Source organism: Hypanus sabinus, chromosome 15, assembly GCF_030144855.1.
Source record: "Hypanus sabinus isolate sHypSab1 chromosome 15, sHypSab1.hap1, whole genome shotgun sequence".
NCBI classification, from domain to species: Eukaryota; Metazoa; Chordata; class Chondrichthyes; order Myliobatiformes; family Dasyatidae; genus Hypanus; species Hypanus sabinus.
In genome coordinates this window covers 79700800-79989157 of record NC_082720.1, presented here as the reverse complement: position 1 = coordinate 79989157, position 288358 = coordinate 79700800, and the positions used below count along the sequence as shown (strand labels likewise).

Below are 288358 nucleotides of genomic sequence, written 5' to 3'. Positions count from 1 at the left end.
TCTGTGCATGCTTTTCGCTGCCTCTGTAAAGCAGTCAACATATTCAAAGACCCCACCCACCTTGGATATTCTCTACTCACCCCCCACCATTGGGCAAAACATACAAAAGCCTCAAAGAAACAGCTACCAGGCTCAAGTGCAGCTTCTACCCTGCTGCCATAAGGTTACTGAATGGTTCCCTAGTATGACAGATGGACTCTTGCCCTCACAATCTACCTTGTTACAATCTTGCACCTTATTGGCTACCTGCTCTACACATTCTCAGTAGTTGTTACACTTTATTCTACATTCTGTTATTGTTTTCTTTTGTCTTATTTCAATGCATTGGGAAATGAATTCATCTGTATGAATAGTATGCAAGACAAAATGTTTACTCTATCTCTGTAAACTTGACAATAAGAAACCATTTCCAATTAACGTTTCAAGCCTAGTATTTCCCTCATATAGTTTTCCATGATTAGTGAATTGGATAGCAAAGCAATATCTTCAGTACCTACATTATGAATATGTTTTCAGTACTCAGCTGACAAATCTGTGGATATGCATTTCTTTCTCATCTAGTTACACCAAATGTATTCTGATTTGTGTGGCAGGCGGGCAAGATAACAAATCAAATAATAAGGGTTTGACAGGGTACATGTGGGAATGATGATTTTTTTGTGGGAGAAAATAGCATGAGGGGGTTACTGTGTAAAATAAAGCATCAGGAATTTAATATGGAAGCATTTTTTTCTTGAGAATGACCATTTGGTTTCACTGACCTTGGAAGAGTACTAGAGCCTTTTAGTTTTTTTTTAAGGTAGATAAATAGCAAGAGGGGTTGAAAGATTATTGTGGATATATGAGCATGCAGAGTTGAGGTTACAATTAAATTGTCTTGCTTTTATTAAATGCTGCAATAGGCTCTAAGGGCTAGTGGCGTCCAGGTTCTAGTTTATGTTTGTAAATGACACCAACTGAAAAGAATAATATTTTTCAAATATTTCTTTTTGATGGAAAGGTCACAATTATCTACCAGGTTATATTTGATTTGAACTTGTGTCGCAGAGAATTAAGGTATATTATAACTCTTGCACATGCACTGTTTGTACATGAGATTTAGGAAGTCATAAATTTCAGATTTCATATCACTGCCGATTATTCAAGCCAGGAAGATAGATAAGTGAAAGCAAATAATGTACTGTTAGCTCAATGGATTTACAATTTGTTGTAAAAGTATGCTCAGTCAAACAAACAAAAACAAATTATAATGATAATTGCAAGGAAATACGGTTCAAAAATCAATGTACATACATATGTAACTGCATACTACCTTGAGATTCATTTTCTATCAGGCATTTACAGGAAAATAAAGAAATACAATAGAATTTATGAAAACTCTACATACATAAATAAAGGCAGAAAAACAATCAATGTAAAAAGGAAAATGAAATGTGCAAATTTGAACTGATATAATTCTGATAACATGAGTTATGAAATCCTTGAATGTGATTCATTAGGTTGTAGAATCAGTTCAGAGTTGAAAAGTTCAAATTTCAAAGTAAGTTCAAAGTAAATGTTATTATCAATGTACATATATATCACCATATATAAGCAAGATTTATTTTCTTGTGGGCATACTCAATAAATCTATCAAATCGTAACCATAACAAAATCAATGAAAGACTGCCCAACTAGGGAGGGAGGGAGAGGGAGAGGGAGAGAGAGAGGGAGAGAGAGAGAGAGAGAGAGAGAGCGAGAGAGAGAGAGAGAGAGAGAGAGAGAGAGAGAGAGCGAGATTATCTCCTTTGGTTCAAGAACCTAATGGTTGAGGGGTATAACTCTTGCTGAACCTGGTTTTGTGAGTCTTGAGGCTCTTGCACCATCTTCCTGATGACAGCAGCAAGAAGAGAGCATGTCCTGGGTAGTGAGTGTCCAGAATGATGGGTGCTGGTTTTCTGTAACAGTGTTTCATGTAGCTGTGCACAATGGTTGGGATGTCTAAACCCATGATGGACTGGGTGTATCTATTACTTTTTGTACAATTTTCTGTTCAAGGGCATGGCTGTTTCCATACCAGGCTGCAATGCAGCCAATCAATATGTCCTCCATCACACACCTGTAGAAGTTGGTCAAAGTATCAGATGCCATGTCGCATCTTCACAAGCTTCTGAGGAAGTAGAGGTGCTGCCATGTTTTCTTCATAATTGCACTTATATGCTGAACCTATGAGCCCAGGACAGGTCCAGAAAAATATCAACGCATAGAAATTTAAAGTTGCCAACTCTCTTCATCTCTGATCTTTTGTTGAGGACTAGTCTATGGACCTCTGGTTTCTTATTTACTTATGAGATGCAACATGGAATAGGCCCTTCCAGCCCTTTGAGCCAAGCCGCCCAGCCTAATTTAGGCTGATTTAATACAAGCCTAATCACATGACAATTTTACAGTGACCAATTAATCTTCCAACCAGAATGTCTTTGGACCATGGGAAGAAACCGGAGTACCCAGAGGAAAATCAGGTGGTCATGAGGAGAACCTAAACACTCCTAACAAGCAGTGGCGGCAATTGAACCCGGTCATCTGTTCTATAAAATACTGTGCTAACCACTACACTACCATGCCTCCCTTCTTCTGAGGTCTATAATCTGTTCCTTGGTCTCAATGCTGACATTCAGTAAGAGGTCGTTGTTATGACAGCACTCAGCCAGATTTTCAATTTCCCTTCTACATGCTGATTCATCACCACCAACATGAATGATTCATCATTCAGCCTATGACAGTTGTATCAACAGCAAACTTGCCTATGGCTTTGGCGCTATGTTTAGTCACACAGTCTTAAGTGTGTGTTAAAGTGAGTGAAGTTATCCTCACCAGTTCTGATGGTTGTAATAACCGTTCCTGAGCCCGGCAGCATGGGATCTGAGGCTCCTGTACCTCCTTCCCTATGGTAGTAGCAAGAAGAGAGGATGGTTGGATAGTGACAGTTCTTGATGATAGATAGTACTTCCTGCTAGCAGTGTTCCTGCTAAATGCGCTGAATGGTGGGAGGGGTAATGGCTGTGACGGACTGAGCTGTATCGGAATTGAACCGAATTGAATTGACTTTATTTCTTACATCCTTCACATGCATGAGAAGTAAAAATCTTTATGTTATGTCTCCGTCTAAATGTGCAATGTGCCATCATAATCATTTATAATAACTTATAATAAATAGAACTGTCAATGTAACATAGAAATACACTCAAATCAGCGTGAGTTAATCAGTCTGATGGCCTGGTGGAAGAAGCTGTCCCAGAGCCTGTTGGTCCTGGCTTTTATGCTGCAGTACCATTTCCCAGATAGTAGCAGCTGGAATAGATTGTGATTGGGATGACTCGGGTCCCCAATGATCCTTCAGCCCGAGCATACCCATCTTTCTATATGTCCTGAATCATGGGAAGTTCACAACTACAGATGCACTGGGCTGTCCACACAACTCTCTGCGCAATCCTGCGAATAAGGGAGGTACAGTTCCCATACCAGACAGTGATGCTGCCTACTACATTCTGCAGACATTTCCTGATTTCTGGGAACTGACATTCCCATACCAGACACTGGTGTAACCAGTTAGGATACTCTCCACTCTGCATTTATAGAAGTTGATAAAAAACTGGAACAGCCAGGCATGGGCAGAGTGGAGTGATCAAAAAGCACAAATGGGCACTTTAGCAAGGGGCTGAAAGCCCAGTTTCCCAGATGTATGTCTCTGACTTTACATAAAATTGTATTTATTAAGAATCTAAAAGAGAAACCAAAAAAAACATGTATTTAAATGCTCATCAAGTGGGACCTGTATATCGGAAAACTTACGGAATGAACCAACAGCATTACATTTCATTGGAACTGGTACTCGCTACATTTTTTTTAGTACTTTAACAAAGATCATGCTAAACTGATTGGAAATTTGTGGTCAAAATGCCTGCTCTACTGCAGGCTCAGTGAGCTTAAATGGAAATGATAAGGAAAAAATTCTCAAGTACTGTAATTTCAAAATTTCATATTCAAGTTTATTTTCAAGGTCATAAAGTATCATGATTTCAGAAACTAATGACCATGATAGACTGGTAATGGCACTTAACGACCCTGTATAAATCTCAAAAAGACAACTTTTGTTTCTAGCAACACACACAAAATGCTGGTGGAACAAAGCAGGTCAGGAGAAGCAGTGTTGATGTTTCAGGCCGAGGCCCTTCGTCAGGACTAACTGAACAGAAAGATAGTAAGAGATTTGAAAGTAGAGGGGGTGGCTTTTGTTTCTAGATGCCTTTGAATTGATTATAGAATCACAAATGCGGTGCTTAAATGTCAGCATTATCAGAATCTATTTGCTTGCTTTCACTGATACTGCAGATGACAGGTGATGAAGCAATTATACTGCGAGACATTTGTGATGAAAAGAAATGCATCATTTTTTCAATTATTAATTAGTGTCATAAAACACTAATTGCTGATGATATGCGCACAGTTATCACTAATTGGTACTTTATCTTATTGAAGCTGACAGATGAGTTTAACATTAAAAATAAAAGCATTAAGATCCCTGTCTGTGGTAAATGCATGTTTTATTTCTCATATTTAAATTAATTCCTCTTTAAGTACAGGGTTGTTACAGTTCTAAGGATTTTGATTTAGGGGCATTTGATTATGAGGGTTTTTCTATAATCCTGTGAATAATTCATAAATTACAAAGTTTTCTTTTTGAAAAGCTAAAATACTACATGTGTAGGAAATCTAAAGTAAAAAAAAATGGAAGAGAACCTCTGCGCTCCATTTTCCTTGGATTACACACACACACACACAGAGTTAAATTAAGAGAAGTTCAAAAAAACAATTTAAACATATTAGTGAGTTTGTGCTCATGGGCTCAATGTCCATTTAGAAATTGGATGGCAGAGGGGAAGAAGCTGTTCCTGAATTACTGAGTATGTGAATTACTTCAGGCTTCTGTAAGTCCTTCCAGATGTTAACAATGAGAAGAGGACATGTTCTGGGTTGCGGAATCCTTGATGATGGAAGCTGCTTTTCTGAAGCACTGCTCCTTGAAACCATCTTGGATACAATGGAGGCTAGTACCCATGATGGAGCTCACTAATTTTACAGCTCTCTGCAGCTTACTATGATCTTATGATGTAGTAATCCGCCCCCCCCCCATCCCCTACTTCCAGACGGTGATGCAGCCAGTCAGAATTCCCTTCAAGTGTCTTAGACGACAAACCAAATCTCCTCAAACTCCTGTTGATATATGGCCGCTGTCTTATCTTCATTATAACTGCATCAATATTTTGGAATCAGACCAGCAGGTTATCCTTACCTTTGTCCACTTCAGACATTTGTTTGCTTTTGGTTCTCTTTAATTCCTACTAACACCACCCCCCCTCCACCTAACTGTAAATAGAATGCACATTTGTTTCTCGCCTTCCCAGTTTTGATGAAGGGCATTTGACTTAACACATTAACTCTTTTTCTCATTTGCTGCAGTATGTTTTTCCTTTCATCATTGACTACTTTCTTATAGATGTTTGATCACAGAAAAAATATCTTAAAAATAAAAATAAGGCAGAGACTTGTATGTTCTGATCGAAGATCATATCAGAATCAGAGGAAGAGGAATGGGATATTTATTACTGAGAGCATGTTCCATATTCTAGTTCATAGCTGAGCTCCTCTCCAATAGTTCTGTTAATATTCTTGCTTCAAAAATCTATTGATTTTTGAATCATAAAATTCGATTGACCTGTTATCCGGAATTTTTCTGGGGACAATATTTTAGGCCACCATCACCCAAATTTAGGTAACAATTGCCTAAAAGATTTGCTGTTTTTTAATCTACTAAATTTCAAACTCACTAGCTATTTGACTTGCCACTTTTACAAGAGCAATATTGCAATGGTGATAATTAATGAATCAAATAATAAAGACAATTTTCCCTGATTTCTAAATGGAGAGAACATATGATGCACAAGGGACTTGGGAGGGCTCGTGCAGGATTCCCTAAAAGTTAAGTTGCAGGTTGAGTCTGCGGTTGAGTCTGTTCTTGAAACATTCATTTCAAGAAGACTAGACTAGACTATAAAAGCAATAATATTGAGACTTCATAAAGCACTGGTGAGGCCTCACTTTGATTATTGTGAGCAGTTTTGGGCCTCTTATCTTAGAAAGTATGTGTTGAAACTGGAGAGGGTTCAAAGGAATTTCACAGAAATAATTCCAGGATTGCACGGCTTATTGATGGTTCTGAGCCTGTATTCTCTAGAATTCAGAAGAATGAGGGGTGACCTCACTGAATCCTATCGACTGGTCTTGATAGAGAGGATATTTCCTATGTTGGGAAATTCGAAGACCAGAGGACACAGCCTCAAAGTAGAAGGGCATCCTTTTAGAATGGAAATGAGGAGGTATTTTTTTCACCAGACAGTGGTGAATCTGTGGAATTCTTTGTCACAGACAGCTGAGGTGACCACGTCTTTATGTATATTTAAGGCAGAGGTTGATAGATTCTTAATTGGTGAAGCAATACAGGGAGAAGGTAGGAGACCAGCGCAGAGAGGAAGAATAGATCAGCCATGACGGAATGATGGAGCAGAGTCAATGGGCCATATGGCCTAATTCTGCTCTTATATCTTATGGTCTTATGGATAAGGTTCCAATGTTGGATTTTGTTCCAGCTGAGAAGCTCAATTGTGGGGTTGTAGAAATTTGAATTCTTGTATCTCTTTTCCTATTATTATTGAAAAATAAATAAAGCAGTGTTGTTATTGGAAAAACATCTTTAAGCCTTGTGAATCAAATCAGTCCAGGTCATACAGTGAGACCAAGTTGATCTCAATTATAACTTCTGGGAGCTTTGATGCTGCTACTCAATTGTGCATTCTTCAAGTTAAAAATTGCAAGAGCATTGTCTTGTAAGTCTGGAAATTAATCAACAGAAACACACAGGAGTCAAGAGATGCATATCGACTTTGTTTTACTTTGTGAGGTGAGCACTTATGACATGTTGGTATAATGACATACGCCACTCATGTACTTTTACATACATATAAGCTATATTGAGTTATGTAAACAAGCAAAGAATGGTTAATCAAACAATATATTTACAATATTATTCAAATATTACTGAAAAATTAAATACACTACACTCCTCCCTACTTAGCTCTATGCTCCAATTCAATATAGCATTCAGGACATCACGGACCAATTGCAGGGAATCCTCAAGGGTGAAGGTGAACAGCCGGAATTGGTAGTGCATGTTGGCACAAATGACATCAGGAAGAAGAGGAAGGACATTCTGCAGCGGGACTTCAGAGAACTCGGAAGAAGGCTGAAAAGCAGGACTTCCAGGGTGGTTTTCTCTGGTTTGCTTCCAGTTCCTTGTGCTGGAGAGGGCAGGAACAGGGAGATAATGGATCTGAATGTGTGGCTGAGGAACTGGTGCAGGAAGCAAGGATTTACATTCTTGGACCACTGGGATTTGTTTTGGGGTAGGGATGAACTGTACAAAAGGGATGGGTTGCACCTTAATAGGCGGGGGACCATCATTCTGGCAGACAGGTTTGCCACTGCAACACGGATGTGTTTAAACTAAGTAGTGGGGGGGGGGGGGGAGGGGATGAACTGGAAATATAAGGATGGAGTTAAAGGGAAAGTAAAAAAAAGAAAAGTTAAAAAGGACAACAGAATCAATGGAGTAGAAAGCTCAAGAAGAGATCATACAGTATGGCCAAGTGAAATAGGAATTGATATGAAAGGAGAGAGGAGTAACAAATTAAAAATATTATATATGAATGCAGGAAGTATAAGGAATAAAGTAGATGAGCTTGAGACTCAGTTGGAAATTGGCAAGTATGATGTTGTGGGAATAACAGAGACATGGCTTCAAGCGGACAGGGCCTGGGAAATGAATATTCAAGGATATACATCTTATCGAAAGGACAGACTGACTGGAAGAGGGAGTGGGGTGGCTCTGTTGGTGAGGAATGATATTCAGTCCCTTGCGAGGAGGGACATAGAATCAGGGGATGTAGAGTCTGTATGGATAGAACTGAGAAATTCTAAGGGTAGAAAGACCCTAATGGGAGTTATCTACAGGAACCCAAACAGCAGTCTGGATGTAGGGTGTAAGTTGAATGAAGAGTTAAAATTGGCATGTCACAAAGGTAATGATACAGTTGTAATGGGGGATTTCAACATGCAGGTAGACTGGGAGAATCAGAATGGTACTGGACCACAAGAAAGGGAGTTTGTGGAGTGCCTCCGAGATGGATTCTTAGAACAGCTTGTACTGGAGCCTACCAGGGAGAAGGCAATTCTAGATTTAGTGTTGTGCAATGAACCGGATTTGATCAGGGACCTCGAGGTAAAGGAACCATTAGGAGGTAGTGACCAAAATATGATATGTTTTAACCTACAATTTGAGAAGGAGAAGGGAAAATTGGGTGTGTCAGTATTACAGTTGAACAAAGGCAGCTATGGAGCTATGAGGGAGGAGCTGGCCAACGTTCAATGGAACAATACCCTAGCAGGGAAGACAGTGGAACAACAATGGCAGGTATTTCTGGGAATAATGCAGAAGGTGCAGGATCAGTTCATTCCAAAGAGGAAGAAAGATCCTAAGGGGAGTAAGGGATGCCCGTGGCTGATGAGGGAAGTAAAGGGCAGTATAAAAATAAAAGAGAAGAAGTATAACATAGCAAAAATGAGAGGGAAACTGGAGGACTGGGAAGCTTTTAAAGAGCAACAGAAGATACCAAAAAAGGCAATACACCAAGAAAAAATGAGGTACGAAGGTAAACTAGCCAAGAATATAAAGGAGGATAGTAAAAGCTTCTTTAGGTATGTGAATAGCAAAAAAATAGTTAAGACCAAAATTGGGCCATTGAAGACAGAAACAGGTGAATTTATTATGGGGAACAAGGAAATGGCAGATGAGTTGAACAGGTACTTTGGATCTGTCTTCACTAGGGAAGACACAAACAATCTCTTAGATGTAATAGTGGCCAAAGGAACTAGGGTAAAGGATGAACTGAAGGAAATTTATATTAGGCAAGAAACGGTGTTGGATAGACTGTTGAGTCTGAAGACTGATAAGTCCCCGGGACCTGATGGTCTGCATCCCAGGGTACTTAAAGAGGTGGCTCTACAAATCGTGGATGCATTGGTAATCATTTTCCAATGTTCTATAGATTCAGGAACAGTTCCTGCTGATTGGAGGGCGGCTAATGTTGTCCCACTTTTCAAGAAAGGAGGGAGAGAGAAAACAGGGAATTATTAGTGGTGGGAAAGATAATGGAGTCAATTATAAAAGAGGAAATTACAACACATTTGGATAGCAGTAGAAGGATCAGTCCGAGTCAACATGGATTTATGAAGGGAAAATCATGCTTGACTAATCTTCTGGAGTTTTTTGAGGATGTAACTATGAAAATGGACAAGGGAGAGCCAGTGGATGTAGTGTACCTGGACTTCCAGAAATCTTTTGATAAAGTCCCACATAGGAGATTAGTGGGCAAAATTAGGGCACATGGTATTGGGGGTGAAATGCTGACATGGATTGAAAATTGGCTGGCTGACAGGAAACAAAGAGTAGTGATTAACGGGTCCCTTTCAGAATGGCAGGCTGTGACCAGTGGGGTACCGCAAGGTTCGGTGCTGGGACCGCAGCTGTTTACAATATACATGAATGATTTAGATGAAGGGATTAAAAGTAACATTAGCAAATTTGCCGATGACACAAAGCTGGGTGGCAGTGTGAAATGTCAGGAGGATGTTATGAGAATGCAGGGTGACTTGGACAGGTTGGGTGAGTGGGGAAATGTATGGCAGATGAAGTTTAATGTAGATCAATGTGAGGTTATCCACTTTGGTGGCAAGGACAGGAAGGCAGATTACTATCTAAATGGAATCAAGTTAGGAAAAGGGGAAGTACAACGAGATCTAGGTGTTCTTGTACATCAGTCAATGAAAGCAAGCATGCAGGTATAGCAGGCAGTGAAGAAAGCTAATGGCATGCTGGCTTTTATAACAAGAGGAATTGAGTATAGGAGTAAAGAGGTCCTTCTGCAGCTGTACAGGGCCCTGGTGAAACCCCACCTGGAGTATTGTGTGCAGTTTTGGTCTCCAAATTTGAGGAGTGACATTCTTGCTATTGAGGGAGTGCAGCATAGGTTCACAAGGTTAATTCTCAGAATGGCGGGACTGTCATATGTTGAAAGATTGGAGCAAATGGGCTTGTATACACTGGAAATTAGGATGAGAGGGGATCTGATTGAAACATATAAGATTATTAAGGGATTGGACATGCTGGAGGCAGGAAGCATGTTCCCACTGATGGGTGAGTCCAGAACTAAAGGCCACAGTTTAAGAATAAGGGGTAGGCCATTTAGAACAGAGATGCAGAAAAACTTTTTCACCCAGAGAGTGGTGGATATGCAGAATGCTCTGCCCCAGAAGGCAGTGGAGCCAAAGTCTCTGGATACATTCAAGAGAGAGTTAGATAGAGCTCTTATAGATAGCGGGGTCAAGGGATATGGGGAGAGGGCAGGAACGGGGTACTGATTGTGTATGATCAGCCGTGATCACAGTGAATGGCGGTGCTGGCTCGAAGGGCTGAATGGCCTACTCCTGCACCTACTGTCTATTGTCTATATAATAATAACAATAATAATACATATATACTTTATTGATCCCAAGTGGAAAATTCTTTTGTTACAGCACCAACATTTAAAAACATACTTAGCAGTGTGCAGCCTTATCTAATAATTAAGAAGAGTAATAATATACACAGTAATAATTTACCAAAGTGCAATAATAATGTGTGAAATAATAAAGCAGAAACTATTGTACTATGGTGTGTGTTTTCCTGTTGCATAGCGATGAACTGTTGTAGATGCTTATTGCATTTGGTAGGAAAGATTTTCTGTAACAATCCTTGTGATAGCGGAGCTGAATGAGTCTGTTTGAAAAGGTGCTCTGCTGCTTATTCAGTCAGTCATGGAGAGGATGTGCCAGATTGTCCATAATGGATAACAGTTTGTTTAGTGACCCCTTCTCCACCACTAACTCAAAAGTGTCTGGCTTGTAGCCAAGGATGGATCCAGCCTTTTTGATGAGTTTATTTAGTCCTTTTGCATCTCCAGCACCGATGATGTTCCCCCAACTTAAAGCCGCAAAGAAGACTGCACTCGCTACAACAGACTGGTAAAAGATCTCCAACATCCTGCTGCATGTATTTGAAGGATCTCAGCTTCCTTAGAAAATAGAGTCTGCTCATCCCTTACTTATGAACCGCCTTAGTTGCATCTCAACTCAACTATATACATATTCCCATTCAGGCCTAAAGATGCAATGACTGTGTTGTATTTCGTATTCTTGGGGGATAATCTCTTTCCTGACCAGTTCACTCTGGTTAGCAGGTGAGGCTTATGGCTGTGAAACAGCTTAAAGTTCTGTGGTCTCCTCATTGGTTGTTGTATGAGTTGAGTCTGGGTCTCCAGGAAGTGGTTCTGACAGCTCTGGTCACCTTCCTCTCTAACAATTGATTATGCTCTCCTCAAATGATTTATGTGTCATCTCCAGACGATGTCTGATGCAATCTCCACTGTGTAGGAGTGTGGTGCAGTTCTGTCCTTAATCTTTCCAAGTACCCACTTTTGATAGCTCTGTTGTCCCTCGCCAGGAGTGCTTATTTGAGTAGCTCTCAATGTGTCTCAGCTGTTTGTCCTCTTCACTCCTTCTGAGATTGGGTTTGAGGAGATCCAAGCGTGAGCGCAAGGGAAGACCCAGAAACAGCATAGGTAGTGAGTTGTTGTTTGCGGAGTGTGCTGCATTGCAAAATGCAAGGAGGAGATTGGTAAGTTTCTAATTTAGTTTCTGATTTAGTGTCAGTGTAATCAGTTCTACTGACATTGCTCACAGTGCATTCTTTAGACTCTGGACAAACCTTTCTGACAAACCATTTATATCTGGGTGGTACAGCACAGATATAATATAAGTTATTCTTTTCAGGGCTGAACTGGTTGCCACAAGAGAACACAGGTTTAGGGTGCTGGGGAGTAGGTAGAGAGGAGATGTTGGGTAAGATTTTTACTCAGAGATTGGTGAGTGCATGGAATGGGCTGCCGGTAACAGTGGTGGAGGTGGATACAATAGGATCTTTTAAGAGACTTTGGGATAGGCACATAGAGCTTAGTAGAGGACTATAGGTAAGCCTAAGTGATTCCTAAAGTAGGGACACATTCAGCACAACTTTGTGGGCCGAAGGGCCTGTATTGTGCTGTAGGTTTTCTATGTTTCTGTTCCTTTTCAGGAATGACTGAAACTGCTCTGCAACAAACTGAACAGTGAATGTTGTCACTGAAGTGTTCTGGAATACCAGCCATTGAGAAGAGGCTTCCCAACACATCAAATGTGTGCTCAGCTGTAATGGAGGCTGCTGGGAACAATTCTGGCCACTCTCTAGTGCATCCACTACTACCAAGAAATTTGTGCTCATGAATAGCTTGGCAAAATCCACATGAATCTTCTGCCAGGGAAATGCAGGCCATTCCCAAGGATAGATAGGTGCTGTTTCTGGGATCTTCTGAATCTGTGCATGGCAAATTGCTCAGTTTGTTGATCAACATCAGGCCATCAGACAAAGCCTTGAGCTAATGTTTTCATTTTGACCATGCCTAGATGACCAGCATGTAGCTCCTCCAACACTTCAGCTCACAGACTTAATAGTACAACAACTTTCAATCCCCACATAAGGTACTCCTGTCCAGGGTAAGTTCATCCCAGTGCTGTTAAAATGGGGGTAACAGAAATTTCTGCTGCATATTTCAGCCAATTTACAGTGCCTACAAAAAGTATTCACTCACTCCCTTTGGAAGTTTCATGTTTTATTGTTTTACTGCATTGAAATTACAGTGGATTCAATTTGGCTTTTTTAACATTGATCAACAGCAAAAGACTCAAACATATCAACGTGAAAACTGATCTCTACAAACAGATGTTACTTAATTACAAATATAAAACAAAAAATAATTGATTGTAGAAGTAATTACCATCCTTTAATATGACTTACTAAACCTTCACAGGTGTAGCCAATTGGTTTTAGAAGTCACATAGTTAGTTAAATGGAGACCTGTGTGAAGTCAAGGTGTTTCAAATGATTATAGTAAAAATACACCTGTATCTGGAATCAGTATTTTGGCAAAAACTACACCATGAATACAAAAAAAAACAACTCCGCAGAAGGGCTATTGAAAAGCACAAGTCGGGAGATGGATGCAAGAAAATTTCCAAGTCACTGAATATCCCTTGGAGTACAATTAAGTCAATCATCAAAAAAATAGAAAGAATATGGAACAACTGTAAATCCGCTTAGAGCAGGACATCCTCAAAAATTGAGTGACCGTGCATGAAGGGGACTAGTGAGGGAGGCCACCAAGCGGCAACTCCGGAGGAGTTACAAGCTTCAGTGGCTGAGATGGGAGAGACTGCGCATACAACTGTTGTCTGGGTGCTTCATGTCGCTGCTTTATGTGAAAGGGGCAAAGAGAAAGCCACTGTTGGGAAAAAAAAACCTCACATGAAATCTTGGCTAGAATTTGGCAGAAGGAATGTGGGAGACTCTCCCATAAGTCAGCAGGAAGAAGGTCTGATGAAACCAAAACTGAGTTTTTTGGCCATCAGACTAAATGCAATGTTTGACAAAAGCCAAACAATGCACATCATCAAAAACACACCATCCCTACTGTGAAGCTTGGTGCTGCCTGCATTATGTTGTAGGGATGCTTATCTGCAGCAGGCCCTGGAAGGGTTGTGAAGGTAGAGGATAAAGTGAATGCAGCAAAATACAGGGAAATCCTGGATGAAAACCTGATTCTGTCTGCATGAGAACTGCAACTTGGGAGAAGATTTATTTTCCAGAAAGCCAATGACCCCAAGCATTACTACACAGCAATGGCTTAATATCAATAAAGTTATTGTCCTGGAGAGGCCAAATCAGAGTCCAGACCTCAATTTAATTGAGGATTTGTGGCTGGGCTTGAAAAGGGCTGTTCACTCACAATCCCCATGCAATCTGACAAAGCTTGGGCAGTTTTACAAAGAAGAATGGGGAAAAACTGCAATGTCCATATATGTAAAGCTGATAGAGACCTATCCACATAGATTCAATGTTATAATTGCTGCCAAAGGTGCATCTACTAAGTACTGGCTTGAAAGGGGTGAGTAATTATACAAGCAACTATTTTGTATTTAATAATTGTAATGAATTTAGACCAATTTGTAGAAATTTGGTTTCACTTTGACAAGTCTTTTCTGTTAATTGGTGTAATAAAAACCAAATTACATCCACTGTGATTCAATGTTGTAAAACAATAGAATATGAAATAATATAAGATGATGAAAGCCATTGATCATGTGGATAGTTAGAGGCTTTTTCCCATGGCTGAAATGGCTAGCACGAGAGGGCAGAGTTTTAAGGTGTTTGGAAGTAGGTACAGAGGAGATAGCAGGGGTAAGTTTTTTATGCAGAGAGTGGTGAGTGTGTGGAATGAACTGCCAATGGTGGAGGCGGATACAATAGGGTCTTTTTAACGGGCTCCTGGACAAGTATATAGAGTTCAGAAAAATAGAGGGTTATGGGTACCCCTAGGTAATTTCTAAGGTAGGGACATTTTCGGCACAGCTTTGTGGGCCAAAGGATCTGTATTGTGCTGTGGGATTTCTATATTTGAATGAAAACTTCCAAGTGAGGTAAATACTTTTTATTGGCACCCTAGGTGGCCACATAGACCTGAAACAGTGTGAATTCTTTACAGGTTTCTCTTGGGATCATCTCTGCCATAATAGGGAGATATTTGATCTGCATAAGGGAGAATACATTAAGTGGAGTGACCTCTTTTATAAATTTTTCAGGTATTCCCTTTTCCAAAGATAAACAGGACAATCCATCAGTATTTCCATGATTAGTTGTCCTCCTGAATTCAATCTTGTAATTGCATCCTCCAAGAAACAGAGAATATCTCTGCATTCATACCACTGCTGTTAGTGGACCACTTTTCTGTGGTTTGAAAATGGGCACTACTGGTTGATAATCAGTAATGAGGATGAGCTCTCTCTCTTACAAATACTAGTTAAAATATTATACACCTCTCTGTCAATTTGTGCATAATTTTTCTCTGCATTGGTAAGGGAACATGATACAAAGGCTATGGGCTGATCACTTCCTTCACTCATAACATGTGACATGACTGCGCCTACACTACAAGACAAGGCATCACAGATATGCTTCACTGGATGATGTGGGTCATAAAATGTGAGTACAGTGTCTGATGTCACCATTTTCTTTGCCTTTTCGAAAGTCACCTGACACTGCTTTGTCTATTGTTATTTATTCCTGATCTGTAGTAATGAGTTAAATGTGTGGAGCACAGTAGCCAGCGTTGACAGGAACCTGTTATAGTAATTGACAAATCCTAGAAAGGACCACAACTGGTTTAAGATGGAGCTACTGAAATTTTGCAACAGCCTACTGGCAATTCAGTTGGCGAGAAATTTGACAGAAAACATTGGATTGGTGAGGTTGAGAATGGCTTCAGGCTGTGCGGCCCAAGAGTGTTGCTGCACCAGGATCCTACTCCAAGAGCGAGGCAGTACCCAGTGCTTGGGCAATTTAAATGCTGGCACAGTTAGACTGGAAAGCCCAAATGTTGGGCCTGAAGCCAAAGATCGTGCCGATTTCATTCACATTCTTGTGATTTTCATCCCTCTTTCTGTCCGCTGTCATCTCTGCAAGTTTCATGATACTTTTGCCCCACTAATATGAACTGAGATGCTAATATGAGTAGGTTAGTAGTGGAGCGGACCTAAAGCTCAATCTGGTTTGGAATGCTAATTTTTGTTTCTATTGTTTCCATTAAAAAAAAGAGAGAGAGAGGGGGGAGAGGAGAGGGGTATAATTCCCCATCATTTATGCTTTTTTTTAAAATTAAGTTCTTTGGGGTTTCTTACTTTGTGGCTGCTTGTAAGCAAACAACTCTCAAGGTGTATAATTTATAATTCTTTGATAATAAATATACTTGAATCTTGAGTATGCTCTTTGGTCTAGCGGCATCCAAAGCTGAATTTTCTGAGCACACTTGTGTAATCCTTGTGCGTCATTAGTGTGATCACAATAAGTTATTCTTGGTTTAAAGATTTTGATGTCTTGAGATTTTGAAGATGTTCCTTGTCATTTGCTTGGTCAGCCTTGCAGCACCCAGTCCGTAACTTCCTGCCAGAGTGCAGGAGCAGATGCTTCTCCAAAAATAAGCCGATTAGTGTGATAAAGTCCTTTGTGCATGTTTATGGTGAGAAATATTTTGGATTCTTGTTCTATCTCCATCTGTAGATAGGCCTCAGCTAAGTCCACTTTGCTGAAGTGTTTTCCTCCAGAAAGGTTTGTAAATATATCCTTTAACCTGGACAGACGGTCCATTCAGAGCTGAGTTGATGGTAACATTGATCCTGACAGCCCCATCCTTGTTGGCAACTGGAATCACTGATGTTGCCCATGGACTCCACTCAAACTTGGAAAGAATTCCAGCAAGCTCCATGCAATCTAGCTTGCTGAATGCATTGTCACTGATGGAATAAGGAAGGAAACGTGTTTTGAAAAACTTAGGTGTGGTATTTTCATTTAACACTATTTTACCATTGATATGTTTAAGGTTTCCATTGTCATCCTTAAAAACTCTGTGACATCATTCAGTACCTTTCTAAAACCGCTTTCAATTGACTGTATTGAAAGGGCTATGGCATGCAAATGGTGGTATGAGGTATGTAATCATAGCCCCACAATGCTGGCCCACCTTTTTTACCACATACAAGTCCAATGTGGCTTGTTAGTTGTTGCATTTCACTGTTGCAAATATATTTCCCACAGGAGTTATCTATTCTCCAGTATAAGATCTTACTTGAATACCTGTAGATTTCAGTTCAATATCTTTGAAATGTCATTCAGACTGATTTTGTATAATGTCAGAAACAGCCGAGCCAGTGTCAAATTACATTTTAATTTAACTACCACCCACTTCTGGTGTAAGGGATATTACTTGCCTCCTGTTAGTCTTCACATTGTAAATCTCAAGGGTACCCGATCCTGTAACATTCTGATCAATATCAGATTTTTCATCATCAGAGTGCTCTTCTTGAAACTATAACTTGCAATGTTATCATTATATCTCCCCTGTGCAGTTCATTTATTTATGTTTGCTGGATATGCTCTTTGTATGTGTCCTACTTTTTTGCATTTTCTGCAAGTTTCACCTTTAAACATGCATTAATCTGGTGTATGTAAGCCTCTGCCACAACAGTAACACAATTCATTGAGCCAGGAAGATTTCTGTTTAGACATTGCATTTCTGTTTAGGCTGTCTTTCATTAATTGCATCTCTGGCTGCTGTTCCTATTGATACAGTGATTTCTGCTCTTTTAAATGTGAGTTGTGCTTCAGCTAGCAGTCATTCTTGAATGTTTTTTGTAAGATTCAACAAACTGAATGATCTCTCAGTGAATCATTAGAACCATCACTGAATTGACAATGCCTAGTTAACTTCTTTTATTCAGCCACTTATGCTGAATGGATTCCCTTTCCTTTTGATTCCACTTATGAAATCTAAAGTGTTCTGCAATCAACAATGGTTCCAGTTTTAAATGTTCCTATATTCTGTTCATGATATCAACAGAAATAATTTCAGCTGGTTTGGTTAGAACCAGTAAACTTCTAAGAAAACAGTATGCTTTTCCACCTATTACACTTATCAAAACTGGCACTTGCTTTTCATTGGCTATTTCATTTGCTTCAAAAATCTGCTCAATTTGTTTAGTATGTGTAACCCAACATGTTGTGCAATCAATGTGTCTATCTTTCTGATGTAGCCAGCCATTTCTATGTATGTATATATTTATTTATTATCAGTTTATGAATTTCAGCTGATTTGTGCCTTTTTAAAAACTTGACCATCATTCCCCCCTTCCAAAGAAACAAATCTGCACTTTTTCTTTACTCCTAGATCTCTCTCTCTTTCTCTCATCTTCCAAAAGAACTTGCTGTGCTTTAACAGGTAGGTCATCATAGTGGGTTTATTTTAAAAACCCCTTGTCATCACTGTTATGTTTTCTAAATGCAAAAAACTAATCATCAAAAAAAATGGGAGCTGGGAGATGTGTGTCTACTTCCTTTTACTTAAGACATGGGGGCATAATGAGATCTGCCATTCATGTGCTGTTACATACTGTAAAACCTGTATTGAATCATGTAAACAAAGATTACTTAATCAAACAATATATTTACAATATTACTCAAATATTTCTGAAATATAAATGACACTACCAAAACATCACTGTTCATGTACATTAAGCTCCCAGTTCTATATCCCTTGATTTTTTTTTAAGAGTTCAATAATCTATCCGTTCCAACTTTGAATATATTCATACACAGCTACATGGAAAGACTCTTTCAAAGCTTTACTGCATGAATATTTACTCAAGAATTTCCCTCATCTATATCCTAAATACCCTTATCCTCAGGTTATGCTGGTATTTCCAGTTAAGTATACGTTGAGAAAAAATAGCCACTTGCATCTGCCTTCAACTACTCCAAAAATCTTATTTTTTCTGCTTGTTAACTAGAGTTCATTGATATAGGTTAATGGGGAGGTAGGGGGGTTTTAGTAAAAAACTAACTTTTTTTCACCAGACTTTCCTGTTGTAACTGTCTTTATCTCAGATGATTTGTGTGTGTGTATAGACTCACTAGGTGCATGAATTGATGCTTTATAAACCTATGAATTACTACAGTGAATTCAGTGAAGTCTTGAAGATAAAATCTGGTTGAAAGACAAAGACCAATCTTGGATTCTGCATGGTGTTCAGAGCAATTTGGAGGACTAAAGGGATTAGTTAAAAAAAATCACTTGCCCAGTGATGATACTCCTGGTCACATTACTATTGAGCATTGTCATCTCAAACAAATATAAAAATCAATTTTAATGACATTTGTAGGCTCCTTAATAATGCAATGATTTTATTTTCATTAAAACCTTTTCTGAGTTGGGCATTTATATATAGGTTGACCACCAATTTTCCAGAAACTTATGGTTTGGCACCTCTTTTAATTCGGATGAAATTATGAGGCCAAATATCACACACTTTTCATGAAATGTCTATTAGATAAGATGAATGCTGGCAATTCTGTAAAGACATTTATTAAAGAATTTAACATGAAAAATGTTTTTTGGTCCATTGCTCGAGGGTGGAAGAAGGTAGCAGCTTCAACACTAAAGAATGACTGGCAGAAGTTGTGGCCTGGACTGATATTTAATAATGTGCCTGAAGAAAAGCTTGATGATGATTTTACAGGATTTTGTGTACCACAGGAGAAAGTAGTTGTTCATGATTTGCTTGCATATGCAATAAGTGTTACAGGACCTGCTTTTAAAGAAATAGCAAGTAGTCTTAATGAAGAAAATCTATGTGAGTGGATGATTATTGAGGACGAAACACCTGCTGTGCATCACCTTATGGACTCAGAAATTATAGACAGTGTTGTGAATGCTGAAAAAAAACACTACAAGTGATGAAGATAGCAATGATCATGATGAAATGGATGAAACTGAAAGATATACTATTGACAAGTTATTTGAATTATTGGGTGATTTAATCAAAGGGTTAGAGAAATGTATCTTCATGACAGAACAAGAGTGAATGAATTTTTATTTGATGCATGAAAAATTACACAGGGAGAGATCAAAACACACAATACACCTTCGCCTGGATGAAATGTTTAAAAAGATAAGCGAGAAGCAACATTCTTTATAAGCACAGTAATTAATAATTTTTGTATGTAAATTTTTGTTTAGTTAATAATCCATTTTAAGCTTCTACTGTCTATTTTTGCCATTATAATTCTAATCCAGCAAAAACGCTAAACCAGCAAGGGTGCCGGAAAATCAATGGTCAACCTGTATGTATGTATTGTTCACAATCACCTTTTTGTTTAAAGAAAACCATTAGATAGTAATTTAAACCAACATACTGAGATCAGCTGATTAGCGTTGACCAAATTGAAAGCTTGTTGAATTGGATCTGTTATTGCCCTAAATTGAAGGTAGGCCAACAATGACATATACAAAATAAATCATTCTACTCTTTTTGAAAAGTTATTTGAACTTGTGCTCCTTGAAGTCAAAAGTGCATATTTATCTACCTTTACTATTCTTGGCTCAAATTTGGCAATTGGCTCCACCTCATGCTGAGATAATCACAGATTCTTTCAAAATTTATGACACAAGCACAATTCAGGCAAAGTAATAAACTTGTTCCTTTTTACTGTGACTGGAGAGTTCCGATGCATTATTTTAGACTGCATGTGAAGACAGTTTACTTAAGTACACACATAATGGTGCAAAACAATGGTGGATATTTCATAATTAATTATAAACTAGTATGTGAAATTTTATACAATTTTGATAGTGCATTTGTTCATTTGTTTAAGTTTACAATGTGATTTACAAATTAAGCAGAGCAAGTCAATACAGCTAATACTGAAGTATAATTTCTTAACACATCCTGCAATGTTTCACCATATTTTCATGGTAGGTTTTTCTATAGCAAGAGGCCTTTGAAATGAGAATGATTTTTTGCCTTTTAAATGCCTCCTTGGCATAAGCATACTAACTAATTATAATTATTACAAATTAGCCCCTTCAATAACAAACATAGAGCTTGATTTGAAGTAAGTTTGATAGTGAGGAAGGCAAATTTTTTTTGAATTTTATTTCTATAAATAACTGCTTAAGCAGGAATGATGTTAAGTGAACTTTAACACCATGCACTTATCTTTAAATACCTTACAGTAAACTGCAGTGATTGGCAGGCAAGTAAAATATTTGTGAGGAAAAAAATAGAAATTGAGCATCATCATGCAAGTTCAATAGTAGTTTAACCCTAGGTCTAAACCAGCATGCCATGTTCTTTCCTATATACGATCAAACACACAAATATTAAATTAACATCTGATGTGCAGCAGCATGATTAACATGCACAACTTTCCTGAAGTTACCATGTTGTACTAAAACTAGAGGTATGGAACAGCTTTTTAAAATGTACAAAACATTGTTAAAATCCCTTTTATTTCTCCAAATATTTTCAATGGTTTTTATTCTATGCTTGTTCCTTTTGTTCAGTATTTTGTTTTCTGTGATTGTTTTACAGTTGCACTTTGGATTTCTACTTGTATTCTTTGCTTTTTCTTACATCTCATTTAATCTGGGATGCTCACTTATGGGTTGCTTTTCCATGCACTGACTGATCCTGCTATTATCTCAAGCTTGTGAAGATATTCACATTTGCTAACCCATTCATCATATTATAGAACATAGAATAGTACAGCACATTATGATAAATCTTCCCCCAAAGACCTTTCACTAATTCAGTTTTGGAAATCTCTTTGATGCTTATTCTGTCAATGTTCCTTTGGAAATAATGCTCATAGCACCAGACCCTCCAGGCAATGGAAATCCATCATTCTCTCAAATCTTAGTCTCCTTTTATAATCGGGGGAGAGATGGTGAGATGGGACAATTTTTGAATGCTCTACATACAATCACTTAATTATATATGCATATAATACTCCTATTTATGAAGTACAAACATTAAATCAAGTTTTTAAAGGGTTTAACTGCTTGGATTCTTGGTCTTTTTCTGACCAATGACTCATGGATATACAGCTTTGGCTATCTTTTTCTCCTGTGTTGAGGTATTTATTTTAAATCCAATTTCTTTGTTTCAAATTATAAGAGAACTATTCTTTTATAAGTTGGAAATAGAAAAATTTCTACTTGCCTGGATAATTTGACATAGTCTCAGAATTTTATCAGTCCACATTTAGTACATGCAAGCTTTTTTTTAATCAAGAAGAACTAACATAACTCTGGAGAAAATACAAGAACTTGCTCTCCGTACAAAAGCAAGCACCAAAATGACAATGTGTAAAGAATCACAAGCTGGGCCATAAAGAAGCAGAATCCTCTGATATGATGATGCATCATTGCTGTAAGCATGACTAATGCTAGCCATTAACCTGGTTACAAGTGGTAAACTGTTCAATAATTTGAAAGGAACAAATGAAAGATAAACTCAAAATTGAGAGCTCTTAGCGGTAATAGTTCTCACAGTAATGAAGGTCCTGCTTCAAGAAATGTTGCTTCATGTAGTGAGACAGGTATTTTAAGAACAGTCAGAGCACACCATACTAGTTCACTGTAATAAAAAAGGATCATTAGAGTATCAGAGGTGGCAATCTGCACCACCTAGGACAAAACTTACTTCTGTTCCTCTTCTACAAGAAAAGTAGAAGGTCTTGCTACAAACTTTGAGAAATATGGCCCATTGCTAAAGATAAGAAGTCTAATATTGATGAATTCCTCATCAGTGGATCAGTAAGGATCACTTTAGTTTTCACTTACCTTCTTACTTTACAGTCCTATATGTTCAAGTGAAGCTGTAACAGTTTTTAAAGTGTACATTTATGCTTAAGTGTAATAGCAGTCATATCAAATGACTCTTACATGTTGTTACCACTACAAGTCCAACAGAGAAACACAGCATGATTTTTGCAATGTGAACTAAATATATGGAACTGCTCTTCAGTAATCAACTTTCAGTTTCTAATTTATCATGAGATGGATAAAAACTTGAGCCACGTGATGGAAGTTCTTGTTCATCTAAAATATAGCCTGTTCGCAAATATTTTGAATGAGAAAGGATATTGTTAAATACAAGTTATTGGCCTATCTTTGGTCATGTATACTGTATATGTTAGTGAATGAAAGGAGAATAACCGAGGTGTGTTTTTAAAAATCCTCTGATACTTCAATGAAGCTACTACATAATTTGGATCCAGATGTTAGAAAAATAGCATTCTAGATTATATGAAACTGAATATTTCTCAATGGTAACTCCCAAAGTGTTCAAAATTCATTCTCAGATGGGAAGAAAACCATACACTTTCTTGATTTGACTGCAAAATGAACCAGATGGCTCATTTAAGAACCATTTAAATATAAAGCAACAAAACCATATAGCAGCAATGTGTAACAAACTAATAAAATCCAGTGTTGGGAACACTAAAACATATGAAAATCTGGAATTTAATTTCTCAACATGATTTAAATTTGCCTGTTGCCTTCAGAATGTGGAGAAGGAAATACCAGAGTAACATACTTCTAGGGATACAAGAACAGGGATAAAATTTTTAGCCCTTTTCTGCAGATTTACCATTTGATAGAATTATGGAGGATCTTCGATCTCAAAAACATATAGTATTCCAGTTCCATTTTCCATTACTGCTATATTTTGCTTTATCTTTCAAAGTGACTATCCTCTCATTCATGTTTCTGGTAAATTCAAGGCTTTTTGGCCCAAGCTCTGCTCATACAAGTTCTACGATATCAGGATTTGATTCAATAGCTTCAGTTGTATTCCATCAATAGCAAGTATATCTTTTCTTGGGTATAGCTGTGTATGATAACAACAAGACATCCTTGGTCAAATACTTAAAACTTCTTTCAATGAAAGGCAACTATCTGTTGTTTCACTGCTTACTATGCTATTTTTGCTTTCAGTGATTGGCATTTTGTATGTCTCTGTTCATCAATATTTCTCAATGTGCCATGAGTTCTATTCTGATCTTTTTTCAACTGAAGTAGATAAATTCATTATCATCATTATACTCCTATATTTGAAGCTGCTTTGCATCTTCCATATGAATAAAAAATTCAACATTTGAATGTGATTCCTCATTCAGATTGAGATGTACTGTATGTGCAAATAGTTTGGGTCCAAACATTGATTCTTACACAGATGTCATTGTCTACCATTTACTCAACTGATTTATTTCCACTATTGCCTGTCAGTCAACACATTTTCAATCCACACCAGTGGATTACTTCTCATTATGTCCACTTTAATTTTAGACCATAAGACATAGGAGCAGAATTTGGCCATTTGGCCCATCAAATTTGCTTTACCATTTCATCATAGCTTATTTATTATCCCTCTCAACCCTATTTTTTTCTGTTTTCTCATGTAACCTTTGACACCCTGACTAATCAAAAGACTATCAGGCACTGCTTTAAATGTATTTAATGACTTGGCATCCACAGTGAATTCTACAGATTCACCATCCTTGGGCTAAAGAAACTCCTTCTCATCTCTGTTCTAAATAGATGTCCATTTTTTTAAGTCTGTGCCCTCTGGTCCTACAATCACCCACTATAGAAACATTGTATCTATATTCACTCTGTCTAGATCTTTTAAATATTCAAAAAATTTCAATGAGATTCCCCCGCCCCTGATTATTCTAAACTCCAGCAAGCACAGACCCAGAGCCATCAAACACTCCTCATATCTTAACCCTTTTATTCCCAGAATCATTCTCATGAACCTCCTCTAGATTTTCTCCAATGCCAACACATCTTTTCTTAGATAAGGGGCCTAAAATTGCTCTCAATACTCCAAGTGCAGTCTGACCAATACCTTATAAAGCCTCAGCATCACATCTTTGCTCTTATATTGCAGTCCTTTTGAAATGAAGGCTAACATTGCTTTGCCTTCCTTACCACCAACACAACCTGGAAGTTAACCTTCAGGGAATCCTGCACAAGCACTCCCAAGACCTTTTGCACCCAATTTTTGAAATTTCTCTCCATTTTGAAAATAGATTATGCCTTTATTCCTTCTATCAAACTGCATGTTTACACACTTTCTGACACCATATTACATCTACCACTTTGTTGCCCATTCTCCCAATCTGCCCAAGTCCTTTTGGAGACTTCCTTAACGCTACCTGCCCCTCTACTTATCTTTGTATCATCTGCAAAATTGGCTCACAGAGCTACCAATTGCATCATCCAAATCATTCACATACAACATGAAAAGAAGTGGCCCCTGCGGTATACCACTGGTCACCAGCAGCCAACCAGAATAGGCCCCCTTTATTCTAACTCTTTGCCTTCTGCCAGTCAGTCAGTCTTCTATTAATATTATCTTTAGAAGATAGTAATCAATTCATTTCTTATTATCATGTGTCTTACGAGGAATGGAAGACTTGTTTGTTTTATCTACTTCACCGGCATAATTACAGCCAATATCTTTTTCTTTCCTTGGTATTCAACAGGAAATCAGCCCACAGATGCCATGCATTTGTTAAAAGACGTATTTGTGGTTTTCCAATCATACTTTTCTCATAAAGATATTCTGGTGTATGCCAATAAAACAGGATTGAACAATACATGCAGGAATACGTTTCTATCAAGTTAATTCTGGAAATTGTCATTACAATCTGGTGTCAATCCATGTTCAAAGTTCAAAGTAAATTTGTTATCAAAATACATATACATCACCATATACGACCCTGAGATTCGTTTTCTTGCAGGTATATTCAATAAATCCATAATAGAATAATAATCATATGAGAATCATTGAAAGAGCACACCAACTGGGTGTTTAACCAGTGTGTAAAAGACAATAAATTGTGTAAATACAAAAAGAAGAAATAAAAATTATAAAGAAACAATAAGTATTGAGAACATCAGATAAAGAGTCCTTGATAGTGTCCATAAGTTGTGAGAACATTTCAGTGATGTGGCTAGTGAAGTTAAGTTGTCATCTTTGGTTCAGGAGCTTGATGGTTGAGAGATAATAACTGTTCTTGAATCAGGTGGTATGAGTCCTGAGGCTCCTGTACCACCTTTCTAATGGCAGCAGTGAGAAGTGAGCATGGCCTGGATGGTGGGGGTTCCTAAAACTATGTTGCAATTTGGGAAATTGCTACAAATCAAAACAAAAAGCATTTGAAGAAAAATTGATGGAACCGCAGTGCTCTGATTGGGTGTGTGTAATGGTTAATATGCCTCTATTTGATAGAATTTGTGCACAGCTGTTATAGATGACCTAATTTATACAAATAAACTGTCAGCAAATGTATCAGGCAATGTTTAATCTGTGGAGTTTTTAAACAAAGATAGAAGATAGCTTAAGTAGATATTACTTGAAGGTGGAATTGGGAGGGATTCAGTCATTGTGCAAAATCTAGAAAAATATGTCAACTCTGCTGTACTTATGTCTACTAGAGACACCTTTAAGATTGTTTCCTATTATTTCTGACAAGGTTTTTATCTGTATTTATCAGCAGTTAGAGTCTGGCCTACGTACAATATGTTATCTCTCTCATGTTAATGGATCATAAAATTAGTACCTTAACTGCCTAAACAAAATTTAGGAAATTGATTACAGCAGCAGATTTATTCCTATGTTATACAATAAACAACTAAAGCAGACAATTGGTGGAAAAAGTGCATAGTTTTAGGCATGCAGTGACTTGAAGGCAATATTCAACATGTTTTGAGAACAGCACAAGGAATTGGAAATGTGCGTTAATCATTTGGCCTGCTGAGAGATTGAATGGCTAGACCCTGTACCTAATGCATATGTCAATCTTGGATAAAGTTCCGCTGAGTCTATCCATCATGTACTAATACGTGTTTCAGTAAGAATGCTTTAATCTAATTGTTTAATTTTGCTATTCCTTTTGTCACAATGCTATAGATCTTATGAAGGTTGAAAGATAGGGTAGTGAATGTTGGTGGGCACACACTGAAAGCACTGTTGGATGAGGAATGAACTATGCTTACAGGCTAATGAAATTTCTGTAGACAACAAGATGCAAATTGAAAGGCTGGTGCAACACTTTTGTCACTAGAAGTAAAATCTGAAACAGATCTTTGGAACCACCTTTAAAACAATTTTGATTAAAAATTTCAAGACTTATTGTGCATTGGAATGGTATGAATGTAATAGAACGAGAACAGATTCAGGTTTTTGGTGCTCTGCATCTGTTGTGCATGTATTAGGGAAGGGACTATCCTGGCACTTCAAGATTCAAGATTGATTATTGTCATTCTTCACAAGTGTAAAGAAGAATGAAATGATTGTTACTCTGAATCCGATGCAACTTAAAAAAATAATAAAATAAAGAATAAAACACAATAAACATAAACAGAAAAGCAATCCTATAATACAATGTACAAGTAACTTTTTAATATATATATATACTGATTGTATATACATAAAGTGACACTAAGGTATGTGTATGTAGTGGTGAGTGGTGGTGGAGGGTGGTGTGGTGGTGTTCATCAGCTTGATGACTTGGAGGAAGTAATTGTTTTTGAGTCTGGTGATCCTGGTGTAGATGCTGTGTAGCCTCTTTCCTGAACGGGATAGCACAAACAGTCCATAACCAAGTGGGTCCTTCATGATATTACTAGCCTTTTTCCAGCACCTTCTGTATATATGTCTTTGATCTGGATAATCTGGTACAAGTGTTGCATTGAACAGTTTTATCTACCGGCTGTAAAGCCTTCCTGTCTACCACAGTGCAGTTTCTATGCCATACTTGTTTTGCAAGGTTGGAAAAATGGCTTTGGAAATTGTGTTCTGAGAGGTTGGTCTATTCTGGCAAGGGAATGAAAAGAACTGAAAGTTGTAGAAAGTATTTTGTGCAGAGTAGTATGTGTGCCAGAGGGTCTAATAGCTTAGTAAGGATGAAGATTATAAAAAAGGGAGGAGAGCAGCATCAAAGGTGGGGAAATATTAGGTTGACTGTGACAATGATTAAAGGGTTAGCAAAATATGGAGTGTGTTGGAAGGGTGTTTTAGTTGAATGGCCAGGTGAGATTTGGTCTAGGATGAGGATATTTATTTCCCAGGTTTCACAGATTGGTGCTGTGGCACTAAAGCCTAGCTTTCCTGAAAATATTCAATGGCAGGTGTTGCCAGTGAATGAGCCCTAGAAGGAATGTTGCATTGGAAACTAAGAGTTTACCTAGTGCAGAAAGCCTCAAAATAGGAACTATCTAGATGAATCTCTTAATTATCTTGGCTCAACAAGAAATGGCTACAAGTATGATTCATTCAGGGCTAAATTTCTTTTGGAAAGCCTCTCATAAGTACAAGAAAATTGAAACGTCACTTTTGTGTGTAAGACACCTATCTCAAATGGAATCTCCAGCATTCTTTCTACAGGGGGAAGTAGAGGTTTAAAAATCACTGCAAATTAACATGTAAGTAATTAGAAAGGCAAAGAGCATGTTGGCATTTACTACAAGAACCAGGACATCTCAGTGGAATTGTATAGCACCCTGGAAATCCCATACCTAGAATATTATGCCTGATTTCATTATCTGGCGAAGATATATTAGGATAGAGAATCCAAATAACATTCATCAGCTTGTTTCTGGATGACAGGGGAGATTAAGCAGACTGGGCAAGCACCCTCTTGATTTTAAGAGAATGACTGGGGATCTCATTTAAATGTACTGCATTTTTAGAGGTTTCAAGAATGGTGTTTACCCTGACTGGGAATAACAATATCCAAAATAAGCAATTTTGGACTACTAAGGAATGAGATAAGTAGAGACTTCTTTACCCAGAGTGTTTTGAATTCTCTGTGCAAAAAGACCAAGGTATCTCAGTATTTGTTGTATTTTAAAATAGTAAAAAAAGGCACTAAAGTCTTTTAAAAACACAGTATTTATCTCACAAGTTAACTTCTGTTCTTTCACTCAATTAGTGGTTAATGCTTAATTAATATAGACAACACTATTCAGCTTTATTGGGTGGAGGATGGTGACAAATGAATGATTGCAACATGGATGAGGCATTTGAAATATCTGCCTGAACCAAAAACAGCTAGATTTATATTAAGTTTGGTAATAGGACTAAATTAAAGATAGGACAATACCCGCAGCAAAAGAAAGGTATTTCCTGACTGTGAAAACAACATTCTTGACATTTCTTTCATGGAGTTAAACCTAGCAAAATCCGACCTGATGAAGAAAAAACATCAGAGGAGAACATTAAAAAATATCGTTGGCCCAATATATAGATCCAACAGAAAGTGTGGATTCAAATTAAACTTTACAAGCTTTTTGTTGAAGAAAGTATGTTTGAAACTTGGTTGTAACAAGAAAACAAGAGTGGAATAAATAAGGCAGAAATTCAAGAGTAGGAAAGTATGATTAAAATTGTTGAGACCAATGTGTGGAATACTGTAACAGTTTTGGTCTGCCTACCTAGGGCTGTGGGAGGAAAACAAATACACAGTTACACTGGGGACAGTCAAAGGAGATTTATTAGGCCAATTGCTGGGATGAAAGGATTGTCCTAATGAGAGGCTAGGTAATTTGGTTCACAAGAATTTTTGCAGATATTCAGAATCTTGAGCAACATATACAAAATACTAGATGAAATCAGCAGGTGAGACAGCATCAATAGAGGGAAAGAAACAGTTGATATTTGGACAACAACACACACAAAATGATGGTAGAACACAGCAGGCTAGGCAGCATCTATAGGGAGAAGCGATGTTGATGTTTCGGGCTGAGACCCCTCATCAGGACTAACCGAAAGGAAAGATAGTAAGAGATTTGAAAGTAGAGGGGGGAGGGGGAAATGCAAAATGATAGGAGAAGACCGGAGGGGGTGGGATGAAGTTAAGAGCTGGAAAGGTGATTGGCAAAAGTGATACAGAGCTGGAGAAGGGAAAGGATCATGGGACAGGAGGCCTCGGGAGAAAGAAAAGGGGGGGGGGGAAGCACCAGAGGGAGATGGAGAACAGGCAAACAACTAAATATGTCAGGGATGGGGGGAGGAGGGGCATTAACGGAAGTTAGAGAAGTCAATGTTTCTGCCATCAGGTTGGAGGCTACCCAGCCAGAATATAAGGTGTTGTTCCTCCAACCTGAGTTTGGATTCATTTTGACAATAGAGGAGGCCATGGATAGACATATCAGAATGGGAATGGGATGTGGAATTAAAATGAGTGGCCACTGGGAGATCCTGCTTTTTCTGACGGACCGAGCGTAGGTGTTACACGAAATGGTCTCCCAGTCTGCGTCGGGTCTCGCCAATATATAAGAGGCCACACCGGGAGCACCGGACGCAGTATACCACACCAGCCAACTCACAGGTGAAGTGTTGCCTCACCTGGAAGGACTGTCTGGGACCCTGAATGGTGGTGAGGGAGGAAGTGTAAGGGCAGGTGTAGCACTTGCTCCGTTTACAAGGATAAGTGCCAGGCAGGGAGATTGGTGGGAAGGGATGGGGGGGACGAGTGGACAAGGGAGTTGCGAAGGGAGCAATCCCTGCGAAAAGCAGAAAGGGGGGTGGGAGGGAAAAATGTGTTTGGTAGTGGGATCCCGTTGGAGGTGGCTGAAGTTACAGAGAATTATATGCTGGACCTGGAGGCTGGTGGGGTGGTAGGTAAGGACAAGGGGAACCCTAACCCGAGTGGGGTGGTGGGTGGATGGGGTGAGGGCAGATGTGCGGGAAATGGGAGAGATGCGTTTGAGCCTCTTCATAGATACTACCTGAGTTCTTCCAGTATCTTTTGTGTGATGTTAGACTGCTTTCCTTGAGTATAGAAGAAAAGGGGTGATTTTATTCAAACATACTATAGTAAGAGGACTTGAAAGGGTAGATGTTTAGAGTGCAATTAGCACAGAAGAGGAGCTGAGGCCATCAAACATTAGCCATGATCACACTGAATGACAGAACAGACACAGCGCCTGATGGCTTACTTCTGCTGTTTTCTGTGTGTTCTTGTATTATTGCCTTCAGTGGTCTCCTTTGAAAGACAAATAATTAGGCCAATTAATGGAGTTTCCACTAGTACACTGTTCAGCAAGTTTTCTTGCAATATTGTACAATATTAAGGAGGCTTACTAATTGGAAGATGTTACAAATGGTAGTTTACAGTTCCAGTGGATCTATTTTGCATCTGATCTATCAAGGAAAGCCTTTTCCATTTGAGGGGGAGAAACAACTAAAGGCAACCTAACAGATGTTGCATTACAGATCTTAACAGCTGGTAAGGTAGCAGGCTTGGTATGTATTCCAGGGGTTCAGCTGATCTCAAACTAGTAAATGTACATGTAGTTGTACTCACAAATTTCTACAGATGTACCATAGACAGCGCTCTAACAGGCTAAATCACTGTCTGGTATGGTGGAGGTGGGTGGGTTGTTACTGCACAGAAATCAAAAAAAGCTGCAGAGAGTTGTAAACATAGTCAGCTTCATCATAGGCTCTATAGTACCTAGGACATCTTCAAGGAGCGTTGCCTCAAAAAGGCCAGCATATCATGAAGGACCTCCATCATGCAGGTCATGCTTTGCTCTCATTGCTACCATCTGGAAGGAGTACAGAAGCCTGAAGGCACCCACTCAGTGATCCTGGAACAGCTTCTTCCCCACTGCATCCAATTTCTGAAAAGACACTGAACTCGTGAACACTACTTCACTGCCTTTTTTTATTTCTGTTTTACACTATTTATTTAACTTAACTTCAATATACAGGTAATATACTTACTGTAATTCATGTATTTTTCTCTATTATTATGTATTTCAATGGACTGTTGCCGCAAAGACAACAAACTTCACACTCATGCCAAGAGGAGATAGAACTAGAAAAAAAGAATTAAAATCATTGCCTCTCATCTTACAGTTCATTAGAATATTTAATGTGATTTTAGACTCCCTATAAATTAGTACTTAAAAAATAATAAGGATTAAGTAATTAATTTGATATTTAAGATTCTCGCAGGTATCTACATGGCAGGCTTTGTAGGTAATAATGGTATTTCAGTGCTTTAGGCACTGACCCACAATAATTACTTGAACATTGCTGTTTACATTGAACAACCTAATCCCCAGGGGCTGTTTCCACTCAGTATGCACTCTGTTGCTCTTGTAGAAGTGCATTAACTTACGCTATTGATTTTGGTCCAATTCAATAGATGGTTATTTTTGATTAAATGCATTTAAATTAAATGTTACTTAAACAGCTGTGGAACCCTTTCCAGCTGATTAACCATATGCTTCAGTTACATGCAGGAGACATCTTTCTTGAGAAAGGAAATTTTTACTTTAGTGCATTAATAACAGTGACGAGGTGCATATTACAATTTTTAGATTTCCAAGAACCTCTCATTATTTTAATGAGGAACTTGCTTCTACTTTAATCCTTCTGTTGATCATTTTCCCTGTAACTCGTATAGTTTAGGTATGATATGGCAACCATTTGAATAGCAAGATCACATTAATGTATTTTATTGTTTTTAGTCTGAAATATATATGAAGCAAATAAATGTAGGGCAGGGGTAGTTAGAGGGAGAGGTAAGTAATTCAGATGGTCAGTGTTAAATGTCCAGCCCAAATACCGATGTATTAGAAGAGGTAATTTTCTCAATGCTTCTGGTGGAAATTGTCATCCACCAGATGAGTTTGGCGAAACTTCTAGTAGTGCAGATTTGATCTGCTAATGTACCCCAACACCTCCTGCAGTTACCGAACCATTTTCCAAAACAAGAAGGGTATCAAAAGCAAGGGCATAGCTTTAAATTGAGTGGAAGAAGATTCGAGGGATACTTTTTTTTTTACACACAAAGTGGTTCATATCTGACATGTGGAAGTGGAGATGGTAGAATTGGATAACTTACCACATTTAAGAAGCATGTAAACCTTTTTTATGCCATGGACCAATACTATTAAGCAAGAGATCTGTGGATCACAAGTTGGGAACCTTAATTTAGTCAGACAATTAAATAGACAAGTTGTAGAGTATACAGACCTAATATGGAAAAATAGGATTAATATAGAGTTTGGCATGGACACAGTGGACTGAATGGCACAATTCTATGTTTTATTATCTCATAATGTCATCCAAACCAATGACTTCTACTTTCAGGGGGTAAGGACAGTAAATGAATGTGAAAATCATCAGGTTCAGGTTTTCAAGCTGTTTATTAAATCATGAATTTTCATCAAGTCCTAATGTGCATTTAAATTAAATTTACTTTGCTCTTTTAAATATATCTAATTCTTTGCTCTTCTCATTTATTTCCAATGTAGCTGCATGTATTCACCTTTGGTGGAGTTTGTCTTGAGCATGTGAGGTATGGTACCACAAAGCATCATGATAGTTACCTCAACTAGTGAAAATTGGCCAACTATATGCAGCACTTTATTTCCAGCAATTTCTTGAAAATATCATTGCTAGAAGGTAATGGTGAAAAGACCTAGATTGATGATCCTACCTGAAGAAGGAACTTCTGAGAATTAGAAGAAAACTGGGAAGGTTTGCAATATTATCAATTTAAATATCATACAAACCAGAAACAGATAATGGGAAAATAGGTAAATAGCAGTGGCAAGTTGAAGGCCACTTAAAAGAAACAGGATAGGACTTAGATCAGTAGAGTTTTTAGATTACAAAACATAGCTGGCTGCAGCAGAGATAACTGGAGGTTGGAATATAGTTCAAGTTCTGGAGAACTGATCTTGAGATAAGTGGAGTCACAGCAGAAGGACAAGACCATAAATTTAAGTATCATACAAACTAAAAAGAGATGATGGGAAATAGGCAAATAACAGTGGCAAGTTAAAGGCCACTTAAAAAAAAAGACCATAAAGCACCCAATTCCAGAAAGAATGAAGGAAATGGTTTTCTGCTAAAGAAAGGCAAAGTCCCATTTGTCAGGCAGTTGGAGGTTATCCTTGCAGAAGTTGCTGATGAAATTATACTATCCATGAGTATCGATTGTAAAGCAACTACTAAAAAATATCCTGTAAATTTATTGGATCAGTAGAATATCTTTGAGTTTCTACTCAAAGTTCTTCTCAGTGCATGTGGTAACAAGCCTGAAGAAGCCATTGTTTTTGAGAAACTCACCACTGCTGTACACAAGACTTTCTTTGTGTGCTACCCTCGTCTGAGCCATAACAAAGAGTAACTGAACCCCTGTGTGAAAGCCAAAAACAGGATGCAGGCTCAACACACGTTCCTTTAATATTAACAAAAGACTTCATTGTTGGGGATACTTCTCACCTATTGTTTCATAGCATTTTCATTGAAACCTACTACTTGCTGCAGCCACAACTTCAATCTCACCATGAGATCAGAGCAACAAATTGTTTGATTCTACCTCCAACTCCATCAGATGCTGCCTGCTACCCCACAAGTCAAATCTGTGCATACAAGGCTGAAATCCATGAAGAGTTCCTCACAGAACCCAGCAGCAAGAGGATTTTGAGCACGTTATTAAACAATAGAGAACTTCAAGGCAGACAAGACTACCTATATTGATAATCTAAGACACTTGAGTTCAAAATACATTTATTATCTAAGTATGTATACATCATACAACCTTGAGATTCATTTCCTTACAGGCAGCCACAATAAAAAAAAACAAAAGAATCCTTTAAAAAAAATCCAACAAACACCCAATGTGCAAAGAGAGAGAAAAATAAGCAAATTATGCAAACAATAAAAGCAAACAAAATGTATTCAGGATGAAAATGAGTCCACAGAAATGAATCCCGCAGCAACTGGAACAGGCTCACAGCCTCAGTATAGCAGAGAGTGGAGAAAATGTTGTGAAGCACTGAGGAGAACCTGCCTGATACCTTGCCTTTCAATTCATCCAGCACGGTGTTTAAATCATCCAAACATTGGGTCATTCCTCACTATAAGACTTGGGCCCTGTCCCATTAATACACTCTGGGCCTGGACCCAGCTGTAATGCTTTGGCTGTACTTGACCTTTCCAAGTCAGCCCAACACTTAGATTGATCAAACCTTGCTCTTGGTTTAGATGGATAGGCTACAAAACACCTCTGCTCCGACTTTTATCCACTCCGCTTGGTCCAACTCCGACTCCATCTCAAACTTGCCTTGACCTCACTCTGACCACTTCTCAAACATGCTTTGACCCCACTTGTATATGCACATCTCAGTCCTCAAGTCAGCCTCGCCTTTGCTTGCCTCTTTATCATTTGCGCTGATTGTTTACCATCTTGTAGTTTATTATTTACTCTATGGGAGATGCCTTGAGTGAAATGGGAAGTTCATGAACTGACTCCGATTCACAGAGATTGGACAAGATCTACATGGATGTTATGGTTAGAAGAAGCTTTGCTGCAAGTTAAATGAATCCCACAATCGTATGTCTGTCATCCCGTTTTATAAATCATGATGTTCCCCCAACATTCACTATGTCATCATATTTCTCGTTCATCGTTTACATCTTAGAAATTTAGTAACTAGAAGTTCATTCAGACAACCCCAACACAAGGAAAGGCTCTAAGTAAAAACTGCAGATACTGAGAAGCAGTCACAAAAACAAAATTCTGGAGTCATTCAGTCGATGCGATATAAGTTGGTGCTGGTGAAGCTCAGCGACTACTTGCTAGTTGCTAATAAAACAAAGAAAGCAACTAAATACTTCATCAATCACACTTTTTCTGGTTAATGATCAGTGCAAACAATAGCCAGTAAGTACCCTGTTGTAGTTGAGCTTTTGAACTGTTTGTACAGCATGCAGCTTTTCGGTGTGGACTGAAGTCTCAAAAGCATAGGATGGTTGCAGCAAAGCATGTACGGGCTGAACTGGGTCAGCAGAGTCTGGGGAATAAGCCAATGTTTGGCCATTGCTGGAGTGAACTTGAAGGCAATGCAATATGGCAGAATTAAGACAAGGCAAGTGGAGGTGAGGCAAAATTGAGATGGAGCCTGGGCTCAAGAGCAAGAAAAAACCTGAGGTTAGATAATAATTTTAATAAGTTTCTGCATGAAAAAATTACCTTCAATTTCTAGTTTGTTGTAACAGATCTTCATGTGTTTCATAATCAGCATACCATTAAGCCCATGTGTTTACTCGATAGTGATGAATCGACTTTCAATACACAATTAAAATCTTCATTTTTTGGTTTTTGTAGTGTTTTGCTATTTTTCATTAACTTCTCAGAGCTGTCTCTGGTGTGCAAGGACCTGCATATCACCTGGGAACCTTACCAGCACCTTGTGGAATTTTCCGCTAGTGATGTCATATCAGCACTCAAAACATTTTTAGATTTTGAGTGTTTTCAGATGTTGGAATTTCAGATAAGGGGTACTCAACCTGTATTTTCTTTAGTTAAGACACCTTGAATTATGTAAGTTGAGGGTCTGAGATAAATTCACTAAGATAAATACGCTTCTGAAAGATTTCTGTCTTCCCTTTTACAATTTGTTCCATTGTTCCAAATGCATTAGGAACATAAAATTCCTTTGAGAGAAGAATTATAATAATTGATAAGTGAATGCATTTGAAAAAAAACTTAAAAGAAAATTACTCTGATGGGACTTGAATACAGTCAGAAGTAAAAGAATCTACAATGATGCTGAAAATATTGTATTTTCAATTAATATATATTTAGCAGCTGCATGCAAAGTTACGCTCGGCCACATACTTTGATGTTTTAAGAGGCAGCAAGCCTTTTGCGACTTTTCCTAGATCTTATCACAATGAAAATTATTTTCTAATTTCATTGGAAACTTGGGCTGAGATTCCAGGTAAGATATTTGCAACAGAAAATTTAAAAATCCTTTGAATATATTCCATTTTCTTACCTTACCTAATATTTTCTCGTCAGGGCAGTATCTGGGGCTACATGCTCAGAAAGGCAATACACATATGTTTTAACAGCAAATTAATAGTAGTTTGTGTTAAGTGACATAAGACATAGGAGGAGAATTAGGCTCCTCCCCATGGAAACATGGTAGGATAAGATACAGGCAATGTACATTTTAGTGGTTACAATAAAGACTTTATCTGTAAGGTGCTAGACTGAACTTCCATTGAAAGGATGTGATTAATCTCTTCTGATGCTGGAATACATAACTCTGTTCTACATATAGATCAATAACTTCAATCAGTTAGCATCCTGCACCCTATATGTTCATGATTTAACATGGTGTATACTTACTCTTACATTTTCTACTTGTCAGTTTGGCCACTATAGCTGATTCGCAGGAAATATTACTAACATAAGACTATAATATATAGGAGCGGAAGTAAGCCATTCAGCCCATCAAGTCTGCTCCATCAATCAATCATGGGCTGATCCAATTCTTCCGGTCATCCCCATTCTCCTGCCTTCACCCCATACCTTTTGATGCCTTGGCTAATCTAAAACCTATCTACTTCTGCCTTAAATACAGCCAATGATTTGGCCTCCACAGCTGCTCATGGCAACAATTTCCACAGAGTTACCACCCTCTGACTGAAGTAATTTCTCTGCATCTCAGTTCTAAATGGACATCCTTCAATCCTGAAGTCATGCCCTCTTGTCCTAGAATCCCTTACCATGGGAAATAACTTTGCCATATCTAATCAGTTCAGGCCTTTTAACATTCAGAATGTTTCTATGAGATCCCCCCCTCATTCTCATGATCTCCAGGGAATATAACCCAAGAGCTACCAGACATTCCTCATACAGTAACCCTTTCATTACTGGAATCATTCTTGTGAATCTTCTCCAAACCTTCCCCAATGTCAGTAAATCCTTTCTAAAATAAGGAGCCAAAAACTGCACACAATACTCCAAGTGTGGTCTCATGAGTGCCTTATAGAGCCTCAACATCACATCCCTGCTCTTATATTTTATACCTTTAGAAATGAATGCCAGCATAAAACTCACCTTCTTCACAACCAACTCAGCCTGGAGGTTATCTGAATTATCTGATTAAACAAACCCAGTTGCAAATCACATTAGGCCCCTTGTAAAGATAATTAAATCATTAATGAGCAAATTCTGTTCATACCTCGATCTTCCGAACTAGTAAACACAGATCTTTGCAGAAGAAATTAAAACACTTAACATTTTTTAATAACAATAACTAGCCTTAGAATAAAGTTTATAAGCCCTTTCTATAAATTATACTCTATTGAGAAATACAATTGTTCCAGGATTCATCAATTAGAATTAACACCACCATCGAACTTTACTTTCAACGAGTTAGACTGGGGTTGGCAACCTTTTTGCCTCTGTGGGCCGGATCACATATTAATGAGTGGACAGTGGGCCAGATAAATGCCATAACAACTTGAAATATGGGAATTATCCATTTAAATACATCTAGTTATGTTTTGCCTCAAATTAATGAATAATGCATGCTAGAAAATCATTTGTACTTAAGGTTGCCTACCCGAGTTAGAAATTTAATTACTGACAAATTAAATTCTGAAATCTTAGCATTATTCTTAATTTGATAATTTAATTAATAAAGGCATCAAATTCCAAATCATTATCAGATACTGTCTTTAATATTTTTCTTTACATTCATCCTATTAAAAACTTAAATCTTAGCATTATTCTGTTACTCTCAATTTGCTAATTACATTAATATAGACATTAAATTCCAAAGTATTATCACATACTGCGCTTAATATTTTTCCTTACATTTGCCCTACATCAACTAAACATTTGACTATTTTTTAACCTTAACTATATCCATGATCTTGCAAAATTCTAACAAATCTCCGCTCAACTTCATTTAACTCAAGTTGAAAACATATTCTCAATTACAGACTTGGAGGCAAAATCCTGCATCCCTGGAAGAATTCTAGTAAATGTCTGCTGCATTGTCTAAACTCTAAAGAATCTTCCACAAGCTTCCAAAAGTGTGGTGGACAGAAAGGAATGCAATACTCTAGTTGTGCCTGATTACAGCTTTACAAAGGTCCAGTATATCTTCTTAGCTTCTGTACTCAGTATCTATATTTATAAAGTTCCATATTCCATATGCTATCCTCTCTACACAAATTACCCCCTATATACATTCCGGCACTTCTAAAGATTTATACATATGGATTTCCCAGTCCCTGATCCAGTACTCTTTGAAATATCTGTTGCATCTGGTCTCTTCACATCCCTCTCCAAAATTCAAAATCTTACATTTGTCTCTTTATTTCTCTCACCACCCCCCCCCCCATATAGCCACTGCATTTCCAATGAAGTAATACTAAAATTATACAGAAAATACCAAAGAAATGTACTATTTTTTGCTTCAATTACAAGCCCACAAATTACACTTAGAAATCTTCTGGCACCTGGCAGATAAAATTATAAATGAAAAAACTCGATTTTCTTGATAATGTAGGCAACAAGGAAATATACAATTTTTATAACATTTAATCAGCATCTTTATTCTAATAGGATTCTGACCATCTTCAACCATCCACACTTTTTAAAAAGTTATATTAGCAGTTTCTGCTGGCGATTTATTACTCACATATTTTCTTTTTGTAATTTATTTTTTATTTAAGTTCATAAGTGTGAAAAATTCTGATATAAAATTGCATGTGATTCATGTCATTATCAAAATGTTTCTTCCATAAATTGTAAATTCTCCCTGATGCAAAAGAGCATTATGGCAAGAACAAATTTCCAAAACAGATCTCATTTTTGAATGGTTTCAACCTGTGTAATATTGTCACACTTAAGATATAATGCTCTTATCATATTTTGTATGGTGTCTGTCATCTGTCTTTTATTTTTACAACAAGCTGTTGAGATTTCTTTTCAGAGTAAATTCTTGTATTCACCATTCTCACCTACTTGACCATTGAATTAACCATATCTTTATCCATAACTATGTCTACTTATTTGAACATATTTTTTCTCCAATATATACAAGTTCAACCTCTGCTGTGTTTCTAACTAAAATGTTCAGTTTGCTCTTTAGAAAAAATCATACTTATCAAAGGAATCTTCCAGAAAAAGTATAGAATCCATATTTTTGTTCTTTAAAATTTTCTTTATTTATATTGCATTAATTCTGGTTTCAAGAATTACACACTAGCCAACAGTAGTTTATATTTACATGCAGAAATTTGCTGCAGAAAATTTTAGTCATGAAAATATTCCTTATGGCCCAACTCATTTGTAATTAATATATCAACATCCCTCAATTAGTTTCTCCTATTTAAACATTAATAATCTTCAAAACAGTGGACATGAAATATTGATATGATGGTGTCCACTTAACCTTTGCATTTTCTAGCATTGCAAAATGTGCATATTGCAAAGACAGAAAAGGCTACTTTTTAAAAAAAGTCTTATTATAAGGCTGAAAACTACTGCAAGAAAAAATAATCTCCCCAATCCCAGCCCAAAAAATCAAAAAGCTTAGTAATAGCTATCTTACTAATTATTCTAACTGAATAAAACAAAACACAAACAGTTAGTCCTTCCATCAAATGTCAATTGTATACTGCCATTAATATTTACATAATTGTTTAAATACTTTACCATGAAGCTGCTTTAGCATTTGCATTACATTAAAATACAAATCAGAAGTTAAAAATGTTAAGAAATCTACTTATATTTACAAGAGTTCATCTTCAAGTGATGATCAGTGATTGAACACTATATACAGATGGTGAAACAGCTTAAAACATGGTTTCCAATGTGAAGGCTGTATTAAAGGGAAATTTAAGTCCAAAGCCATAAAATGTAGCAATCAAAGGTATTTAAGAATATTTGTAAGTTACCTTTTGCTGTAATCTAATGGCAGGAGATATTACTGACATCTAAAGAAGAAATACTATGGTATGTTAATTATGAGATTTATATATACTGTCATATGTTTGGATAAATGTTCATGGATTATGCCCACTGGTTACCACTGAGTAACTATAGTTGATCTATTTTGCAAATCAATTTGAAGTCTCCTAAGCATGTACTTAAAATTTCGCTTTCAACAGAGAAGGCAAAGACTTCAAAATTAATGTAGTGAGATTTAATGCCAACTGCAAATAGTAAACCCCCAAAATGAGCATTCTTTGCTATTGGCACTGACGGAGTTCCAAAACAGTTATTTTTCAGAAATGTTATTACAATGAACATATTAGAACACTTTGGGCCTGAGATGTGTCAAGCAATTTTCAATTAAAGAACCTTTCATATAATAGCACCCTTTTATTCATTCCTGACTTCTAACTTTTTTCCATATGATTTGTGCAGTTTTGGGATGTTTCTATGCATTAAAGACCATGATACAAAACCAAAATTGGTGCAGTTTCCTGAGATTTTGTGCAGAAAGCTACATGATTGATCCAGCAGATAAATATAAATATACCAGTAACTTGTAATATGTTTAATATTGGGAAAATGAAACTGAAAGGAAAACAGAAATGTACACGCATAATACTGATGCTAGGAAAGCAGCTGCTTTGAAATCATGTCTTTATATAATTCATTCTTTAAGTAATATCTGTATATATGTAATATCTTGTCTTTAGTAATGTTACTAAAAAAGAAAAAAATTACTAAATAAACTAGTTTTGAGAAATGAGGTTTTTCCCTTTAATATGATCTTCTGTTGGTTGGGAAAGAGGAGGAATTTAATTCTCTCATTCAAAATGTGGCACTGGTGTAGTAGTTAAATTGTTTGATCCAGTGTTTTGAACTAATAGTTTAGACCCCAAAACTGAAATCCCATAATGGCAGTTGCAGAATTTAAATTTAGTTATGAATATGGAATTAAAATGAAAAAATTCAATTTTTACAGACTTCACCATTTAAAAAAAAATTGCCAAATGTACTTTGGGGGGGTAGTATGCCAACTTGTATTTTTAAGCTCATCATCATGGATAACATTTAATCTCCTTCTGGTATGATACAACAGAAAAAGTATAAACCAGATGTTTCTGGGTACTGAATTTGGCAATGTTGCTCTTTCCCTCACAAAATAAACAGCAAGAAACTGGTGTCTAAATTGGGAGAGCTGGCAAGCAATAGCTAGATGTGGTCAGAGAGACAATGTACCAGATTATTCTATCTCAATCTGTGTGTGCGTGTCCTGTTAAATACATCCACCTAGGAGGGCAGCATAGCAATATGCAGGTGTAAAAGGATATTCTTGCTAATTTCATGCTATCTGAATAAGAAAACTAATTAATACCTACTGTATGAACTCAGCTTCTGAACCAATGCTTGTGATTGATATGTCTCTTTACTGAACAATAATTGAAAGAAGCACTGAAAAAGGCAAGGTTACAGAATCTGGGAATGGGAATTCCATGCCCATTATCAAGAGCACCACCACAGATCAGTTGACTGAGTCTGCGGAAGGTAGTGAGTGAACTGATATGAGAGATAAAATGAACTAGCTTATCCTGATTGATCTACTTTTGAAATAGATAGAAATTAACTTTACACAATTTCTGCTTCATATTGAGATCATCCTTTCATTATTTCATATCACACACTTCAATTGTGCAAAACTGTCAACTGAACAGATGGCATTGGTCAAAACCTGGCATTGATATGCCGCTGTGAATGAACTATCAAAGAACAACAAATCTACACATAGTCACAATCTTCACTTCCAGACAAAGCTTCAACTTTACTATTGTTAACATATCAGGGGATCAGTACTGATGCAATAATTGTAAAAATATGAGGGAAGAAGCAGCAGGTTTACCCTGAAATGTGATCCCAATCTGATAAAGATGAACAGAGAGCTCAAGAGCAGATAACTCATGAGCAAAATAGAACTGATATGCAATAGACAGATTTACCTGCTTTCCAATCTTGTGGTATCTAGTCATAAAAAGTGACAGATAATTACACAAACAACCCCCCCCCACCCCAAAGATAGCTGAATAAACATTCATCTATCAGTAATGGCAAACAACACCATGGGAGTGCTAAAGATATGACTGGAATATTTACAAATATATTCAGCCAGAAATGCTAAGTGGATGATTTATCTCAACTTCCTCCTGAGATCCCACCATCTCAGAAGCTAGTTTTCAGCCAACGTGATTGACTTTAAGTTGCTGTGAGTACTGGATTCAGCAAAGTCCACATGATCAGACAGCATCTGAACTACAGTACTGAAGACCTGTGGTCCAGAATGAACTGTTGGCCAAGCTGTACCAGTACAGTTACAAGACTACCATCTGCTCAATGGGGAAATTACCCAGAAATATTCATAAAGACAGGACCAAAACCAATGTAGCTAATTACCACTTCTGTCTATCTACTCCCAATCTGCCAGAGAATGAGTGAAAATGTCACTGACAGTGCTATCAAACACTTACTCAGCCATGCTGTTTTGGGTATCATCAGTAACATTTGATTGCAGACTTCAAAACAGCCTTCTTCTAAATTCGAACCAAAGAGTAGAATTCCATAGGTGATATGAGAGCAATTACTCATGATATCAAGTTAGGATTTAACCAAGTGTGTGACCAAGGAGCCTTGGTGAGATATGAGCATCAAGACGTAAGCACTTCAATAGATGCAAGGCTTATATTGAACAATGTAGCTGTGTTTGGAATAAAATGGTAATAACAGCTAATCAGCCCAGCCCCAGGACATTACTGCAAGAACGGAACAGCCCCAAGACTAACAATCTCAAGTTCTTAATAAATAACCTTCCTTCTATCATAAAATTAATGAGGATTTTCACTAAGTTTTGCAATGTTACATTCCACTCTTCAGAAACAGTAGTCCTCAACTGTATTCAGATAAACCTAGACTTCATTTGCTATGGAGTAATAGCTGACAAGTAGCAGCCACGCACAAGTGTTAGGCAACACGCATTTCCAACAAGAGAAAGCCAACAATGTAATTTAATATTACAATGATACAACACCATGAACTTCCTGGGAGCTGCCATTGACCAAAAGCTCAAATGTATGTGCTCCCTGAAGATTTCCCATCACCTACAAAGCAAACTGCTCCATTTATAGCAGTTCCTATAACACATAAAACATTCAACACTATCTTACGCAAAGCAGCATACTTAATTGGTCCCCATACAGCCAGAGAAATATTCATTCCATCATCTACCAGAGCACAACAGTTGCAGTATATATAATCTACAAATGACATTTAATCACCTCAATGTAACAGTACTTCTCAAAGCTCCATCTTCTGGCAGATGGAAGGCAAGGTCTTCAGATGTATGTGAACACCAGCACTTACTCCTTACTGTGTTGCACACCATCCTGTCTTAGAAATATATTAGTTCCTTCAGCATCGCTGAGTGTAAATCCTGAATGTGTTTCCAGAAGGAATACAACAGCTCAAGGCAGTGCCTTTCTCAAGGGAAATTTTGCATGGAGAAGTAGTTTTGGACTTTTTGTTCATGATCCAGAAAAAGATTCAAAATCAGCACTAATCTTTTCCACAGAACACTATTTTTCAAATTAGTTATTTGTTATTTGATCTTTTATTTTTATAGTATGTAATCAAGATAAGCTGCCTTTTGAGCACAGTGCAACAACGAATGTAATGAACAACCGACCTGCCAGTAGACATTGGGTGATATACAATGACTGCATGGGCTAAATGTGAAATCATTTTTGAAACTTAGGAAGAACTCTGATTCGGATATATTACTTACAATATTAGGAGATAGAAAGTAAATGAAATGGTCTTAATTTCCTGAACCTAAAGGAAATTGGGAAATATTTCTTGGGAGAAAACATGAAAAGTGCTGAATAATTGAAATTTCTATCAACATTTTCGAGTGTATAAAAAGGATTTTTTTTTGTCTGGCTCTGTGAAGTACAATTGGGATGAGGAAGAACAAACTCTGGGATCACCATATTTAGCCACATTCTAAGTGTATTAACAAAAATAGTATCCTGTGTGCTACATGAAGTGACCAAATCAATTCTCAATCTCATATTTGACAATAAAAATGAAAGAAAATAAACATTTACTACATTTTGAAATGTTGTGGCAAATATCCAATTCATTTTAAATTTCAATATTTATCTGCTTGTTATTATGAAACATTTGCTGCTACTTACCATTTTCTTAATGCTAGATCTATTCATCCAATTCAGTTTCTACTATGAAAAGATATCCAAGGTCATGATGATCATTGACTTGTTTAAGGGTGATGATAGATTGGAATTTTCACTAGATGCCTGTAAAATGATGCAAGTGAAGTGAGTTTTCAGTTCCATTTTTATAGAGAATTTAGATACCTTAAATAAGGTCGAAGCCTATGACATCTATTTCCTTTTCCTACCTGAAAACTACATATTACAAAATTTTCTGTAAAAATGTTCCATAACCATCCAAAGACTAGACCAGCAAGTAGTCAAAACTTTTGCAAATGTGATATTGCATTCTTTGACATATATTTTGATGATGATGTATTGCTTAATGATTGTTATTGACAATTTCTATAATAGCTAATACCAGGTGTGCTGCCTGGTGGACAATGCTGAAATGTCTGAATTTCTGCTAATTTTAGTAGACAATACAGAAAAGTAATCAAATGTCTCTCAAATTATAGATAAAGGAAATTTCTACCTTTCACTTCAAGCTATTTTAGTTTAATAGATTTGTTCCCCTCACCATGAAAATCAAAATTGCATATGTTGGGAGTCTTAAATAAGAAACAGAACACAGTAAGTGCTCTGCAAAGTCAGGCAGCTTTCATGGATGTTGAATTAGAGTTAATGTTTCCATTTGAAGACTCATTTGACTGACTGAAGGGTTTTTGACCTAAAATATTAGCTTTATTTCTCTTTCCATAGATGCTGGGTGACTTGCTATAAATTTCCAGCATTTTCTGTCTCACTGATAGCTTAGTCAATTATTTAGTACATTCAACCTTTCTAACAATATTCCAAATGAACTATGTATAAGCTGTTGATGTACTGTATTTGGCCATTCCGGACACAAAAACCCATCCACTTCTTAATATCATACAAGTAAATATCAGAGATCAAATTCATTTACCTCTACAATCAAAGCAAATTCTGGAAATGCAAGATACTGCTAACAACTGTTGATGCTATTGCCAAACTATATTTCAGTTCCCATTTTATTTTAGCATTGGTTAAAAGGAAAACTAAAAATGGAACATTTTGGCATTATTATTATTGTGCCCTGCTGGATTGATTAACTTATGCAGCATTTGTATGAAAATGGTGTTCTGAGTTCTTTACAAATTCAAATTTGTAATAACTGAAGTGATGTTCCATATAAAATACGGTGCATGTACCATGTAAATATGTAACACAGTTTTTCACATTGGTGCTTGCTTGAAGCATTTTTGCAGGTCAATATTAGATGAACAACTTCAGCTGCTGGTTACTTTTACTGTTGCCAAACATCTGGGGCAAAAATCAAATTTGATTTGTAGTCACAACTCCAAAGTACACAGTTTAAGAAAATACTGTAATGCACACTAAATCCCTGGATCTCTCTAAGTACCAAAATGTTTCATGTTATTTTTTCCTTATAATTCTCTTTGTATGCTTGATGATTGTTAAGTTAGTTACTCATATCCATTCCCTTTATAATGCTGATAATTCCTAAGAAAGATACAAAGCATTGCATATGTAAATATTTACAAAGTATTGAAGTCAAATTAATGGGCGAATCTGCAAATTAACTAAAAATATACTACCAGCTCACAAATGTTATATATGTATGTGTACATAGATATATCTATATACACACACACATATATATACATATATATATATATATATATACACACACGCACATATATAGTACACATGCACACACACACACACACACACACACACACATATATATATATATATATTTACAAGTGCTCTGAAACACACTACAATTGGTGTAATTGTATTAATGTGTTTCCAAGCTCTTTTTAAACACGTAACATCCAAATTGCTGGCTTCTTGTGGAAAATGGATGCTAAAACTAATGATGACTTTATATGGTCAGATTTATCGCTTCATCCTACTTTAAAAAATTTTGGTTCACTTTACGGATTTACTCAAATAAGAAATTTGATAGAATCTCCCCAGACTAATTTCACATCCTGTAGAAAATTATTAAAACACATATCAATTAAAATTAACTTTTTCACTGCACTGAAACCATACTCAATTACTGAAAGACACAGTTTGTGCAAAGCTACACCACTTGGATGCTCCTGAAATTCAGAAATAGTTACCTTTTCACTAGTTTGATTCTAAATTAGGTAATGAAAAAATAAAATGAATGTCTTCATACAATATTCGGGTGCCCACCGCAGCACATATTTTCATTGTCTACTTATCTACACCAGATCTTAGTTTAGACATAACTGCATTACATAAATCCTTTTGAGTGTACAAAATAATTTTAACTATAAAAATAGGTTTTGCACTTGTTAATGTCTCCTTGAATATCTTTTACCTGTCTAAGTTACAGTGCTGATATGCCCCCATATAACAATGGACCAATGACAATTTTGTTGCTGATTAACAGATGATGCAATTAACTTTTTGACACAATACAAAATCATTTTTTTTTATAAAAGCTTACAGGAAACCAACTTTTCTCATATTTACATGAAACAGAACTAAAAGTTCTCCTTACAAATGATCCATGAAAATAGAATTATATTAACTCAAGAAGAATGTATTTAAGCACTTAAAATCATTGCACATTGACATTTGTCATAAATATATTTTCTGTATGGCCATAATTTCAACTATGTTTCCCATTTTTCATGGGACCGTGTAGAAGGAAAAGAGAATTGTTCGACCAGAAACATTGCCTGCAATTTAGTGAAAGAAACAAAATGTTCTAATAAATTTTAAAAAACATTATATTTTGGCACATCAAAAATTATTAAAACACAAGGTTGATATGATTCTAAGAGTTCATTGCTTCTGGTATCAGTGGAGAATAGTGTTGAACCATTATTGGCTCCCATTGGTAAATTTTCTATTATAGAGTTAAAAGCCAAAATGTGCTTTTTATTTATGGTCATGATGGGTACCTACAGATCAAAATGTTTTCAAATCATCACACAACTAGATGTATGAAACAATTCCTTCTCTAATTTCCAGGCTAAAAATTAGTGAATGAATAGTGGACTTTCCTTGCCATACTGAGTAAAGATTGGAACACTTACTAATTATTTATACAGTACATGGGGATTTCTTTATGGTGGGCTAACTGATAATCAATCAGCTGTAAAATGTCTGCTAATTTTAAAGGTTACTGGTCATCCACATTTTGAAACTTGGGAATTTACTAATAAATTTGGTCTTTAGTATACATGAGGCATTTATTAGGTTTTCACCTTTTCAATAATGTAAAATATTTGCATGCTAATTTGAATGTGGTAATGATATAATTTTCAAAGGCAATGCAAAAATTCTTTGATACAATCAACATTTTCATTTGAAATGCTCTGTATACAAATATGGTATCTCTTTAGGATTTGGATTTGATATAATTTTACAAGATCTGTAAGAGGCAAATGTGGCATTGCAACTCCTGTTCTACATAATTTTGAAGGTTTACTTTAAACTTTGTATCCTGATATCTTCAGTTTGAACAGTTATTTCTTTTTCAGTTTACATGAATAGCAGCTCTTAATCACCCTGCATGCATCGTTGCCTCTCAGCCATAAGTATGAAGGCTGATTTGACAAACTAGCACTGTGTGTTGAACATGCTCATAATGATATAAAATATATTTCAAGTTACTGCTGAATCATAACTGAGAATTAAGAGTAATTTTTACTCTTAAATGAAAAAATTACAGCTCAATCATCAATTGAACCTTTTAAATAAACACATTTTGATGTGATAGCCATGTGAACAGATCTGAGGCAGATACATTATAAAAAGGAAAATATTACTTAATAATTTCAATGCGATAAACAGAATCACAGACACGGCAAAATGTTTCAATTAACGTAACTTAATCAATGAAGAGTTCAATAGAGCCAGCCATTTAGGAGTTAAAGTGCATGCAAAATTTGTTCTGAACAACCTCATATTCAAAACGATGGTTCCAACTTGTTGCAAAACAAATAAAATATGTAAAGGTACTGTCTGTGTACATTCTTCAGCTTAATTCACATAATACAGCCAGTAGACTACATTGAAAAATCCAAAAACGAGGGGAAAAATCATCCGTGACCACTTGTCAATGGCATTCACATCAGTCAAATCAGGGATATTAATTTTCAATTGGGAAGCACGTCTCCGTAGTCTGCTCTTCTTTTGGGCTACATGTCTTTCCAAGGCGCCCCTGCCAAAATTGTGCCTGGACAGTCCTGCCTTCCTGTACTGAATACCAGAACTATCGTATGGCATCATGGTACTTCTGGGATCACCAATACCCATTGAAATCTCAGCAGCACTCATTTCATTCTTAATCTCCAGTGTGCTGAGGAGAATATTTTCATGTGGATCCATCTAGAGGAGAAGAAAATAGCAATTTGTAACATCAAGAAACATTTTCCTATTAAGCTCATTTTCTTAAAACTTCAATAGTTTATTTGAATTGGCTGAAGACATATCATTACAGCTTTAACTAGATTCTAATTCCCATTTAATATTAAAAAGTACTATCCTATAGGTAGTCTAAGAACTTGAGCTTTTTCCCCAGATAGTTACCATACACAGAGCTGTGATTTTCTAACTACTGGAATGACATAAAACAATCATGCTTGTTACTGATATAAAACAATATTTAATTGAAATACAAAACAACTTTCATTTGTGGAGTTTGAAAAAACAAGATACCTAAAGACACTTCATAGGGTGATATTAAGTACAAAATTCATACTAACTACTTAAGAAAGTATGGGGACAGATGACCAAAAGTTTGGTTAAAGACAGACTTTGAGTACTTTAAAGGAAGAAGTGTTCAAAAGATTGGGAAATTTGGGGAAGGAGCGAAGAGCCTTAGAAGAGAAAGCTATCAAAAAAACAGCATAACTTTTGGGAATGCCATAATTGCAGGAATACAAGTACCTTGGAGGATTTCTACAGCTTCAAAGATTACAAGGAAAAAGGATGGAAAAAAAAGAAAAGATGTGACAGAATTTTTTTTTTAATTAGTTTTTGTTTAACCAGAAGTCAGTGTTAGTTAGAAAGCACAGATAATAAGTGGAAAAATGACTTAGTGTAATTTATAAAACAAAAGCTAGGACATTGTTTACTTCACGCATGTAGAGATTAGAAAGTAGGAAGCCAGCTAGGTGTTGGAATAGTAGTCTAGCTGTAAAAAAATGTAGGAGATGCAAGCTGCAGAAGACCTACAATTTATTTAGATCATGATATAATTTTCTTCTAACTTGATAGATTTTAAGTATTTACCGATGATCTGACAATTTAAATTCTTTAATCATTAACTTGAGGATTTTTAGTTGTAAAATCATAAGTTCATATAACAGAGAAGGTCCTATTGCCATATGTGCTGATCATCAAGCATCCAGTTACATTAATACCATTTTATTATTTCCTCATTCCCTCTAACTCCCTCCAGATTCAATGCATACTGTCTAATTAATCTGCCAATCTACATACTTCTGGGATGCAGGAGGAAACTGGAGTAGCTAGAGGAAACCCATGCAATTATGGGGAGAATGTGCACACAGACTTCACTAGAAATCAGGCTACAATCCAGGTCACTGGAGTTGTAGGGTTGCAGCTTCACCAAAATTTTCTAAATCTATTCTTTCATTTTAAAGTTCTATTTTATATACTTGTGTAAAATATTACTATTTTAAAAAAATAATTTTTAATATTTTGAATAATGTTCAATTTGTGAATAACAGAAATTCACAGATATTCAAAGGATTTTGACAACTGGTAATTCTGGGGCCATGGCTTAACAAGCTGGGAGAAGGTGAAGTTCCTCCAGCATTTTGTGCGTGTTGTCTGGGAGGAGGGTTTACAATTATGTGAGGGCATTACCACTCACAGCAGAAATACTGTGCTTAGAGTTCATAGGATCCAACTTTGGTCACTAAGTTACTAGAGGAGTACAGGCAGGTAAGTTTGAGTATAGGCAACACACCAATCGGAGCCAAATCAATCTGTGCATCACTGACTTAACTGCTTAGACTCAGCAGCATGTATGCAAAATAACGATAAAGGTCAGATACATGCTTTACAATTTACCCAACATTTCTAAGTTTAGAATCAGAATTAAGTCTATTATCACTGACAATACTTCATGAAATTTGTGGCTTCGTGGCACCAGTACAGTGCAAATGAAAAAAAATTACTACAAGTTACAAGAAAAATAAATAAATAAAAGTGCATAAGTGGGGTAATGTTTATGGGTTCATGGACCTTTCAGAAATCTAATAGCAGAGGAGAAGTTGTTCCTAAAATGCTGAGACTGAGTCTTTAGGCTCCTAGACCACGTCACTGATGGTAGTAATGGCACCAACACAGTTTACTTTACTCTGGGCTTATCTGCATTTCTAATGATGAGCAAGTAACAATACCAATAGTACCTCTTATTCAGCATATTTCACTAAACAGATGAATGCCTAACTAGAACAGTTGATGTTGATGAAAATGTTAATGGCACATAAACATGCATTTCCATTGTATCTGCTATTATGGTGACAGGGTGAACATAAGCATGAGAAAGCAAAAGACAGTAAATATACTCAGCAGTTCAGGCAGCACCTATGGAAAGAGAAACAAAGTTAATGTTTCAGGTTGAAATTTCTTTTTCATAAGTGAGAAGAATAGGAGAGAAATAAATAGGACAAAGGAAATATTTTTGATAGGTTGAAGTCAGGGTTCTCATAGTAATAAGCTGTTAATGAAGCATTTGGCAGATAGCTTCACAAAACATCAATTCTCTGGCATCCAATGCTCATGATATGGCCTCTTCTACATTGAAGAAACTAAACTCAGGCTGGGTAACCACTGCACAGAGAACCTGCTTTCATCTTACATGTATTACCTGGAGCATTCAGTGGTCTGGTCAGTTTAATTCTGTGCCCCACACTCACTCTGATTCATTTGTCAGAAGCCTGCTGCACAGTTATAATGAGGCTCAATGCAAACTTGAACAACAGCACCTTTGTGACTGGGTATGTTATGTTGTGTATTTCATATTTCAATAATATTGTAAATATATTGTTTGATTAAGCATTCTTTGTTCTTTACATAATGCATTGCGGGTTATATGTAAAAGTATGTGAACAGTATACGTCATCACACCATCATGTCACACTTAAAGTAAAAACAAAGTTTATATGCACCTGACTCCCTTGCTTTTCTTTTAATTAGTTTTATGGGAGTTACAAACATAACAGTGGTGACACAGAGGTTTTAAACAAACTCAGGATGACTACCAACCTGCTGAAGAACAGTGAGGTGATTGAGTTAAAAAAAAATTGCAGCACATTTCTTCTTCCTTTGCAAGAGGAGAAAGATGTTCAAGTTTAAAAAAAAGGAAAAAAATGGATGAATTTATGGGCTCCAACAGTGAGTACCAGATAACAATAATCATAAATAAAAAGGAGAAATGACTGTCTAAATCAGAAAGATAGACACATTTGATTGCACAAGAGATAAATGGAATATGTATACTGCACATCAACCATTAGCCTGGATATCGTTCTTCTTTTCTCTCTCTGGATCTATTTCAATCCCTTTCTTTTTCTTTCTCACATTCCTCCTCTCTACCTCTTCCTTCTTTTTGCTTCTTCTAGTTTGTGTATCTTGATCTTGCGAAGTTCCACTTAGTTCACTGGAATATTCTCTTATTTCCTGAATTCTTCTGTTTACAAATTTAAGAAAAACTTGTGTCTTTCCTTCCAAAGAACAAGTACTGGCTGCTTTTTGCTCAAAGCATGACCGTCTTGCTGTATGTGCTGGACAGGATACATTACTCTATATTCCTCTACATTTTCATTAGTTTGAACATTTCACTCAACTTTAACAGGTTAGTAGCCATCTCAGGTTCATTTAAAAATAACTTGTTGCTAATGTTATGTTTTGTAACTTCAAAACATTAAATTAATTCAAAGAAAACATGGTAGTCTAAAGAATTCGGTGAAACCTTGAATTTACTTCAAGTGAGGTGTGTACGTATCATGTGGTAGCATAATGACGTATACAGTTAATGTATTTTTACACATAACCCATAATTAATTACTTAAATGAACAAGAATGCTTTATCAGCTAATATATATACAAGATTACTCAAATATTATTGAAATATTAGATATATAACAGCCTTCATACAGTCTCAGGTTTACACAGGCACCCTAAATGGCAGGAATGTGCAACAGAAATCCCAGATCCCCCATTTTTATCAGTACTGGAATGAACGTGGCCTTGACAGAGTTCACGCTTTGTGGGAATTGAAAGTTGTTGTACCATCCAAGCTGAGAGTTAGTGTTGGAGGAGCTACATGTTGTTTTTGTAGGTGTAGTCAAGATAAAGCATCGGCTCAAAGCCTTGTCTGGTGGCATGGGATAAATCAGCAGATCAACTAGCTGACCATGCACTGTATGGGATGCCAATACATACAGTGCTCAGCACTGTCAGAACCACATCTTGCAGTCACAGAGTCAACTCCTCCAATCAGCACAGAGGAGACTTCAGAACTTGAGATTGTTTCACAGCTAAGCAGAGTGTGTGTGTGTGTATTTATATATATAGAGAGAAAGTGAGTGAGAGAGAGAGAGAGAGAGAGAGCAAGCAGTCTGTTACATATTTGAGTTGAGTCGCAATCTGTATCGATTTGGTTTATTACTAAGTAGGCAGGAATGTTGTGTATTTAATATTATAGTAATATTTGAGTAATATTGTCAACTATATTCTTTGATTAAGCATTCGTTGTTTACAGGTTATTTGCAAAAGTATGTACATGAACGGCTTACATCATCATGCCACCACGTCGTATGTGCGTCTCACTTAAAGCAAAAATGAAATTTACACATATGTCCCAAGCTCCCTTGTTTCTCTTTTAGTTAGTTCAATGTTTTGGAGTTACAACATGGTAGTAGTCTGGATTTGATAAAAAAATTTAACAATTTCAGGTAACTTGCTACTACTGTTTCTGAATCCTCCAGTTTGGTTCCAAAGTAACACACCCACACAGAGTGCTGGAGGAAGTCAACTGGACAAGGAGAATCAATAGAAAGGAATAAAGAGTTGACATTTAGGGCTGAGACCCTTCATCGGGACTGAAAAGGAAAGAGGAAGAAACCAGAATAAGGTGACGGGAGGGGAAGAACTACAAGCTTGAAGGTGATAGGTGAAGGCTCACTTCAACCCCCCTTCCCCACCCACCTACCTTTCCCTTCACCTGATTTCATCAATCACTTTCTAGCTTGTACTCCTTCTCCTCCACTCACCTTCTTATTCTGGCTTCGTCCCCCTTCCTGACAAAATTTCTTACCCTGAAATGTCAATTTTTTATTCCTTTCCATTGATGCTGCCTGACCTGCTGAATTCCTCCAGCATTTTGAATGTGTTACTCTGGATTCTTCGCATTTGCAGAGTCTCTTGTGGTTAGTCCTGTTACAAGTAATCTACCTCTAACATCTAACTCCATTTTGCTCTCGCAACTACTCTGTCCTCGTTAATCTATCAACCAGATGACTTCTGTAATCGATGATCACCATGAGCAATTCAGGCCACAGCTGATCACAGATATCCACTATCGATCCATTTTTACCCCCCCCACCCCCCGTTTCAACTTAAAAGCAATTTTTTTCTGCTTCCCAATTCTAATGAAGAATCTAAAACGTTGTAAGTCAGTCTCTTTCCATAGATGTTATTTGACCTGCTGAGTGTTTCCAGTATTTTTTGCAGCTTTCCAGCATCTTCAGTTTTTGATTTTCATTAGGGATAGGAAAGTAAAAAAAAAGATAAATCCTATCATTTCTGCCCTATGGGTGACAAAAGATTCAGTATTACAATAAACAAACTGGCAAAGGCAGATGATTATCAGACTATTGAACTATTGAAATATGTGATCTTTGCTTTCAACAGGTCGCAGGCAAACTGCTAGTATATATATGCATTTGTAGCTGAGTGATGGTAGACGGAAAGGAATGAATACCATTATACAATTCCCTCTTTTTCTTTACAACAAAAAATGCTCTACTTCCTAATGATATATCATTTAAAACAGAGGTTCTTAAAGTTTTTTTACAATGACCCAAAAGCAGCTTTCAAAATTTTCATTAATAGTGATAATTCCATTGCAGATTAATTGTAATACATCAGAGCCCCATCTAAATGAAAAACCATAAATGTTGTAGGCATGGAAGGCAAGAGTGGATAATGCTAGACTGTGAAAATAAAAAAAAAACAAATCATAGATCAAAAAAATTTTAGTATCAATACTCCTGTATACAGCAACAAGCTGATCATACACTCTTCTGCAGCATCCCCATCCCTAACCCTTTCATTTCACAGTCAGCCCTAGCCATAATCCAGTCTATCAATCAATTCCCTTGTCTCCTAATCTCTATCCACAAATATTCTCCCCATCTCTCTTTCCTACTTCAACCCCTGCTCTCCGAATCCCTCACAATTATTATTCACACTCTAGCCATTTACTCTTTACTGGGCTGAAGCACTCCCTGATTACCACCCTCTCTTAGTCCCTGTCCCATGCACTATAGCACCCAGGCTCTCTGGTCTAGTGTGAACTCCATTCTATCTCCCTTACAAGTTTCCCCAGAAAAGTTTCTTGAAGCTCTGACTTTCCATTTAATGCCAGCTGCTTTTGGTAGTGCATATTCATGCAATGCATTGCAAATAGCATAGGATATGATGTTCAAAATGGGGTCAGCCAATGAAGCAAGCAGTGCCCACAGAATGAATCCACCCCCATTCTTTAGTACAGCACATAACCCACTGAAGGGTGATTGTGACCTTCACAGTCATGCTTGTGTTAAGAGCCACTGATTTTTAAGCATTCACATCCAAAAACACTAATTATAGAGCTCTGGGACATCTTTTAGTCTGACATCCTCTTTCAAGATACTACCTTTGCTTCTGCTCTTATCTTCTCATTGTTCGCTTTTGCTGCTTTCTCTGCAATCTTTTTCTGTCGCTGTGGTCCTCTTCCAAAAAAGATGTAGTTTACCAGTGCATACTCCAGAAGGGCCAAAAACACAAACACAAAGCAGCACATCAGGTACATATCAATAGCTTTAACATAGGGGATCTTTGGAAGAGTCTCCCGGAGATGGGTATTGATTGTAGTCATAGTAAGTACCGTGGTAATACCTGGAAAGTATTATGTAATAATCCTGAATGCGTGATTATCAACATTTATAACTTTCATTTTCCTATCAGATAGTACTGTATATAATACTGAACTAATTAGATCATTGAAGTAGTCTTATAAAGCAGATTTAAGATATTATAAACAATATGTTTGAAGAGACTGAAAATAGTTCAGTAATGTGCAAATAATTCAGTAACAAGAAATAATTTCCACTGGCATTAACTCCATGATGAACTTTACTATAAATTTAGACAATATAATTTTCCATTGCTGTTAATAAACCAAAGAACTCACTATGTTGTGTATCTTTTGTAAATTTCACATGGATATTATTGTAATTGACTGGTAAATTACACTGTACATATTTCAATGGAAATAGAACTGGGTTTTTTAAATATATACATCATATGCATAATTGATGAAACAGTGCAAAAAAGCGCCAAGTACAATTTTTTTCCAGAAAGAACATTGAAAATTGTCAGCAAATAATTTCAATTAGACTTCTGCTGTATTCTGTATTTTAAGAGCCTGAAATTATTACCTGGTAAAGAAAATTAAACCATAAACTTTAAACACTGCGCAAGAACGGCCCAATTTCCCTACTGATTATTCTCTGCATTCTGTTCTTCTCTGCAAAATACTACCACCTGTTAATAAAAAGTCCCTCAACAACTAAATCATATGATCCAAAATCTAACTTGCTCACTTTCTTAAAATTAATGAACAATATACTTAAAAAAATCTGCATAATCTTTTTTTTCTTGCACTGAGTAAATTGATCTGAGGTTGGCATGAAACAGGTACAGTAGTAATTTTGAAAACAATACAAGCCGACCTTGGATGGGGACAAATGTTTGGAATAACTACCCCTACCCCTTAGAATCAAGGGAGAACATGAGAGCTGTTCATGGGCCTCCCCTAAAAATTCATCCTTTTTGGTCTGAAAGACCTCCAGAGAATTTGTGCCTGTTGAGTCTCTAAAATCATTAGAGCAGATTAGCTTAATTATCTTGAAGGAATTTCATGACGTGCTGGTAGATTGGCTCCATTATGAGGTGCAAATCTTATTAAAATTTTCCTTCTGTTCTCAGTCCTTGAGAAGATTCTGCTTCATTTTAGGAAAGCCAAATATCTGCTGGCAAACAATTAACTTCTTGTCTTTTTTTTCAAAATTACATTTGAAATAATTGTCCTAACAATGAATAAAATGTTATATTGGTCCTTGGTAGTAGGGTTTGCTCTTAAATCATTATGCAGATTTGGAATCTAATGTTAGTCAAAGGCACAGAAAAAAAACACCAGGAGGCACAGAAATATGGGAGTGTGATTAGTTGACATCTTTGTGCAAGCTTCAGAGTAGTTTGATCAGCAACCTTAGTTTGAATTTTTTTTTTTATTCTGCTGCTTGGGACAAGCAGATGCTATGATAATTAGCAATAAAGGGAAGAGAGGAACTGTGCTATAACAGAGAATTGGGATTATGTTTATTGATAGCAAACTGATATAGCAATTCTATATATTGGTATCCAACTCTTCCCAGTTTACAACTCAATTTGCAAATGTGTAGCATTTAGCACGCTGCAGCAAAATCATGAGAACAACTCTCCTGAATACTGGAATAATCCTCCAACCAGTCCAGTTTTCATGTTTGATCTCTCAAGGGAATCAATCCACGTAACTATGGTCAAAGAATTTGTAATAACAGATTTTAATAACATTATATTCTTTGTAAAAATAACACCTTGATCCACTGGCTGGATAATGGTTGTTATGCTCAGCAGCAAGTACACAACCTTGACAATTGAATGAAGTGCAGAATGCCCAGGAGTATTATCAAGAACTAATAAAATATTGAATGGTAAATACTTGAAAGCACAGTATCTTTCCAATCGAGGAATAAAATGATTCATAAACCATGTCCATAAGATAAAGGAGTAGAATTAAGCCATTTTAGCCCATTGAGTATGCTCCTCCATATCATCATGGCTGATCCAATTTTCCCCTCAGTCTCAATCTCCTGCCTTCTCCCTGTATCCCTTCATGCCCTATGCAATCAAGAATCTAACAACCTCTGCCTAAAATATTCATAAAGATGACTATGGCAAAGACTTCCACAGATTCACTACTTTCTGGCTAAAGAAATTCCTCTGCATCTCTAAAAGACTCAATATCCTCTGGTCTTGGACTCTCCCATCATAGGAAATGTCCTCTCCATATCCACTCTATCAAGTTCTTTCACCATTTGATAGGTTCCAATTAGGTCATCCTTCATTTCATCTGAATTCTAGTTGATACAGGCCCAGAGCAATCAAATGATAAACCATTCAATCCTGAACCTCCTTTGAAGCCTCTTCAGTTTCAGCACATCCTTTCTAAGTTAAGGGGCCCAAAACTGATTACAATACTCCAAGTGAGGTCTCACCAGTGCTTTACAGCTTTACAAGGTCTCAACATTACATCCGTGCTTTTATATTCTAGTCCTCTGGATGTTAATGCTAATTCCACATTTGACTTCCTCACCACAGACTCAACCTGCAAATTAACATTTAGGGAATCCTTCACAAGGACTCCAAAGTCCCTTTGTACATTAGTTTGTTTTGTATTTTCTCTCCATTTATAAAATAGTCAACCCTTTAATGTCTTCTACCAAAGTGCATGACCATTCACTTCTTGACACTGAATTTCATCAATTTCACATTTCTGTGATCTTTGATCATTCTCTTAATCTATCCAAGTACTTTTGTAGCCTCTCTGCTTCCTCAAAATTGCCTTTCCCTCCAGCTATCTTTATATCATCCACAAACTTGGCCAGAAAGCCATCAATTCCATCAACCAAATCATTGGCATATGACGTAAAAAGAATTGGACTCAAAACATACCCCTGTGGAACACCACTAGTCACCAGCAGCCAACCTGAAAAGGCTCACTTTATTCCCATTCTTTGCATCCTGCAAATCAGTCAGTGCTTTATCCATGCTGTAACACCACTGGCTTGTAGTTTGTGAAGCAGCCTCATGTGTGGCACCTTGTCAAAGGCCTTCTGAAAATCCAAATACACAACATCAACTGCTTCTTCTTTGTCTATCCTGCTTGTTATTTCTTCAAAGAATTGCAACAGATTTGTCAGGCAAGATTTTCCTTTGAGGAAACCATGCTGACTATGGCCTATTTTATCATGTGCCTCCAAGTACCCCAAGAGCTCTCCTTTGATAAACGACTGCAAGAGCTTCCCAACCACTGAGGCCAGACTAACTGGCCTATAGTTTCCTTTCTTCTGCCTCTCTCCCTTCTTGAAGAATGGAGTGACTTTTGCAATTTACCAGTCTTTTGGAACCATTCCAGAATCTAGTGATTCTTGAAAGATCATTACTAATGCCTCCATGATCTCTTCAGTCATCTCTTTCAGAATCCTGGGCTGTATATCATCTTGTCCAAGTGACTTATTTACCTTCAGATCTCCCAGTTTTCCAAGAACCTTCTCTCTAATATTGGTAATCTCACAGACTTCATGACCCCTGGAACTTCCATCATACTGCTAGTGTATTCCATAGTGAAGACTGATGCCATATACTTATTCAGTTCATCTGCCATTTCTTTGTTCATTATTACTACCTCTCCAGCATCGTTTTCCAGCGGTCCAGTATCCACTCTTGCCTCTCTTTTACACTTTATGTATCTGAAGACAGTTATGGTATTCTCTTTAATATTATTGGCGAGCTTACTTTTGTTTCCAATCTTTAGCTTCTTAATGACTTTTTTTAGTTGCCTTCTGTTGGTATTTAAAAGCTTCTCAATCCTCTTTGCTCTATTATATGCCCACTCTTTGGCTTTTTTGATGGCTTTTATTTCTCTTGGGATGTATATATCTTGTGCCTTCTGAATCGCTTCCAGAAATTTTGGGCTTTCCTGCTCTGCTGTCATCCCTGCCAGCTTTACGTTCCAATCAATTCTGGCCAACTCCTGTCTCATGCATCTGTAATTCCCTTTACTCTCTGTAATACTGATACATCTGACTTTAACTTTTTCTTCTCAAAATAAGGAATGCATTTGTTCATATTATGATCACTTTGCTCTGAGTTACCTTCACCTCTCTAATCAATTCCAGTTCGCTGCACAACGCCCAATCCGGAATAGCTGATCCCCTAGTGGGCTCAACCACAAGCTGCTCCAAAAAGTCATCTTGTCAGCAGTCTAAAAAATCCCCCTCCTGTAATACAGCACCAACCTGATTTTCCCAATCCATCTTCATATTGAAATCCCCCATGACTATTGTAACATTGTCCTTTAGCATGCATTTTCTACCTCCCGTTGTAATTTGTAGATCACATCCTTACCACTTTCTGAGGGTCTGTACACAACTCCCATCAAAGCCTCTTTATCCTTGCAATTTCTTAGCTCGCCCTTCAGACTGTCCGATGTGTATCCTTGGACATTAAGCTCCCGGCTATAATCTTCTTTAAGCCATGATATCTACATCATCTGCAAATGTGCTACAAGTTCATCTACCTGATTCTGTATACTGCATGCATTCAGATATAACACCTTCAATCCTGTTTTCACCCTTTTTGATTTTGTCCACCTTTTGCATCGCAATTTATTCTGTTGTCTACAGTTTTGCCCTATCACCAGCCTCTCCTCACTATGCATTGCCTCTGATGGCCACAGGAGTACCCTGCACCTGCTTCTTAACCTTTTTCCCCTTCCTGACTGTCATCCAGTTTCCTGAGTACTCCATCTTCGGTGTAACTGTCTCTCTGTATGTCCTAACTATCACCTCTCCAACCTCCTGAATGATCCAGAGCTTATCCAGTTCCAGTTCCAACTTTGTTGGACTTCCAGGTGACTTCTAAATTCCTTTTAGAAATTAAGGTTTCTTGGGTGGATAAACAAGTAAAGGCTTAAATTTGTAATCCTGTGGAATATTTCCACCAAGCAATCTCTCGCAATGTCATAAACCAGCAAAAGTCTTTTCTTGAAGTATGTACATTCAAGCATGCTTTCCAATATAATTCAGTCTCATCTATAATATACACTTGTTCAGCACGGTAATTCTTCCCCTAATTATCTGAGCTAAAGTATCAGGAAATGCATTTGCTTTGGCATGTTCAGCAATTACTCTTGCAAACCATCCTCTACTTGTATCAAATTCTTCACTTTTCTGCTTTCTCATTAATTCTTTGAACATGCTCTATGCTTTTTGTTGAATAATCATCCAACCAGCAGGTATTTGGTATTGATTTTGATTTTTATGCCTAATCACCTACAGTTTATTTTTAATTAACGCCAATTCTGTATTTGGGAGGTATGACAATGGTAAAATATTGTGAGAAGTAGACTGTACAGCACAATGTTTGTAACAAATCACAAACACTGCTATCCAATACAGAGTTCAAAAGATGACAATAGACAATAGGTGCAGGAGTAGGCCATTCGGCACTTCTAGCCAGCACCGCCATTCACTGTGATCACGGCTGATCATACACAATCACTACCCCATTCCTGCCCTCTCCAATATCCCCTGACCCCGCTATCTATAAGAGCTCTATCTAACTCTCTCTTGAATGCATCCAGAGACTTGGTCTCCACTGCCGTCTGGGGCAGAGCATTCCACATATCCACCACTCTCTGGGTGAAAAAGTTTTTCTGCATCTCTGTTCTAAATGGCCTATCCCTTATTCTTAAACTGTGGCCTCCAGTTCTGGACTCACCCATCAGCGGGAACATGCTTCCTGCCTCCAGCGTGTCCAATCCCTTAATAACCTTATATGTTTCAATCAGATCCCCTCTCATCCTTCTAAATTCCAGTGTATTCAAGCCCAGTCGCTCCAATCTTTCAACATATGACAGTCCCGCCATTCCGGGAAGTAACCTTGTGAACCTACGCTGCACTCCCTCAATAGCAAGAATGTCCTTCCTCAAATTTGGAGATCAAAACTGCACACAATACTCTAGGTGGGGTCTCACCAGGGCCCTGTACAGCTGCAGAAGGACCTCGTTACTCCTATACTCAATTCCTCTTGTTATAAAAGCCAGCATGCCATTAGCTTTCTTCACTGCCTGCTGTACCTGCATGCTTGCTTTCATTGACTGATGTATAAGAATACCTAGATCTCGTTGTACTTCCCCTTTTCCTAACTTGACTCCATTTAGATAGTAATCTGCCTTCCTGTTCTTGCCACCGAAGTGGATAACCTCACATTGATCTACATTAAACTTCATCTGCCATACATTTCCCCACTCACCCAACCTGTCCAAGTCACCCTGCATTCTCATAACATCCCCCTGACATTTCACACTGCCACCCAGCTTTGTGTCATCGGCAAATTTGCTAATGTTACTTTTAATCCCTTCATCTAAATCATTAATGTATATTGTAAACAGCTGTGGTCCCAGCACCGAACTTTGTGGTACCCCACTAGTCACAACCTGCCATTCCGAAAGGGACTTGTCAATCGCTACTCTTTGTTTCCTGTCAGCCAGCCAATTTTCAATCCATGTCAGTACTCTGCCCCCAATACCATGTGCCCTAATTTTGCCCACTAATCTCCTATGTGGGACTTTATCAAAAGCTTTCTGGAAGTCCAGGTACACTACATCCACTGGCTCTCCCTTGTCCATTTTCATAGTTACATCCTCAAAAAACTCCAGAAGATTAGTCAAGCATGATTTTCCCTTCATAAATCCATGCTGACTCAGACTGATCCTTCTACTGCTATCCAAATGTGTCATAATTTCATCTTTTATATTTGACTCCAGCATCTTTCCCACCACTGACGTCAGGCTAACTGGTCCATAATTCCCTGTTTTCTCTGTCCCTCCTTTCTTGAAAAGTGGGACAACATTAGCAACCCTCCAATCAGCAAGAACTGTTCCTGAATCTATAGAACATTGCAAAATGATTACCAATGCATCCACGATTTCTAGAGCCACCTCTTTAAGTACCCTGGGATGCAAACCATCAGGTCCTGGGGACTTATCAGCCTTCAGACTCAACAGTCTATCCATCACCGTTTCTTGCCTAATATAAATTTCCTTCAGTTCATCCTTTACCCTAGTAAATGACTAGCATTTATGCAGGAGACTCAAGATGTCTTGCCAATAAGTATTTTCTTTCACCCAAAATTTGAAGAAAACTAGTTCTGCCATTATGATGAACTAAAATATGTGCATACGCCAGACCTTTAGGTTCATAGGAATTTGTTCATATGTATATGTGTCCATGAGTCAGATGTTCATAATCGAGGGACAACCAGTATATTCAGTGATCAGAATCTGTTTTGTTTGTGGTTTTTCTTGGTGATATGTAACATGTACAAAGTAAAATGGGAGATTAAAAATGCATGCCAAAAGGGCAATGTTCTAATTGTCATGGGGGAATTCAATATGTAGGTATATGTATAAGAGGGGGAATTTCTAGAAGGACCTACGCAGATTAGGAGAATAGGCAAAGAAGTGGCAGATGGAATACAGTGTTGGAAAGTGGATGGTCATGCACATAGGTAGAAGAAATTAAAGGCTAGACTATTTCCTAAATGGAAAGAAAATACAATACAACTGAGGCACAAAGGGACTTAGGAGTGCCTGCGCAGGATTCTCTAAATGTCAATTTGCAGACTGAGTCTGTGGTGAGGAAGGTAAATGCGATGTTAGCATTTATTTCAAGCAGACTAGAATATAATAGCAAGGATAAAGCCCTGATGAGACCTCACTTGGAGTACTGTGAGCAGTTTTGGGCACATTATCTTTCAAAGGATGTGCTGAAACTGGACAAGGTTCAAAGGAGATTCACGAAAATTACTGCAGGTTTGAACATCTTGTCTTATGAAAAACGCTTGATGGCTCTGGACCTGTATTCACTAGAATTTTAGAAATTCACTCCTTTTAGAATTGAGATGAGGAGGAATTTCTTTAGCCAGAGAGTCGTGAATCTGTGGAATTCATTGCCACAGGAAGCTGTGGAGGCCATGTTTGTATGTATATTTAAGGCAGAGTTTGATAGATTCTTGATTGGTCAGAGCATGAAGGAATACAAAGAGAGGGCAGAAGATTGGGGCTGAGAGGAAAAATGGATCAGCCAGGATGAAATGGTGAATGGTGAATGGTCAAATGGCCAATTCTGCTCCTATGGCTTATGGCCTAATAGGAATGTGATTCAAGGAGTCAATGTGCCATGTACAACTGGCAAGCTTATAATCTTAGCACAAGATGAACTTTGCTCTCCTGTAAGCTCCTTAATATGCATTGTAAACAGGAAAAAATTGCAGATATCTCTTACAGATCTTGAAGAAGAGAGAACAGTAAATAAATAACCATCTGATATTTCACAGTTGTGAAGATCCTTGTCCTGCTCAATCTTATTAGTCACAGCTGCCTACATATTTCAGAAAGGGTAATGGTGGATGTGAATATATTCTGATACTCATCACCACATTCTTTCTCTCTCACTCTTAATCACTGTCTTGCACTTACTCTTTTTCCCTAGCATACTATATATCTACTAGCAACAGACACATCTGGAAGAAAACAGGTTTTGTTACAATTTGTATACACAAAATAATTTCTTCAATCACACCACTTTCTGTAAACTTAATAAACTGTAAGAACACCTTTAAGCAGCAATCTGTAACATTTCAATCAACATTCTATTCAAATGAGTTAGTAAATCCACTTGTAATTTATAATATCTTTATTCAGAAGAGGGATTGACTTTCTTAGTGTTATCTGGCAAATACATGTTGCAACATTTTAAGCTGTGTCTTCAGCTAGCTAAGCCAAAATAGCTTCTTTTTCTAAGGGCCAGTTAAACATCAGTGGCACCAAAACACATTGCACATTGATTGACATTGCAGTCTGCTAAGTACAGTATTCAAGAGTCCTGTTGTACATGAATAATACATTTCTAGCACTCTACCTAATGTTGTGACAAGAGCAACTTGAAATACTAAACAGGGCACCAATTTTTTGTCTAAATACTCTAAACAGAGTTAACCTGCAGTATATAAGGATAGTTGTCAAATCAATTAAGATATAGGACTACTAATCAGGAAGCATAGACAATCTAATTATCTAGGCAAGACTAGTCATCCATGTTTGCCTGCAGCAAAACCTAGTCAATATGCGGTCATAGAAAATAAATGGCAAACAACATTCATGCTACACAAAAGTCAAATGTATAACCAGCATAAATCCTCTGCAGACATATATTGGTCATAATAATTTTCAGAGACTTGACTGGGTCAGCTGTACAAACATTGCAGTTAGAACTATGTCATAGATCAATCACCTTGCGGTGCAGATTTGCCTTCTGCATCCTAAGCCTGAACAAGTACTTACACGCACCAAATGACAAATTACTTTCCACTTTCCTGGGAACCTGCAGTTTTAGCAATGCTAGTGAAGCTCAGCACCATCCAGTACAAGGTTCCTGGGGAACATACTTTTCTCTATATCTCAAATATTCTCTCCAAGTACACTGTGCTGGATTTGTAACTACAAAGTATAGATACATCCCTAGATTAATACAACAAAACCTTCCAAATGCTGAGATGAACAAAGGCAGTTGATACATGGGAGTATGGCCATCTCAGGATGGACCTAGGAAAATAACATTAAACCGTGGAAGGGCAAATTACATTAGGAGCTTGGTATGTGTAAATCGGAAGCTGAAACTGTTGCTGGACAAGTTCCTATCTAACATGTGGGAGTCATTTAAAGTCCAGGACAACCTAGCATGGGCATGTCCATTAAAGAGGAAGGACATAAACGTTAATGTAAGGGACCCTTGGATGATGAGAGAGATTGTAAAGTTAGTCAAAAATAAAAAGGAAATCTATGCAGAAGCTGAAATCAGAGAGGGCCTTTGATGTGGTCCCATTACACAAGAAGGACCGACCGAAAGTCTTGAATGATTACCGTCCAGTAGCCCTAACCTCATTACATCATGAAGACCCTAGAGAGACTGGTTCTGGCTCATGTCCAATCCCTGGTCAGATCAGCCCTCGATCCCCTGTAGTTTGTCTACCAGGAGCCCACTGGAGTTGATGATGCTGTCTTCTACCTTCTAAACAGAGCCTACTCCCATTTGGCTTGCTGGTTGAGTTGGCGGCGAGGAAAGCAAATGCCATGTTAGCATTCATTTCAAGAGATCTAGAACACAACAGCAAGAATGTGATAATGAGGCTTTATAAGGCACTGGTGAGGCCTCACTTTGAGTGCTGCAAACAGTTTTGGGCACCTTATCTTGGAAAAGATGTGCTGGCATTGGACAGGATCCAGAGGAAGTTCACAAGGATAATTCCAGTAATGAAAGGTTTATCATACAAGGAATGTTTGATGGTTCTGGGTCTATATTCACTGGAATTCAGAAGGATGAGGGGGGATCTCATTGAAACCTTCCAAATGTTGAAAGGCCTAAGAGTAGATGTGGAAAGGACGTTTTGCATGGTGGGAGAGTCTTGGGCAAGAAGGCACAGCCTCAGGATAGAGGGGTGCCCTTTCAAAACAGAGATGCACAGGAATTTCTTTAGCTAAAGGGTGGTGAATTTTTGTAATTTGTTGTCACGGGCAGCTGTAGAGGCCAGGTCACTGGGTGTATTTAGGCAGAGATTGACAGGTTAATGATTGGACATGGTATCAAAGGTTACAGGGAGAAGGCCAGGAACTGGGGTTGAGAAGGAGAAAAAAAAGGAACAATTATGATTGAATAGTGGAGCAGACTCGATGGGGCAGATTGCCTAATTCTTCTTCTGTGTCTTTGATGCACCATCAATAACTCTCTCTGAGACGTAAAGGCGAGATATCGGCTTTTATTGACTGGAAGAAGGAACAAGCAGTGGTTGACCACCAAATTACATCCTGGAGACAGAGGCTGGGCTCAGACCTCAATCGCCTTTATACCGGGGTCTGTGGGAGGAGCCACAGGAGCAGTCAGCAGGGGGCATGTCCAGCCAGGTATATGTAGTTCACCACAGTCTTATGGCTTAGCAGGGCAGCACAGTAATGATTGTGTTTTGTGATTTCTCAAGAGCCTTCAATACCATAGAGGCTTAAATACTGGGGGGAAAGCTTCATTCAATGCAGGTTGGCATGTCCATTGCATCCTGGATAATAGACTACTTGTCTTGCAGACCGCAGTTTGTGTGGCTTCAGTGCTGTGTGTATTGGCTCCCTTCCTGTTTACCCTGTATACCTCGGAATTTCTGCAGAAATTCTCTAATGACTCAGCAATAGTTGGGTGTATAAAGGGATGATGGGAGACAAATACAGGGCCCTGGTAAAGGACTTTATTGAATAGTACAAGCTGAATCATCTGCAGTTCAAGATCAGTAAGACAAAGGAGATGGTGATGAACTTTAAGACTAAGCCTGCACTGCTCCCTGTTACTATTGATGATGAAAACCTACAAGTACCTGGGGATGCATCTGGACAACAGACTTAAGTGGAACACCAATGCAGAGGCTGTGTACAAGAAGGGCCAAAGTTGCCCCTACTTCCTGAGGAGACTGAGGTCCTTTGGCCTTGCCTTCTCATGTTCTACCAGTCTGTTGTTGCCAGTACAATCTTCTATGCAGTGGTGTGTTGGGGCAATTGCAACAACATGAGTAATGTCAAAAGGCTCAATAAACTAATTAGAAAGGCTGCGTCTGTTAGAGGAGTCAAACCGGACATACTGAAGGCTGTGGTAGAACAAAGGGCCCTCCGGAAAATCCTGGCAATTCTGGACAATGTTTTTCACCCTCCACATGACACCTTAGCTGAACAGAGGAGCACTTTTAGTGAAAGACTAAGACAACAGCGCTGCTCCAAAGAGCACTATATGAGGTCATTCTTATTCTCAACCTTTAGGCTCTAAATTGTGTTAGGTTGTTATTAACCTTCTTTTTTACCAGTACTCTGTTTAAGCTCTGTTTAGGTCTGTTAACCTAGTATGCAATACCACCATAACTTCTTATCTGGACAGTGTGAATGTGCACCCATTACTGTATATTACAGTAATTCTTGCACTATCATCTTATCAGTACAAACTTGTAAATCTTGCAGATCTTATTTTAAAGGTAACTTTTTTTAAGTCTTTCTTACTTGTCTTCTAATATTTATATATCTGTGCACTGGTAATGCTACTGTGACACTGTAATTTCCTTTGGGATCAATAAAGTACCTATGAATATAAAGAAAGCTGGAAACAACCCAAGTAATCAAATAGGAGAGCCAAAAGTGAAAAGTGCAGTGAAAGGCAGGCGGAACACCATCAAAGGCGGTGAGTTCTTTCTCCTTGTGTGGGGATTTTTTCTTATTTTTTTAAACCATAGAAGAAAGATAGGATCCAATGGACAGCCATCATTGGAGTGGAGGCTAGAGTCAGAGTGGGAACTTAGTGGCTTTGATACAAGAGGCTTCCATGAGAATAGGCTGAAGCCAAAGAAACAGATACAAAGGGTCGGTTTTTCCTTTCGTTATTGCTGGTCTTGGTTGTCCATCATGCTGTGCAGGAAGGGTGGCAGATATGGCAGTGGAATGCTCCTCTTGTAGGATGTGGGAATTCATGGAAGCTGATGGTCTCCCTGATGACTACAGAGGCCTGATGACTGAAAGGCCTAAACGGAGTGGATAAGGAGAGAATGTTTCCTATAATGGGAAGTCTACAATCAGAGGGCACAACCTTTGACTAGAGGGACATTTATTTAAAAGAGAAATGAGGAGGAATTTCATTAGCGAGAGAGTTGGGGGGGGGGGGAATCTGTGTGATTCATTAACCCAGACAACTGAGGAGGCCAAGTCATTGGGTATATTTAAAGAGGAGGTTGATCAGTTCTTGATTAGTCAGGATGTTCATGGTTATGGGAAGAAGACAGCAGAATGGAGTTAAGAAAGATATATATAATTCAGCCATGATGGAATAGCAAAACAGACTTGGTGGGCCAAATGACCCAAGTCTGCCTCTCTGTCTTATAGTCTACTCTTACTGGCACATGACACAAATTGGAATCCAGAGATTATTACCCTTGATGTCCTGCTTTTCACCTTCCTACCTGACTCTCTATATTCTCTTTTGAGGATCTCAGCCCTTTTCCTATCTACTGTATGTTGCTGGTAGTAATATACACCCCTCCCCCTTAAGAAAGCTGTGGACTGGATTTGAGACAATTCTAACCCTGGACTTGGGAGGCAACATTCTATCCACGAGTCTCTTTCACATCCACAAAATCTCCTATATCTTCACTATATGTGTATGAGATGACGAGAGGCATTGATCATGTGGATAGTCAGAGGCTTTTTCCCAGGGCTGAAATGGTTGCCACAAGAGGACACCGGTTTAAGGTGCTGGGGAGTTGGTACAGAGGAGATGTCAGGGGTAAGTTTTTAGCAGCAGAGAGTGGTGGGTGCATGGAATGGGCTGCCGGCAACGGTGGTGGAGGCAGATACAATAGGGTCTTTTAAGAGACTTTTGGATAGGTACACGGAGCTTAGAACAATAGAGGGCTATGGGTAAGCCTAGTAATTTCTAAGGTAGGGACATGTTCGGCACAACTTTGTGGGCTGAAGGGTCTGTCTTGTGCTGTAGGTTTTCCATGTTTCTATGTTTCCCCTTACCATTGAATCCACTGTCACCACTGCAATCCTCTTTTCTCCCCTTTTTTTCTGAGCCTCAGAGCCAGACTCACTGCCACAATGATTTGATCGCTGGGGCTTTCCCCAGGTAGGTTGTGCCCTTAATTTTATCTGAAGCGGTATGCCTGTTATGGAGAGGAACAGCCACAGGGTTACTCTGCACTATCTTTCTATTTTTTTTTACTCTCTCCTGACAGCTACTACCTGCCTCCTGCAACTTAAGGGTGACCACCTCCCTGTAGCTCCTATATATCACCCTCTCATTTTCACATATGAGCTGAAGCTCCAAGTCTCTTACACAATTTGCAAAGAGTTGCAGTTTGATGCACTTCATGCCGATGTCGTTATCAGAGAAACTGGAAGTCTCCCAGATGTCCCACAACTTGTCTGAGAAGCACACCACTGACCTAGGATCCATTCTCATTACTCTAGCTAGGCACTAGTGAAGAAAGAAATGTAAAATTGACAGAAACCTCAATCTAGCCTCTGCCACTCCTCACTGAAGCCTCTTGAGCCAAAGCCTCAGTTCCCTCTTTTTGTCCCACATCAAAGATGGTTGCTCCCACAATGGACGCTCTGCAAGAATCTAACTTTTTTTTTATTAGCCCTTACCAAGTGACTAATTACCCAAATAAGCTCAGTCTCTGCAGGAAGTCCCACCAGGCCCCCAGTCATTTTAAATCTGGTGCTAAAATCTCCAAGCAACTTTTCCGATCAGTCTCAGTTAAATAACAAAACTTAGTTCTAGCAATCTGGGCTAGGCAGAGATCAAGCAGAATTGCAAGGCCTTCGGCTTTAGGCAGTGAAAAGTTACAGCTGGTACTAGATAATAATTTGTATGATGAGGGATCTTAATTGTCATTTATCAAAATAATTAATTGAATGAATACATCAGCTGGAATATAGCAGGAAGAAAGAATTATCAGTATGTGTGCTAAGCCACAAGCATTTAAACAGTCATACCTAGAGCAACTCTTGCAGCTGATGCATCGTAATTAATCCAAAAAGACACCCAAGAGAGGATGGTGATCAAGATGGAGGGCATATATGTTTGCAGAATGAAGTAACCAATGTTTCTTTTAAGCTTGAAGCTGAGGGAAAGCCTGGGGTAAGCACCTGAAAAATACGTAAATACTTTCAGCTCCATTTGTGAACAAAGTATAGAAAATTTTTATTTCCCAACAAGCAAACAAAAGAAAACATTAAAATCCATTAATCATTACCTGTTCCTAAAAATAATGGTTAATTGGATAAAAGGTAAAGAAATAAACCATTGCATATAAATTATCCTTTGAAATGACCAAGTTAGCTATACATTGAGACAGGGCTGATGTTGATTTAGATTGGGTAGTTATAGAACAGAGCTTGGTTGCACCACATTCTCCACTTAACATTCTCTCACAACATGTGGAAAACAAGACTAATCTAAATCCTACACTATTTCACTCAAGGAGTGTGTGGAGTACAATTTATAAAGCTTGTAAAATGTCACATTTAAATCAGTTATACTCTCGCTCTGGAATAACCCTGTGAGACGCATTGGGAAAAGAATGGTGTACTGGAAAGAATGGAAGATTAAAGGTGTAAATACAGTAGGTGATCTCTATGAGAATGGAACTTTTATGTCATATGTGGATTTGCAGAGGAAATATAACTTTGTAGATAAAGGGAATTTCTGGAAGTATTTACAAATAAGATTGCGTTAATAGCATATTCAAGAATGGTGGCCCACAAAGTAACCCTTTAACTGAATACTTTACACTACCACAGGAAGTTCATAAAGTATCAGTGTTTTATAAAATGTTCAAGCACTCTGTGGGTGAACCGTGTAACAATCTCAAAGCAGTACGGCAGAAGGATCTTGGAAGTGATATTGAAGATAATGAGTGGTCAAATATTTTATCAAATGTGGGTAGACATATCAGGGAAGTGAGAGGGAAATTTATTCAGTATAAGATAGAACACAGATATTATTGGACACCAACTAGACTCTACAAAATGGGGATTGTTGATAATCATTTCTGCTGGAAATATAAAAATGAGGTTGGCACATATTTTTACATGATTTGGGAGTGTTCCATGGTTCGTCCATTTTGGTGTAAAGTTCTTGATTTATTGGGGAATAGGTCGGGTCCTACACTGCCCTTGTGCCCACGGCTTTGTCTCCTGGATGATAGGACAATGATACCTAATGTAAACAATGACAAATTTACTATTTTAAAGGTGGGTCTATTCACAGCTGCAAGAATTATATTGCAAAACTAGAAAAAACCCAAATGTCCCACTGTGAAGAAATGGACTGAGGAAATGGTTAAGATTTCATCATATGAACACTTGTTGGGAAGAATTAACAGTGAGGGAAAAGTGCAAGATGCGTGGGATCAATTTTGGTTGTATGTTAATTTAAACTTAAATTAGGTTTTTTTTAAATGTTTTCCTGTCATGGGATGGCTGTGTAAATATGCTGTACTGTATCTGCTCTATGATATGCTGTGCTGCTTTGTAAAATAAGAATAAATAATAATAAAAATTTGAATTACAAAAAAAAAATCATTACATTGTTTAGTCATTCAAATATATGTTGCCTTTCAGATATCATAGTTGATATGTAAACATTTTACGAATCTACCTTTTCCTCATATTCGTTACATTTTTTGGTTAATAAAAAAATCTATCAGTTTGAGACTGAAAATCAATTATGCCACCAGAAATTCAGTATGTGAAATTGCTATCAATATGCATTCAGAATTGTTGTTCAATTTCACTCATGAAAATGCCTGATTCTTATTTTTAAACTATGCCACATTGCCCTGGATTCAAGTTTCAAGTTCAGAATTCAAGATTCAACATTATTTATTGTCATTCTTCAGTTCACAAGTGTAAAGGAGAACAAAACGATTTACTGCAGACCCAATGCAACATGAAAAATACACAGTAAGCATAAAGAACACAATAACTATACCTATAAAAGCAACCCTATAAAACACAATGGATAAGTAAATGTCATATACAGTCAGATTGTATGTACATAAAGTAACATGAGGTGATGCGTATATAGTAGTAACGGGGTGGTGAAGTGGGTTAATGGGTGGAGGTGTTAATCAGGTTGACTGCAAGGGAGAAGAAACTTCTTGAGTCTAGCGGTCCTAGCATGGATATTGAGTAGTCTCTTCTCTGATAGGAATGGGACAACCAGTTCAGATTCCCCAACCAATATAATGTTTCTTTAGGTCGATATTATCAGTCACCTTTAATAATAATTAAATAAAAAATAAAATCACACATTAACTCTCTGGATTCCAGTTAAAAATGACCTTAGTTTCTGTATTTTCTGCATGTAATTCAACTTCTGGAATCTAAGTACTGTTCTGATAAATCTGTGCTACTCTACTTATAAGGTTTTCCTCAGTGGTGATACCAGGAACTGCTTACTGTACTTTAAGTGTGCTGTAACCAGAACTTAAATATAGCTGCTACCCACTTGTACTCCGCAATTCCCTCAGCCTTGCTGATTACATTCTGTTCTTCTCCATGATATTTTGATGACCTATATACACAACTGCTCAAGTCACTATAAGTCTTACTGCTTTTAGTTTTAAACAATTAGTAAAACACTTTATTTGAATCCTTTTTAGGGACCCATGGCTGTTAACATTCACACTTTTCAGACAGTATTAAAGGAATTGCATTTATTTTGTGGATTCAACCAAGTGCTTTTCAGAAGCATTATCAAGTCAATTTCTCATCAAGCCAAGCAAAGAGCTGTTAAGATATTTGACTAAAGCAAAGAAATTTAGTTGTTTTCAAGAAAATAAAGTCCAGTGTATTTCACATTAATGAGCTGAAGAGACAATTTAAAATGGTTCTGTTACTAAAAATACAAAGCAAAAGGAGCCCGGGGTGCTAAATTGATTGAAATTAGAGCATGAGGGAGGGGTAAAACTATTAGAATATGAAAGAGGATTCTAAAATTTAGGTGTTGCCTAATTGAAAATATAAGAGAAAATGGAATTTGGTTAGAATTATGGTAACAGAAACAATTTCACATGAAATTAAGTTTGTATATGGTGAACATGGTAAAGGAAATCACTGAAAGAGCAAAGCAGAAGGCAAGGATAAGTGTTTCAACAGCAGATGAACTAATATGTCAAAATAGTCAAACATTAATCTTTTTAAATAAGATATAAAATTTCCAACAATGTAATACTAATTTCAACTAACATGATTTTAATAAAACATCATAAGCATAGCTATTACACTGATGGAAAACTTCCATTTGAAATAAACAAGCAATCATCACAACATTCTGGCAATTGAGGAAGTGCAGCGTAGATTCACTAGGTTGATTCCTGGGATGGCAGGGCTGTCTTACGCAGAGAGATTGGAGAGATTGGGCTTGTACACGCTGGAATTGAGGAAATTGAGAGGGGATCTGATTGAAACATTTAAGATAATTAAAGGATTTGATAGGATTGAGGCAGGAAATATGTTCCAGATGTTGGGAGAGTCCAGTACCAGAGGGCATGGATTGAGAATAAGAGGTCAGTTATTTAACACAGAGTTGAGGAAGAGCTTCTTCTCCCAGAGAGTTGTGGAGGTGTGGAATGCACTGCCTTGGAAGATGGTGGAGGCCAATTCTCTGGATGCTTTCAAGAAGGAGCTAGATAGATATCTGATGGATAGGGGAATCAAGGGATATGGGGACAAGGCAGGGACTGGGTATTGATAGTGAATGATCAGCCATGATCTCAGAATGGCGGTGCAGACTCGAGGGGCCGAATGGTCTACTTCTGCACCTATTGCCTATTGTCTAATTGTGAACTCCTTAGTTAATTTAAGAGAGTTTGATTTCCAGGTTACAATCCAACAGCTCATGCAGGGAAATCACTTGAGAAGTGCAACCATTTCTGTTCTTCAATCTTCAAATTATGTTCAATGCATATATCTTCTCCAGAAAGCAATATAAATGAAACTAGGGCCTTAATTATTTTTAGGGTATGAATCGCATTACTTATTCTCCCCACAGTCTCATTAACTGCTCCCAGATTCCACCATTAACCTACACTCTAAGGGCAATGTACAGGGGCTAATTAACATATCAACCCACGTCTTTGACATTTTAGAGAAATCAAGAACACCTGGAGGAAACGAATGCTATCGGAAGGAGAATTTTCTAATTAAACATAGACTTCACCTAAGGTAAGGAGTAAACCCAAGTCTTTGGCAAGGAATAGCAGCAGCTCTTTTAGTTAGATCACTGTGCCACCCAAAGACTCAGCACATCTCAAGTATCTCATCAGTATAAGAGATCTGAGTCCGTGTGCAAGCAGATATGAACTAATTATCCCCTTGGTGGAGAACTGCTGAACTATTTCTTGGAGTTGCATTTTATTTGGCATAATTTGGGGAAAATGGTAGATTATTGCTTGAAATTGTTTTATAACATTGAATCAGAAGTGCATCAAAATGAAATTACTCATTTGTATGCCTGATTGAATACATTACATATTCATCTAGCCTACAAGGAAAATACAATTGTTATTGCTGCTTGCCCCTAGATACAGTATTCAATTGGAAGCTGATTGCCAGTTCATCAAGGAGGAGAATCTCTAAGAAGTGACAGTTCTGAACTGACAGCAGTCAGTGACACCCAATCCCCACATTCTGGAAAGATCGTAATGGATTGGAAAACCGAAAATGGAATATACAATTCAAGAAGAGAGAGAGACTGAGCAAGAGAATGTAGGTCAGCTGACTCAACATCTGTCACTAGGAAAAAGTTGGAATCTATAATGAAAGGTGAAAGGAAATTTAGAAAATTATAGAATTGACTAGAGTGAACAGTTTTTTAATGAAAGGAACAATATGATAGACAAATATCTGAGGATATCAAGTTCAATTTATTGTCACACAAGTATAATGCCATATGAAACAACATGGCTCGTAGTCCAAATTGAACAACACAATACCTGTAACTCACACACACAACATAAAGTAATATCACAGATAAATAAAAATAAATATATAATGTTACAAGCAGATGTGTAAAGGGAATCAATTCTTGTAGCATATACACAATTCCAAAAAGATTTAGATAAGGTATCAAAAAAAAATTATGAATTAAGACAGGAGCACACTTAACCTGGACCACTAAGCTGATTCAGCAGCACATTTCTCATCTTAAAATTGAGAAAGTATAAGCTAATCATCTGGTTTGTTGTTTGTCCATCGTCGTCATCGATGAAGACCTCAACACCGTTAGTCACTTTCAGACTGAATGTGGTGTGTCCAAAGACAACTGGTCAGGCCAATTTGGGCACGAAATGTCCTGGCACATGTTGGGCAGATACGTGTAGGCATTACAGTTGCTGTGCTCGTGGCTCTGGGCTTGCGCACCTCATGCTTATGTTGTGCTTCAGCAATGCGCCTTGCTTTGTAAGCTTAACAGCCGTTATGGATAAGGCCAAACTAGGTAGGGCGGTTTTGTGCCAGCATTCCTGAATGCCAGCATTCATCAGTCCTGACGAAGGGTCTCAGCCCGAAATGTCGACTGATCTTCTTCCTATAGATGCTGCCTGGCCTGCTGCGCTCCACCAGTATTTTGTGTGTGTTGCTTTCATTTCAGAACCTTGAGCTTTTACCCAGTAAAAGCTGAGTAGATCTGCTGCCTTTTAAGTAAAAGATAGGGTCCTTTACTAAGTATCATTACTAAGAGCAATGAAATAAATGAGTTTTGCATCAGTCTTCATTTCAATCTGTCCACCTCACACTAGCAGTGTTTGAGGTGCTGAAGGATGTGAGGGAAGAGAAGTGAGTGCAGTTACTCTTACAAGGGAGAAGGTACTCAAAAAGCTGAAAGATCTAAGGGTACATAAGTCACCCGGACCAGATGAACTGCACCACTGCACCTTAGGGTTCTAAAAGTGGTAGTGGCAGAGATTGCAGAGGCGTTAGTAATGAAGAAGGGAAATGCAATATTAGCATTTGTTTCAAGAGGTTTAGAATACAAGAGTAGGGTTCTGATGTTGAAGCCTTATAAGGCACTGGTGAGGCCTCACCTTGAGTATTGTGAACAGTTTTGGGCTCCTCATCTAACTAAAGGTGTGCTGCCATTGGACAGGGTTCACAAAGAGGATTCCAGGAATGAAAAGGTTATCATATGAGGAATGTTTGATCGCTCTAGGTCTGTACTCGTTTGAATTTAGAAAGATGAGGTGGGATCCCATTGAAACCTTTTGAATGTTGAAAGGCCTAGACAGAGTAGATGTGGGAAGGATGTTTCCTATTGTGGGGGATTCTAGGACAAGTGAGCATAGCCTCAGGATCATAGGGCATCCACTTAAAACAGAGATGTAAAGAAATTTCTTCAACTTCTGGGTGGAAATTGCTGCTATAGGCAAGTGTGGAGGCCAGGTTGTTGGGTGTATTTAAGGCACAGCTTGATAGGTTCTTGATTGGACAAGGCATCAAAGACTTTGGGGAGAAGCCTGGGGAGTGGGGCTGAGGAGGGGAGAAAAGGATCAGCCATGATTGAATGGCTGACAGACTCGATGAGCTAAATGACCTAATTCTACTCACAAGTTTTATGGTCTTATTTGGATAGTCAGTATGGCTTTGTGCATAGTAGGTTGTCTCCAACTAATTTTATAGAGTTTTTCAAGAAAGTTGATGAAGACAAGGCATTGGATGTTGTCTACATGGATGTTAGCAAGACTTTTGACAAGATCCTGCAGGGGTGGTTGGTTAAAGTGGTTCAATTGTTTGGCATTCAAGGTGAGGTAGTACTTTGGATAAGACATTGGCTTTCTGGGGGAAGACAGATAGTGGTAGTAAATGGTCACCTCTCTGACTGGAGGCCTGTGATTAGTGGAGTTCTGCAGGGGTCAGCGGTAGGTTTATTTTTTTTGTTTTCTTATCATTGATCTGGATAATAATGTAGTTAAATGGATCAGTAAGTTTGCAATGACACTAAGATTGGGGGGTGTACTGGACAGCAGGGAGGACTATCAGAGCTTGCAACAGAGTTGGGACATGTAGGAAAAATGGCAAATTAATTTTATGCAAACAAGTGCGAGATGTTGCACTACAGTAGGACCAGACAGGGTAAGTCTTACAGAGTGAACGGTAAGGCACTGTGGACTGCGGTAGAACAAAAGGATCTGGGAATATAGGTCCATAATTCTTTGAAAGTGACATCACAGGTAGATAGGATCATAAAGAAAGCTTTAGGCACATTGGCCTTCACAAATCAAAGTACTGAGTACAGGAGATGGGAAGTTATTTTGAAGTTGTATATGATGATGGTGAGGCCGAATTTGGAATATCGTGTGCATTTTTGGTCTCCTACCTTCAGGAAAGTTGCAAATAAGGTTGAAAGAGTACAGAAAAAATATAAAATAATGTTGTTGGGACTGGAGGACATGAGTTATAAGAAAAGATTGAAAAGGATAGGACTTTCTGCCTTGTGTTACGAATGTGCCACAACTCTGAGGGGCTGAAGGGTACAAAGTAGCCCCCACTTTCTTGAGAATCGCAAAATCGCTATTAATTTGGGTCTGGGACCTAAGAAATGAGATACATCCAGAATACACAGGGTTTGGAATGTGTCCTGGCCTCAGCAAGATGGAACCACTGATAATGGCTATTGTCTCTTGGAGACAGAATTGTGTATTGAGTACTGTACTATTCATTGAAGCCCTCAGGGAATGACCAGAGTGGGTTGGTTGAGGGATTGCATCATCCCAACATGATTGACATCTGAGACCCCGTGAGTAAGGATAAAAGAGGGTCTGGGGAACAACCCCTTTAGACGCACCAGGAGAAACACTAGAAATCCTGTGACAGCGTCTAATAGCGACAGCCGGTGGGGGGCTCGCGTGCATCCTTTCCCGTTGCCTGGGATTGGGGCCTCGCCATGGAAGAACGGCTTAGCTAAAGAAGAGGCCACACCAACGAAATTCCGAAGGATCGAAATCATAAAAAGGAAAGCCGGCAAGTTTTCTAAAAATCTCTCGTCTCCAACCAAAGGCTGCAGCCTGAATGAACTGAGTGACTTTTATATTTCCATCGGACAATACATTATCCCCTAGACAACGATAGAACTATTTCTTATTGATTATTATTATACCCGCATCTTTAGATTTAGTATTGACGACGTATATTATCTGTATGTTTGCATTGACATTATTTTTGTGTATTTTTACTAATAAATACTGTTAAAAATAGTACCATCAGACTTCAACAGACCTCTCTATCTTTGCTGGTAAGTGACCCAGTTACAGGGTTCGTAACACTTGGAACATAGAAGAATGGGGGGAGATTTGATAGAGGTACATAAAATTATGAGGGGTATAAATAGGGTATAAGCAAGCATGCATTTTCCACTGTGGTTGGGTGGGTACTACAACTAAAGGTCATGGGTTAAGGGTGCAAGGTGAAAACTTTAAGGGAAACATGACAGGAAACTTTTTTTACTCAGAAGATGTTGAGAGCGTGGAATGAGCTACCACTGCAAGGGCTGCACACAAACTCAATTTCAATGTTTCTGAGAAGTTCGGATTTTTGCATGGACATTAGGGGTACGGAGGGCTATGGACTGGGTGCAGGTCGATGGGGGTAGATAGTTTAAATAGTTCTACATGGGCTAGATGGGCCAAAATGCCTGTTTCTCTTCTGTATTTTTCTTTGACTAAGTGCAACATGTTCCTTTTGTTCAAGTCAGGACCTGAGATTCCTGGATCCCAATGATGCAGGAACCTGAATCCCAGGTCCTCTGTACCAGCTATTCAGCCACATATTCATCTAGACTATCATTTTTATCCCCAGACTCTCTAGCACATGGCTTTGGGATTAATATAGAAATCATTCCTCTGAAGCTTCTGCATTTTAATTTCTTATCCAACTACCCATACTCACTCAGTGGAAACTCATCCTTTGTTCCACCTTGCACTTCCCACAGATATCATCATCCAGGAAGACTATAACGTTCCCCGACTGCCCACATCCAGCAGGACAAGGATACCACTGCACTATCATTCTGCCTACAGCAAATTGAAGACTGAGGGTAAAACCTTACCTGTGCCTTCTTACTGATACCCTTTTCAAAGAACTGCTCTCACTTATCACACCTAGGCAACTTACTCCAACTCTTCATCCCACAGCTTCCTCAAGCAAAGCTTCAGCTCCCCAACCTTCACTAGCCCACTTTCACAATGTCTATTCCAAAATAGTGACTCCATTTAATTCTAATTGCTTTTTATCAGCTGCTGTTAATTAGCTTGTTAGCCAATCACTATTAGCCAACAATTTGAAAATGTGCCTCTTCAGAATCCTTTCAGTTAAACTCACCAGAAAGTCCCAGAACTACCTCTTTCAAATTCTCATGCCTCTCAGTCCAAGTCCCAGCTCCGAACTCGGTATCAAACTTCAAATGATATCACAAATCTTTTCCCCAGTCAAAGCAGTTTATGACATAACATTTTCCATTAGCATTATACTGGTCTCACACACACTATATATTCATTCTTCAATACCTGTAGAGAAAACAACATTCTTGGAAATGAGGTGATAATCAACAATGGAAAACTGTGGTAACTCAATCTTTTCCACTCCAGTCACAGCTCTGTCACCTCCACGCCAGTAGAATTCAATATCATCTGTGGTGTACCCATCTGAAACAAAATTGGAAAGTGAATTGTTGGGGAATAAAATCATTCCTGACATTTAGCAAAGTTGAACTCTGAAAAATAATCAAAGTTCAAACAGCATTACCGTTCGTGTATCTTTGCATATTTTGTTCTGCACTCTCAGCAGCAAGAAACATTGTTTAATTAGCACAATATGAGGATGCATGCTTTCCTTAAATCCAACAAATAAACTTGCTGTTATCCCTTTTATTCATATATCTTCCACATTTGCCCCCGCTTCTCTTACTCCAAATCCCACAATCCCTGTTCTATTCTTTGTTTCAGGTCACCCTGCAAAAATCCTTGATCTTTTCATTAGCAGGTCTTCAACTGCTGCTCTTCAGCACAACCTTTTTGTCCTAACAATAGCTAATTTTCAGTCTGGTTGACCATCAAATTAAACTAATTATCAAAAATAGCTTTAATGGACAATAAGGCATGTTACTTTAATATAAAGTCAAATATTACCTCAGTTACATTAATAAACAGCATAACAGTGTCCCTACATAAAGAAAGCTCATATTTTCTGTTGGATGTCTTGAAAATCCTCAGTGGGATTGAGGGATTAAACTTCTGGCCCCTTCTCAATATGGAATGGAGCAGATTGCATCACTGAGTCACAAAATTATGGATGTTTCAGCTCCAATTCACAAAAAATTATTTTCTATTGTATTATAAGTAACAAGAGTTGGTACAATTTGTACAATGGAATCCATTAATAATGTGCTATGATCCATTACAAACTGTTCATGGTTTTATTTTCAAAAAACATCTTAGTTTGCAAGTCGCAAAGAAAATCTCTACCCTGAGCATTCTGACGTAAGATTCCTGATTTTAAAAAAGCTTTACTGCAGATTAGCAGATTTACATACTAAGTGGAGATTTGTGACATATATGATTATATGATATATATGTACAATGTCTGAAATACATCTTATGGAAATGTTTGTTTGATGATGAACTTCAATAAAAAAATAAATTACAAAAAAGTGATAGAGTTTATACACATTTTTGTACTAGGAAGTGTAGAACTGTATTCATTAAGTAACACATTTACAAAAAATAAATTATGTTTATCACATAAGCACTGAAGACTCAATTTTACTATTGATCATTTAATTCTTATTTAATATAGACTCAGAAAAATAAATAATTGATAGTTGATATGATTGAAGTAAGGTTATAATATGATTTGTTCTTAGTAAATATCAGAAAATGAATGTGATAGTACCACATTATTACTGGCACCAGGGAGATATTAAATCTCTCTCGTTCACTATGTTTAACAGTTGCAGTGTTTGGAATCTCTCTTTGTAGCACAGATGAAGCCACATGACAATCTGGAAACCACCAGATGGTCACAACTTGCATTAGACTGTTGTTTTAATAAAACATTAAGATACTTCAATTCACTATGAACGTAACTGTTTAATTTTACTTTGTTTAATCCATTTTCCGTAACAGAAATAAAAGCAGAATCACCATTAAATTTCCTGGAAATTAAACTTCTGTGGTATAGCGTTTGTCTGTGCAAATGTCAGAAAATTGTTATCATTTTACTTAATTTATTTGTCCTGAAGATCAAGATATTATTTCCAGATCTGTCCATGTGAATAGAGTATGATGTATGTATGCTTGGACATACACTGCACATGAACATCTAGATGCTTGAACAATTGTCCACATATACCACGGGCTATTCATATTATAAACAAACCTTCCCTATGAACGAGGCTTCTTTTGGTATAACTGAAGGGGAATATGTCTGAATAGGTCTCAACCTGTATCATCTGGGAACCAAATGTGAGCTGATATCCTTTGAATTAATATCCTACCACTCATTGCAGTATTCCTAGGATTCCCTAGAACATTAAGCATCTATTTCTGTGTCTCCTTCAACCAAACCTCTGTTATGGCCACAAAATCATAATTCCATGTACTAAGTTCATCACCCTTGCCCCTATTACTTCCGGCATTAAAATATACACATCTCAATCTGTCCATCCCATTGTGTTAATTACCTTGCTCCTGCCTGTTCTTGCTGGTCATGACATTTAATTTCCCCTCAATCCCTCCATTTTCTGACTGTGCTATGGTTCCCACCCACTGGCAAAATTAATTTAAATCTTCCTCAATAGCACTGGCATGCCTCTTGGCCAGGATATTGGTTCCCCCAGTTAAGGTACAACATAGCCCTCATGTACAGGTCACCCCTGCCCTAGAAGAGGTTGCAAGGATACTGGTACCAATGTACACAATGATCTCTGGTTGCTCCCCCCCCCCCTTTGAAAATGTTCTGTAGCTATTGAGGCATTTGCGACCCAAGCACTCAAGATGCAACAGACCATCGTGGTGTCATTTCACAGACATAACCCCCTGCCTGTCACTCCAACTATTGAGGTTTCTATCATTATTGCTCTGCCAGACTTTACCCTTCCCTGCTGAGCTTCAGAACTAATCAGTGCCACTAATCTGAGTGCTGTGGCATCCATTTAGAACTGAGAGAAGGAGGAATTTCTGTGGAATCTGTTGTCATTCGGTGAACTTAAGGAAGGATGTACATGTTCATCAAAGCACATATATGTCATCATATACAACTCAGATTAATTTTCTTGTGGGCATTCTCAACAAATCTATAGAATAATACCTAAAACAGAATCCATGAACTAGGGTGCTCAGAGTGCAGAAGACAACAATCTGTGCAAATATAAATATCAATAAATAGCAATAAATATCAAGAACATGAAATGAAGAGTCCTTGAAAATGAGTCCATTGGTTGCAGGAACATTTCAATGACAGGGCAAGTGAAGTTCCTTTTGGTTCAAGAGCCTGGTGGTTTAAGGTAGTAGCTGCTCTTGAACCTGGTGGTGTGAGTCCAGAGGCTCTTGTACTTCTTTTTCTTGATGGCAGCAGTGAGAAGAGAGAATGTCCTGGATGGTGGGGGCCCCTGATGATGGATGCTGCTTTCTTGTGACAGCGTTTCATGTATATGTGCTCAATGGTTGGGAAGGCTTTACCTTTGATGAACTTTCTGTTCAAGGATCTTGGTGTTTCCTCACCAGGTTGTGATGTAGCCAGTCAACATACTTTGCACTACACATCTATAGAAATGTGTCAGATTTTTAGATGTCATGCCAAATCTCTGCAAACTCCCAAGAAAGTGGAGGCACTGCTGTGCTTTCTTCATAATTGCACTTACATGCTGGGCACAGGACAGGTCCTCTGAAAAAAAATAACACCTGGGAATTTAAAGTTGCTAACCCTCTCCACCTCTGATCCGACTGACCCATGGACATCACTTTTCTTGACTGGAAAGGTGGGGTGGTTAAGGATTATGGGAGAAGGCAGGAGAATGGGGTTGAGAAAATAAAATCGGACATGATCGAATAATGGAGCAGATTCAATAGGTCAAATAGTCTCATTCTGTTCCTATATCATATGATGTTATGTAATGCAGACAAAGGGGATTAAAGTTGATCAGCATCACTGTCAGCATGAACAACATGGATCAATAATGTCCATTTCTGTCTTCAGGATTCTCTGAATCTGTCTAGGTACTGGAGTAGGGATCCAATCCCAGACTCAGTACTGTGTACACAGTGATATTAATTGAGTAACAAATCCCAAGGTGTAAACAAATTCAGCATCAAAGTTCAGGCAGAGATCAAAACATCCAGAGAAATCCAAAAACCAGAAGCAGGAAACAGGCAGAGTCAATGTTCAGATAGACAGAGTACAGATACAAATACTGGAAAAGCTCAAGAAAACTCATTGGCACAATCTGGCAACAAACAGGTGAAAGCACAGGACTGAAATACACTGAGCAATAAACTGAGGCAGATGATCGATGGAGCACAATGGGACACAGGTGGCAGCAATACAGGTAATAATGAGAAACAGATGAGAGATGGAGTACTCAGTAATACAGGGGCCGGAGTAGAGCAGGAGCAGGGACAGGAGCACATGGCAATAAAAAACAACAGACTGTAGGGGGAAAACATACAAAAAGACAGAGTTCAACTGGTGGTACTGACAGAACCTATGAACTGCTGAGGAATATTTGTACTCATTGTTGTTGGCAATTTGTTTGTAAGGGCCCTTTTGATAAGATTTCTTGATGCAAGATGCCACCATAAAGAGTTTACATAATTTCAGGACTAGATGTTCAACCATTTGTTACCTTAAAAAAAAGGCTTGGAGGGATATGGGTCAAATAGGACTAGTTTGGATGAGTATCTGGTTGGTATGGGCAAGATGGGCAGAAAGGCTTATTTCCATGCCATATTACTCGAGGACTCCATGATACCAATTGACAAGCCCTAAACTATGTGCTTGTTAAAGTCAAAATCTGCAAACGAGCACCTGTATAACATTTATTGAGCTATAAAAAGGCCATTGGCATGATTAGCAGGATCAGCATCTACCAATTTGTATTGAAAATTTGCTGCCTTTAAAAGGTGCTATCTATTTTGAGAAGTTTCACAAGGGAATAAAGCCAACTGATCAGTATGAGAATAAGATATGCTCAAAAATGAGTATAAGAATAAAATAAGTCCAATAATGATTCTAGCATAAAAGAATGATATATCTAAACATCTATCTACCTAGGTATCATCATATATATTTCTTTGAAGCACATTTTTTCAGATCAATTTAGAATGCTACTAGAAGTTGATTAGGATCCTGTTCAACATCAGATGATTTCAGAGTCAAAGATCATTTGATGCTAAGTAATATTTTGATTCAGAATCTACTTCTTCCGAACACTCTATATTCATCTCTAACACACCTCACAAATTATCAGGCTAAATAGTTTTCTGAAATATATTCTAAGTTCTGCAAGCTCAGAATTATCAAAAACAGCTGTTTTGGCACATGGTACCTATATCCCACTTCAAAACTGTGTCAATAATAAAGTTCTGAACATCCTATATGTAGATCAAGTTCTTAGCAGCTTTCTTGGTCTTCACTAACAACTTGATGCATGTTTAACTACATCTGCAAGAGATCCTGAAGATGCTGAAAATCCAGATCAACATACACAGAATGCTGATTAGGCAGCATCTATGGAAATGAATGAACAGTCAACATTTTGGGCTGAGACCTTTCATCACGACTGGAAAGGAAGGGGGAAGATGCCAGAGTAAGAAAGTTGGGGGAAGGAAAGAAGGACAAGTTAGAAGGTGATAGGTGAAGCCAGGTGGGTCGGGGGTGAATTAAGAAGCTGGGAGGTGACAGTCTCCTCTTATGCCATGAAAAGGCCACTCTCAGGTTGGAAGAACAACACCTCATTTTCCATCTAGGTAGCCCCCAACCTGATGGCTTGAACACTGGTTTCTCCAACATCGGATATTTTTTCTTCACTTCTTTCCTCTTCTTCATTTCACCTCTTTGGTATCTTATATTTTCTCCACACCAGCCTATCACCTGCCCCATGCCCTTCCTCCTTCACTTTTTCCCCATGATCCACTCTCCTCCTCTAGCAGATTCTTCCTTCTATAGCCCTTTGTCTTTTCCACTTATCACTTACCAGTTTCTTACTTCATCGCCTCTCCCCCACCCCACCTGGTTTACCTATTACCTTCTAGCTTGTCCTCCTTTCATACTCTACCTTCTTACTCTGGCATTTTCCCCCTTTCTTTTCAGTCCTAATGAAGAGTCTTAGCCTGAAACGTTGACGTTGTTTATTCTTTTCCATAGAAGCTGTCTGACCATCATTTTGTGTGTGTTGCATACTTAGCTACCTCATGTGCCTAGATCAACAATATAGCAACCATGAACATAAAAGATTCTATCAGACTTTTACCTTCCATACTTTTCTTTATGATTTTGAAAACTGGATCAAACAGAGATTAAATACCTTCCACATCTCAGGGAATTACTAATAGTTACTGACAAAGAGGTTCTTGACATAACTTGTTGATTGCCCATGCATATTGTGATATGCATTTGTAACCTTTGATGACTGAGATACAGAATGCATTTACCTTAAAATGTTAGCTCTATACTATGCTTTTCCGACATTTTATGCACTGCACATGACATGAGGGATATCTGCAGTTTCAATCCAATGGTGAAATGATGGAAGGTTGCATTATTCCTATTGGGAAGTGCCATAATCACTTGGTCTGGAAAATACTAGCATATTTACCACAACTAGCAACCAAAAAGTTCACATAAAGCACTTAATGCTCCAACCTCCATGTGATTTGGTTTGCCATTTGCTTGTTGAGCTCCGCTTGTACAACATTGCTCAAGTAACTTGATCACGCCTGCTCTCATCTGTAAAAAAAATAGGTGAACTTCTTTCTGCAAAGGGGAGTGAGATACTTGCAACATTTCATTGGTCAGGCACAGAGCACAAAAGTTGGGACAGCATGTTAGTCTGAGAGACCACATATGGACCATTGTGTATAGTTCTGCCAGCTATAGGAAGTAAGACATTAAGCTGGAAAGAGCACATAAGATTCACAGGGATATTATCCTACATGAAGCATTTGAATTATAAGGAGAGACTAGATTGGCTGTGGCTTTTCTCCCCGGGGCTGAGGAGTGACTTTACAGAGGTGTATAAAATCATGAGGCACATAGATGAGGTGAATGATCACAGTCTTTTTTGGTTGAGTGACTTCCACTGTCATGAGGAAATATATGAATTAAGACCATAAGACAAAAGATCAGAATTATACCATATGGCCTATCAAATCTGCTCTGCCATTACATCATAGCTGATTTATTATCCCTCGCAATCCCATTCTCCTGCCTTCCACCACAACTTTTGACACCTTGACTAATCTTGAACCTATTAACATCCGCTTTAAGCATCCTCAATGATTTAGCCTCCACAGCTGCCAGTGGCATTAAATTCTACAGCTCACCACCCTTTGGCTATGGAAATTCCTTTTCAACTCTGTTCTAAAGGGATGCACTTGTAGACTGAGGTTGTGCCCTCTGGTCATAAACTCCCCTACTATTGGAAACAGCTTCTCCACATCCATTCTGTCTAGGCCTAATATTCAATAGGTTTCAATTAACTCACCACTCATTCTTGACAACTCATGTGAGCAAAGACCTAGAGCCACCAAACACTTGTTCATATGTTAACTCTTTCATTCCTGGAATCATTCACATAAATCTTCTCTGGATCCCCTCTAATACCAGTACTTTTTGTAGTCAAGGGTCCCAAAATTTCTCACAATACTCCATGTGCAGTCTACCCAATGCATTATGAAGCTTCAGAATTACAATCCTTGCTGTTATATTCTAGTCCTCTTGAAATGAATGCTAATTCATTTAACTTCCTTGCCACTGACTCAACCTGCAAGTTAATCTTTGAGGAATACTGCACAAGGACTCTCAAGTCACTTTGGGAGTCCATTTGAAATACATAATCAGCAGTGTTTTTGCTGTTATTTTAGTTCTAGCATGGCCTCCTTCCATTTACATTCTGTCACAGTCAGCAGTTCCCAAATAGAGTAAGGGGTTATACAGGATGAAAGCAGGCTTTAAGACCTAATTCATTCATGCTGATCTAATGGCTACCTGACTAAATCACAGATCTTGGATCTACCATTAAAGATAAATGAATCATTTTTAATCAAGTACTATGTTTATTATTAATGAGATGGTTCAGACAATGTCAAGCTGCAATGTCCACAAGATCATAGCTCAGATACAGTTGATTTTATGTTTGTCGGGTTGGTTTTGGGGACAGCGCGGGAGTTAGGGGTCAGGTTAGGATTTAGGAACAGGGATGAGGGGAGTTAGAGGTTAGGCCAGAGTCCAGGTTGGGATTTTCTATATTCAAAGGCCAGTGGTCCCCCCGGACAGATAATTGTTGGTAAACATTGTGCACAAAGACCAGTGACTGGCTGCATCACCGTCTGGTGTGGGGGAGCTACAGTAAAAGATCAAAGTAGGCTGCAGAAAGTTGTAAAATTAGTCAGCTCCATCAGGGGTACAAGCCTCCATAGTATCCAAGATATCTTCAAGGTGTAGTGCTTCAGGATGGTTGCATCCATAAATAAGGACCCCCACCATCCAGGACATGCCCTCTTCTCATTGTTACCATCAGGAAGGAGGTACAGAAGCCTGAAGGCATACACTCAGCAATTCAGGAACAGCTTCTTCCCCTCTGCCATCTGAATTCTAGGTAGACATTGAATCCATGAACATTATCTTACTACTTTTTTCATTTGTTTTTGTACTATTTATTTTAACTTAACTATTTAATATACAAATATATACTTACTATAATTCAATGTTTCTATACTTATCATGTATTGCATTATACTGCTGCCACAAAGTTAACAGTGATATTAAACCTGATTCTGATCCCCTTGTGACTTCTCCAGGACAGCGCATTCTGCAGGGTCAGCAGCTACCAGGATCAAATCTCCAGACAACAGGAAGCACAAGGACTGATGACCTTCCCCCTGGAATGTGAGTCCTGAGGCTGAAGGTCCTTGCAAGTCCAAAGTATGAGGCCTGGAGTTTGTGATCCTGTGATCAGTGAGAGTTGATTAAAGCTGTTAGGTTGAAGTTCAAAGCCAATGAATCCGGAAGCTGAGTCCCAATGTCTGTGAGCATACTGGGGAATTCTGAGGCCCAATGCCTGTGAATCCGTATGTCCACTGGAGGCAGAAAGAAGGCCTGCCCTGGTGTTGGAGGCCTGTCTACATGGGAGTTGGGAGGTGGGTGTCGGAAGGAGGAAACGGGCTGTTTCTGCTGTTGTTATGACTGTTCCTTGTGTTGTTCTGCTGAGCATTGTGGGCATGGTATGTTGACACCTGAATGTGCACGTTGTTCGTGCATGTAATGCATTTCACTATATGCTTTGATTTAAATGTGATAGATAATTGAAACTGAATCTATTTTATTAATCCAGCAAAAGATCCTATCCTTTATCCCATACTAAGCAAAATTATGTTAAAATTAGTTGACAATTTTAGTTAACTAATTTTCCATCTCTAAAAGTTATAAACCTTATTGAAGCAATGATCAACAAAAATACTTTGCTCTCATATGTAAAAAATCAATAGATCAATGAGGATACATTCCAAAGTCTCATACATGGCCTGAACAAAAATAAAGCACTAATGAAAGTTACTGATGAGATTTTAAAGCACATCACAATGCTTAAATCAGAGACAGAAATATTTTGAACATTTATTGGCAATATTCATAATTCACAAGAGCAGAAAAGTTTGAATTTTTCAATTCATAGAGGAGACACTATTAAAAAGCTTTTAAGTTGATTGCTAATTCTGATCCCCCTGTGACCACTCCAGGACAGCACATCCTACAAAGTTGGCAGGTACCAGGATGCTGAACCATCCTTATAATATTTCTATCATGTGCAAAGGGAAAATGAAGAAAGCAGCTTGTGAAAAAATGTCTATTCTGTCATTAAAATGGACACAAGGTCGAATCATGGGGATAATTAATTTACAGGTGAACATTTCAGTCTGCAATATCCAGCATCTTTGTCACATTTTTATGCAACTTGAGCTGGAGAGTGAACAAATGAATGAATTTCCATTGACACCATTCATAGCTTCTTAAATAATTGTTCTGTGTTTGACAATCCCTAACATTTCACAATGAAGTCTAACAAACTGCTACATTCACAGTTGTGGGTGTAGCTTGGTTTTCTTTAATGAAGAGTAAACAATAATATTGTCAGCAGTGATATATGATTATGTTTATCACACAAAGGATTGTTTGTGCATTTGCACTAGTTTGACCTTCTGACATCATGTTGCTACTCATTGTTTGAAGCACTGCATTTTGCAGTAGGTTTTGGTGTCTAGACTATTTTAAGCAATATAAATGCAACCTTGGGAAGGTCAGTAAGGAAACACATAGCTTGTAACATATTTTTGTGTGTAGGACACAGTTCAGCTAATTTAGTAGTGGTAATTGACATTAAGAATGCCAATTCTGGTGTAGACAGTATGTAGAAAATCTAGTTAAGAAGAAAAAAAAAGCTTAAGAAAGGTTCAAGAAATTAGGTAATATTAGAGCTCTACAAAATTACAAGGTTGCTCGGAAGGAGCTTAAGAATGGAATTAAGAGAGCCAGAAGGGGCCATGAGAAAGCCTTGATGAGCAGGATATGTGAAGAGCAAGAGGATGAGCCGTGTGAGAATATGACCAATCAGGTGTGATAGTGGAAATATGTGCATGGAGTTGGAAGAGGTAGTGGTGGTACTTAATGAATACTTTGGTTCAGTATTCACCAGGGAAAAAGACCTTGGCAATTCTGGGGATGATTTACAGTGGACTGAAACACTTGAGCACATAGACATTAAGAAAGAGGATGTGCTGGAGTTTTTGAAAAGCATTAAGTTAGATAAGTCACTGGGACTGGATGAAATATACCCCAGGCAACTGTGGGAAGAGAGGGAGAAGATTGCTGGCCCTCTTGCAAAGATCTTTGCATCATCAATAGGGACAGGAGAAGTACCAGAGGATTGGAGGGTTGCAAATGTTGCTCCTTTGTTCAAGAAAGGTAGTAGAGATAACCCAGGAAATTATAGACCAGTGAGTCTGACTTCAGTGGTGGGCAAGTTGTTGGAGAAGATCCTGAGAAGCAGGATCTATGAGCATTTGGAGGAACAGAGTCTGATCAGGGATAGTTAGCATGGCTTTGTCAAGGGCAGATCGTGTCTTACGAGCCTGATTGAATTCTTTGTGGATGTAACAAAACACATTGATGAAGATAGAGCAGTGGATGTAGTGTATATGGATTTCAGTAATACATTTGATAAGGTTCCCCATGCAAGGCTCCTTCAGAAAGTAAGAAAGCATGGGATCCAAAGAGACCTTGCTTTGTGGATCCAAAATTAGCTTGCCTATAGAAGGCAAAGGGTGGTTGTAGATGGTTCGTATCTTGCTCGGAGGGCAATGACTAATGGTATTCCACTGGGATCTGTTCTGGGACCCCTCCTTTTGGTGATTTTTATAAATGATCTGGATGAAGAAGTAGAAGGGTGGGTTAGTATGTTTGCTGATGACACAAAGGTTGGGGATTTTGTAGGTAGTCTGGAGGGTTGTCAGTGGATACAGTGGGACATAGATGGGATGCAGAACTGGGCTGAGAAGTGGCAGATGGACTTCAACCCAGATAAGTATGAAGTGGTTCATTTTGGTAGGTCCAGTTGGAAGACAGAATATACATAAATGGTAAGACTCTTGGCAGCATGGAGGATTTGATAGATCATGGGGTCCATGTCGATAGGACACTCAAAGCTGCTGCACAGGTTGACAGTGTTGTTAAGAAGACATATGGTGTTTTGGGATTCTTCAACTGTGGGATTAAGTTCAAGAGCCATGAGGTAATGTTATAAATATTAGACCTTGGTCAGACCTACTTGGAGTACTGTTCAGTTCTGGTCACCTCACTACGGGAAGGATGTGGATACTATACGGAGAGTGCAGAGGAGACCTACAAGGATTTTGCCTGGATTGGAGGGAATGCCTTATGAGAATAGGTTGAGTGTACTTGGCCTTTTCTCCTTGAAGTGATGGAGGATGAGAGGTGACCTGATCGAAGTGTATAAGATAATAAGGGGCATTGATCATGTGTATAGCCAGAGGCTTTTTCCCAGGGCTAAAATGGCTCGCACTTGGGGGCATAGTTTTAAGGTGCTTGGAAATAGGAACCAAGGGAATGTCAGGGGTAAGCTTTTCACACAGAGAGTGGTGGTGCATGGAATGCACTGCCGGAGCGGTGGTGGAAGTGGATACAAGAGCCTCTTAGATAGATACATGGAGCTTAGAAAAATAGACGTCTGTGCCCTAGGGAAACCTTAGGCAGTCTCTGGAGTAGGTTACATGGCCGACGCAACATTGAGGGTCAAATGACCTGTAGTGTGCTGTAAAGTTCTTTGTTCTATATTGTTATGTTAAAATATATTCTATTTATTTTGGTTACCATTCTGGAAATAGACAATACCTAATTACCTGTAAATATAGACATAATAGTCATAGGAGCTACAGTACAGAAATGGGTCCTTTAGCCCAGTAATATTTTGACACCTACGAGGAGGCATTATCAGTGTGCTGTTAATTGTGGTGTGTCCTCCGAATGCCTGGCTTTTACATACTTGTCAATCAGCTAACTCAACCCAACCACCAATCACCCAAATCTAATATTGAATTATTTCCAATATTAAAGGCATTTTATTGACTATTGATTAATGTTTTTAAATATTCGAGCTTCCTTATAGTGTTATGTACAGTATACATACGAATCTTGTCGTCATGATGGAAGTCCACAAGTTTACCCCGGTAACTTCGCTAAGTGCTAATATTTATCCCTATCAATACCAACACTAATCTCATTTACCTATATCAGAACCATATTCTTTTATACTTTCCCTACATAACTGCAATAATATCTTATCCACCATCTATTCTGGCAGCACATTCAAAATTTCAACCATTCTTTGTATAAAAAGGATACTTGTAATATCACAGAAATCTCCTGCCTCTTATCTTAAACCTATGATTTTTTGTTTTTGATATCACTACTATGAGAAAAAGATTTTGACTACCTATATGCCTCTTATAATCCTATATACTTTTACCAGGTCACCTATCAGCATCCTTCGCAACAGAAAAAGCAAGCCTATTCTATAAAATCCTCCCCATAGCTGGTCTTCTAATCAAAGCAACATTCTGTTTAATCTCACTTATACTCCCAAAAATATCCAAAGGTGTATACTTGTTGCTGAGGGAAATGGTGACAGGGACTGACTACCTATTTGCCAAACCTCTCCTGGTGATCACCCATCTATATGAAACCTGTATTTTGTGTGTGACTACCACAGTTAAAGTCTCATCTATGAAGCCCTCAACCTCCTGGATAACACTGATTGAATACATCCAGATCCAGTTCCAGTTCCCTGACCCAATCTGTCAGAAGCTGCAGCTGGGTGCACTTCCTGCAAATGTAGTCTTCAGGGAGTCCATAATGTTCCCTGACTGCTCACATCATGCAGCATTAACATTCCACTGCCTTAGCTAACATCCAGACTGCACTGAATCGAGGACCAAGGATGAACACTCTCTAGTACAATCACATTCTTCCTATAGTATAGCAGTCAGGACTGCCACGATACTCAACCACAAACCACAAGCATTATTTTGTGAAGTTACAACATTGCATTTCAAATTTATATTCAATATTGAAGACAATTATATCATATGCTTTTTTAATCAACCTGTCCACTTGTATTGACACTTTCAATGACTGTGGATTGGACCTCTAGGTTTGTTAGTTCATTAACATTTCTCAAACTATATTCTTTATTGAATGTCTGACTCAAAATTAATCACCTTGCATTTGATGGAATTAAGCCCTATTTGGCTATAGTCTGCCTTACTTCCCAAACAATTCATATCCTGGTAGCCCTTGACAATCATCAATTGTCATTTTATCCACAAACTCACCTGTACAATACAAATACTTATGTCAGGATGCTGTTCAATGACTACAGCTCAGCATTTAACACCATCATTCCTACAGTCCTGATTGAAAAACTACAGAACCTGGGCTTCTGTACTGCCCTCTGCAACTGGATCCATGACTTCCTAACCAGAACCATAATATGTGCATTTAGGTAATAACATCTGTACCTCGCTGATGATCAACAGTGCCGCACCTCAGGGATATGTGCTTAGTCCACTACTCTATTCGCTCTATACCCATAAACACACAGAAAATGCTGGAGGAATGCAGCAGGCCAGGCAGCATCTATGGAAAAAAAGTACAGTAGACATATCGGCCCATAGATGCTGCCTGGCCTGCTGAGTTCCTCCAGCATGTTGTGTGTCTTGCCGGATTTCCAGCATTTGCAGATTTTCTCTTGTTTGTCTTGTTTGTTGTCTCCATACCCATGACTGTGTGGCTAGGCATAGCTTAAAAGCCATCTATAAATTTGCTGTTGATATAACCATTGTTGGCAGAATCTTAGATGCTGCTGGGAGGGCATATAGGAGTGAGAAATACCAGCTAGTTGAGTGGTATTGCAGCAACAACCTTGCACTAAATGTCAGTAAGACCAAAGAGCTGATTGTGGACTTCAGAAAGGGTAAGACGAGGGGAAACCAACCAATCATTATTCAGGGATCGGAAGTGGACAGAGTAAACAATTTCAAGTTCCTGGATGTCAAGATCTCTGAGGATCTAACCTGATCCCAACATATCAATGTAGCTATAAAGGCAGCAAGACAGTGGCTATATTTCATTAGGAGTTTGAGGAGATTTGGTTTATCATGTAAAACACTCATAAACCTCTACAGATATACTGTGGAGAGTATTTTGTTTGGCTGCATCACCATCTGATGGGTGGGGTCCACTGCATAGGATTATAGTAATCTGCAAAGAGTGGTAAAATTAGTTCAAAGGTACATTTAGTGTCAGAGAAATATATACCATATACATCCTGAAATGCTTTTTCTTTGCAGCTCCATCATGTATACTAGCCTTCATAATATCCAAAACATTTTCAAGGAGTGGCGTCTCAGAAGGGCAGCATCCATCATTAAGGACCCTTACTACCCAGAACATGCCCTCTTCTCATTGTTACTGACAGGAGGGAGATACAGAAGCCTGAAGGCACACACTCAGGGATTCAGGAACAGCTTCTTCCCCTCTGCCATCCAATTTCTAACTGGACTTTGAACCCATGAACACTACCTCAGTAATTTTTTTATTACCATTTAATATACATATATATATATACACTTACTGCAATTCAGTTTTTTTTTCTATATTTATTATATATTACAATTACAAGACAATATCACCTGACTGTGCAGGTGATGCTTCCCTCCGAAATGTGCTGAATAACTTCTACACCCAGTTTGAGGTGGAAAATTACGTGGCGGCAAGGAAGTCCACCCCTCCTACAAATGACCAGGTGCTGTGTCTCTCAGTGGCCGACGTGAGAACCCTGTGCAGGGTCAACCCACAGAAGGCTGCTGGACCAGACAACATCACTGGTAGAGTGCTCAGAGGATGTGCAGACCAGCTAGCAGATGTTCTCACTGACATCTTCAACATCTCCCTGAGCAGCGCCACCATTCCAACGTGTTTCAAGGACATGAGTGCTCTTCCCCATGCCAAAGAAGACTTCAGTGTCCTGCCTAAATGACTACTGTCCCGTTGCACTTACATCCATCTTCATGAAGTGTTTCGAGAGGCTCGTCATGAGGCATATCAAGACCCTGCTGCCCCCCTCACTGGACCTCCTGCAGTTTGCGTACCGTCCCAGCTGCTCAACAGATGACGCCATTGCCACCACCCTCCACGTGGCCCTAACCCACCTAGATAAAAAAGACACATACGTTCGGATGCTGTTCATAGACTTCAATTCAGCATTCAACACAATCATCCCTCAGAAACTGACTGGAAAGCTGAGCCTACTGGGCCTGAACACCTCCCTCTGCAACTGGATCCTAGACTTCCTGACTAGGAGACCTCAGTCAGTCCGGATCGGGAGCAGCATCTCCAACACAATCACACTGAGCACGGGGGCTCCCCAGGGTTGTGTGCTCAGTCCACTGCTGTTCACTCTGCTGACCCATGACTGTGCTGCAACACACAGCTTGAACCATATCATCAAGTTCGCTGATGACACAACTGTGGTGGGTCTCATCAGCAAGAACGACGAGTCAGCGTACAGAGAGGAGGTGCAGCGGCTAATGGACTGGTGCAGAGCCAACAACCTGTCTCTTAATGTGAACAAAACAAAAGAGATTGTTGTTGACTTCAGGAGAGCATGGAGCGACCACTCCCTGCTGAACATTGACGGCTCCTCGGTAGAGATCGTAAACAGCACCAAATTTCTTGGTGTTCACCTGACGGAGAATCTCACCTGGTCCCTCAACACCAGCTCCTTAGCAAAGAAAGCCCAGCAGCGTCTCTACTTTTTGCGAAGGCTGAGGAAAATCCATCTCCCACCTCCCATCCTCATCACATTCTAGAGGGGTTGTATTGAGAGCATCTTGAGCAACTGCATCACTGCCTGGTTCAGAAATTGCACCATCTCGGATCGCAAGACCCTGCAGCGGATAGTGAGGTCAGCTGAGAAGATCATCGGCGTCTCTCTTCTTGCCATCACGGACATTTACACTACACACTGCATCCGCAAAGGAAACAGCATTATGAAGGACCCCATGCACCCCTCATACAATCTCTTCTCCCTCCTGCTGTCTGGGAAAAGGCTCCGAAGCATTCGGGCTCTCACGACCAGACTATATAACAGTTTCTTCCCCGAAGCTATCAGACTCCTCAATACGCAAAGCCTGGACTGACACCTTGCCCTACTGTCTTGTTATTATTCATTGTAATGCCTGCACTGTTTTTGTGTACTTTATGCAGTCCAGTGTAGGTCTGTAGTCTAGTGTAGCTTTCTCTGTGTTGTTTTTATTATTACATAGTTCAGTCTAGTTTTTTGTACTATGTCATGTAACACCATGGTCCTGAAAAACGTTGTCTCATTTTTACTATGTACTGTACCAGCAGTTATGCTCCAAATGACAATAAAAGTTGACTTGTCTTGACTTGACTATTGCAGTGTACTGCTGCCCCGGAGTTAACTAATTACATGACATATGCAGGTGATATTAAACCTGATTGTGATACTGAACACAGCTTTTATATTTAAATCCATGTTGTTAAAATACATCTAAAATACAAATGTTCCAGCACCAACCCCTGTGGCACACCACTGGTTACATACTTCCAATCAAAGAAACATAGTTCTATACCACTATTCCCTGCTTCCTATCACCAAGCCAATTTTGGATCCAAGAAAGCCACTTGCTATGTATCCCATTTGCCTTAATCTTCTCCTAAACAGCCTACCATGTAGTACCTTGTTAAATGCCTTATTAAAGTTACCTACCTTCACTACCACTACCAAAATCTGAATAAATAAATCGGGTTTCCCCATCACAAGGCCAATTTGATGATCTAATCTGTCCCTGCTTTCTAAAGGACCATAGATCTTGTCTCTCAGTATTATTTCTTCAAAACATTTCCTGCCACTACTGCCTTAGCACCACTGCCCTTCTAAAATAAAGGAAGAACATCAGGTAACAATGGTCTTCTGGTACCTCATTTGTATCTAATAGATGTGCAAATGCATCTAACAGGGCACAAGCAATCTCCTCTCTTGCTTCCCATTGCATTCTAGGATAGATCTCATCCATCCTTAAACTGGGCAGTGTTTATCCACTTTTAAATATTTTGTCTTCTTAATACCTGCAATGCTCCAGACAATCAATATAAACCTTCCTGAATTCCCTATACTCTGTCTTTCTCCTTGACCAAATACAACCAAGTGGTATTCACTAAGGACCTTCCCCATATCCCCTGGCTCTACATATAGATTACCCTCAGGATTCTACTTGATCTAACCTAGAAAGGATACTTCACAGTCTCTTTCTGCCCTCCTCATTTCCTTCCTAAATACTTTCTGACAGCCACATATTTCTCATGGGACTTGCTTGATTGTAGTTGTCTATATCTGACTAATACTTTATTGTTTATATTGTTCAAACATTCAATAACCTTTGTCATCCAAGATTTCTTAACCTTTTCATCTTTTTCTTTTATGCAAAGCCATATATGCTGTTCCCATAATCTTGTTAATTCTCAAAGAACGCCCACTTGCAAGATATTGCTTTACCCACAAGCATCTGCTCCTGATCTATTTTACAGGACCTCTCTTGTGCATCTGAGTCAATCTTTTCCCAATTCAGGATATCAAACTGAAGACTAACATTACCTCTTTCCATAACTAGCCTGGTAGTTAAAGAATTCTGGAAACTGTTTCCCAAATGATTCCCTACTGCCACTCTACAACCATCTGATTTTATTTCCGAAGATGAGGTAAAATATAGCTAAGTTAAATTGAAAATATGTGGAAGTACCTGAAATTAAAAAAATGATAATACATTTTATGGTACTGATTTTCATGCCTATTGCTGGGAAAAATAGGAAATAAGATCAAAATCATAGGGAAAAATCTGCCATGTTTTTCATCTATATCGTGTCTATTGCCATTGTCAATACCTCCATAGTAAGCAACTATACCTTATAGTTCATTCTAAATAAAGATAAAAGAGAAGATAAGGATCTTACATTTTTTTAATCGATTGCTTGGATCTATTTGGTTTATCAAACAGTGAGTTTGATAAACCAATAAAGCAACTCCTCCAAAATCTTCATCAGTGCAGGAGCACCACAGGGATGCATACTTAGCCCCCTGCTCTACTCGCTTTACACCTATGACTGTGTGGCTTAAGTACAGCTCCAAAACCATACAGGTTTGCTGATGACATCACTCTTGTGGGCTGTATCAAAAGTGTGATGAATCTCCACACAAGAGGGAGATGGAAAATTTGGCTGTGTGGTGTAATAACGACCCCTGATTGATTGTAGACTTCAGGAGAGGGAAACCAGAGGTCCATGAGCCGGTAACTATCGGAGGATCAGAGGTGCAGAGGGTTAGTAACTTTAAATTCCTGATTACCACTATCTCAGAGTACCTGTCCTAGACCCATCATGTAAATATAATTGCGAAAAAAGTACAACAATGCCTGTACATCCTCAAGAGTCTGCGGAGAATTGACATATCATGAAAAACCTTGGCAAACTTCTATACATGTGTGTTAGAAAGTGTGGTGACAGACTGCATTATGGCCTGGTATGGGAACATCAATGCCTTTGAGCAGAAAATCCTATAGAAGGTAGTGCATTTGCCCCAGTACATCATGGGTTAAACCGTCCCAACCATTGAGCACATCTATGTTGAAAAGCAGCATCCATCATCAAAATCCTCACCAACCAGCTCCTGCTCTTTTCTTGCTGCTGCCACCAGGTGGAAAGTACAGGTGCATCAGGAATTACACCACCAGGATGAAGAACAGTTACTACTTCTCGGCCACCAGGCTCTTGAACAAAACAGAGTAAGCACACTCATTCTAATTCTGATGTTCCCACAACCAATAAGCTCACTTTAAGGACTTTTTAATCTACAGTTTGTAGTTATTTCATGTACTCATTACTTATTGCCATTTATTTATAGTTGCATTTGCACAATTTTTTGTTCATTGATCCTGTTTACAGTTGTTCTATAGATCTGTTAAGTATTTCTGCAGAAAAAGAATCTCAGGGTTGTGTGTGGTGACATGTACTCTGATAATAAACTTTCCTTTGAACTTTTTTATTTTAAACTAAACAATTATCTATTTCATACTGAAATGATTTGCTAACAGAATTGCCAAGATAATAATTTAAATGTTATTAATGAGTAGAATACTTACAGCTCTCTATTTCAAGAGTACAGTTCTGTTCATCAAGAGGGTACCTTCGTAAATCCATCATGCAAGCAGCTGTTGTGGTAATTCTGCAGAGAAAATGAAGATTTTCAGAATTTTCAGAAATTCAATAAAGAATTGGATCATAAATACTTATTTTGGCAATTTCAAGACCTTTTTTAGTGTGCTATAAATCCTTAAACTTTTCTCTGCTTTAGACCGTTGTATTAGGTTACAGGGACAAAAAAAGATTTGAAGATCCTTGTGGATTATCATTGAATTAATGAGGCACTATCATGAAAGGAATACAAATACATTTTCAGTTTCAATATCCACTAGTAAAGACCATGAGGTACATTTAGTTAAATCTGCACAATGATTTAACACAAGTTCATTTATAGGCTACTGAATTAAAAGATATTAGCTTTTATTTATAAATCCAGAGACATAAACACACAAATTAGGCTGGCACTTCAGTAGAATAATGGAAGGTTTAACTTTACTCCATTATTATCATTATTTCAGGTGTTGATTCATGTCCTGAGCTCATCTGCCTTTCCTATGATATCTTCTGCATTGAAATATACACAGCTCAGGACATCAGTCACACCATGCTCAACCTTTTGATTTCTGACTTTGCCTGAAGGCTTAACAATGTCTGTCTCTCCACTAACTGTGCTGGCACTCTCTTTCCCATTCCCCTGCAACCCTAGTTTAAACCTCACCACCAATGCAGCACTAGCAAACCTTCCCTTCCAGTTCAGGTGCAAACCGTCCCTTCTGTACAGGTCTCACCTTCCCTAGAAGAACATAGAACATAGAATACTACAGCACAGTACAGGCCCTTTGGCCCACAATGTTGTGCCAACCCTTAAACCCCGCCTTCCATATAACCCCCCCACCTTAAATTCCTCCATATACTTGTCTAGTAGTCTCTTAAATTTCACTAGTGTATCTGCCTCCACTACTGACTCAGGCAGTGCATTCCATGCATCAATGACTCTCTGAGTAAAAAACCTTCCTCTAATATCCCTCTTGAACTTCCACCCTTTACCTTAAAGGCAAGTCCTCCTGTATTGAGCAGTGCTGCCCTGGGGAGGAGGTGCTGACTGTTCACTCTATCTATTCCTCTTAATATTTTATATACCTCTATTATGTCTCCTCTCATCGTCCTTCTCTCCAAAGAGTAAAGCCCTAGCTTCCTTAATCTCTGATCATAATGCATACTCTCTAAACCAGGCAGCATCCTGGTAAGTCTTCTCTGTACCCTTTGCAATGCTTCCACATCCTTCCTATAGTGAGGCAACCAGAACTGGACACAGTACTCCAAGTGTGGCCCAACTAGAGTTTTATAGAACTGCATCATTACCTCGCGACTCTTAAACTCTGTCCCTTGACTTATGAAAGCTAACACTCCATAAGCTTTCTTAACTACCCTATCTACCTGTGAGACAACTTTCAGGGATCTGTGGACATGTACCCCCAGATCCCTCTGATCCAAAAATCTGACGCCACACCACCTAAGCCACATGTTTATAATCTTCCTATTTCTGGCCTCGTTAATATGTGGCGGGGTAGCAGTCCCAGTCAATATGAGGAAAGCTAAAATCATCCACTATAAAAATCTGTGTTTCTTGCAGCAGGTGCTCCTACCCTTTAACATACCACCTAACTCCCTGAATTCACTTTAGAGAACCTCGTCACCCTTCCTACCTATGAAATTGGTACCTACATGGACCATGACCTCTGACTGTTCCTCCTCCCACTTAAGAATGCTGAAGACTCGATCCAAAATGTCCCAGACCCCGGCATACAGCAGGCAACAACCTATTTGGAAATCTCATTCTTGTCCACAAAACCTTTTTGTAACCCCTATCACCATAGCTCGCCTCTTACACCCCCCCCCTTCCCTTCTGAGCCATAGAATCAGTTCTAAAGACCTGACCACTGTGACTTTCCTCTGCTAAGCCACTCCCCCAACAGTATCCAAAGTGTTATACCTGTTGTTGGAGGGAATGGCTTTAGGTGTACTTTGCATTGGCTGTTTAACCTCTCTATCCTTTTTGACTGTTACCCAGTTTGCTGTATCCTGCAGCTTGGGTCTAACTACCTCCCTACATGTCCTACCTATCACCTCGAGGCTTCCGAATGACTCGGAGTTCATCTAATTCCATCTCCGACACCTTAACTTGGAGTGGTAGAAACTGCAACTAGATGTACTTCTTGCAGGTGAAGTTGTCAGGGATGTTGAAGGCCTCCCTGCTTTTACACATCTCACAGGAGGAGCATTCCACTAACCTGCCTGGCATCCCTACTAATGGGCAAATATGAAGAAGGAAAAAGAGCAACTGTGCAGAGAAAAATTCTATCTTCAGCTTTTTTGCCTTTTCTGACTAAAGCCACTTCCTTGCTTGAGTCTCAAAGAGCTAAACCCTTAAAATCACCACTGTAACTCTGACAACACCAACAATAGCTGCTATGACTATGGTCTAAATAAAAAGGAGTGGCTCAAAGCTTGGTTTTGGAAAAATGAGTTACTGTTCATGGGCACTGGCACAAATATTGGGGGAGGTGGTGGTGGTCCATTGGGATTGACATTCATTTGAAGCATTGAGGGGTCAGTGACCTAGGGATTTACTTAAACAGGTTGTAAACAGGGCTTTAACATATTGGGGGAAGGGTCAAGGGTTCTAATAACTGGAAGTCTGACAAGTTAAGAAGAAATGAGAGAGCAATGGTACAGAATAGTGAGGGGTTGAATGATAATCATAGTGTGACAGGAAGGTGAAAAAATTAACTAAAGTGTGCTGCAGAAAATTAATTGAATGTACAATTTGTAAAAAAAGTCAAAGCTGAAGACTATCTGAATGGATGTACATTTGCTACAAGACAGACAAGTTGACAGCCCAAATATTTTAATGAGTATGATCTAATAGGAATTACTAAGATGTAGTTGCAGAGTGATGAGGACTAGGGATTCAATAACTCAAGAAATTCTGCAGATGCTGGCTTCAATATCTCATGTTATTCAGTGCCAAAAGAATAGGCAATAAGGATGCTGAGTAATGTTATTAATCAAGACAGGTATCAGAGCAACATCGAATAGTGATATAAACAAAGTGTAAAGTTTTGTGCATTCAGCTTGAACATAGAATAGTAAAACACAGTACAGGCCCTTTGACCCACAATGTTGTGAGATCTCCCTTATCTGTACTTTTCTCCGATCATCCTGAAATTATGTCCCCCTCATATTAGTCATTTCAGGCCTAGGAAAAAGTCTCTACTCAACCTATGCATCTTATTATCTTGTAGACCTCTGTCAAGTCACTTCTCATCATCCACTGCTCCAAGGAGACTAGCTCTAGCTTGCAAAACCTATCCTCGTAAGACATGCTCTCTAATGCAGGTACCATCTTGGTAAATCTCTTCTGCACCATCCCTAAAGCTTCTGCATCCTTCCTATAACAAGAATTGAGCACAATATTCCAAGCGTAGTCTAACCAGGGTTTTATAGTGCTGCAACATTATCTCATGGCTCCTGAACTGAATCCACAGACTAATGAAGGCTAACACACAATATGCCTTCTTAACCAAGAGCTGTGAGGTTTAAAACATTGCAGCTTTATAAATCTGGTTAAACTACATTTGGAGTATAGTATTAAGTTCTTTTCACCTTAATATAGGAAAGATGTGGAATCTTTAAAGAGAGTGCAGAGGAGATTTACTATGATTCTGCCTAGATCAGAGAGCATGTCTTATGAAGGATAAGTTGAACGAGCTAGGGCTTTCCTCTTTGGAGTGAAGGAAGATGAAAGGCAACTTGATAGAAGTATGCAACATGATATGAGGTATAGACAGAATGGACAGTCAAAGTCTTTTCCCAGGGCAGAAAAGGTTAATAAGGGAGGCATAACTGAAAGTGTATGGAGAAAAATATCAAGGCGATTTCAGAGGTAGTCTTTTTACACAAAGTGGTAGGTGCATGGAATATGCTGCCAGGGCAGTGGTACAGGCAGATACATTAGGGAAATTTAAGAAACTCTTAGATAGGCACATAGATGAAATAAAATGGAGGGGTATGTGGGAGAGAAAGGTTGGATTGATCTTAGAGTAGGTGAAAGGTTCATCACAACATCATGGGCTGAAGAGCCTGCACTGTGCTGCACATGTTTAATGTACATAACAAGCCTTTCAGTATTTGAATCAATCATGATTAATCAAAAAGTTAATTGTTAAGCAATTCATTTTTTAATCATGCACTGTATTTAATTGTCAACAATGTTGATGTCCAAAGACAGCAAGAACTTTGTATTTAGTTTAAGATAGTGTATTATACATTTCATTTAATTTATTAACACTGTGATATGTGCAACATTAATCATCACTACACCACTGAATTTTAGTAATGTGTTAAAACAGCTTAATTAAAGCTTGCCTACTATGGTCATTTGCCATGTGACATGAAGGGAGTTAGCAGGTGTCAGAATGTCGATCAATCATGTAAGTAGATTTTGTTATTGATAGACAGAATTAGGGCTGGGTGGGAAGACACTAAGAAGATATGCCTACAATTGTGTCACCAGGCCTATAGGATAGTAGAAGAGATGCAAGAACATCAATTGTTTTTTCCTTCCTTCTTGTTTTGCTTCCTGGATTCTTTGAACCAACTATGTCTCAAACTGTATTTGTGGCTAAGTGGTATCAAGGGAAATTTGAGGACTCAGTCATTTGCTGTTGAAAGGAATAGCAAAATGTAATAGGGAACAGCATTTTCTTGAATTGTATAAATTATTTGTTCTTGTTACTAACTCTGTAATGAAACATTTTCTAAAACATATTGATTAGACCAGTCGCATATTGTAATAAATTACTGCTTTGTAACATCATGATACTGTTACACTCTATCATTTGCCCAATTATTACCTCCCAACTTGGGCATGGTGTCTATAGAGTGCATTTTCAAATGCAACTCCAGGCAGCAAGATGTACCCTAACACCATATCAGAGGGACTGTATCTTCTATCTCCATTCTGCTCCCAGGTGAAAACCAGTTGGCAGCAGGACCTCCAGTTAAAGCTGAAAATGTAACCTTCTCAGTAATGCATTACAGATTGACCCTTGGACAGGGTAGATATGTGCTTTCATGAAACAAATGAAATGCTCCAAAAAATTTCTAGTAATTTGCAATTATTATAAAAGCATTCTGCTGCACTAGCTGAAGTACAGGCAAGAGTCAGAGGCCAAGGAGGGAGATAACCTTCAGTATCCAAGGTCAAGTGCTGAATTTGAATGGAGAAATACTCAAGACATAGCGATCAATCCAAGATGCCCAATAGTACCCCCCAGACATTTTCATTGAATGAAAGTATTTCTCTCTCACTATAATAGGCCCCTTGGACATTCATAGTGTAATCAATTGTGATTTATGTAGAAGTCCATGTTCTCAAACAGAGTTCAATGCACCACCTAATCTGTACACTTGTATGTCTGAACCTGTAATAGTTCTCTTGCTCGGGAAGTCAAGAACAGGGAAGTATGATTAATGCATTAAGGATTAGTTCCCTAAGACCAAGATCTGGAAAATATTCTTCTGCCATCGATCATTGCCTTTAGAGTAATTTACTTCACAGAGTCCAGGGAAGTAGTTGTTAAGGAGATTGAGAAGGAAAATGGAATTGGAAACCAGTTTTAATCTTAATGAATAGTAGAATTCCTACCACAGTTCTTTCTTCTTATTAAAGTTCTTTTTCCTGAATTGGATGGTATTACACTTCTACTATGGTGAGCAGCAAACCAGACATAGTGTGTAGAGCAGTCTCTGACAATTTTAATTTGAATGCTAGAAAGTTCAAGGTGAGAGTAAATTTAATATCTTTAGGCAGAACAGTTTGGAGCTAAATCTCCTCCTGCAGTAGGTTGAAAATCTTTTAACAAATGAAAACCCTAATCACCAGATATATCAGCTTTTGGAAAGCTGAGTACAGTTGAAGTCAGAAATTTACATACACCTTAGCCAAATGCATTTAAACTGCAGGTGCTGAAGAGACCAGCGATCCTTGAGTTGGAGGTCCGTAAAGGGCAGGAGTCACAAGGGCCAGCAAGCCCCCAGGGAACAAGATTGGAAGTCCATGCAAGTCCAGAAGTTGAGGTCCAAGGTACTCCATTGTTGAAGCTCAATGATCCCAGAAACTGGGTTGGTCAAGGCCTGAAGGTTAAACCTATGATTTACGAGTCTTGGGGTTGAGACTCAAAGGTCACACCGATGACCAGCGATTGCTGGGATCAGTATAGGGGTCAGCAAAGTCCAAAGCACAAAGCCAAAGGTTCAAGTCCAGAGCTCAGAGAGTTCAGAGGTAAAAAGCCTGAAAGGTCGAAGCTTGAAGTCTGTGAGTACAGAGATAGATAAGGGCCAAAGACTATTGAAGACATGATGTCAGCATGTCTAGGAATCTGTGTGAGAAACTGGAGATTGGAGGCCTGATGTATGTGAATTTGAGAATCTGGAGCCAAGGCAAAGGCAGCCTGCTTGATGTTGGGAGGCCAATGTGTGTGAGGGGGCGGAAGGGTGGGAAGGGAGCTTGCTTTGTTGCTATTTTGCTACTGCTTGTGTTTTTCTGTGTTGTATGGTGTGTTGCGTTGTTGCATTGAATACTTTGGGCATGCTATGTTGGCACTGGAATGTGTGACGATACTTGTGCTCTGCACCCAGTACATCCTTGGGCTGTTGGTTGATAACGCAAACAACACTTTTCACTGTATGTTTCAATGTACATGTGATAAATAAATCTGAATCTTCTCTTTCACTCTAACCAGCATTATTCTGAAATTATAGCACTCCATTCATTAACGCTCAATTCTCAAAATTTGCCTCTTTGTATAATTGAAAATGGTCTATAATTTGACCTAATTTCAGCTATGGATGCTCCTAATTTCAAATAGATAACATCAACTGTGCTCATTATATGTACCAATGTCTTTAACATATGCAGGGCATTTTAAAAAAAAAATTCTGTGATTCATGAAGAATGATCGTCATATAGTGTTAAAAAATTGCATTTAAAATTCAGCGTTAGAAAGTAAAAACACAACAGTACATGACCCAATCACCTGTGCATATGTTTTTTTTCTGATCACAAATGATTTCCATGACAACTGTCTCAAGCCAGGATGAGTCTGTCTTTTGTGCTTATTTTCCTGTGATTGAATAACTGAAGTGGCTAGATGGAATTAAAACAATGATTGTCTTGCTTACTGGCCCTTAAAATTAGTTATATAAGCAGATAGCTAAAAGCTAAAAACTCACAGGTGATGTACAGAAACAATTGTTGCTAGCTACATCGACCAGGATATTCTGCAAAATCTACTATATCTGGTAAACTATCTTACTTGTCTAAAGTCAGGCATCCATTCTGTTTAACTATAAGTAACTTGTTTCCTTTCAATCCTTTGGGAAATCTGTGATCCTTGCAAAATATCAAAATCTTACAAGTTAATGGACTACATATGCATACCCTGTCTATATTATCTGCATACTTACTATCTACAAACATGTGTACTCACAGGTCACCGAGCAACTACTGTGGTGTCTGTCAAATCCCTTTTATTGTAAGATAGATTGCACGCAATGCCTCGTGTTGACAATTAGTGAAATAACAATAATTGATGAACTACTGGCACTGGGGTCCACAATACTTCTATGGTTCAGCTTGTTATGTTCATTTAAGGATAGACTGCTTTATGTCATTAATCTCATTACTAGCACCCTTAGTGATATGTAAATTTTTTTGCTAAGCAAATCCTTCATCGATAATGAAAACCTGGTATACAAATATATTATTGAGGTTAAATTAACATTCATGAGTGTGGTATCTTTTACATGTACAGGAACTACTGTATGTGATTATTCCTTTCCTCCTATTCAGAAATCTGAAATTATTCATTTAAAAAAATTAGAGCTTATAGTAAGCAGACCATATCAGTTTTCATACAATGTCTATAAAAACTATTCACCCATCACCTTGAAAATTTTCATATTTTATTGTTTTACAACATTGAATCCCGGCAGACTTAATTTGCTTGTTTTTGACACTGATCAACAGAAAAAGACTCTTTTGTGTCAAAGTGAAAATGGATCTCTACAAAGTAATCTAAATTAATTGCTAACATAAAACACAAAATAATTGATTGCGTAGGTATTCACCCTCTACAAATAATTATTTAGTAGATGAACCTTTACAATTACAGCCTTGAGTCTGTGTGGATAGGTCTCTGTCAGCTCTGCACATCTGGGGGCACTGCAATTTTTCCCCATTCTTCTTTACAAAACTGCTGAAGCTCGTTGGATTACGTGGGGATCGTGAGTGAACAGCCCTTTTCAAGTCCAGCCACAAATACTCAATTGGATTAAGGTCTGGACTCTGACTTGGCCACTCCAGGACATTAACTTTGTTGGTTTTAGGCCATTCTTATGTAGCTTTGGCTTTATGCTTGGGGTCACTGTCTCGGAGGAAAACAAATCTTCTCCCAAGTCTCAGTTCTCTTGCAGACTGCATCAGATTTTCCTCCAACATTTCCCTATATTTTGGTTCTTCATGTTACCTTCTACCTTCCCAAACCTTCCAGGGCCTGCCGCAATGAAGCATCCCCACAACATGATGCAGCCACTACTGTGCTTCATGATAAGGATTGTATGTTCCTTGTGTGTTTAAACGCCTATCATTGCATTTAATCTGATGGCCAAAAAGCTCAATTTGGTTTCATCAGACCATTGAACCTTCTTCCAACTAACTTCACAGTCTCCACATGCCTTCAGTGGGCTTTCTCTTTGTCATTCTCCCACAAAGCTATGACTGGGGAAGCACCCAGGCAACAGTTGTATGCACAGTCTCTCCCATCTTAACCACTGAAGTTTGAAACTCCTCCAGAGTTCTCTTGGTGGCCTCCTTCACTAGTCCCCTTCTTGCACAGTCACTCAGTTTTTGAGGACTGGTGTAGGCAGATTTGGAGCTGTGCCATATTTTTTCCATGTCTTGATAATTGACTTTACTGTACTTCAAGGGATATTCAGTGACTTGGAAATTTTCTTGTATTCATTTCCTGACTTATGCTTTTCAATAATATTTTTGCTGAGTTGCTTGGAGTGTTCTTTTGTCTTCATGTTGTAGATTTTGCCAGGATACTGACTCACAAGCAGTTGTACCTTCCAGATACAGGTGTATTTTTACTGCAATTAATTGAAACTAATTAATTAATTGAAATTAATTGACTACACATGGTGATCTCAATTTAACTAATTATATGACTTCTAAAACCAATTGGCTGCATGATGGATGATTTGGTGTGTCATATTAAAGGGGGTGAATACTTATGCAGTCAATTATCCTGTGTTTCATATTTGTAATTAATTTAGATCGCTTTGGGAGACCTGGTTTCACTTGACACAAAAGGGTCTTTTTCTGTTGATCTGTGTCAAAAAAAGCCAAATTAAATCCACTGTAATTCAATGTTGTGAAACAATAAAATGTGAAAACTTCCAAGGGGGTTGAATACTTTTTATAGGTACTGTACAACCCATTTGTTTGTGTTTCAAAGATTCAATTTACATTTACCATCAAAGAATGTATAAATTATACACCTTGAGATTTGTTTGCTTACCCACAAAGCAAGAAGCTCAAAGAACCCAATTAAAACAAAAGACCACAACTACTGTGCTGAGAAAGAGTAATAAAAACACACATATCATGCAAACAATATGAAGAATTCTGAACCGGATTGAGTCTTTAGATGCATTTCCGGAAGTAGCAGGATTAGGCCCAAGTCTCGATCTCAGTTCATCATATTAGTGGGCTAAAAATGCTGCAAAACTCAGAGATGACAGCCACTGAATCAGTTCACAACCTTGGTGCCACAAAGAGAGGGATGAACATCGCAGGAGAGCGAGCAAAATCAGCCTAACCCTTGCTCCAGTCCTGACACTCAGACTCCCCAGTCTATCTGTCCAAGCACTGGGTACTGCCTCACTTTAGAACCCAGATCCCAGTCATGTCACCCCTAAATCTAAAATGTTACCTGCTGAACCTGAGTCAACAAATGCCCGAATGGGAAACCCCTTTGGATTTCATATCAAACAAGAGGGTATATATAACCCTGAGGTAGTATTTATTGGAGAAGCCCCAGGGAACGTCACAGATCTCCCCTCACTGGGCAGCTCCTTGGCGTTTTCCAACCTCTTGGGGCACATGGCCAGATAATGCCCCAGTCCTCCACAGTACAAATAACATCTCTCTTTACAGCTCCTGTCACGTTCAGCAACTGAGAGGCATGTCCTGCCCAACTGCATGAGTTCCATGGCATCCAAAGTGTAGGTCGGCGAAGGATCTATAGGAGAAACTGGTAAGGTTGGAGAAGGGTGAGGGTAGTTAGGATATATACTGGGGTACTGCCGACGCCGCTCTCACCACTCTTCAGAAAAATGGCTAAATTGATTAGTCCATTGATGTCCGGTACAGGATTGCACACTGCCAATTCATCTTTAACATTGTTGTTAAGCCCTTTGTAGAACATGACCACCAGCATCCCAGCATTCCCTAATGAGTCTCTGTATGTCCTCTCCGTGGAATGCGTGGGTTTTCTCTCAGTCTTCTGGTTTCCACCCACAGTCCAAGATGTACTGGATAGGTTAATTGGTCATTGTAAATTGTCCTGCGATTAGGTTAGGGTTAAATCTGGGTTATTGGGTCTTGCTGGGTTGTGCAGCTCAAAGGGATGGGAGAGCCTAGTCTGCAATGTATTCCTCAATAAAAATTTTTAAAGTGATGGCAACTAAGGAAATGGGAGAAATAAGTCTTGAACCCACATAGCAGGAAGGAGGTTTCAGAGGTGTTAAGGTTCATTAAGCTGAAAAAAAATTCCCTGGGCTAACCTAGTGCATTCTCAGATCTTGTGGGAAGCTAGAGAATAAATTGTGGAGGCCTTACTACAGAATTTTGCTTTATCTCTAACCACAGGTGAGGTTCCAGAAGACTGAAGAATGGCTAAGGTGGTATCTTTGTTTAAAAAACGGTAGTAAAACCAAGCCAGGAAACTGTAGGCCAATGAGTCTGACATCAGTGGGGGGAAAATTGATGGAATAGAATACTGAAGGAACAGTATCTATCAATATTTAGAGACAGAGTCTCATGGGACAGTCAGCGCTGCTTTGTGCAGGATAAAGTTGTGTCTGACAAATCTCTTGGAGATATTCAAGGAGGAAACCAAGAGGGTAGAAGAGTGAATGTTATTTATATGGACTTTAGCAAGGCCTTTGACACAACCCCATACAGAATGTTAGTCTAGAAGAGTTAGATCACATAGGATCCGGGAAAGACAGCTGGTAGGATTCATATTTGGCTCAGTGATAGGAAGGATGCATCTCAGACTGAAGGCCTGTGTAAATTGGTGTGCCATCGTTGTTCTTTATGTATGCAAATGATTTGGATGAGGACATACAAGGCACAGTTAGCTAGTTTGCAGATGATACTAAAATAAGTAGTGTTGTAAATTGTGTAGGTTATAAAAAGTTGCATGAACAGTTTAATCAGCTAGGTATGCAGGTTGAGAATAGGCAAATGGTTTTCAATCCAGATAAATAAGAGGTACTGCATTTTGGGAGATCAAGCCTGGGTAAAACTTGCACAGTGAATGGAAGGAACCTGGGAGTGCCATGGAACAGAGGAACCTAGGATTGCAAGTACATACTGTAGTTCACTACAGTGTGTTGTCTCAGGTAAACAGCATAATGAAGAAGGTGTTTGGCATGTTAGTCTTCCTCAGTAAGGGCACGAAGTATAGGAGTTGGGAAATTATGTTCCAGTTATATGAGACGTTGGTGAGGCTATGTAAGATTTGGAGTATTATATACAGTTTTGGTCATCTTGTAAGATGAAAGATATAATTAAATTACAAAGAATGCAGAAAATATTTTCCAGGGTGTTGTCTGACTTGGAGGCCTGAACTGCAAGAAGTTGCATAGACCAGGACTTTATTCCTCAGAATGTCAATTAAGCAGTAACCTGAAAGGTATATAACATCATGAACAGCAGAGACAGGGTGAAATGCAGTCTTTTTGTCAGGGAGGGGTACTAAATACAAGAGAGCATCATGGTCTCAGATCAGAGGTGAGAGATTTAAAAGGGCTATCAGGGGAAAACTCTTCATGCAAAAGTGTGTTTTGCATCTGGAATGAATTGACAGAAATAGTGGTTGAGGCAGGCATAATGGTACATTTAAAAGCCATCTAGATAAGTGCATGAATAAGAGAGGTTTAGAGGGCTATGGGCCAAATGCAGGCAGATGGGATTAGCTCACTGGGCATGGCACAGTTGGCATGGACAAGGGGTCTAAAAGCTCTGTTTCCACAATGAATAACTCCATAAAATGCATTTTCTCAGCAATGAGACCGATTATGCAGAAATGACCTGCCCACAAAGGATAAATACAATCTGTTTAATTTCCATCTCAATATCAAATTAATGGAAAGTATTGTTAACATGCTATTAAACTATACTTATTTGGCAATAAGCTGTTCACCATTGTGTAGTTTTCATTTCAAAAAGCTCAATTAGCTCTCAATCTTAGTGATACCATATTTAAAGCAAAGACCAAGAAGCTGAGTTCCAGAAATGAGGCATTGGAATTACTTTAACACCATTCAGTGAATGAGGAATCTTAGAGCCATGGCGTAACTGAAGTCAAAGGACAGCTGGAGTCATACATTGTACAAAAAAATTATAATTGTTACGAATGCATTTTTGAAGCCCAGTCGCCTCAGTCACAGGACATCACCACAGAGATTCCTCAGCACAGAGTTCTAACCCAAGCCATCTTCAGCAGATTAATAAAAAATCATAAGCATTCAGAATTGCAATTACAATTACTCAGAAAATGAAATAGCCTATGCCTCCATGCAGAACATCTAGAAGACAATCAAGCTTTTGCTGATATTGACAACCAACATTCATGCTACAAATCCACCAAATAATCACCTCCAGTAGGAGATGCTAATTATCTATGCTTAACATTCAATGGATTTACCGGTACTGAACAACTGTGCCAGATGCAAGAAAATGAATCTCAAGGTAGCATATGGTGACATAGAGTATGCACTTAGATAATCAGTTTACTTTGAGTTTAGAATTGGTGTCAACATTTTACAAAACACCTCATCACAAATGCAACAAGTTCAGCCAACTACAAAATTGCAATGGATATATGATGGACATCCTTCAATGAACGGTTCATTTTCTGACATCTCAAAATCTTCTATTTATTTATTTGTTTCTTTGTTTTATATAATATATATCTATCTACATGGCACAGACTAGGAATTTTTATGAAATTTTCTCAACTTGCTTAAACAGGTACAGTGCTACAACACCCAAAAAACTCAGCACTGTCCAGGATTAAGCAGCCAGCATGATTAGAACTCCATCCACCACTCCAAAGAATGCATTCTCTCTGCCACTTACTGAGAATTGGCATAAATTCAATGTGGTGTGTACATCCAACTTGATGTACTGTAACTGTGAGAACAATTCTTTTATTCCTGAGGGGCGTAAGCTTTACAGGCTGAGCCAGCATTTAATTGCCCTATTTACTTTTGACAAGATAGTAGTGAGAATGCTTGTTAAATTGCTGTGGTCCTTGAGCTGTGTGTATATCTACACTACCACTAGGGGTGGGTTTGCAGGATTTTGACCCAATACATATTTCCACATCAGGATGGTGAATGGCTTGGACAGCTACTTCCAGGTGGTGTTTTTGATGCTTTTGCTGCCTTTGTCCTTCTAGCTGGTACAGGAAATAGGTTTGAAAAGTGTTTCTAATGCTGAGAAGGGCTAGGAAAGCAGATTCATGGTGACACCAAGACCAACAGATCCTCTTATAACATTGCTCATATTTGCATAAATTCCTTCTTTTTAATTCTCCCTACATTCTCTTCAAGTTCTCCCAGATTCTCCCCATCACCTATGCAGTATGAGACATGGATAAGTTCTTCTCCAGCCTGAGAGCAGATATCTGAAACCCTAGCATCAGTCAAAGAATATAGTCTTCCAGGCAATTACTCTTTGCCTCAGAAAGCAGCATCGATCTCCTTCATTATGCTACCCCTACTCCCACTGTCTTCACATTTTCCACCCACCAGAAACGGTTCTTTTGCAATGGAGCCATGCTCAGTAAGCTCATCTGCACAAATGTCTGTGATGAGGAAGTTATTGAGGAAAAATAAACAGTTGAGAAACAAGATTAATCTGCACTTGGAAAGTCTCACATTAAACAAGGATGCTAGGTATGTTTTGTTTACTTCAGAGGAGATCTTGTCTGCCCTGGGTAATTATTTTCTAAGAGGTAATAAAATGTATTGATGTGGGCAGTACAGTTCATGTCATTTACATGGACTTTACTGAAGCTTGTTGCAAAGTCCCACATAGTAGACTGGTCTAAATGGTCAGAGACGATGAAATCCAAAGCAAGTTGGCAAATGTACTCTAAAATTAGTTTGGTAATTGGAGTCAGAGTGTAATGGTGGAGGGCTACTTTTGTGATTGGAAGCCTAATACTAGTGGTGTACCACAAGGATCCATGACAGAACATTTACTACTTGTTAGCAGCATTAATTTGGACATGAATTTAGAAGGAGTGATCAGTAAATTTGCATATGATATAAAAGTTGTTAATGTTGTTGATAGGGAGATGGTCATAGGCTTTTGGATGATAATGATCAGTTGTTATGAAAGGCAAAGCAACTGAAGATTAATCCTGATAAGTGCACAGTGATGTACTTGGAGCAGATTAGTAAGGCTAGGCCATACACAATGAATAGAAAGACAAAAGAGGATTCTGGGGAACTAAAAGGCTGAGGGGTAAAGTCACAGGAATTCCAAATTGGTGGCATAGATAGATGAGGTGCTGAAGAGGGAATATAGGATACCAGACTTCTTTAGTTAGGACATAAAATTTGAGGGGGAGTTTATATTTTACAAACCTCACTCTTAAACACCTTAACTTTTATATAACATTGGTTAGGCAATAGCTGGGATACTAAACACAATATTCATCACCACACTACAGGAAGGCTGTTATTGCTTTGGAGATGGTACAGAGGAGATTCACAAGCATGTTCTCTGAGATGATGGATTTTACTCTTAATAGACTGGGTTTGTATTCCTTGCAGCAAAGAAGGCTGAGTGGGAAAACTGATCAAGGTATAAATTATGAGGGTATAATTACCAGGGTGGTTAGCAGGAGCCTTTTCCCAGAACAAAGATATCTAAAATGAGAAGGCATAATTTTAAGGCAAAGTTAAGGGATTTTATGTGGATCTGAGATAGAACTACTCCGACAGAGCAGAACTATGTTTACTCAAAGTGTTTAGAATCTGAAATGCATAGCATAAGTGTTCCAAAGCCAGATACTCTCACATTTTAGTGCACTTGAATTGCCAACATATAGCAGCTATAAAGCAAATGCTAATGAATGGGATTAACAAAGTCAGGTAAACACAAACCAATCTTCCATCCTTGGATTCACTTTACACCGCACGCTATCAGAGCAGTGCTGCCAGGATAATTAAGGACACGACCCACTCAGCCAACACACTTTTTGTCCCTCTTCCCTCCAGGAGAAGGTTCAGGAGCTTGAGGATTTGTATGGCCAGATTTGGGAACAGCTTCTTTCCAACTGTGATAAGACTGCTGAACGGAACCTGACCCGGATCTGGGCCGTACCTTCCAAATATCCGGACCTGACTTGCACTACCTTACTTTCCCTTTTCTATTTTCTAATTATGATTTATAATTTAAAATTTTATTATATTTACTTCGATTTGTACTTCAGGGAGCGCAAAGCACAGAATCAAATATTACTGTGATGATTGTACGCTCTAGTATCAATTGTTTGGTGACAATAAAAGTAAAGTACTTGGTCAGCATGGACATGATGGGTCAAATACCTGAAAGCCTATGAACCTGCAGCCCCTACACTCATCAATCAAACAGAAAAAAACTCAAATAATTGGACATAGGCAAAAACTGAAGGTCCTACACTCAGACCATCATGGTCTCTAGTTGCTTCACCAGAAATCACATTCAATTGGCCACATTCTACATGGTTGGATGGTCCAGAATGGGTTTTTCGACACAAAATTGGTTTGTTGGTAAGAGGCAGAGAATGATGAATACAGGATTTGGTTCTATCCTCTGTCGCTTTTCAATATACAGTGGATTTTGGTTAATTGGGACACATTGAGACCAGTACATTTTGGCCCAACTAAGCAGCTGCCCCAATTAACCGAAGTTTAATGGAAAAAGTCTTAAAAAAAACAAATTGCTGCACTATCAATACTACTATACTACTAGAAAACTGTATTGGCATGAGTTTCTCAGAAAAATAAGGAAGATGCAGGATAGATGTATTCCAAAAAACAAAGAAATACTCAAAAGGCAAAATAATACAACTGTGGTTGACAAGAGAAGTCAAACTTAATGTAAAAGCAAAAGAGCAAAAAGTACAACAAAGCAAAAAATAGTGGGAAGACAGACGATTGGGAAGCTTTTAAAACCCTACATAGAGCCACTAAAGAATCATGAGGGAAAAAGGAAAATTGAAAGCCAGCAGTCAAACAATATCAAAATGGATAGTAAAAGCTTTTTCAAGTATGTAAAAATAAAAGATATGAGAGTGACCACTAGAAAATGAGGCTGGAGAAACAATAACGGAGGCCTATGAAATGACAGATGAACCAAATGAGTATTTTACATCAATCTTCACTGTGGAAGACACTAGCAGTGTACCAGATGTTGAAGGGTGTGAGGGAAGAGAAGTGAGTGCAGTTACTATTACAAGGGAGAAGGTGCTCAAAAAGTTGAAAGACCAAAGGGTACATAAGTCACCCAGACCAGATGAACTACACACTAGGGTTCTGAAAGAGGCAGTGGCAGAGATTGTGGAGGCAGTTTCTAGTTCTTGGGTGTCAAGATCTTTGAGGATCTAACCAGGTCCCAACATATCGATGTAGTTATAAAGAAGGCAAGACAGCAGTTGTACTTCATTAGGTGTTTGAAGAGATTTGGCTTGTGGGGGGGGGGGGGGTGATGGCTACTGCACAAGATGGAAAGAAGCTGCAGAGGGTTGTAAACCTAGTCAGCTCCATCTTGAGTACTAGCCTGCAAAGTACCCAGGACATCTTTAGGAAGCAATGTCTCAGAAAGGCAGTACCCATTATTAAGGACCTCCAGAATCCAGGGCATGCCCTTTTCTCACTGCTACCATCAGGTTGGAAGTCCAGAAGCCCGAAGGCACACACTCAGTGATTCAGGAACAGTTTCTTCCCCTCTGCCATCCGATTCCTAAATGGATATTGAACCCTTGGACACTACCTCACTTTTTAAAAAATATACAGTATTTCTGTTTTTTGCATGTTTTTTAATCTATTCAATATACCTACAACTGTAATTGATTGATTGATTGATTTATTTATTATGATTATATTTATTATTTTTTTATCTTCTGTATTATGTATTGCATTGAACTGCTGCTACTAAGTTAGCAAATTTCACATCACCTGCTGGTGATAATAAACCTGATTCTGATTTTGATTAGTAATCATCTTATAAAAATCCCTGGACTCTGGCATGGTGCCAGGGGACTGAAAAATGCAAATGTCACTCCACTCTTTAAGAAAGGAGGAAGGCAGCAGAAAGGAAATTATAAAACAGTTAGCCTGACCTCAGTGGTAGGGAAGATGTTGGAGTAAGTAGTTATAGAATACTTGGTGACACAGGACAAGATAGGACAAAATCAGCATGGTTTCCTTTAAGGAAAATCTTGCCTGGTGAACCTGCGGAATTCTTTGAGGAAGTTACACATAGGATAGATAAAGAGAAAGCAGTGGATGTTGTATATTTGGATTTTCAGAAGGCCTTTTACAATGTACCACACATGAGGATGCTTACTAAGTTAAGAGCCCATTGTATTACAGGACAGCTACTTGCATGATTATAGCATTGGATGATAGGCAGCTACTGGAAATAAAAGGATACTTTTCCGATTGGTTGCCAGTGACTGGTGCTGTTCCACAGGGCTCGGTATTGAGACTGCTTCTATTTATGCTGTACATCAATGATTTAGATGATGGAATAGAAGTCTTTGTTGCCAAGTTTGCAGATGATACAAAGATTGGTGGAGGGGCAGGTAGTGTTGAGGAATCAGGCTGGCTGCAGAAGGACTTAGATAGATTAGGATAATGGGCAAGAGAGTGGCAGATGAATTACAATGTTGGAAAATGCATGGCCATGCACTTTGGTAGTAGAAGTAAATGTGCAGATTATTTTCTACATGGGGAGAAAATCCAAAAATCTGAGATGCAAAGGGACCTGGGACACCCTGTGGAGAACAAAATAAAGGTTAACTTGTAAGCAGACTGGATGCTGAGGAAGGCAAATGCAATGTTAGCATTCATTTCAAGAGGCCTAGAATACAACAGCAGGGATGTGATGTTGAGCCTTTATAAAGCACTGGCGAGGCCTCACCCTGAGTATTATGAACAGTTTGGGCTGCTCATCAAAGAAAAGATGTGCTGGCATTGGAGTGGGTTCAGAGGAGGTTCACAAGGATGATTCCAGGAATGAAAGGGTTATCATATGAGGAACGTTTGATAGCTCTGGGTCTGTATGCACTGGAATTTAGAAGGATGAGAGGGTTCTCACTGAAACCTTTTGAATGTTGAAAGGCCTAGATAGAGTAGATGTGGGAAGGATGTTTCCCGTGGTGGGGGAGTCTAGGAGAAGACGGCACTGCCTCAGGATGGAGGGGCGTCATTTAAAACAGGGATGTAGAGAAATTTCTTTAGCCGGAGGGTGGTGAATTTGTGGAATTTATTTCCACAGGCAGCTGTGGAGACCAGGTCACTGGGTGTACTTAAAGCAGAACTTGATAGGTTCTTGATTGGACATGGCATTAAAGGTTACGGGGAGAAGGCCAGGGAGTAGGGCTGAGGAGGGGAAAAAAGGATCAGCCCTGATTGAATGGGGGTGCAGACTCGATGGGCCAAATGTCTTATGGTTTTATGTATTAGTTCCTGATAGTAATTGAAGGAGGAATTCATCTATCGCATTATTTTGATTGAATGTAAATAAACAAAATCACCACAGAGGCCTAGTACAGATAATGGACTGCCTTCGTAAAATGCTATCAATGATTCCATCTTCCAATTCTTTATTTTAATTGAAACACTGAAAATGATTATCGATACCCTCAAATTCTTTGTAGTTCCTAACTTGCTGAATTAGTGAAGTCATTTCATTTTCACTCCCTGCCATTTCTTGCATCTCCAAACCTAAATGCTTGAAACCACTGTGAGCAAAAAGTTCTGAATTATCTGACTGCTTACTTCTTTCCAACTTTCAGTGACAAAATCGCTGCTTTTTGAATGCAAGCACATGCAAGTGATGCTATTTAAAAAGTGTTTGCTCTAAGCATGGTGTAGTGTCTAACAGCTACACAAGTGCATGCGTCTGATGCTGGTTAAAAGCTGTTCGGCAATAGTCTCCTGCCCCAATTAAGCAGCATAGCATCCCAAATAAACAAAGGAAGTTTTGGCTATTTTTTCGATTTGTTTTTGTTCTATGAGTTGTCTCAAATAAGCAGCTGTCCTGATTAACCAATAGCCCAATTAACCGGAATCTATTGCATATTAATTACTTGGATAGAAATGTAGGTGCCATGATAATTAAATTTCTGGCTGGCACTAAAATTGTTAGTATTGTGGACTTTGATGTACTGTAAATTGGTTGATGATGTTACAACTCAGGGAACTGTGAAGTAGATTTTAGGAAGTTAATACACAATGAATGGCAGAGTTGCTTAACAAAGAGACCTAGAGGGTGCAACTATGTAGTTCCCCAAAAGTAGCAACACAGGTAATAAGGGTGGTGAAGGTGTACAGCATGTTTGCCTTCACTGACTATGGCAAGAGTTAGGACATCATGTTACATTATAAAAAACCTTTGTGAAACCAGACTTGCAGAATTGTGAACACCATTCGCCATGTTGTAGGAAACATATGATTAAATTATATTAAATTGTGCAGAAAAGATTCACAAGAATGTCGCATGGACTGGACGGCTTGAGTTAGAAGGAGCAATTGAACTGTTATTCCTGCAGTGAATGAAGCAGAGAGGTGACCATGTAAAGGTTTTATGAAATCATGAGGGGCAGAAATGTGGTCAAACGACAATCTTTTTCTCAAGTTAGGGGAGGCTAAACTGACAGGCATGCTGTAGGGTTAAGGTGAGTGGCAAAGATTTAAATGGTATCCATTGGGTTAGTTCTCAAAAAGAGTGGTGGGTAAATGAAACCGGCCGCCAAAGAAAGTGGTAGAGCAAGTACAATTACAAACTTTAAAAGAAATTTGGAAAGGTACATGGGAAAAAAAAAGGCTTAGAGGGAAATGGGCAAAATGTAGGCAAATCGGACTAACTTCAGATGGCCATCTTGGTTGTCATGGATGAGATGGTCTGAAGAGCCTGTTTCCACTATTACAAAACTAGAAAATCCTAACTTTGGAAATTTGACCACCTTTGATGCAAACCAGCCAGTGTTGCAGGTTTAGCATTCAGTTGTAATGACTCTGAGCCAAAACTTCTAAAGCAACAAACATATTTGCCTTTGATCATTCTAATATCCAGGAGATTCTATTCTAAGTTCCAGTACAGTAACATATTGAACAATAACCTTCCCATCCTTGTTCTGTACCTAACTAAATGTCTCTTAAATGTTACAACTACTTCATTTAGCTGCTCATTCCAGGTACTCAATATCTTTCTGTGTAAGGAAGTTACTCTCACAAATCCTTTAAACCTCTCTGTTCTTATCCTGTAACTACAACCGTCCAACTCATCCATAATCTTCATTAATTTATAAACCTAAGGAGATATACACCTTATTCTTCAACATTCCAGGGAATAAATCTAGTGTGGCCAACCTCTCTCTATTACTCAGGCCTTCTAGTCCAGGATGCATCCTCACAGATCTCTTCTGTACTCTCTCCAGCTTAATAATGTCTTTGCTATAACACTGTGACTAAAACTACAAACAAAACTCACAGTGCAGCCTCAGCAGTGACTTATACAATTGCAATTTAATGTCTGCACACCTCAACTTATTGTCCTGACTGATAAAAGTGATTATGCTAAATGCCCTTTATACCTTGCTGATACACCTGTGCAGCTGCTTTTTGCAAATTGTGCACTTATACTCCAAGGTCACTCTACCTCACAACATTGATCAGTGCCCTGCCATTCACTGTGCAGGCCCCACCATGCTTTGATTATACAAAATGCATTACCTTCCTACGTTTGTTGTAATTTGCCATTGCTCAGACCATCTCCCTAACTGATCAAGGTTTATTTACAATTCACTGCAAACTGCTTTACTATCAACAAGACCCCTAATTTATTATCATCAAATTTGCCAATCATGCCATGTACATTCATACCCAGATCATTTACATAACCAACAAATAGCAGAGCTCAAAACACTGAATCTTGAGGCACCCCACTAGTCACAGGCCTCCAGTCAGAGAATCAGCCTGTCATGGAGAGACCATGATCGCCCACGTCATACAACACCATGCATAACAACTGAAACATTAGATCACAGATTCACAAAAAAATATATTGGCAGTGAATGGAAAAGCAAGCCCACTGGACACCAATCACACTGTGCAGTAACATCATGAAGAATCCCACTCACCCTGGTCATGGTTTGTTGTCCCAATCCCATCAGGGAGGAGGCTACGTAGCATCAACATCAAGACCGCCAGACTCAAAAACAGTTACCTTCCCCAACCAGTAAGGCTAATTAATACAAGTTATCTTATAATTTATATTTCTTGTGTTTTTTAGCTATTATATTCTTTATCTTATTGTGTTTTTTTGTGTTGCATTGGATCCAGATTAACAATTATTTTGTTCTCCTTTACACTTGTGTACAGGAAATGACATCAAACAATCACGCATGGCAAAAACTACACCATGAAGACAAAAGAACACTCTAAGCAACTCCATGAAAAGGTTATTGAAAAGCACAAGTCTGGAGATAGACACAAGAACATTTTGAAGTCTCTGTATATCCCTTGGAGTACAGTTAAGTCAATCATCAAGAAATGGAATGAATATGACACAGCTGTAAAACTGACTAGAGCAGGTCATCTTCAAAAACTGAGTGACCATGTAAGAAGGGGACTAGTGAGGGAGGCCACCAAGAGATCTAGAACAAGCTTCAGTGGCTGAGATGGGAGAGACTCTGCATACAACTATTACCCGGGTGCTTCATCAGTTACAGCTTTATGGGAGAGTGACAGAGAGAAAGCCACTGTTTGGAAAAAAAAACTCACATGAAATTTCAGCTAGAGTTTGCCAGAAGGCATGTGGGAGACTCTGGAGTCAGCTGGAAAAAGTTTCTATGGTCTGATGAAACAAAAATTGAGCTTTTTAGCCATCAGACTAAATGCTATGTTTGGTACAAGTCAAAAACAGCACATCATTAAAAACACACCATTCCTACCATAAAGCATGGTGGTGGCTACATCATGCTGTAGGGATGCTTCACAGCAGCAGGGATAATCTTGCCTGAAAATCTTGAAATTCCTTGAAATAATAAGCAGGATAGACAAAGGAGAATCGGTGGAGATTGTGTACTTGGATATTTAGAAGGGCTTTGTCAACGTACCACACGAGGCTACTTAACAAAATATGAGAAAAGATTACAGAAAAGATACTAGCATGGATAGAGCTATGGCTGATTGGCAGGAGGCAGAGTGGGAATAAAGTAAGCCTTTTCTGATTGACTGCCAGTAACTAGTGGTGTGCACAGGGGATGGTGTTGGGACCACTTCTTTTTACAATGCATGTCAATGATTTGGATGATAGCTGTGAGGCTAAGTTTGTGGTTGATATGAAGATAGGTGGAGAGGCAGATTGTGTTGAAGAAGCAGGAAGGCTGCAGAATGACTTGGACGGATTAGGAGAATGGACAAAGAAGTTGCAAATGGAAGTGTCGGAAAGCGTATGGTCATGAACTTTGGTAGAAGGAATAAAAGCATAAACTATTTTCTAAACAAGGAGAAAATTCTAAAACCTGACATGAAAAGGACTCGAGAGCCCTCATGCAATATCCTCTAAAGGTTAATTTGCAGGTTGAGCTGGTGGTAAGGACGGCAATTGCAATGTTAACATTCATTTCTAGAGAGTTAGAGTATAAAAGCAAAGATATTAATGCTGAAGCTTTATAAAGCACTGAAATATTGTCAGCAGTTTTAAACCCCTTATTTAAGAAAGGATGTGCTGACATTGGAGAGGGTTCAGAGGAGGTTCACGAGAATGATTCTGGGAATGAAAGGCTTATTGTATGAGGAGCGATTGGTGGCTCTGGGCTTTTGCTCGCTGGAATTTAGAAGAATGATGGGAGATCTCATTGAAACCCATTGAATTTTAAAAGGCCTGGATAGAGTGGTGGTGGACAGGATGTTTTCTATGGTGGGGGAGTCTTAAGACTAGAGGGTACAGCCTCAGAATAGAAGGACATCTATTTAAAACAGAGATGAGGAGGAACTTCTTTAACCAGAGAGTGGTGAATCTGTGGAATTTGTTGCCACAGGTGGGTGTGAAAGCCAGGTCATTGGGTGTATTTAAGGGGAACGTTGATAGGTTTTTGATTAGTCACGTAGTCAAAGGTTACAGGGGGAAGGCAGAAGAATGGGATTGAAAGGGAAATACATCAGCCATGATGAAATAGAGCAAATTTAATGGGGCAAATGGCCTAATTCTGCTCCTATGTCTTATTGTCTTGTTTTCTTATATGAGGCATGCACATGTTCAGCATTTGAAAGATGGACAGGACCTGTACATTAGATTATCAAAACTTCATATAGATGTAGGCCAAAGAAAAATACAATGCACCATCTACATGATGTTGCTAGTAGAGCAGCATAGGATCTCAAAATTGTGTTACTCTGCAGTATACCCTTGACTTCATTCTGGTTTACAGATGGCCTGTCTGGGTGGTTTCAAATATGGTCAAGCTGAGAGAAGCTAAGTTTCAGTCAGGCATAATAGCTTCCAAAGAGACTAAGAAATTTTCAATTTAGCTGTCAAATACCGTTGATATCCCATCATTGGATTGTTAGCATGACCCAACAAAAATAGAATTCTTTTTTTTACCAATAAGTATTTTAAAATTACTTTTCTGGAATTTTGGAAAATGTGTGAAATATCCATGCTGTAGTGCTCTATGAGTCTCCAAGAGTTGAATACGATCCAAAACAGCCATTGTGTGTCAATGACAAACAATCGTAACTCAGCTACAGCAAGTTTGGTATATATTATATCTTCTTGAGATGATACATAATTAGTATTTATGTACCCATTCAAGGAAGGAGGAAGAATATTTCACACAAATTCCTTTAATTGTCATAGTCCCTTCACAATGTTTTAAAATGGATTAACTTCACATCTTAAAAACAGCACTGTATTCCATTGTCATTTTAATCATCCTGATATAGCCAAGACAGACAATTTAACACCAACTAGTTCCAAACTATGGACAGTTCTGATCTATGTCTCATCCTTCATTGAGACTTTGAATGAAACTGATTACCTCCCTGGGGGCATATGCAGCAGAGGAGACTTTCATATTATCACACTAGTATGAATTCCAGCCTCAGGTACTGGACGAAATTAGTGCTTTGAATAAAGCAACCTTAAAAGAATTTGAATTAACAGAGCTGGATTGTACTGTATACATTGGTAATATTCCAGAAAAATATATAGAACTTTTATTGGAGAATACAATGCACCACAACAGAAGTGTCATATCATATTGTCCCTTCTGTTGACTTAGCATATGTTGGAAGTGTATTAAAGTGAAAACCATAGCTATGTTGATTAGCTTACAATCTGAAATCCAGGGCAATAAGTGCTACATTAGCAAGAAATACAATATTCACCACCTTAAAAATATTTATTCAGCAAGCTATCTAATACTGTAACTGAATTTGAAGAAAGGAATATTATCCCAATGCTGTTTAGTTCCATAAAACAGAAAAACTGGTACTAACCTGAGACCATATAAAACTGTGCCATCTGGGTGCAAACGTATCATTCGGTTCTTTACAGTGACACCATGCACAAAAGACTTTTTATCATTAAGAAAATATGTGTCAGGAACCCAGAGCTGATCAGCCACTCTGTTGTCCAATGTGAGATTCAAGGGTATTTCTGAATAGGAAAGCCGTTTGTCCCGCCAAGCCTGTTGGAAGTACATCGTCAAAGTATAATCCTAAAAAAATGAAAAATGGAAATTATGTTTGGTTAGAAGTACAAAACCCCTTTTATTGGACTCCAATATTTATTCCAAAATATCAAATTATTACTTGTGCTATTTAATCAATCAGGAAGTATTGCTGCTCATTCTTAATAATTTTGATTAATATTGCCATATGTCAAAAGAGATTTAGGTAAAAATATTTAAATAAACAATGACACATCATCATTTCTTTAACACGAGAAAATCTGCAGGTTCTGGAAATTCAAGCAACACACACACAAAAAGCTGGTGGAACGCAGCAGGCCAGGCAGCATCTATAGGAAGAAGTACAGTTGACGTTTCAGGCCAAGACCCTTCGTCAGGACGAACTGAAAGAAAAGACAGTAAGAGATCTCTTACCTCTTCCTAAAAATGCTGCCTGGCCTGCTGCATTCCACCAGCATTTTGCGTGTGTTGCTTATCATTCCTTTTATCTGGTGGTTAAATGTCTTCTATGAAATAAAAACTGTATTTAATTATTTCATTTGCTGTCATTTTATCAAAATATAACATTGAGTTGTGTTTTGACACTCTGGATTTTCCTTCAACCCATCTTTAACTTGTGTAAGATGAGTGGTCAGTGTCATAAAATAAACGTTTGTAGTTGAAATCTCAATGTTGTATCTTAAGTTCTTGATGAAGATGGAACCACAAATACATAAATGCAATACATTCAAACAGAATGTAATAATTATATTATTTACTTGTAGACAGTGATCCAGAACTCTACAGTAAGTACAGATATGACTTACAAAAGGCTATTTTAAGAGAAAGCAATTTCTATTGAAATTAGAAATGGAATTGGATGCTTGTCTGCTCCAGCAGGTTTGCAAGCCATGACTAGCTACAAGAAAAAGTCTAACATCATAAAGAGCTGTGATGCTTCACTCCCAGATGAGCTGATGAGCTTAATGCCTTTTATGCAAACTTTGAAAGAGAGAATAAAATTACATCTGTGCGAATCCCTGCAGCATCTGGTAACCTTGCGATCTCTCAGAGGTTGTCATCAGAACATCTTTCAAGAGGGCTGACCCTCACAAGGCGTCAGGCCCTGATAGTGTACCTGGTGGGGCAATGAAAAACTATGCCTACCATCTGGTAAGTATGTTCACGGACATCTTCAATCTCTTGCTGCTACAGTCAGAGATTCCCACCTGCTTCAAAAGGGTGACAATCATACGAGTGCCCAAGAAAAACAAGATGACCTGCTTCAATAACCATCACCAGATGCACTCACACCTACTGCGATGAACTGCATTGCGATGTTGGTCATTGCTAAAATTAATTCCTACCTGAGCAAGGACCTGGACTTATCCACAATAAGTCAAGCCGATGCAATCTCACTGGCTTTCCACTCAACATTGGAATATCAGGATAACAGCAATACCTATCTTAGGATGCTGTTATTGATTACAGCACAACATTCAACAGTATCATCTCCTCAGTCGTAATCAACAAGCTCCTAAACAAAGGCCTCTGCAACTGGATCCTTGACTCCCTCATCGGGAGATCAGTCTGTGTGGATCAGAAATAACATCTCCTTCTTGCTGACAATTAACTCTGGTGCACATCAAAAATGCCTGCTTAGCCCGCAGCTTTACTCTGTCTACACTCATGGCTGGCTAGGCACAGCTCAAACATCAATTTGCTGATAACAACTGTTGTTAAACAGAATCTCAGATGGTGACGAGGAGGGGTACAGGAGTGAAATATATCTGTTAAATGAGTGGTGTTGCAACAACAACCTTGCATTCAATGTCAGTAAGACCAAGGAATTGATTGTGGACTTCAGTAAGGGGAAGTCAAGGAAACACACACTAGTTCTCATCAAGGGATCAGCAATTTCAAATTCCTGGGTGTCAACATCTCTGAAGATCTATGAAGACCCAATATATTGATGCAATTACAAAGCAACTATACTTCATTAGGAGTTTGATGAGATTTTGTAAGTCGCTAAAGGTTCTATAGCAAATTGCTGCAAATGTACTGTGGAGTCATTCTAAATGGTTGCAGACAAGATGCTGAGCAATCAACAGCCAGAGATCCACTAATTGGATTTGATAACCAATATATAGTGCCTATAAAAGTATTTACTGCCCTTGGAAGTTTTTGTGTTTTCTTGTTTTACAACATTGAATCACATGGATTTAATTTGGCTTTTTTTGACACTGATCAATAGAAGACTCTTTCATGTCAAAGTGAAAACAGATCTCTACAAAGTGATCTAAAATAATTACAAATAAAAAGCGCAAAATAATTGATCGCATAAGTATTCACCCCCTTCAAATAAGTATTTAGTAAATGCATCTTTGGCAGCAATTGCAGCCTTCAGTTTGTGTGGATAGTTCTCTATCAGCTCTGCACATCTGGACACTGCAATTTTTCCCATTCTTCGTTACAAACTGCTCAAGCTCTGGTAGATTGCATGAGTGATCATGAGTGAACAGCCATTTTCTAGACCAGCCACAAATTCTCAATTGGACTGAGGTCTGGACTCTGATTTGGCCACTCCAGGACATTAATTAACTTTGTTGTTTTTAAGCTATTCCACTTCACTGCTTCATGGTGAGAACGGTGTATTTTTGATGATGTGCGGTGTTTGGCTTACGCCTGGGCTTGGCTTTTTCTTTGCTGCTTTCCCATAAAGCTGCAATTGGTGAAGCATCCAGGCAACAGTTCTATGCACAGTCTCTCCCATCTCAGCTACGAAAGCTTGTAACTCCTCAGGAGTTGTCATAGATCTCTTGGTGGCCCCCCTCACTAGTCCCCTTCTTGCACAGTCACTCAGTATTTGAGGATGGCCAACTCTAGTCAGACTTATGGCTATTCCATATTCTCCCCATTTCTTGATGATTGACTTAACTGTACTCCAAAGAATATTCAAGGACTTGGAATTTTTTTTGTATCCATCTCCTGACTTGTGCTTTTCAATAATGTTTTCGCTGAGTTGCTTGAAGTATTCTTTTGTCTTCATGGTGCAGTTTTGCCAGGATACTGACACAGCAGCAGTTGGACTTTCCAGATTCAGGTGTATTTTTACCACAATCAGTTGAAATACCTTGACCGAATACAGGTCTCCAAAAACAGACGTCCATTTAACTAATTATGTGACTTCTAGAACCAATTGGCTGCAACAGTGATGACTTGGTGTGTTATATTATAAGGGAGGGGTGGTGTGCGGGAATACTTATGCAATTATTTTGTGCTTTATATTTGCAATTAATTTAGATCACATTGTGATTCAATGCTGTAAAATACCAAAACATGAAAACTTTTTGGGGGGGGAGGGGCTGAATTCTTTTTGTAGGCACTTTATGTCCTCATATGCAACCCTGAGATTCATTTTCTTGTGGGCATACTCAATAAATTCAATAACCACAAATGAATCAATGAAAGACCACACAATCAAGTGGACAACCAGAATGCAAAAGACAACAAACTGTGCAAATACAAAAAGAAAAAATAAATAAATACATTAACAAACAAAACAAACAAATAAGCAAGTAAGCGAGAAATAAAGAATATGAGATGATGAGTCCTTGAAAGTGAGTTTACAGGTTATGGGAACAGTTTGTGATGGGCAAGTGAAATTAAGTGAAGTTATCCCCTCAGGTTCAACAGCCTAATAGTTGATGGGTAATAATTGTTCCTGAACCTGGTGATGTTAGTCCTGAGGCTTCTGCATTTTCTTCCTGATGGCAGCAATGAGAGGTGAGCATGATCTGAGTGGTAGGGGTTCCTTGAAGATGTGCTCAATGATGGGAGGGCTGTACCCATGATGGACTGGGCTGTATCCCCTATTTTTACTTTTTACTCACTTTAATAATACCAGGAGCCTTATTTGTTCAGCTGTATTTTTTGAATTTGACGTTATTTAAGTATTTTATGCACTTACATATCTTCTTGTGTATGCATGTCCTATGCATGAAAAACCCAGGTCAAATATTTGTAAGAATGCATTGTGGAAATAAAATACATATATTGATCAAAGTTTTGATAAGCATTTTGTGGTACACATTATGAGGCCAAGAAATTATCAAATGATTTCCAATTCTGAAGAACGGTCATTGATCAGAAATGTTAAAATAACTTCTCCCTTCATAGATGCTGCTGGATAATAATTCTTGATTAACCAACATCGGCATTATTGATAAACTGTTGACAAAGCTAAATGGTTAATAAGTTAACAGAACTGTTAAGAGAGAAAATAAGCAATGGAATATGCTCAGACAAAAGGTTTAATTCTTCAAGTTTACGTTAGCCTCATTATAACAATGCAAAAGTCCATAGACAGATGTGTCAAAGTGGGAATGTAATGGAGAAGTAAATTGTCGGGCAAATGTAAGTTGGGTTGTTGAATGCAGATTTTCACAAAGCAGTCAACTACTCTGTGTTTGTTTTGACCAGAGGACACCAAAAACTAGATTCAAAGAAGTGGAAGTGAATTGCTGCATCATAAAACCTACCTAATCAACCTACTGTAAGCAGCCAGTGGGATAGGCCGAAGTGTGCACCAATACATGGAATGACAATGTTGTGGCACATATTGCATGTTTCAAAATGGACAGGGAGGGAGAAAAAAAGAAGTGGGGAGTGTCATTGCTGATCAGGGTATCACAGCTACAGGTCTAGATAGGGCAGAATTTGTGAAGTAAGTCCAGAGGGATTCCTGGCTCAATATGTAGACAGACTAGAGGAGAGACCATTCTGGATCCGATGCTAGGGAATGAACCAGCACAACTGTCAGATCTCTCAGTAGGAAAGCATTTTGGAAATGGTGACCACAAATCCCTGACCTTTATCAAAGCCTTAGAGAAGGATAGGAGAAGACAATATCGGAAAGTATTTAACTGGGAAGGGGGAATTATGATGCTAATAGCCAGGAAATGGGGATGTAGATTGGGAATATTAGACTCAGGGAAATACACAACAGAAATTTGGAGATTGTTTAGGGAGCACTTCCGGTGTGTTCTGGGTAGGTTTGTCCCACTGTGGCTGGGAAAGGATGGTCGGGTGAAGGAACTATGATTGACAAGAGATGTGGGGAACATCTAATCAAGAGAAAGAAAGAAGCAAGGATAAAACAGGGCTCTAGAGAGTTACAAAGTAGCCAGGAAGGAACTGAAGAATAGAATTAGGAGAGCTAGAAGAAGCCATGAGAAGGTCTTGGTGAGTAGGATAGGGAAAACCACAAGGGCTTTTACACATGATTCAGTCTGAACTGGATCTATTCCAGAGAGATGATAAACATGTTGGTTAGAACCTGTTAGCTGGGCTGCACAGTCCATTAGCACCCAACCAGGTATGTTATCGGGCCCTGCGGATTTACAAATGGAATATACCCCAGGTTACTATGGGAAGTAAAGAAAGGGATTGCTACACTGTTGGCAAATAATCTTTGCATTCTCATTGGCCTTAGGAATAGTACCAAGCCACTGGAGGGTGGTAAATGTTATTCCTTTTTTCAAGAAAGGGAGCAAGGATTACCCTGGGAATCAGAAGCTAGTAAGTCTTATTTCACTAGTGGGTAAATTATTGAGACAATTCTTAGAAACAGGATTTATGAACATTTGGAGAAGAATGGTCGGATTAGAAATGGTTAATATAGCTTTGTCAGTGGCAGATCATGCCACATAGCCTGTTTGTGTTCTGTGATGATGTGATAAATCACATTGATGAAGGTAGAGCCCTGTGGTGTATACAGGTTTTAGTAAGGCATTTGAGAAGGCTCCCCATGGTAGTCATTTAGAAAGTCTGGGGTCACGGGATCCAAGGAAACCTAGCGGTGTGGATTCAGAATTGACTTGTCCATAGAAAGCAGAGGACAGTAGTAAAAGGAGTGTATTCTGCCTGGAGGTCAGTGACCAGTGGTGTTCTGCAGGATTCTGTTCTGGGACCCCTGCTCTTTGTGATTTTTATAAATGACTTGGATGAGGAAGTGGAAGGGTAGATTAGCAAGTTTGTAGATGACACACAGGTTGGTGGAGTTGTGTATAATCTGAAGGGTTGTTGTAGGTTGCAGCTTGACATTGACAATATACAGAATAGGGCTGAGAAGTGCAGATGGAGTTCAACCTAGAAAAGTGTGAAATGATTGGAAGGCTGAACTTGAGGACAGAATGTAGATTTAATAGCAGGATTCTTGGGAGTGTGGAGGAACAGAGAGGGGTCTTGGGGTCCACATTAATGGATCACATAAAGTCACTGTGCAAGCTTATAGGGTTATTTAGAAAGCTAATGGCATGTTGTCCTTCGTTATTCGGGGGATTGTGTTCAAGAGTCGCAAGGTAATGTTGCTAACTCAATAAAATTCTCATTAGACTACACTCCAAATATTGTGTTCAGTCTGGTCACCTCATGATGGAAAAGGTATGGAAGGTTTAGAGAAAAAAGGATAAGATTTACCAGGATGCTGCCTGGATTGGAGAGCATGTCAACCTTCCAAAGGGGTTGAAATCCATCTGTCGCTTTTTAGCCCAGTTCTGCATCCTATACATCATCTCATTGTAACCCTTGACAATCTTCTACACAATCTACAATACCATCAAATTTCAAGTCATCTGCAAACTTGTTAACCCATTCTTTCCACCTCCTCATCCAAGTCATTTATAAAAATGACAAAGAGCAGGGGTCTCAATAGAACCCTGCGGAACACCTCTAGTCACTGACCTCCAGGCAAAATATGCTCATCTACAAACACTCTTGGCCTTCAATAGCAAGCCAGTTCTGAATCTACACAGCCAAGCTTCTCTGGATCCCATGTGTCCTAACTTTCTGAATGAACCTACCATGGGGAATCTTCTCAAATGCCTTACTAAAATCCATATACACCATATCCAGTGCTCTACCTTCACCGATGTATTTTGTCACATCCTCAAACAATAAAATCAGGCATCTCACAAAGGTGACTATCTCTAATGCTCCAAATGCTCATAAATCCTGTCTCTAAGAATCTTCTCCAATAATGTGTCCACCACTTAAGTATGACTCACTGATCTATAATTCCTAGAGTTATCTCTTCACCCTTTCTTGAACAAAGGAATAACATCTGCCATGCTCCAATCATCTGATACTACTCCTGTGACCAGTGAAGATATAAAGGTCATTGTCAAAGGCACAGCAATCTCTTTTCTCATTTTCCATAGTAACCAGGGATATATCCCATCTGGCACCATGAATTTATTTATCTGAGTATTTTTCAAAAGTTCTCGCACATCCTGTTTCTTAACATTAAAATGTTCTGGCATATCAGCTTGTATTATGCTGTTCTCACAAATATCAAGGTCTCTCTCATTGCCAAACTCTGAAGTAAGGTACTCATTGAATACTTTTCCTACATCCTCCAACTCTAGGCATACCTTGCTCTCCGATAACAGATCAGCTCTAGTCATCATCACATTCTTCATACACCTCTGCTCCTAGCTGCTCATCCTACTGATCAATGATCAATGATCAATGAACTACTAGTTCAAATTCCCCCAATCAGTTCCCATACATGAACTATCTGCCACAAAACAATGAACCCCACCTTCCAACTCATTATTTTAAGCCTCCTTTTACAATATTCCAATACTCCATACAGACCACAATCTTAAGTTTACTGCTTTTTCCATGATTCTATGAACATAAATGTTTGCCTGGCTCTTTCTTTAATCTATTTGCATCCTAATTGAAATGCTCCTCGAATACACTTTGCATACAAATAGATCTAGTTAACAAATTCAGACGCTTTTACACTGTAGACCTTCCTAGCAGCACATTGATGAGACACTAATTAAACTGGATAGATGAATACTGGCCAAAACACAGGAAAATTTCATTGGCCCTTATTTCAAGTGAGTCATAAACCTCGACATCACCTCACACTGGATCCCAATTTTCATTCCTTTATCTGCACTGAAGCTTTCACATAGATCCTAGACTAGACTAACAGAAAATGGTGACAATAGATATAGTTATGAATAATTCAAACACTTTCAAATACACCAGCACACCAACAAGAACAAACCCACTAAATACTCAACCACAAGGAAATCTGCAGGTGTTGGAAATTCAAGCAACCCCCTTCCCCCCCACCACCCTTTTCTGCTCCCCGCAGGGATCGCTTCCTACACAACTCCCTTGTCCCAACCCTTCCCACCGATCTCCCTCCTGGCACTTATCCTTGTAAGCAGAACAAGTGCTACACCTGCCCTTACACTTCCTCCCTCACCACCATTCAGGGCCCCAGACAGTCCTTCCAGGTGAGGCGACACTTCACGTTTGAGTTGGCTGGTGTGGTATACTGCGTCCGGTACTCCCGGTGCAGCCTTTTATAAATTGGTGAGACCCGACGCAGACTGGGAGACCATTTCGCTGAACACCTACGCTCTGTTCGCCAGAGAAAGCAGGATCACCCAGTTGCCACATATTTTAAGTCCACGTCCCATTCCAATTCTGATATGTCTATCTATGGCCTCCTCTACCGTCAAGATGAAGCCACACACAGGTTGGAGGAACAACACCTTATATTTCATCTGCGTTGCCTCCAACCTGATGGCATGAACATTGATTTCTCTAACCTCCATTAATGCCCCTCCTCCCCTTCTTACCCCAACCCTGATTTGTTTATTTCTCCCCCCTCTTTTTTTCTCTCTCTCTCTGCCCATCGCTCTTTGTCTGTTCTCCATCTCCCTCTGGTGCTCCTCTACCCCTTTCTTTCTCCCTAGGCTTCCTGTCCCATGATCCTTTCCCTTCTCCAGCTCTGTATCCCTTTTGCCAATCATCCTTCCAGCTCTTAGCTTCACCACCACCCCCCCCCCCCGTCTTCTCCTATCATTTTGGATTTCCCCCTTCCCCTCCTACTTTCAAATCTCTTACTATCTTTTCTTTCATTTAGTCCTGACGAAGAGTCTCGGCCTGAAACGCTGACAGTGCTTCTTCCCATATGTGTTGCCTGGCCTGCTGCGTTCCACCAGCATTTTGTGTGTGTCCACTAAATACTTCCATTTAGACTGCTCTTTAATTATGGCATTGAACATCCTAAGGTACGTCACAGGAATACTATCAGAGAAAAATCAAGACAAATACCCATGATAGTCAAAGAAGTGAGGAATGAAACAACTGGGGACAGGCTCAAGAAGCTGAATGAGGGGGCGTCACGTAATGATGTAGGGTCGAGACGTTGGGAATCCAGCTCCCTCGTAAAAAGTAATGAAATAGGGTTTAAATGAAGAAGAGCTAACAAATATCTATTAGAAACTATTTATAAGCAACTCAGGATTATCTTTTGATATGGCTCCTAAACTGAAACAGAAGAAAGCTACTACTTCGAAGACTGCGCAAATCGGCGGGGAAAAAGGCTTAACCGTCTTGGCGAAGCCTCGGACTCAAGTTGGATCTCCTCCCGGTGAAGTGCATGGCACTTCTGATGATGCAGGACAGGAAGTTGTAGCAATGTCGGCGGTCTCTAAGAAGAAACGGCAAGAACAATGCATGCTCGAAAGTATGCATGAACAGACATTAACAAAACTACAAATCCCAACTACGGCTGGAAGTGAAATTGGAAGTGGATCGGAAGTAGAAACAGACTCTTTGGGAAATTCAGAGGAAGAAGAAGAGGAAAAGATGGAAGAGATTAAAGGAGACATAAAAGATATCCTGATATATATGATGAATGAATTAAAAGCTATAAGAACAGATATAAGAAGGATGCAGAATACACTTGATAATGTGGTGGAAAAACAAAAGAAGATGAATAATAAAGTTAAAGAGATGGAAGTAAAAGTGGAAGAAAACTCTGAAAGAATAGATAAGACAGAAGACAATAATCTTGCCTGGACAATAGAAAGAAAACGGATGTTGGAAAAAATGGATGCGCTTGAGAACTCTAGTAGACAAAATAATATTAAAATTGTTGGTCTTATGGAAGGTACACAGGTAGAAAATCCAATAAAATGCTTTCAAGAATGGATTCCGAAAATTTTGGAAATGAAAGAAGGAAGTCAAGTAATTGAAATTGAAAGAGCACACAGAGCTTTAAGACCAAAACCTTAACAAGATCAAAATCCAAGATCAATTTTAATAAAATGCTTAAGGTACCAAGATAAAGAAATGATCTTGAAGGCAGCTACTCAAGGTGCTAAAAAGAGAAATGGGCCATTGATAATAGAAGGGAAAAGAGTTTTTTTTTATCCAGACATAAGTTACGATCTTCTGAAGAGGTGGAAGGAATTTAATCCAGTGAAAAAATATTTATGGGAAAAGGGCTATAAATTTTTATTGAGCTACCCAGCAAAATTGATAATTTTCCTGGATAACGAAGAAAGAAGTTTTTTCGTTGATTACCGGAAAGTGGAGAAATTTGTACAAGAATTACCTGATGTCCATGAAGAGGAGTAAAGAATTATATAAATGAAATGGACTAATGATGAAGACTGAAACAAGGTTGGACTTGATGGACATTTATAAGGAAAATAAAATAGTCCAGGAGTATTAATTGGGAGTAGAGACATTAATTATTTTCTTTTTTTTCTTCACTAATATATTTTCTTTTTTTTTGCGGGGGAGCTAGAGGAGCTCCTGATCGATGGCTGTGAGTTTCACGTGTACAATCATGGCGATTGCCATGACCCGTAAAATGGGGGGGGGGTAATGTAATGTTCTTTTTATTCGCAACATTAGTGGGGGGGTATTTTGTTTTTTTTTCTTATACATTAGTTATCTTTCTTCTATTTTTCTTCTTTTTTGCCTGGATGGTTGGGGAGAGACTCATAGTAACATGGAGAATTTTAAAGAGTTCCCAAGGTATTATAAATGATTAATTTACTTAATTTTTAAAGTTTTAATGTTAATGAAATTAATGGACCTGTGAAAAGAAAAAGAGTTTTAACATATATTAAGAAAATGAAAGGAGATATAGCTTTTTTTTTACAAGAAACACATTTAACAGAAACAGAACATAAGAAATTAAAGAGAGATTGGGTTGGAAATGTCATTGCAGCCTCATTTAATTCAAAATTGAGAGGAGTTGCAATTTTGGTTAATAAATCTTTAAAAATTAAAATACAAAATGTAATAATTGATTTTGGGGGGAGATATGTGACATTTTTTCAGTGTCAAATTTTTTCAGAATTATGGACTTTTATGAACATTTATGCACCAAATGAAAATGATGCAAAATTCATACAAAAAGTTTTTTTGAACTTGGTTGATGCACATGATAAAATATTAATAGGTGGAGATTTTAATTTTTGTTTAGATCCAGTTTTGGATAGGTCAACTGAAGTTGCTACAAAATCAAAAGTAACAAAACTAACTATCATTAATGAAAGATTTAAACCTGATTGATATATGGAGAAAAATTAATCCGAAAGAGATTATTCATTTTATTCAAATAGACATAAAACTTACTCAAGGATTGATTTTTTTATTATCAAAAATATTCAAGACAGAGTGAAAAGTGTGGAATATAAAGCAAGAATACTGTCAGATCATTCCCCCTTGATAATGACAATGATAATGATGGATAAGGAGGAATCGATTTATAGATGGAGTTTAATTCAATTCTATTAAAACATCAAGATTTTTGTGACTTTATGATAAAACAAATCCAATTTTTTTATACAAATCTACATTCAGTTGAGGATAAAATTGTATTATGGGAAGCGATGAAAGCATATTTAAGGGGTCAGATTATAAGTTATACATCTAAAATTAAGAAGGAATACGCAGCAGAAATAGATCAATTGGAAAAAGATATCAAAGTTAGAAGAAGAATCTCAGAGATATATGACAGAAGAAAAATGAAGACAACTTGTTAATAAAAAACTACAATATAATACACTCCAGACATATTGTACAGAAAAAGTAATTATGAGAACTAAACAGAAATATTACGAATTAGGTGAAAGATCACATAAAATTCTTGCTTGGCAGTTGAAAACAGAACAGGTTTCTAAAACAATAAATGCAATTAGAACAAGTGTAAATAAGGTTACTTATAAGCCTTTAGAAATTAATGAAACTTTAAAAAATTTTTAAACTGAACTATATCAATCAGAATCACAAAATAAGATTGCTGAGATAGATAATTTTTTATCAGAAATAACCCTTCCAAAATTAAATTTGGAAGAACAGAAAGGATTAGATATGCCCTTTACATTAAAAGAGGTTGAAGAAGCTTTAGGATCACTTCAGAGTAATAAATCCCCAGGAGAAGATGGTTTTCCTCCTGAGTTTTATAAAAAATTTAAAGATTTATTAATTCCTCCTTTATGGAATTAATATACCAAGTGGAAAGAATGCATAAACTCCCACATTCTTTTTTAACAGCAATCATAACTGTATTGCCAAAAAAAGATAGAGATCCTTTAAGACCAACATCATATAGGCCTATTTCTTTGTTGAATACAGATTATAAAATACTAGCAAAAATCTTATCTAATAGAATATCTAAATATTTACCAAAATTAATACATATAGATCAAACAGGTTTTATTAAAAATAGACAATCAATGGATAATATAATCTGGTTACTTAATATAATTCATTTGGCACAAAAAAGAGAGGAAATGAGTGTGGCAGTTGCTTTGGATGCAAAAAAAGCATTTGATAGATTGGAATGGGATTTTTTTATTTAAGATATTGGAAAAATATGAGTTAGGAAAATCTTCTATACAATGGATTAAAACTTTAAATACTAATCCTCAAGCTAAAGTAGTTAAAAATGGTCAGATTTCAACACCATTTTGCTTAACAAGGTCAACTAGACAAGGCTGCCCATTATCACCTGCTTTATTTGTATTGGCAATAGAACCATTAGCTGAATTAATTAGAACAGATTCAGATATTGGGGGCTTTAGAGTTAATCAAGAAGAATATAAGATTAATTTATTTGCTGATGATGTTTTGATTTATTTAACAAACCCATTGCAATCCTTGCAAAGATTATCTTTTAGATAGGAAGAATATGGGAAAGTATCAGGCTATAAAGTAAATTGGGATAAAAGTGAAATTTTACCCCTTACTAAAGGAAATTATAATCAATGTCGATTAGCAACTCAATTTCGATCGTCAATAAATGGGATAAAATATTTAGGTATTAGAGTTGATAATGATGTAAAAAATCTATATAAACAAAATGATTTGCCATTATTAAAAAAAATAAAAGAGGATCTTGATAAATGGATGATGTTACCAATAACATTAATAGGTAGAGTTAATGCTGTAGAAATGAATATATTTCCTAGATTGCAATATTTATTTCAAACTTTACCAATACAATTACCTCAGAAGTATTTTCAAGAACTGAATAAATATGTAAGGAAATTTCTTTGGAAAGGAAAGATGTCAAGAATATCACTGGAAAAATTGACATGTAAATTTGATTTAGGAGGGTTACAACTTCCAAATTTTAAGAATTATTATAAAGCAAATCAACTTAGATTTATTGCATCTTTTTTTGATGAAGAAAAACCGGCATGGATTAGAATAGAATTAGATAAGATAGGAGAAAATATACCAGAAGATTTTATATATAAATGGGAATCCAAATGGATACGGGAAAAAAAAAGAATCTCCTATATTAAGACACTTGATTGATTTATGGAATAAGGTAAATATGGACGATGAGATAAAGAAATCTTTATTAGCAAAAAGAACTTTAATTCAAAATAGGCTTATTCCTTTTACAATGGATAATAAACTTTTACATAATTGGTTCCAAAAGTGGATTAAATATATAGGTGATTGTTTTGAAGTAGGTATATTGATGTCGTTTGATCAATTAAAAAATAAATATCAAATATCAAATAACACTCTTTTCTGTTATTTTCAATTAAAAGCCTATTTATGAGAAAAGCTGGGACAAACAATGTAGATGCCAAAACCTAGTGAAATAGAAATATTAATTCAGAAAGGAAACATTAAAAAATTTACATCTTGTATGTATAATTTGATTCAAAAGCACACAATTAAATTAGGAATTCATAAATCAAGACAAAAATGGGAATCTGATCTGAATGTTAAAATTGATGGAAAAAACTGGTCAAGATTATGTTCTGATAGTATGAGAAATACAATAAATGTTCAACTTAGATTAATACAATATAATTTTTTACATCAATGATATATAACACCACAGAAAATAAATAGATTAAATTCAAATATGTCTGACCAATGTTTTCCATGTAATCAAGAAATTGGTACTTTTTAACATTCTACTTGGTCTTGTTTTAAAATTCAACCATTTTGGATAAATTTAAGACTTTTATTGGAACAGATTATTTATTAGGAGACATTGAAGGGACAATACCGAAACTTAAATTGAATAAGTATCAGAAATAACTTATAAAAATTGCATTGGCAGCAGCCAAAAAAGTTATCGCAGTTACTTGGAAATCTGATTTATATTTAACTATGGATCGTTGGATAGTTGTATTCCACTTGAAAAAATTACGTATAATCTAAGAAATGAATATGATATATTTTTGAAAATTTGTTTCCCATACTTACAAAAGATAGGATTAAATACATAGGTCCTTTGAAGATAAAATTATAGTAACTGGGGAAAGTAAAAATAAATATCAAAATTATTTTGAACTCCATGGAGCATGTGGGGATCCTCCGATATCCAGGCAATCTTTCTCTTCTTTCCTTTTTTTCTTTCTTTAGATACGGGTTAAGGGGGGGGGGAGGGTTAAGGGGAGGGGGGAGGGTTAATATTATTTTTCTTACTATTTTATCATCACATTTATTGTTTGTAATTTCTAAAATTTAATAAATAAATAATATTTTAAAAGAGAAGCTGAATGATAGTCTTTTATGTTGTTAACGTATAATGAGCTTGTGGTGAGGTAAAGTTAGGTGTCAACAACAAATTTCTGAGGAACAGCATGCACATAAAAGGGGATAACAAACAGATCTCGACTAACACTAGACGTAGCAAGTTAGGGCAGGAAGGGAGATTTATATGACTACACATAAGGAACATGCTCTGAGGAAGCTACAACTTGAGAGCTGTAACATTAAGGATTAGAAACAGATAAAAACATAAAAGAACCTGTGAAAAGAGAAAGAGAGTTAACATTTCACATCTGATTAGGGGCTTCAACCTGAAATACTGACTCTATTTCTCTTTCCTTACATGCTGCTTAATTTACTGATTGCTCCCAGCATTTTTCATTTCATTTCAGATTTCCAACAACCATGGTTCTTTTTTTGGTCTTCGATATGCTTAAGGACTTTGAAGAGGAAAGGAAGGTTGGCAGTGTAAAAGGGAGGTCGAAGGTAGGGAAGTGCTATATACTGTAAGGACTGATATTCCAAAAATCTATAATTTTCAGTAGCTAACAAAAAATATATACTGAAGTATAGACAAAGGGAGAAGAGACAAAGGAAGTGGTCTCTTAAATTAAAGTTCAATTGAAAATTGATTTACCTTATAAACAGATATTTGTTAAAGAATGTTTAAATTGAAAGTCAAAAGCAATAAGCTAATCAAAAACTTTGAAACATAATACTTGCTGTGCAAATTCATCTGCTAAATGTAATTGATTGATCCCAAATAATCCAGGTGCTTGAAAAATTTGAAAAAATGTGATTGGTTGATCTGTTTACTCTGTAGAAAAAATTGATAGATTAAATAGTGTGCACACTGGGAAATAGAACTGCAGCAGAAACAGTACGCATTCACCAGTTTTTCAAACTGTTAGGAATATTAGAGATTACTATAGTAGATTTTTACTCTACTGTGAACACTTTCAAGTGAACACTGTCAAGAGTGTTTCATTCTCCAATTCCATTATTTACAACAAGTAAATGCATTAGATAAGAATATTTATTTCTTCTTTCTTACATGTTTCACAGCATGCAAAACATTAGTCTGTACTCTTGTTCACAATCATGTTCAGTCAGATGTACTATATAGATCATCCATTTTAGCTTCTGCCTGATGTTCTCCAACACTTAAGGTGTCAGACTTCAGCCAATTTAATTCTCTTCAAAAACATCAAGAAATTGCTAGGCACACTGAATCCTAAAAAGACACTGACACAAGATAACATCTGATCTATAGCATTGAAGATTTGTGATCAGTATTGTTCTAGGTTGGCTTCCACATAACAACATAGAAATATGCTCAGGGAAGACATGTTCATAAAAAGTTGGATTAATCCAATCCGTCTAATTAATGACAAATCAGCATACTCAGAATCATTTGCAATGTGATGGAAGATGTCACCAACAATGCTATCACATTGAATTATTTAGCAATAACCTGTGCTTCAATGCCAGCTTCAGTTACGTCAGGACCACTCGTCACATTCTTTGTCTAAATGAAAGAGATGAATTCCAGAGGCAGGGTCAGAATAGCAGCCCTTGACAAAAAAAAAAAATCAGCATTTGACATAAATCCCTGCTAAAACTGAAGTCAAATGAAAAATTTCTAATAATTGAAATCATATTTCATACAAAACAGGATCACTGGACTTGTTCAAATGCAATATAGCTCAGCCCCAGAATATTCTCAGGATAGTGAACTAGGTGCAATAATCTTTAGATCCTTCACTTCTAAGCTTCCTATCATAAACTCAGAAGTGAAAATGTTAAATGATGATTACACGTTTATTTCTATTTACAACTCCTCGGCAAAGGAAACAATCCACACTTGCACTCAGCTAGACCTAGACAAATTGTCAGCAAGAGTTCATAAATGGTAATATATCGTAAAAGTGCCAAACAGATTATATCAATGTTTACCATTCACTGGCCTCCAGACCCTACTGTCAGCATCCTGAGTTTACTATTGACCAGAAACTCACTGGACCCATCACTTAAATACAATGGCGACAAAAGGAGATCAGAAGCTGAATATTATGTAGCAAATGACATTCGAAAGTCTTTCCATCATCAACAAAGTACAAGCCAAAAATATAATTGACGACCCTCCACTTGCCTCACTGAGTGAAGCTTCAACATCTCTCACCAAGTTCACACCATCCAGGAAAAGTAGTTTGCTTGCAATACACACAATGCTAGAGTAACTCAACAGGTCCTGAGTTGTATGTGTTGCACTGGATTTCCAGCATCTGCAGAATCTCTTGTGTTTAAAGTAATCTGCTTAGTTGGTAGTGCACAAACTAAAGTGAACACTCTTTCCTTTCACCACCAGTACACAGGAGTTGCAGCACGGATAATCTACAAACTTCACTGCCATTACTACACTGCAGCTACTCTGACCTCACCTCCCAAACAAGTGAATTCTACAGCTAAAACATAAATTTTTAAAAAGTGAAGAATGAAAAGGTCTAGAAATAATTTCTGGTTGTGTTTTATGGAGATTAATTGCAAATATATTTGCTTTAATAGATTTGCAAAGAAAAGAAGTAATTGTTATTCAATAACTGTGGAAAATATCCCACCAGCAAAATAACCCCACTCAAGAAGTGACAATATAGCATACAGTAAGGAAAGAGAGGCTCTGAATGTTCCTATCAATGATACTACACCCCAAGAATTTTCATTGCATTTGGTACAGGTAGGGAATATCAAGCACTTTGCTGAGCAACATCCTCCTTCAGCTTAACAATAAATGTTGAATGACATTTAGAAGAAGCACTGAGGATAGCAAAGAAATAGAATGTATTCATCAACAAGAGTAGCATGGTAACACAATGAGTGGCTTGAGTCCAATTTCAGACTGGGTTCAGTGGCAACTGGTAGAAATCAACAAATAATGTGTGGTCATCACTTATCTACCTGATACAAATTAATCATTCCATGATAGTATTTGCTCAGTATTTGTGCAGAAAAAAATCCAGACCTTACTATTTTCACTGTGTTTTGTTTCATTACCATGGTTCCAAATGGGACAGATACAGACCAGACCTTGCATTTCAAAACTACGCATATATAAGGCACCAGTAGTTATCAACAGCAGCACAATTAATTGCACTCCAACACACCTTTATGCTTAAGCATATCTCTTACTCTTAGTACTAACGATCTAGGTCAACCTAGGCTCAATAAACAACTAAAAGCATCTGCAGGATCATCTTCAAGGATACCAAAATAAAATAAAAATTGAACTGAACTCCTTCATAAACTTAGATACCTGCCAATAAACAAAAACATGCAACAGACAAAGCTAAGATGCACAACATGCTGGAGAAACTCAGCAGGTCAGGCAGCATCCGTGGAAACGAACAGTCAACGTTTTGGGCTGAGAACCTTCATTAGGACGCTGAAATGTTGACTGTTTGTTTCCATGGATGCTGTCCGACCTGCTGAGTTCCTCTAGCATGTTGTGTGTGTTGCTTTGACCCCAGCATCTGCAGAATAGTTTGTGTAGACAAAGCTAAGAGATCCCGAAGATCAATAGATCAGATCTCTGAAATCCAGCCACAACACAGCATGAATGATAGTGAGCAGTAATAAGAGGAGTGTTAGGGGTCACCCTAATTTGGAAAGGGGTCCAGAAGAGACCCTATGAACTGTGCTGTCATTAAGAGAGAGAGAGGGAGGCGCCCAGTGCAATGAGAGACAGAGAGGCAAAAACTCCTCGAAAGAATGATGTTATGGTTCCTCTGCTGATTATTTACCTTTCTCTGAGGTCTCTTGCCTGCTTATAGAGAGTCTGCAGAAAGTGGTGGGTGGAGCAGGTTGATGGACAGCTGGTGTCCAACATGTGGAGATAAAAACCAGATCCACTGTTACACAGACAGACACATGGGGACACACCACGAGACACACACAGTATTGGATACTGAAGAAGCTTTGTGCACCCACATGTGATGGTGGGTCTTGTTGGATTGATTCGGGGAAATCGATCAGTGGCTCACAGTGTGAAAAGGTGCGACCGGTGGGGAATTATTTGTGTGTCCACCCTTGCCTGGGTGATAATTCCACCACTGAAGAATGGTTGTATGTTACATGGTCATAGTCAGTGACTACAACAGGATTTCGGAAGACAACGGGAAGATCGATGGCAACAGGTCATCTCTCATCTCTCTCTCTTCAACGTTACTCAACTAAATACCATGAACTGAACTGAACTCTCTATATTATCGTAAGACTGTACCCATTTACCCCTAGGTTTGAAAGAACCTAGTTTTATTCCTATTTCTATATATATCATTGCTAACCTGTTCAATATATTTGCATTTATCTTACTGTATTGCTTAGTTACTAATAAACACTATTAGTTTATAGCAATACCAGACTCCAGAGTGTTTTCCATTTCTGCTGGTTCTTTACCCAGTCAAGGGGTACGTGACAGGAGGAACAACATGTATTCTGAACAAGGACAGAGGTCTACATGAGTATCAAAGGCTGAAACAGTCAATACATAAATATATAAAAGATATATATATACACACACACACACACACACACACACACACACACACACACACACACACACACATATATATATATAGTTGTTATGGAATTCACACAAACAGCCATAGGCAAAAGCATCCTCACAAAATCATTCAGAGACTTCCCCAACCAGAAGCCCTGGATGAACCACAATCTACTGAGGGCCAGATCAGCAGCATTCATGTCTGGTGACGAAGTAAACTACAAGAGGTCCAGGTACGATTTCCAGAAAGGCATCTCATGTACAAATTGGCAATTCCAGACTAAACAAATTACTGAACAATTATCAAGAGCTGGGGCAGGGCTTGAATGTTATTACCTCTTACAAAGTGAAACCAAGTATCAATAGTGACAATAAAGATTCACATGCAGATGTGCTCAATAACATCCATACAAGCTTTGACAATGAAAACATATCAACAACCTTCATGAATTCCCACAGCCCCTGATGAACCTGTGACTTCAGTCTCTAAGGCTAATGTGAGATCATCCTTCAGGAGAATGAACTCATGAAAAGCATCTGGCCCAAACGGGGTATCTGGTTGAGTACTAAAGACCTGTGCTGATCAACTGGCTGGAGTGTTCACCAATATCTTCAACATCTCGCTTCTGCAGTCTGAGGTACCCAACTGCTTCAAGCAGATTTAAAGGATACCAGTACCTAAGAAGAATGTGGTAACCTGCCACAATGACCATCATCCAGTGGCACTTACATCCACTGTGATGAAATGCTTTGAGAGATCGGTGATGAAATATATCACCTCCTGCCTGAGAAACAACTTGGATCCACTCCAATTTGCTTCATGGTGCAACCAATCAACAGTCGATGCCATCTCATTTGCTCTTCATTCAACCCTGAAATGTCTGGACAGCAAAGGTGCATACATCAGGGTGCTCTTCATTGACTACAGCTCAACATCCAATTTCATCATTCCGTGAAAACTAATTAATAAGCTTCAAGACTTTGACCTCAACACCTCCTTATGCAATTGCTTCCTCGATTTCTTCACTTGCAGATCACAGACTTTTTGGATTGGCAACAACATCTCCTCCACAATCTTCATCACCACAGTTGCACCACGAGGCTATGTGCTTAACCGCCTTCTCTACTCGTTTTATACTTATGACTGAAAAGCTCAGAGCACTAGTGCCATATTTAAGTTTACTGACAACACCACTATCATTGGCTAAATCAAAGAAGCTGATGAATCAGCATATAGGAAGGAGATTGAAAATCTGGCTGTGTGGTGCCACAACTTCTCACTCAATGCCAACAAGACCAAGGAGGTAATTGTTGTCTTCAGGAAGAGGGAACCAGAGGCCTTGAGGCAGCTATCATCAGGGCATCAAAGGTGGAGAGGATCAGCAGCTTTAAATTTATTGGTGTTATCATTTCAGAGGATCTGTACTGGATACAGCATGGAAATGCCATTAAGTAGAGAGCACACAGTGCCTCTTCTTCCTTGGGAGTTTGCGAAGATTCAACGTGACATCTAAAACTTTTATTAACTTCTATAGACATATGATGGAGAGTATATTGACTGGTTGCATCATGGCCTGGTATGGAAAGACCAATGACCTCTCTCTCAAATGTACTATTCCTTCTGTGTACTCTCATTCTACGTTAGTGTTTTCTGACCATCATTAAAATGATTTTTTTTTGTCTGATATGAAAAGACCAATCCCCTTGACAAAAAAAAACTACAAAAAGTAATGGATATAGCCCAGTCCGTCACAGGTAAAGCCTTCCCCACTATTGCAGACATCTACATGGAGCACTGTCATAGGAAAATAGCATCCATTATCAAAGAACCCCATCCAGGCCATCTGCCCTTCTCACTGCTGCCATCTGGAAGAAGGTACAGGAGCCTCAAGACCCCCACTACCAGATTCAGGAACAGTTATTACTTTTCAATCATCAGACTTTTGAACCAGAGGGGATAACTTCATTCAACTTCACTCGCCCCAACACAGAACTGTTCCCACAACCTATGGACTCACTTTCAAACACTCTTAATCTGATGCTCTTGGTACTCATTGCTTATTTATCATTTATTATTTTTTCTCATTTGTATTTGTACAATTTGTTATCTTTTGCACATTGGTTGTCTGTCTCTCCTGATGGTGAAGTCTTTCATTGATTTTATTGTGTTTCTTGGATTTACTGTACATACACAATTACATGGCTGCCCTAATTAGCTGATATTTCATTCAAATAGTTAAAACAAGCACATTATGAATTTAAGTCGAAAACAGAACAAATTAGAACACTACCAATAGCACTGCAGTACTAGAAAACTATTAGTTCCTAATAGGTAATGACGGAGGAATTCATCCAGTGTATGCAATGAACAAAATCAGTGCAGATACCTAGAGCAGATAATGGACTGCCTTCATACAATGCTATCAATGATTGCATCTTCCAAATATTCATTTTCATTGTAGCATTCAAGATGAATGTCCATAGATATCTTCAAGATACCTTCTTTGCCATTCCTAACTTGCCTGCTATTGGAAAACCAATGCCTTCGAGTGGAAGATCCTATAAAAGATAGTAGATTCAGCCCAGCACATCACAGATAAAACCCTTTCAACCTCTGAGCATGTCTACATGAAACTTTGTGGTATAAAAGTATAGCATCCATCATCAAAGGTCCTCACCACCCAGGCAATGCTCTTTTCTCACTGCTGCCATCCGGTAGAAAATACAGGTGCCTCAGGACTCATACCACCAGGTTCAAGAACAGTTACTATCACTCAGATATCAGGCTCTTGAAAAAAGGGGATAGCTACACTCATTTAAGGACTCTGTTATATTGTTATTTCATGCTCATTACTTATTGCTCTTTATTTATATCACATTTGTAGTTTGTTTACAGTTCCTGATGTTCACAGTTTACAGTTACTGTTTTATAGATTTGCTATGTATGCTTGCAGAAAAAGAATCTCAGGGTTGCATGTGGTGATATGTATGCACTCCAATAAATTTTACTTTGAACTTCGTCAAAGCAGTGAAATCATTTTATTTTCACTCCCAGCCATTTCTGGTATCTACAAGCCTGAATGCTTGAAACTGTAGTGAGCAAAACAGTTCTGAATTGTCTTACTGCTTATTTCTCACCAATTATCAGCAATAAAAATGATCGTTTTTTTGAACAGAAACACGGACAACTGTTCGCTTAAAAACTGTTCACTTTAAGCACTATGTAGTACCTAACTGCCATACAACTGTACATGACTGATGCTAGTTAGAATCTGTTCAGCAAGTCTCCTGCTCCAATTAAATGGCATAGTGTCCCAATAGTACTGAAATATATTTGTAGCAGTATATAGATATTGTCCATTTCTCACATTCTTGTTTTCTATTTTGCTTATTTCTTCAGGCATCCTCTCTCTCTATTGCTCCCTCTTATTACCCTATTTCGTCTGCCAGATCTTTCTCCATCCCAAATGGTAATGATGGCCACAAGCAGTGCTAAAATAAAGACCTAAAATAAAATAAATCAAATCAAATTAAAGAGTTTGATGTTATTTAAAAAAATAAACAATTAAGTTTGCATGATTACATTTGGATAGCAAAAAATTGTTGAATTTTGCTTTTAAATCACATTTATGATGATGTTACTGGAATCAACAAACAAAATTACTATGAAGTATTTATCCTTGTGAATAATATAGCATCTATGACAATTGGCAAGGTACCAGTAGCATGGGGACCTATAATTAAGCTATTTTCAACATAATGGCACTTAAGATTTTAAAAGTACGTGGTGATTCATGCAATTCCAATTGTTCATACTCAACAATTAAAGGCCACTTAAAGTTAAGAATAACTAAAACTGAGGGAAGGGAAACATTGCTGATGGACAAAATTAATCCAGCAATACATTGTGGCCACACTATTGGTTTTTGAATTAACTGGGTATTGTATTAGATTCACACAAGATGTCAAATTTAAATCAAGTAACAACAAAGGTTGCAAAATATGTAAATACATGCAATGTATTTTGATGTATAAAGTTTCCTACTATAGAGGTGAATTTGTGAAATTTATGCGAGATTAGAAGACATTTCAATCTAGTACTAAAGTCATCATCTTGTATCAGTCATGAAAATCGCAATTAAATGCATTTCACTGAACTGCACTTCCAGTTTGACTACCTTTATAATATAAAACTGCTTGACACTGTATTAATAATTGTGTAAGTGTATATCTGAAATATCAGGATCCTAAAATTAAATTTCAAAATCGAAAAGTTAAATGGCAAAAAGAATATTCTATCAATAAAGATTAGCCAATTCACAACCAAAAGAACAGATCACACCAGTCATGAATCGGTGGTAGACAATAAAAGAATGGAAAATACAGATCCGAGAACATGGTGGCATGGCCAAGAACATGGTCTGAAACATCTGCATTAATCTTCAGCCCGAAGTTATTTTTTTATATATTTTTTATTCAATTTTTAAAATAATTACATAGAGTGAATAGTATAATAGAATAGTAGAGTATAATATCAGCCCTCCCCCGCTCCCCTTAACCCTTCCCTTCTTAATATCCCCATCTGAAAAAAAAAAGAAAAAGAAAGAAGAAAGAAAAAAAGATTGCCTGGATATCAGAAGATCTCCACATGCTCCATAGAGTTGAAAATAACTTTAATATATATATATTTATTTCCCCAAATGGCTAAAAACTTTATCTTCAAAGAGCTTATATATTTAATCCCATCTTTTGTAAATAAGGATGCCAAATTTTCAGAAATATATATTAATTTCTTAAATTATAAGTAAATTTTTCAAGTGGAATGCAGCTAAAAATTTCATTATTCCAACAGTCCATAGTTGAGTATGAATCTGATTTCCAAGTAACTGCAATAGCCTTTTTGGCTACTGCCAATGCAATTTTTATAATTTTTTTCTGGTATTTGTTCAATTTAATTTTCCGTTTTATCCCTTCAATATCACCGAGTAAAAATAATGTTAGATTATGTGGAAGTTGTATTCCAATGATTTGTTCCAATAAAACTCTTAAATTTATCCAGAAAGGCTGAATTTTAAAACAAAACCAAGTAGAATGTAAAAAAGTACCAATTTCTTGATTACATCGAAAACATTGATCAGATAAATTTGGGTTTAATCTATTTATTTCAGCCAGAAGTTATTGAGTGATTGATTGTAAGATTTCACCATTATATTTACTCGGCCACAGCTAATTCAGCTAATTCTATGGGATATCGAGGATCAAACACAACCAGAGCAAACAACTTTACTTCTAGGATGAAACAATATTCCTGCTGTAGCACTGATGACAAGCAGTCCAGAAAGTGATTCCTCCTGCCAAGTTACTGCAGTACAGATAGAACACTGGTATCTATTGGAAAATGTGGAAAGTTACCCAGGTATATTCAGTTTATTTGAAGCAGGAAAAATGTAATCCAGCTGATTAATGTCCCATCATTCTTTCCTCTAATATTACCAAATTGATGGATTTTGTTAGTGCTACCAGGCAGAAGTTACTCATCAGTGATGTGCTCATTCATATCAGTTTTAATTGTATTAGGGGATTCAGTCACTCCAGACAAGGTTGCAATTTCATGTCAAAAAACGAAGTGAGAACATTAAGGCAGCATCTGATATTGTACAGCATTAAGGTAGTTGGGGAAAAAATGAAGGTCACTAAGAACCATGAAACAAATTCCCAACTGTTTGGTCAAACCTAACATAAAGTAAGTCAGTTGTTGACATCAATTTTCCCAAATAACAAACATTACTACAGAAGCTCCTCAAGCGAGTGTCATAGAACCAAACATCTTCAGCTTAATGAATTACCCTCCTTCCATTACCAGGTCAAAACAGGAAAGTTTGCTGTTTACTGTTTTCAATTCCTTTCACAACTTTTCAGAACAAGTAGTAGTAAATGCTAATTAGTAGAAAGACCGAGCCAACACTTAGGCAAGAATTGATAAATGGAAACTAACATTCACATCTCAAAAGTGCCAAGCAATAATCATCTCCAATGAAAGAGTATCAAACCAGCTACCCTTAACAATCAATAGTAATACCAGGACTTACAATTTGGTAGTCACATCACAATTTTAAAATATGGCATGAAAAATAAAACAGATCAGAGTCTGGGTATCCTGCTGAGAGAGATTCATCTCCCAACTTCCCGCCATCTAGAAGAAATGCCAAAATTACAATGGTGTACTCTTAACTTACCTGCATGCACATCTTCAGCAATATTCAACACAATCCAATCCAAAACAACTAGCTTGACTGACATTCAATCCTAAATACCTGGAGTCATTAAGTTCTACAGCAAAGAAACAGGCCCTGTGGTCCACCATGTCCGTATCATCCTTAGTACTTCCATTACTGTAATACTGTAATTGTAGTGATTACCATGCACATAATGTACGAGACCTACTTGCCTACACTCTCCAGTCTTCTAAAAACATGGTATCCACCACTTGTAACATCAAAGGCAGCAGCCACTTAGATCCTCCAGTTTAAACACCATCCTAGTTTAGAAATATATCACTATTATTTCATTGCCTCTAACTTTAAATCTTGGAACTCCCCATCCAACAACAGAGTGGGAGTACCTTCATCAGAAGGACTGCAGCTGTTCAAGGCGGCAGCTCACCACCACCTTCTCAAGGGCAATTAGCGATGTGCAATAAATGCTGGCCTCGCCAGTGACATCCACATCCTGCAAATGAATAAATAAGAAAGAAAAAACAACATAAATTATCAGAAAAATTTAAATCTCCTTCAGAGAAACCAATGGCCAACAAGGGAATATAATTCCATATGAACAAGGATCAGTTCTATTTCTCTCTGCTTCTTTCTATCACCCACTAAGGATTAGAATAGTCTCTGTACGTTCCTTTTTCGCTGCCTTAAAAGCAAAGCGTAGACCTCTTCAAAAGAATATTTTGATGTTATACTGTAAAAACAGAAGTGGCTCAAGTACTGTAGTTTGATAGTTATAACATTTCATTGCAAATTTGATTATGTTAATAGCATATCTATATTCATTTACAACTACCTTTGCCATTTAAAATTGGTTATGTCTGTTTATGCCCCATAAGGAAACAATGTAAATTAATATTCATAAAAACTTTTCAAATTACAGAGCATACTAACCAATGGCAAATGGCAAAACTGTCCAAATGATCTGAAATTGTGAGTACAGATGGTTAATCAAAAACTTCATTTACAAGCCTTCAAACCTTAAAGACCTCCAAATGCACATGGATAAAGAAATCCTATAAAAGTGATGCCTGCTTCAGTTGAAAATTCAACCCAGCATTTTCTGTGGTAGTAGAGTAAAAATGATAGAATATTAATAAGGATTCCATATGGCTAGAACCTTAACAAATATCGCTTATTGGTAAAGCTTCTGAGGAAGTAAGGACTATTGCAAATACTGTATGTGAAAAGATTAATATTTCTAACTTGATGGGGCATAAGGAAAGCTAGCATGGAACTTCCTGCTATCTAATTCTACCAGAGTTTTGTAGGTGAAAAGAGATAAATAACACCTCCATTTTTGAAATGTGTAATAGTAGGTACCAAGGATCTATATACAGTATTAATTTATAATTACAGTGGATTACAGTTAATTGGGACATCACGACCAGTACACTTTGGCCACTCAAGCAGCTGCTCCAATTAGCTAAAGTTTCATGGAATAGTTAAAAAGGAATAAAAAGGCAAACAGTAACAAATCATATATTTAAATGAAATACAGAACAAACTAGAATGCTAGCAAGTAATACATAGTACTACACTATGTATTAGTACCTAATAGCAATTGAATAGGAGAAATTTATCCAGAGTACGTATTGAACAACATCGGCACGGACACCTAGTGCAGATGTTGGACTGCCTTCATACAATACTATCGATAACTGCATCCTCCAGATCTTCCTTTTCTTTGTAATATTCAAGATGATTGTTGATATCTTCAATTTCTTTGTGGTTCCTAACTTGTTTTAGTAGTGAGATTGTTCTATTTTCACTCCTGCCCTTTTCTGGCATCTCCAAACCTGATTGCTTGAAACTGCAGTGAGCAAACCAGTTCTGAACTGTCTTACTGCTTATTCCATGCCAACATAAGTCACAAAACTCATTGCTTTTTGAACAGAAACATTGGCAACTGATACTATTTAAAAACTGACTCTTTAAGCATGGTGTAGCATCTAACAGCCATACAACTGCACTGACTGTCACCATCTTTTCTCTCCTGTCCTGATGAAGGCCTGAAGTGTCAACTACTGTATACTCTTTTCCGTAGATACTGCCTGACCTATTGAGTTCCTTCAGCATTTCATGTGTGTTGCTAGTTAGACCCAGCTCATCAATTGCCTCCTGTCCCAATTAAGCAGCATAGTGTCTCAAATAAATAAAGAAAATTCCAGAAATTTCCTTGATTAGCTTTTGTGCTTTAAGAGTTGTCCCAAATAAGCAGCTGCCCTGACTAACTGATGGCCCAATTAACAGAAATCCACTGCATGTACAATTAGCAAAACCTTTGTAGAAACATTAGTAGCTGTAGCTTTTCAACCTCGCAAAAGTTTAAATTTGATGCTGAGAATTATGGCAAATCATGTCAATCTTGCTGTAGTGAAATAGGAATTATGAATCCTTCTACAGTGCTTTTGTGAATATGCTAAGAAAATACACTTTCATGTTTTTACTTTTCCTTGCAGTTGGAAGTTTGCATAAAGAATTAAACCTGTCCTTACCATTATGCTTTGTAATTCCAATACAAAAAACTAATTGAAAGAAAAATATGGAGCCAGGAATAATATGTGTACACATATGAACTGGTGGTGTATGGCATATGCCACCCACATACTTTTACATATAACCTGTAATGAATTATGTAAACAACCAAAAATGCTTAAACAATATATTGACAATATCACTAAAATCTTAAATGCACAGCACTCTTCCCTGCTTAGCTATAAACTCCAACTCAATACAGAATGCATTACATCGACATATAGTACATAGTTTACTATTATAATACAAGTAATATACAGACTTGCACAGCATAGTAAATTTTGAATTGTTCTATTCAGTTCTAAAGATTTAATTGTAGTGGAAGATTTCTTACTCTTCTAACTCTTGTCTTTCTTACTGGGGTGAGGTGAGGGGGAGTCACTCTGCTTGGCAGGTAAGAAGTGACTGTGAAACAATCTCAGGTTCTGAGACGTCCTGCGTGATGGTTGGAGGAGTTGACTTTGGGAATGCAGGAAATGGTCCTGATACTTCAGGATGCCTTACTTCTGCTGAGCAGGTTTGTTAAAGCTGTTGGGGAGGGAATAAACTAATTTTATATGTTGTATCAGAGAGATAGGAAGACAGACAGACAGGGTGGTGTGAGTCTGTTGGTGAATAATGGCATCAAATCAGTAGAAGCATGTGACATAGGATCAGAAGATGTTGAATCCCTGTAGGTTGAGTTAAGAAACACCAAGGGTAAAAGGACCTTGATGACAGTTATAAACAGGCCTCCCAACAGTAGCTGGGATATGGACCACAGATGACAACAGAAAATAGAAAAGGCATGTCAAAAGGGCAATGTTATGATAATCATGGGAAATTTCAGCATGCAGATCGATTGGGAAAATCAGGTTGGAAATGGATCTCAAGAAAGTGAGTTTGCTGAATGCCTATGAGATGGCATTGGCATTGTTAGGGATTCACCTGTACTAGATTGGGTGTTATGTAATGGACTGGAGATGATTAAGGAGCTTAAGGTAAAAGAACCCTTAGGAGGCAGTGATCACATTGTGATTGAGTTAAACTTGAAACTTAATAGGGAGAAAGTAAGGTCTGACATAGTACTATTTCAGTGGAGTAAAGGAAATTACAGTGGTATGAGAGAGGAGATGCTGGTAGAGATGACAGCAGAGCAGCAATGACATGCATTTCTGGGAAACATGAGGAAGCTGCATGATAGATGAATTCCAAAAACAAAGAAATATTCAAATGGCAAAATAGTACCATAGCTGACAAGGGAAATCAAAGCTAATGTAAAAGCAAAAGAAAAGGCATACAATAAAGCAAAAGTTAGTGGAAAGACAAAGGAATGGGAAAATTTTTAAATCCTGCAGAACAGAACAAAAAAAGATCATTAGCAGGGAAAAGATGAAATACGAAAACAAGCTAGCAAACAATATCAAGGTGGACAGCACGTAGGATAGATAAAGGGTGTGCAGTGGATACTGTATTCTTGGACCTTCAGAAGGCCTTTGACAAGGTGCCACATCTGAGGCTGCTTACCAAGTTTAGAGCCAGTGGTATTACAGGAAAGTTACTGGTGCAGTTAGAACATCGGCTGATTGGTTGGAGGCAGCAACTGGGAATAAAGGATACTTTTCTTGTTGCTGCCAATGACTAGTGGTGTTCCGCAGGGGTCAGTTAGGACTGCTTCTTTTTATGCGGTGTATCAATGATTTAGATGATGGAATAGATGTCCTTGTTGCCAAGTTTGCAGATGATATGAAGGTTGGTGGAGGGACAGGTAACGTTGAGGAAACAGGTAGGCTGCCAAAGGACATAGATAGATTGGGGGAATGGGCAAGAGAGTGGCAAATGAAATACAATGTTGGAAAATGCATGATCATGGCAGACTATTTTCTAAATGGGGAGAAAATCCTAAAATTTGAGATGCAAAGGGATTTGGGAGGACTTGTGCAGAACATTCTAATGGTTAACTTGCAGGTAGAGTCAGTGGTGAAGAAGGCAAATGCAATGTTATAATTAATTACAAGAGGTCTACGATGCAAGAGCAGGGATGGGATGCTGAGGCTTTATAAGACACTGGTGAAGCCTCAACTTGAGTATTATGAACAATTTTAGGCTCCTCATCTGAGAAAAGATCTGCTGGCATTGGAGAGGGTGCAGAAGAGCTTCACAAGGATGATTCTGGGAATAAAAGGGTTATCAGACAAAGGAAGTTTGACAGTTCTGGGCCAGTACTCACTGAATTTGGAAGACAGGAGATCTCATTGAAACCTTTCAAATACTGAAAGGCCTAGATAGAGTAGATGTGGAAAGGATGTTTCTCAGGGCAGGAGAGTATATGAAAAGAGGACACAGTCTCAAGAATAAGGGGCTTCCATTTAAAACAGAGATGTGGAGTAATTTCTCTAGCCCGATTGTGATGAATTTGTGAAATTCCTTACTCCAGGCAGCTGTGGAGGCTGGGTCATTGGGTATATTTAAGGCAGAGCTTGATAGTTTCTTGATTCAACATGGCATCAAAGTTTATGAGGAGAAGGCTGGGGAGTGGGGCTGTGGAGGGGAGAAAAAAGGGTCAGCCCTGGAGCAGACCTGTTGGGCAAAATGGCCTAATTCTGCTCCTATGTCTTATGGTCTTCTCTAACAATTGAGTCTGCTCTCCTCAACTGATTTACATCACATTCAGATTACATCAGATACAATCTATAATGTAGCAGAGTGGTCCAGTTCTGTCCTTGAACTTTCCAAGAACCCATTTCTGATCATCTCTGTAGTCCCTCGGCAAAACTGCTTGTCCTGGAGTAAAATATCGAAACGCCTTTTTTGAGGTGCCCTCCATTTTTCTCAGCTCTTTGTCCTGCATACTCCTTCTCAGATTGGGTTTGAGGTGAATGCAAGGGGGTATCCAGGAACAGCATAACTGGTGAGTTGCTGGTTGTGGAGTGTGGTACATTGCAATATGTAAGGAGAAGATTTGCAAGCTTCTCATTCAATGTCAGTGTACTGTTTTCTGCTGACGTTGCTTGCAGTGCAACCTTTAGACTCTAAACAAACATCTCTGCCAAGCCATTTATAGTGGAGATGTAATGCAATATATCCCATTCATTCTCAGAAATGACTGAAACTGTTCCGCAACAAATTGTGGTCCATTGTCACTGACTAAGTATTCTGCAACACCAATCTTTGAGAAGAGACTTCTCAACACATCAACAGTGTGCGAGGCTGTAGTAGGGGCTATTGGAAACACTTCTGGCCAATTTGTAGCTATATCCACTACTACCAAGAAATTCACACCCATGATAAAATCCACATGAATCCACTTTCGGAGTCAGCTGGAGACGCTCATGGAGTGAGTACCGTTTTGGATTCGCTCCATAACTTTTACTTTTTTTAACCTTTGATCACCCTTATTCAGCGTATTTTTACCTATACCGAAAGTTTCTTTATTCTTTTTTTTTGGATTTACTGCTAAGCGTTTGTTGTGAACTTTTGATGATATGCAAACAGAAATGTCTCTCAGGTCTAAGGGACGGGATCCCGGACGTAATCCGAACGGTAACGGAAAAAAGCAGGCTCCGACTCAACAAACACCATTAACTTTTGAATTGTTTATGGAGGTTTTGAATCAAAAATTTGCTGAACTACAACAATTTTTTAAAGAAGATATAAAGGCTTTTCAAGAGTACATGGTTAAGACGGATTTAGTAATTAAACAGCAACAAACTCTTATTGCGTCTCTGCAAGAAGAAGCTCGGAAGCGAGATTTGACTATTGGAAAACTGCAACAGGATTTAATTTCGACCATTAAGCTGATGGAAGCCCTTAAAGCCAAGAGTGACGATTTTGAGAATCGCTCCAGAAGACAGAACGTACGTATACTTGGTCTTCCAGACGGCATAGAAAAAGATGACCCTTCGAAATATTTTGCTCAACTTTTAAAAGAAGCGTTTCCGACAATTTTCCCGAATAACCCTCCTTTATTGGATCGGGCACATAGAATTCGGCGTCGATCACCGAGTGTTACAGACAAACCTTCGGTGATAATTGTCCGGTTCCATTATGTACATGACAAAGAACTAGTTATAAGAGCAGCTCGTCGACTAGGAATGATTAAAATCAAAGATTTTTCCTTCCGTCTGATCGAAGATTTTAGTTCAGATCTTTTAAAAAGAAGGCTTCTTTTTAAACCGTTGATGGCTGAATGTTATGAGAAAAATCTGAAACCTGCGCTTCTATACCCTGTGAAGCTTCGAATTTCTCCGTCGAATGCTCCACGACAAATTTTCCTTTCAACTTCAGAAGTGAGAAAATATCTGGAGGAGAACTTCCCTACTGCTACAGACACCAGTCTTTAATAAATGAATGATTCTGATCGTATAAGATGATTCTCGATCTCTTAAACCAGAATTATAATCTGGTTATTGGTGTAGGTTCATCCTACACTTTATACTCAAGTTAAAGTGTGTTTGCGTCATGTTAATTGTTTTTGCCTTATACACTTTAATCATTTAACTACATACTTGTCTATTAACTTTGTTCCTTCGAAGGTATATTTTTAATTCTTTGAAGGTAAATTTTTCCTTGATTAAGATGGTGGTTTTTTGGAAAAGATTTTTGGTTTTGCTTAAGATGGCATTATGTTTATATTTTTCATGTTTCTTCTAGACAAGGCATCGCTTAGCTTAAATATTTTTTGTTTTGTCTGGGCCAGAGCCCGAGTTATAATTGTTTTTAGTGATTATATTTTTATTCTTTTTACAACTAACTATACTTAGAAATATGGTTTTTATTATAGCGATTTTATTTTTAAAGTCGGGGTGATTCTTTTATATATATCCTTTTTATATGGAGTGTTCTTCAGCTGACATGGGGGTAGGATTAGTCTTACTTTTTCTCTTTTTAAGTCATATTTTGGCTTTTTCTCTTTTTCTCGGGGGGTGGGGGGATGGTCTGTTTTCTAATTCTATTTTTTTTGTACCAGTTTGTGTTAGTTTCTTTATTCGGGCTGTTTTTGAACTTCAAATATGTCTGTGTTGTCGTCACTTCCGGGTCTTCTCACTACTTTTGTTCCTCTTCCGGGTGCATGAGTTTATAAGTTGGTTAACCCTTTCTATACCAAAGGGTTGATTATAGAATTATGGCTCAGACCATTAATTTTGTGTCTTGGAATACTAATGGTTTAAATCATCCAATTAAAAGAAAGAAGATTTTCAAAGTATTCCAAAGACTTAATGCTCATATCATTTTTGTACAAGAAACTCATGTGAGGAGGGAGGACAAATTTCGTTTTTTTAGATTTTGGCGGGGTCAACAGTATCATGCAAATTCGAATGCTAAAGTAAAAGGAGTTTCAATTTTTATTGACTCCTCTATTTCATTTGTTCAACATGATATTTTTTCGGATCCGAATGGCAGATTTTTGTTAATTATGGGTTACTTTGTAATAAAAAGGTTGCTTTGGTTAATGTTTATGCTCCAAATGTGGATTGTCCTGACTTTTTTAAGTCTTTATTTACTTCTTTACCCAATCTAAACGAATATAAGTTAATAATGGGTGGTGACTTTAATTGTTGTTTAAATCCTCTGATGGATAAATCTTTATCTATTCAGACTTTACCTAATAAGTCGGCCACTTGTATTAACTCCTTTTTGACTGACAATGGAGTTTTTGATGTTTGGAGATTTCGGCATTCTAATGACAAAGAGTTTTCTTTTTTCTCACATGTTCATCACTCTTATTCAAGAATTGATTATTTTTTTGTAGACTCTTGTTTTATTCCATTGGTAATCGGTTGTAACTATGATATTATAGCTATCTCTGGTCACGCTCCGTTATTACTTTCTATGAAATTTACGGATACAGCTTTTAATGCTAGACAATGGCGATTTGACTCTACCTTGTTGCAAGACTCTGACTTTATTAAATTTATGGAGGAGCAGATCGACTTCTTCTTCTCAACTAATTCTACGGATGATATTTCCTACGGAACACTTTGGGACACTTTTAAAGCTTATATACGTGGACAGATTATTTGTTATTCTGTTGGTTTGAGGAAACGTATCAAGATGGAAACTCTTTTATTGGTTGATAAAATTAAAGAGATTGATAAGAAATATTCGATTGCTCCTAGTAAGGAGCTTTACAAACAAAGGGTTGAACTTCAAATGGAACATAGTTTATTACTTACATCCTCGATTGAAAATCAATTAATGAAAACTAAATCTGATTTTTATATACATAGTGATAAATCTGGTAAACTGTTAGCTAGTCAATTGAAGAATGCTCTGGTTAAACGTCAAATCACTAAGATTGGTCAGCAGAATGGGAATCTGACAGTTAATCATGATGAGATAAATAAGGCATTTCAAGATTTCTATATCTCCCTGTATCAATCTGAATTTCCTCAAGATTATAATACCATGTCTGATTTTCTGGGGAAATTAAATTTTCCAAGGTTATCATCTGATGATCTTTTGATATTGGATACTCCTATTACGGATGTAGAAATTAAAGGGGCTATTTCCTCAATGAATTCTGGGAAAGCACCGGGTCCAGATGGTTATACAGTTGAATTTTTTAAATTTTTTTCCGCTACTCTTTCCCCTTGGTTAGGTAAGGTTTTTGAGGAGGCCATTAGATTAGGGAATTTGCCACAATCTTTTTATAGAGCTTCCATTTCTCTAATATTGAAGAAAGATAAAGACCCTACTAATTGTGCTTCTTATAGACCTATATCTTTATTGAATGTAGACGCCAAGATTTTTTCTAAGTTACTGGCATCTAGATTGGAGAAGGTATTACCCAAAATTATTTCAGATGATCAAACTGGCTTTATTAAAAATCATTATTCTTTTTTTAACATTAGGAGATTGTTGAATATTGTTTATACTCCCTCACATGATACTTCAGAATGCGTGATTTCATTAGATGCGGAGAAAGCATTTGACAGAGTTGAATGGCCTTACTTATTTAATGTGTTGGAGAAGTTTAATTTTAGTCCGATATTTATATCATGGATTAAATTGATTTATCATACTCCAGTAGCCTCAGTGGTTACCAATAATCAAAGATCTCCCTTTTTTCGCCTATTTCGGGGCACTAGACAGGGATGTCCTCTTAGTCCATTACTATTTAACATTGCCTTAGAACCTTTGGCAATTGCCATCAGACAATCACAGGATATTTTGGGTATTAATCGTGGGACAGATATTCATAAGTTATCTTTGTATGCAGATGATTTATTACTATTCATTTCTAACCCGGAGAAATCCATTCCAGCAGTTTTATCATTATTGGCTCAATTTAGTGAGTTTTCTGGGTATAAGTTAAATCTTAATAAAAGTGAATTGTTTCCATTAAATAAACGGGTCCCAATTTATGGAAATTTACCCTTTAAATTAGTTAATGACTCTTTTACTTATTTAGGGATCAAAATCACAAAGAACCATAAAGATTTGTTTGGATTTAATTTTTTACCCTTAATTGATCAGATTAAAGGTTTGTTTACTAGGTGGTCACCTTTGTCTCTATCTCTAATAGGCAGGATTAATGCTATTAAGATGGTTATTTTACCTAAGTTTTTATATATTTTTCAAGCGATACCAATTTTTATCCCGAAATCTTTTTTTTACTAATGTTGACTCTAAAATTTCTTCATATATATGGCAGTATAAAAATCCCAGGTTAGGTAAAACATATTTACAGAAGACAAAAAAGGAAGGCGGGTTAGCATTACCTAATTTCAGATTTTACTATTGGGCAGCTAATATTAGATATTTGTTATGCTGGTTGAAAGATGGGGGTGGATCTTTTGGCCCTTGTTGGGTGAGTTTAGAAACTAAATCGGTATCAGCTTATGCTTTGGGTTCTATTTTAGGGACTTCTCTCCCTTTTGCTCTTTCTAAATTGCCGAAACGAATTGACAACCCGATAGTTAAACATACATTGCGTATATGGTTTCAATTTCGGAGATTTTTTGGGTTGACTCAATTCGTTTTAAATAGTCCTATTGTATCTAATTGTTTTTTTCACCCTTCCATTATAGATCAAGCTTATTCAGCTTGGAAAACTAAGGGATTACTAAGATTTTCTGATTTATTTTTAGATAATTGTTTCATGTCTTTTGAACAATTATCCAACAGATATAACTTGCCGAGATTTCATTTTTTTAGATATTTACAGATTAGACATTTTTTAAGTTCTGTACTCTCTACGTTTCCAAATTTTGTGCCTTCAGATACTTTGGAGAGTTTATTTGAATTAGACCCTTTTCAAAAAGGGCTTATTTCAAAACTTTATAATATAATTATGAAGATACGTTCAGAGCCCCTTTATAAGACTAAACAGGATTGGGAAAGAGAGCTTAGTTTTAGTATTTCTAGTGAGAATTGGGATAGAATTCTTCAATTAGTTAATACATCATCGTTATGTGCCAAACATTCACTAATACAATTTAAGGTTGTACATAGGGCCCATATGTCCAAGGATAAATTAGCTCATTTTTACTCTCATATAAGTCCTATTTGTGATAGATGTCATTCTGAAATTGCGTCTTTAACTCACATGTTTTGGTCGTGTTCATTTTTGGAGAAATATTGGAAAGATATTTTTGATATTATATCTGCGGTTTTGAATATTGATTTACAACCTCATCCTATTACCGCAATTTTTGGTTTACCAATGTTAGATTCACAGCATTTATCTTCTTCAGCCCGTCGAATGATTGCATTTTTAACTTTGATGGCTAGAAGATCTATATTGTTGAATTGGAAAGAAATTGATCCTCCCACTGTATTTAATTGGTTCTCTCAAACTATGTTATGTTTAAATTTAGAAAAAATTAGAAGTGGTACTTTTGAGACTTCTATTAAATTTGAAAAGTTATGGAGACCATTTATTCAACATTTTCATATGATGTAATATGACCCTTTGCCAAGTACATTTGATTTCCCAGCTTTTAGCTTATGTATTTTGAGAGGACCGGAAGTGACGGCATTGATGAATACTTATTTTTGTGAGATATTATAAACAGCCCACTTCTTTTTTTCCTTCTCTTTTGTTTGTTTTTTTTTTCTTTTATATTACTTATTAGCTATAGTTATTAGATTAGATTAGTTAGTTCTGCATTATATAAATTTTTTTTTGGTTTTTTTTCTTTCTTTTTTCTGTTTTTTTATATTATACATTATGAAATATTTAGATTTACTATGTCCATACATATATCTTATGGCTTATGTCTTGGTAAACTCATTTATATTGTAACTATTATGTATGTTTTTTTTTCATATGCAATGGAATGTGTATGTTGGTAATTTCTTTATCAATATATCATCTGTATTCTGTCCATATTATTAATATTAATAAAAAGATTTAGAAAGAAAGAAAAGAATCCACTTTCTAGGGCATTGCAGGCCATTCGCAGCAATGGAAAGGCACTGCTCTGGACATCTTCTGTATGTGTTCTGCAAGCTGCTCAATCCATTGATCTATCCTTGGACACCAAAGCTTCAAATCAACACTTTCATTTTGTCCACACCTGCATCACCACATGTAGCTCCTCCAACACTTTAGCTCTCAGCCTGGATGGTACAACAACTCTCAGTTCCCATATAAGGGCAAGTTCATCCCAGTGCTGGTAAAAATGGGGAAACTGGAATTCCTACTATACATTCAAACCATTTTGTGTAGCCTTATAGACCTGAGATAGTGTAGGATAAACGGGACAATCCAGCAACATTTCCATGATTAGTTGTCCTCCTGAATTCAATCTTACAATAGTGTCCTCCAAGAAACAAGAGCCCATCTCCATAATCATGGTGTCTTCTGTATGTTGAAAATGAACACTGGTGGTTTATTATCCATAATGAGGGTAAACACTCTCCCATACCAATACTGGTGGAAATGTTTTACACTCCAAACCAGACTCAAGGATTCTCTGCCAATTTGTGCATTGTTTTTCGGTGCAGTGGTAAGGGAACATGATATAAAGGCTATGGGGCATTCACTTCTATCACTCATAATGTGTGACATGACTGTACCTATATCATGAGGTAATGCATCACAAGCAAGCTTCATGAGATGCCATGGTTCATCATTTGTGAGACTGTGTCTGACATCACCATTCCTTTGTCCTTTGGAAGGTGACCTCACAATGCTTTGTCCGCTTTCTTCCCTGTTTGTAGAAATTAGGTCTATGAGTGGAGCATAGTAGCCAGTTTTGACAGCTACCTATTACAGTACTTGACAAGCCCTAAAAAGGACCACAACTGCGACACATCCCTTGGACATTCAACACTGTTTGGTTTAAAGAATTCACACTTGTTGGGTCATACTCTGAGCCTGTAATCTTTGAATCTTTTTAGCATTATGTTGAGATTTTGGTGATGCTCCTTGTCATCCAAGCAACACTAAGGCTACATCCACATTAGACCGGATAAATCTGTAACCAAAGCTTTTTCTCTTCTTTTTGATTCTCCATCCATACTGAAATGGCGTTTTCCTTCCCAGAAAATGGAGCTTTTCTAAAATGCTCTCCAGAGTGTTTAAATCTGAAAATACTGATTGGCCAGTGTAATGTGTATGGGGTAACCGAAGCTTTTTAAAAATGCTGTCATGACATGCTGGAACAGATGGTGGCTGCAGCGCAGCATTTCATAGTTTTCTTGAACACAACCTCCAACACCACAACAACAATGCCAGATGGCTTCAGAAGACTGTCCCTGAGCAGAATGTTACTGCAGCTTTGCAGTATGACAGAGAATTTCAACCCCCCATGCAACCTAACAATTTCAGAACACACGGCAACGAGACTGAAGCCAGAAGAGTTAGAAATGTACTCACCAAATATATTGGCCCATAACTTACTGAATAAATAAGTACACTCACTTTGCCCTGTTTCTGTCCTTGCTTGTATGAAAGTGGTTTACCTATTTATGCAAGTACTTCTCTGACAATAGATGTGATACAGTTTAATGTAACATTGTATGGGAATACAAGATGACACTGATGCAGACATGTATTATACATTTAACAAGGTGCTTTATTAATATATTGCTTATGCAAACATTCAATAGATGCAATTGTCTCTACTTCCAAAATGTCATTTTTAAGTAGTAGCTTATGTTTGCCATAGACATGAAAATGTTAAGACCAAAAAAGGAAAATTGTAATTTTCACTTATACTCAGGTAAAAATAAAATCACTTTTGCCCAGTAACTCGTTTTATTGCACATGTTAAATACAGCAAAATAATACAGAAAGATATGGCAAAAGTAAAGGTAAGCAAATGAGGTAACATTAAATTTCACTTTTGTCCAGTAACAAGCCTTATTGCATTTAGTTGTAGCTGTTGTCCCTTTCATCGGTGAAGAAACTATGGCTGTAGCAAAAGTTTCCAATACTGTCTGTGAACTCCCTGTCAGTTGCCTCCATATGCTCCAGTATTTTTTTTAGTTTTAAGTCCTCCTGTGTGAGAGCCAATAGCTATCCTTCATTTGGCAAGTTCCTTTTAAGTTTTTCTAGTCTGTAACTGAACAAACGTGCTCCAAGTTTTTCACGGCGAGATTCAAGACCAAACATATTGCTTGTTTTCTGTAGATGTGTCCTGCGCATGCCCAGTCGGAGAAGATTTGCAGAAATACCCGTTTTAATGTGGACGGAGGTATTTTCAAAAACACTTGGTGTTGCCTATCATTTTCACGTGAAACCAGCATTTTCAAAATTATCTGGTCTAGTGTGGACATAGCCAAAGTGCCTAGGCAGCTATGCAGCACCAGGTCTGTAGCTTTCTGCCAGAGTGCACATGCAGACACTATCCTGAGAATAAGCCTATTATGACAACCAAGCCCTTTGTGATTGTTGATGGCAAGAAATACTTTGAACTGTTCTTCTATCTTCCTTTTAAATCTTCCATCATTTCCTTCTTCCATTTTCCTTTTAAATTGAAGCACGAGGCGAAGAGTGAAGAAGTAAAGGAGCCATTTTTTTTAACTAAGCAGGAAAAAGAGGCTTGACTGTGCAGGCGCGTGATATAGCGTGCCAAAAGACCACCATATACAGCGGCCATCATTGGAGTGAACTGAGTCAGAGTGGGTTGGCTTTGGCTCAACAGGCTTCAGCGTGAACAGGCAGGAGTGAGGGTAGGTTCCGGTAAGTTTTTGTTTTTATCCATTTACAGTAAAGAGAATACCAGGCAGGATATTGGAATGCTCCTCTTGCAGGATGTGAGAAGTCAGGGAGACCAGAGGTCTACAGCTCCTAACAAACTGCATTAGGGAACTGAAGCAGGAGTTGGATGACCTCCAGATCATTGGGGAGAATGAGGAGTTTATAGATAGTAACTACAGGGAGGTAGTTACTCCAAAGGAGCAGCACATAGGTAATCGGGTTACTGTCAGACAAGGGAAGGGAAAAGGACAGGTAGAGCAGGGCTCCCCTGTGGCCATTCCCCTCAACAAGAAGTATACCGATTTGGATACTGTTGGTGGGGGGGATGACTTACCTCGGACAAGCTGAGGAAGCTGGATCTCTGGCACTGAATCTGGTTCTGCAGTGCAGAAGTGGGTGGGGGGAAATGAAGAGGAGAGCGGTAGTGACAGGGGACTCGATAGTTAGAGGTACAAGCAGGAGGTTCTGTGTTGGCGACAGAGACTCCCAGATGGTTTGTTGCCTCCCGGGTGCCAGGGTCAGGGAGGTCTCTGATCGTGTGCACAACATTCTGAAATGGGAGGGTGAGCAGTCAGATGTCATGGTACACATTGGTACCAGTGACGTAGGAAGAAAGAGTGAGGAGGTCCTGAAGAGTGAGTATAGAGAGCTTGGTAGGAAGTTAAAAAGCAGGACCTCGAGGGTGGTAATCTCAGGATTGCTACCTGTGCCACGTGCCAGTGAGGGTAAGAACAGGATGCTCTGGAAGATGAACAAGTGGCTGAGGAACTGGTGTAGGGGGCAGGGTTTCAGATTTCAGGATCATTGGGACCTCTTCTGGGGCAGGTGGGATCTGTACAAGAGAGATGGTTTACACCTGAACTACAGGGGGACCAATATCCTTGCAGAGAGGTTTGTTAGTGCTATTGGGGGGGGGGGGTTTAAAACTAGATTTGCAGGGGGATGGGAACCACAGTGCCAGAATAAATAGTGGAGCGGTGGTGAAAATAAATGATGTTAACGCTTCACGCAAAGTCACAAATAAAGGGTTGTGTGTAGTGTTAATAATCTTCTGAGGTGTGTCTATTTCAATGTGAGGAGTTTTGTAGGGAAAGCCAATGAGCTAAGGGCGTGGATTGACACATAGAATTATGACATTGTAGCCATTAGTGAAACTTGGCTACAGGAGGGACAGGACTGGCAGCTCAATGTTCCAAGGTTCCAATGTTTCAGACGTGATAGAGGCAGAGGGATGAAGGGTGGTGGGGTGGCATTGCTAGTCAGGGAAAATGTTACAGCAGTGCTCAGGCAGGACAGATTAGAGGGCTTGTCTACTGAGGCCATATGAGTGGAACTGAGAAACAGGAAAGGTATGACCACATTAATGGGGTTGTATTATAGACCACCCAATAGTCAGCGAGAATTGAAAGAGCAAATCTGCAGAGAGATAGCAGACAACAGCAGGAAACATAAAGTTGTGATAGTAGGAGATTTTAATTTTCCACATATTGATTGGGACTCCCATACTGGTAAAGGTCTAGACAGGTTAGAGTTTATAAAATGTGTCCAGGAAAGTTTTCTAAATCAATATATAGAGGTACCGACTGGAAAGGATGCAACATTAGATCTCTCATTAGGAAATGAGTTAGGACAGGTGACGGAAGTGTGTGTAAGGGAACATTTTGGTTCCAGTGATCACAACACCATTAGTTTCAACTTGATAATGGATAAAAATATCTGGTCCTCGGGTTGAGGTTCTAAACTGGAAAAAGGCCAAACTTGAAGAAATGAGAAAGGATCTAAAAAGTGTGGATTGGGCCAGGTTGTTCTCTGGCAAGGATGTCATTGGTAAGTGGGAGGCCTTCAAAGGAGAAATTTTGAGAGTGCAGAGTTTGTATGTTCCTGTCAGGATCAAAGGCAAAGTGAATAAGAATAAGGAACCTTGGTTCTCCAGAAATATTGGAACTCAAACAAGGCAAACAAGTAGTGACATCATGGAACCTATACAGATTGAAGAGGAGGAGGTGCTTGCTATCTTGAGGCAGGGTAGATAAATCCCCAGGACCTGACAGGGTATTCCCTTGGACCTTGAAGGAGACTAGTTTTGAAATTACAGTGGCCCTGGCAGATATATTTTAAATGTCAGTATTTACGGTTGAGGTGCCGGAGGCTTGGAGGATAGCTCATGTAGTTCCGTTGTTTAAAAAAGACTTTAAAAGTAATCCAGGAAATTATAGACCAGTAAATTTGATGTCAGTAGTAGGTAAATTATTGGAAGGAGTACTAAGAAATAGGATCTACAAGTATTTGGATAGACAGGGACTTATTAGGGAGAGTCAACATGGCTTTGTGCGTGGTAGATCATGTTTAACAAATCTATTAGAGTTTTTTGAGGAGGTTACCAGGAAAGTGGATGAAGAGAAGGCAGTGGATGTTATGTACATGGACTTCAGTAAGGCCTTTGACAAGATCCCACATGGGAGGTTAGTTAGAAAGATTCAGTCACTAGGTAAACATGGTGAAGTAGTAAATTGGATTGGACATTGACTCAATGGGAGAAGTCAGAGAGTGGTAATGGAGGATTGCTTCTCTGAGTGGAGGCCTGTGTCTAGTGGTGTGCCACAGGGATCAGTGCTGAGTCCATTGTTATTTGTTATCTATATCAATGATCTGGATGATAATGTGGTAAATTGGATCAGCAAATTTGCTGATGATACAAAGACTGGAGGTGTAGTGGACACTGAGGAAGGCTTTCAAAGCTTGCAGAGGGATCTGGACCAGCTGGAAAAATGGGCTGAAAAATGGCAGATGGAGTTTAATACAGACAAGTGTTAGGTATTGCAATTTGGAAGGAAAAACCAAGGTAGAACATACAAGATAAATGGTAGGGCACTGAGGAGTGCAATAGAATAGAGGGATCTAGGAATACAGATACAAAATTCCCTAAAAGTGGCATCACAGGTAGATAGAGTAGTAAAGAGAGCTTTTGGTATATTGGCCTTTATAAATCAAAGTATTGAGTATAAGAGTCGGAATGTTATGGCGAGGTTGTATAAGGCATTGGTGAGGCCGAATTTGGAGTATTGTGTGTAGTTTTGGTCACCGAATTACAGGAAGGATATTAATAAGGTTGAAAGAGTGCAGAAAAGGTTTACAAGGATGTTGCCGGGTCTTGAGAAACTGAGTTACCGAGAAAGGTTGAATAGGTTAGGAGACTTGATAGAGGTATATAAAATTATGATGGGTATAGATAGAGTGAGTGCAAGCAGGCTTTTTTCACTGAGGCTAGGGGAGAAAAAGACCAGAAGACATGGGTTAAGGGTGAAGAGGGAAAAATTTAAAGGGAACATTAGGGAGGGCTTCTTCATACAGAGAGTGGTGGGAGTGTGGAATGAGCTGCCAGATGAAGTGGTGAATGAAGGCTCACTTTTAAAATTTAAGAAAAACTTGGACAGGTACATGGATGAGAGGTGTATATAGGGATATGGGCCAAGTGCAGGTCAGTGGGACTAGGCAGAAAAATGGTTTGGCATGGCCAAGAAGGGCCAGAAGGCCTGTTTCTGTGTTGTAATGTTCTATAGTTCTATCTCCATCTGTAGGTATGCCTCTGCTAAGTCCAATTCGCTGAAATATTTTCCACCAGAATGATTTGCAAAGATATCCTCTCTCCTGGACAGAGAATATTGATCTATGTTCAGTACTGGGTTGATGGTGATCTAAGATCACCACAGATCCTGAAAGACCCATCCTTCTTGGCTACTGGGACCATTTGTATTGCCCGTGGGTGCCACTCAACTTTGGAAAGACACAGTCTCCATGTGTCCTAGCTCATTGGCTACTTTCTCTCAGAGGATACAATGAACATAAAGGGCTTGTTAAACTTGGATGTGGCATTTATATTAAATACAATTTTACCCTTGATATGTTTGAATTTTCCAATATCATCCTTGATCACTGCTATGGCATCATCCAGTACCTTTCTTTATTCACATTCAGTTGACTCTATTTCAGGGGATGTGGCATACAAATGATGGCTGGATCTCAAATCAAGTTGTAATTGTCTGAGGCACTCACATCTCCACAATGCCAGCCCTTCCTGTTTATATGACATACAAGCCCAATGTGTCTTGTTGCTCATTGTATTTCACTGTTAAGAATGTCATTCCCACAGGAGTTATCTTTTCTCCAGTACATGTTCTTAGTTGAATATCTGCAGGCTTCAGTTCAGTATCTTTGAAATGTGGTTCAAACAGATTTTGTTTCATGACTGACGCAGCCAAACCAGTGTCCAATTCCATTTTAATTAATTTGCCATTCACTTCTGGTGTTAGCCATATTGCTTGTTTCATCAGTGGTTACATTGTAAATCTGAAGGCAACACAGTTGTATGTCACTCTCATCTTCATCAGATTTTTCATCAACAAATTAGTGCTCTCTTTGTAAAAGTCCAACTTGACTTCTTATCTTTATCTCTTCCCTGGGCAGCGTACTTTTGTCTGCCTGACATGCTCTTTCTACATGTCTTACGTTGTTGCAATTTCAGCAAGATTCACCTTTAAATCTGTATTGGTCTGGTGTACAGTATGTGAGCCCTGCCACACCAGTAACACAATTTGTTCAGCCAGGCCAGTTTCAGAATCAGAATCAGATTATTGTTTAATATCACTGGTATATGTTAATAAATTTGTTAACTTTGGGGCAGCTGTACAATGCAATACATGACAAATATAGAAAAAAAACAAAATTGCATTAAGTATATATTTATATTAATTAGTTAAATTAAAATAAGCAGTGCAAAAAAAAGAAATTTAAGATAAGTAGTGAAGTAGTGTTCATGGGTTCAATGTCCATTTAATAGAAAGGATGGCAGAGGGGAAGGTGTTCTTGAATCGCTGAGTGTGTGCCTTTAGGCCTCTGTACCTCCTTCCTGATGGTAACAATAAGAAGGGTGCATCTTCCAGGTGGTGCGAGTTCTTAATGATGGACACCAATTTTCTGAGGCACTGTTCCTTGAAAATGTCCGGATACTATGGAGGGTAGTACCCCTGATGGAGCTGACAAATTTTACCACTCTTTGCAGTTTGCTTTGATCCTGTGCAGTAGCCTCCCCATACCAGACAATGATGCAACCAATCAGAATGCTCTCTTTGGTACATATGTAGTGGTTTGAGTGTTTTAGGTGAAATTGTGGGGCAATTCTAGGTTGGTCAGCATGATGTTGTGGGCATCACTGAGTCATGACTGAAAGAAGGCCATAGTTAAGAGTTTAATATAAAAGGATATACTTTATATCTAAAGAAAAGGCAAGAAGGCATTAAGAATGAAGTGGCTCTGTTGGTAAGAGATGGAATTACATCTTTAGAAAGAGGAGACATAGAGTCAGAGAATGTTGAATCTTTGTGGGTGGAGTTAAGAAACTGCAAGGGTAAAAAAAATTATGTGAAGCACATACAGGCCTCCAAATAGTAGCCAAGATGTGGGGTTGAGATTGCAAAGGGAGCTGGGAAAGGCATGTAATAATGGTAATGATACAATTATAATGGGGACTTCAATATACGGGGGGATTGGGAAAATCAGGATAGTGTCGGATCACAAGACAGGGAATTTGTGAATGCCTATGAGATAGATTTTTAAAGCAGTTTGTGCTTCAGCCTACCTGGTGAAAGGCCATCTTAGATTGGGTGGTGTGTAATAACCCAGACCTCTTTAGGCAACTTAATGTAAAGGAGATCTTAGGAGGTAGTGATCATAATATGATTGAATGCATATTGCAATTTGAGAGGGAGAATCATAAGTCACATGTATCAGTATTGCAATGGAATAAAGGGAATTACAGAAACTAATGATAAAATAAGTCAAAGTCAACATAGTTTCTGTAGAAGGAAATCTTACCTGACAAATCTGTTAAAGTTCTTCGAGAAGGTAATAAGCAGGATGGACAAAGGAGAGGCAGTGGATGTCATTTACATGGTTTTCCGGAAAGCATCTGATAAGGTGCTACACATGAGGCTGCTTAACAAGATAAAATCCTATGGCATTACAGGAAAGTTACTGACATTAATAGAGGAATGGCTAACAGCCAGGAGACAGCGAGTGGGAATAAAGGGGGATTTTTCTGGTTGGCTGCTGGTGACTAGCGGTGTTCCTTCAGGGACCACTACTTTTCACATAGTTTGCCAATGATTTGGATAATGGAATTGATGGCTTTGTGGCAAGGTTAGAGGAGTAGATAATGCAATTACAGCAGGATAGACAAATTGGATGAATGGGCAAAAAAGTGGCAGATGGAATACAGTTTTGGGAAAAGTACAATAATGCATTTTGGTAAAAGGAACAGTAGTGTGGTTTATTACCTAAATGGGGGAAAGTTCAAACATCAGAGGAGCAGAGGGACTTAGGAGTCTTCATGCAAGACTCCCAGAAGGTTAATTTACAGGTTGAGTCTGTGGTAAATAAGGCAAATGCAAGGTTGGCATTTATTTCAAGGGGAATAGAATATAAAGACAAGGAGATAATGCTGAGACTTTACAAGACACTAGTCAGGCCGCACTTGGAGTATTGTCATCAGTTTTGTGCCCCATATCTCAGAAAGGATGTGTTGTCATTGGAGACAATCACAAGAATGATTCCAGGAATGAAGGGGTTAATGTGTGAGGAGTATTTGGAAGCTGTGGGCCTGTACTCACTGGTATCTAAACGACTGCATGGGGATCTCATTGAAACCTACCAAATTTGAAAGGACGAGATAGGGTGGATGTGGAGAGGATGTTTCCTATGGTAGGGGTATACTGAACTAGAAGGCACAGCCTCAAAATTTAGGGGCGACCTTTTACAATAGAGGTAAGGAGGGCTGAATAGCCTAATCTCTCCTCTGTCTTATGGTTTAAATCAAATCTACTCAAATTCCTAATGAAATATAGCTGCTGTCTTGCCTTCTTTATAGCTGCATCTATATGCTGGGACCAGATTAGATCCTTAGAGATATTGAAACACAGCTCACTCTCTCTACTTCTGATCCCTCTATGAGGATTGATTTGTGTTCCCTCGTCTTGTCCTTTTTGACGTCCATAATTAGCTCTTTGGTCAAACTGATGTTGAGTGCAAGGTTGTTGCTGAGATGCCACTCAACTAGTTGGTAAATCTCACTCTTGTATGCCCTCTTGCCACCATCTCAGATTCTGCCAACAATGGTTGTAATATCAAATTTATAGATGGCATTTGAGTGATGCCAGGCCACACAGGCATGAATATAGAGAGAGTAGAGCAGTGAGCTAAGCACACATCTGTGAGGTGTGTCAGTGTTGATCATCAGTGAGGTGGAGACGTTCTGAACATCCTAAACATTAACTTGCAGGTAGGGTCGATGGTGAAGAAGGCAACTGCAATGTTAGCATTCATTTCAAGAGGTCTAGAATACAAGAGCAAGGATGTAATGCTGAGGCTTTACAAGGCACTGGTGAGGTCTCGCCTTGAGTATTATGAACAGTTTTGGGTTCCTCTCCTATGAAAAGATGTACAATACTGGCATTGGAGAGGTTTCAGAGGAGGTTCACAAGGATGATTCCAGAAATGACAAGGTTATCATACGAGGAACATTTGATTGCTCTGGGGCTGCACTTGCTGGAATTTAGAAAGATGAGCAGGGGGATCTCATTGAAACCTTTTGAATGTTGAAAGGCCTAGACAAAGTAAATCTGGAAAGGATATTTCCCATGCTGATGGAGTATAGGACAAGGGGGCACAGCCTCAGGATAGAGGGGCATCCGTTTAAAACAGAGATGCAGAGAAATTTCATTAACTAGAAGGTGGTGAATTTGTGAAATTGATCACCACAGGCAGCTGTGAAGGCCAGGTCATTGGGTGTATTTAAGGCAGAGATTGATAGTTTGTTGTTTGGAAACAGCATCATATGTTACAGGGAGAAGCCGAGGAGTGGGGTTGAGGAGAGGAAAATAGGATCAGTTGTAGCGATGTGCTACACACAGCGCTGAAATAACGACATGCAGTCAGTAAGTCGTTTCGAGCCTAGTTTATTCAAACTTTGCGATGCTGGTATTTCAATCCCTAGCACCCGCCCTCTCCAGGTGGAAATGACGTCAGAGGTGCACTACCAAAGTCTCTCCCCACGCACTGGCTATTTGTGAGCCGGTTCGCCTGCGCAGAAAGTGGGTCACCACATAACACCCCCCCCCACAACCGGCGATATACCCCCCCAATGTCCTCAGTCTGGGTCGGACTCTGTTTGGGAGGTCTGCCTCTATGCCAAGGTGCCTGAACCGCGACCGGCTGCGCCGTCCACATGGGCTGGTTTGAGTTGGTCCACCGTGAAAACCTCCTCTTTCCCCCCAATGTCCAGAACATACGTGGACCCGTTGTTGTTGATCACCCTGAACGGCCCCTCGTACAGCCGCTGTAGCAGCGCCTGGTGTCCGCCCTTTCGTACAAACACAAACTTACAGTTTTGCAGTTCTTTGGGTACATGGGTCGGGGTCAGTCCATACTGTGAAGTTGGTACGGGGGCCAGGTTGCCGAGCCTTTTGCATAGCCTGTCAAGGACTGCTGCGGGTTCTTCCTCTCGCCCCCTTGGGGCTGGTATGAACTCTCCAGGGATGGCCAGGGGTGTGCCATACACCAACTCGGTCGACGAGGCATGCAGATCCTCTTTGGGCGCTGTGCGAATTCCAAGCAGGACCCAGGGAAGCTCGTCCACCCAGTTAGGTCCTCTCAGGCGGGCCATGAGAGCCGACTTCAAGTGACGGTGGAAGCCTTCCACCAGTCCGTTCAACTGTGGGTGGTAGGCAGTGGTGTGGTGCAGCTGCGTTCCCAACAGGCTGGCCACAGCTGACCACAGGCTGGAGGTGAACTGGGCGCCTCTGTCGGAGGTAATGTGGGCCAGTACCCCGAAGCGTGCTACCCAGGTTGCGATCGGTGCTCGGGCGCAGGAATTGGCAGATGGGTCGGTGAGCAGGACCGCCTCTGGCCACCTTGTGAACCGGGCTACCACCGTTAGGAGGTACCGTGCTCCTCGGGACACTGGTAGGGGGTCCACGATATCCACGTGAATATGGTCGAACCTCCGGTGGGTGGGTTCAAACTGCTGAGGCGGGGCTTTAGTGTGTCGCTGTACCTTGGCTGTTTGGCACTGTATGCACGTTCTGGCCCATTCACTGACCTGCTTGCGAAGTCCGTGCCACGCGAACTTGCTGGAGACCAGCCGGACAGTTGTCCTGATAGCTGGGTGCACCAAACCGTGTATGGAGTTGAAAACCCGCCGCCTCCAGGCTGCCTGGACGATGGGGCAAGGTTGGCCGGTAGCCATGTCGCACAGGAGGGTCCTATCACCTGGGCTTATGAGAAAGTCCTGCAGCTGCAAACCCGAGACTGCGGTCCTGTAGCTGGGCATCTCGTCGTTTGCCTGCTGCGCCTCCGCCAGTGCTGCATAGTCCACCCCCAGGGGCAGGGCCTGGACAGCTGGTCTGGAGGGTGCGTCTGCCATGACGTTGTCCTTTCCTGAGACGTGCTGGATGTCCGTCGTGTACTCCAAGATGTAGGACAGATGTCACTGCTGGCGAGCTGACCAGGGATCGGACACCTTCGTGAAGGCGAAGGTCAACGGTTTGTGGTCCATGAACGCGGCAAACGGCCTGCCTTCTAAGAAGTACCTGAAACGCCGGATTGCCAGGTATAGAGCCAACAGTTTCTGGTCGAAAACACTGTATTTGAGCTCGGGTGGTCGCAGGTGTTTGCTGAAAAATGCCAGGGGTTGCCAGCAACCTTCGATAAGTTATTCCAGCACCCCACCGACTGCCGTGTTAGATGCGTCCACTGTGAGGGCGGTAGGGACGTCCATTCTGGGGTACACTAACATCATGGCATTTGCTAAGGCTTCTTTTGTTTTAATGAAAGCGGCGGCGGACTCCTCGTCCCAGGTAATGTCCTTGCCCTTCCCGATATCAGGGAGAACAGGGACCGCATGATTCGGGCAGCTAAAGGGAGAAACCGGTGGTAGAAATTTACCATACCCATGAATTCCTGAAGGCCTTTGATTGTGTTGGGTCTGGGGAAATGGCGGACTGCGTCTACCTTAGTGGGCAGAGGGGTTGCCCCATCTTTAGTAATCCTGTGGCCCAGGAAGTTGACGGTGTCAAGCCCGAACTGGTATTTGGCCGGGTTGATTGTCAGGCCATATTCACTCAGTTGGGCATAGAGTTGACGGAGGTGGGACAGATGCTCCTGACGACTGCTGCTGGCTATGAGGATGTCGTCCAAATAGATGAAAGCGAAGTCCAGATGAAGTCGCGTCCCACCGTGTCCATTAACCACTGAAACGTCTGTGTGGCATTCTTTAGGCTGAACGGCATGTGGAGGAACTCATAAAGGCCGAAAGGGGTGATGAGTGCCGTTTTGGGGACGTCGTCTGGATGCATCGGGATTTGATGGTATCCCAGGATGAGGTCCACCTTGGAGAAGATCCGTGCGCCATGCAGGTTTGCTGCAAAATCCTGAATGTGCGGCACAGGGTAGTGGTCCGGTGTCGTAGCCTTGTTCAGCCTGCGGTAGTCACCGCGTGGTCTCCAGCCCCCTGTTGCTTTGGGCACCATGTGCAGGGGGGAGGCCCATGGGCTGTCGGACTGCCGTATGATCCCCAATTCCTCCATCCGCTTTTATTCCTCCTTCGCCAGGCACAGCTTTTCCAGTTGGAGCCTTCGTGCAAGGGCGTGGAGGGGTGGTCCCTGGGTCGGAATGTGGTGCTGTACCCCGTGTCTGCGCATGGCTGCCGTGAACTGCGGTGTCAGAATCGATGGGAAGCCCACCAGGAGTCTGGTGAATTCGTTGTCCGACAGCTTGATGGAGTCCAAGTGTGGGGCCAGCAACTTGGCTTCACCCAGGAAGAACATCTCGAAAGTCTTGGCATGTACCAGTCTTTTCCCTTGCAAGTCGATCAGCAGGCTGTGAGCTTGCAAGAAGTCCGCTCCCAGGAGTGGTTGGGCCACCGCGGCCAGTGTGAAGTCCCACGTGAACCGGCTGGCGCCGAACTGCAGCTGCACTGTGCAGGTGCCATAGGTCCGTATCGTGCTACCGTTTGCAGCCCTCAGGGTGGGTCCTGGCTTCCTGTTGTGGGTGTCGTACCCCGTTGGGGGCAAGTCGCTGATCTCCGCTCCGGTGTCGACCAAGAAGCGACGTCCCAACTGTTTGTCCCAGACGTACAAGAGGCTGTCCTGGTGGCCAGCCGCCATAGTCATTAGTGGCAGCTGGCCCTAGCCCTGGCAGGGCGGGCTACAACGTCAGGCTTTTGTGCCCCACCGCTGGTGATAGAAACACCACAGTACACTGGCCTCCTCACTCCTGTCTCTGTGTTGTGTGCGCCTCCCTGCTGGGCCCAGTCTGGTCCGCTGTTGGGCGCGTGGCCTGGTAATCTGACCGACGGACGCCACACTCTCCCTCTTGGCTTTCCACAGCACGTCTGCCCGGGCCGCCACCTTCTGGGGGTCACTGAAATCTGCGTTGGCCAGCAACAAATGTATGTCCTCGGGCAGTTGGTCCAGGAACGCTTGCTCGAAAATGAGGCAGGGCTTGTGTCCGTCAGCCAGGGACAGCATCTCGTTCATCAATGCTGACGGCATTCTGTCTCCCAAACCGTCCAGGTGAAGCAGGCAGGCACCCCGCTCACGCCATGAGAGGCCAAAGGTCCCAATGAGCAGCGCCTTGAATGCTTCATATTTGCGTTCGTCCGGGGGCAACTATATGAAATCCGCAACCTGGGCGGCCGTCTCCTGGTCAAGGGTGCTCACCACGTGGTAGTAACGCGTGGAATCAGAGGATATCTGCCAAATCTGGAACTGGGCTTCTGCTTGGCTAAACCACACGCGTGGTTGCAGCGTCCAGAAAGTTGGCAGTTGTAGCGAAACTGCGTGAACAGATGACGAGTTGGTCATCTTTGGTCCAAATCCCGTTTGGACCGTTGGGGTCACCAATGTAGCAATGTGCTACACACAGCGCAGAAATAACGACATGCAGTCGGTAAGTCATTTCGAGACTAGTTTATTCAAATTTCGCGGTGCTGGTATTTCAATCCCTAGCGCCTGCCCTCTCCGAGCAGAAATGACGTCAGAGGTACATTACCAATGTCTCTCCCTGCGCAGAAAGTGGGTCGCCACATAGTCATGATTGAATGACAGAACAGACTGAACAGGCCAAATGGTCTAATTCTGCTCCTGTGTCTTATGGTCTTATTACCAATAAGCACAGACTGTAGTCTTCCAGTTAGGCTCACAAATAGCCAGCGCGCAAGGCAGCGTGGAGAGCCATTGAGAGCATATTCATTGTAGAGCTATTGTGGTAACAGGCAAATTACAATGGGTCCAGTTCATTACTGAGGCAGTAGTTGAGTCTAGCCATGACCATCCTCTCAAAAAGCCTTTCATCACCATATTTGTGAGTGCTACTGGAGAAGCTGTTAATGCAGTTCACACTCTTCTTCTTGGGCTCTAGTATAATTGCTGCTCATTTGAAAGAGTTGGGAACTTGACCATAGTGAAAATGTCTTTGAATATCTTTGCCAGTTGGTATTTTCAAAGTTTTCTATTTAGACATTGTAATTTTCTTCACACTCACTTTCATTCCTGACTACAAATCAATTGTGCTTCTGATCTGCTGTTTCTACCGATATAGCAATTTAAGCTTATCTTTTAAATGGGAGTTGTCTGTTTCAGTTAGGAGCCATATTTGAATGCTTTCTTCTAAGATTCCACAAACTAACCATCTTTCAGTGCATCATTAAACCATTCACTGAACTAAAAATGCTCAATTTCTTCTATTCAACCACGTATGCTGAAATGGACTTCCTTTCCCTTTGATTCTGCTTATGAAACCAGAAGCGTTCTGCAATCAACAATGGTTTCCATTCTAAATGTTCCGAGATTACTTTCATGATATAAGCAAAGCTTATTTTGCCTGGTTTAGTTGGAACAGTTAAACTTCTAAAGAAACTGTGTGCACTTCCACCTATTACATTCAGCAAAACTGGCATTTGTTTCTCATTGGTTACTCCATTTGCTTTAAAATACTGCTCAATTCGCTCAGCCTGTTATCTTTTGTGCAACAGAATGCATCTAACTTTCCAATGTTGCCTTCCAATTCTGCATTAGTTTTATTTATGAATTTCATCAGCTGGTACTCACTGTCTATGAATCTGTGAATTTGTTAATTCTCCATCTTTTTTTCAACTTGACCATCTTTCTCTAGGTCTTGTGAAGAAACAAACATGTTGTGCAATTTCTTTTTAATTCAAACATCATGCTGTGGTTCAACTGGTAAGTAGTCATCTTTGGTTCGCTTAAAGCTTCCTCGTATCCACTGTTATGTTTTGTAACTCCAAAACATAAAACTAATTGAAAGATAAATGTGAATCCAGAAATAACATGTGAACTTTAGTTTAGTTTTTAATTTTAGTGAAGCACCCACATATAACTGGTGGTGTAACGACACACACATATGATATGCTGTTTGTCGTAACATATGCCATTCATGTTTTTTAGCATAGAATCTGTAATGGATTATGTAAACAATAATGAATGCTTAAACTATATATCTAATATTACTCAAATATTACTGAAATATTAAAATCACGCTGGTTTTAAGCATCCAGATTTGGAGATGCTAGTAACGGTCGGGAACAAGTTAGGAACTATGAATAGTTTGAAAATATCGACAATCATCTTGAATGTTATAATGAAAATGAAAATTTTGAGGAAACAATTGTTGAAAATTGCATGAAGGTAGTACATTATCTAAATTAGGTGTCTGACCTGATTTTGTTCATTTTTTTAGTCAATCAAAAGAACATGACAGCATAATTCCTCCATTGATAACTATAGGGAACTAATACACAGTTTTATAGTACTGTCATAATATTACTAGAGATTCAATTTGTTCCATATTTCATCAAAATTCATAATTTGTCACTCAGTTAAATGATAGTTAGTCTTTTTTTATATACCTTTCTAACTATTTTCATGAAATTTCTGTTAAGGTGCTTAATTGGGCCAAAATGTACTTGTCCCAATATGTCTCAGTTAACTGAAATCTACGATATTTGTAGTTGCACACAGATGCATACAGTTTAGCCTACTACCGGACTGAGAAAGCACTGTTCAAGAAATCATGCAAGATACCAGTTGATATACCAATAAGTGCCACTGATAAATGCCAAATTTGCTGAATTAGAACACAACAATGTTGTTAATACCTTGTGCTCAACATATTGGGAAGATCAAGCAGTAGCAAAGGACTTCTTTTAAATGCACAATTTAAATAGATTCTCAAATACATGAAAGTTGGTGGATATTGAATAATTCTAGCACTGCTGATTTGAAAATTTCGAATGCTTCCTCCCCAGTAAAGTCTTCAGGGGGTCAAGAATAATATTTTAGGTGCATAAAGAAATTATTCAAAAGCATTAATAAACTCATAAATTCAGGATATCTAAAATAAAGCAGAATACTCTAAGTGCTTAGTAGGTCAAGAGTGAAAAAGAGAAAATACGTTTCTACTGAACATAAAATTAGAAATAAAGTGGCAGTGAATGGAAAGAACAGAGGAAATTAATGGGAATGAGAAGGCAAAAAAGGTGAAGATCATAAGCAATTGAATAACCCAAGTGCCAACAAATTAGTGAACAGTTGTTGTAAGGAAAAAAATTAAATGTGACTCCTCCTTGGCATATGCTAAAATAAAATAAAAGTGTGTAAGACAAAATGGTGTTAGTTTAGAATGGGATAATCTTGAAAAATTACAAAAGAAACTGTCCACAGCAATGTTTTGAGAAAGTCAAGGAAGTACAAGTCTGCAGCTATAATAGTGGAAAGTGGTGAAAAACAAATTTGTCTGGACTGAAGGTCATAAGAGAAAGGGGGTGCAGCAGGTACCAATAAGAGATGGAAAAGTACCAGAGTAAGGGGTTTTGAAGGGCATAAAAAAGGGAACTTTCTTTGTGCAGTGGTAGAGAGTTTTGGTGTTAGTCCGGGTTTTTACTAGTGATAGTGCTAAGAAGATAGGGACAAGTACATTGTAGAAAGTTAGAGTATGTAGAGAGGGAGGAGGGAGGAGGAGGCTGTGTGTAAGATTGTTGAATCTGTAGGTCCCCTCTGACATTGCAGAGATCTGCCTGCTTAGTTGATAATTATTCTTTTGACTTCTGTATTGCTACTACTGTACACTTTAGTTTTTCTCTCTGTAGTGCATTCGTGCTAGTTCTAATAAAGTGTTTTCTTGGGGCCTTGAACACATGCAGTGATTCCTTTGTTTGCGGATGCATAAGGGAATACCCTGAGCTGAATGAAAGAACATAACTTATTTTAAAATAATCATTGCTACACTGTTAATCATAGCCAATCTGTCAGATGAGATGTAAATAAAATGATAAAAAAGAAAATGAGTTGAGATTGATTGAACTCTGACAATACAAACTGGAGTTTGTTTTAATTCCCTGGCATCTGTAACAACCAGCTGCTCACAGCCTGTTGATTTAGTTGTCATTCTTCTGGGAATGCAGCATTGTAGGAACAACAAGAAGGCATACAGAGTAGAACAATATCCTAGAAAAGGTGCAGGTAGTGGAGAAGGGTCAACATGGACCTTGTTTACAACAAGGATTTCTGCAAAAAAACTTTCCTGTGCTGATTTCAGCAAAGAACAATGAACGTGGCACAAACAATACAACAAAGTTATCCTCAATGAAATTGATTTTTATTTTAACGATACAGTGTGGAGGAGGCCCTTCAAGCTCCACTGTCCCAGCAACCCCTGACAACCCCGATTTAACCCTAACCTAATCACGAGACAATTTACAATGAGAAATTAACCTACCCAGTATATCTTTGGACTGTGGGAGGAAACCTGTGCATCCGGGGAAAACTGAATAGAATAATGGGGTAGCAGAGATATTCAAAAAGGTTTTAATGGATATAATGAGCCAAAGGGACCATTTCTGCTCTATGACTATGACAATAACCTCAAGCCAGACTGGGATCACTTCATCAGTAATTACTATGATCATAATGTACGTGAGTATATATGTGTTCGGATACTTACAGGCTAGAACTGGAAGCAGCAGCAGCAATATATCAGAATTTGCCATGCACATTTGGTTATGTGAGGTTACAGTTGCCCTCTATTCCAAGACAGCTGACTTCATAAATTTCCCTTTGTAGTGAGCAAATGTGAATGATGCAGATTGCCACTTAGTAGTTATTTAGGGCAGTATACATTAACTTGACTTCCTCCAGTAATTTGTTTTCCTTTTGCTCTAGATTTCAGCATCTGAAGTCTTACGTGTCTCCATCAGCACTCCAGTATCTGACTGTGAGCAAGTCAATGAAAAAAGATCAGACTACTTCCACTTCGCACTCAGTAGCATGACCAATACTGTTTTTCATTATACATTATTTGATGATCAGGGAATAACATCTACCAAGCAATGAGTTTTGGACCCACTGCACCATTTTTTATGTAGCACTAATGACATAATATTCTAACTTCTATAATCTGCCTATTCAAAGAAATCCTGTCTTGAAGCTGACTAAAATGGTGTACTTGGCTGTATAAGTACTAATCTTGATTTTTAAAAAAATGTCTATTTGAATGTAAACCAAGCTAATAATTAGTAACTTTCAGTGAAATGACAACAGCTGATGCCATGAGGTTACCTGCCCTGTCATCACAATCCATTTATTCCATTGCTGTACTGAGTGTCATTCATTCTCATGTTGAATTAACCATATTTACCACAGAATTATCTACTTCCTCCAGCCAAACTTTTAGTTTGTCAATAAAAATAGCATGAAGAGCTTTTGCACAGATGTACAATATCTCTATTTCTTGTTTTTAACCATCCTTTTGCTGCATGTATTAAGTCCTTCCTCCAAACTAAGATCCCTTGTAAGGTAAAATTCTGTGGCATACAATGTAAACTGCAGAATAATAGACATTATCTGTGAGTTGCAGAATGCCCTGGATGAAACTGACTGCTGTGCTGCAATAGTGGCGAAGGCACATTTTTATTCATGACTGCCATGTTCTTTGGATAGCTAAAAGGACAATGGGACTATACATTCTTTCTACCACATATTCAGGCAGTGACCTTATGTTTATGGGTTGAGAAATGTCCACACTTGTAAACTTTCACCAGGACAGCAGCTCAGAACATTGCTTTAAATCTGAAAGATTACTGCCAAAGGTAATGAAATGAACATGACTTCTCCATTTGACAGCTAGTAAATGTAGCATAAGAACTACTTCCACCTTATACTCAGTGTAAGAACAATGTAGTTTAGCATAAGAACTCACATTCAGGAGACAGCATCAAAGCATTGCATCTGCTTCCAGAAAAAGTACTTTATTGAAATATTTAGGCTTCCAACTCATCAGTAAAAATTTTAGACATTTTCAGTGTAATGTCATTAACATGACTCGAATAAATATTGTTTCTTGAGATTACACTCAGCCAGGCCTTCATTTTCCTTCAAAACTATCTTTTTGCTAGAGATTCATGCTACTTCCTCAACATCTTTCTGCATTTCACATTGTTCAATTTTAATGCACTTTGCACAACTACTGTTACGGTATGCACCCAGAAATTTCCACATTGAATTTCATGCACCACCTGTTTTTTGATTTATAGTACAGAACACTTGTCCTGAATGGATTTCAACACCTACTTACTGGGTCTGCCACACTTACGTAGTAGGTTGTCAGATTAGAAAATAATATTCCAAAGCAGTCACTTGTGAACTTTCATTTCCAGAATTCCTGCTGCTTGGCAAGAAGCATAATTTTTTAAGCAGAAGCCGTGAAATCAAATTGTAAACCTCCAGCAAGAAACCGTGCCTTTTCTTGCAACACCAGTATTTACTCTGTCTGCTCAGTTTTGTTGCATATAGCACATAATGCATTCCTTGTTAATCTATATGGGGAACTATTTCCGAACTGCCGATTGTAACAAAATAATTTCAAAAAGATATATAGATGGCACTTCTGCATTGTCTTACATATACTCAGGATTTCCCAAACCCTCTTGTAATAGAAATACTTGCATTTATTTGGTGCCTTTTACAACAGCATGAAGCATTTTTGATGATTTTTCACATTGAAATGTGAATTGATAGTTTGACCTTCTCCAGCAGTACATCACAGTTGCATCTGTGTATCAGCATTCCTAAATATACTTCGGAAGAATTTTCTGAAAATCAAGTCATGGCTGTGACTCTAGCGATTGTAATAAACAATTTAAGTTATGATCCTTTAAATTCAACAGAAATGTTATTTCCTGTACCCAAATGAGCAAGTTTCTAATTAGAAACCGTGTCAGAGAAGTGCTGCAGAAATTATGTTTTGATTGAGGTTGTGCTCAATCAGAAAACCTCAAGCAAGGTTGATTAAAGTTAAATGGTGTTCACTTCCCAACACAGTCATTTTACCTTGTTGAAACTAATTAACTTTAAAAGATTTAAAATTCAAATTCTTAATTTGTTTCTTTTCCTGTTTCATTATAACCTTGGAGTCTGCAAATTCTGTTCTGTGCTAACAATATTTTAGAAAATAACTAGAAAAATCTAAGCACTCACAAATATAAGTAGATGTCCAACTCAAATATTCATTGTGTATATCTTATTCCATTTTTATTCCATACAATTTCATTAACATCCAACAGATAAATTTTAATAAGATCCAGCTCACTCAAAGTTTAGAACATAGAATGTTACAGCACAGCACAGGCCCTTTGGTCCACAATGTTGTGCCAGCCTTTTAACTTACTCTAAGATCAATCGAACCCTTCCCTTCTACTTAGCCCTCCATTTTCTTCATCCATGTGCCTATCTATGAACTTCCTAAAGTCCCCTAATGTAGCTGCCTCTATCACCACCCATGGAAGGGCATTTCATGCACTCAACACTTTCCGTGCAAGTAACTTGCCTCTTTCATCCCCCTATACTTTCCCCTTCAATCACCCTAAAATGATGCCTCCTGGCATTAGCTATTTCTGCATTGAGAAAAAGTCTCTGGCTATCCACTAGATCTATGATTTTTATTATTATATACAATTTTATTAGACAATAATAATGTTTATTACACAATTTTGGAATCCTTACTCTAAACCATTGCTGACACATGGATATAATCAAAGATCTTTTAGCACGGTGATAGTAGGGAAAAAAATGTACTGGTGGCTATGCTGCTGGAAATCAATTATATATCAGAACCTCAGGTTGAATTTTGGGATAACCAGACTTTCTTTTATGCACAATGAAGCAGTATTCTGGAAAGCATAACTCAGGCTTCATGATTTGTTTACCAATGTTCCAAATTAAGAAATTTATCTGCTAAAATAGATGCATAACTTAATTGAATCCACTGTTAATATTGAGTTAATCATTTCACTAGAACAAATTCATGCACCACATACATTACAACATTCAACAATCATATGAAAATTGTAATTGTGCAACAGCATTATTAGAAGGCTGTCAATGGAATCATAGAATCATTGAAGGCACCCTTCATCCCACCATGCTCATGGCAACTTTTTTTTTGCCCAGCTACAGCAATCCCACTTTCCAATGCATTGCCTTTTCATGTACCTGTCTAAATATCTCTTATGCATTATGATTATATTTGATTTCACCACCATCAAATAAATTCCAAACATCAACTATTCTTTTAATTAAAAACACTTCCTTCTCAAATCATCTTTAACATGTAAATACCCTCCGAGCAATAATAAAATAAAATATCTTGAGGATCATTCATCAAGAAAATATTGTCCTATCATCTTGTCATTTTCTTCAAAGTTCATTTTATGGGATAAGAACTTTGGCTGAATGATTATACAATGCTTTGTAAAGCATATACATAATATGCAAAATCCAAGTTTTATGTGTATGTATTTACTAATTTTCAGAAAAGCAATCCCATCCAATATCCTCAAGGACTTCTCATCTCCAACCAATTTCCAGCACCTTCGCAATAAAAATAGTAGAACTAGGAAGAAAAATCCTTCACATGTACTGTTAGAATTTTTCTTTTTCTGGGCTGTTACACTGATAGAAATAGAACCATTAGCATCTTTACCCTGGCGATTTTGTTTCGTAATTGTGTTGCCTAGCACCACTTCTATAAAAAAAAAATCTTGAGAATTCAACCTATCAAAAGGAAACCAGTGAATTATATTGGCAATCAATCAACTTCTCAGCAGATTGCAGAGGAGATCTGCTTCATCTCCTTTCCATGTTTGATTACAGCATTAAGAGAAATGGCAAAATCTACTACCTCCTTAACAGAAGTAGAACAAAGTCCAGCCTTTATCACTATGTCCAATAAAAAGCAGAGGGGTCATGCATTCCAAGTTGATTTTAAGACATGAAATACCTTGCAGATTCATAGCACAGAGAGCCTGAGATCAGAACATCTCCAAGCAACATTACCAGGGAGAGGAAGAGAAGAAATACATAGTTTCCATATTATCATTATAGGATTTTACCCATTTTAATAGTAAGTAAACAGATCATGGAAGTATATATCTCAGGGCTTTCATCAAAAGGTTATTTTTATTTTACCACAATGCATAGCTATAATACATCATATATCATTTTCAACTCCTATAATACTTGTTTCAAAGATGGTCTTGAAATAACTCACCAAAGGGTGCATCTGCATTATTCAGAGCCACATCAAAACTCATTTTCTTTCTATTTTAGTTCATGTTCATTCTGGTGATATCTACACTCAGTAGCTACCTGTACATCAGCGTGTTAATGCAATTATCTAATCAGCCAATCATGTGGCAGCAACTCAATTAATAAAAATATACAGACTTGGTCATGAGGTTCATTTGTTGTTTAGTCCAAACATCAGAAGGAGGAAGAAATGTGATATAAGTGACTTTGACAGTGAAAATATTGTTAATGCCAGACAGGACAGAGTTTAAGCATCTCAGAAACTACTGATCTCTTGGGATTTTCATGCTCAACAGTCTTCAGAACAGACATTTCTCAACCTTTTTGCCCTGGAGGAGCCCTTGAAATCATTTTTAGGTCTCAGGGAACCCCTGCGTAAAAATATATTATACCTACAGCTCAATGTACATTAGCATGATCAGTAAGTTGTAGATATAATAATCCAAAAATAATTCTCAGTGGTCTATTGAATAGAGAATTAATTTTTGACCAACTTTTCTTGAAAAAATAGGTAGTTAAGCTTAGCTTACCTTTCTTTAAATTAATCTCTTTCTATCCCTTTCATAAATTTTAAAAAGTCAAAATGCAAAAATAATAGATTTCTGTTAAATAACTGACTTAACCCAAAATGAGATTTAATTTTTCTAAAGGTAAGCAAGGTAGAATTAATTTAAATAAAGGCTGTGAACTGATTTTAATTAATGCTATTTACATCATGAAAATTTATTGACAATGTTGACTAGTAAAGCCAAATCATAAGCCAAAGCAATATGCATTTAGACTAAGACACAATTTTATACAAGACTTGGAAAAAACATTTTCTTGCTAAGTGACATGATCAGACTCAAAGATAAGACCTGCATGTGAAACCTGTTCTTGTTTTCTGCTACACAAATACTTAATTTTAGGTTTGATAAGCACACACCTATTTCACCTTCAACTGAAGTGAGGTAATTTCTATACTTGCTCTTGATGCTTGTTAAACAAACAAAGCTTGCTCACACGTAAGAAGTTGAAAACTGCAGCAAGATGTCCATTGTTTTCCTATCAATGGCAGGATACTCTTCTTTCACAGAAATCCTAAACTTGGCCAGGGACAGGCCAATAAATCTCATCTTGAGTGCACGATCTCAGACTGCAGCTCACAAGTTCTTCCTCTTCTCACAAAGTTCTCAGGCTGAGCAGAAGTCTTAGAGACAGGGTCCCTCACCCACTCATATACTTGTGCTCAAAGGGAAGAAAATTACTGTTCAATTTTGTTCTGCAGTTCTTCCAGGTGGTTTTCAATTGGACTCAAGACTTTCTGATATCCTTCCTCACTCTCAAGCCCAAGCAGCAGTGAAAACATTTCAAGATTTCCTTTTGCACCATGATTTTTCCAAAGATTCAGTTTCCTTCGAAACCCAAGAATCTTGTCACTTGAACTCAAAATATATTCTCTAGGGCCTTGCAGAGACTTGTTCAATGGGTTCACATGATGAACAATGTCTGCTAAGTAGGATAGTTTCTGCAGCCATTCTTCATCTTCAAAGCACTCAGAAAAATCTAGCCTACTATTTTCTTGAAACCACTCGTGCAATTCATCTTTCAGCTCAAGCATCCTGTTGAGAACTCTTCCTCTGCTAAGCCACTGGATTTCTGTATGTCTGTATGTAGCAGGAGATTGGTGTGCTCTTTGTCAAAGTTTTCAATTCTTGAATGAACACTATCAATACAGATCCCAACATATTTCCTCCAAGACAGACCTTTTGTTTCCTCATCTAAAGACAAAACTAAATATATCTTGGCCACTGCCTGTTTCAGGCAACTTTTTGTAACAACAAAAAAAAAGTTTTCTTGAATTTCACCATCATTTATAAATGCTACAACATAACATTTATTGGTGAAATCTGTCACCTCATCAACCTGGATAGAGAAGCTGTGTTCTCAATATATCTCACAAAACCTCATGAGCATCATGTGACATGTTATTGATAAGTCAACTTATCATACTGTTTGTGAGTGAAACCTTTTCAGTTTCTCATTTGCATCTTGCCCTAGCATTTTACTCACTATAATTTTACATGCTGGTATTATTAGGTTCTCAGCAACTGTGTGACTTTTCCTTTTCTGGATAACAAGTTCTGCTACTAAACAACTTACTTCCTGAGCCTCTTTTACTTGGATCACCAGACCACATCAAACCAATTGGTAAGTAGCTTTCATTGTAACGATGGACTTTTTGTGTGTCCTTTGTAACACTTTTGCAGTGAAATGACTCAGAATATTGTAATTCTTCATCATTAACCTTATCAGAATTGTCTGTAGGCCTAGGCCTTGAATCGTCCTTTTTCATCTCAAACCTTATCTTCAAATAACACCACATTGGAATATCTTTAGAATGAAAATTTCCCTCCAATGTTCTACAACACCTGTAGAGTTTCTTTGCTCTCACAAGTCAGTCAGTGGTGCATAATGGTAAGTAAGGGGAGGTAATTCAGGTGGGGGAGGCTGATATCACAGCCGAATTTGGGTGAGTCCATTCAATGCTCAGAAAACACACTTCACACTCATCAGCCTACTGTTTTCCCCTCTGTACAATGCAGCACTCATCAATGATCAAACCCACCATACACCCCTCCGTACAATACAGTACTCACCAATTATCAACAGTCTCTCCTATCGCGCATCAAAAACTGAGATAAACATGGTCTTATTGCACACTGCCATACTGGGCTGAGAGACCTTTAATGAGGCTGCTAACAGGGCAGCTTGGTCATTGTCCACCACTGCGAGCGCTAGAATCGCGCAGTACATGAAGTTCAAAAGATGATGTTTATTTTTTTCTTACTCACAATCTCTTGCAGAATCTCTAGCAACTTCTTGTGGAACCCCAGAAGCCTGGTTGAGAAACCCTATTCCAGAGTTTATAGATCAAAATGCAAAAAATGAAAAACATCCAGTGAGTGGCAGTTCTGTGGATGAAAACACCTTGTTAATGAGAGAGAACAGAGGAGTGGCCAGACTGATTTAAGCTGGTAGGAAGGAGACAGTAGCTCAAAGAACCAGTTGTTACAATAGTAGCATGCAGAAGAGCATTCTGAATGCACATGTTGAACCTTGAGGTGGATGGGCTACAGCAGAAAAAGACCAGAAACATGCGCTGTGTGGCCTCTTTATCAGGCACAGGAGATACCCAATAAAGTGGCCACTGTTCTACAAATCAAAAGTGGTTTTAAGTTTACAGGCAATATAAAGGTGCTCTGAAACCTGGCAAGCTGTTCTTTAAGAAACAACAAGAATAACACTCTCTACAGACTTATTTAAGGTTTCCTCCCCCAAGTAATTTTGAAAATCCTTTGTCTTTTAACCCATTTCTAACTGTATTTACTCTTCTATTTTTTTACACCATGATCGTGCTACTGATCAGCTTGGAAATGGCATTAGTTAGTAAGTTCTGCATTTTGTAGGACACATTCAGCATTCATAAAAGCAAAATGAAAGAAAGTATAAAATCTACATGTTTGTCATTGCTAGAATGACTCAAATGGTGATAAAATATATTGTACAAGTAATTCTTTGGTTTGCTTCTTTCTTTTGAACTTTATCAGTTAACAATCAAAAACTCCAATTTATCTTTTGAACTTAACAGTTCCATTTCTTATAACATCTAATCAGTTTCAGTGTCTGGCTCAGCTATTAATATAACATTATAATGTTCCTCTTCTGTAATCCAATTTGTGAAGCTTATCAGGTACACATATAATGAAATTCCTCAGTTGATCAAAAGTACTTTGGCTTCTATTGGTAATCAATTAATTCAACATCACATTCATAAGACTGGGCTACCTGAATACACACGTAAATAAAATAACTATCATGTTGAGGTCTGAATTGGTAATAAGGATGAATGAATGTAAAAATTCAATCTCAATGTGATAAACTTGGCCATAGAGGACATGGTAATAGTGAAAAGATGATATTCTGATTGGAGCTCTGTGACCAATACTGCTCCATAGGGATCAGTGCTGGAACTTCTATTTGTGATTCATGTAAATGATTTTGACATACATGTAGATGTTCCAATTAGTAACTTTGCATACCACACAAAAATTGGATAAGTTTTGGATAGTGAAGGATACACCAGGACACAGATCAGGTAGAAATATGGGAAGAGAAATGAAAGATGGAATTTAATTTGGACAAATAGGTGGTGTTGCACCTTGGGAGGTCAAAGGTAAGTGGTAAATATACGGTAGATCACAGAACCCTTAGGGGAATTGATGTACAGAGGGATATACATTGATACATAAGTTCCCTGAAAGTGGCAACACAAATAAATAGGGCAGTAAAGAAGGTATACAACATACTTGTCTTCATCTGTCAGGCAGCTGAGTTAATAACTCAGTTTGGTTAGGCTACATTTACAGCAATTCCAGATGTTTAATTCTTGTCATTTCATTACAGAAAAGATATGAAGGTTTTGGAGAGGATTATGAGGAATTTCACCAGAACATCAGCTACAAGGAGATGTTGGGTAAACTTGTATTGTTTTCCCTGCAGCTTGGAAGCTGAAGGACAAACAAATAGAAGTATATAAAATTATGAGAGGCAAAAGTAGATTAGATAGCTTTTTTTTCCTCAGGGTAGGTTTAAGGTGAAATGGAGAAAGTTTGCAGGAGATTTTTTTTGGTTCTACATAGAGTGATAGTTGCTTGGAACATGCTGTCAGTTAAGGTGGTAGAAACAGATAAAACAGTAACATCTAAGAGGCATTTAGCCAGATACAAGACCAGGCAGGGGTTAAAGGGATACAGGCCATTTGAAGGCAGATGTGCAATTTAAATTGGCATCATGGTCAGCATGGATAATGTGGGCTAAAGGGGCTGTTCTATGTTCTATATTAAGTAAACTGGATCCCAGAAATGATGATGAGCTTTGTGTGTCTAGTAAACATAAATAAACACATATATGCATAAAGACTTTTTAAAGATTATATTACACAAGCAGTTTCCTTTGGCACATGATGTATAGTAGATAACAATACTCCAAAAGTTGCACGTGTACAACAATGAGAAAGTATCAACTGATGGTGAGAATGGCAAAACCAGTATGATTTAAAATAAAGAAAAAGATCTTTGTGCAGTGTCCAATCAAAATTAAAGACAAAGAGACTGAAAAAAACTGATGTGCAGAAAAACTGATCAACATATTAAATGTAACACACAGAAGATGCTGGGGAGCTCAGGTCAGCAGAGGACTAAATAGATAGGGCTAAACAGTCAACATTCCCAGCAGAGACCCTTCACCAATAGTGGAAAGAAAAAGGGAAGAGCCAGAATAAGAACTTGGGGCAGGGGAAGCAGTACAAGCTGGCAGGTGATAAGTGAAGCCAGGTGAGGGGGAACGGTATTTAGTTTGGGCAGTGGCCACCCATTTGACCATCCCCACTGATCACCCTCCTTGACCTAGCCCTGCAAGTTGTACAAGTGCTACACCTGCCCATTCACTTACCCCTTCACTGCTGTTTGGAGCCCAAATAGTCCTTCCAGATAAGGGAACACTTCATCTGCAACTCTGTCAGGGTCATATACTATATTCGATGCAGCCTCCTCTACATTGCTGAGACCTGACGTAGACTGACGGACCATTTTGTTCAGCACCTTATCTCTGTCCACAACAGGCAGAACTTACTGGTAGTCAAACACTTTAATTCCATTTCCATTTCCTATTCCGGCATGTTGGTCCATGGCCTCCTCTACTGCCCCGAAGAGGCCTCTCTCAGGTTGGAGGAGCAACACCTCATAATTCCTTCGCTTCTCCTCACATGCCTCTCAAATCTCTGTGGTGCCCCTCTTTCTTCCCTTTCTCCTCTTTCTCCCATGGTCCACTATCTTCTATAAGATTCCTTTCTCTTCATCCCTTTTCCTTTCCACCTATTACCTCCCAGATTTTTACTTCATCCACCAAATCCCTTTCTACCCAGCTACTGTCCCGTTCCTTGGCTTCATCTATCATCTGCCAAATTTACTCCTTTCACTCCCACCACCTTCTTGTTCTGGCTTTTCCTCCCTTCCTTTCCTGTCCTGATGAAGCATCTCAGCCTGTAGTATTGACTGTTTATGACACTCCACAAATGCTGACTGACCTGTAGAGTTCTTAAACCATAAGACAAAGGAGCAGAAGTTGGCCATTCGGCCCATCGAGTCTGCTACACCATTTCATCATGAGCTGATCCAATCTCCCCTTTAGTCCCATTCCCCTGCCTTCTCACGCCAACCTTTGATGCCCTGACTACTCAGATACCTATCTCTGCCTTAAATACACCCAATGAATTGGTCTCCACTGCCTCCTGCAGCAACAAATTCCATAGATTCACCACCCTCTGGCTAAAAATTTTTTTTCGCATCTCTGTTCTGAATGGGCGCCCTGCAATCCTCAAGTTATGTCCTCTCGTACTAGGCTCCCCCACCTGGGAAACAACTTTGCCACATCCACTCTGTCTATGCCTTTCAACATTCAAAATGTTTCTATGAGGTCCCCCCTCATTCTTCTAAACTACAAGGAGTACAGTCCAAGAGTGGTCAAATGCTCCTCATATGTTAACCCTCTCATTCCTGGAATCATTCTAGTGAATCTTCTCTGAACCCTCTCCAATGTCAGCACATCTTTTCTCAAATAAGGATCCCAAAACTGCACACAATATTCCAAGTGAGGTCTTACCAATACCTTATAGAGCCTCAACATCACATCCCTGCTCCTATACTCTATTCCTCTAGAAATGAATGCCAACATTGCATTCACCTTCTTCACCACTGACTCAACCTGGATGTTAACCTTAAGGGTATCCTGCACGAGGACTCCCAAGTCCCATTGCATCTCAGAACTTTGAATTCTCTCCCCATTTAAATAATAGTCTGCCCGTTTATTTCTTCTACCAAAGCGCATGACCGTACACTTTCTGACATTGTAATTCATTTGCCACTTCTTTGCCCATTCCCCCAATCTATCCAAGTCTCTCTGTAGACTCCCTGTTTCCTCAGCACTACTGGCCTTTCCACCTATCTTTGTATCATCAGCAAACTTAGCCACAAAGCCATCTATTCCATAATCCAAATCATTGATATACAATGTAAAAAGAAGCGGACTCAACATGGACCCCTGTGGAACACCACTGGTAACCGACAGCCAACCAGAATAGGATCCCTTTATTCCCATTCTCTGCTTCCTGCCAATCAACCAATGCTCTATCCACATATGTAACTTTCCTGTAATTCCATGGGCTCTTATCTTGTTTAGCAGCATCATGTGTGGCAGCTTGTCAAAGGCCTTCTGAAAATCCAAATACACAACATCCACTGCATCTCCCTTGTCTAGCCTACTTGTAATTTCCTCAAAAAATTGCACTAGGTTTGTCAGGCAGGATTTTCCTTTAAGGAAACCATGCTGAGTTTTGCCTATCTTGTCATATGCCTCCAGGTACTCCATAACCTCATCCTTGACAATTGACTCTAACAACTTCCCAACCACTGATGTCAAGCTAACAGGTCTATAATTTCCTTTTTGCTTCCTTGCCCCCTTCTTAAATAGCGGAGTGACATTTGCAATCTTCCAGTCCTCCGGAACCAGGCCAGAATCTATCGACTTTTGAAATATCATTGCTAATGCCTCTGCAATCTCCACTACTACTTCCTTCAGAACACGGGGGTGCATTCCATCTGATCCAGGAGATTTATCTACCCTTAGACTATTCAGCTTCCTGAGTACTTTCTCTGTTGTAATTGTGACTGTGCATATTTCTCTTCCCTGATACCCTTGAATGTCCGGTATATTGCTGATGTCTTCCTCAGTGAAGACTGATGCAAAATACTCGTTCAGTTCCTTCACCATCTCCTTATCTCCCATTACAATTTTTCCAGCATCATTTTCTATCAGTCCTATATCTACTCTTACCTGTCTTTTACTCTTTATATACTTTATATACTCTTCTAGCATCTTATGTGAGTTACTTTGGATTTGTAGCATCTGCAGAATCCCTTGTGCATATTTGGTATATCTCTTGTGTAAACTAGACCTGCTAAATACAGCAAAGAAATGGGGTTGGACCTACATGGATGAAAAGCAGCATCTAACTTGTCAGTAGCCCTAACTATTATAATAATGCAAAGTATCAGTTGAACTCAATTTTATGGAAGTTCAATTTTTAAATGGAATTCTATGGTCACATAAGAGATAGGAGCAGGAGTAGGCCAATCGGCCCCTCAAGCCTGCTCCGCCATTTAACAAGATCATGGCTGATCCAATCTTAACTCCAGTTATCACCAAATCCCACAAGGCAACAGTGCCAACCAACAGGGCACCATGCCGCCCATTTTATTTTATTATTCATCCCACCCAAACCCATGTGATCACCCGGGGGAAAAAAAAACGATTTGCCAATTGAGGAGAAAAAATCTGGAAAATTCCTCCCCGACCCATCCAGGCAATCGAAAACTGGCCCAGGAGATCACATGGCTGATCTAAACCTAGCCTCATGTCCACTTACCTGCTTGCTGACCGTATCCCCTATTGCCATTTTTATCCAGGAAAATGTCTATCTCTGTTTTGAATTTATTGAGTGTAGTAGCTTTCACAGCGCTCTGGGCAGTAAATTCCACAGCCCCACTACCTGAGTGAAGAAATGTCTCCTCATCTCAGTCCTGGAACTGCATCCCCTTATTTTAAGATTATGCCCCCTAGTCCTAGTTTCACCCATCATTGGGAACATTCTCTCCACATCCACCCAATCAAGCCCCTTCACAATCTTATATGTTTCAATAAGATCGCCTCTCATTCTTCGGAACTCCAATGAGTAGAGTCCCAATCTACTCAACCTCTCATCATACATCAGCCCACCCATCCCCGGAATTAACCTAGTGAACCTTCTCTGCACTGCCTCAAGAGCCAGTATGTCCTTTCTTAAATATGGACACCAGAACTGCACGCAGTACTCCAGGTGTGGTCTCACCAATACCCGGTACAAATGCAGTAAGACCTCCCTGTTCTTATACTCCATCCCCCTAGCAATAAAAGCCAGCATTCCATTGGCCTTCTTGACCACCTGCTGCACTTGCATACTAACTTTTGTTCCTGCACCAGAACCCCCAGATCCCTTTGCACAGAAGCACTTTCCAGTTTCTCTCCATTTAGATAATAACTTGTTCTATTAATTTTCCTGCCAAAGTGCAAAGTGCACAATTGAAGAAGTTGTAAAGGTGGATTCTATCAAGATCACATTTTTATACTATAAATGCAATAAGAAATAAAAATAAACATAACAAAAGAAAACACCAATTACAAGAAAAAAAACTTGATCAAGTATATTCAGATGATGTAGCACTGGCACAGAGTCAGTAATCAAAAGTGCTGTAGAAAAATATGATTTGCACCAAAATAACAAAATTAAGCATAAAAATCATTAGATTAGTGGAAGCCAAGAAGTGGTTTACATTATTCTGACTGGAGGTTGCAACTACTGGATTGGTGCTGGGTTTGTTGTTGATTGTCTATATTAATGCTTCAGATGATCTTGTGATAAAATGAATCAGCAAATTTGTGGATGACACTGAGTTTGAGGGAATAGTGCACAACAAAGAGTTATTAAAATTTGCACCATGATCTTGACCAGCCGGGAAAATGGGCTGAAAATGGCAGTTGGAATTCAATACAGACAAATGTGAGATGTTGCACTTTGGAAGGACAAACCAAGGTAAGACTTACACAGTGAACAGTAATGGTCTGAAATATACCATAAAATAAAACAACCTGGCAATATAGATCCATAATTCCCTGAAAGAGATGTCACAGGTAGATAGAGTTATAAAAAGTTTCAGGCATGCAGGCCTTCATGAATCAAGGTTGTGAGTACAAGAGTTGGAATGATATATTAAAGCTGTACAAGATGGTGGTGAAGCCAAATATAGTGTTGTGTGCAGTTCTAGACAACTACCTACAAGAAAGTTATCAATATGATTGAAAGAGTGCAGAGAAAATTTACAAGTATGTTGCTGGGATTTCGGGACTTGATTTAAAGGCAAGGTTGAATATGTTAGGACTTCATTTTTTGGAGCACAGGAGAAAGAGGGGAGATTTGATCAGGGTACAAAATTATAAAGGGTATAGATAGGGTAAATGAAAGAAGGTTTCTTTCTCCCCACTGACATAGGGTGAGACTAGAACTGAAGGTCAAAGGTTAGAGGTGAAATGTTTAACGTTTAAGGGAAACCTGACTATATGATCCTATCATCACTGATGCCTGCCACCTGGGAGACAATACAGGAACTTGAAAGCCCAGACAAGCTAACTCAAGAACAAATTCTTTCCTTTTCTTTTTCCAACATTTTTATTAAATTTCATATACAGTACACAAATACAGAGTTCACAAGGATACTTACTATAAACCAAAATAAGATAGCACAAAATGCTTACAATCACGGTATCCCATACTGATGTTATAAAACACTATATGGTAAAGTACTCTTCTTTTTCTCTTGTTTTTTTCAAACCAGCTTTGCCTTGGTAGGGGGTGTAGAATTTTTTTATATAATTAACCATACTAGTGTGTTTTTTATTTTATTACTCAAATACTTTCCCACTGCTATCAGACTTCTAAACTAATTACCTCTTTCACATCCCCTTCCCAGTAGTGCCACCACATTTTCAAACCCTAATTCCATCTTTCTCAGTTATTCCATTATTGTCACTTCAACACTTCTTTTTGTACCACTTTAGACTGGACTCTCACTTAGTTGTTTCTTAACACTCACTGTATTTATTACTACCCAGTATACCATTTACTCTGAACTTCATGCGAGCAAGAAATTTCATTTCAACCTGGTATATGTATATGATAGTAAGGTAATATGAATATGAATTTAAAAATTGCACACAAGTCTTATACCTGGCTCCATTAAATGCATTCCCATTTGTGAAGGATGCTTGACTGAATATTACCTTTATCTTCACAACTAAGCAATTAAGAACACCTTGTGTACTTACAGAACATTAAGCAATGAGTTGCTTGAAGTTGAAATTATTTTAACAATTTTAACAATACTTTTAATAAGTAATTAATAATGCTAACAACTGGCAAGTACATACACACAAACTAGCTGTGTCCTTGTTTATACATGTTGTGTCTTAATGATGTTAATTGAAACATAAGCAACCAAGATTTTAACTCATTTTTATGACTTTCCTGGTATGTCAGGTCAAAAATTATCAGCCTTCTACTCTACAAATTTTAACACACTCTGTTACTCACTTGTGATTCAACTGCTTTGCTTAACCAGTTTCTGAATCACTTTCTTGGCCCTAATAAGTGGATACCAGGAAGCCTGATCTTATATAGTTTTCTGTTTACTTCTCCTCTAAGACAAGTGAAAAGCTGCTAGAAGGGCTTTCATGAGATTAAGCAGTTTGGAGCAATGGGTAGATTTCTAGCTTTCTAAACTTTTCACCTACCTAATATTAGCCTGTGTTTAAATTAGTGTACTTAGGTAGATAGATGGATACTTTATTGATCCCAACAGAAATTAGACTGTCACAGTAGCGTAACAAGTGCACAGATACAAATATTAACAGGAGAAATAAGAAATAATAAAAAAGATACTATACCTCGAACAGTCTAACAGGAGGGGGTCATCACTTTCCCAGCAATAGGTTAGCTCATTATAGAGCCTAATAGCTGAGGGTAAAAATTACTTCACGTAGCACTCTTTGGAGCAGTGCAGTTGTTTTAATCTATTACTTAAAGTGCCCCTCGGTTCAGCCAAGGTGGTATGCAGAGGATGAAAAACATTGTCCAGAATTGCCAGGATTTCCATAGGGTCCTTTGTTCTACCACAGTCTCTAGCTCGTCCAGTTTGACTCCTATAACTTACTCATCTTTCTAGCCTTTCTAATCAGTTTATTGAACCTGTTGGTATCACCTGTCTTGATGCCAATGCCCCAACACACCACCGCATAGAATAGAAGATTGTACTGGCAGAACATGTGAAGGAGAGTCCAGCTTACTCCAAGGGACCTCAGTTTCCTCAGGAAATAGAGGCAACTCTGGCCCTTCTTGTACATAGCTTCTGTGTTTTTGCTCCACTCAAGTCTGTCATCCAGGTGCACCACCAGGTACTTGTAGGTCCTCACCACATCCATATCCTCACCAAAAATAGTAACGGGGAGCAGCATAGGCTTTGTCTTCCTAAAGTCCATCACCATCTCCTTTGACTTACTGATGTTGAGCTGCAGATGATTCAGCTTGCACCATTTAACAAAGTCCTCCAACAGGGCCCTGTATTCATCCTCCTGTCCTCTCTTTATACACCCAACTATTGCTGAGTCATCAGAGAATTTCTAAAGATGACATGACTCAGTGTTGTATCTAAAGTCTGAGGTGTACAAGGTAAACAGGAAGGGAGCCAATATCTGTCTACAGCATAAACCGTGGTCTGCCAGACAGGTAGTCCATTATCCAAGATACAATGGAAGTGCCAGCCTGCAATGAACAGAGATTATCCCCCAGCAATGGCTGAATAATATTGAAGGCACTAGAGAAATGAAAAAAAAATACGATCCTCATAGTTCTACCCTACTTATCCAAATGGGGAGGAGGCCCTGTCAGCAGGTAGGTGGCAACAACGTCAACTCCAATGTGCTCCTGGTGGGCAAACTGCAGGGGATCGTGTGCTGATCTGAGCAAGGGTCAGAGGTGAGCCAGGAACAGCCTCTCTAGGCTCTTCATGATGTGTGAGATCAGAGCCACTGGATGGTAGTCATTCAAGACTTTTGGTTGGCCCTTCTTGGGTACAGGGACCACACATGATGTTTTCCACACAGTCAGGACCCTTTCCAGGCTGAGACTTATACTAATCCAGTTAGGTATTTCCATAGATTCCTTTGAGTCATCCAATTTAAAAAGTTGCTTCCTGTTTACTAGACAATTATTTTGATTTAACAAAATGTCAGATAACATACAAAAAGAGGCAGAACCATTAAAATAAGCCAACATGCCACTTACTAGACTACACTACTACCCAGGAATAAACTCAACAGAAATAGCATGTAGAAGTAAATCCAAAGGTCTTTTCACTGAAGAAATGAATTCTCTATGAACAAAATAGAGTTACCACAAATGAGAGGTGCTTGTGGTTGGGACACAACTTATAACATAGAACAATAATACAGCACAGGAAGAGGCCCTTCAGTCCAAAATATTGTGTTGAACCGATTAATTTGTAATCAAATAGCTAACTAATCTCTTCTGCCTACACAATGTCCATATCTTTCCATATTCTTCAGTCATTTGTCTATCTAAATGTCTCTTAAAAGTCTCTATTGTTTCTGCCTCTACCTCCTCTTTCTGTGTAAAAACTTGGCCGTCATACCCCCTTTGAAATGACCTCTTCTCACTTTAAATGCATTTCCTCTAGCATTAGACATTTAAAACATTGAAAAAAGATACTGTCTGTCTACATCAATGCCTCTCATGATCTTTCAATTCCTGTCAGATCTCCCCTCAGTCTTCATTGCTCCAGAGAAAACAACCTAAGTTTGTCAACCTCTCATTACAACACATGCCGTCTCATCCATGCAGCATCCTGATAAACCTCTTCTGCACTCTCTCCGAAGCCCCAACATCGCTCTATAATGGGGTGACAGTAACTGTATGCAATACTCCAGATGTGGCCTAACTAGCTTTATAAAACTGCAATATAACCTCCTGACTTTTGAACTCAATGCCCCATCTAATAAAGGCAAGCACTTCATATGCCTTCTTAACCACCCTATCAACCACTTGCAGGAAGCTATGAATTTGGACACCAAGATCACTCTACAAATCACATTTGACCCGCCAAGGTGTAACACTTCACATTTGGCAGGGTGAAACTCCATCTTCCATTTCTCTGCCCATATCAGCAATTGATCAATATCCTGTTGTACTCTTTGCCAGTCTTCTGTGCTATCCACAACTCTACCAATCTTTGTATCATCTGCATACTTACTAATCTACTGATCCACATTTTCATCCAGGTCATAAATATACATTACAAACAGAAGAGGTCCCTGTACAGATTACTGACAAAACTCCAGCTAGGATAAGTCTTTTGACCACTATCCTCTGCTTTCTTTGGGTAACCCAGTTCCAAATCCAAATGGCCAATTCATCATGTATCCCATGCATCTTAATCTGGATGAGCCTCCCATGAGGGACCTTGTCAAACACCTTAAGAAAATCCATGTAGACAACATTCACAGCTCTACTTTCATCACACTAGTCACCTTGTCAAAAACCTCTATCGAGTTAGTTACAGACAACTTGCCCTGCACAAAGCCATGCTGGATCTCCCCATTAAGCTATTATTTCCCAAATGCTCATAAATTATATCCCTAAGAATTCTCTTCAGCAACTTCCCCACCACTGATGTGAGACTCACCAACTATAGCTTCTAGGAGTATTTCTAGTTCCCTTCCTGCAAAATGCTATAAAATTAGCTATGTTCCAGTGCTCTGGGACCTCACCTGTAGCTAGAGGGGACATAACAATATTAATCAACACTCCAGCAACTTCTTTGCTTGTTGCTCTCAATAACCTAGGATATATCAAATCAGGCACTGAGAACATCCACCTTAATGCTCTTTTAAGAGACCCAAGACTAACTCCTCCTTTACCTCGAAATGCCCTAGCATATCACTACACTCAGCACTGATCTCCCTAACCTCATATCCTTCTCCTTGGTAAATACTGATGTAATGTACTCATTCAGGACCTCACCCAATTCCTCCGCACTCAAGCAAATGTTCTCACCTTTATCTTTTAGTCATCCTACCCTGTCCTTGGTTATCCGCTTGCTCTTTATGTATGTATAGAATGCCTTTGGGGTTATCTTTAATATTACCTGTCAAGGATATTTTCTTTACCCCTCCCCTCTTCACTAATTCTATTCTTGCAGCCTTTTCTGACTCTTCAATCTTCAAGGGCTTGTTTGGTTCTGGCATTCTAAGCTTTACCCACATTTCCTTATTCTTCTCCACTAAATTCATGACCAATGTGAACATCCAAGGTTCTCCTACCTTGCTATCCTTGTCCTTCCTTTTGACTGGAACATACCTGTCCTGTATTATGAACAGTTGGTCTTTATACACTCTCCATGGATCAGATTTGGACCTGCTCAAAAATAGATGTACCCTATTAATTCTCCCTGGTTGCTCCCCAATGCTCTTGTAACTTGCCCTGTTCTAATTTAAAACTCTCTAACAAAGTCCATACTTATGTATAGCTATCTTAAAACTTAGGAACTTGTGGTCACTGTTCCCTAACTACTGACCCATTGAAAAGTTGGTCAGGTAACAAGACTCATTACCCAACACTTGGTCTAGTACAGCCCCTCCTGTTGTTGAACTATCTGCATATGGATTTAAAATACCCTCCTGAATGCACTTAACAAACTCTGCCCCCAACTAAACCCCTTGTGCTCAGATAATCCCATTTATATTAGGGAAGTTGAAGACACAATGACAACATAGAAAACCTACAGCACAATACAGGCCCTTCAGCCCACAATGCTGTGCCGAACATGTACTTACATTAGAAATTACCTAGGGTTATCCATAGCCCTCTATCTTTCCTATCTAGGAGCCTCTTAAAAGACTCTATCACATCCACCTCCACCACCGTTGCCAGCAGCCCATTCCACACACTCACCACTCTCTGCATAAAAAGAACTTACCTCTAACATCTCCTCTGTACCTGCTTCCAAGCACCTTAAAACCATGCCCTCTCATGTTAGCCATTTCAGCCTTGGGAAAAAGCCTCTGACTATCCACACAATCAATGCCTCTCATCATCTTATACACCTCTATCAGGTCACCTCTCATCCTCCGACACTCGATGGAGAAAAAGCCAAGTTCACTCAACCTATTCTCATAAGGCATGCTCCCCATTCCAGGCAACATCCTTGTAAAACTCCTCTGCACCCATCCTATGGTTTCCACCTCCTTCCTGTAGTGAGGTGACTGAGCACAGTACTCCAAGTGGGGTCTGACCAGGGTCCTATTTAGCTGTAACATTACCTCTTGGCTCTTAAACTCAATCCCACAATTGATGAAGGCCAATGCACCATATACCTTCTTAACCACAGAGTCAACCTACACACCAGCTTTGAGTATCCTATCAACTTTGACCCAAGATCCCTCAGATACTCCACACTTTCAAGAGTCTTACCATTAATGCCATATTCTGCCATCATTTTTTACCTACTAAAATGAACTACCTCACACTTATCTGGGTTGAACTTAATCTGCCACTTCTCAGCCCAGTTTTACATCCTATCAATGTCCCACTGTAAACTCTGACAGCCCTTCACACTATCCACAACACCTCCAACCTTTGTGTCATCAGCAAATTTACTAACCAATCCCTCCACTTCCTCATCTGTGTCATTTATAAAAATCACAAAGAGAAGGGGTCCCAGAACAGTTCCCTGAGGCACACCACTGGTCACTGGCCTCCATACAGAAGAAAACCTGTCTACAATCACTCTTTGCCTTCTGTGAGCAAGATCCCAAAGCAAGATCCCCTTGGATCCCCATGCCTCCTTACTTTCTCAATAAGCCTTGCATGGGGTACCTTATCAAATGTCTTGCTGAAATCCATATACACTACATCCACTGTCCTACCTTCATCAATGTGTTTTGTTACATCCTCAAAAAATTCAATTGGGCTCATAAGGCACAACCTGCCTTTGATGCTGACTATTCGTAATCATATTGTGCCTCTCCAAATGTTCATAAATCCTGCCTCTCAGGAGCTTTTCCATCAGATTTCCAACCACTGAAGTAAGACTCACTGGTCTATAATTTCCTGGGCTATCTCTACTCCCTTTCTTGAATAAGGGAACAATATATGCAACAGTCCAATCCTCCAGAACCTCTCCCATCCCATTGATGATGCAAAGACCATTGTCAGAGGCTCAGTAATCACCTCCCTTGACTCCCACAGTAGGCTGGGGTACCTCTCATCTGGTCCTGGAGACTTATCCAACTTGATGCTTTCAAAAAGCTCCAGCATCTTCTTTCTTGATGTCCATATGCTCAAGCTTTTCAATCTGCTGTAAGTCATCCCTACAATCACCAAGATCCTTTTCTGTAGTGAATACTGAAGCAAAGAATTCATTAAGTATCTCTGCTATCTCTGGTTCCATACACACTTTTCCACTGTCACACTTGACTGGTCCTATTCTGTCACATCTTAGCCTCTTGCTCTTCACATGCTTGTAGAATGCCTTGGGTTTTCCTTAATCCCACTCGCCAAGGCCTACTCATTTCATTTTCAATCTTATTTTATTGATTTAAAAGAATACGGATAAATACAAGTCAGAGGAGAAGTCATCTCAAATACATATTTCAATAATAGTACAAAGAAAGGAATATACACTGTCAAAATCATATATAGTATTAAGCTAATATAAAGAAAAAAAAGAACCACAACTCTTAACAACTTATAGAAAAAAAACTCAAAAATTTCTGTTATTGAGAGGGAAAAACCCACTAATCTAACCTAAAACAAAAAAAAAGGGACTGGGCAGACCATTTTGAGGATACAATTTAAAAAAAGGAAAAATCCTTCTGGTCAAATCTAAAAATTTTGTGGAGAAGAGAAAAAAAAATTAACTTTAAAAGAAAAACAAATTAGATCATATGAAGATATTGAATAAAAGTTCGCCAAATTTGCTCAAATTTCAAAGATGTATCAAATGTCCGACTCCTAATTTTCTCCAAACTTAAACACAACATAATGGAGGACAGCCAGAAAAAAACAGTAGGTGGATTGGGATCCTTCTAATACAATAGAATAGCTCTCCAAGCCAATAAAGTTGAGAAAGCTATCATGCATTTCCTGCTTCCGTTGGAATAATCCCAAAGATTGCCATAAATGAATTGGGTTGTAGGTCCAAACCTGTGACTTTTGATAACATTCTAAAAACATCTCTCCAAAAATTATTTAACTTTATGTGGGACCAAAACATATTGAGTTAAGGTAGCCACCTCAGTGTTTCATCTGTCACAGGTGGGATTTATATTAGAAGGAATATGCGTTAGTTTATCTTTTGATATATGCGCCCTGTGCACTACCTTGAACTGAATCAAGGAGTGATGGGCACAGATAGATGAATTGTTAACTAAATGACAAATTTTATTCCATTGATCATCTGAAAGTGACTCTTTAAGTTCCAATTCCCAAGCATGTTTAACCTTATCATTAGATGTCATTCGTAAATTCAATTGCCGTTTATATACAATGGCTATCAATCCTTTTTGAAATGGTTTAAGCTGAAAGATAACATCTATCATTCTGGTAAATGAGCAAATGGGTAATTCGGTAACAAATTGCATAAAAAAATTCCTGACTTGTAAATATCTAAAAAATTGTGCATTAGATAAATCATATTTGTCCACTAGCTGTGAAAAAGACATTTAGCAATCCTCTTAAAAAAAAATCTAGAAACATTTTTATTCCCTCAGTTTTCCATGTTAAAAAGGCCTTATCTAAAATTCATGGTTATAAAAAATAGTTAAGATGGATATTACTAGAAAGAACAAAGTTATTTAAGTCAAAAAATCTGCGAAACTGAAACCAAATTTTTAATCTATGTCCAACAATGGGACTAAGATCTTGTCTACCAATCCTGGAAAACAAAAAAGGAAGAGGAACTCCCAGTAAAGAAGCCAAAGAGAACTGCCTTACTGAGTTCTCCTCTAAGTCTGACCATTGAGGACAGTCCTGGTTATCTATACAGTGAATCCAAAAAGTGATATAACAAATATTAATTGCCTAGTAATAAAATCTAAAGTTTGGGAAAGCCAAGCCTCCATCTTTTTTAATTTTTGCAATAAAGTTTTACTCACTCTAGAACTCTTATTATTCCAGATATATGACAGGATCATAGAATCTATTCTATCAAAAAATGTTTTCAGGACAAAGGATGGAACAGCTTGAAACGTATAAAAATTTTGGTAAATTGTCATTTTTATAGCATTTATTCAACCAATTAACAACATCATCATAGGTGACCATTTGGAAAGCATTTGTTGTATATATTCAATTAAAGGAAGAAAATTATATTTATATAGACCTTTAAAATTTTTAGTAATTTTAATACCAAGATAGGTAAAATAATTTTAGCAATAATAAAAGGTATTTGATCATAATGATCAGAATAATTATTAATAGTAATTAATTCATGTTTATGTAAATTTAACTTGTATCCAGAGAAAGTACTAAATTCAGTAAATATGGATAACATAGAGAGAATAGATTTCCTAGGGTCTGAAATGTAAACTAATAAATCATCTGCGTATAACCAAACCTTATGTACTTTATCCCCTCTCTTAATACCCTGAACAGAGTTGGAATCCCTAAGAGCGATAGCAAGTGGTTCTAAAACCAAATTAAATAATAAAAGACTAAGAGGACCACCCTGACGGGTTCCTCTATATAGTCTAAAATAAGGAGATTTTTGATTGTTAGTTATAACCACAGCCATCGGGGCTTGATAGATCAGTTTGATCCAGGAAATAAATCCCGGACCAAAATTAAATCTCTCCAAAACCTGAAAAAAATAAGGCCATTCCACCCTATCAAAAGTTTTCCCTGCTTCGAGAGAAACAATACATTCAGATTCTTTAACTGAGAATAAATAATATTTAACAAACTTCTAATATTAAAATGTGAATACCTATTTTTAATAAATCCAGTTTGATCATTTGAAATAACAGTAGGCAAAGGATTCTCAAGCCTATTGGCCAGAATCTTAGAGAGAATTTTAAAATCCACATTCAATAAGGAAATTGGTCTATAGGAGGTACATTCAGATAGATCTTTCCCTTTTTTAGGAATCAATGAAATTGATGCATCATAAAAAATTTTCAGAAGATTCCCAGAAGATATAGAATCAGTGAAAGTTTGACAAAGACGTGATGTAAGAATTTCAGTAAAGGTCTTATAAAATTCCACTGTATATCCATCTGGTCCCGGAGCTTTCCCTAGTTGCATAGAGGATATAGCCCTAGCTATTTCCTCATGTTTCCTAGTGTATTAATATCTTGAATAGAAATTTTAGGTACATTTAATTTTTGTAAAAATCTATTCATAATGATAGTATTATCAGAGAATTCAATTTTATATAGATTAGAATAGAGATCCATAAATATCTTATTAATTTCATGACAGTCTAATGTTTCAGTTCTATCCGGTCTACGTATTTTCAAAATTTATCTTCTGACCATATTTGGCTTCAACTGACCAGCCAGCAATTTACCTGATTTATCACCATGTATATAAAAATGACATTTAGATTTAAAACTCTGCTGCTCAATGGGGAAGGTCAAAAGCAGATCATGCTGTGTTTGGAGTTCAACCCTTTCCTTATACAGATCTTCACTAGGTCTTACTGAATACGCTTTATTTATCTCTCTAATTTTATTAATAATCATTAAAAGTTCCACTTTGGTTTTCCTTCTTAAACCTGATGAATATGAAATTATCTGTCCCCTAAGAAAGGATTTCATCGTATCCCATCTAACCAAATTTGACATACCTTCAAGGCCAAGGCTTTCTTATGGCCCTTCTGACTCTCCTAATTTTATTCTTAAACTCCTTCCTGCTGGCCCTATAATCTTCTACATCTCTATCATTACCTAGTTTTTTGATCCTTCTGGAAGCTTTTCTTTTGTTCTCGATGAGATTTTCAACAGCCTTTGTACACCACGGTTCGCACACCCTACCTTCCTTTCCCTGTTTCATTGGAATGTACCTATGCAGAACGCCATACAAGTATCCCCTGGACATTTGCCACATTTCTGCTGTACATTTCCATGAGAACATCTGTTCCCAAATTATACTTCCAAGTTCCTGCCTGACAGCTCTTACTCCAATTAAACACTTTCCTAACTTGTCTGTTCCTTTCCTTCTCCAATGCTATGGTAAAGGAGATAGAATTGTGATCACTATCTCCAAAATGCTCTCCCACTGAGAGACCTGACACCTGACCAGGTTCATTTCCCAATACCAGATCAAGTACAGCCTCTCCACTTGTAGGCCTATCTATGTATTGTGTCAGGAAACCATCCTGAACACACCTAACAAACTCCACCCCATCTGAACCCCTTGCTCTAGGGCAGGGGTCAGCAACCTTTACCACTGAAAGAGCCACTTGGACCCGTTTCCCACAGAAAAGAAAACACTGGGAGCCGCAAAACCCGTTTGACATTTAAAATGAAATAACACTGCATACAACGTTTTTTTTGCCTTTATGCTATGTATAAACAAACTATAATGTGTTGCATTTATGAAATTGATGAACTCCTGCAGAGAAAACGAAATTACATTTCTGCATGCAACAAAAACATTTTGAACTCCGAAAAAAAGACGTTGGGTTGAAAGTTACTTTTAAGTAAAATATTCAATGTCTATTTGAGTCCTTCTTGTATTTATGAAAAACGCCGAACTTAAATTTTCCGCCAGCAGCAAACCAAAAATAACGTCAGCCAGCTGTCATCCTGAAAAATGAAAGGACTATTTCACTGAACAATGAAAAAATATGAATATAAGTAAAATAATAGGCAATTAAAATATTTATCATACTTGGTTAATGGGATTTCTGCTCCTGGACCTCAGCGCACAGCGTCTGCACATCAGGGCTGTATGATGTCACCTTCATCTTTACACAGGATCGCAAGCTGTCATCTGTGAGGTTTTCAATATCACTCCATTTGTGTTTCTGAGCAAGAACGGCCTTCTGACGGGCAACATCTTCAAGGTCTGCTGTCAAGCGTCTAAACTTGGACACCCATATGTCTTTGTCGGCTATGTCGGCCAGTTCCATCTCAAGATCAGGTTGACTCACACCTGCCAATGCAGTCGTATTCAGTAGGGAAGGATCGATGCTTAAGGGAGTGACCGGGAAGGATAATGTGTTTTTTTCCTCTCTGAACTCACAGAAGCGTTTCCCAAACGATGTTTGCATTGCGATGATTGCAGAATGTAAATACTCCGAAATTATCATGTCGTGACCTTGTTTGAACTCTCTCAAATTGGGGAAGTGAGACAAAGTGCCTTTCTGTAAATCTCTGGCAAGCACTGTCAACTTGCGCTCGAATGCCAAAACATCCTCCAACATGTGCAGGGCTGTACGTCCTTTCCCCTGAAGAGCTGTGTTCAGCGTGTTCAGGTGCGCTGTCATGTCTACCATGAAGTGTAGCTTTTCCAGCCACTCTGGCTGTTCCAGCTCAGGAAAGGTGAGCCCTTTGCTGCCCAGGAAAGTTTTCACTTCTTCCAGACACGCGACAAAGCGTTTCAGCACCTTCCGTCTGGACAGCCAGCGATAAAAACACGTTGTAGCGGTGTTAGTAAACTGCAGTCAAAGATAGCTTTATTCGAACTAAACAGCCTTGCTTTTAAGCCTCCCTCAACCCAGCCCCCATGGACGCAGATGCTGCAAAAGACGCGTACTCACAAACCCCCGTAGGCTATCTCCCTTAGCCGGAATGCTGGCTAATTGTGAGCCGTTTCGGATGTGGCAGGAAATGTGTCGCTACACTTAGGTTGTACAAGATCACCATAATTACATTTCAAAAGCTAACAAACTAACATAAAATACATTTTAATTAAATACTGACCAATTATTTCCCAAAGCCACAGGGAGCCGCAGCACAGAGGTGAAAGAGCCACAAATGGCTCGGGAGCCGCAGGTTGCCGACCCCCGCTCTAGGGAGATGCCAATCAATATTTGGGAAATTTAAATCTCCCACCCCGACAACCCTGTTATTATTATACCTTTACAGATTCTGTCTCCCTATCTGCTCCTCAATGTCCCTGTTACTACTGGGTGGTCTATAGACAACACGCAGTAGAGTTATTTACCTCTTCCTGTTTCTAACTTCCACCCACAGAAACTCAGTAGACATTTCTCCATGACTTTTTCCTTTTCTGCAGCCGTGACACTATAACTGATCAAGAGTGCCATGCCCCCACCTCTTTTGCCTCCTTCCCTGTCCTTTCTGAAATATCTAAAGCCTGGAACTCAAAGTAACCATTCCTGCCCTTGAGCCATCCAAGTCTCTGCAATGGCCACAACATCATAACTCCAAGTACTGATCCACGCTCTAAGTTCATCTGCTTTGTTCATGATGCTTCTTGCATTAAAATAGACACACCTCAAAACATCAGTCTGAGTGCATCCCTTCTCTATTACCTGCCTATCCTCCCTCTTGCACTGTCTCCAAGCTTTCTCTATTTGTGAGCCAACTGCCCCTTCCTCCATCTCTTCAGTTTGGTTCCCACCCTCCAGTAATTCTAGTTTAAACCCTCCCCAATAGCCTTCAAAAATCTCACTGCCAGGCTGTTGATCCCCCTCAGATTCAAGTGTAACCCGTCCTTTTTGTACAGGTCACGTCTGCCCCAAAAGAGATTCCAGTGATCCAGAAATATGAATTCTTGCCCCCTGCTCCAATCCCTCAGCCACACATTTATCCTCCACCTCACTCTATTCCTATACTCACCGTCACGTGGCACAGGCAGTAATCCTGAGATTACTACCTTTGAGGTCCTGCTTCTCAGCTTTCTTCCTAACTCCCTGTTTTCAGGACATCCTCCCTTTTTCTACCTATGTTGTTGGTACCAATATGTACCACGACTTCTGGCTGTTCACCTTCCCACTTCAGGATATCGTGGACTCAATCAGAAACATCCCAGATCCTGGCACCTGGGAGGCAAACTACCATCCGTGTTTCTTTCCTGCATCCACAGAATTTTATGTCTTCCTCCCCTAACTAGAGTCCCCTATTACTGCTGCCTTCTTCCTCTCCCTACCCTTCTGAGTCTCTGTGCCAGAGGTGCAGCCACTGTTGTTTCCAAGTAGGCCGTCCCCTCCAACAGTACTCAAACAGGAGTACTTATTGTTAAGGGGGACAGCCACAGCCTCTAGTATCTAACTCTTACCCTTCCCTCTCCTGACTATTACCCATCTATCTATCTCTCAAGGCCCTGGTGTGACTACTTGGCTATAGCTCCTCTCTATCACCTCCTCACTTTTCCTGACCAGACAAAGGTCATCAAGCTGCATCTCAATTTCGCGAACACGGTCCCTAAGGAGCTGCAGCTCGATGCACCTGTTGTAGATGTGGCCTTCTAGGAGGCTGGGACATCAGCCTCACAGACATACTTCCTGTTTCTATTCTTCACAGGAAACCTACCTCACCTCAGCCCATTATCACCAAAGTCCTGTTGAGCCAAAGCCCTCCTACTCTGACTCCTCCTCCTCTGGCGCCCACGCTATAAAGCTGTCTCCTTTTAAACTCTTTGCGCTGGTTGAACTCGCTGACGTCCATGTGCTTGTGCAATCATCCCTTGATCAAACCCTATTGTATTTACACCTATCCTTAATCTATCTGTATATGAGTTCCTCAGTGTCCCAGGTTATTGGTTGCTGGGGGGGGGGGAGTGTCTGTAGTACAATCCCATCAGAGAGATTGCACCCTTCCTATTTTTGAATTCTACCCATAAAAACTCAGTGAACAAGCTCTCCATTATGTCCCCTAAGTGCAGCTCTGATATTGTCTGAGTAGTTGTGCAAGTCCTCTACCTCTTTTACCACCCTCTCTATCTTTCCTAAAACATTGAAACCCTGTGACATTAAGCATCTATTCCTGTCCCTCTCTCAACTAAGTCTCTGTATATCATAGTTCCATGTACCGATCCATGCTCTAAGTTGATTAACTTTACCCATAATATTCCTAGCATTAAAATGCACACACATCAAACTGTCTCATAATATTGATTACTTTGCTCCTGTTTTTACTGGCCCCTTGCGTTTACCTTCTATCCATCCCTCCACTTTCTGACCCCGTTACGTACCCGTGGGTATCTTGTACTTGTCACGTGACAGTGGAGTTGAAGCTATACTGGACTTAAGGTAGTGGTCTTGTGATGGTGGAGTGACGTCATTTTCCCGCTAGTAGAGGTCATGTGACAGGTTTTTTTTAAAACAGGGTATAAAAGGAGGACCCCTCTCTGTGAGGAGGGGCAGTTCATGGTTGGATTTGCCATTTTGACTCCATGCCACTGCGTGATCCAATATTATGACGCAGTTTGTTTGAAAGGTGGAGTTTTACTTAATGCCTAAAGTTTAAAAGGTCATTGCCGGCAGTTTCTTTATAATACTGCCAGTTAAAAATCAGTGGAGAGTGAAGATCGAAGTTTGGGAGCTAAAAGATCGAGGAAAGTCGATTTCGACAGTGAAACAGGTTCGACCTTGTTTGATCCTCATTCAGAAGGAGTTCATTGGCTGTGCCCGTGGTAACCCCTGCAAATAATCGCAGAAAGGGTTGGGTCCAGTTTTGTCAAGGAAAGGTCAGTGCCTTTAAGCCATTTCATTTTCATCTTCATAAATTCTCTGGGAAAAGTATAGTTCGACTGGGAACTGCAACAACATGACGTGAAAGAGAATTTAAATAGTCTAAAAAGTCTCTCCTTTAATGGACTGTAAACATTTTAAACTTTTGCAGTACTACTTTGAAGAACTGTTTCTGCAACATCGCTTTAAGAACTGTTTTTGCTTTATTCCTTTAAGAACTGTTTAAGCTGCTGCACAGCAGCTGATCTCCGGTTACGTTAGTTGTTTATTTACTTTTGGGGGGGCTTTGTTTTTCAGTGTTTAATAAATGTTTTATTTGTTATATTAAAAAAACCCTGCCTCACTTATATATTTATTGTTGCTGAATCCGTAACACCTTGTGTTCAGGTTCACATCCCCTAAACTAGTTTAAACCCTCCTGAATAACACTAGCTAACCTCCCAGCTAGGATATTGCTCCCCTCCAGTTTAGGTGCAACATGTCCCTTGTATACATATCATTCTTGTTCCAGAAAAAAGTTCCGACTATCTCAGAACGTGAAACCCTGCCCTCTGTACTAGTTCATAGAAACATAGAAAATAGGGGCAGGAGTAAGCCATTCGGCCCTTTAAGCCTGCATCGCCATTCAGTATGATCATGGCTGATCATCCAACTCAGAACCTTGTACCTGCTTTCTCTCCATACCCCCTGATCCCTTTAGCCACAAGGGCCATATCTAACTTAGCCAATTATTCATCTGCACTATCATTCTATTACTGTCTCAATTAACACATGGCACTGGGAGTAATCCAGAGATTACTATTCTTCAGCTTCTTTCCTAACTGCCTTATTCACAGCATATGATCTCTTCCCCATTTCTACCTATGTCATTGGTGCCAATATCACCATGACCTCTGGCTGCTCACTTACCTCTTGAGAATCTTCTGCAGCCACCCTGAGACATCCTGGACCTTAGCACCTGGGAGACAACAGATAATCTTGGCCACTCTTCCATGACAATAGAGTCTCCTGACCATCCCCCTAACTATCTAGTGATTGGAGAATCACTAATGCTCTGCCTGAACTCACCCTTCCCTGCTGAGCCTCAGTGCCATTGACTTAGCTACTGCTGCTATGTACTGATAAGTCATTCCACCCCCCCCGCCCACTAGCAGCCTGCAAAGGGATATACTTGTTGCTGAGAAGAACAGCCAGAGGGGAAACCTGCACTAACAGCGTACTCCACTTGCATCTCCTGGTAGATACCTATGTACTATCTGAAGCCAGCACTCTAGGTGTGACCACCTCAGTAAAAGTTTCATCTATAAGGTTTTTAACCTCCCTTATGAGATTTCATCAGCTTATTTCTCAAACATTCTACCCACTAATTGGAGTCCATAATCTGCAGCATTTTATTGTCCCCATTTCCATCTTCCAGCAGCTGTTGCAATCTCCTTACATCCCTGCCCTACCTGGCTCCATCTGGCCATTAACCACTCCTTATCTTGAGCCTTCTATTGCAAGCCAACTCCCATATCTCCCCACACCCTAACATCTTTATACTGGCTATCTGTCTTTTACACTACCAGTCCCAATGCAGGATCTTGATCTGAAACATCGACTATTTCTTTACCACTAAGAACAGTAGGACCATGTTTATTCTCAGTTTTTGACATGAGATAGGAAGGCCTTTGATCATCGGTGAGCACTGTATTGCACAGAGGGGAGGACGGTAGGCTGATGGTGAGATCTGGTGAACACTGTATTACACAGACGGAAGGACAGTAGGCTGATGGTGAGTGCTGTATTACACAGAGGGGAGGACGGTAGGCTGATGGTGAGTGCTGTATTTCAAGGCGGAGGACGGTAGGTTGATGGTGAGCGCTGTATTGCACAGAGGGGAGGACGGTAGGCTGATGGTGAGCGCTGTATTGCACAGAGGGGAGGACGGTAGGCTGATGGTGAGCGCTGTATTGCACAGAGGGGAGGACAGTAGGCTGATGGTGAGCGCTGTATTGCACAGAGGGGAGGATGGTAGGCTGATGGTGAGCGCTGTATTTCACAGGGGAGGACGGTAGGCTGATGGTGAGTGCTGTATTGCACAGAAGGGAGGACAGTAGGCTGATGGTGAGCGCTGTATTGCACAGAGGGGAGGACGATAGGCTGATGGTGAGCGCTGTATTGCACAGAGGGGAGGACGGTAGGCTGATGGTGAGCGCTGTATTGCACAGAGGGGAGGACGGTAGGCTGATGGTGAGCGCTATATTGCACAGAGGGGAGGACGGTAGGCTGATGGTGAATGCTGTATTGCACAGAGGGGAGGACGGTAGGCTGATGGTGAGCGCTGTATTGCACAGAGGGGAGGACGGTAGGCTGATGGTGAGTGCTGTATTGCACAGAAGGGAGGACAGTAGGCTGATGGTGAGCGCTGTATTGCACAGAGGGGAGGACGATAGGCTGATGGTGAGCGCTGTATTGCACAGAGGGGAGGACGGTAGGCTGATGGTGAATGCTGTATTGCACAGAGGGGAGGACGGTAGGCTGATGGTGAGCACTGTATTGCACAGAGGGGAGGACGGTAGGCTGATGGTGAGCTCTGGTGAACACTGTATTACACAGATGGAAGGACAGTAGGCTGATGGTGAGTGCTGTATTGCACAGAGGGGAGGACGGTAGGCTGATGGTGAATGCTGTATTGCACAGAGGGGAGGACGGTAGGCTGATGGTGAGCGCTGTATTGCACAGAGGGGAGGACGGTAGGCTGATGGTGAGCGCTGTATTTCACAGAGGGGAGGACAGTAGGCTGATGGTGAGCGCTGTATTGCACAGAGGGGAGGACGGTAGGCTGATGGTGAGTGCTGTATTTCACAGGGGAGGATGGTAGGCTGATGGTGAGTGCTGTATTGCACAGAGTGGAGGACGGTAGGCTGATGGTGAATGCTGTATTGCACAGAGTGGAGGACGGTAGGCAGATGGTGAGCGCTGTATTGCACAGAGGGGAGGACGGTAGGTTGATGGTGAGCGCTGTATTGCACAGAGGGGAGGACGGTAGGCTGATGGTGAGCGCTGTATTGCACAGAGGGGAGGACGGTAGGCTGACGGTGAGCACTGTATTTCACAGGGGAGGACGGTAGGCTGATGGTGAGTGCTGTATTGCACAGAGGGGAGGACGGTAGGCTGATGGTGAGCGCTATATTGCACAGAGGGGAGGACGGTAGGCTGATGGTGAGCGCTATATTGCTCAGAGGGGAGGACGGTAGGCTGATGGTGAGCGCTGTATTGCACAGAAGGGAGGACGGTAGGCTGATGGTGAGCGCTGTATTGCACAGAGGGGAGGACGGTAGGCTGATGCTGAACACTGTATTGCACAGACGGAAGGATGGTTGGCTGATGAGGAGTGTGAATTGTGTTTTCTGAGCATTGAATGGACTCATCCAATTTGCGCTGTGACATCAGCCTCTCCCTTCCGAATTACCTTTCCCAACTTCCCCTTAAGCGCAGCTGACTGACTTATGGGAGCAAACAAGCTCTACCAGTATAGTAGAAATTTGGAGGGAAATTTTCATTCTAAAGAAGGAATTTTTACCAGCCATGACTCAGCTGCTGGCCTGCCACTTTGCTGTTGTCACAAATGGTGGATGGTGTTGGTTATAAGTGAATTGCATTGGGAAGTGTTCATTTTTTTTTTGGTTTTCTCATTTAGTTATTTATCATGCCGTTCTTTTGTACATTTTATTAACCCCTATTTCATTGTGCTTAATCTGTGGCAAGCAACTTACAAATGCAGCAATGGCTTCAGCAAACTTAACTACGTCACAGCCATATGACATGAAAAAGTGCTGATTATTTTAAATGGCTGTAGAAATCTCAACATAAACAGTATAGCTTTTAACTAAAATCAATTTGCAACTTCTATTTAAATTAAATCTACCAAGCCAACCTTTAGAAAAATCAAATTGCATTTCAGCTATAAGCCAGTTATTTAACAGAAATTTATTATGTTTGCATTACACATTTTTAAAATTTATGAAAGGGAAAGAAAGATTAATTTCAATAAAGATAAGCTAAACTTAACTACCTGTTTTTTCCCCAAGAAAAGTTAGCTAAAAATTCACTATCTACTCAAAAGAGCATTAACAATTATTTTTAAGATTATTACATCAACTACTTACTCATCATGCTAACGTACCGTGAGCTATAGATATATTACTTATTATGCAGGGGCTCCCTGAGAACTGAGAATTATTTCAAGGGTCCCTTCAGGGCAAAAAGATTGAGTATGTCTGGTCTAGTTGAAACAATATCAAGGAGTTGTTCAGTCTTTTCTCTCTGGCATTCAAATCCCCCGGTTCCCAATCCTTGATTATCAGTTTCTTTTCTCACTCAATTTTTCCTGTCTTAATCTCAGTAAGGCTTTTAATTTTTCTTTTGATAACCTAAGCTTTGCTCATGGCCTGCCCTGCACCTCTCCAAAGTTATAGCACATTGCTCCTGTCACCAATATTCTAGATCAGGGGTGTCAAACTCATTTTAGGTCACGGGCCGGATTGGGCAAAATGCAGCTTCATGCGGGCCGGATCAGTCGGGCGCATGCGAACGCAGCTTTCACTGCCTCCGCTTTTTCAGCCTGTTCTCATGTGTCTCAGTCTCTGCTATAACTACCAAGTGTTTCACTTCACAAATTCCGTTTCTTATGAAGAAGACAGCTGAGCAAGCATTATTTTTATGATTGGTATTAACTTACAATCATAGGCTTCATATCGCTGGGCCATTAATAATTAAAATAATAGATCTATCTAAAATGATCTCGCGGGCCGGATATAATTGTACGCCGGGCCAGATATGGCCCGCGGGCCTTGAGTTTGACACCTATGTTCTAGATTATGGGTGTGAATGATGGAGCCATCCATCACCTCAGCTCTAATAATCAAATACTAATCCTCTCTGCCATATTGTGATTCATTAAGCATCAATACAAGAGAAGCAGCACCATCAAGTGGCTGAGAGATGGGATAATCTGGCAACCCAAATTGTTGAGTTCAGGGCCAAATAAACATTTGGATAAAGTGATCCACATTGGATTGGACTGTTCCAGTATTTAAATATGTATTTTATCCACATTTAAATGTTTTGGTTAGCAATACTGCACACCTTCTATGATTTATTTCCAAGTGAATAAATCAATAATTGTACATTAAAGCAATATTTGGGTTAAATAAGAAAAAGGAAAAAATTAGAACTCTGGCCTGGGTCAGGTTCAGATAGACCATTGTTAGCTTGGATTTTAACCTTCTCAAGCAGCTCTCTCAATGAAAGCAACATTCAACATAAGACTGATTAAATCATCAAATATAGCATCTGACGAAGACAAATGTAAGTGAATAGGATGCATGTTAATGATTGAAGCTATGATGGTCAATAGTGGAGTACACAAGATCAGAGATTCAAAAAGGTAGATGATTAGTAGGACTGAGGGAGATTATAGAAAGAGAGTGTGTGAGAGGGAGGGAGAGCGAGAGCGAGAGGGAGTGACAGTGACTGACTAAGCTGTGGAGGAACCATAAATCAAAAAGTTGGAAAGCAAGTCTTTATTTGTATCCCAGTAAAGGCTATGAACACAGGTGTGATGCAAATTAGGTAGAAGTTAGGACAAAACAACCAAGTTTAAATGGCAGGTTTACTAAAGATAAAGTGTGAAGTACCAGCCAGGAGTAGCCAAAGTCTAGAGGTAACGAAGGCATGGACGAGTGTTTCATCAGTAGATAAGCCAAACAAGGAACAAAGTCACTGATATTACCGAGTTAAAATAGCCTATCACAAACAAGTTAAAAGTAATCATGCAGCAAAATTTGGTAGCAATATTGAAATATTTAACTTCTGACTACCACTAGTGATAGCAATGAAATTAATGACAAAGAAAGAATTTGTTGAAGGGGTGAAAGGCAATGATGACAAGAACGGCTGAGCAGATCTGAGGGAAGCTAATATCCTTTCATTGCAATGTCCCTGCTCCATATTATTCAGCTGCAAATGAACATGTAAAATACTTTCTACAGTTTAATATAGGATAACGTTATCCTGAGAAGCTCAATCATAAGAGACATACAAGATATTTTATATTTTATTTTCATTAAACATGTTTGAAGTCTAGTTACTTTGTGTTTTAATCTGTTATTACTGATAAAATGTCATTAATTTTATACAGAATAGAAACACGACTTTCAGACCTATACATCCATATCAACCAAGGTCTTTCTAAGCTAGTCCCATATGTCTGCATTTAGCCTGTATCCCTCTGAATATTTCTTATCGATGCACCCATCCATCCCTTTTAACCATAATAAATATACTCACCTCTATCACTTTCCTAGATAGCTCATTCCATATACCTGCTACAACGTGAGTCATGCTTTCAAAAGTTCTGATCCAAATTAAATGATGACCAAGGACACTGAACATTTCTGTACTGCGCTGATACACATAATTAGTGAAAAATCAGTTTGTGAAGCATTATTCATAGGATTGGGTGAGAGAAACCACTCTCCCTATAATTTTTTTCCCTAACTGAAGTTACAAGAGCAGAATGGTACATAACTAAGGATAACAGCAGGAGAGAGGGAGGGAAACAAAGGCATGGTATATTAATAAATGCAATAATCAACAAAAAGCCTCTGACATCCACAAATCAAACACCTACTAATCTGTACCAACCACCTCAAATAAGGTTCACAGTAAGACAAAGGAAAACACAGACCACTTAACATGCTCGATAAATCATTTTTGAGTGGATACAAAAATCAAAGATGAAATTTACCATTGCCATCAATAAGCTTGTATGAGAAATAGTGTTTGAAGATTGAGACTTCATACCTCGCACAACACTCATAATCAACTGAGCAGATATAACCCTTGTCCTATGTATTCTTGAGAAATGAGTGACTGAGGACACCTCAAAAGACTGCAGCAATATCATCATCAAATTACTCTGCTTAAGTTACTATAAAGGCAACCAATTCTACACATTTAAATAAAATGTGTCCCTAGTAAGATAAAACATCTTTCATTTCTCTAGTGTTAATGATAACATTTCCAAGATTTGCATTTTTTATGCAACACTCTAATTATTTATGAACTATTCCACCAAGACTGCCTCTTGTAAGAATGCCTTCTAAGGATGTTCACTTTATATGATCCAGGTCTGTACTATACTTCATTTCATAAAATGAAATAGGCAGATAAGGAAATGTATAAAGTGTACATTTCATAATCAAATTTTCCAGCTTTGAAGAATGAAACTCTAATCCTCTAAGTATATTCAGAGAAACAATAAACCTATGTAAGTGTGATGGAAGTTTGAGGTGAATTACTGATCAACATTGTAACAACCTCCTGCATATTCAGCACCAGGTACCTAAAATTCAACATTTGTTACACACTGGAATAGCATACAACTTAGATCTCATCTCTGTACAGTCATCTCAAAATGAATACCAATACAGCATGAGCACACAGAATGCTAATCTTATACTTTTATCAGTCAAATTTACAAAATCATTGTAAAAATACTTCCAGTAGAAAATTCAATTTTCAAAATGTGCCAACAGACTTGCGCCACAATTCTGATTTCTTAATTATAAAGAACATTAGCAGTGTTATTCATAACGAAAAAGATTTAAACTGTTCAATGCAAGCCATGTAACCATTTTATAGTTCATACATCTTAAGATTCTAACATCACAATTGATTCTTTATTCAGATTAGCAAAGTTGCAAATATCTTCAAGATTCATTTATTATCAAAGAATGTATAAATTATACAACTTGAGATTTGCTAGCTCACATGTAGCCACAAAGCAAGAAACCCAAAAGAACCCAATTAAAGAAAAAAGGAACAAAAATAAAAGACCAACACTCAATGCACAAGAGAAAAGAAAGTTTTTTGAAAATCATGCAAGCAATTGAAGCGAACAACAGCAGCATTCCAAACCAAAACAGAGTCCTCAGATCTGAACCCTGAAGCAGCCCAGACTATGCCCAAAGCCTTGCTTAACAGTTCATCATATTACAGAGCACAGCAGCTGGGGCAGTCTTCATAATTTTTGTGGCATGGAGATGGCGACCACAGAGAACAAGCAAAATCAACTCTCATCCCAATTTCTACAGGGCACAATTGAGAGCATTCTGACTGGCTGCATCACTGCCTGGTATGGGAACTGTAGCTCCCTTAATCGCAGGATTCTGCAGAGTGGTGCAGACAGCCCATTGCATCTGTAGTTGTAAACTTCCCATGATTCAGGATGTTTACAAAGACAGGTGTGTAAAAAGGGCTCGTAGGATCATTGGGGACCCAAGTCACCCCAACTACAATCTATTCCAGCTGCTACCATCCAGAAATGGTACCGCAGCACAAAAGGCAGGACCAACAGGCTCTGGGACAGCTTCTTCCACCAGGCCATCAGACTGATTAACTCACGCTGATTTGAGTATAACTCTGTTACATTGACTGTTCTATTTATTATAAATTACTATGATTGCACATTGCACACTTAGACCGAGACATAATGCAAAGATTTTTATTCCTCATGTATGTGAAGGATGCAAGTAGTAAAGTCAATTCAAATTCAATACCCTACCTTTTCAGTCTATTTGGGGCAGCAGTTAAATTGACCCAACAGTGGAACAGCAAAAGTCTCTGGTGCCTTGGAGAGAGGAGTGAAGATCACAGAGAGTGAACAAAATCAGCTTTCATCTCTGATCTGAGCTGGCAACAGACTGGAAACTGTTGTGGAAGGACTTGCTATTTCCCTCCACAGATGCTGCCTGACTCAGTAAGTTCTGTCAGCATTGTGTGCTGTTCCAGATTCCAGCATTTGCAGTATCTTGAGTTGGTATATATTTTGTGGTGGCCTCGACAAGCAGTAGAAATGATGGAAACCTGCAGTCTGAAGTCTTATACAGCACTACAGTACAAAAACAGGCTCTTTGGCACATCTAGCCTGTGCCAACCTCTTTTTCTGTCTAGCCCTATCAACCTGCACTTAGACCATAGCCTTCAATGCAGCTCCCTTCCAGGTACCTATTCAACCTTTCCTTAAATGAAAAAAAATTAACCTGCATTCACCACTTCCACTGGCAGATTGCTCCACAACTTCACTGCTCTCTGAGTGAAGAAGTTTCCCCTAAAACATTTCAGCTTTCATCCTTAACCAATGATCTATATTTCTAGTCTCACCCAAACTCAGTGGAAAACACCTGCTTCCATTTACTATATCTATATCCTTCATAATTTTGTATACCTATCAAATCTCTCCTTATTCTCCTATGCTCGATGGATAAAGTCTTAACCTATTCAACCTTTCCATATAACACTGGGACTCAAGTCCCAGCAACATCCTTGTAAATTTTTCTCTGCACTCTTTCAATCTTATAGATATGTTTCCTGTAGGTATATGACAAGAACTGCAGACAATACTCCAAATTTGGCCTCACCAACATCATATACAACTTCATCATAGCATCCCAACTCCTGTACTCAATACTCTGATTTATGAAGACCAATGTGCCAAAATCACTGTTTACAACACTATCTACTTGTGACTCCACTTTAAAGGAATTATGGATTTGTAGTTCCAGATGCCTTCGTTCTGCTACACTCCTCAGTGCCCTACCATTCACTGTGTAAGACCAATTCTGTTCTTCCAACATACAACACCTCACATTTGTCTGAATTAAATTCCATCTGTCATTTTCAGCACATTTTTCTCCTGGTCCAGATCTCACTGCAAGCTTTGACAGGTTTCTTCACTGTCCACTATGCCCCCAGTCTAGATGTCATCCAAATAATCAAGTTTCCAGTTTACCACATTATCATTCAAATCATTTTTTAATTTTTGTTATTTTAGCAATACAGCATACCGCTATATATGACAAATAATATATCTAGTACCAATCCCTCCAGCATATCACTTATCACAGGCCTCCAGTCACAGAAGCAATTATCTACTATCATTCTCTAGCTTCTTCCATTAAGCCAATATTGAATCCAATTTACTACTTCATCGCCAAGCGACTGAACCTTCTGTACCAGCCTCAATGCAGACTTTGTCAAAGGTTTTGCTGAGGTCCATGCAGACAAAGTCTACTGCCATTCCTTCATCAACTTTCCTGGTAACTTCCTCAAAAAACACTATAAGACTGGTTAAACATGACCTACCACGCACAAACCACATGCATGGCAGGTCATGTCTAACTAATCTTATAATCAAAGGCCCTGTCTATCCAAATACTTTCATATCCTGTCCCTTAGAATACTTTCCAATAATTTACCCACTACTGACATCAGTCTCACCAACCTATAATTTCCTGGCATATTCTTAGAGCCTTTGTTGAACAACAAAACAACATTAGCTATCCTGCAGTTCTTCAGCACTTCACCTATGACTAAGAACATTTTAAGTATCTCTGCCGGAGCCCCTGCAATTCCTGCATTAGACTCCAATAACGTCCTAGGAGACACCTTGGCAGGCCCTGGGGACTTAGCCACTCTAATTTTCCTCAGAACTGCAAGTACTTCCACTTCTATAATCAGGACTTCACTACTGTTTTGTCTCTGTTTATGTACTCTGCTCCCATCTCTTGAGTAAATATAGATGAAAAAAAGATCAATTTAAGATCTCCCTCATTTCTTTTGGTTCCATGCATAGATAACAATGGTAAGTTTCAAGCAGACCAATTTTGTCCCTTGCTATCCTTTTGCTCTTAATGTATGTGTAGAAGCCATTGGGATTCTCCTTTACCTCACCTGCCAGAGCAATCTCATGTCTGCTTTCAGCTCTCCTGATTTCCCTCTCAAGTATTCTCTTAAATGTCTTAGACTCAAATGCTTAATCTGTTCCTTGCTGCCTATTGCTGGTATTCACTTCCTCTTTTTCTTTCAGACAGCCAACATATCCCTCAAAAACCTAGTTCCTTAAACCTGTTAACATTTCCTTTTATTCTAACCAGAGTATACAAACTGTATACTCTCAATATTTCACTATTGAAAGCTTCCCATTTAGCACACATCCTTTTTGCCAGAAAACAACCTAAACAAAAATAACCTTAAAGTGAAATAAGATTTTAAAGAAGTTAACATCAGCAACATAATATTGGGAAAAAATGAAGGAACTGAAAAGCTAAATACTTATGGCCTACTGATCTGGATTCATTTGTTGCCATTATCCAAACTTCCATAACTTCTGGAATGGTTTCAATTGATAATACAGAAGAACTCATCTGATTTTCTTCAGTCATGTTAAAGTGTTCACTTTCAGTAAAATATAAAAAAATCAAATTTCTGCAACTAACAAATACAATGCATTATAAAATACTTGGAAGAAATATTTTTATGAGTATTTTTATACTTTTAATGGAAGTGTTGCTGTGTTAAAAAGTGTTACTAAATTAATGTAATTATAAATTATAAAAACAGAATACTCTATTTTTATTCCTTGGTTACATCATACAAGGACATATATTGGTTTAATTATATGCCTTAGAAATTAAACATGTAGAAACTGTACTAAATCTTCTATGTGAAAAGATATTCAAAGTTAAAAAGAAAATATCAGAAACATGTTTTCAAAAGGTCAGGGGGGGGGAGAGGAAAATTAAAATTTTAGATAAAAACAAAAATTAATCTTGCTGGAAGCACGATATGGATTCCAGCAAACTGTCAGTCTGTTTCACATTCTGTTCAAAGAAAATTGGCACGGTGTAAAATGGGTCACCTATTTGCTGTCAGTTAAGTGGCCAACTTCAAAGGCCTTATTGCTTAATTCTAGAATTTTGTTTTATGTTGATGTTCTTTTCTGATTTGCTAATAGATTTACTTCCCAAGGGCTATTGCATTTCTGGTTTTGTGTTATAATATTTTTTTCCTCCAAAGATCATGGAAGCAAGCTTTGTAATACATGAAAAAATGGGGAAAAAAGGCTTTCACTCCTGGAAGTAAATGGTATGTCATATCAAAAGTTGAGTTTTCAGTGGTCAAGAATCTACACAAATTCATTTCTTCTGTAATTCTTATTAACACTTGATAGGCAATAGACAAAAAAAAAGCCTTTTGGAATGGAAAAAAAATATTTGTTTTATAAAAGATGAAAACATTGCTACAGTGGCATGCAAAAGTTTGGGCACCCCTTGTCAAAATTTCTGTTACTGTGGATAGCTAAGCGAGTAAAAGATGACCTGATTTCCAAAAGGCATAAAGTTAAAGATGACACATTTCTTTAATATTTTAGGCAAGATTAGTTCTTTATTTCCATCTTTTATAGTTTCAAAATAACAATAAAGGAAAAAGGTCCGAAGCAAAAGTTTGGACATCCTGCGTGGTCAGTACTGAGTAACACCCCCTTTGGTAAGTATCACAGCTCGTAAACGTTGTCCGTAGCCAGCTAAAAATCTTTCAATTCTTGTTTGAAGGATTTTCACCTATTCTTCCTTGCAAAAGGCTTTTAGTTCTGTGAGATTCTTGGGCCATCTTGAATGCACTGCTTTTTGAGGTCTATCCACAGATTTTCGATGATGTTTAGGTCAGGGAACTGTGAAGACCATGGCAAAACCTTCAGCTTGCACCTCTTGAGGTAGTCCATTGTGGATTATGAGGTGTGTTTAGGATCATTATCCTGTTATAGAAGCCATCCTCTTTTCATCTTCAGCCTCCTTACATAAGGTGTGATGTTTGCTTCCAGAATTTGCTGGTATTTAATTGAATTCATTCCCAGTGAAATGTTCCCTGTGCCACTGGCTACAACACAAGCCCAAAGCATGATCGATCCACCCCCGTACTTATCAGCTGGAGAGGTGCTCTTTTCATGAAATTCTGCACCCTTTTTTCTCCAAACATACCTTTGCTCACTGCGGCCAAAAAATTCTATTTTAACTTTATCACTCCACAGGACTTGTTTCCAAACTGCATCAGGCTTGTTTAGATGTTCCTTTGCAAGCTTCTGATGCTGAATTTTGTGGTGAGGATGCAGGAGTGGTTTTCTTCTGATGACTCTTCCATGAAGGTCATATTTGTGCAGGTGCCGCTGCACAGTAGAACAGTGCACCACCACTCCAGAGTCTGCTAAATCTTCCTGAAGGTCTTTTGCAGTCAAACGGGGCTTTTGATTTGCCTTTCTAGCAATCCTATGAGCAGTTCTCTTAGAAAGTTTTCTTGATCTTCGAGACCTCAACTTGACATCCACCATTCCTGTTAACTGCCATTTCTTAATTACATTACGAACTGAAAACACTTCGCTATCTTCTTATAGCCTTCTGCTTTGTGGGCATCATTTATTTTAATTTGCAGAGTGCTTGGCACCTGCTTAGAGGAGCCCATGGCTGCTGATTGTTGGCACAAGGTTTGAGGAGTCAGGGTGTTTGTAAAGCTTTGAAATTTGCAATACCTGGCCTTTCCTAACACTGACTGTGAACAAGCCATAGCCTTAACAAGCTAATTAAGGCCTGAGACCTTGGTAGAAATTACCTGAGAGCTCAAATCTCTTGGGGTGCCCAAACTTTTGCATGGTGCTCCTTTCCTTTTTTTCCCACTCTAAAATTGTACAAAACAAAAACAATGCACTAATCTTGCTTAAAAAGTTGAAAAGGATGTTTCATCTTTAACTTTATGACTTTTGGCGATCAGTTCATCTTTTTCTCGCTTAGCTATTCACAGTAACAGAAATTTTGACCAGTTGTGCCCAAACTTTTGCATGCCTTGGTATATCACAGCCCAAAAAAAGACAAGTAGTATTGTGAGAAATAAAAGCATCATGTTCTTGAACCAAAACATAAATTGGAGCAGACATGCACTTTTGCCTGTATACAAGTACATCAACTTAATTAATATACTGTATATGTGAAATACTGCTGAATGGATTGAGTGGCTTTGTGGCCAAATTTGAGAATGATAGAAAGATAATAGAGTGGCAAGCAGTGCTGAGAAAGCAGGTGGTCTGCAGAAGACTTGGACAGATTAAGAGAATGGACAAAGAAGTGTTGTTAGATGTAATACAGTGTAGGGATAGTGGAATCCACTGGCTGGTTGGTTGAGTGCAGTCACAATAACAACCTTAAACTCATTGTCAGTGAGGAACTAATTGTGGACTTCAGGAAAGGGATGTTGGGAGAAGACATACCCGTCCTTAATTAGGAATCAGCAGTGGAATGGGGGAGCAGCTTCAAGTTCCTGGAGGTTAACATTTCTGACATATTGATGCAATTACAAAAAAGGGATGCCAGGAGCTATATTTTATTAAGAGTTTGAGGAGATTTGGTACATCACAAAAGCAAATTTCTACAGGTGTACCATGGAGAGCATTCTGACAGGCCTCATTAACATCTGGTATGAAAGTACCAATGCACAGAATCAGACAAAGCTGCAAAGGGTTGTAAACTTAGACAGCTCCATTATGGGCATTAGCCTCCCCACCATCCAGACCATTTTCAATAGGTGATGTCTCAAGAAATTGGCATTCATAATTAAGGACTATCATCATCCAAGACATGTCCTTTTCTCATTGCTAGCATTAGAGAAGACAAACACTCAACTCTTTAGGGACAACTTCTTCACCTCAGTCATCAGATTTCTGAGTGGATTATGAACACTACCCCACTTTTTGTAGTACTTATCATAGTAACTTGTACTCATATTTTTAAATTTGTATTGCACTGCACTGCTGCTGCAAAACACAAATTTCATGATATATGCGAGTAATAAATCTGATTCTGGTTGTATTGTCATGCATCTTGGTAAAAGAAGTAAAGATGTAGACAATTTTCTAAACAGCAAGCAAATCCAGAAATTGGAGGTGGAAATGGATTTGGAAATTCTATTGAAGGAATCACAAAAAAATTAACTCAAAATTAATTAGTCAGTAGTAAGGAAGGCAAATGCAGTCTTAGCATACATATTGAAAAGTCTAGAAGATAAAATCAAGGATGTAAAGCTGAGAAACACACACCAGTATCTGCAAATTTTCATGTGTATATAAAGCTGTGGCTTTAAAAGGTATTAATCAGACCATATTTGGAGCATTGTAAGCAGTTTTGGGCCTCATATTTAAGAAAGAATGTGCTGGCATTGGGGAAGGTCTGAGAAGGTTTATGACAATGATCCCGGGAAGGAAAGGTTTAATGTATCAGTAATATTTGATGGCTCTGACCTATACTGACCAGAATTTAGAAGAATGAGTGGGATATCAGTGAAACCTACTGAGCACCGAAAGGCGTAACTACAGTGCACATGGAATGTATGTTTCCAATAATAGAGAAGTCAAGGACCAGAGGGCACAGCTGCAGAATAGAAGGATGTCCCTTCAGAATAGAGATAAAGAGGAATTTCTTTAACCACAGGGCAGTGAATTTGTAAATTAATTACTAGTTAGCTGTGGAGGCCAAGTCATTGGATTGATAGCATTCTTGATTAGAAAGGGAGTCAAAGGTTATAGGGAGAAGGCAGGAAAATGGGATTGAGAAGGAAAATAAAAGAGCCAGAACCGAATGTCAGAGAAGAATCGATGGGCTGAATGATCTAATTCTACTTCTATGTCTTATGGTGTAAATCAGTTATCTAGCATGTTAATGCAAGATTATATTGGGATGCATTATCTGTCAGAATAATGACACAAAGGTCAGTAAAGAAGTACAGCTATCTCACTGCAAATTGTCAAACTAAAGGCAAAAAGCTCACAGTATGTAGAGTGAAAAAAAGGTAACAACATGAAGACAAGTCTCACAAATAAGATTTCCTTTCCATTTAGTTCTTAGCGTTTTCAATGGACCTATATGTACATATGTAGTTGTTCTTTTTTCTCTTGATGTGGATGGTTAATTTATTTTACATGATGCTTGATCAGCAAGTGTATCTACAATCATATATTCAATAAAGTATAAGTTTACTATCTCAGAAAATTCTAGAATAGTGTATTCAATAAAAAGCAATAAAATGTGTGTGCTCACATTTCCCCCTCCCCAAATGAGTCAATAATCAAAACATTCCCTTTTTTGTTTAAGATTGTGTAAGAAACATTTCAAGTACCCAATAAATAAATAAATGTTTTTCAAAATAGCATTTTGAAAATATTTATTATGTATCTTGTAAGTAACCACTAAAAATCTAAGATTCCAAGCAGTATCAATGAAAAAGCAGATATTGTCTTGAGTTCCTAATTGTGTTCATGTTTCATAACTCATTTCCAAACAAATAAGCATGTTAACTCTTTCTTGCTAATCAGAATCCCAGTCACAATTATTGTCACTCTCTTATATGATATGATATTTGTTTTGATGCAGTAATACAGTACAAAGACATAAAATTACATATAATTACTAATTACATTTGTTGGGAATTCTATGTAGAATGAAGTTACATGAAAAAATGAATTAAAAATATTTTATCTAATAAAGCTTTATAACTGTTAGCTAAGTAAAATAGATTTAAAAAGTCACAGGCTATTTTTTCCAATATAAAACTAAATATAATGGAAAATCATGTCAAATCCAAGTGTCATTTCATTCCGTTTTCAAGATATTTAGCACTTAAATTAATTCAAAATTCTGGTCCTCAACTTTAGTCAAACTATTTAATAAATTAAGCTAGAAAATTCTCCAGTTTAATTGTTCTTCCTGTTGACTGTCCCCCTTCATCAGTTGCTGCTAATGGTATAAATACATAATACTGCAACACTAGATGGCAGTGCCAGAGGTCACATTAAAGTGGCCTACATAAAAGTCATTTCAAACTGAAGTTTTTCTGCAAATAGTATCTTCAGTTGTTGATAACGTAAACGAAATTACCACTACTTATAATCCTTAACAATTGATTATGAAACTTTAAACTTATTAACTGTAATAAAATAATTTAATTGCCCGTGTTGAATATTTATTCAAAAATCATAATTTACAATAAATATTGTTTAAAAACTTAATTCTATCATGCTCCCGACAAGATCAAAGAAAGATCTTAAAGTTTTCAGGTAAGTTAACGAAATTAGGTCAGTTTTCTGATGTCAGTCGGGATGAGTCGAGCTTCGCTTTTTTCCCTTGTCTTACCAGCCCCACTAATCTATTAAAGAATAATACATCTAAAATGATCAAACAACATAAGATAATTTACAGAGGGAAGCTGACGCAAAAGGGAACCCTTGTCAACCTTATTCCACACCCTCGTAAGTCAGTAAGTAAGCTCATTTACAAAGTTGTATCTGCACATATGGTGACCTTGAGATGACAACGCGTGTCGAAATTCCTCCGGTTTGTTACAACACAGAGGAAACCACCTAAACACAACTAAGTTGATTGAAACCATATAGGTCAGACAAACCAGCAGCCTCACGTTCCTGCACAGACCAATTTACAAACTTCGAAAAACAAAAACAGAACACTGACAGTACCTAATGAATTAAAGCGAAAGTTACAAGATTCAAACATAAGTAATACTTCTATACTGTGCTTTGCAATAACAGCTAGTGGCTTCTATGTAACTGCGTTTATTGATCACCTAAAAGAAAAACATTTACCGCGATGAAGGCTAAGAAAGCTGCAGGTAGCAGGCAGGGCCAGCAGGTGGCGCCATTGCTCGACGGCAGAACGTGGGCACCTTGAGGAAAGGTCGCCCGGAGCCCGGCGGTCACCTCAGCACCATGGCAGCCCGCAGCCCGCAGCCCGCCACCGCCGCCGCCCCGCTCAAGGTGCCCGCTGCTGTCTACACCGTTCACGTAAAATCACCTCAGCACCGTGGCAGCCCGCTCACGGTGCCCGGCCTTGCCAACACCATTCATGGAGAAAGGTCGCCCGGAGCCGGACGGACGGTCACCTCGGCAGCCCCCCGCGCCCGGTACTGCCAACACCGTTCCTGAGACTCATCACACACGCACGGCAGATGCTGGCAGCCGGCAAATACTGTTTCAAAGAAATGTGGCTGGTTGCCGCTGGAGTGGTCCAAACGTGCGGCTACCCAAACTATCGCGATCGAACGAAAACTTCTCCCGTTAATTCCACGACCAAAGGTCTCAGAGTTGCTGCAAGAGACTGGTGTACTCACCATATTGACTTCTGAAACCATATCTATACTGGCAATGTCTATGTTCATGCCAACCAGCACAGGATCACCTGCAAACAAAACAAGACCGTCCGCAACGTTGATTTATTTAACTCTTCGATAATACATCAGAAATGACACATATACACACACAAACACGCATCTACAACCCGACTCCAGGCAGCGTGGTCACCGTCCTCCCCTTCCCCCAAGGCATTGGTTTAAATCACATTTCTTTCAACTAAGCACATCCACAAAATGCAGTGCTTCCATGTAACATTACAGTATGTGACCGGCATGTGATATTCTGCTTTACAACACCGATTGTTTCAGAAATGTTGCAAGAACTTAAAATTGTGGCACTGGACACTGAACTTCATTAAATCGAAGGTGCAAATGGGAACCGGTCCGGATTCACCTTTGCACCGAATCGTCGGCTGTTCCGTGATTATTTTGAATCCCTCCACCAGAGGAATCCGGTTTATTAACTACCAGCACAACTTATTTAGGCTGACGTTTGGCCATCAGATCCTGACCGAGGGTGAGAGTAGCCCCACTGAAAGGGACACTAGCCAAACACCTTGTGTGGAACCCAAGCAACTTGTGTCCCAATAATTGAACTTTTAAATCCTTATGGTGGGTTAGACGGCAGTCAGTATGCAAGGGGAGAGGAGGGGTGAGGTGTGTGGTGGGGGGGATCAAACAGGGAATCACATTAACACCAAAAAAAACACAAATTACCTCCAAAATCTGGCCTCAAACGGATATCATAGCCCTTCAACAGTCTATCAACGGTCTCCTTCACCAATGACATGTTACTGGGGTCTTTGACACTGGATAAGAAAGCAAAATGTAACAGTAAATGGCATAATGTTTTTTTAAAAGGAAAAAAATAAATGCCTGGAGTAAAGTGCCATTCTGCAAACGAAGAGGTGCCGACCTCGGACACCATGGCTTACCTTTGTGCACACACCATCGCCACTAGCAAGGGGAACGACAAAGCCCTAAAGTAGCCCCTTCTCCGGACTCTCAGCATCCCTAAGTTGTGCGGATGATGTCGGGGGGTCTCTTATTTTTTTTCTCTCTCTCCAGCGAAGACAGCGATAGAGAGAGAGGATCCAACTTATTCTGACCAGTGCAGTAATTCCAAGGTGGGGGCGCCTGCGCACACTCTCTCACTCGCTCCTCAACATCAAAGCCCGTGGATGTGGGCAAAGCGGCACCACTCCGCTAAATAAAAATATAACAGCAACAGAGGAGAGGGGTAAGAGGGAGAGAAAATGGAAAGAACTAAATGGGGGGGGGGAGGAGGAAGGAAGGGAGGAAGGGTAGAGAAAGAGAGAGAGGGGGAGGAGTGAAGAAAAACAAGATGTCTGTGGCTGTTCTATTGAGCAACGCAGTTTTCTCCTTTTTCCCCCTCCCCTTGTTTTCTTTTAACCCTGTCTTTAGACGCTGCCTGTTAGAGCATCTGAAAATGCCAGGGTGGAAGGACACCGTGTGCTTGTCTCTTCCAGAAATCTTGGCGCATGGTGCTGCTTCCAGATCGTTATCCTCACAGGCGGATCGTCATTCCCACAGTGGGGAGGGGAGGAGGTGGGGGTAGAAGAATATAAAGGAAATTTGCTTAAACCTGGAGGATGCTAAAACACGCACTACGCACGGCTTCCTTTGGAAAAAAAAGGCAGAAAATCGCAGAGATGGGAGTCTGCCAGCTTCCGCCTTGCTCCATATTAATATTCGTGAGCACGCAGGCACACATCTATCGCCTCTCCCTATCCTCGCTCTGCTTTGTGTGTGTGTGTGTGTGTGTGTGTGAGAGAGATTTTTTTTTGTTGTTGGTGGAGGAGAAGGGATAACAAAACAGAAAAGCTGGCTCGGGTTGTATTTTAACGCACTCCCCAGTCTGCGCGCGCTCGGGGCGCGAGCGAGCGAGCCGCAGGCCGTTGGCCGTTGGCCGCTGCTCCCGCGCGCCGGCTCGAGCCCCTCGGCTTCACCCCGCTCGGCTAACGGACGCCGGGTCACGTGAGACCGGCTTCGAGGCGGGAAAAGGGGGATTCCGGCTCCTCGCCGCTCGCCACAGCGAACGGATGAAATGTTCGCCTCGCCACCGTGCTTTCCCCACTGATACTTACAGAAATCCACGAGAGTGCAGCATCTCTGTTTTACTTAATATATATATATCCTGGTCTCGGTGCTCTAATGTAACACAAATCGCTGATGCATGTGTTAAAGATTTCAATCGGAAACCTGCGTCGTTTTATATGTGCTTGGGTTTTCATTTCGTTCTCAAAAATGTCAATATTTTTTTAATGCAGCTTGTTTTCTTTACCCCCACATTTCAAACGGGAGAGGTAAATCAAATGGTTTGATTCGCTTTTTGTGCTGTGAGTAACCTGCACGGAGAAGCTCTCGGAGCCTTAGATGCTGAATTTTACTATTCAGTTACAAATAATCCGCAAGGAGATGTAAATGATCAAATTAAAGCGATGAACGCACTACCCTTCAGTTCTGTCTTACGATTTTCAGATTGTAAAATGGAAACATCCAGTCTACATTGATGGAAGTTGTCCCATTTATCTAACTTAAATGGCTGTCTACAAGGCAAAGTACAAAACAGGAGTATTTAATACAGGACAAGTTGCGTGTTGTCTGTGCAGTTTTGTACCTGTTTACAGCCATCGAGAGTTGTTTACTGCTTCTATAATGTTATTTCAGAGATGATGTGTTAGTATCGCCAACAAACAGGGAGGGTCGTATTTTAGTTTATACCAGATACATTTTCATTTTTGTTTAGGATGAGTTAAACATTCACAAATCCCGTAATTCGTTATTTAAGTTGAAGACTTTCGACTGGTTCATTTTTTTTATTAAAATCATCAATGGTTGATATTAACAACTAATCGATCAATAAGGACAATTTACCGGCTGTTATCTTGCCAGTCATAGATTGTTGAATAATCAAAACAATTCATATCGACAGTTTAGCCTGCAATAAATGAGATGAAAAGTTATGGAAGGTTTTAGGATCCGAATCATTTAATTTTGGATAGGTAAGGAAGATTTATCCAAAGATGTGGAAGTATCAAGGTAACATTACAGGTTTGCGTATATGAACAAAACATTGTAACACAATCGGCCTGCTGCTACTTTTAGATGCTGGTTCAGGACATAGTCTAACCAACAACATATCAATATATTTTATATGATATGTGCTCTGGGTGGCAAAAACTGAAGCTCCGAGTGATGTCAAATGCATTTCAAACCGAATTACGCAATTGACTCTTCGACCAATTGATCGAAAGTTGGTCTAAAGGAGTTTTTAGAATCATTTTAAAGAGGAAAGAGAAGAGAGGCTTATGAACAAAATTATAGTACAAGGCAATGACACCCGAAATCCATCTATTTTGGTGAAGGTCCAGAAAATAAAATTAGAAGTGCACATTACTTTGGGTGTATTGGGATGGTGAATATTTTGGAAATAAGGAGAGGCAAAGCCATAAAGAATATTGAAAACAAATGTAAGAATGTTAAAATATAGCTTACCTGGGATTCAGTGTGGTTTGTTTAGTAAAGGGTGAGAGATGAATGATCTTGGTATAAGTTAGAATGTGGACAACTGAGTTCTTGATCTTGAGGTTGTCAACAGAGAGGCCAATGGAGATTGTATAGGGATCACAAAGGATGAATAGATTTTTTAACAACAGACAAGCAAGATAATGGTGATGGAAATAAGCAGAATTCCTGATGTCACAAATGAATGGTTCAAAACTTATTTAAAGACAATCTGGTTCAGTTACCAAATACAATGTTTGATTTGGTTCCATGGACTAAAAACCAAACTTTTTTTTGGAAGTCTTTATTACTGGACATCAGCAAAGCAATCATGGAAACAATGGATAATCAATAAATTGGTAAGATGGAATGTGTTCTTGCTCACCATATATTTAGTAACTTTTATATTTTAAGATAATACTGGAGAAGATAGCATGTAGATAGAAAAATAAGAGGGACCTAATATATGAATGTTTGGGGGACTTCAGAAGTATATGTGAAGACTTTGCAAGAGAAACCATTTATTATGTTTATATGATGCCACTGGGTAGCTAAACATTGAATAATGCAAGCAAAATCGGAAGCAACAAGTTCATGGTGGAGGTTGTTGGAAGGGGATGTTATCAGCAGAATTAATAACATTTTCCTTCTATGTGAAAATGAGCAAAATGCATTGTTGGTTTTAAAAGTTTACAAACCTGTAAAGTAGAACACAATTTGTAATATGGGTTCTATTAATAATTTAGTGTCATTTCATTCTGGTCACTAAAGGCTTGAAAGCTGCAGACTTGTGCAAAATGGGTCACTGAGATTTAAATCAGTCAACCTTTGCTTCATTATTACAAACAAATGACAGATGTGCAGACCTAATAAATTCTTTAACACAATATAAATGTGTGTAATGAAGGAGTCAAACAAATTCAGTTTAATTCTTTATGCCAAAGAGGTGTAGTGGCTGAGTCATTAAATATTTTAAGCAGAAGAGATGATATAGGTCTTATGGAAATCAAAGGCACGGCTGAGCATAAGTAAGGCATGGTGAGGTCTGCTCCTGCTCCTATTTTTTATCATATGCGTTTTCCCCTTATTTGACTCATGAGAAATTGCAGTGCCAAACTTTTAACTTGGAAGCAATTGGAAATTTATTATCATTAAATTATGTGATCTAAAGCAAAAATGTACTAATCAAGTTTGTAAATTCTTTCATCTCCAGACTAACCTTTGTGAAATGTCTTGAGACAGCATAGCAGCAGCATATAGATAAGAAAAAGTAGGAGGGACCTTGTTTGCATATATGCTGGGGGTACACCAGAGGTATATGTGTAGACATTTGAAGATAAACTAATTATTTTATTATATGGGGCCACTGGAAAATTCAAATGGAACCTAGACAAGTATAGTCTGAACTAAAAAGCTAGTGGTGTATATTGTTGGAAGAAAATAATGGGGTCAACAACTTCAGTGTAAAAAAAAACATTTTCTTCTACCTGAAAGTGAGCAAAAAGCATTGTTGGCTTCAAATGTTTGCAAACCTGGAAAGTAGAACTGATTTTTCTAAAATGCTGGTGGCATATGGGTTCTATTCATGCATCTTTTGCATCGTACTAGAGATTATAAAATAACATTAAAGAAGAGACAATTATGTGTTTTAGTATATTTTTAGAATTGGCAGAAAGTTGGTATAAAGCCAATGTTCTTTTTTTTGTAGGATGTGTAATACTGCAACAGCATCTCTATTGGGGTAACTTTTTTTTCTATACATATATCCAATTTTGCAGGTCACACTAAACAGAGAAAGTAGTTATTTTAGAAGATAGAACCAAGTTGAAAAGAATGGTGATTAGGAGACTGAGCAAAATTACAGCATAATAAACTCATTGTAAGGAATTATAATTACGTCACATTTTATAGAATAACAAATATAAATGTTTTAATTTGATTAGTGAGAGTCTAGGTATTATGTGGGAGCAATTGTGTCCTCTACAGAGATCATTAAATGTGAGTGAAAAACTGTATTTAATAGAAGCTAATGGAATGTAGACTTAATACAGGAGAAACTAAAAATAAAAGTAGGAAGATTAGTTTTGGACATTGGTGTATGTTTATTATTGTTATGTGGCAAGAAAACAGAGTTTTGTTTAGTTCAATAGTCCATTTAATAACAGAGAATGTATATAATAAACAACCTGAAATTTGCTTTCCAGCCAGAAAGATTATTTCATATGAGTACATTGAGGCAGTACAAAAAAGAAAAAAATTAAAAATGCAGAATATAGTGGTACAGTTACAGAGAAAGTGCAAAGCAGATAGATAAAGTGCAAGGGCCATGAAGAGGTAAATTGATAGACCAGATTATTGTTAATCATATAAGAAGTTGAACTCCAGAAGATTTTTTGATTGTTATATATTGAATAGTGCTAATATTAATGAGATTTAAAGACTTGTGTTAGAAGGATGAGATAACTGTAAAATAGATTAAGAGTAGGGCATTTAGCATCTCAACTCTTTTCTATCATTATACATGATACATGGATCACGTATCACATGTATATCGATATCCAGTTTTATACAATCTTCTTTGATATTTTTGATGAAAAATTATATTAACCTCAGATCTATAAAACTGGGTCAGTTGACAATATCAAGAGTTTTATTTTTGTCTATTAGGGGTGTTGATTGTTGAACAAAGTCAGGTAAAGGGAATTGCGGTACCAATAGTTGAATGATGAAGTAGATTCCAGCATTATTGCTGGTTACTGTGATGGTGTTGGTTATGGAAGACTTCTCCATTATCAATGGAAGAGAACATATACAGTTAGCATATCTTTAGTTGATCTCTGCACCACTTCAACTAACCCAATTCCATTCACACATCAGTTAATATCAATACACCTACCTTTGTAGTACAAAACATTGAATATAGTCTGTGTTGCATAAAAGATCTGTCTGTTAAAGATTTCAGTCTGGGGTTTATCCTGTAACTGGTGCTCATTGGCCAGTTTATTCTCATTTATGAACAAGAGAAAATCTGAAGATGCCTGTTTTACAGAATTCACATACAAATGCAAATGCTTTCTTTTTGCATCACGATCTCAGCATAAAATTTACCTGAAAAACTACAGTGGAGGTCTGTTAGCATTCAGAATAATAGTTGTTTTATTTCTTATATAGGCTTTTCAGTCAGCACGAGTATTAAATATTGAAATGGTTACTGTTTTTAAAATTAGTTTTCAAGGTTAAAGTTGGTCTGTGCAGCAATCTTTAAAGGCAGGTTGAAAATAAAAAAGTTCCATGTGCAAACTTTCAGACCTTTGATTCAACAGCACTTGTCTTGTATTGTGTTGAATTTATAGCATTGATGAATATTAAACGTGAAAGATCAGTACTAAAATATTCTGGCAAGTTATGGTCTGGCTTACCAACTAATAAACCACAGCATAGACCTATAGGATAAAAAGAGATTAATAAATAACTTTAATAAAGTTCTAGCTTTTGTTTTTTTTACAGATATACTGTTCGTGGCCGACACACTGAAATATCTGTATGCGTTTAAAACAAGTGTAAGATCAAGAACGTCAACAATTGTTACTTCAAAGGAAGACAAACTTAGAGTAACCATGACTACCATACTGAATACCATCACGTCAGAGAAGGCACAACAGAATATATCGTGGATTGGTTGTCCTGTTCTTCAAGGCTACTGCGATAAAATATGTAGAAATCGGTAATCATGAACACTTCCTGGATTATTGTTTGTCCATGAGAATGCAGTATTTATACCAGCAACCAGGAGGAAAAAAACTAACATAGAACTTGGGAGATCATTTAAAATGTCCACAAATATCCAGAAGATTATGGCAAATTGACCGAGGTTCAAGTTGACATTGAAGCCTATGCAGCTGTGGAAAGATGTATGATTTTATCAATTGCTTATCTTTGCTTCATATATGTATGCTCCACATGTAATATTGGTAATGGCAATAGAGACGGGGAAGGGAAAAGGTTTGGAATAACTATATATATTACTCATGAACTATTAATCCATATCAATATATTAAATATGTTACTTACAATCAATATAAATTAGGATTAAAATGTTGTTTCAAGTTTATTAGAAGGTGGTGAATTCCAGAATCGCATATTGTATTCGTGTTAATCTTGGAATCAGAAAATTTACGACAGGGGCCATTCAACTCATCATGATGGTGCCAGAGAAAACCTAATCCCACGTTCAAGCACTACTTATGCAGCCCTAGTGAACAAGATTCATCAATAGTACACCCATTTTTAAGTATTATATAGATGTCAGAATTTTACACCCTTTGAACCAATGACTTCCAGAGCATCACTCTCAGGTGATTATACACCTTTTGTTTTAATGATGAATTCTATGTCCCAAAATTTTTTACTGGTAGCTAGAAACATTTATATATTTGTTAGTTATTCCCATTTACCCCCCCCCCCCCCCCAGGCCCTTTAAAGCCTTCTTTTGCTTTTGTTCCAACGAGTACAACCCGAATCTACGCAAAGCTCTACAGATGCTGGAAATGTGAAATAAAATCAGAAAATCCTGGAAGTGCTCTGCAGGCCTTCTGGTAAAGATAAATATCTAATGATGAAAGTCAAAAGACCTTTCCTCAGATTTGAAACATTAATTCTGTTCTTCCTTCTTCAGGTATTATCAGACTTGCTGAGCATTTCTGGCACTTTATATTTTTATTGCAGTCTTTTTGATAATGTCCCCATCACTACAATTTTTTAGTCTTGCAAATTATCTTCCTAAATCTCCCTGTACCTCCCTTAGTGCAATCATCTCTTGGTGATAATGTGAAGAAACAAGTCATGTCAGAACATAATTCTAAACTATCTTCTCTACTCTTACGTCTAGACTAATAAGGAAAGAACACTGAATACCTTTTAATGGTCTTATGGAACTGTCTTACCTTTCAGCATCTGACGGTACCCTCCAAGATCCCTCTCTGCTCCCACGCCACTCAACAGTTTTCTTCCATTTGTTGACTAGTACTCCCCAAACGCATTGAATGGTTAATTGTATATTCATAGCACTGCATTTAATTCATAGCGGAGAAACCAGCCAGTGAACTGACCTGTGATATTTAAGGTCAACACAAACCATCTCCTGCATCCAACCTCATTAGCCTATCAACATGAAAACATTAATAAAGCAACCTACCTTGGTAACAAAGAGGTCTGTTGAAGTAGCACAAGTGAATGATTGAACATGTGCGCTTAGTAGCAATTGTGTATTAAAAATGCCCATTTATAAGTTCAATTGGGAAATTAAGCGCCAGCAACATTTTGAATGCTTACCAACAGGTTTAGAGAACACTGTTGAGTGCGAGGATTACGCTATATGATAAGCAATCGCTAATGTTACCCCTCCTAATTCTGATTACCTAGATTATAAAAAATAAAGAACTAACAATGTCACCTAAATCTCTCAACCCGTCACACATTTCTTGGGGCGGGGCGGCGGAGCGCTGAGGCTGAGAGAGAGAGAGAGAAAAATCAAGTGAAACGTTGTGATAAATCTCAGTTTGATTCAGAAGCTGGCAATGCAAAACACTGATACATTACGAGAAGGATATCAATAGAATTTTTAAATAGATATAGTAACAGAAGAAGTGTTGTAATTTGTAATGCAATCACTCTCGGCTGGCTGTCCGTGTCATGCCAGGATTCCTGACGGCTCCTCGCTAATTCCTGCCAAAAGTATCAGTGGATTTCTTGTTTTTAATCTCCCATGATGCCTTATTCGATTATTGTCAATGCTCGCCATCCCGTACCGGCTGTTAAACTCTTTAGTTTTAAACTGAGGCATTCAGTTGAGCCCAGACAGCAGCGGAGAAATAAAAGGAGAGTGGAAAATTGTCTCCTTCGAACGTAAAGGGCTCAACGTTGAGGTACTAAAGTGGTTTTAATCGTTTCTTTTATTCTTCCTGAAATGGCACAATGACGGCAAAAGTGAAGAGGCTTAGAATATGGGACATGCAAATGGTTACTGCTGACATGGGAACTGTGGTTGCAATGTCCACCAGCCGTGTGGGTTTACTGATCTTTGTCTATTGCACAGCACTGTTTTGGTGAGTCCGTCTTATTTACATTTCTCTGATAAGTTAGGTAAATTACGTATTTTGTTGAATTTAATATATATATATTTAAAAAATACGTCATATTTGAGTTGACTACCGCAAGTGCATAATAAACACACTTACATTGCTAAAGTCGTCCTTGACCTCAATATTAATTTTGTATTTACAGTATAGGAGAGACGCTCGGAAAAAAGTCTTCTAATCATGACAATGAAGTAAGAATACATTCAGAAAACATCACACGTATTCTCGATAGACTTCTTGATGGATATGACAACAGGCTACGTCCCGGGTTTGGAGGTAAGCAATAGGTTTTCTACATAACCATTCGTCTAGCAATAAATTCAAACCTTTTCGCAGCCTCGTATGACGTACTTCTCAGTTGATATAATATGAAGACTAGCCAATCGTAAATATTTAAATTCATCAGTCACGTGCTCGTATTAATACTTCTGTATTTTAAAGTAATTTTAGAATGCATTACCATTTGTAAAACATTGTTGCTCAAACTTTGAGGGCTTTTTTGGTTCTTTCCATGTGACAGTTGAATAACCGGTGTATTCCCATGAACAGCCAACAGTCGTTTACACATGGTTTGATCTTTTCTAGGTCCTGTCACTGAAGTGAAAACCGACATATATGTGACAAGTTTTGGTCCTGTATCTGACGTTGAAATGGTATGATACTTACAATGGTCGATACAATATTACTAATATTTACTCTACCAAAGAAAAACACAAACCAGAATTGCTGAGCAACTCCCGCCTCCAATTTTACTGACGGTGGACACATTGTTATCGCTTTTATTATTTTGGCATCTCGGGAGAATATTATTCGAGAAGATTATTCTCTTTAATCTGTTTGACTATCCTGCCGCTAAAAGTATCAGTGATCATCTTTTCTCTGTTTCCAACAATAAGCGTTATACAAAATACTGCAATTGTTAAAAAAACAAAGCTTTCCATTCTTAAGGAAGCCAAGTAAATAACTAAACATGTCAAATCACGAGAAAGTTTTTTTTAGAGCGGATACTGACACTGGATAATCCATTGAGCTGTTGTAGCTTTGTGTCGGTAGGTATTAGAGATTTTGGATTATGTACATCATACACAGTGACTATTTTGGCTTCTTGCAGTTAAAGTGATGCAATGCGCTATTTAAAATACTGTATTATTCTTTTACAGGAATATACCATGGATGTCTTCTTTCGTCAAACTTGGATTGACAAAAGGTTGGAATTTGAAGGGCCCATTGAAATCCTTAGACTGAATAATTTAATGGTCAGTAAGATTTGGACTCCGGATACTTTTTTCAGAAATGGAAAAAAATCTATTGCTCACAACATGACTACTCCCAACAAGCTTTTCAGGATCATGCAAAACGGCACAGTACTTTACACAATGAGGTTAGCCATAATAGTTTGGTGAGGCATTGCATTGCCCCATTTTACACTTAATAATAACCTTAAATAAACCTTTTCTCTTCTAATAATAGACTCACCATAAATGCTGCGTGTCCTATGAGATTGGTGAACTTCCCAATGGACGGACATGCGTGTCCCTTGAAGTTCGGCAGTTGTAAGTTATGTTCATGGCTATGTGAAGTTTTTACATATATAGTTAAGGAGCCGAGGCGTCAGATCAATAGAGCTTGAATAAATATACAGGGATTTTGAGAAACTTAAAATCATTGTACTGATTTTAGGAAGTGTCAAAGTCTACTCACAAAAAATGGCAAATTGCAGATTACAAGTTCGAAATCAGTATGGAAAAAGTCTTGGTGTTAGAGAATCAGCCCTGACATTGCCTTATGAGTCAGAAGTTATTGGTTAAAATATGAATTAATAGGCTAAAGTATTGAATTTCAGTTGATGCTTGGTGCTCTGCAAAATGTAAATCTACTTGCAATTGAATGTAGTATATCCCTTAGTTTAGTGCTATTCAGAATTAAAATAGATTTTATCATTTGTGCCCTGTCCAATGTTTATTTATCACCATTAACAGATTACTTGGTAATTATCACACTGGTGTTTGTGAAAGTTTGTCATGTATAAATTTCTGCCACAATTTCTAAATTAGAGTAATAAGTAATTTATCATTCATAAAGTGTGTTGTGATACCCGTGTGTATCTCTCTGTGAATGCAAATTAACTTTGTTTTTTGCAAACTAATAACAAGACTTCAATGAGTTATGCAATATATAGTTTTTCAATATATGTTTTCACAGTTTTTTGCTAAAGGCATTACTTTAAGAAGCAAGTTTCAGCAGAACATGATTTGGCTACATCCAGTACCATAGACTACATCCTTAAGTACACTGTCAGTTACTTCCCATGTTAACATCTTGCATATCTTAATGTTGTCTAAGGTTGCATTTTCATTAGAAAATCATGAGGGATTCATATAAACCAATGTGAACTTTGCAGAAGCATAAAATTATCAGTGTAAATTTGAGATCAAGGCTAGACTTGAGTTTCAAGTGAAAAATAATTATAATTTTCTAACGTGGCTAATATCTTTTTTTTAGTTTAGCATCACACTTTAGCATAAATACAATGCAAAACAAAATCTTTTTATCAAATTGTTCATGCAATATTTTGTAAAATCACTGAACTCAATTTTGTTGATATAACCAGGAAAGTAAACAAACTAAGAACAATAAGGTGTGGAATATTTACACCTATAGCATGGGTGAACCTCACCTTGGGTAGTAGTATAATTGTGTGATAATAAATTTGCATCTTTTGCACCCAACTTGATTTACTTTTCCATTAAGATTGATGGAGAAACAAATTGGTGGAAGTCAGTCAGCAGCTCTAAGTTACCAGTTTGCAGAGTTATTCAGGATGGGGTTGTGGGTTAGAGATAAGTCTCTAGCAAGGGAGGTATAAGGCACTTCTTTCCTCCACTAGCTTGCAGGTCACCCTTGAGCAAGATGTAGCACCTGCTTAGCCCACCAATCAGGGTCACGTGAAGTCATTGGAGCATGTTATGGATGGTCATATGAGTAGCTGGTGCACATTACGCGTCCTGGTTATGTGACCACTGACACAAGGCAGAGAGTATCTGAGAGTATTGATAACAACTGAGGTCACCTTTCCTATAAAGACACTGCCCAGAAGTAAGGAATGGCAAACCACTTCTGTGGAAAAAATTTGCCAAGAGCAATCATGGTTAAGACAGACAGAAGACTATGATCACCCATTTCATACAACATAGCACATAATGATGATAATTATGATGAATTTCATTGTAATCTGCTTTGTGTGTATGTTATTTTAAAACGTCTTCCCTCTACTGGAGTTAGAATCATTCAACATTATGGAGTTTTAGAAGTTGGTGCTTTTTGTCCATGTTGTTATTCAACCATTTTTCTTCGTTGAGCACTAATAGAGTCAGTCCTGAGGTAAATTCATTGTGAATTCTAACCCTTGCCTAAATTCTCAGTGATAATGAATTTTATTATGGAGAGATAATTTGACAGTAGTTACTAAAAATGTATTTGTTCATCCAGGTTTCACTATAAACTAAAATGCAACAGAGTATAAAATTCTGTTTTTTTAAAAAAAGCAATGTTCAACATAAATAACCAAACAGCTCTCTCTTTATATCCTTTTTTGCAATACAGAAGTTATCTTTTCAAGCCATCTAAATATTATCTATGCACATTGATTGTGTATTTAAAAGCATCAATAATGTTGGAAGACTTTGTATTTTTAATGTAACTTATATTATTGCCGTAGAACTGCATTCAAAAGCAAAGGAAATATATTATTTAATCTTTTATGCCTGGTATTTGTATGTTTGTCTAATCAGAGCAAAACTCTAACTTTTGATGTTAAAACGTGAACATTTTCTACCACTGGTTAGCAGAAGCAAGAACTCTGTAGAATTTTATATGCTCAGTTCCAAACGCACTATGATTTTAGTGTAATTACATGTAACGGACATTTACTATTAAGTGTCAGCAGTGCTTCAATGGTAAAGCACTCTCTTAGTATGAAGACCATTACTCCTGTCCTAACCAAGATCAACCAACTCAATAAATGCTGAGAATTATACCTGGATAAGGTAATAAATGCAATAATAATAAAGGGACCACTCATTATATGCTACAGAACTTCACAAAAATATTCAAAATAGTTTATTTCCAATGATTTATGAATCCTTTAAAATACTTACATTCTTGTTCTCATTTAGTTCTCTGTCATACCTTGTAATAGTAGGGTTAAATATATGGACTAGTGACATTTTTTCCTCTAACTCATTGTCGTGTTTCCAAATTTCCATTCTCTTTTCAGTATCTTGTTAATTTCCATTTCTCTCAAAATCTTCCTTCTTTACATCAAATTGATGCCCCGCTTTGATTGTTTTCTTTTTCTTGTGGCATTCATAGACTTTGGCTAGCTTCTTATCTTTCTGTTCTTGCAGCTCAGCTTGATGTTCCCTTTCAAGCTGCTCTCCCAGATTTACTCTCTAAGGGGAGTTTATGGTGCTTGCCTTTTTTTTGCTGTTAATGTGATTGGTAAGTCATGCAAATACACAACAATGGCCCAATTTTCTATTCTGTTTTGAAGTCTAAAAATATTATTTGTCCCAAAATCATAATGAATTCTGAAATAAAGTGATACAAGGCCTTACTTGGGAATATATATATATCATCAGCTTTTATTTAATCAGAATGCATGCTGATTCATAGTTGTATATTTACTGTAATTCAATTCCTTTAGTGGATTTTTAATTTGTCTGTTCCTCTGTGGTCTTGATATTCTTAAATATTCAGTAAATATCCATTGATTACATTGAAACTTAAATATGATAAATGCTTACAAAGTGTTACAAAATTTGTCAAAATTAACTTGGGTCTCTTACAAACTGAGAGAACAGAAATTATTTTGAGCATTAAGTATAACGATACAAAAAAAATCCCCTCCGAAATCGTAGGGGACAACAGATTTAGACAAATGAGGAACTGAAAAAAAAAGCAGAATCAGAGAGATTAATGAAATAGAAGGCCAAAAAATCTTTAGGAACTCATGACTCACATTTAATTTTTTTTGAAAGAAATGGCTATGCACTGGTTTTCAAAATGCCATCATTCATAGTATGGTTTCTTCACATAGCAATACAGCAAATATAACTCTCAGAACTAAAAAAGAAGAGAAGGAAAAAAAGCTAGAGGCTAATGAACAAGTAGAATCTTCTTTGAAGGAATGAGTAGCAAAGTGTTTATAAAATAGTATTTTATAACATAATACAATATTGTCTAGAGTCAAAATAATTTATAAAAGTGAACGCATAGTTGACAATTCTTCAATAATTTTTCAGATTATAAAAAACAATAGAAAAAGAGGAAGCTGTGGATGTGTATATAAAGGTAGTGTATTCTCATCAATCAGAATACAATGTATAAATAAAAATATCTTCAGGATATACTGTGAATTGGGGATTAGTTGGATGCCACAGGGCCCAGGCTGTTCACAATATGCATTAATAAACTGAATGAGAACACTGAGAGTGAAATATTCAACAGGTCAGTTAACATCTGTGAAGAGACAAAGAGAGATAATATGTTCAGTCAACATATCATTGTATTTTCAGTAAAGTTGATGGAATATGGCAAAGTTGGGTAGCAATGGGAAAAGTAGTAAATTAATTTATTATTATCACAGCTGCTGAAGTACAGTGACCAACTTTGTTAAGTGTGCCATCCATATAGATCATTTCATTACAACAATGCATTGAAGTAGAACATAACATAATGAAGAGATCATTACTCCCCAACGCCATTCGGCTCTACAATTCAACCACCAGGGGCAAGACATGTTAAGTGCCGGGGTTAGGACTGAGCTTAAGTTACCACTCAATGCACTTTAGTAAACTATTTAAGAACTTTTTAAAAGCTATTTATTAATGCTTTTTGGGAGGGTGATTTTAGATGCATATCATATTTATACTGAGTTAAATACTGTATGTAATTAGTTTTGCTACAATAAGTGTATGGGACACTGGAAAAATGTTGAATTTCTCCTAGGGGATGAATAAAGTATCTATCTATCTATAAGAAAACAATAAGGCAATGCAGAAAAAAGTCTTACAGTAAGGCATCAGACAATAAGGTGCAAGATCACACTGAGGTAAATTGAGGTCAAAAGTCTGTTTATTTTTATCAGGGGACCATTAAATAGTCTTATAACAATGGAATATAAGATGTCCTTGAGCCAGCCTGGTGGTATGTGATTTGTATCTTATGCCTGATGAGAGGGGTAGAAAAGAGAATGTCCAGCATGGGCAGAGGCCTTGATATTTTTGTCTGCTTTACCAAAATAATGAGAAATATGGATAGTGTCCATGGAGAGAAGACTGGTTTTCATGATCTGCTGAGCTATATACACAACTCTCAGCATTTCCTTGCAATCCTGGACAGACTAGTTACCATACCAAGCCATGAATTATTGGGACAGGATACTTTCTAAGGTGCATCAATAAAAATTGCCAAAGGTCAAAGGGGCAATGCCAGATCTTGGCTCTGACATCTATGTGGCTGGACCAAGACAGGCAATTGGTGATGTTCATTCTTATGAACTTGAAACTTTCAACACACTCAACCTCAGCACTGATGAGGTAAACTGGAGTGAATGCACTGCCCTTTTCTTGAAATCTATGATCAACTCTTTTGTTGACATTGAGGGAAAGGTTGTTATCATGAAACCATGTCATTAAACTGTCTTGACTCTTCCCTATGCTCTAACTCATCATTATTTGAGATTCATTCCACTACAGTTGTGTCATCTGCAAACTTACAGATGGAGTTAGAACAGAATCTGGCCACGCAGTTGTGAATGTACAGGAAGTAGAGAAGAGAGCTGAGGACTTAGTCTTATAAGGCAAAGTGTTGAAGATGATCATGGCAGAGGTGTTGCTGTATATTCTTTCTGATTGAGGTCTGTTGATCAAGAAGTCAAAGATTCAGTTGCAAAGGGAGGTGTTGAGAGCCAGGTCTTGGAGTTTGGAGGTGAGCTTGCTTGGAATTCTAGCATTGAAGGCAGAGTTGAATTCAATATATAGCACTCTAATATATGCGTCTTTACTGTCTAGATGCTCCGGAGATGAGTGTAGGACCAGAAGGATGGTGTCTGCTGTGACCTCTCTTGGCAATAACAAATTGCAGTGGGTCAAGGTTGTCTGGGAGGCAGGAATTGATGTGTGCCATGACCAGCCTCTTGAATCACTTCATGATGGTGGATGTCAGGCAACGTGCACTAGATATTTCTCTTAGGTACTAGGATGATAGTGATCATCTTTAAGCAGTGGGAACTATCAATCAAAGTAGTGAGAGGTTAAAAATTTCCTCAGGTACACCCGAACTGATGTGCACAAGATCTAAGGACACCATCCAGGCCAGATGCTTTCCATGAAGTCACTCATTGGAAGACTGACATCTGAAAGGTGACTGTGGGTTCATGTGCATTGGAGGCTGTCAGGTTGGATGGCGAGACTCCAATTCCCTTCTGCTCAAAATGTTCATAGAATGTGTTAATCTCATCAGGATAAGATGTGTTGTTGTTGGTGATGCTCCATGAATTTGTTTTGTGGCTTGCTGTAGCATGCAAGCCCTGTAAAAACTGGTGTTGACTCTTGACATCCCTGATAAGTTTATGGCAGTTGCAACTCAATTTTTGTATAGATCAGGATCACCTAATTTGAATGGGACAGTCCTGGACTATAGTAGGGTGTGAATCTTTCAGTTCATCCATAGTTTCTGGTTTGAGAACACCTGGAATGATCTCACAGTCTTCTACACACTGATAAAGCCCATGACAGTGATGACATACCCATCCAGGTTGGCTGCTGAGTATCTGAACATAAAGCAAAGTAAAGAAAATAAAATTGGAGTATATTTTTAAACTATTGATTAAATTTAATGGAAATAAGGAAAAACGTGCTACTTTTTAATTGCAACTACTTTTAAAAAATTCCATCATTGAAAAATAGGATAGTCATTCCTATTAGGAAACATGACTTTTGGACTCACAAAACAAAACATAACTGGGATTGCTTGCAAAAATGTATTACAAGATGATTAAGAGTTTTACTTTGATTGTACGTTTACATTCATCCTTGAAACTATCATATTATGTACTTATGTCAATACTAATCATATTCATTTATGGTTAAAGGCAATTATGAGGAGCATGTGCAGGGCTGGTGAACTTATGGCATGCCCAAGATGGCACATGCAAAGATTTTATTGATATGTGACATGCAGTGGCACCCCTTAATTCTTCAGACCCCAACCATAATCTTTATGGCCAAATGACACAGCAAATGATGTTTTTTTTTTACAACAAAAGCATAGAATGTAGAAGAGTACAGAACAAGAACAGGCCATTCAGCCCACAATATTGTGCCGAACCAGTTAACCATGTCCATATATCTCCATCTTCCTTATACACATGTGTCAATCCAAACGTCTCTTAAAAGCTTCTAATGTATTTGCCTCTACCACCTTGCCAGGCAGTGTATTCCAGGCATCCATGACTCTGTGAGTAAAAAAACTTAACCCTCACATCCCCCTTGAACCTACCCTCTCTAACCTTCAATGCATACCCTCTGGTATTAGACATTTCAACTGTGGGAAACAGATACTCTCCATCCACTCTATATATATCACATAATCTTGTAAACCTCTATCAGATCTCCCTTCAGCCTCCAATGCTTCAGAGTAAACAATCTATTCGTCCAGCCTCTAGTGATAGCACATGCCCTCTAAACCAGGCAGTATTCTGGTGAATCTCTTCTGCATCCTCTCCAAAGCCTGAACATCCTTCCTATAGTGGGGTGACCAGAACTGTATGCAATACTCCAGATGTGGCCTAACCCAAGTTTTATAAATTATAACATAACCTCCTGAACTCAATGCCTCAACTAATAGAAGCAAGCATTTCATAAGCCTTCTTAACCACCTTATCAATCTGTGTAGCCACTTTCAAGGAGCTATAAACTTGAATCTCAAGATCTCTCTCCTCAGCAACACTGTTAAGTGCAAGGTGCTTGTCCTTAATAGTGACCCGTCTCCTTGCATTTGCCCTACCAATGTGCAACATCTCACGTTTTTCTGGGTTAAATTCCATCTGCCATTTCTCAGCCCATATTTGCAACTGATCTATATTGTATTGTATTCTTTCCCAGTTTTTTACACAATCCACAACTCCACCAATCTTGACATCATCCATAAAGTTACTCACCCGCACATCTATATTTTCATCCAGGTAATTTATATACATTACAAACAGTAGGGGTCCCAGCATAGATCCCTGTAGAAATCCACTACTTACAGACCTCCACTTGAATAAGTCCCTTCAACCACTACCCTCTGTCTTCTAAGTGTAAACCAGTTCTGAATCCAAACAGCCAATTCACTGTGGATCCCATGGATCTTAATCTTCTGGATTTGCCTCCCATAAGAAACTTTGTCAAACACTTTGCTAAAATCCATGTAGACAACATCCACAGCCCCATCCTCACCAATATCTCTTGTCACCTTGTCAAAAATCTCATCCAAGTTGATAAAGTATGACTTGCCATACACAAGGTCATGCTGGCTCTCCCTAATTAGGCTATGGGTTTCCAAATGTTCATAGAGCCTGTCCGTAAGAACCTTGCCTGTGGATACTAAGACACTGGTCAAACGCACTGAAATCTTGTGTCTTGCTTCCTTCAATAACCTGGGGTAAATCCTATCAGGCCATGGGGACTTATCCACCATAATACTCCTTTGGACACCCAAGACTTCTTCCCCATTGACCTCTAAATGCCCTAACATTTATATAGCACTGATCTCCTGGTCCTCCATATCCTTTTCCTTGGTAAATACTGAAGCAAAGTACTCATTAAGTACTCTCACTCACATTTTCTGCATCCAAGAAAATGGGGCTGGGGTTTAAATAGTTAAGGGGGGGGAGGCACTTCATGTCACATGTCAACAAAATTTTTGCATGTGCCATCTTGGACATGTCATAACTTCCTCCCCCCTTGTACTGAGATGTTATCACAGGAAACGTGAGAACATGTGACGTTGGATGATAAGTTTTTTTGTCCTCGCAGACCTGGTGTACACTTCAATATTTAGATAGTATGGGTAGACATACTGATGAAACTTGTGCAACAAGTATAGCTCCAAAACAACCAAATACAGTACAGGCCAGATATTTGTCATTGATCGTGCAGCAATAAATGTCTCACTGAGCATAAAGTGTGTTTATTTTCTTTCCCTTGATCAAATATGAAAGATCAAGGGTAGGAAAATAAAATTATAAGCTTTCCAAAGCTTATAATTTCCCATTCACATTTCCTATGTATAGGGTGCAGTAATAATGCTATTCAGAAATATTGTTTTTCATTTGTTTTAAAAAGATTAATATTAATAATTAGCCAGCTTTCTGAAAAGCTTCATTTATTTCAGTCTGAGTCTGTTATACCTTTATTGATATTAAAATTATGAATACATGTAAATAAGCTAGAGGTCTCATTCTTTTCCCTTAAAATGTCCATAACTTTTGTTGCTAATTCGCTAATCAGTGATAAAAGGGAGATTGATAGGTTCTTGATTAGCAAAGGTTTCAAAGGTTATAGGGTGAAGGCAGGGGAACGAGGTTGAGAAGGATAACAAATCATCCATGATGGAATGGCAAAGCAGATGCAATGGGCCAAATGGCCTAATTTTGCTCCTATAATCTATGCTCACTGTGGTATGCGAGACAAAAATGTTTAGAAGGTTATCACCAAATTGGGGGTGGTGGGGTGGAGATATGTCTCTACTAAAAGAGGTGTGAGGTGTTCCTTCCTCCCACTAGCCTGCAGGTCACCTTTGGACAAGGCATTGCACCTGCTTAGCTGCTTGATCAGGGTCACATGAAGCCTCAGAAGCATGTGGATGGTTGTATGAGCAGCTGGTGCATATTTCACAAGACCTGGTTATGCAACCACTGACACCAGGCAGACAATTTCTGAAAAGTACTGATAATGGCTGGGGGCACCCATCTTGTAAAGACGCTGCCCAGAATTGCCAAGAACAATCACGGTCATGGAGAGACCATGATCGCTCACATCATACGACATGGTACATAATGAACAAGCGAACACCAATTTGAGCAAATGCTCTCAGTAAGGTTTACTACTCCAGGCATGTGTTTGTGTTGTCCAAACACATTTGTAAACTTTGAGGGATGATCCTTTTAGAAAGTAGTTGTGCTGTATCTTACACATTTTTTTTTCAAGATGTGCATTTTATGTGAATGCATTCCATGCCAATATTAACCAGAGGCTGGTGAAAACTACATGGCAAGGAATCCCTGAGAAATAATCAATACAATTGAAGCAAACTTTTCTTCTTGACAAATTGAGCTAGTTCTTAATAGATCAATAAAACAACTATATATATTTTTAATTCAAAGTCAAATCTTTGTAAACAATGCTTAGAGTGACCTTATTATTTGGAAAGTATCACAAATTGCAGTTTGTGTACCTTCTCAGATTTAAAATGATTTGCATTTTAATTAGAAAAATACATGTATTTCAAGCCAGAAGAATAAACAAAGTTATTTAAGTAAGTCATATTGGTAGAAAAGAACTATTAGAATGTTTGAATCAATTTAAGTGTTTGCATATGTTCTACTGTATATTTTTATTTTGTTTGGTATTTGCTGCTAAGGTATGCTTTATATTGCTGTGCCTGTGAATTACTAATGATGAACATAGATGTTTACTAGGACATTTAAAATAGAAATCGGTATACAGGTGCAGCAAGAGCTGAAACATGGCATTCACTTGCAGATGCCTATCCAAGAAGTGAGATCATTTACACCTGGAAAAAGGGTCCCTTGTACTCAGTAGAAGTACCAGATGAATCTTCGAGTCTGCTTCAGTATGACCTTGTAGGCCAAACAGTATCCAGTGAAACTATGAAGTCCAATACAGGCAAGTGCATTTACTTTTTCTGATAAATGTTTTGACTTTTTAAACTTCAAAACCAGATGGAAATGTGTTGAAGCAATATTTTGGATAGACTGGCTGATAGTATCCTTGTCCAAAAATATTAATGACTTTATGTGTGATTTTGAAATTCTAATATCTGTTTTCAAAATTGACATGATTAATACAGAACAATATATAACCTAGTTTGTGTTCCAAAGAGAAACATATTGAGAAATCGACATAATGGCCCAGATTTAAGTAATCAGGTCCTACCTCTTAAATTTTCTGTTTAGATGCTAAATTGTGCCTCACATACCTATTGCATATAGTCAAAACTGAACTTCCCCAGGACATCCTGAACCTGATTATGGAATCCCTATTCATGGCCATATGGGTAGGCCAGACTTGACAGTCTACAAAAGTAAAGGAAAATTGGAAAGGTCTCTGATATATGTATAAAAATGTGTATAAAGTATAAAATAAGAATTAAGCAACTTAAAATTGCAGCAATTTAAGAAGTGCAAATCATCCAAAATATTTTTTAAATGATTAAACCATCATGTTTGTTTCAAAACATCCACTGAAATAAATTGCCTTGCCAATCCTACCCAAGTCTGCCCTACCCCAGGGTCTGTGAGTAGATTCCTCAACATAATGACGAAGGAATCTCATCATGTTTATATTTCTATTGATAACAAAGTTCCCTATTTGATTCTAAAAGTTTGACCAGCTGAAAATTGTCAGCTCGTCAGGTAGTTTAGGATGAATGTATTTGGATATGCATGTTCAACAAATGTCTTGGCCTATATGCTCTTGTACTGAGGATGCCATTAAAATTCAACCACTTATATACCAGACCACAAAAAGTAACCGAATTTCCTTCCCAGAAGAACATTAATGAACTGGATGGATTTTACAGTAAACCTACAGATTCATGATTACTATTAGTAACATTGATTCTGCATTTATTTAATTGTTTCAATTTTAAATCTCTAGCTACCATGGTGAAATTTGACTCCTGTCTCCAGGTTAAAACTTTGTGTTGGTGCTGATTAACCCAAGTTCTAGCCATCATACCTCTAACATCAATGAAATTATGGAGTTATACAGGTGTACCTCTCTAAATCTTTTCCATCCAGATCGCTGTCCAAATGTCTTGTAAATGTTGTAATTGTACCAGCCACTACCACCTTATCTGCACCACCCTCGATGTGCCAAAACCTGCTCCTCAAAATACCCTTAATTTTTTTCCCTTCTCAGATAAAACCTGTCTTTTTGTTGTAGACTCCCCTACCTTGGGGAAAAAAAGGCCATGACAATCTATGCTGCCCTTAATTTTATAAACCTCTATAAGACCACCACTAAGCCTCCTTTGTTCTAGAGAGAACAATCTCAGCCTATCAATTTCCTCTTCATAACTCAAGCCCTCCAGTTCAGGCAATATTCCTGTGTGTCTTTCCTGCACCCTCTCTAACTCAATCATATCCTTCCTACAACATGGCGACCACAACTACACATATTATTCCCAACTGTGGCCTCACTAATTATTTACACAAGAGTAATTTGACAACTGAACTCTCATATAATAAGTAAAGGTATGTGGTATGCTTGCCTTCATTTGCCAATGAGGGCAAACATACCACGCAACTGCTTCAGCTCTCTACCTGTGTCATTGCATTGAGGGATCTATGCATTTGAACTTTAATAACTCACCATTCAATTCCCCAGGGGCCTTACTGTTTGTCGTGGACTGTTTTAACTTCCAAAAATACATAACTTCGCACTTGTTTGAGTTAAATTTTACCAACCATTCGTTTGCTCACTTTTCCAGTTGGTCCAGATCTTAATGAAACCTTAAACTACTGACCAATGTTTGTGTCACCTGCAAAATTATTTATTATAATGCCTATATTCTCTTCAAAATCATTAACTGACAAAAATGAAGGACCAGCACTAATCCCTATGACACACGACTGGTTATAAGTCTCCAAACTGAAAAACAACCCATCATTTTGTATCTAATTTTGAGCAAATCTAATTTTCTGTCTCATCCTGGATCATTTCTGGACTGACCTAACATGTAGATCCTTGTGTAGTGCAAATGTTATTCATGGTCATTCAAATACAAGATACATTATTGTCTAGAGCTACATTCCTACCAAAGTAATCCTATTTTATAATAAGCACTTGCCATTTAATAAAAATTTGATTTAAGTAGTATACTTCCAGATGGGAGGCAACTACAGTACTTGGAATTGCTGAGTAATCATGTACACCAGTTTTATTTTACAACAAAATCAAAATTAAATCTTGTTAAACATATAAATGACATAGAGTGTAGATTACAGTAGTGGATGCACTTTACAGTTTTAAAAAATATTTTTAATGTTTGCTGCATCTTTGCAATACTAGTATTCCATTAAAGTTGAATATAACTGTCAAAATTATATGTGGAAATGTAACAGAATTTATTTTTCTAAGCTATACAATCATGAAATAGATATTTATTTAACATTTCAATGTGATAATTTACTGCCCCCAGTAAAAGACATACATTAATCAACAGCAGATTCCAATCATTGTAAATTGATGTTAAATTGCATAATTAAGCAGAGGAGCTTTTGTAATATACCTCATTTGACCTGTCATGTTATGAGGTGATTCTGATAGGAAAATATGTTGCATGGAAAATGTCACCTAATGTAAAAGAAAATTGCTTATTTATAGTAGGCTACATTTAACAACATTCTTTTCAGCATTCAAACTGTCTTATAGATGATGTGACTGATATTTTTTATCACTGCTGAGGAGATAACCAGTAGTTGGTTGAAAGATACAATTAATTGAAATATAATATTCAAATTAAATGGTATTTTAACATTGACTGATGAAGATATCCTAAAATGTTGATCTGTACAAAGTTAAAATTATGTTCTTAAAATGATACACTGTATAAGTTTAAAATAATTATTAATTGTAATTTCCTTTTTGTATCTATATTATTTTGCAACTGAGAACGGAAACATCCTGTAACTTACAGCTAAACAGTCCAATGGATCTGATTTATTTTTGGTATTAACAATATAATTCTGTTTGATTGTCCCTTATCTCAGGAAAGATGCAGCAGATATAAATAACACATACTGAAAGACATAAAGTTGCCACCCTATTACAGTATTCTTTAATACAGTTCTAAAACATATATATATATATATGATACAGCTGTGCATATTCAATCATCATAATGTAATAAGAAAGCATGCTATGTATTACATATAGTAAGGATAGATGCAAAACTAAGTTGGGACTTAATCACTTGCAATTATATTTTTCTTTATTTCTGTGCTGTAATTTCTACTTTCATTTTGCTTCTTTTATTTCATTGCAGAATCTGCAGTATGGTAATCCATGTACAGAGAACAAATATGTACATTTTAATGTTTTGATGACAAAAATATTCACATTTGTCTTTAAACAGGTGAATACATAGTGATGACAGTGTATTTTCACTTAAAAAGGAAGATGGGATACTTTATGATTCAGACTTACATTCCATGCATTATGACAGTAATTCTCTCTCAAGTGTCATTCTGGATTAATAAGGAGTCAGTCCCAGCTAGAACAGTTTTCGGTATGCCTTGATCTACCATATCTTGTTTCCACTGTATTCATTGTCCAGTCTTTGTTTATTTACCATCAACATTTATCCATTTCAGGTGAATATTCCATGCAGATAGTCTATTTTTTGCTACAGAGAAAACTAGGCTATTATCTCACTCAGACTTACATCCCATGCACCATGACTGTAGTTTTGTCTCAAGTTGTGTTCTGGATAAACAAAGAATCTGTCCCTGCTCGTACTGTGGCTGGTATGGCAACCTTTACTATGTCTGTTTGCATATCATTGTGTATGGTGATTTAGAATCTAAACTATTAGGCCTGTGTTCTGTTGGGTTTGATGTTTATGTTAGTAAATTGTATGTAGTTCTAATAGAAAACAAGTTTCAGATTTTACTGGCAACATGAGTGAATCTGCAGATGCTGGAAATAAATAAAAACACAAAATGCTGGCAGAACTCAGCAGGCGAGACAGCATCTATGGGAGGAGGTAGTGACAACGTTTCGGGCCAAAACCTTTCATCAGGAGCATAGTGACGACGTTTCGGGAAGGGTTTCAGCCCGAAACATTGTTTTTACAGATTTTACTGTTTTCTGATTAATGTATATATTTTCCCAATGCACTGTTAGTTTCCTTTGCTTTTCAAGACTTTCTATAAAACTAATAAGTAATAAGGGATTAATTCTGTCCATTTCTAAAATTGTTCTGATTGGTGCTGTAATATTCTTCTCCTGACCATAAGAGTCCTATATGAAATTCTAGGAATATAAAATCCAGAGTGAAAAGTAAGTCAACCTATTTTCTGGATATTTAGGAACATCTTGTTTCTGTGCTTTTTCAGTTAAAAATAATATTACGTACTGCTAAGTATAATAAAAGGAAAAGAAAATCATAGTAAAATAAAAGTAATATGACTAAAATGAGAGGGCACAGTTTTAAGCTGCTTGGAAGAAGGTACAGAGGGGATGTCAGGAGTAAGTTTTTTACATAGAGAGTGGTGAGTGCGTGGAATGGGCTGCCAGCGACTGTGGGAGAGGCAGAATCAATAGGATCTTTTAAGAGGTTCCTGGATAGGTACATGCTTAGAACAATAGAGGGCTATGGGTAACCCTAGGTAATTTCTAAAGTAAGTACATGTTCGACACAGCATTGTGGGCTGAAGGGACTGTATTGTGCTGTAGGTTTTATATGTTTCTATGTTTTAAAATAATTATTAGTCTACAAAATCAATTGCCCGATCCATTTTAAATATTAATCATGATTTGTTTTTAAATTGCTTAAGGTATAACAACAGTCTTAACCATGACTACGCTAAGCATCAGTGCACGCCACTCGCTACCCAAAGTGTCCTATGCTACTGCAATGGATTGGTTCATTGCTGTATGTTTCGCTTTTGTCTTTTCTGCACTCATCGAATTTGCAGCTGTAAACTACTTCACAAATCTTCAGGCTCAAAAAGCCCTAAGGAAAACAGCTCGAACAGCAGCATTGTCATCACCAATGGCTGTGTCTGAATCAGAGAAGATAGTTTCGGTAAGCAAGCCCACACCTGTAACAAGAAAACATAAAACCATATTAATCATGTTCACCTCTTAATCTTAACTGGCATAATATAAACATCATTGTGTTGGTTTTTGGAATATATCAGACAATACTGCAAAGTAATTTCAAACATGCATTCAGTATTCAGCTCAATGTCTGAAGCCCACAAAGTTTTTTTTCTCAGAGTCCATCATGTTCTGTTCTAGCATACCACATTCTGGAGGACATCTGTGACATCATAAACCACAGTGACAATCTACAGCTAATGAAAACTGCCTAAGATACAAAAGGGCACATAATTCAGCACCATAATGCCTGTTAATTAAACATAATAGGTACAAATTTCCTTTGACAAATCTATGCAATTTTTGTTGTACAAAGCACTTAATCTACTTTGGTAAAAGCAACAGCACAAGTTGCATACATGCATACTAGAAGTGTGCAGAGTGAACAGTAATTTGATACCAGGCCTGGTTTTCGCAGACAGTCTCTTGGGGTCATGGACGTCTGGCTTCCGCTCTAGATGAGTAGCTTTTGTGTTCTCTGAAATCCTATGTGCAATGCATAGATTCTGCCACTTAGATGATAGAAGATACTTAATAGGATGGCAAGTAGGCAGTATGGGAGGCTGTGCAGTTTATACAGTTTTCACTATACCTTCATTGAAGTTCTTAGTGTTCTCCAAATGCTTCTTCTATTTGATTACGGATAGCAATTCCCTGGAGTGAGTGAGCATATTACATATTTTCAAGAAGGCTTTGAGAGCTTCCTTCATAATTTTACTTTGTCCATCTTTTACTCTTTTGCTACGATGGAGCTTGGAATAGAGTACCAATTTGAGACTGTGGTATTAGGCATGCAAATGATATGGCCTTTCTATCAGAGCTAGCTGAAAATGATTATAACTTTGATGCTGGGGTTGATAGCTTAGGAGAGGAAATTGACATTGTTCTGCTCATCTTCCTAATGTATTGAATGATACTGTGGATTTGGTGTAGGTGGTACTTCTTCAGAGCTTTGACCTGATTAAGGTAACTAGTGCACAATTCCAATACATTCAGATAAGGAGAAATCACTCCTGTCTGGATTGGAGGGCTCTCAATCTTTAAGGTCTCTTTTCCTTTGAAGGCTAAAAGGTGTCCTGGCACAATGGAATAGTGCTGGTATTGATGTTGGTTTATTATTCTCACAGGTATCAAGGTGTAGTGAAAAACTTGTCTTCAAAACTATTATACAGATCAAATTAGTACACAGTGAATTGAGCTGAAATAAAATAAAATAACAATGCAGAATAAAGTGTAAAAGGTACTGAAGAGTGCAAGATCGTAATAAGGTAAATTGTCAGGACAAGAGTCCATCTTTTTGTACAAGAGATCCAGTCAAGAGTCTGATAACAGTGGAATAGAAGATGTCCTTGAGCCAAGTGGTATAGATGCTTTCAAGCTTTTCCATCTTCTATTCGATGGGAGAGGAGAAAAGAGAGCATGTCCAGGGTGGGTTGGGTCTTTGGTTATGCTGACCCCCTTACTGAGGCAGTGAGAAATATAGACAGAACCCATAGTGGGGAAACTGGTTCCTCTGCTGTGCTGAGCTATGCCCACAACTCTCTGCAGTTTCTTATGGCCACATGTAGAGCAGTTGCACAGCAAGCCTTTATGAATCTGGAACAAATGTATTCAATGTTGCATTGATTTATAAAAAAAGTCAGTGAATGTTTTTAGACTCCTGATGAAGTAGGGGCACTGGTGAGGTTTTTTGGCCATGTCATCAACATGGTTGGATCAGCACAAGTTATTGGTAATGTTCATACCTATGAACTTGAAGCTCTCAATCCTTTCAACTTCATTACTGTCGATGCAGACAGAAAGCATGTGCACCTCTACCTTCTCTGTTTTTTTTTGTTTTGTTGACATTGAGGGAAAGGGCATTGACATGACAACATGTCACTGATCTCTTTATCTCTTTCCTGTACTCTGATTCATTGTAATTTCAGATGCAACCCACTATAGTGTTATCATGTGTAACTTGTAGATGAAGTTCAAGCAGTTCAGTTCAGTTATAGGGGGAAGAGTAGGGGCTGAAAATGTAACCTTGTTGAGCATTAGTGTTTAGAATAATCACAGCAGAGATGTTGTTACCTATCCTTATTGAGTGTTGCCTGTTGGTCAGAAAGTCAAGGTTCCAATTGCAGAGGGGGGCATTAAAGACACAGATGTCTTTACTATCCGAATATTCCAGAGCCATGTGTAGGGCCAGGGATGTTGTCTGGAAAGCTAGAGTTGATGCATGCTATGACCTGCCTCTTGAAGAATTTCATTATGGTAGATGTTAGAGACACTGGGTGGTAGCCATTAAGGCACATTATCTTGTTTATCTTGGATACTGAGATGGTTGTGGTCTTATTAAACTAAGAGGGAATCACGGCCAAAAGTAGGGAAAGGTTAAAAATGTCTGCAAATAACACTGCCAGCTGATCAACACAGCAGCTAAAGACATGGCCAGGGACATCATCTAGACCTAACACTTCCCACAGGTTCATCCTCCCACGGAAAACTGATCTGACATCCACAACAGCAATTGAATATAATTATTGATGCCTGGCTTCTCTACAAGAGGGTAAGTTGGGAAATGTCCTTTGTTTTATCAGTGTTTCATTTTTCTCTTCAAACTGACAATGACTTGTAGCTCAATGCAAATACTGGAGGTGGATGACTTAGTTTTGAAGTGGAGGTGATATAGGTTGAACCATTTCCAGTTTGTTCTATAGATAGTCCAATCTAACAGAAAGCTTAATAGAAGTAAGGTATACTTTTCAGGTGTGAATATGGTAGATGATGGTTAGAACGATGATGTAGTGTTGCTTGACTATATATAGTCTGTATTGAGACTGAATCTGTGATGGTCATTATATAACAGACATAGAATAGGCATATTTAATTTAGAGTAACCAAATTTTAGAAGAACTCTTCACAAGTCCTCTCAGTTGGCACAATGGAATTTGGTAAAGGCTGCTTATGATTGATGGATTTTTACAAAAATGTACATTCCTTACATTTTTTCTTCAGGTTTTCAAATGAGGAAAATCACTTCTATTGTACTAAGATTATTAGAATGGTGGTTCTGAGGAACCCTGTCATGTCTTCTCGAGTAATGGAAACAAACCTGGACCTCAATAGTGTAGCAAACATTAACTGTTCAACTCACATGGAAAGTTCTAGATTTATCTGCAGGAGTAACTCACTGCTTTTACTGCTATCACCTTTGCTATTTAAGTGAACATTTTAAATCATTTTCTGGATGTAAGTATTGTTTGCAAGACATATTCATATTCCATCTTTAATTCTCCATATAAATTAGCAACTTCTTTTGATTTTTTGGGGAGTAATATAGAGCTAACTGTACTTATGAGTAGAGTTGCATGTGGACTAAACTAAGCAGTAATTGGTAGGTTTTCTTTTGAGGAGACTTTTGTGAACCAAATGAGTCTTCGGCAACAATCTGGTAGTTTCATAGTTACTAATCTGGTAGCTTTATGTTTTCTGTCGTAGACTTGTATTCCAGAAACATACTTATTTTCAGTGTTTTGCCCTTCACCTACAAGATGCTTGACATTTTCCAAGGATTGAAAGGACTAATACCAGGGGGCATGTGTTTAAGATGAGAGGGGGTAATTTCAAAGGAAATGTGAGGGGCACTCGCTTTTATACAGAGAGTGGTGGGTGTCTGGAATTTGCTGCCTGGGAATTCTGTAGAGACAGAAACATTAGAGAATTTTAAGAGATGTTTGGATAGGCACATGAATGTGAGAAAAATGGAAGTATATGGGGAATTGTGTAGGCAGGAGCGATAAGTTCATTTACCCATTTGATTACAAACTTTTTTTGGTTCAGAAAACATTGTTGGCCAAAGGGCTAATGCAGTCATGCTAATATTAAAAAAAACTAGCAGAAGTGGGTCATATCATATGCTTCATAATTCAGTAAGATTACAATTAAACCTAAACAAGTTTGCATTTCTGTCTGATCAGCTGATCTATTGATTCCCTTTGTATCCAATAGCTTGGAATGTACTTACAAACTGAGCAAACTCAGCACAAAGACAGTTGAAAGATTCACTATCCACCCTCGCAATCATTCTAAATGACTGACCCTTATTCTGACTTTGCACTTTAAATTAGATTCACAGAGAATCATTGAGTTGTACAGCACATACATAGGCCCTTCAATGTGAATCCCATTTTCCTGCAATTGACCCATATCTATTTAATCCTTTCCTATCCCTCTTCCTGTTTCTGTCCAAATACAATATACTTTATACACAAGAATTGTATACATTTGCAATTCTTCCTTTGGCAACATTTTCCATATACCCACCACCCTCTGTGTGGAAAAATTAGACCATCCTTTCCCCTCTAAATATTTCCCCTCTCACCTTAAAAACATATGTCTTCTTGAAAACAGACTGTCACTACCCTTGAAAAAACTGTGAATATCTACTCTGTGTACTTTTAAACATCTGTAATGTCACTCCTCAGCCTCTTGTTCTGGAGTGAGAATAACACCAGGTTATTCAGTTTCTCCTTGTAATCAAAACCTTCCATTTTGGATAATATCCAAATTAATCTCTTTTATACTCTTTCTAGGGACACAATATTCTTTTTATAGTGTGGCGACCAGAACCACACACAATGAGCCAAATGTCTTGTGGCTAACTAATGTTTTGTACAGCTGCTTTCTGGACAATCCATCTGGAAGAAGCAACTTCCCATTAATCCCTTCCAGAATATTTAAAGTCAAAAAGAGATCAACCCTCATTCTTTTTTTAATATAAAATCTAATGGAGGTTAACCAATTCTAATTAATTTCATTGCACCGAATCACAATATGTTGATGATATAGCTAGTCTTTGCTCCTGGTCTGTCTTTGCCTACCTCATTTACCTCCATTTTGAACTTTCCTAAAAGGCAGGCATTTTACTTTTTCTGCTCTTCTTTAACCTTTGGCTATCCATTGTGTTATGGCTTTGATTTTCATAACCTTCTCCTTAATGGGAATTTAGCTAAACTATAGCAGAAACATATTCATCTTGAAGTCTTCCATTGTTCAAGTACAATTTGCCTGCCAAGATTTATTCTCCTCTCATCCCATTGAAACTGACCATTTCTAAACTGCCATTTTGATCATGGATCAAGGGATTTCTTTTCCATAGCCATCCTAAGTTTATGATATTATAATTTGTTTTCTTTATATTATAATTGATATTTCACCATTGATACTTGCTCTGCATGACTTAGCTTGATTCCCAGAATCAAGTCCGGCAAAGCCACCTTCCTTGTAAACTCTTTGAAAGCTCTTTACACCATTAACACCTTAGGTAATTGTTATCAGAGTCCATATTGGATAATTGAAGTTCCCCATTATTGCTACTCTGAGCCTTTGGCACTTAGGATAATTTCCTTGCAATTTTACCTTCAGGCAGGTTAGCAGCTTGTAGAGTGCAATCACACTTCTCCTTGTTTCTTAGTTTTAAATGAATAGGTTTGTCTTTGATTGTTTCAGGACATCTTCTCTTTCTAGCACTGCAATATTTTCCTTAATCGATTCTGATAATCCCTTCCTTTCTGTATTGAGATATTTCTTGAATATCTTATTTTCAAGAATATTAAGAACCCATTCCAGTCTTTTATTGAAGCTATATCACTCAGATAGATAAATTTCTTAACATTATGAATCTAGGCATTTGGGTTTAGTGCTAGAAAATGACAGTAAAGTAGGAAATCAGCTGTGATCTCAATCATTTTCAATGGGATGATACCACTAAATGATTTCTCTCCCTCCCTTCCACATTCTATTTCCTGCAGGGATCACTCTCTACATTACTCAATTGTCCACTCATTCCACCCCATCCCCCCCAATCTCTCTCCTAGTACTTATTCCTACAGATGGGATAAGTGCTACACCTGTCCTTACACCTCCATCCTCATTACTATACCAAGGCCCCAAACAATCTTTCCAGGGGAGGCAACACTTCACCTGTGACTCTTTTGGGATAATCTACTGTAGATAAGGGGACTGTTTCATTGAGCAGCCACCCATTTATTATCAACTTCCTATTTCCATTCAGACATGTCAGTCCGTAGCCTCCTCTACTGTCACAATGAGGCCACTCTCAGATTGGAAGAGCAACACCTCATATTCCATCTGGGTAGCCTCCAACCTGATGATATTAACATCAATATTTCTACCTTCCAGTGATCCCTTCCCATTCCCCCTTCTTTCTTTTTCAATTCCCATTCTGGCTCCCATCTCCTTCTCTTCTCTTCACCTGCCCATTACATCCCTCCAGTACCCTCTTTCTTCCCTTTCTCCCATGGTTCATTGTCCTTTCCTATCACTGCCCTTTACTGTTCCAATTTTCACCTCCCATCTTCTCATTTCATGCCCCTCCCCCACCCACCCACCTTGAACCTAGTTTCCACCTAGTTTCGCCTATCACCAACTGGTTTGTACTCCTTCCCCTCACCAAGCTTCTTATCTGGCTTCCTCCCCCTCACCCCTTTCACGTACTGATTAAGGGCCTCTATCAACTATTTCTCTCCATAAATGCTGCCTGACCTGCTGCATTCCTTCAGCTCTTGGTGCATATTACCCTGTACTTACATACTTAATCAAATCGATACATTTAAAAGAGGTGTCAATAGAAGGAGATGAATGAAAACAGTGGAATATAAACAAAAACAAACCTGTTGAGGTTTACTGAATGCCTGAAATAGTGGAATCAGAAGACCTAGCAGATTAGGCAGTTTGTCTGGAAAGAGGGGAAAAAACTAACATTACAGGTTGTAACTATCATCAGAACTAAATAGGTCTGCTACAAACCAGAAAGACCAGAATTGCTGAGATTTAACACAGCATGCCATCTTGCAAATCATGTCTGCAATAACAGAAATGGCTGTTTACTCACCATTATAAAATCCCATGTAATTATTAGGAAAAGAAAAAAAAAGTTTCTCAATTGATTTTGCCTGACTGTTAGCTGAACTTTTTGGGTTTTCAGTCTCTGTTAAGTTCATTGCTATTTTTCGTCCTAGAAAGTCCTCTTCGATAAAACTCTTCGCTGGTCTCTAACAGGATTACATTTATCATTGAGTCAAGGAACACAGAAACATAACCTTTGGCCTTTTGGTTCTTTGCTGACTGTGTAGCATCATTTACATTAATCTCACACATTTCAAGGAACAATTCATAGTGGCCAAATAACCCAATAACCCACAAATCTTTAGGATGAGGGAGGAAACCAGAGCAACTAGAAGAACCCAATGTGGTCACAGAGAGAACATAGAGATTCTCATAAAATTATACTTTGCGAACAAGCTCTGATAAGACAACTGTTATGGGATGCCTCAGCCATAAAAAAAAATGTGGAACCATGATACTTATGTGTAAACTAGCATGGATTACTATGCATTGAGGTTACAGTACACCTTTACCAGTTTTACAACTTCTCCAAATATTTCTTCATTTTATTATTTTAATAATAATTGTATTTCCCTTTATCATGTATCATGCAGCCACTGTTCAGCAGTTCACAACCAGATTCTTAAATTTAGGTTCAACTCTATTTCTATTAGATAAATAGATATAGAGTAAAAATTAAGTCATGTGACATATGTACTATCATGCATTCCTGATGTCTTTGCTTTTGTTTGTATTTATGTCTGGTCCTTCACAATTAAATGAATGTGCATCTTGCAACTATGTGCCTCTAAGATCTATATTCAACTATCTCTGTATAAATATGTAATTTATGGGCATTTGTCTGATTTGAGAGTGTAAATGAAGCATGGTTAGAATTCTTAGCAGTAAGCAGAAATTTATAATATTGTCCCTCTAATAGATTAATTGAATGCAGCCAAATGAACATTTTCTGAGAACTACCTGTAGAACAGTGATACAGAAAAGTAATTACAGTGGTTGCAATGTATAAATGTCTATTTTTGAGATGTGTTAAGCTTTGTAAGAAACAAGTTTAACATACCTCAAAAATAAATATTTATACATAGTGAAGAAAAGGCGTGTACCTGACAATGTTTATGTTCATTTCCACATTGTTATAAATCTTGAAATTTTCACATTTTCAGAATTCGTATTGATTGTATAAAACTATTTTCATCCTTTTGGCAAATAAGTGAATTATTATGTACAGACGACATTGTCTTACAAAGCACATAGAAATCTTTATTTGTATCTGTTGTTACTCAAGAATTCTACAAGATTCATCAAAATCAGTTCAAAGTGGTATATTTGGAATCACTGCAACAACCTAAAAGGCAATTTAGAAATGCTTTGATGTAACAATATTAATAGAAATCCTTTCAGACTTCTAAACACTCAAATTCTCCAGAAACCAAATACTTTATTCAGCTAGCAAACACGAGGAAATCTGCAGATGCTGGAAATTCAAACAACAACACACACAAAATGCTGGTAGAACACAGCAGGACTGATGAAGGGTCTCGGCCCGGAACGTCAACAGTGCTTCTCCCTATAGATGCTGCCTGGCCTGCTGTGTTCTACCAGCATTTTGTGTGTGTTGTTACTTTATTCAGCTAGTCATAGTAGATAGGTATAAGTGTTATGAGCTAATGGAGTATTAGTGACCCATTTGATTTTAACATGGAATTGTGAGGAGCATTTCCATATTCAAGAAAATATATTTTAAAATCTTACCTCTGGATGCATCCTTTTAAGTATCACCCATTGATGCCACATGCAGACGTGGGTAGAAATTCACCACAGGTCATAGGAACTACATACCCAATATGTAGCAGATGTGTATTACATGACATTTGCAAAATTTAGTTCCATAAATTTAAGTTATTGCTTGCATGTACTATAATTTGCGCATTAAATGTTTGTATTTATTGGATGAATTCCTATTTTGTGATTTTTCTGAATGTCATTTGTCCTAAAGCAAACCATTATGGCAAGACAGTGTCAAAGAAAGGTTTTACCCTCATTTGCCTGTTTTAAGTATAGGCTCTAAATTGTAACCTCTCTGAATGTACTAATGCATTAGAGTTCCTTCTTGTTTACGGTGAGGAATGCTTCCTGCCTGCCATTCCAGTGGTTAATAAACAATTAGCAAAATTCTAAGCCAAAATTTGTCAGCATTAAACTCTGTTTACATGTGATAATTTCACCATTGGAAAATATTACTTGCATACATTGAAAATATCTTGAGTATTGGCAAATGCTCAAGTAAATGTTTTTCTGAAAAACATTTGGATTGCTTTGTTAACATATTCTACATGATTTTAGTATTTCTGACAAGGTCCCCCATAGTTCAGTCTTTCCCCACCTACATCCAGGATACATCCCATGCCCTTCACCTCTTCAATAACTTCCAATTCCCCGGCCCCGACCGCTTCATTTTTACCATGGATGTTCAATCCTTATACACCTCCATCCCCCATCAAGAAAGCCTCAAAGCCCTCCGCTACTTTTTGGATAACAGACCCCACCAGTTCCCCAGCACCACCACACTCCTCTGGTTTTTGGAGCTTGTTCTAACTCTCAATAACTTCTCCTTTGGTTCTTCCCACTTTCTCCAGATCAAGGGCATAGCCATGGGCACTCGCATGGGCCCCAGCTATGCCTGCCTCTTTGTGGGTTATGCAGAACAGTCTATGCTCCAAATTTATACTGGAACCACTCCCCAACTTTTCCTCCGCTACATTGACGACTACATTGGTGCTGCTTCCTGCCCCATGCTGAGCTCGTCAATTTCATCAACTTTGCCTCTAACTTTCACCCAGCCCTTAAATTCACTTGGTCCATCTCGAACACTTCTCTCCCCTTTCTTGATCTCTCAGTCTCCATCTCTGGAGACAGACTATCCACTGACATCTTCTACAAACCAACTGACTCCCATAACTATCTTGACTACACCTCTTCCCACCCTGCCCAATGCAAAAATGCCATTCCCTATTCCCAGTTCCTCCGTCTCCGCTGCATCTGCTCCCAGGATGAGGTTTTCCGTTCCATTACTTTTCAAATGTCCTCCTTCTTTCAGGATCATGGTTTCCCTTCTGGCATCATCAAAGATGCCCTCACCCGCATCTCCTCCACTTTCTGCACTTCAGCCCTTAACCCATCCTCCCGTCACCACAACAGGGACAGGGTTCCCCTCGTCCTCACCTACCACCCCACCAGCCTCCGGATCCAACATATTATCCTCCACAACTTCCGCCACGTTCAACAGGACCCTACTACCAAGCATATCTTTCCCTCCCTACCCCTCTCAGATTCTTGCAGGGATCGTTCCCTCCGTGACTACCTGGTCCACACATCCCTCCCCTCAGAACTCCCACCGGGCACTTATCCCTGCAAGCGCAAATGCTACACCTGTCTCCACACCTCCCCACTTACCACCAATCCGGGCCCCAGACAGTACTTCCAGGTGAGGCAACACTTCACCTGTGAGTCTGCTGGAGCCGTCTATTGCATCCGGTGCTCCCCGTGCGGCCTCCTCTACATCGGCGAGACCCGACGCAGATTGGGGGACCGCTTCTTCGAGCACCTACACTCCATCCGTCATAATAGACAGGACCTCCTGGTTGCCACCCACTTCAACTCTGCCTCTCATTCCCATCTAGATATGTTCATACATGGCCTCCTCTACTGCCATGATGAAGCCAAACTCAGGTTGGAGGAGCAACACCTCATCTACCGTCTGGGTAGCCTCCATCCTGGTGGTATGAACATTGAGTTCTCCAATTTCTGGTAATTCCCTCCTCCTCCCCCTTCCCCTATCCCAGGTCCCTCTCTGCCTCTCTCCCCTTTCAACTTTCAGCTTCTTTATCTCTACAGTTCTTTCATGCTTATCCCCTCCCCCTCCCCCTTTATCTTTCCTCTGATTGGTTTTCCATTTGGCACCTCTAGGCCCTACCCTCTCCCCTATCTCTATTACTGGGCTTCGGCCTTCTCTTCCCCCTGATTTCTGATGAAGGGTCTCGGCCCAAAACGTTGGCAACTCTTTTCTCACGGATGCTGCCTGACCTGCTGAGTTCTTCCAGCGTTGTGTACGTATTCTTTGACCCACAGCAACTGCAGTTGTATTTTTGTGTTAAGGTTAATATTTGTTGCTCATCTTTAATTGTCTAATCCAGAAGTTTAACCACCTTCTTCTATCAGTCATAACATTTGGTGTCAATGCTTAGGCATTTCAGAGGACTATTAAGAATTACCCTCATTGACATAGGTTTGAAATTTACACAAAGAACTGCCTGGCCAATGTTGGCTATATTCCCTTATATGTGAAATGATAACTTTTTATGTTTATCAATTTAATTGTCACAATTGATGACACCAGCTTTTTATTCTAGAAATGCACGCTTTGAACTTGGCTTCATATTATGATCACACTTTTAGATCATTATGCTACTTTACCTCCCAAACAGGAGTATGTTTAAATAAAATATTTTAAAGGGGTTTGTTTTATCTATCAAATATATTTGTATAATTGCATCTGTAAAATGTAAATCAATACAGTCTTTACAAACTGTACATTTCATGAAGATTATCAGTTAGTCATCAACGTCCTAATTTACATGATCCCTAAATTAAATAGCATTTACACTACTGTTTAGTGTTTTAATTAATCTTGGATTCTTCAGATTAATTATTAAAATCAAATTAAATATGGCAATGCATTTTTGTCAGAAAATAAAACATTTTTTCCTTATTTGTTTTTTTTTGTAGCATTCTGATTCCAATTGCAATTTAAAGAAAAGAACTCTGTCATTGGCATCGCAGAAAGAGTCATCAGCAATTGTAGAACCAGATACGAACAGCTGTGCCGACCATGTGTCACCAATTCCATGCACCCATTCTGGTCTCAGTTCATTGCCACAACCACAACCTGATACTGGAACCAGCAAGATAGATCAATATGCCAGAATCCTTTTTCCATTGTCATTTGGAGCATTCAATCTGGTGTATTGGATAGTGTATCTTTCAAAAGATACTATGGAAATGGGAAGTAATATATAACTTTCTATGCTGTTATATATAATTGAACTGTTCTATAAGTATATACTCAAAAATAGTGGATATTAGGAAATAAATTATGTCAGCAGTACCAAGAAGGTTTCGTTTGACAATATAATCAAATAACGTTATCATCTTGAAAAATAATTTCAAGTGCTCTCCACCATTGATGCTGCCCTCAGCCACATCTCCCTCATTTCCTTGACATCTGCGCTCACTTCTACCTGCCGCCTTAACAAGGATAGAGCTCCTTTTGTCTTCACCTACCACCCCATGAGCCATCACATCCAACACATTATTCTCCCCAGTGTCCGCCATCTTTAACTGAATCCTACCATCAAACACATCTTTCCCTCCCCCACCCCCCCCACCCCCAATTTCCACTTTGTGCAGGAATCACTCTCTCCATGATTCCCTTATCCATTCATCCCTCCCCACTAATCTCCTTCTTGGGACATATCGTTACAAGCATCAGAAGTATTACAACTGCCCATTCATCTCCTCCCGTACCTCCAATCAGGGCCCTGAACAGTCCTTCCAGGTAAGGCACTCTTGACCTGTGAATCCATTGGGATCATCTATTGTATCCTGTCCTCTTGATGTGGCTCCCTCTACATTAGTGAGACTCCATATAAATTGGGGACCACTTTGTTGAGCACCTCAACTCCATCTGCCAAAAGTGGAATTTCCTGGTAGCCAACCATTTTAATTCCTGTCCCCATTCCTATTACGCCATGTCAATCCATGGCATCCTCTTGTGCCATGATGAGGCTACTCTCAGGGTGGTGGAGCAACACATATTCTGAGCAAAAGAAAATCTGCAGATGCTGGAAATCCAAGCAACACCCACAAAATGCTGGAGGAACTCAGCAGACCAGGCAACATCTATGAAAAAGAGTGTAATTGACATTTCAAGCTTATTCTCTTTTCCATAGATGCTGCCTGGCCTGCTGAGTTCCTCCAATATTTTGTGTATGTTACCTAAAATTCTGTCTCGGTAGCATTCAACCGGATAGCATGAACATTAATTTCTCCTTCCGGTAAATTTTTCCCTCTCCCTTTCTCTTTTCTTCAGTCTGGCCTTTTAACCCTTCACTTCTAGTGCCCCTTCTTTTGCCCTTTCTCCCATGGTCCACTCTAGTCTCCTATCAGATTTCTTCTTCTCCAACCCTTTACCTTTTCCACCCACCTGGCTTCACCTATCACATTCTAGCTAGACTTGCTTCCCTGTCCTCTCACCTTTTTATTATGGCATCATTCCACTTCCTTCTCGGTCCATTTCTATAGATGCTGCCTGACCTGCTGAGTTCCTCCTGCATTTTGTGTATGTTACTCTGTTCTTACATTTTTCTTCTAATTGATATATTTGAAAGAGGTGTTTAATAAAATGAGACAAATGAAAACGGGAGAATAAATGAAAAAAATACAGTAAAGATACTAAACACTCCATTTACTGAATGTCAAAATAATGGAATAAAAACACCTAGCAGGTCAAACAGTGTCACAATATAAATATATAATGCCATATCACTATATAAGAATCACAAATACTTATTGAAGAAAGACATGGACCAAAATGGCAATGACAACTCAAATTAACTGCATTTTTTTTAATCTGAAAGACAGCTAAGTATGTTTTCTCCATTCTGTAGTTATGGGACAGGATTTGAGCAAAGTCAATGACTCAGCCTGTAACCATAGCAAATTTTAATTTGACTGTTGTATATGGGGAGATATTGTGGCTATATGTATTGGAACCTTGTAAAATATTGGTATTTTTTAGCTTTAGTACTGAAAGATTTTGGAAAATACTTCATTTGTGTGTTCACTGTGGTTTGAGTAAGCTACTACAATTTATAATAGTACTGTATTTTTGTTTATATTCAAGGGTTTATTTGTTCATACTTATAATTTGGTGAAAATGTTCTGTAAAATATATTTTTTAAAAACAAAAATCCAAATTTTGAATTCCAGTAAATATGCTCAGACCATTTAACTCAAAAGGAATATCAATTTAAACACAAGTTACTCTATCAGGATTTATTTAGAAAATAACTGAACAATTACAGCAGAAGCACAATTTTTTAATAACTTCTGGGCCGTAGCCTTGCTGGTCATTGGTTGATGCAGGTATGATTCTTCCATCATTTACGACAGTAAGTTTTATACCTCCATCATGTTTTTGGCAGTATTTTCTTCTTCCTCCTCTTCTCCATACTTGTGAAATCTTTCAACCTATTGCATTTAATTTATAGCCCCCAGTTTTTTGATCTCTCTCCCAGAAAGTTAGTCCTACAGAAAAAATATAACTGTATGATCCAGTGGAATTATTGATTTTGCTGGTGAGATAAGACTAAACCAAAATTAACAATTAAGTTACAGAATTAGGAAGGAAGCTTTGGTTTATAGTAATGTTAATATTAGTTCTCTTTTAGAATATCCTTCAGAAGCATCTTCAGGTCAAATTTACTTTTGTTTCGCTCCTTATGAAATTGATTCTTTAAACCACCACTGCTTAGTTTATGTGATACTGTTTACACCAGCATCGCCAGAGCTTTCATACTAGTTTATTAGGTGACTTCTCTAAACTTGTATGATATATTTTCCTCCAAAATTAAAATAAAGCTTACTGTTATCATAAGCGCCTTCCACCATGTCACATACTTTCACTTTTGTTCCCTTCTGCCTTTTCACCTAACCTCTTTGTCTTAAAGCTAATTTTCCCAGTTCTAATGAAAGTTCTACAATATTAGTTAACCTTATATTTCCTCCAAAATATTGCCTTACCTGCTGACTACTTCCATCATTTTTAGCCTTTTGTCTGATTACTACTCTGCAGTATTTTGCTTTTGCTGTTTGGAAAATCCTCCTTTAACCCTAGGGATGAAGCATGACTTATTCATTGGTTCTGAGGAGACTGATAAAACCAATGTAGGAACCACAGACTTTCTACAGGGAGACAGGATATGCCTGGTGGATTGCAGATTGTGAAATCATGTACTCCTTTTAATTCTGCTTCCAATGCGTTGACTTGATATTCTCAACAGCATCCCAATATTCACTTATTTACTTTGAGCATTCATTGCCCAGGGAGTACCAAAAGTCAGTGAATAGGCTTTGAGCATATTCTTGAATCTTTAGTTTTTGCATGAAAATCTCTTACCAGGACTGAGCTCGGAATAGAGTGTATGTTCCAGAAGATTCATTATAGATGTACAAGGGGCATACCTTGATGGGAGTGCAACTAATTACATAATGTTGAAAGTATTGGCTTGGGAGAGAATGCCAATCTTTCCAATGGTTATTTGAAAGATCAGTCTCAAACTTCAATGGCTATTAGAATTTGCATAAAGTTCTCATCTATATAGTGCAGTCAAATACTTTTGATGTTACTAAAGAGGCGATGTATTGTGATTGGCACTACTCCTTGCATTTCTCTTGGATTTGCCACATTATTATATCCACAGTGCCTCTAGATTGAGGGAATTCAGGATTTGGGGAGCAGAACTTATGCTTAGGAAGGGTGTAGCTAAGGAGGAACATGACAATGATTTTCCCTGAGTCTGACATCAAGGAGGACCCTCCGTATCTGCTGAGATTGACCTGTCTCATTTCTTGAGGTAAGACAAATTGCAGCATCTCTCAGGTCTCTGGGATGTCCCCTGTCATCCCAGGTATAGAAGATGGAATTTTACATTTATGACTGAAGCTCTGGCATAGAGTTTTGGAACTTGAACAAGAATATTATTTGTTCTCAGGCCTTGTGTTTTTTAGTTGTGATATTGTTGCTTTGATGTGGAGTGGTGGCAAAGCCAGAAAGAGTACTGAATAATATATCAAGAAGATAAATAAGTTTTTATTCATAATATACTTCAGTTTTAAATTGTATTTTATTTGGTAACTAACCTATCAAAATGTTGGCCTACACATACCATAGCTCAGCACTTACAAATTGCACAAATAAATTGAAGTATAAAACTGATTGTAAAGTTCAATCATTCCTTTCAGGTATGCAGCACATGGTAAAAAATGTGCCTGATATACTTGTGGAAGGAAACAGTTCATAACAACAAAGTAAATGAACATCCAACACGTATTTGATTTTGTTGCTGCAGTAAAAAAGGCACAAACATGCTGAAGGACTAGTGTGATCCTAACGAAGAATTATCCTGAAAGGAAAAATGTCTGCTCAATCATAACATGAAGAGATTATCCTATCATAAGCCATTGTTCATAAGTTCACCATTGAAGATAATCATATAATCTCCAATTAATTACAATATTTTTTTCCTTTGGGATTTCCCCAGCCATTCTAATTCCTCCCCAATGCCACAATACTTGATTACGTATGCCATTTGAAATAACATTTCCCACTGGCAGCAATGCTCTTTGGAGCTCCTCCATTGGCAAGATATTGCTCATATAAAAATACCATGGGCCTGGCATTCGTGATGCTTAATTGCATGTATCCACCTGTGTAGTGCATGCCAGAAAACTTCTTCACGACTATAGATGGAACTGGCAGGGATCCTGAATGTGACACTATTTTAGCTCACTTCTAGGCCATGGAATTTCATGGATTAATATTGTATAATATAAAAGTTGTATAACAAATAAGGTATAACCTCGGAGTTATGCATACAATATAAATACAACATATTTAATCAAAAATAAAAACAGAATGTTGGGAGAACTTGGCTGGCAAAATATCACCAGGTGGGGGAGAGAACGTCATGTTTTAGATCAATGACTTTTCCAAGGAATTGGAAAAGCAAGAGCGTGTGTCAAATTGCAGGAAGGAAAAGAGAGAAGAGAGGGAATGTCTGTGATAGGGTTTGGATCAAAATTTTCAAGGTAACCATTACTTTACAAAATAGCAATTGAGAGACAAAGAAGAGAAAGAAACAATTTGAAACAAAGCGGTCATGTCAAACCTATGGAAGGAGACCATAGGAAAAATTACCTGAAACGATTACATTTGCTATTAAGCTTTAAAGCCTGCCACATCATCCCAAAGACAAGGTGTTTTTCCTCCATTGGTTAGGCAGCATTGAAGCAATTTAGGACACCAGAGGCAAAGTGAGCAGTGTGAGGAATTAAGGTGATAGACTGCTGAAAGCTCAGGCTCATCTCCATAGAATAAATGGAAGCAAAACAGTCATCCAGTCTTCATTTGGTTTCTCCAATGTAATGGAAGTCATATCATGAGAACAAATTGCATACTAAGTAAGCAGTACAATTGCACTTGCTTAACGTGGAAGAATTGGGTTCCTGAATGGTGATAAAGAGGGTAGGTGATGCACCACAGCATAGGAAATTGCTGTGGTTATATGTCACAATAAATATTTCTTTCAGTCTCTTTGTTTTCATACTGCTAGAGAATACTGTAAAGCATTACTATATAGAACAAATATATCAGGTTGCAAATGTTATAGATCAACACTAGAATATTAATCAAAATTATCCATAGCTTTGAGACAATGACAATTGAAAAAGTTTTTTTTTTAAATCCCAACTTTAAAACCTAAGCTTTGAGCTTTCAATTGAATTCATCAGGCAAATTAAACCCTCAGGAAAAAGATAACAGATTTATAGTTAGAAAGTTTTAGAATAGAACTAGGCCAGACCTTTAAGGAGTGGTAGTAAGCAAATAGAAATAAAATTATGAGTCGATGGAGACTGGGACAAAAATACATTAATTCATCTTACCTTCTGGAAAGTATTTTAATTTGATCAACTGCAGCAAGTAACTCTTCTCAGGTTACTTGATAAGATAAATTTTCCAGCCCTAATAAAACGAACAATGAAAAAAAAATTAGTATGAAATTATTCTCCATCCTACATCAAATAAAATCATCTGTTTACTTATAACATTATTGTATCCTATTTTCTGATATCAATCACACACAGAGAAAGATATCTACTCTCCTCTCCTGTTAGATTCCTTCCTTTCCTGCCCTTTACCTTTCCTACCCACCTGATGTCACTTATCATCTTCTAGTTTGTTGTTCTTCCCCTCCCCCTACCTTTTTATTCTGGCATTTTTCCTCTTCCTTTCCAGACCTGAAAAAGGGTATCAGCCGAAACATCAACTGTTTGTCCATTATCATGGATGCTGGCTGTCCTGCTGTGTTCCTCCAGCATTTTGTGTGTTTTGCTTTGGATTTCCAGCATCTACAAATTTCTTGGGTTTGTTTGCATGCATTTCATCTGTTTTTCTTACCAGAAGTGTAGAGTGTAACTCTTGTCCAACAATTTGTTTACAGTGTAAATATATTATTTCTTTCTTCTCCCAGATGAAATATATGGCAAAGTTTTACTCCCCCTGACATACTTAGTAGAAACTTTTTTATATATGTCTAGTTTTAATGATTTTTCAACCTTGAAAATGTAAAAGTTATAACTAAACCAAAAATCTTAAGGCTATTTGATTACATGATATACATTAGTTGAAAATAATTATATTATGTATAGTTATGTATAGATCTTAGTTTTTACCACATTTATTCTGTGCCTGGTAAAAATTGATAGTTTGTTTCTTACCCCATACGATACCTTCTGTAAAGCTGTCATCTCCTGTACAAATATTGCAGAAAATTAACTTACAAATAAGCAATGTTCATAAGTGATTTTCCATTGGAAGTAAGTAATTCTGGATTTTGTATAATAGGATACTTAAACATGTTTTTTAATATATAATCAATATTTCTGTTTCTATTTAATCTTTAATGTGTAGAAAAATACATTCATGAAAGTGGGAAATTCAAACCTTTAGAACCAGCAGAAAAAAAAAACAGAAGCCACAAGAGACTACAGTTCTGAATTCTTGAGCAATAAACAATCTACAGTAAGAACTTATTGGGTCAAGCAGCATCTGTGGTGGGTGGTGGAGGGGTGGGGGGAGGAATTGTTGATGGTGTTTGATCCATCGGATTCTTCCAGCAGATTATATGAAAATAAAAGTGATAAGAGATAAGCAAGACTTATAGAGGGAGATTGGATAGGCTGCCCTTGCTTATCATGGAGCAAAGGAGGATGAGGTGTAACTGAGTAGTATATAAGATAATGAAAAACATTGATAAGGATACATAGTCAAAATATTTGCTCTACGGGGTATCAAAAGAACAGGACATAGCTTTAAAGTGTGAGGAAGGTATAGTCCTAATACATGCAAATGGGATTAGGGTATGCAAAAGGTTAGTGGATTAAAGGACCCACTTCTGTGCTGTATGATTTTACGACTGTATAATGGAGGAACTCATTTGTTTAATTTCTCAGATAAATACAGAATATTGGCAACATGTTATACTAAACACTTCATAACTTGAGTACAACAACAAGCAACTATGGTTGCTCCTCAAAGGTAAAATATTGAAAGGTTTGAATGTATATTGTAAATGCATAATAAAATGGGCTAAAATGGTGCAAGATTAATGGCATCATTAATGTTTACTGCTTCTTTACAGGACATCTTCAGTAACTTCAGGCAAGGATAAATGCACAATTATGTCTGAGATAAGCAGGAGATCTGTGCAGTTGCTGCCAGCGATTTGTCACTTTGATACTTGTCTCATGAAAATGGCACCTTGCTGTCTGGGTTCCACAGAGCAGAATTAAATTTCTGTATATGCACTGTGCAAAAGTCTTAGGCCTATATATATATATATATATATATATGGCTAGGGCACCTAAGACATTTGTACAGTACTGTAGTAGTTGTACCTATTGCATTGTACTGATGTACTAAATAAAACAAATTTCATGACATATGTGAGTGATTCTGATGTGGGTCTCTAACGTGGACTGAGAGTGGGAAGGGGGCAGGGAAAGGGGAATCATGGTTGGGAAAAAGGGAGGGAGAGGGGGTGGAGTGGGAAGCAGTAGAGAGACATTCTGTAATTATCAATAAACCAATTATTTGGAATCAAATGACCCTCCTTGGTGTCTCAGGGCTGGGTGCGTCTGCACATGCATCATATAACCATATAACCATATAACAATCACAACATGGAAACAGGCCATCTCAGCCCTCCTAGTCCGTGCTGAACTCTTAATCTCACCTAGTCCCACCTACCCGCACTCAGCCCATAACCCTCCACTCCTTTCCTGTCCATATACCTATCCAATTTTACCTTAAATGACACAACTGAACTGGCCTCTACTACTTCTACAGGAAGCTCATTCCACACAGCTATCACTCTCTGAGTAAAGAAATACCCCCTCATGTTTCCCTTAAACTTCTGCCCCTTAACTCTCAAATCATGTCCTCTTGTTTGAATCTCCCCTACTCTCAATGGAAACAACCTATTCACGTCAACTCTATCTATCCCTCTCAAAATTTTAAATACCTCGATCAAATCCCCACTCAACCTTCTACGCTCCAATGAATAGAGACCTAACTAGTTCAACCTTTCTCTGTAACTAGAGTGCTGAAACCCAGGTAACATCCTAGTAAATCGTCTCTGCTCTCTCTCTAATTTATTGATATCTTTCCTATAATTCGGTGACCAATCATCCCCTGCCCTGGCATTCCTTCTCTGCTACACCACTCCCGTGGTGCACCACCCTTGGTGTTCCCAACATCCTTTGCCTCTGCCAGATTTACAAACTCACTCTCTACCCCACGTTGATAAATACAGTACGATGCAAAAGTCTTAAGCATCCCAGCTATATGCATATGCATATGACTTTTGCACAGTACTGTATACCATAGATAAATTCACTACAGCATTACTGGAAAGATACGAATGGATAGAAGAATGGCTCATGGACAGGAGGCAGGAAGTGGAAATAAAGGAGCCTTTTCTGGTTGGCTGCCTGTGACTAGTGGTGTTCCTCAGGGGTCAGTATTGGGACCACTACTTCTCACATTGTTTGTCAATAATTTAAAAAAATGGAATTGATGGTTTTGTAGCAAAGTTTGTAGATGATAAGAAGATAGGTGGAGGGATAAGCAGTGTTGTGATTGCAGAAGAACTTAGACAAATTGAACAAGTGGGCAAAAAAGTAGCAGATGGAATAGTGTTAAGAAAAGTATGATGATTAGAAAAAAGGTAAGGAGGAATTTTTTTAGCCAGAGTGTGGTGAATCTGTGGAATGCTGTGCCACAGACTGCAGTGGACACCAAGTCCATGGGTATATTTAAAGTGAAAATTTTTAGTTTTCTGATTTGTCAGTGCATCAAAGGTTATAGTGAGAAAGTAGATGTTGTGGGATCCGGGATCAGCCATGATGGAATGGTGAAGCAGTCTTGATGGGCTGAATGGCCTAATTCTGCTCCTATGTCTTATGGTCTTATGGTTTAATATCTAATAAAAAGGCATTTTTGCAATAGTTTTAAGGTAATTGAATTTGTAGTTAATTTGTACTGAGCGCCAACACCACTCATCATCAATTTGAAGCTCTGTACATTTTGATTCCTGAGTTTTAATTGCACCTTGTTCTTGACCAAAATTAGATAGAACAAAGCATCTGGACACTGCCAAGTTGAACAGCATATAGGGCATCCACTGATGTTCTGTTAAAACACAGGGAGTGTGGCTAGCAGAAAAAAAAATTCCCTTCATCTGCCCTCATGGCAGGCCCATCATCTCTGTCACTTTTCTTATATTTTGTTAACTATTGTCCTTTCTTATCAGATTCCTCCTTCTTCAACCCTTTGCCTCTTCCACCTAGCTGCTCACATCATTCCCTTATACCTTCCCTTCCCCCTTTCCTCTGGACTATCTATTACCTGCTAGTATGTACAGCACTTCTCGTCTTACTATTTTATTCTGGTTTCTGCCTCATCTATTCCAGTCCTGATGAAGGGTATTGACCTCAAAATGTCAGCTACTCTTTACCTTCCAGAGGTGTTGCCTGATCTGCTGAATTCCTTTAGAATTTTGTGTGTGTTGTTCAAGTTTTCCAGCATCTGCAGAATCACTTGTGTCTCAGAAACATCAGTTTTCTATAATAATCCATGTTAATCACCCTATATACATTTGCTATATGAGTTTTATCTCATTGAATAATCACCCTAACCATCAGTGTAATGACACTAATATATACACTGTATTCAGTCATAAATGAAACATTATTCTTAGTGCTAAGATAAAATTCTTTAAAATATATAAGATTATTGCGTAAAGTCATATGTTGGTACATCAGGTCATTATAACCTGGGAAACACCTGTACATGGTTAATCTACAAATTATTTTCATTCAATAAATATTAACCTGGAATTTCTTGAAATTTTGATTCAGTGTACCTGCAAAAGTAAGTTTAAAAGTTGAAAGAAAATACTATGATGTTTCAAGTTGTTGAAGGCTTGGTATATATGCTACATGTCATTTAATTTAAAATCCCATATGTTCACATTATTTTGTAAGCTATGCTTTTCTGTCGGAACTTTTTATTTCTACCACTATTTTACTCCTATTATTATTGTACAAGCATTAAAAGAATGATATATTGATGAAGGTCTTCTATAAAAGATCTATTCAATAATTACATGTTTTAGTTTCATAACTGTTTCACCACTCTTCTTACTCAGAGAACCTTTTTATAGGTGCAAGGTCTAGAACTTAAAATTATACATTACTCAAGAAATCTTTATGGATTTTCTTTTTATATTCCACGTAATGAAAAACATGTAAAATTTCTTCTATGAGATACAAGGCTAGAATTAATCTGAAATGAAGAATAAATCTGCAGGTCAGGCATCTTTAGGGAAAGATATAGCTAATTTATCAGTTTGATAACCTTCCAAAAGAACTTTTGATTCTGCCTTCAGTCATGATGAAGGGTCATTGAACTGAAATATGAATCCTGTTTCTGTCGCCATTGATGTTACCAGTCCTAATCGCTATTTTCAGAATTTTCTGTTCTTAATTTCAGGTTTCCAGCATCTACAGGGAGACCATGGTTTCTTTTTTTTCTGCCAATGATTTAAAATTCAAGTAACTGGATATAATGATGAACAGATATGTTCAAAATTTGATAGAGGGAAAAGTTAGAATAATCCCTTTTAGCTTTGTGAGGACAAGAACGTTACACAAAGTCAAAATATGCTGGGAACACTGTAGAAAGAGTAACGATTGCTATTTCAGATCAAAGACCATTCATCAGAACCAGGAGGCAGAGAAAAACTACTCTGTGGCCAAATAAGAAGAGGTGAGGTGGAGAAGGGATGGGGAAGGCCAAGTATACCAACTGCTCTGCCAATGATGCCAACAAACTGTCCAGCACATCAGGAACACCAGACCCTACTGGCTCTTTTTGCATTTCTTGCTACTTCAGTAAAGCAGCCAGCATAATCAAAGTTCCCACTACTGTGAACATTCTCTTTCCTCCTTCTCATTGTGCAGAAGATACAAAAGCCTGAAAGTGTACACCAGCTCAAGGACAGACTTTACATTGTTTTTATAAGATTCTTGAATGTTTCCCTTGTATCGTAAGATACTTGACCTCACAATCTACCCTGCTGTGACCTTGCATCTTATTGTCTACCTACACTGCACTTACTCTGTACTGTAGCACTTTATTCTGCACACCATTATTTTACTTTGTACTACCTCAATGCACGGTTGTGATGAACCGATTTGTATGAATGGTATGCAAGAGAAGTTTTTACACTTCACCTCAGTACATATAACAACAATAAACCAATTTACCAATTTTCAATTCTCCTAACCTGGAGTGAAGACTGTCATCATTAATCTTATTTATGCCTCCCATTATTTGTGAATCTACAGAACTTCACCTCCCAGCCACCTATGCTCCTCGAAAAAGCAATGCTAGCCTATCTAGGTTCTCCTCGTGAGATTTCATCAGCAGCACAGCAGTAAAAACTGTAAACAATTTCAAACTTCTGAACATGGTCTCAGAACAAATCCTGCACAATCAAGAAAGCTCACCTACACTGTTTTTTGAGGAGGCTGAAGAGAGTTGGAGTATGCAAATAAATACAACTTTCTACAGATCAGCAATAGAGAACATGCTGCATCACTGCATTGTACGAAAGCTCAACTGGGGTGGACAGCAAAGCTCTACGACAACTCAAAACTGCTGGATGCATCAATGGCACCAGCCTACATGCCATCAAGGACATATAGAGAAAGACACTGGAAAAAGTCCAGCAATATCATAAAGGATCCCATCCACTCTGCTCATGGACTGCTTGTCCCAATCCTACCAGGGAGGAGTCTATGTAGCATCCATCCCAGGACCACCAGACTCAAAAACAGTTACAATCCCCAATCAATAAGGCTAATCAACACCTCTACCTGCTAACCCGCCCTTCCACTACCTCCCACAACTACTTTATCAATTCGTGTTGACTCACCTTATATGCAGCATCACTTTATGGGCATGCAATCAATCTCTTTATATAAGCTTATGTATTTAGTATATCTATTGTATTTTTATTACTGTGTTCTTTATCTTAATATATTTTTTGTGCTGCATTGGATCTCCTTTGCACTTGTGCACTGGAAATGACATTAAACGATCTTGAAACTTGAAGGTCCTCCAGCCCCGTCAACATCCTTATGACGATTCTTACACTGTTTTCAGCTTAATCACATCCTTCCTATAGTAACAGTCAGAATAATGTCTGCATATGTAATCCTGCAGATATGGGGGAAATATAGCTCCCTCTTTGATCTGTCTTTCTAAATGGGGTGCACTTATAACAGCTGCTCGAGCAGTAAAAGCAACACAATAGTTTTTTGTAGGACAATAAAATTAAAGCTTGACATTGAACCACACTGAGAATATTAGGACATGTGACCAAAGGCTTGGCCACAGAAGTACATTAATTGAAAAGTATAGTTGAGAAACAGAGAGTTCTTGGTAGGAATTTTGGAGTTTGGCATAAATGCCAATGATGAATTGTTATTATCCAGGGATGTTGGCACTCAAGCTCAAGAGACAACCTGCTACTCACTTTCCTAAACACAAAGTACACTGCCGATGCTGTGGTCAGATCAAAACGTACAAAAAAGCTGGATGAACTCAGCAGTTCAGGCAGCATCCATTGAAAAATTTTTTCAACAGATGCTGCCTGACCTGCTGAGTTCATCTAGCTTTTTTTGTACATCTTGACTCACTTTCCTATAATTTCTACTTCCACTAGTATAACAACCAGCTCTAACACCACAGTATTTAATTCACCATTGCAAGAGACATTATCAGGTCTTAACAATCCAAATGGAAATTGAGAGAAATATAGAGTTTTGATTATCGATATGGTGGCAAGCCATTAATTATACTAAATGAGACCCCGAGCTGGAATCTATGAAAACCTGAGTTACTCAATCTCTTTCCTTGCAATACTACAATCAACTTTTATTAGGATCATTTGGTTTCACTAGGCAGCAACATGGAAAGAAAGTCATGTTTGACAAGCTGGAAAGAGTAACATGTATGGAGGATGGAGGGGAAATTGGTGGATAAGTAGACATCCACAACAATTTGATAAAGGAGGTGACATATTGGTATAGATAGAAGTTTGGCTAGCTAAGAGAAGACAATGAGTGAGCTTATATGGTGAGAGATGGCAGAGTTCTAAGAGGTCGCAGATCAGGGTATCCTGCATAATTCAGAAAATATTTATTTACATGTTAGAAGATGCTGAACAAATGTTATTATTTACTACAATTGGCATTGAATACATGAGTAGGAAGGTTTTTGTTCAGTAATATAAAGCATTGAAACCACATCCGGGGTCCTCCATGACATATTGATGTTCTTTTTTAAGGGAAGATCTTAATGCATTAGAAACAGTTCTAAAAAAGTGTATTAACATTGTTATATGTGGATTGCCTTAAGAGGAAAGGTCAGGCAGGATGGACTTGTATTTGATGGAGTGAGGTGAAAGGGGCCAACACATATCTTGACAGAGTGGATGTAATGAAATTTGCTTTTATAAGAATCTAGAGCTAATGGTCACTGTTTAAAAATAAGGCTAAACCCTTTAAGACAGAAATATAGTTTTTTGTTTCTCAGTGCACCACAGTCTTTGGAACTATAATCTTGAAAGGGCAGTCTGACAGAAGTTCAGTGATGGACCATGTGCAGAGGGAAAAACATGGACACAGAGTGAAAAGTTCACTACCTTTTAAGAACTGTTCAGAATAAAGAAAAATACTAGACATTAGGCCAAAATGGCCAGTAACTGAAAGCTAATGCCTTCACTGTGACTTGAAAAGTAATAACCTTAACTAAATTAATACCACTCCTTTAACAGTATCTATCTAAATCACTATTTTTTTCCCCACTGGAACATGGACTAAGGTAAGCAAGATGCATTGCCATTGCTAGAACAACAGGAAAAGAATTAAATACTATTACAAAGAAACTAATTGGATGGATGTGCGCATTCTCATGTGCGAGATTGCTGAATTCTTTCAGCTGCCGTCCTGCAAGTGAACCCAAGCTCTGCAGCAGTGTCCATGGTTGTAGCACAGTGGAAGCAGAATCTCTGCATATTCTTAGGGAAGGTGTAAAATTTTACTTGATATATTACACGGTGAAAATTTACTGCAATTAATTCAGAATACAGAGTTGAGATTACAGTCACATCATGATAGAGCAGAGCGGAGTTGTTTTGTGGCCTACTCCTCAACCTAATTTGTATGTTCTTACATATGTTTGTACAGAATCATCATGTTGATAATCTGCTTTCATGCTGCATATTCATTTCTACATAATCATCTCATTCTGTGCAGCCTTGGCTCAACAGTTGTTCATAACCTAATCCATGCTCTGCTACCTCTTATATTTGATTGCTCAATGCCTTGATTTTCAAACTCTAGTCATTATTTTTAAATCCCTGTATTTTCTCAACACTTCTATTTCTAAAATATCCATTAAGCTCATAAGTCTGAGATGTCTCTGCTCCTCTGATCTGGTGCTCTGATAATTTGCAACCTTACTGTTGACCAATTATCAAGGGCCTCAGTTCTAGAATTCTTTCATTCAACCTCTCCTGCATTGGTACTTTAACACAACTTTTACAGCTCTGTCCTAATACTTTCTTATTCAGCTTAGCATCAATACCTGATTGCAAAGGTGGAATATTATTGTTCTATTAAAGAGACACTGTAAATACAATTTGTTGCTATGGTGGATGTGGGAGAGGAAAATGCATTAGGTATGTTAAATTAACGTTATAGAATACACATTTTGAATTTAATATTGAATGTTTCTTAATATTGGAATGCAATGTTTTAAATAAACAAAACGCCATCATGTGAGAAAATTATAATGAAGATATCCTCCCATGAACTATAGCTTTTTTTTATTTTATAGTTCCCTTTCAATGTTTATCTGTCCAGCAATGAAACAGCATTAAAAGTTTTACTGAATTGTGGAAATGATCACATCTGCATGAATACTAACAGCAATAGAACAGCTTTTTTGTTCTCTTAAAATGATTATCTCCAACTGTCTGCACATTACATTATTCACAGTGAAAATGAAGTTCAGGAGTCATGACACTGAATAAAGGCAGGAGACGGAAAAGGTAGATAATTCATTTAATTTTTCAGCCCTATCTCCAAAGTTGTGAGTGGCAACCAGCATCCCATTGCTGAGATCACTTTGATGGCACATGCACATTCCAATGCACTGAGTAGACATCTTGTGTTTTTGACTCACAAGTAACTGTTGCTCATTTTGTAATATATTAATCCATAAGAAACAGAAATAGAAAACCTACAGCACAATACAGGCCCTTTGGCCCACAAAGCTGTGCCGAATATGTACTTACTTTAGAAATTCCCTAGGGTTACCCATAGCCCTCTATTTTTCTAAGCTACATGTACCCATCCAGGAGTCTCTGAAAAGACCCTATCGTATCCGCCTCCATTACCATCACCGGCAGTCCATTACAAGCACCCATCATTCTCTGTGTAAAAAAAACTTACTCCTGATATCTCCTCTGTACCTACTTCCAAGCACCTTAAAACTGTGTCCGTGCCTGTTAGCCATTTCAGCCCTGGGAGAAAACCTCTGACTATCCACATGATCAATGCCTCTCATCATCTTATACACCTCTATCAGGTCACCTCTCGTCCTTTGATGCTCCAAGGAGAAAAGGCTGAGTTCAGATGACTTATTTTCATAAGACATGCTCCCCAATCCAGGCAACATCCTTATAAATCTCCTCTGCAGCATTTCTATAGTTTCTACATTCTTCCTGTAGTGAGGCGACCAGGACTGATCACAGTACTCCAAGTGGGGTACTCCACTGTATGCCTTCTTAATCACAGAGTCAAACTGCACCGCAGCTTTGAGTGTCCTATGGACTCGGACCCCAAAATCCCTCTGATCCTCCACACTGCCAAGAGTCTTACCATTAATACTATATTCTGCCATCATATTTGACCTACCAAAATGAACCACTTCACACTTATCTGGGTTGAACTCCATCTGCCACTTCTCAGCCCAGTTTTGCATCCTATCATTGTCCCACTGTAACCTCGGACAGCCCTCCACAACACGCCCAATCTTTGTGTCATCAGCAAATTTACTAACCCATCCCTCCACTTCCTCATCCAGGTCATTTATAAAAATGATGAAGAGGAGAGGTCCCGGAAAAGATCACTGAGCACACCACTGGTCACCGACCTCCATGCAGAACATGACCCATGTACAACCACTCTTTGCCTTCTGTGGGCAAGCCAGTTCTGGATCCACAAAGCAGGGACCCCTTTGATCCCATGCCTCCTTACTTTCTCAATAAGCCTTCTATGGAGAACCTTATCAAATGCTTTGCTGAAATCTATATACACTACATCTACTACTCTACCTTCATCAATGTGTTTAATCACATCCTCAAAAAATTCAATCATGCTGACAATTCGTAATCATATTATGCCTCTCCAAATGTACATAAATCCTACCTCTCAGGATCTTTTCCATCAACTTACCAACCACTGAAGTAAAGCTCACTGATCTATAATTTCCTGGGCTATCTCTACTCCCATTCCTGATTAAGGGAACAACATCTGCAACCCTTCAATCATCCAGAATCTCTCCTGTCTCCATTGGTGATACAAAGATCATTGCCAGAGGCTCAGCATTCTCCTCCCTCACCTCCCACAGTAGCCTGAGGTGCATCTCATCCAGTCTTGGAGACTTATCCAACTTGATGCTTTCAAAAAGCTCCAGCACATCCGCCTTCTTAATGTCTATATGCTCAAGCTTTTCATTCTGCTGTAAATCATCCCTACAATCGCCAAGATCCTTTTCCATTGTAAATTCTGAAGTGAAGTATCCAGTAAGTACCTCTGCTGTCTCCTTTGGTTCCATACACAGTTTTCCACTGTCACACTTGATTGGTCCTATTCCCTCATATCTTATCCTCCTGCTCTTTACATACTTGTAGAATGCATTGGGGTTTTCTTTAATCCTGCCCATGGAGGTCTTCTCATGGCCCCTTCTGGTACTCAAGGAAATGATTTTTCTTCTGTAGACAATGAGATGTTCAAAATAATGGGGAACATTTGCTCAACTAAACTATTGAAGTCAGCAGACCTTTGATTAATAGCTAATAAGCAATTTCATTTACTAACTATTCAAACCTGAACAGGCAACTGCCTTTAGCCATCCATGGGAGGACATTTTCTAGCTCTGGATTGTACTAAATTAATGTTAATTTACTGCAAGTTTTAATAAACACTAAATCTTGGAATATGCATTTTAACTTATTATACAAATCAGATAGAAGTTGTTGAAATTGCTGCACTACCTATTTGACATCTCTGCTGTTTCTATGGATACAGTGAGGCTATCATCAGCTGTGGTGCATGAAGATGAAAGATGTGAGCTGACTACATAAGAAGAAAATTCAAAGCCTGAGATTTAAGATCCAACCAATTTCACTCGCATTATGACCCAATAAGTGTTTCTTTCACCTAAGTTAAATATAAATTGAAAAGTCAAAATCACTTTCCTTTTACAGCCATTGAAACTATATATTTGTTAGTCAAACGCATTTTAGTTTTGTGTTTCCATTACCTCTGTATTTTACTCAGGATATTTCATCTTGGCTTCTCTTTTATCTGCAACAATAGCAAATATACCATTGTATTGTTGTACTTGCTATTTTTGAATTGTTGTTCATGTTTAATGTGCAAGTTCATAATGTATGACACATTTCTGCCTATAATTCATTGTTAAAATTTGTTGTACAAAAATATTGTTCATTTACCCAAAGACATAAACAATATCAAGCAACATAATTTCATTCACAAAAAGGCAAACATTTTTTGATATTTTACTTAAATTTTGTACATCCATTTTGTGTATCTATTCAAATATCTGAGGAAAATAGAATTATTAAATGGAACATAGAAGGTCATTTAAGTGACACAATTCAAGATGTCAGCCACAGGTGAAAAGAAGTGAAACAGAGAAAGCCACTACTGTCTGGTCTTCAAAAAGTCTTTCCACTTAATGACCGCTAACTTTTAGACCGAAAAAAAAACAAGCAGATATATAGTTGTGAAATGAATTATGTATTTGAATGCCAGTGTTTTTAAAGATGGATTTTGGAGACCTGTTAATGTTAAGGATGATACATCATTCAACATTAATGCTACTGTGTCATAAGAGTGACATATATATCATCAAAGCAACAATTCCTTAACAATATCTGTATGTCTCAATCAAAACTATCACAGAACAATAGTATGTCAGTTTACATGGAGTTGATTTGCTGTTTACCTTAGAGTTGAGAGCATTTGAGTATTACACATACAGGTTAACATACATTTTATTAGGAATCTCATGTACCTAATAAGTGTATGTTCATGGTCTTCTGCTTCGGTAGCCCATCAACTTCAAGGTTCAGTGTTGCGCATTCAGAGATTCTCTTCTGCGCACCACTGTGGCAATGTGTAGCTATTTGAGTTACTGTCACCTTCCTGTCAGTTCGAACCAGTCTGTCCATTCTCCTCTGAACTCTGTCATTAACAAAGCATTTTCACCAGCAGCACATCCATTCATTGGATGGTTTTTACCTTTATTTTCTCGCCATTCTTTGTAAACTCTAGACTGCTGTTCATGAAAATCCCAAGAAATCACGTCAGGCCTGCACAAGCAGGTACCTCACAGTCTCCACACAGCTAACAGGAGTCACCTGACACACATTTCTAAATAATCACGTGCAGCCTATTTAAACCCTGTTCACATCCACTGCCCTTGCTCACATATACACACTAGCTAGCTTCAACCTATTGTTCCTAGCCTTCAGTTACCCTGTTACTTTGTCATGTTAAGTATCTGTTCTCTCTTATTTTGTGGCCCCTCGTGACTTGTTATTTTTCTAAATCATCTCTGTCGCTCTGCTTTTGGGTCAAGCCTCCCCTACATTCCCAGACTAAACAACAGTTGCTCAGATCCTCATACTACCTTGTCTGGCACCAACAATCATTCCACTGTCAAAGTCACTTAGATTACAGTTCTTCCCCATTCTGATGTTTGAGATGAACAACAACTGGGTCTCTTACCTATGTCTGCATGCTTTTATGCAGTGATTCACTGTCACATGTTTGGCTGATTAGAAAAAGACAGCATGGTAGCATCATGGTTAGCACAACGATTTACAGTATCAGCAACACAGGTTTAATTCCCGCCATTGCCCGTTAGGTGTTAGTATATTCTGGTAATCATGTGGATTTTCCCTGGGTGCTCCAGTTCCTTCCACAGTCCAAATACATACTGGTTGTTAGGTTATTTGGCCATTCTAAAGGCTAGGATTAAATCCAGGGATTGCTGGATAGTGTGGTGTGAAGGGCCTATTCCATACTTTATCCCAATCAACAAACAAATAAATAAATGGATTTGCTTTAACGAGTAGGTGAACAGATGTACCTATTAAAGTGGCCACCGAGTTTATGTAAGAGTTAGTGCACATCGAGTTAACAATTTGGATGAATATAGTTCCTGAGCAATGGGAGCCAACCTGCACTTTACATTATGATTACTTGAATGAACAATACAGGCCTGTGTAGGTTTTGTGAGACAATGTTTTATAACAAATCTCGGTGTCATCAATTC

At 38.4% G+C, this 288358-nt stretch overlaps 3 protein-coding genes across 7 annotated transcripts; 1 reads left to right on the top strand and 2 right to left on the bottom strand.

The window, feature by feature from the left end:
- Window positions 1-48688: 48688 nt before the first annotated feature.
- On the bottom strand, window positions 48689-230493 carry LOC132405202 (gamma-aminobutyric acid receptor subunit beta-2). 5 transcript variants are annotated; one of them, XM_059989889.1, is made up of 13 exons: window positions 230417-230493; window positions 230199-230290; window positions 229461-229528; window positions 124748-124968; window positions 99601-99683; window positions 80104-80241; window positions 70535-70687; window positions 55727-55962; window positions 54286-54306; window positions 53656-53667; window positions 50834-50852; window positions 50703-50710; window positions 48689-49152 (listed from the first exon to the last, which is right to left on the bottom strand). In XM_059989889.1, the coding sequence occupies exons 1-13, from the start codon at window positions 230491-230493 to the stop codon at window positions 48805-48807; spliced, it is 1476 nt and encodes a 491-aa protein (XP_059845872.1). In that variant the 3' UTR covers window positions 48689-48804. The 5 variants fall into 5 exon arrangements, with proteins under 5 accessions (XP_059845872.1, XP_059845873.1, XP_059845874.1 ...); XM_059989890.1 differs by lacking the exons at window positions 50703-50710; window positions 50834-50852; window positions 53656-53667; window positions 54286-54306 and adding an exon at window positions 50399-50407 and having other exon boundaries at window positions 55721-55962; XM_059989891.1 differs by lacking the exons at window positions 50703-50710; window positions 50834-50852; window positions 53656-53667; window positions 54286-54306 and having other exon boundaries at window positions 55718-55962.
- Window positions 207311-208761, bottom strand: LOC132405201 (general transcription factor II-I repeat domain-containing protein 2-like). The gene is made up of 2 exons (XM_059989888.1): window positions 207644-208761; window positions 207311-207558 (listed from the first exon to the last, which is right to left on the bottom strand). Exon 1 carries the CDS (start codon window positions 208248-208250, stop codon window positions 207648-207650), a length of 603 nt encoding a protein of 200 aa, XP_059845871.1. The 5' UTR covers window positions 208251-208761; the 3' UTR covers window positions 207311-207558; window positions 207644-207647.
- Window positions 230494-238982: 8489 nt separating the features above from the next.
- Window positions 238983-268311, top strand: LOC132405270 (gamma-aminobutyric acid receptor subunit alpha-6-like). The gene is made up of 9 exons (XM_059989949.1): window positions 238983-239113; window positions 239292-239422; window positions 239732-239799; window positions 240307-240527; window positions 240617-240699; window positions 250957-251100; window positions 254814-254966; window positions 255999-256249; window positions 268021-268311. Exons 1-9 carry the CDS (start codon window positions 238983-238985, stop codon window positions 268309-268311), a joined length of 1473 nt encoding a protein of 490 aa, XP_059845932.1.
- The last annotated feature ends 20047 nt before the right edge of the window (window positions 268312-288358 follow it).

What these genes read in the sequence shown, in the direction of transcription:
- LOC132405201 (XM_059989888.1), bottom strand. Translation starts at nt 208,250, where the DNA reads ATGGTAGACATGACAGCGCACCTGAACACGCTGAACACAGCTCTTCAG.
- LOC132405202 (XM_059989889.1), bottom strand. Translation starts at nt 230,493, where the DNA reads ATGCTGAGAGTCCGGAGAAGGGGCTACTTTAGGGCTTTGTCGTTCCCC. An exon ending in TGGTTTCAGAAGTCAATATG is followed by an intron (nt 124,969 to 229,460) that starts GTGAGTACACCA and finishes TCATTTTTTTAG; the next exon opens with GATTATACTTTGACGATGTA. An exon ending in GAATGTTGTTTTCTCTACAG is followed by an intron (nt 70,688 to 80,103) that starts GTATTGAAGAAT and finishes CGTATTTTTCAG; the next exon opens with GTGCTTACCCCAGGCTTTCC.
- LOC132405270 (XM_059989949.1), top strand. Translation starts at nt 238,983, where the DNA reads ATGACGGCAAAAGTGAAGAGGCTTAGAATATGGGACATGCAAATGGTT. An exon ending in ACAGTACTTTACACAATGAG is followed by an intron (nt 240,528 to 240,616) that starts GTTAGCCATAAT and finishes TTCTAATAATAG; the next exon opens with ACTCACCATAAATGCTGCGT. An exon ending in TCCCTTGAAGTTCGGCAGTT is followed by an intron (nt 240,700 to 250,956) that starts GTAAGTTATGTT and finishes ATTCACTTGCAG; the next exon opens with ATGCCTATCCAAGAAGTGAG.